At 47.7% G+C, this 280,386-nt stretch overlaps 1 protein-coding gene across 6 annotated transcripts; it reads left to right on the top strand.

The window, feature by feature from the left end:
- Positions 1-43,135: 43,135 nt before the first annotated feature.
- Positions 43,136-179,417, top strand: LOC119972710 (programmed cell death 6 interacting protein). 6 transcript variants are annotated; one of them, XM_038809865.1, is made up of 20 exons: positions 43,136-43,445; positions 73,703-73,757; positions 78,283-78,352; positions 83,190-83,317; positions 97,320-97,473; positions 103,770-103,870; positions 112,558-112,605; positions 114,543-114,674; positions 124,551-124,773; positions 129,206-129,329; positions 132,934-133,111; positions 136,953-137,064; positions 144,983-145,152; positions 151,923-152,171; positions 159,940-160,074; positions 161,166-161,260; positions 163,322-163,451; positions 169,372-169,431; positions 176,174-176,367; positions 177,653-179,417. In XM_038809865.1, exons 1-20 carry the CDS (start codon positions 43,234-43,236, stop codon positions 177,831-177,833), a joined length of 2,751 nt encoding a protein of 916 aa, XP_038665793.1. In that variant the 5' UTR covers positions 43,136-43,233; the 3' UTR covers positions 177,834-179,417. The 6 variants fall into 6 exon arrangements, with proteins under 6 accessions (XP_038665793.1, XP_038665796.1, XP_038665794.1 ...); XM_038809868.1 differs by lacking the exon at positions 112,558-112,605 and having other exon boundaries at positions 114,558-114,674; XM_038809866.1 differs by lacking the exon at positions 112,558-112,605 and having other exon boundaries at positions 43,137-43,445.
- The last annotated feature ends 100,969 nt before the right edge of the window (positions 179,418-280,386 follow it).

Genomic DNA, 280,386 nt, shown 5'->3' with positions numbered 1-280,386 from the left:
GGTGCCCTGGCCACTGAGAGCACTAGTTACCCTCTGCCTGGGCTGCATGCTTTGGACTGTTTAACACTGTCGTTTAGAGTCCCCCCCCCCTACCCCGCAGGAGAACTGCAGGGAGTGGAGAAGACAGGAGGGTGACCACTGGACCTGCGCCCCCTCACCGCGGCCGAGCAGAGGGCCCTGACATGGTCGGCAGCCCTGAAGAATGGGAGGTCGCCGAGATGGAGCTCGGCCGTGGGCGAGGACGTGAGACCCCGCTTAGTTGCGGTTAGAGTTACACGTGTGCCAACCACCCCCCCCCCCAGAACCCCCTTTCCACCACCCTCACCTCCACAACACCCTCAACCCCCACCCCCCCCCCCCCCCCCCGTCATGTCAATAACACCCCCCCCCCCACCCCCACTTTGCCCGGCCCGAGGTCTAACCATGCGTCTTGTTGTGTTTTGCAGGAACTGCAGGTGATGGGGCGGGTCCATCTGGCCCTCAGTCAGTGCCACAGCTGGGGCCCCCCCATGAGCCGAGAATGGATGAGGAGAGCAGCTTGGACACCAGCCCTCTGTCCGAGACTCTGGAGACCTGGAGCTCGGGTCGGAGGATGACACAGATTTCCCGTCACAGCTGTCCCCCAACACCCTCCACTGTCCCAGAGACACTCACCTCGGTTGCGTACTTTGATGAAGAGGCTCCTGGGACACTATCTGATGCGCACCGTACAGTTGACCTGGTACAACATGTGGAGGTAGGAGCACCTGAGGGCGGACAGTCGGAGGGCAGGCCGATCCCAGGGACTAGCCGCCGTCCATACGAGTCTCGAGTTTCTGGCACAAACACTCGCACCTACAGTTGGGAAGCAGTTGCAGAGCCAGGGACTACATGAGGGATTGTCGGCGAGCATCCAGCACCTGCAGGTGCAGTTGGAGGAGTCCAACCACTTGCAGGGTCAGGAAGTGGTGCCGAAAATGCATGCCACCCAGGCCAACATGGCATGGGTGGCGCCTGTGGTGGAGACATTGGGGGCAACGGTTTCGGGTATGGATCAGCATGTCGAAGGCAGGGGCATTCTGTGCAGGCCCTGGCCAAGGCCCAGGACAGGTTTGCCGCCTAACCGGCGACCATATCTCAGAGCCACCTGGAAAGCGCAGCGGCTCTCCTGGCCCAGTCACAGCAGGCCATGGCTGGGAACATTGGCGGCATTGCCCAGGCACTGGCTAACATGACAGGTAGATGGCCCAATCCCAGAGGGAGATGGCATAGTCACTGACTGATGTGACAGAAACCCAGAAGGTGGTGGCATAGTTGCAGTGTGATGTGGCGCAGTCCCAGATGGAGATGGCCCACTTCCTGTGCTCCATGGCTGTGCGGACCTTGGTCGAGATCAGAGCGGGCCACCAGGACTGGCAATACCAGGTGGTGAGGAAGCCTCAGAGGATAACTCACCTTACACCCCAGTCCTATCGGGCACCCAAGGGAGGAGGAGGTGATGGGGCCCTTGCCGGTGACTCCCACAGGGGAGGTGCTGGAACACTGCAGCGCCTTGGACTCCCCCGCCTCTCTGGCGCATCTGGCAGCAGCAGGCAGAACAGGGCGGCACCACGCCACCCGGGACACCCGAGCAACAGCCGGGCCCATCTTGGCCTGGTCGCCCCAGAAGAAGCCCACCATCGGGGACTCAGGTCACAGGGCAGGAATCACAACAGGCCGCCTCCGCTCCTGCTGTACCGTCTGGGGATCCAACTAGAAGGCCAAGAAGTTAGACACTAGTTAAGTTGGCACAGGTGCAGGGCACAGTGTAGTTGTAGGGGCAAGGGGCACAAATCTGTATATATCATTCACATTAAATACTGTTACCACCGTTACAACCTGCCTCGGTGCTCTGGTACCTGAACCGCATCTTCAGGAGGCCGAAGCACCGCTCGATCACGCTCCTGGTCGCTGCATGGGCTTCATTGTGGTCGAGCAGCTCCACCTCGTACAGCCACAGCGCATCCCCAGGGCTGGAATGCCTAGCAGGAAGGCCACCATTGCCAGTTGAATTCCAATATTGATTGTCTGCAGGGGGTGAAAGGCCAACATGTCAGCATGGTGCATACCTCCGTGCCCATCCAGATCCACCAGGCTACATGGTGGCCCAGGTTGGCACTGCAGGCTCCGCCTCCACATGTCCCACCCCTCCATCCCTGCATCCCTGACACCGTCGGTGGCTAGCACCATGGAGGTCTGAGTGGGTGGTTAGTGGGGTGCGCAGCAAGGTAACTGCCTTGCAGGCCATGGAAATGGCAGTCCCTGCCTGGACACTGCCCAGTCACGTGGGGGGTCACCCTGGCCACTCGGACTGTTCCCCCGGCCTCCTCCCGGCCCTGTCAGTGCCCCCCCCCACCCCAGGCAGCCCGACCAGTGAGCGGCCTGGCAGCCCACAGACGCTCCTCTCCGTGTCCTACCTCCTCTCCTTCAGCAGCCACTACGCCGGTTTCACGCCTTTTAAAAGCACAAGTGAACCACGCTGTCGGGAACTCGGCCCATTGGGGGCAGAGAAGAGCGGAGGCCCCTGAGAATACCGGGTTGGGCCCGCGAATGATGTGCAAAGGGTGTCTACTGTATGTGCATTGCGGAACACATTGGCACCGTTGTCAAGGTAACGGAGAATCACGATTTAGTGTCAAATCGGTGCCCGCTGCGATTTTGGCGCCGGAACCTATTCTCCGCCCAATCGCCTTTCCCAATATTGCCGTTGGCCAACAGAGAATCCCGCCCTCTGACCCCCACCTGCCACTTGCTGCGCAATCCTCGTCACACTTTGGAATTGCACAGAGCACTGTTTAGTGAGGTGAAAAAAGGCATCTATGAAGCTAACAAGTATGAGACAGCTTTCTCCACTGAGTCAGCACTCTCCAATTTTGGGAAAAGAGCAGAATTTTCCCATAATTTATCAGGATGTCAGACTCTGACTGAAAACGGGTATGTATGGCTCCAGATGCACAGCCGAGTTTTCTGACCAGATCTTCAGCCATTCTGACAAAATAAACTCTAAGGGTGTGGTTTATGCTGTCAGTCTGGCAGGGTGGGGCCTGATCGAGATCTGGGCGCCATCTTTAAAGTGGCACCTCGATCAACGCTGAAGTTGAACTCCCCCACCCTCCCAACGGCCACGGAGGAGCACCGGGGGGGGATGGGGGAGTTCAACTTCGGAAGCATCGGAGCAACCCCCACCACAAAGGTATCGGGGGCACCCCATCCACAGCTGCACAAGGTATCTCTTCACAGGCAAGTTCCCCTTCCTTTCACTGGCAAGTCCCCTATGATGAATGTAGGCAATTCAGATATATGAGGTGGGATTTACTGACCAACCCGCTGTTTATTTTTCGGCGGTGGAGGCGGCTCGCCAGCGGGATTATCTGGTCCCGCCATTGTCAATAGGATTTTCCATTGACTGCCCCCTTATCACCGGGAAATCCATGCACCGTTGGTGGGGCCTGAATATCCCTCCCGTCTGAACAGCCGGTAAATTCCGCCCATTGTTTATATATATTTGGTGCAATAAGAGTTAAAAGCCTGGGTTAGCATGTTATTCATATGTGACTGCAGCAATGGTGTTTTTAAAAATCCTGGTGGTTACAAAAGGATTAATTAAAACATCGTAAAAGTTGGGCTCATGGAATTTTGTTTATATAAGGAAGATTCCCTGGGGAATAGATAATTAAAGACATTGGGCTGGATTCTCCGCTGACCCGATGCTCCATTTTGCCAGCAGCCCGGGAGTTTCCCAACGGCATGGCGCTGCCCCACAATGGGAAGCCCCAGTGGCCAGCCGGCGTGCTGAACCATAAATCTGGCGCAGTGGGATGGAGAATCCAACCATTTGTGTTTAGCTTTAGTAATGTGATGTAGTTAATGGGAAGATGCAGGAGCTGAAGCAGTCAGGTGTTGAGTTTTACATTATGGATGTGAACAGACAGGCAGCTTTTTGCCAAATTCTGGGAAGTTAAACAGTACTTTGAAACAGGCACGAATTTTAACACTGGTTCCTGAAGGATCTCTCTCTTAAAGCGGTTTATCCAGGACATCTACTTACAGCAAGTACTCATGGGTTAGCTTACTGTATTTAAAAAGTAGATTTTGACCTGAGGTGGGTTTTGCTTGAGTGGAGATAAAAGATAGCAGTTAGGAGTTAGTGTTTCATTGTCATTGTTTAACGAATAATTGTTCAATTTATTTAATACTGTGTTAGTAATAAAGGGCGAGATTCTTCTGCCCCGCCCACTGCAAGATCGCCGCACGTGGGACGTAGACCATATAAAGGTCCATTGACCTTGGGTGGGAATTGCCAATTGCTGGGCAGGCGCGGCTGGAGAATCCAGCCCAAAGTTTGTTTTAAACGCAGCATAGTGGTTAGCACTATGGCTTCAAAGCGCCAGGGTCACAGGTTCGATACCCGCTTGGATCACTGTGGCTGCGTGGGTTTCCTCCGGGTGCTCTGGTTTCCTCCCACAGTCCAAAGATGTGCAGATTAGGTGGATTGGCCATGATAAATTTCGCTTAGGTTAGATGGGGTTGCTGGGTTACAGGGATAGGGTGGAGGTATGGGCTTGAGTGGGGTGCTCTTTCCAAGAGCTGGTGTAGACTCGATGGGCCGAATGGCCTCCATCTGCACTGTAAATTCTATGATCTGTGATATAATATACCATATCCCTACTTGTGCGTGGAATCATTCCTGGAGCGAAGTATCCTTTCCTCACAATCTTACAAATTAAATAAAATATTTGGGTTTCTGTCCATTATCCTAGCAACTGTCAGGGTCTTGTTCAGGATCATAATTCCCTCCTCTTCACTGGCAAGTCCCCCTCTTCAAAGGCACCGGTCCTTTCCACTCCCCACCAACACACATAATGGGAACACCCCCTCCCATAATGTGGTTCCCCAGTTGGCCCGCCTCTGGCATTTCCTCTGGCACAGGTTGGCACTGCCAGGTTGGGCATGTTCCTCTCACCCTGGGGGGCTATACTCACCTCGGCACTCCAGTGGGCACCCTTCGACTGAATGCCACTGTTCTGTAGCTGTTGCAAACCTCTCTGACTTGAATATTCAGTGAGAAGAGATCATTTCTAGGGGCCTCACGGTAGCATGGTGGTTAGCATCAATGCTTCACAGCTCCAGGGTCCCAGGTTCGATTCCCGGCTGGGTCACTGTCTGTGTGGAGTCTGCACGTCCTCCCCGTGTGCGCGTGGGTTTCCTCCGGGTGCTCCGGTTTCCTCCCACAGTCCAAAGATGTGCGGGTTAGGTGGATTGGCCATGCTAAATTGCCCGTAGTGTAAGGTTAATGGGGGGATTGTTGGGTTACGGGTATACAGGTTACGTGGGTTTAAGTGGGGTGATCATTGTTCGGCACAACATTGAGGGCCGAAGGGCCTGTTCTGTGCTGTACTGTTCTATGTTCTATTTGGTGGGGGGGCATGTTAATAATAATTGTTTACTACAATGCATTTAAATGAGATTCCTGCCCTATGTGGGCAGGAACATCGTTACGTCTCCGGCAAGGGGCGGGAAGAATTGGGAAACAAGATCTCCTTGGTGAGAATATCACTTCCTTACTCTTTTGAGATTTTGCACCCGCACTGCCGTTTACGCTTACGGCGAATATGGGTGCAAAATCGTCCCCGGTAACTTTAGTGTTAACGAGTTATTTTTCGATAGACTGGCACACTATCTCTACTTTGTTTTCTTATTGATAGTTTTATATTTGACAAAGTGAAATGTTTAACAATAAGTTTGTTTTTGATTCAGTACAATTTCAGAACCAGTCAATCCAGATGTTACCTTTTACAGAACTGGCTGTTTTTCTTGCACTTGTTGTGAACTAATTAAAATTGCCTGAAATATCTCAATCATTATGCACTGACATGTCTTTTAATTAGTTTTGCTGACATGACTAAACAGAATATTGATTTAAGGTCTGACTCAATCACCCACTGATACTGTAAATTGATTTAACCTTCCCTTCTTAAAAGACAAAGGCTTAAGGCTACAATTACAACAGTATTCAGAGGAATCAACTGCAGTATGGCATTAGGAGACTTCAAGACAATCTGATCAACCTGTTCATTACACCCACCCTTTTAAAAGATTTATTTGGAATTAAAAGAAATTGCAACCTCACTTTGTTTGAATACTCAGTTTATATTCTGTCTGGCAATAATAACACATCTTAAATTGTCATTTGATAGTACAAAACTTGATTCTTGTTGAAAAAAAGAGAACTGTTGAAGTTTTTTGTTTTGCACTCATCAGGACAGTTCACAAGAATATCAGTTATTAAAGAATGTATGCTACATGACAAGAGTATGTTGATGGGATGGCAAGTGGACTTTAAAAAAAAAAATTTTTTTGTGGGATGTGGGCTTTGTTGGCGAGGCCAGAATTTGTTGCTGTAGCCATCTGGATGGCTACTTCTAACTAGGTAGAGAGAAACTCACATAGCCTAGCGGGTAAAACAGACAAGCCAAGACTCAGGCAGGCTCAGAGCCTGAAATGCATATTTGTCAGCAAGAAGTCCAGACGGTATTGAAACTCCGTCCAATTAGCATTTTAATGTGGCCGATTAGCATTTGATGGCCCATCTTCACCAAAACAAAGGACTGGTACTCGAGCAACCGGGACAGTCCCAGACATTTCGGCTCCACTCCCTGTTCAAGGGAAATGCAAACAACGGGGTCACCTAACCTGCACGTCTTTGGACTGTGGGAGGAAACCGGAGCACCCGGAGGAAACCCACGCACACACGGGGGAAACGTGCAGACTCCGCACAGACAGTGACCCAGCCGGGAATCAAACCTGGGACCTTGGCGCTATGAAGCCACAGTGCTAGCCACTGTGCTACCATGCTGCCCACATTGTGGCAGTTGATTAATGATCTTAAGGTGAAGGAACCTTTGGGGAGCAGTGACCACAATATGATAGAATTTACCCTGTAGTTCGAGAGGGAGAAGCTTTAATCAGATGTAATGGTATTACAATTAAATAAGGATAACTATAAAGACATGAGGGAGGTGCTGGCCAGAGTTTATTGGAAAAGGAGCCTGTCAGGGAAGAAAGTGTAACAGCAAGGAGTTTTGAAGGGGGGGGGGGGGGGGTTATTTGGGAGGCACAGGAGAAATTCATCCCAAGAGGAGGAAACATGCTGGATGAGGACAAGGCATCCATGGTTGACAAGGGAAGTCAAGTACAGCATAAAAGCAAAAGAAAAAGCATACAAAGTGGCGAGGATTAGTGAGAAGCCAGAGGATTGGGAAGCCTTTAAAAGCGAGCAGAGGACAACTACAATAAGGGAAGAGGAGATGAAATATCCTCGCGCAAGTGCAAGCTAGCTGGTCATATAAAAGAAGATAGGAAGAGTTTTTTTCAATATATAAAAGGTAAGAGAGAGGCAAAAATAGACATTGGACCACTGGAAAACAGGGCCGGAGAAGTAATAATGGGAAACAAAGAAATGGCAGACGAACTGAATAGTTACTTTGCATCAGTCTTCATGGTGGAAGACACCAGTGGGATGCCAGAGCTCTAGGAGAATCAAGAGAAGAGATGAGTGCAGTGGCCATCACTAAGGAGGAGGTTCTGAGGAAACTGAAAGATCTGAAGGTGGATAAGTCACTTGGACTGGATGGACTTCATCCCAAGATTCCAAAAGAGATAGCTGAGGAGATTGTGGAGGCATTGGTGGTGATCTTTCAGGAATCACTGGAGTCAGAAAGGGTCCCAGAGGACTGGAAAGTGGCTAATGTAACACCATTGTTTAAGAAGGGAGGGAGGCAGAAGACGGAAATTTATAGGCCGGTTAGCCTGGCGTCGGTCATTGGTAAGATTTTAGAGTCCGTTATTAAAGATGAGATTGTGGAGTCCTTGGAAGTGCATGATAAAATAGGGCTGAGTCAGCACGGCTTTGTCAAAGGGAGGTCATGTCTGCCAAATCTGTTAGAGTTCTTTGAGGAGGTAACAAGGATGTTAGACAAAGGAGAACCAGTGGATGTGATTTATTTAGATTTCCAGAAGGCCTTTGACAAGGTGCCCGCATAGGAGATTGTTAAATCAGTTAAGAGCCCATGGTGTTTAGGGTAAGATCCTGGCATGGATCGAGGATTGGCTGACTGGCAGAAGGTGGAGAGTGGGGATAAAGGCATCTTTTTCAGGATGGCAGCCAGTGACTAGTGGTGTGCCTTAGGGGTCTGTGCTGGGACCACAACTTTTCACAATATACATCAATGAAGAAGGAACTGAAGACACTGTTGCTAAGTTTGCAGATGATACGAGGATCTGTAGAGGGACAGGTAGTATTGAGGAAGCAAGGGGGCTGCAGAAGGATTTGAACAGGAGAGTGGGCAGTGAAGTGGCAGATGAAATACAATATGGAAAAGTTTGCCGTTATGCACTTTTGAACAGGCGCCGACTATGGGTTTTTCACAGTCCACTCCGATTCACTTCGTCAGCAGCTCCTGAAAGTCAAGCAGCCCACCCTCACCATCGCCATCGAAATGTGCGTTCTCCACAAGCATGCTAACAACCGGTACTCTCACATCAGGGCGGCAGAAACGGCTAAGGTAAACCCCCATGAGGCAGAACGGGTGCAGGCTATCGCACAAATGCAGGGCCTGAGTCTTGATGAGAGTGGCCATTTTGCGCGCTTTTCCCGGGCTCCAGCGCATGCGTGCCACGACCGAAGGGACGCCGAAACCAACGACCAACCTGCGCAGGTGCGTATGTCATTCGACCGCACTGTGCATGCGCGATGGCGCACGGAACACGCTGACGTTGGCATCATGATGTGTCCGAATTGTGGCTCCGCCCATTTAAAGTGGCAATGTCCGGCAAAATCACGACGGTGTCTACAGTGTGGCAAGCTTGGCCACTACACAGCCCTTTGCAGATCTGCTCCTCTGCCCAGCATCCAGCAATCCCAGCCACGGCGCAGAAGCGTCCGTTCGATTCAGCAGGCCGTGCCAGACAGCCTATCAGATCCTGACACCGAGTGCCTATAATCCCCATCCGGGTGGGCATCATTACCAAGCATGCGCTGCCTTTCTCAAAGATGGTGAAGCACCTCCCAATCCTAAGCGTGGATCCTGACGACGAGTGGTGTGCTATCCTCACAGTTAACAAGGCTCGCATCCGTTTCAAGCTGGACACAGGCGCATCAGCGAACCTCATTTCAAAATCCGATCTCGACACTATCGGCGTCAGACCAAGCATTCTTCCACCGGCCTGCCAGCTCCTTGACTACAATGGCAATGCCATTGCTGCCAGTGGCTCATGCCAACTCGGAGTTTCCAATGGGTCACTTAAAGCGACGCTGCGATTTGAGATCGTAGGACCTGACAGAGCTTCCCTGCTCGGTGCTCGGTCCTGCAAACTCCTAAACCTGGTTCAGTGAGTCCACACCATGTCATCCTCACAGGCGACGGCCTCACCCGATGAAAACTTCCAAGCTCAAATTGATGACATCATAGCGCAATACCATAGCGTGTTCGAAGGTATGGGCACACTCCCATACCGATACAAAATCCTGCTGAAACCAAACGCCAACCATGTGGTTCACGCACCGCGTCGGGTACCGGCACCCCTCACGGACTGCCTCAAGCAGCAGTTGCAAGACCTCCAGGACCAGGGCATCATATCAAAGGTCACGGAACCCACGGACTGGGTTAGCTCCATGGTCTGCGTCAAGAAGCCGTCAGGGGAGCTTTAAATCTGTGTCGACCCCAAAGACTTAAACAGCAAAATCATGAGGGAACATTACCCGGTACCAAAACGAGAAGAGTTAACCAGCGAGATGGCTCATGCCAAATTCTTTACAAAGCTGGACGCCTCCAAGGGGTTCTGGCAAATACAGCTGGATGCATCCAGTCGCAATCTGTGCACATTCAATACCCCGTTTGGTCGCTACTGCTACAACCGAATGCCTTTTGGCATCATCTCTGCCTCAGAGATATTTCACCGCATAACGGAACAGATGATGGAGGGCATCGAGGGGATGCGAGTGTATGTCGACTATGTCATAATCTGGTCCACAACTCCTCACAAACACATCGATTGCCTCAAGCGGGTATTCCACAGGATCTACGAGCATAGCCTCCGAATCAACAGGGCCAAATGCTCATTCAGTCAATCAGAAATCAAATTCCTTGGCGACCATATCTCGCAGCAAGGCGTGCGGCCGGATGCTGACAAGGTTTCGGCGATCAACGCCATGAAGACCCCAGAGGACAAGAAGGCGGTCCTCCGCTTCGTAGGGATGGTCAACTTCCTTGGGAAGTTCATCCCCAACATGGCGTCCCATACCACAGCCGTCCGCCATTTCGTCAGAAAGTCGACGGAATTTCAGTGGCTGCCCGCTCATGAGAAAGAATGGCGTGAGCTGAGGGCAAAACTCACCAAAGCCCTGGTGTTTTCCGACCCTGCCAAGGACACAAAAATATCCACTGACGGGAGCCAGGACAGTATTGGGGCGGTGCTCGTCCAATGGGATGACTCCTCCTCCTGGGCCCCAGTTGCGTATGCCTCCAGAGCCATGACGCCCACTGAGCAACGGTACGCTCAGATTGAGAAGGAATGCCTGGGCCTTCTAACGGGAATCGAGAAGCTCCACGACTGTGTATATGGCCTCCCCAAATTCACGGTTGAGACGGACCACAGGCCCACAGGTCCACATCATCCAAAAATACCTCAATGACATGGTGCCACGATTACAACGCATCCTTCTCAAGCTACGCCGCTACGATTTTGAACTGGTCTATACCCCAGGCAAAGAACTCATCATTGCAGATGCCCTTTCCAGGTCTATCACCACATTGTGTGAGTAGACTGACATAGTTTGTCAAATCGACGCGCAGGTGCAATTCTGTGCCTCCAACTTTCTGGCCTCTGATGAGAGGGTGATTCAAATTTGTGAGGAAACGGCCAGGGATCCTCTGCTCTAGCAGGTGATGCAGCACCTCACGAATGGCTGGCAGAAGGGACAGTGTCCCCAGTTTTACAATGTCAAGGACGATCTGATGGTGGTAGATGGCATCCTCATGAAGCTTGACAGAATCGTGATTCTGCAGAGCATGCGAGCTATGGTCCTCAGCCAAATCCACAAGAGTCAACTGGGGGTCGAGAAATGTCGACGCGAGCTCGGGAGGCAGTTTACTGGCCGGGCATCAGCCAGGACGTTGCCAACACGGTCCTCAACTGCCCTACCTGTCAAACATTTCAGCCAGCTCAACCTAAAGAAACTCTGCAGCAACATGAGATAGTGACCTCCCCATGGTCCAAAGTCGGTGTCGACCTTTTCCACGCCAAGGGGCGTGACTATGTCCTCCTGGTCGACTACTTTTCCAATTACCCCGAAGTGGTTAAACTGTCCGACCTCACGTCGGCGGCGATGATTAAGGCATGCAAAGAAACATTTGCCAGACATGGGATACCACTCACGGTGATGAGTGACAACGGCCCATGTTTTTACAGCCAGGAGTGCTCTGATTTCGACCAGCTATACAACTTTCGTCATGTCACATCCAGCCCTCACTCCCCACAGTCAAACGGGAAGGCCGAGAAAGGGGTCCACATCGTAAAAAGATTACTGTGTAAGGCTGTAGACTCAGGCTCCGACTTCAACCTGGCGCTGTTGGCATACAGAGCGACCCCGCTGTCCACTGGGTTGTCTCCAGCGCTGATGCTCATGAATCGCACTCTGCGGACAATGGTTCCAGCCATCCACATTCCAGACCTTGACAACTTCCCGGTCATACAGAAGATGCAGCAGTCTCGGGCCCAACAGAAATCAGCATACGACGCTCACGCCACGGATCTCCCCGAGCTGGTCTCAACTGATCGAGTTTGTGTACAGCTGCCTGACGGCGGCTGGTCCCCCACAGCTGTGGTGGTCAAGCAAGTGGCCCCGAGATCGTTCCTCGTTCACATGGCTGATAGCACTTTCCTACGATTCAACAGGCGGGCGCTGCGCAGACTTCCACGTCCGCCACCCAACCGTGACGTCCCACCTCACACACTGCTTCCTCCGGACGCGTCCTGCCACGAGGCCACCGATCTACCAGCAATCCTACCGACCTCTGCGACCACAGCGTTGGAGGCAGTCCCGCCCATCCAAGTGCAGGCGGCCCCTGCTCCACCCTTGAGGCGGTCAACCAGAATTCGTCGCCCGCCACGGAGACTAAACTTATAGACTGAATGTTTGCACAATTTTGTTACCTCCATCATTTTGACATCTGTAAATATCGTTTTTTGACCATTTCATCTGCCCTATATCTGCACTAGCGACACCTTCCTATGTATATACGTCCATTTTAGCATATTCTGTATATAGTCACGTACATATACACATCTTCACGCACATACACCTTATATTTATTATCTTTTTTTTAAAATAATTTTTATTGAGAAATTTTGATTTTATACAACAATAACGCACCTTAGTAAAATACCGAAAATAACAATAATATTAACAATCATATACATTCGCCCCATCCCCATGAACAACCCAGCATTTTAACAACAACGCAAATTAACACACTATAAAGTTACAGAATAAACACTACAATAATGCACCCCCCCCCCCCCCCCCCCCCCCCCCCCGGGTTGCTGCTGCTATTGACCCAGTTACCTATCTCTGAGCCAGGAAGTCCAGAAAAGGCTGCCATCGTTTATAGAACCCTTGTGTTGATCCTCTCAGGGCAAATTTGACCTTTTCCAATTTTATAAATCCCTCCATGTCACTGATCCAGGTCTCCACGCTTGGGGGCCTCGCATCCTTCCACTGTAGCAGAATCCTTCGACGGGCTACTAGGGACGCAAAGGCCAGGACCCCGGCCTCTTTCGCCTCCTGCACTCCCGGCTCCACCCCAACCCCAAAAATCGCGAGTCCCCACCCTGGCTTGACCCTGGATCCAACCACCCTCGACACCGTCCCCGCCACCCCCTTCCAGAATTCTTCCAGTGCTGGGCATGCCCAGAACATATGGGCGTGGTTCGCAGGACTCCCCGAACATCTGGTGCACCTGTCCTCACCCCCAAAGAACCTACTCATCCTAGTCCCAGACATGTGGGCCCGGTGCAGCACCTTAAATTGGATGAGACTAAGCCTCGCACATGAGGAGGAAGAGTTGACTCTCTCCAAGGCCTCCGCCCAAGTCCCGTCCTCTATCTGCTCCCCGAGTTCCTCCTCCCATTTAGCCTTCAGCTCCTCCACTGACGACTCCTCCACCTCCTGCATTACCTTATAGATGTCAGACACCTTCCCCTCTCCTACCCACACCCCCGAAAGCACTCTGTCCATTGTCCCCTGCGAGGGCAGCAAAGGGAATCCCTCTACCTGTCGCCTAGCAAACGCCTTTACCTGCAGGTATCTGAACATGTTCCCCTGGGGAAGGCCAAATTTATCTTCCAGTTCCCCCAGGCCCGCAAACCTCCCGCCAATAAACAGGTCCCTCAATTTGCTGATGCCCGCCCTTTGCCATCCCCTGAATCCCCCATCCGTGTTCCCCGGGATGAACCGATGGTTGCCACCCAGTGGAGCCTCCATCGAGCCCCCTGTTTCCCCCCGATGCCGTCTCCACTGTCCCCAGATTCTTAGGGTCGCCGCCACCACCGGGCTCGTGGTATACCTCTTGGGGGAGAGCGGCAACGGTGCCGTTACCATGGCACCCAGGCTCGTACCTCTACATGACGCCATCTCCATTCTTTTCCACGCCGCCCCTCCCCCCTCCATCACCCATTTACGCACCATTGACACATTGGCTGCCCAATAGTACCCCACTTATATTTATTATCTGAGCGCACACTTTTCAAAAAAAAAGGGGAGGAGATGTCATAATATACATCCATGTATATAATGGAGTGCAGACAGGCAGTGATTGACACACAGAATGGCCAGTGAGCACACAGAACACAGCAGCCAATCACCAGACAGGACACGACCACTATAAAGCCAGGGGACACCAGTTTTCCCGCTCTCACGGGATCCAGCCTCTGAGACAGTCAGAGCTCGTGAGCATAGCCAGTGCAAAGACCATGTGGTAGTCAGTAAGTCTGGTCAGGCTAGCCTCAGGTCTCCAGTCAAGTCAGCATAGTGTCAACCCACAGTTGAACATGTAAAATAGTTAGATGTTAAATAAAATCGTGTTGCATCTCATCGAGTGTTGGAAGTCTGTCTCTCGCTATACTGCTTCAAACGCAGTCCACATAGACCCAGCCTGCCCAACATATCAGACGCGATGGGCCGAGTGGCCTAATTCTGCTTCAGTGTCTTATGGTCTTAAGAACCGCTAGTTCGTGAAGCTCATTACGCTGGGCAGAGACCATTTTGACCTGAAACTGACAATTATTCAACGTTCCGTTTCCACACAGCTTCCCAACGGCAAGACAAACCTGTGGCAGAACTCCTGGGCCAGTTGCGCGTACGTGACGAATTTTGCGAGTTGGGGCCGGCATTATCAGAGATGCTCCGAGACCATTTTTTTGCGGAATCAGAGACCGGACAACCCAAGAATGTTTATTGAGTGGGACTGTTCTGGACCAGAAAAAAATCAACCAAGATCGCATTGTCCTGGGAGGGAGCAGAGCACGGTGTCCAGGAGCTCCCAGGGATGGTCATCTGAACTTCGGACACCCGGAAAGGCAGTGAGTCCCACCCCCTGGGCGGAAATTTCAGACTCCTGCCATTGGGGCACACTCCAGGAGACCAGGGCCAATGGCACCAATGGACGCCGTGCACCATGTACACTAAAGTTTCCAGATGTGCGGAATGAGAGCAGCGGCGACAGAGGGAGATGGCAGACATCAACATAACACTTGGCCCACCTACCACCCCCGCACTGATGACCGCCCCCCCCACCATCCCCACCCCAGAACACGGGCACATTTTGTAGAGGACGAACCGGAGGAAGCCCACCTCCTTTACTGCATTTTGGCACCACAGGTGACGCCTATCTGGGTCACGGTCCAGATCAACGGTTTCCCAATTACGATGGATCAGTCTCTGTGATCAGCCGCCGCATGTACGACAAAATTCACCGGGACATGTCCCTTGGTATTGAAGGATACCAACGCCCGATTAGTGCCATATAGCGGGGATCCGCTGGAGATCACAGGCACAGGCACCTCAGAAGTCGCCATGGAATACGGATCCCACTCGGCGAACTTACCACTTCTGGTGGTGAATGGTTCCAGCCAGGTTTGCTGGGAGTGACTGGCTGAAATGCCTCAATCTTGTCCGGCAGCAAGTATGCCGAATGCACCCCGATGGACCAGACGTGATGTTGGCACATTTCCCGGGAATGTTCCTGGGGGGCCTCAGCACCATTCTGGGGCCTCCACCAGAATATCAGTGGACCTGGAGGCCCAACCATGCTATTTTTCTTCCCGTTCCTGAGGCTGAAGGTCAAGGCAAAACTGGACAGCTTGGAAAAGCTGGGAATCATCTATCCAGTGCAATTTGTGGATTGGGCGTGCTAGTCCAGCCGGTAATGAAACCCGACGCCGAGGTCCCAGATTCGATCCAAGCTCTGGGTCACTGTCCGTGTGGAGTTTGCACATTCTCCCCATGTTTGTGTGGATTTCGCCCCCACCACCGAAAGATGTGCAGGCTAGGTGGATTGACCATGCTAAATTGCCCCTTAATTGGAAAAAAATGAATTGCGTACACTAAATTTAAAAAAAAGACAATGGGCTATTTACCGGTTCCTCCGACCAAGTATATCTAAATGACCTGAAGAATGTGCTGCGCCAGTTTGAGTGGGCCGGCGTCCGCCTGTGGCTAGAAATGTGCTTGTTCCATGCAACCAAGTGGTCTATTTGGGCTACAGGCTTGACAGGCACAGGCTACACCCGGTAGACGATAAAGTTCGGGCCATCCAGCAACGTTCTTACCAAGAGGTCCCCAGGAACTTCGTTCATTTTTGGGCCTGGTCAACTGTTGTGGGAAGTTCATCCCAAATTTGGCAACAGTTTTGGCCCTGCTGCACCCGTTGTTGAGGAAGGGCCAGCGGTGGATTTGGGACCCGCTGCAGCAGGGGGCATTTTCTGAAGTAAAGCGGCAGCCATCATCTTCCCGCTTGCTGGCACACTTCGACCCGGCAACGCCTTTGTTGCTCACATGTGACGCCTCACCCTACGGGATCGGGGCTGTGTTTGCACACAGAATGGGTGATGGTACCGAGTGGTCCATTGTGTTCACTTCATGCACAATGGCAGTGGCAGAGCAAAATTAAGTCCAGATAAAAAAGGAAGGATTGGCTTTGGTGTTCCCCGATTCCATCAATATGTCTATGGCCATGCAATCACGGCTTATACTGACCATAAACCGCTTTGGAGTTATTCATAGAGGACAAGGCAATTCCCCCGGTGGCGCCCGCCTGCATTGAGCTCCCCTTCTGGTGGCGTACATGTATGTGTAGGAGCATCGCGCAGGAACAAAGATTCCTATGTGGATGCTCTCAGCCACCTCCCACTGCCCACCAGCGCACCAATGCAAGTGGCATTGGGCGAGGTAGTTGCAACCTTGCATTATATGGACTCGCTGCCAGTAATGGCGACCCAACTAAAGGCTTGGACACAGATGGACCTGCTGCTGGCCAGGGTCCACCACATTGTGCTGTACAGTGCCCAGCACCATGCCGTCCAGGAGGACCTGCGGGCTTTTACCACGATGGTGGCAGAACTTAGCGTAGTAGACGGCATCCTCCTTTGAGGTTCCCAGGTGGTCATCCCCAAAAGCGGCCAGGGGGCCATTTTGCAGGACCTCCACAGTGGACACCCGATGTCTCCAAAATGATGTTGGCCCAGAGCTCCATGTGGTGGCCCGGCATCAACACAGCGATCGAGAACTTAGCGAAACAGTGTACCCATTGCCAGGAGCACCAGAAGCGCCCACCGGCAGCTCCACTTTACCCATGGGAACGGCCGGGCTGGCCATGGTCCCGCCTCCATGTGGATTTTGCGGGTTTTATGAAGCAGAATGGAGTTCGTCATGTCTGCACCGTGCCCTATCACCCATCGTCAAAAGGGTTGACAGAACCTGCCCAACAAACTTTCACAGTGGAGATGAGGAAACGGACCGCGGACTCACCAGAAATCCGCCTTGTCCGCTTTCTATTCCACTATAGGACCATGTCACACGTTACCACCAGGGTGACACCAGCGGAACTCTTGATGGGTCAGCGTTTACGTACATGGTTGAGTCACTTTTCGCCGGACATCGGCGATAAGGTCCACGACCGGCAGGAACGGACCAGAACGCAGAGAGCCAGGCCCACGAGAGAATTCGCCGCTGACAACTCTCTTTAGTTTGGAATGACGAGGCATTATGGATTCCAGGAACTATTGTGCAATGCACTGGGCCGGCCTCGTATATGGTGCAGGTGCAAGGGACCGGCTCAAATTGACATGTGGACCACCTCTGGAGCCGGGTGGAACAGGTACCTGAGTACCGACCACAGATCCCACCAGTGGTGTCCCTCCCTCCGGGCCAGTTGCCAGTGGTACCCAGTGAGGTGACTGGGCTCGGTGACTCAGAAATGCGAGAGATCGACCAGACCGACCAGAAGTTGGACATGGTGTTTTTGCTGGTCGACATCAATGCAGGTCCAGGGGTGACCATCACACAACAGGCAACAGCACCTCCGAGGTGATCAACCAGGAAGCGTTGCTCCCCGGTCTATTATACCCCTCTGGGCCCGAAGCGGCAGGTGCCGGAAAATCAGCTGTTAGCGAAGAGGGAAAAGGATTTCCCTCCTTTCATCGACATGGATGACTTTTCAGACTTGGTGGGGGGACAGTGCGTGGCAGGGGGCTAGGGATATTATAACCTACAGGAGGCCCACTGATCTACAACATCAGAGTCCATGTGGCCCCACCTGAATATGATCTACCCAGATGAGGAGGAGGAGGCTAACTCCTCTACTCAAGGACTGCTGGGATATAAATACCCAGGCCCAGGTGAGGGCCGGGTGTGGGAGACCCTTCGGGGAGTAGGAGGAGTGTGTAGTAACCTGAATGTGGTGATATGCCTATAAGCAAAATCATAGATGGCTGGTGATGCGACCTCCAACCAGCAGGTGGCGGTACAGGCACCCCAGGCAGTATCAAGACAGTGGTCATGCGACAAGGCACTCCAATATAAGTGGTGGCACGTCCGGTCACAGGCAGATGGTTTTAAGATGTACAAGTGAACAGTCGTGCTGCGTGTAGTTCCAGAGGAGTACAAAGAAACTCCATGATAACTTCCGCTGTAACAGATCGCTATATTACCACGTATGATTAAATAAAGAACTGGTTTGGACTAACCAAGACATTTGGTTGATTCCTTGCTATACATCGAACACCAAACACAACACTGAATAAAACTGAATTTTTTGCTACAGATATTGCTTCCAAGTGGCCGCTTGCCTAAGACTTTACACTACGGTTAAATGTCCTTTATGGAGGCATTGGGTGCGATTCTTCCCCAAAATTTCTAAGTTAATTTGTGGCAGGTTTTTCAGGGAATTTCCCGCCGGCCCTGCCGGCGAGTTCTTCAGCGCTATACAATGACACTTCACCGCTATACAATGACACTTCACCGCTATACAACGACACTTCACTGCTATACAATGACACTTCACCGCTATACAATGACACTTCACCGCTATACAATGACACTTCACCGCTATACAATGACACTTCACCGCTATACAATGACACTTCACCGCTATACAATGACACTTCACCGCTATACAATGACACTTCACCGCTATTCAATGACACTTCACCGCTATACAATGACACTTCACCGCTATACAATGACACTTCACCGCTATACAATGACACTTCACCGCTATACAATGACACTTCACCGGTATACAATGACACTTCACTGCTATACAATGACACTTCACCGCTATTCAATGACACTTCACCGCTATACAATGACACTTCACCGCTATTCAATGACACTTCATCGCTATTCAATGACACTTCACCGCTATTCAATGACACTTCACCGCTATTCAATGACACTTCACCGCTATTCAATGACACTTCACCGCTATTCAATGACACTTCACCGCTATTCAATGACACTTCACTGCTATTCAATGACACTTCACCGCTATTCAATGACACTTCACCGCTATTCAATGACACTTCACCGCTATTCAATGACACTTCACCGCTATTCAATGACACTTCACCGCTATACAATGACACTTCACCGCTATACAATGACACTTCACCGCTATTCAATGACACCTCACCTCTATACAATGACACTTCACCGCTATTCAATGACACTTAAACACTTTTTTAAGCGCGGGGGAGTTTCTCACCAGTTTGCCCCACATTTAGAATTTTGTTCAACACTAGGGAGCTGAACGCAGAGATCGGGTATCCATTTTTAAAGGCTCCCCTGATCTCTAAGTGAGCTTGTGGGTCCCCTACACCTGCCACCCATGGGCAATGTTTTCCCCTCACATATGGGCATGACCCCACAACCCTCAAGTGCGGACACCCCGCTATTGGTTGCCTGGGAGTCCCCACTCCTCAGACCCCCCAACACCCACTTACAGGCCCCTCTCCTTCCAGGGCCCTCCCCGACTTCTCAGAGGCCCCTACTTATCTGCCCTGCACACCCCCACCCTTGAAACCCCTCCACCTCCTCCACCCTCCTTTCATGGGCATGGCCCCCTTGGCCCTTGGTAGTGCCACCCTGGCACTTGGGCAGCCTTACACGACCACCCTGACATCCAGGCACTGCTTGTGGTGAATGTAACGTAGTAATTCACACTGTATTTACCAATACCATTGTAAGCGCAGTAGCGTTATCCGACCACTAGCGGGAGTAGCTCTGGGAATGCTCAGGAGTTTGTACAGGGCTCCACCCTTGGCTCCGCCCACGACTCCTCCCCCTTGACTGCTGTATAAATAACCGTGTCCAGAGCCAGCCTGGAGTTCATCGAGAGTTCAACGGGTAACAGGCTGGTTCTGTAGTAAGTAGATTAAAACCACTGTTCATATCTTAAAGCACGTGTCTTGTGAATTGATGGTTCCATCAATTTAATCTACTTAAGAACAGTCAGGATCGATCATGGAATCAGCCCTCAAGCCTGGACGCCTGGAACACGACCCACAGGATGCAGAGGCAAAATAAATCTTCTCCCACTGGCTGCGGTGCTGTAAGGCCTACCTGGCAGAAGCGAGCACAGCCGAAACAACAGAGGAACAGAAGTTAAGTCTACCGCACGCGAGGGTGAGCCACAGAATCTCTACGCAACTAAACTCGGCCGGTTCATATACTGCAGCGCTAGCGATACTCGATAAGATGTATGTAAGGCCCATTAACGAGGTTTACGCACGCCATGTGTTCACGACTCGCCGCCAGCGGCCTACAGAATCACTCGCCGAATTTTTAAGAGAGCTCAATAATTTATCAAACGACTGTAACTATCAAGCGGTTACCGCGGCTGAACATAGAGAACTTGCTGTACGCGATGTTTTTGTAGTGGGCCTCAGGTCTAATTATGTGCGCCAACGACTGCTGGAAAAGGGGGCCCAAGACTTAGAAACAACTGCGGAAATTGCTACCACGATGGAGGTCTCCTTCCGCAGCCTCACCTCGTTCCCCGCGGACCCCGCGACCCAATCATGGGCCCCCGACCAGCGACTCCCCCAGGCCTGTGCCACGCGGCCGCCCAGCCACCAGGCTGCTCCAGCCTGCCATTTCTGCGGCCAGAATCAGCACCCGTGGCAGCACTGCCCACCCCGCAACGCGACCTGCAGCAGCTGTGGGCGGAAAGGCCACTACGTGAGAGTGTGCCTCGCAAAAAAGGCCCCAGTTTCCAACTCCCCAGCGGCACGAAGTAATCGCTCCCCACACCCGCAGGCCCGCGGGACCCAAAACGCTGCGGCCTATGCCCGACCCCGCCCCCTTCACCACGCGGCCGGCCACGTGCGACTCATGGGGGCCACCATCTTGAACGCCATCTTCCTCGCCGCCCGCCACGTGCGATCCACGGGCCCGACCTGCATCTCCACGCTCGGACAACTCATCGGAAGAGTACGACCTCCCCGGGCGCTCGTCACGCGGCCCGCAACTTGGCGCAGTCACCCTGGATCAATCACGCCCGAAGCATCTGCGAAATTCGATGGCAGAGGTCCAAATCAATGGGTACAACACGCCATGCCTTTTTGATTCCAGGAGCACTGAGAGCTTCATACACCTAGACCTGGTAAGACGCTGTTCGCTCCCCGTTTTCCCCGTGCGGCAAACTATCTCGCTCGCTTTAGGCTCCCATTCTGTACAGATCCAGGGGCGCACCGTCGCGACACTCACAATCCGAGGCGCTAGCTACTCAAAATTTCAACTCTACGTTTTGCCGACCTCTGCGCATCACTCTTATTAGGCTTAGATTTTCAGTGTAACCTTAAGAGCCTCACCCTCAGCTTCGGCGGGCCCCTGCCCCCACTCACTATCTGCAGCCTCGCTACGCTGCGAATTCCCCCCCTCCTCTCTTCGCCAATCTCACAAAGGACTGTAAACTCGTAGCCACTCGTAGCAGGCGATACAGCCTGCAGGATAGGGTATTTATCAGATCAGAGGTCCGAAGGCTTCTCAGTGAGGGGATTATAGAGGCCAGCAATAGTCCTTGGAGAGCTCAGGTGGTGGTCGTTAAGACCGGGGAAAAATTCCACATGGTTGTCGACTATAGTCAGACCATAAATAGACTTACGCTCCTCGACGCGTATCCCCTCCCCAGGATTGCAGACATGGTAAATCAGATCGCCCAGTATCGGCTCTTTTCCACGGTAGATCTGAAGTCTGCATACCACCAGCTCCCAATCCGCCCGGAGGACCGCCACCACACGGCATTCGAGGCCGATGGCCGTCTCTTCCATTTCCTCCGGGTCCCCTTCGGAGTCACTAATGGGGTCTCGGTGTTCCAATGAGCAATGGACCGAATGGTGGACCAGTACGGGCTGCGGGCCAGGTTTTCGTACTTGGACAATGTCACCATCTGCGGCTATGACCAGCAGGACCACGACGCCAACCTCCACCATTTTTTCCAGACGGCACAGAAATTAAACATCACCTACAACAAAGAGAAATGCGTTTTCCGCACAAAACAGACTGGCCATCCTCAGCTATGTCGTGGAAAACGGAGTCCTGGACCCAGACCCGGACCGTATGCGCCCCCTCTTAGAACTCCCCCTCCCCCATTGCCCCAAGGCCCTCAAACGGTGCTTGGGCTTCTTCTCCTACTACGCCCAGTGGGTCCCTCAATATGCGGACAAAGCCCGCCCACTCTTTAAGGCCACACGATTTCCCCTGTTAGCTGAGGCGCGCCAGGCCTTCAACTGCATCAAGGAGGACATCGCCAAAGCGGCCATGCAGGCGGTGGATGGATCCACTCCATTCCAGGTTGAGAGCGACGCCTCAGAGGTAGCTCTAGCTACCACACAAAATCAGGCAGGGAGACCAGTCGCATTTTTCTCCCGTACCCTCTCCGCTTCAGAACTCCGGCACTCCTCAGTCGAGAAAGAAGCACAAGCCATTGTGGAGGCTATTCGTTACTGGAGGCACTACCTCGCAGGTAGGAGGTTCACCCTCATCACCGACCAAAGATTGGTCGCCTTTATGTTTGATAACTCGCAAAGGGGCAAAATAAAAAATGATAAAATTCTTCGGTGGAGGATCGAACTCTCCACCTATAGCTATGATATTAAGTATCGACCAGGGAAGCTCAAAGAGTCTCCGGATGCCCTATCCCGCGGGACATGCGCCAGCACGCAGATTGAACGACTGAAAGACATCCACAACGACCTCTGCCATCCGGGGGTCACCCGGCTCGCCCACTACATCAGAGCCCGAAACCTGCCTTTCTCCAACGAGGAGGTAAAAGCGGTCACCAGGGACTGCCCGATCTGTGTGGAGTGCAAACCACACTTCTATAGACCAGACAGAGCCCACCTGGTCAAGGCTTCTAGGCCCTTTGAATGCCTCGCGATTACATTTACTTTCTAAATGTCGTAGATGTGTTCTCCCGTTTCCCATTTGCTATCCCGTGCCCCGACATGACCTCCCACACAGTCATTAGGGCCCTGCATAGCATCTTCACCCTGTTTGGTTTCCCCAGCTACGTGCACAGCGACCGCGCTTCGTCCTTCATGAGCGAAGAGCTGCGTCAGTACCTGCTCGACAAGGGCATTGCCTCGAGCAGGACTACCAGCTACAACCCCAGGGGGAACGGGCAGGTGGAGAGGGAGAACGCGACGGTCTGGAAGACCGTCCTATTGACCCTCCGGTCTAGAAAGCTCCAAGTCTCCCAGTGGCAGGAAGTCCTCCCAGACGCGCTCCACGCTATTAGGTCCCTCTTATGCACAGCGACCAATCAGACCCCTCACGAGAGGCTCTTCATTTTTTCCAGGGGCACTACCATGGGGGTCTCACTTCCGGCATGGCTGAGGACACCGGGCCCGGTACTCCTGAGGAAACATGTCAGGGCACACAAAACCGACCCGCTTGTTGATAAGATGCGCCTGCTCCACTCCAACCCCCAGTACGCTTTAATCGAGTTCCCTGACGGCCGTCAGGACACGGTGCCCCCAGTGCCCCCAGTCCCTGGTCGAACCAGAAGAGTATGAACCTCGGACACAACCCTCCCTGGAGTCCGCCATTGTACCCCAGCACACAACACCCTTCCAGCCACCGCAAGAGGCTGCAACCCCGGTGCTCCGCAGATCACAGCAGACAGTTCGATCACCGGACAGACTTACTTTGTAGACCACCACCCCCGCCGGACTTTATTTTTTTGCAGGGGGTTAATGTGGTGAATGTAACATAGTAATTTACCAATACCATTGTAAGCGCAGTAGCGTTATCCGACCACTAGGGGGAGTAGCTCTGGGAATGCTCAGGAGTTTGTACAGGGCTCCACCCTTGGCTCCGCCCACGACTCCTCCCCCTTGACTGCTGTATAAATAACTGTGTCCAGAGCCAGCCTGCAGTTCATCGAGTGTTCAACGGGTAACAGGCTGGCTCTGTAGTAAGTAGATTAAAACCACTGTTCGTATCTTAAAGCACGTCTCTCGTGAATTGATGGTTCCATCACTGCTCATGCCAGCCTGGCAGTGCCATACGGGCACCTTGGTAGTGATATGGTGGCAATATCAAAGTGCCAACTGAGCAGTACCAAGGTTCCCACATTCCAGGGGGTGGGCCAGGGAGCCACCCTGCACTATTCCTGACCACCCAGGGGTCTCTAATACACAGGGGACCCCCTGGGTATGGTTCCGCTGGGATGGCCAGTGAATCCCACAAGGCAGGTGGATCCCGGATAAGTTTGCCAAAGTCAGTGGCAATTTAGGTAAGCTGGTTTCTTAGATGCGGTCAGATGTAGAAAATATTGCAATTAATACGAGAAATGTTGCAATTATTATGAGATCTCAGTTCACTGGTATGTTTCTGGTAGAGTTAGTTCTTTCACTGGGCAAGGCATTGGTTCCAAAAGAGAGAGAAGGAAAGAGGACAGCCTTCAGCCTGTTTCCTCTGCTGAAGACTTCACTGACATGCCTGTGTCACTTGTAATTTATCTCTTGTGGCTTGAAATACTTCACCCATTGTATATTTCCAATAATTTTAAGGTGTGTTGGGCTTTGACAACCATTGTCCCACTGTCTAGTATTTTGTATTTTTTAATATATCTTCCTTGGACAGTTATAAATTTTGATGGGTGTCTGGATTATAGGAAATTTCCCTCTTCACATTCCCCTGAGGGTAATTTGTTTGTTTCTCCCCTTTGCCGTGGAATGTGGTCTTGCATTTTTACGCCAGTTGCTCTGTTTTGGTTCAAATTGCAAAACTTCCAGTCAGGGGACAGGTAAAAAATAATGGGCTGGATTCCCATTTCAGGGACTATGTCCTCATCCCATCATAAAATCTGTGGCCTTTCATGCCAGAAAAACAGCCGTGAAAAGGTCACATGCTCATAGCCCTGCAGTGAGCTAGCAAGGACTGTCGTGAATCTAGCAGCTTTAGTTGCCGATACGGGCCCCTGCACTCCAGCGGCCACGCCGTGCTTCATGACGGACTCAGACCGCGGAGCTGAACCTCCTAAATAGTGCCCCCGATCGGCCGCATGCCCGACCCGGATCACCCGCCCAAAAATAGCCCGGTCCTGCACGAGGCCCTCCGATTGGCCCACCCCCGACCATAGCGGCCGTGGACTGAGTCCGCAGTCGCCACGCGAGTATCCCACACGGTAGGACCACATTAGATCCACGCTGTCGGGAATTCAGCCGGTCGGGGACAGAGAATAGCGGGGCGGGCCTCTGGCAATGGCTGCAGGTAGGGGACACGTGGCGCGGCGTACTTCCCGAGTACGCCGCTTTTCAGGAGCCGGAGAATCGAGGAACCGGCGCCGGTCCCGATTCCATGTGCAAAAGTGGATTCTCCGCCAGTGCCGTTCGCAATTTCGCCGTCGGAGTGCTTGGATTCCAGCCCAATATTTTTGTAAATAAAGAAGCATAGCCTCATGACAAGGCACATTGACAACAATAACATTATTTCATGGTGGACAGGAAAGTGATGAGAAGATTCTTTAAAAATTAATCTGAAATCATGCAAAATAGATGTCTATAAGTGGAAATAACATGTCCAAGAAAACATGGTGAAAAACTATCCATGAAGGCACTTCTTCCGAAGACTATTGAGTTGTTAATGACAATGTAAATATCAGCTGAGGATATCTCACCTTAAAAATCAATATCGCCACATTCATAATTTATTATTCATTCTGCGGATGCTCACTCTAAGTATCCTGAGAATGATCCATGCATTACTCCTCTCTGCATTCTGTCTGCCAGCCAATTCCTTCAATCCATGCGTTCTCATTTTATTTCCTAACCTGTGTGGGAACTTATCAAAAGCCTTCTGAAAATCCAAGTACACCACATCAAGTCATTCTCCTTTATCAATGCTACAAAAACTCAAACAGGTTTGTCAAACATGATTTCCCTTTCATAAACTCTGCATATTGACTCTGCCTAGTTTTGCCAACCTTTTCAAAATGTCCAGTTATCACTTCCTTTGTAATAGATTTTAATATTTTCTCTACTACTGGCGTCAAATTAACAGGTCTGTAGTTCTCCATTGTCCTTCTTTCTTCCTTCTTAAATAGTTGGGTTACATTTGCTACTTTCCTGTCCACAAGAAACTTTGAAGAATCTGTAGAATTTTGAAAGATAACTATCAATGCACCTATTATCTTTCTTGCTATCTCCTTCAACAATCTGGGATGATGCTCATCTGGCCCTGGAATTGATCAAACTTTCATCCAGTTAACTTTTCAAGCTACTTATTTCAATGATACTGATTTATTTTAATTCCATAGTTTCAAGGATCCCTTGGTCACCGGGTATTTGGAAAAAAAAAAGAAAATCGCTTATTGTCACGAGTAGGCTTCAATGAAGTTACTGTGAAAAGCCCCTAGTCACCACATTCCGGCGTCTGTTCGGGAAGGCTGGTACAAGAATTGAACCGTGCTGCTGGCTTGCCTTGGTCTGCTTTAAAAGCCAGCGATTTAGCCCAATGTGCTAAACCAGCCCCTGGTGGTATTTCTGGGTGATTTTCTGTATCTTCTTCCATGAAGACAGGTGCAAAGTAACTGTTTAGTTTCTCCAATATTTTCCTGTTCCTCACTATAAATCCTCCCATCCTCACTTGTAATGGGTCCACATTTGTCCGAGCTAAGGGTCTCGGAGAACTGGAAAGTTGCTCATGTAACACCACTGTTTAAGACGGGAAATTATAGGCTGGTTAGCCTGACTTCGGTCATTGGTAAGATTTTAGAGTCCATTATTAAAGATAAGATCGCGGAGTACTTGAAAGTTCATGATAAAATAGGACTGAATCAGCCTGGCTTTGTCAAAGGGAGGTCGAGTCTGCCAAATCTGTTACAGTTCTTTGAGGAGGTAACAAGGAAGTTCGACAAAGGGGCACCAGTGGACGTGATTTATTTAGATTTCCAGAAGGTCTTTGACAAGGTGCCACATAAGAGACTGTTAAATAAGTTAAGAGCCCATGTGTTTAGGGTAAGATCCTGGCATGGATAGACGAAATGGCTGACTGGCAGAGGCAGAGAGTGGGGATAAAGGGGCCTTTTTCAGGATGGCAGCCAGTGACTAGTGGTGTGCCTTAGCAGGTTGTGCTGGGAGCACAACTTTTCACAATATACATTAATGATCTGGAAGAAGGAACTGAAGGCACTGTTAGAACATAGAACGATACAGCGCAGTACAGGCCCTTCGGCCCTCGATGTTGCACCGACGTGGAAAAAATCTAAAGGCCATCTAACCTACACTATGCCCTTATCATCCATATGCTTATCCAATAAATTTTTAAATGCCCTCAATGTTGGCGTGTTCACTACTGTTGCAGGTAGGGCATTCCACGGCCTCACCACTCTTTGCGTAAAAAACCCACCTCTGACCTCTGTCCTATATCTATTACCCCTCAATTTAAGGCTATGTCCCCTCGTGCTAGCCACCTCCATCCGCGGGAGAAGGCTCTCGCTGTCCACCCTATCTAACCCTCTGATCATTTTGTATGCCTCTATTAAGTCACCTCTTAACCTTCTTCTCTCTAACGAAAACAACCTCAAGTCCATCAGCCTTTCCTCATAAGATTTTCCCTCCATACCAGGCAACATCCTGGTAAATCTCCTCTGCACCCGTTCCAAAGCTTCCACGTCCTTCCTATAATGAGGCGACCAGAACTGCACGCAATACTCCAAATGCGGCCGTACTAGAGTTTTGTACAACTGCAACATGACCTCATGGCTCCGGAACTCAATCCCTCTACCAATAAAGGCCAACACACCATAGGCCTTCTTCACAACCCTATCAACCTGGGTGGCAACTTTCAGGGATCTATGTACATGGACACCGAGATCCCTCTGCTCATCCACACTACCAAGAATTTTACCATTAGCCAAATATTCCGCATTTCTGTTATTCTTTCCAAAGTGAATCACCTCATACTTCTCCACATTAAACTCCATTTGCCACCTCTCGGCCCAGCTCTGCAGCTTATCTATGTCCCTCTGTAACCTGCAACATCCTTCCGCACTGTCTACAACTCCACCGACTTTAGTGTCGTCTGCAAATTTACTCACCCATCCTTCTGCGCCCTCCTCTAGGTCATTTATAAAAATGACAAACAGCAACGGCCCCAGAACAGATCCTTGTGGTACGCCACTCGTAACTGAACTCCATTCTGAACATTTCCCATCAACTACCACTCTCTGTCTTCTTTCAACTAGCCAATTTCTGATCCACATCTCTAAATCACCCTCAATCCCCAGCCTCCGTATTTTCTGCAATAGACGACCGTGGGGAACCTTATCAAACGCTTTACTGAAATCCATATACACCACATCAACTGCTCTACCCTCATCTACCTGTTCAGTTACCTTCTCAAAGAACTCGATAAGGTTTGTGAGGCATGACCTACCCTTCACAAAACCATGCTGACTATCCCTAATCATATTATTCCTATCTAGATGATTATAAATCGTATCTTTTATAATCCTCTCCAAGACTTTACCCACCACAGACGTTAGGCTCACCGGCCTATAGTTACCGGGGTTATCTCTACTCCCCTTCTTGAACAAAGGGATCACATTTGCTATCCTCCAGTCCTCTGGCACTATTCCTGTAGCCAATGATGACCTAAAAATCAAAGCCAAAGGCGCAGCAATCTCTTCCCTGGCTTCCCAGAGAATCCTAGGATAAATCCCATCCGGCCCCGGGGACTTATCTATTTTCACCTTGTCCAGAATTGCCAACACTTCTTCCCTACACACCTCAATGCCATCTATTCTAATAGCCTGGGTCTCAGCATTCTCCTCCACAATATTATCTTTTTCCTGAGTGAATACTGACGAAAAGTATTCATTTAGTATCTCGCTTATCTCCTCAGCCTCCACACACAACTTCCCACCACTGTCCTTGACTGGCCCTACTCTTACCCTAGTCATTCTTTTATTCCTGACATACCTATAGAAAGCTTTTGGGTTTTCCTTGATCCTACCTGCCAAAGACTTCTCATGTCCCCTCCTTGCTCGTCTCAGCTCTCTCTTTAGATCCTTCCTCGCTTCCTTGTAACTATTAAGCGCCCCAACTGAAACTTCATGCCTCATCTTCACATAGGCCTCCTTCTTCCTCTTAACAAGAGATTCCACTTCTTTGGTAAACCACGGTTCCCTCGCTCGACCCCTTCCTCCCTGCCTGACTGGTACGTACTTATCAAGAACATGCAATAGCTGTTCCTTGAATAAGCTCCACATATCCAGTGTGCCCAACCCTTGCAGCCTACTTCTCCAACCAACACATCCTAAGTCATGTCTAATGGCATCATAATTGCCCTTCCCCCAGCTATAACTCTTGCCCTGCGGGGTATACTTATCCCTTTCCATCACTAACGTAAAGGTCACCGAATTGTGGTCACTGTTTCCAAAGTGCTCACCTACCTCCAGATCTAACACCTGGCCTGGTTCATTACCCAAAACCAAATCCAATGTGGCCTCGCCTCTTGTTGGCCTGTCAACATATTGTGTCAGGAAACCCTCCTGCACACATTGTACAAAGAATGACCCATCTAATGTACTCGAACTATATCTTTTCCAGTCAATATTTGGAAAGTTAAAGTCTCCCATAACAACTACCCTGTTACTTTCGCTCTTTTCCAGAATCATCTTCGCCATCCTTTCCTCTACATCCCTAGAACTATTAGGTGGCCTATAGAAAACTCCCAACAGGGTGACCTCTCCTTTCCTGTTTCTAACCTCAGCCCATACTACCTCAGAAGAAGAGTCCCCATCTAGCATCCTTTCCGCCACCGTAATACTGTCCTTGACTAGCAGCGCCACACCTCCCCCTCTTTTGCCCCCTTCTCTGAGCTTACTAAAACACCTAAACCCCGGAACCTGCAACAACCATTCCTGTCCCTGCTCTATCCATGTCTCTGAAATGGCCACAACATCGAAGTCCCAGGTACCAACCCATGCTGCCAGTTCCCCTACCTTATTTCGTATACTCCTGGCATTGAAGTAGACACACTTCAAACCACCTACCTGAACACTGGCACCCTCCTGCGAAGTCAAATCTGTGCTCCTGACCTCTATACTCTCAATCTCCCGTACCCCAAAACTACAATCCAGGTTCCCATGCCCCTGCTGAATTAGTTTAAACCCCCCCAAAGAGCACTAACAAATCTCCCCCCCAGGATATTGGTGCCCCTCAGGTTCAGATGTAGACCATCCTGTCTATAGAGGTCCCACCTTCCCCAGAAAGAGCCCCAGTTATCCAGAAATCTGAATCCCTCCTGCCTGCACCATCCCTGTAGCCACGTGTTTAATTGCTCTCTCCCCCTATTCCTCATCTCACTATCACGTGGCACGGGCAACAACCCAGAGATAACAACTCTGTTTGTTCTCGCTCTGAGCTTCCATCCTAGCTCCCTAAAGGCCTGCCTGACATCCTTGTCTCCTTTCCTACCTATGTCGTTAGTGCCAATGTGGACTACGACTTGGGGCTGCCCCCCCTCCCCCTTAAGGACCCGGAAAACACGATCCGAGACATCACGTACCCTTGCACCTGGGAGGCAACATACCAAACGTGAGTCTCTCTCGCTCCCACAAAATCTCCTATCTGTGCCCCTGACTATTGAGTCCCCAATTACTAATGTTCTACTCCTTTCCCCCCTTCCCTTCTGAGCAACAGGGACAGACTCCGTGCCAGAGGCCCGTACCCCATGGCTTACCCCTGGTAAGTCGTCCCCCCCACAAGTATCCAAAACGGTATACTTGTTACTCAGGGGAACGACCGCAGGGGGTCCCTGCACTGACTGCTTCTTCCCAGTCCCTCTTACAGTTACCCATCTATCTCCAGTCTTTGCTGTAACTACTTCCCTGAAGCTCCTATCTATGACCCCCTCTGCCTCCCGAATGCTAAGTTTGCAGATGATACAAGGATCTGTAGAGGGGCAGGTAGTATTGAGGAAGCAAGGGGGCTGCAGAAGGATTTGGACAGGCTAGGAGAGTGAGCAATGAAATGGCAGATGAAATACAATGTAGAAAAGTGTGAGGTTCTGCACTTTGGAAGGAGGAATTCAGGCATAGACTATTTTCTCAATGGGGAAATGCTTCAGAAATCAGAAGCACAAAGGGCTTGGAAATCGCTGTGCAAGATTCTCTTAAAGTTAATGTGCAATGTTAGCATTCTTGTCGAGAGGGCTGGAGTACAAGAGCAGGTATGTACTTCTGAGGTGGTATGAGGCTCTGGTCAGACCCAATTTGGAGTATTGTGAGCAGTTTTAGGCCCCGTAACTAAGGAAGGATGTGCTGGCCTTGGAAAGGGTCCAGAGGAGGTTCACAACAACGATCTCTGGAATGAAGAGCTAGTCGTATGAGGACTCTGGGTCTGTACTCATTGGAGTTTAGAAGGATGAGGGCAGATCTTATCGAAACGTACAAGATACTGCAAGGCCTGGATAGAATGAATGTGGAGAGGATGTTTCCACTTGTAAGAGGAACTAGAACCAGAGGACACCATCTCAGACTGAAGGGACCATCCTTTAAAACAGAGATGAGGTGGAATTTTTTCATCCAGACGCTGGTGAATCTGTGGAACACTTTGCTGCAGAAGGCTGTGGAGGCCAAATCATGGAGTGTCTTTAAGACAGAGATAGATAGGTTCTTAATTAATAAGGGGATCAGGGTTTATGGGGAGAAGGCAGGAGAATGGGGAGGAGAAAAATATCAGCCATGATTGAATGGCGAAGCAGACTTGATGGGCCGAGTGGCCTAATTCTGCTCCTATGTCTTCTAGTCTTATGGTCTAATCTTTCTTTCTCACATACCAAATGCAGCACTGTATTTTTCCTCAGATGCACTCTGTGGATGATGAATGGGTATCATTAGCCATGACTTTCATTGGTACCCCTTATTACCGAGAAGCCAACCCAAGTGCAGAGGGCCTCAAAGGACTGTGGCACCTGTGAGCCGCTCACGATCTAAGAGTCGTGAGAGCTCCCTGGGTACCCAGCACAAATATGCACGATCTGCTTCTGTGTTCACAAATTAGCTGAATGCTCAGAGAGTGAAATCCTTTTTGATTGATAAATCTCACTGACAGCTGCAGGGAGCTCTCAAGGCCACATGTGTCTGTTGATGGTGTCCTGCACCTGTGGAGAATTTTAAATTACAGCTAGTCCCACAGCTCTGGTCGCCTGGCTTGCTAGATGGGTTGTAAAAGTGGGCTTTATTGTAAAGCACATCTGTGACAGTCCTCCTACAGTCCAAAGATGTGCATGTTAGGTGGATCGGCCATGCTAAATTGTCCTTAGTGTCCAAAATGGTTAGGAGGGTTTATTGGGTTACGGGGATAGGGTGTAAGTGAGGGCTTAATGTGGGTTGGTGCAGACTCGATGGGCCGAATGGCCTCCTTCTGCACTGTATGTATGTTCTATGTGACCTCCTTTAAGGATCCGTGTGTTGCTAATTACAATATTCTACCAAGATCTTTATTGGAGCCCTGAAGGACCTGCTGGTAAAGAAGTTCTCTGTGGCAGTCACCTTCAAAGCCACCAGCATGGAATGCCCTCCAAGTCCTTGCAGCATTATTTTTTCACGGAGAAGGTGGCAAATGTGACCTGCCACATCGCCAGACAAGCGAGGGCACCTGTGGAATTGTCTTTAGCCCATCTCTATATATGTGTTGCATCTTCTGCACACAGCCTTGGTTGTGCCACACATCTTCATGGACTTTGCCCCTCTTTGGGAGCATCTGGGAAATCCTGGGTTGTTTTCCTTCTCACTGCTCAGGCTGATTCATCTGCCAGAGCTGCGATAATCAGTGACTGGTCCTCCTTCTTCTCATTTAAATTACTGCTAACAATCAGGCAGCATTACCTGCAGCCTGCATTCTCCACTCCTTGTCGTTGTGGATGAATAGTTTAGAGACATCATTGCACCTCCCCCTACAATACCCTCCATCCACCAGCAGGAAGCAAGTGTGAAGCCCTTAGCCTGCCCTCAGTCGAGAGATGACATCCCCCGGCTACCCCTTGTAGGTGAAACACATCCCAGAGGTCCACAGGCGGATGGGCATCCTCCTCAGGTATGGCAGCGGATTCAGAAAGAGCATCTTGATCAGGATGAATAAACCCATCTGCTATAACCATCAGCCAGGTTATTGTCAGCTTGCCACCATTAGCATAGACTCTATACTAACATCATGACTATGTTCTGGACAGCACTGGGAGGCAAAACTGAACTCATTTATTTTATCATCATCTGTAAGGAGAGGTGTTTAAAAAGAATTGGCCGTGACTTGCAACAAATTAAATCAGAAGTATAATTTGTTCACACATTCAAACCTGGGGATTGGTCACAACTTCAAACATACACAGAAGCACACAATGAGAGAGGAAAGAGGAGCATTTACAACTATGAATAACTGAAAATAAAGGACCACACATGTGAATATTTGTTCACATGATTGTCAGAGTACAGAAAGTCAGAGCCCAGTGAGGGCTACAGTTCGGCAAGCTGAGGAGTTTGCAGAATTCCTTTAAGGTTGATGGTGATGCAGCAAGAGGTATACAGAGCATTGATACTCACAAGGATGCGGGCTGAGCTTTTGTCCTGGAACTCCTGTTGGAAATTTTCAGAAACTGTCGCCAAGTTGTGCATTATGTTACCTCCAACAGACATATTTTCATTCAGCAAAGTTCACTTTTTAAATAAATAAAAAGGTAAAGTTTGATTCAACAGTTCATGATCTCTTTCATGTCTTAGCAAAATGACAACTGTAAGCATTGTGCCTTGTAAGCCATGATGATTAAAATTAGAATATTGAAACGTGTTCTGTCCAGCAGCCGTAGCCCTTGATTGTTTGATCCTCCTTCCCTTTTTACATGCCTCTGTCAGGGTCAGATGGCCAATGAAACTAATGAATTCTTAAAACTTAATGAATTAATTCATGAATGCGCACAATCAGTGAAGGAGTAAAAATCCTTCAATGGACAGTTGAGCCTTGAAACCAGTATTTAATTGAGCCTTGTTTTCATGGTTTCAGCAAAGAATATGGTGCCCCTATTAATGCAGCCCAAAATACTAGTCATTAACCCGTACCACATAGTTTGCGACCCCTCTGATATCCTTTCTTTCAAGCTTGTTTGTCCAACTGTGTCATTACTTAGTAAATGCAAAGATGGTGCACCGAACATGTGACCAACATATTCTATCCTCCCCCTGTGACACACCAAGTTCCTCTAATCCTCCTCCACAGTCACTGCCTCCTACTAACTCTTATCTCTCTTGTGACTCTCCTGTCTCCCCCCCCATTACCTTTGATTCCATCATTGTTCACATGGATATTTCTGTTCTCCCCTTTGTTGATCTGACCCTGCCCCTTCTCAAGGCCTTTAGTAGAAATGCATCTAAAGATGCTCAGGGAATTAAGCATGGCAATTGCTGTGATTTGCACCTCACTCTTCAAATTTTCTTTGGATATGGAGGTGGTGCCAGAGGATTGGAGAACGTTCCACCAAGAGAGCGGGATAAACCTGGCAACTACAAGCCAGTCAGCTTAATGTTGGTAATGACAAATTTTTTAGGACAATAATCACAACAGAATTAACTTGCATTTTTAAAATCTGGGTCGGCATGGATTTCTTTCAAAGGCAAATCATGTTTCACTATGTTTGAATGTTTTATGATGAATTTTTTTTTTTTTTTTTTTAAATAATTTTTATTGAAATTTTTCGATACAAACATTTACCCCTACTACATTTTAAATTATAACATAACAAATCCCCCCTGGAAAATCCTCCCCACGCCCTCCCCCGCGCGCACCCCCCCACCCTTCCCCCCCCCCCGCGCTACCAGTCTAGCAACCAAACCGTTTTTCCCTTTCTGCCGATGGCCTCGGGCAGTCATTGCCCGCGACCCCCCGCTGACGTGCTCCCTTCGTTGCTATCCCCCCCCCCTCCCTTCCCCCCCCCCCCCCCCCTTTCTCCCCGGGTTGCTGCTGTTTCGGCCTCCAGTTCCTATCTCTGATCCAGAAAGTCAAGGAAGGGCTGCCACCGCCGGAAGAACCCCTGTACCGACCCTCTCAGGGCGAATTTGATTCTTTCCAATTGGATGAAGCTTGCCATGTCGTTTAACCAGGTGTTAACACTTGGTGGCCTTGTGTCCCTCCACTGAATCAAGATCCTTCTCCGAGCTACCAATGACGCAAAGGCCAATATTCCGGCCTCCCCTGCCTCCTGTACTCCTGGCTCCACCCCAACCCCAAAAATCGCTAGCCCCCACCCTGGTTTGACCCTGGTTCCCACCACTCTCGATACCGTCCCCGCCACCCCCTCCCAGAACTCTTCCAGTGCCGGGCACATCCAGAACATATGTACATGGTTCGCAGGGCTTCCCGAACACCTAACACACCTGTCCTCACCCCCGAAGAACCGACTCATCCTAGTCCCCGTCATATGGGCTCTGTGCAGCACCTTAAATTGGATGAGGCCCAACCTTGCGCACGACGACGACGAATTGACCCTCTCTAAGGCATCCGCCCATGTCCCATCTTCTATCTGCTCTCCCAGCTCCGCTTCCCACTTGTCTTTCAGCTCCTCTATCGATACCTCCTCCACCTCCTGCATTATTTTGTAGATGTCCGAGACCTTCCCTTCTCCGACCCAGACCCCTGACAGCACCCTATCACTCACCCCTCTATCGGGAAGCAAGGGAAATCCTTCCACCTGTCGTCTGGCAAATGCCTTCACCTGCAGGTATCTAAACGTGTTCCCCGGGGGGAGCTCAAATTTCTCCTCCAGCTCTCCCAGGCTCGCAAACCTCCCCTCTATGAACATGTCCCTCAGTTGCCTGATGCCCGCCCTGTGCCAGCTCTGGAATCCCCCGCCAGTGTTCCCCGGGACAAATCTGTGGTTCCCTCTCAGTGGCGCCGCCATCAGACCCCCCACTTCCCCCCTGTGTCGCCTCCACTGCCCCCAGATTTTAAGGGTGGCCGCCACTACCGGACTCGTGGTATACCTTGTGGGGGGGAGCGGCCATGGTGCCGTTACTAGCGCCCCCAGGCTTGTATTGCCGCAGGACGCCCTCTCCATACGTTTCCAAGCTGCCCCCTCCCCCTCCATCACCCACTTGCGCACCATCGATGCGTTCGCCGCCCAGTAGTATCCGGAAAGATTGGGTAGCGCTAATCCTCCACTGTCCCTACTCCGTTCCAAGAAAATCCTTCTCACTCTAGGGGTGCCATGTGCCCACACATAGCCCATAATGCTGCTAGTTACCTTCTTGAAGAAGGCCCTGGGGAGAAAGATGGGCAAGCACTGGAACAGAAACAAGAACCTCGGGAGGACCGTCATTTTGACTGACTGCACCCTCCCTGCTAGCGACAGCGGTACCATGTCCCACCTCTTGAACTCCTCCTCCATCTGCTCCACCAGCCTTGAAAAGTTCAGCTTGTGGAGGGTCCCCCAGTTCCTTGCCACCTGCACCCCCAAGTACCTGAAGCTCTTTACTGCTCTCTTAAAGGGGAGCCGCCCAATTCCCTCCCCCTGATCTCCTGGGTGTATCACAAAGACCTCACTTTTACCCACATTTAATTTATATCCTGAAAAGTCCCCAAACTCCGCTAGTATTTCCATTACCTCCGGCATTCCCCCTTCCGGGTCCGCCACATATAACAACAAATCATCCGCATAGAGTGATACCCGATGTTCCTCCCCTCCCCTTGTCAGTCCTCTCCACCCCCCTGAACCCCTCAGTGCCATCGCCAATGGTTCGATCGCTAATGCAAATAGTAAGGGGGATAGGGGGCATCCCTGCCTGGTACCTCGATGGAGCCCAAAATACTCTGACCTCCTCCCGTTTGTAACCACACTCGCCATCGGGGCCGAATACAGCAGCTTCACCCACTTGATAAATCCCTCCCCAAACCCAAACCGTTCCAGCGTCTCCCACAGGTATTCCCACTCCACCCTATCGAATGCCTTCTCCGCATCCAGTGCTACCACTATCTCAGCCTCCCCCTCCACTGCTGGCATCATAATCACATTCAACAGTCTCCGGACATTTGTGTTAAGTTGTCGTCCCTTTACGAACCCCGTCTGGTCCTCATGGATTACCCCTGGCACACAATCCTCTATTCTGGTTGCCAGGACCTTTGCCAACAGTTTGGCATCTACATTCAAGAGGGAGATAGGCCTGTAGGACCCGCACTGTACAGGGTCTTTGTCCCGCTTCAGGATCAAGGAGATCAGGGCCTGTGACATTGTCGGGGGCAGAACCCCCCCCTCTCGCGCCTCATTGAAGGCTCGCACCAGCACTGGACCCACCAAGTCCACATACTTCTTATAAAATTCCACCGGGAACCCATCCGGCCCCGGCGCCTTCCCCGCCTGCATCTGGCCTATCCCTTTAACTAGCTCCTGCAGCTCTATCGGCGCCCCCAGCCCCTCCACCCGTTCCTCCTGGACCTTTGGGAACCTCAATCTATCGAGGAAGTTCTCCATTCCCCCCCTCCTCCTGGGCGGCTCAGACCGGTACAATTCCCTGTAGAAATCCCTGAAGACCCCGTTCACCTCTTGCCCCTTCTGCACTACGTTCCCTCCCTTCTCTCTCACTCCCCCAATCTCTCTGGCTGCATCTCGCTTGCGCAGCTGGTGTGCTAGCATCCTGCTCGCCTTTTCCCCGTACTCATAGACCGCGCCCTGTGCCCTTCTCCATTGCGTCTCCGCCTTCCTAGTGGTCAGTAGGTCAAACTGGGCCTGTAAACTGCGCCGCTCCCTCAACAGCCCCTCCTCTGGTGTCTCCGCATATCTCCTGTCCACTTCTATAAGTTCCCCCACCAGTCTCTCCCTCTCCTGCCTCTCCTTCCTTTCTCTGTGTGCCCTTATGGAGATCAGCTCTCCTCTGATCACTGCTTTCAGGGCCTCCCAGACTACCCCCACCTTCACCTCGCCCGTGTCGTTCGTGCCCAGATATCTCTCAATGCCCTTCCGGACCCTTCCGCACACCTCATCGTCCGCCAGCAGCCCCACATCCAGGCGCCACAACGGGCGCTGGTCCCGTGCTTCCCCCAGTTCTACCTCTACCCAGTGTGGTGCATGGTCCGAAATCGCAATGGCCGAGTACTCCGTGTCCTGCACTCTCGAAATCAGCCCCCTGCTCAGTACAAAAAAGTCTATTCTGGAGTACACCCTGTGGACGTGGGAGAAAAAAGAATACTCCCTCGCCCTTGGCCTGCCAAATCTCCAAGGGTCTACCCCCCCCATCTGCTCCATGAACCCCCTTAGCACCTCTGCCGCTGCCGGCCTCCTATTCGTCCTGGAACTCGATCTGTCCAGCCCAGGGTCGAGCACTGTATTGAAGTCCCCCCCCATGATCAGGCCCCCTGCCTCCAGACCCGGAATGAGGCCCAACAGGCGCCTCATAAAACCCGCGTCATCCCAATTCGGGGCATACACATTCACCAGCACCACATTCTCTCCCTGCAGCCTACCCTTCACCATCACGTACCTACCCTCCTTATCTGCTACCACCTGCGCCGCCACGAACGACACCCTCTTTCCCACCAAAATCGCCACCCCCCGGTTCTTTGCGTCCAAGCCTGAGTGGAACACCTGTCCCACCCACCCCCTTCTCAGGCGTACCTGGTCTACTACTCTCAAGTGAGTCTCCTGCAACATTGCCACATCCGCCTGCAGTCCCTTTAGGTGTGAAAAAAACCCTTGATCTCTTGACCGGCCCATTCAGCCCCCTCACGTTCCAAGTAATCAACCGGGTCGCGGAGCGACCCGTCCCTTTCCCCTGTCTATTAGCCATGTCCTGTCCCCTGTTCGCCCCGGGTCGACCCTCCCCTTCTGACCCGTTCCCCATGGCGATGCCCCCCCCCCCCCCTCTCTCCTCCCGTTCTTCCCTTCCCGTCCTCGGCCTTTCCAGCAGCAACCCGGTATCCCCCCCTAACCCCCCTTCCCCCCCCCCCCCCCCACCCCCCCCCCCCCCCCCCCCTGGCTAGGACCCCTCCTAGCCGCGGTGTATCCACCATCGTACTCCCGAGAGTCAGCTGGTTTTCGCTGACCCGGCTGCCCCTGCCACACTCCGACTCCTCCCGATGTGGGGGGGGAGGGGCCTCCCCCCCCCCTTGCCATCCCTCTCTGACCCCGCTTCAGCGCGGGAAAAGCCGCCATTGCTGGCCACACCCCACTCTTCTCTCCTCCCCCTTCCTCCGTCCCGCGCGCGGGAAACAGGGGAAAGCCCGCGCTTTCGCCCGGCCACACCCTACCCCGCCATCTTCAATTCCACCCCCGTCCCCATCCAAGCCCATAAAAAAGCCCCCTTAAAACGAGAGGAAGAAAAAAGAGAAAAAGAAAACACGCATAACCAACTTGCACCCCCCCCCGTCCCGCCTCCCCAACTTAACAATATAACAATATAAATAACAAATCTCAAATAAATACATAAATACATTATGCCTGCATAACTAAATAACTACCCAATAATAACGTATTTAACCATCACCCTCCATCGAACAGAACAGTAACCATAACCCTTAAAGAACAGATCAAAAAACAGTAAAAAAGCCCCCCCTACAACAACAATAATTAAGGGAAGTTGGCAACGGGAAGAGACACACAAAAGGAACAAAGAAACCCCCCATAACACAAGTTTCAAAGAAACCAAACGATCCATCAACTTTAACCAAGTTCCGACCTGGCCTAAGAAAGACATGGGCCACTTGATCAGTCAAGGGTACTCGGGCGGCCTCGACCGCCGGCGTTCCCAAGTTCTAGTTCAGGTCCAGCTTTTCCTCCCGAACAAAAGTCCATGCCTCCTCTGGGGTCTCAAAGTAATGGTGCTGGTCCTTGTAGGTGACCCACAAGCGCGCTGGCTGCAGCATTCCGAACTTGATCCTCTTTGCGTGCAGCACCGCCTTCGTCCGGTTAAACCGGGCCCGCCGCTTTGCCACCTCCGCACTCCAGTCCTGATATATCCGCACCGTCGAATTCTCCCATTTGCTGCTTTTCTCCCTCTTGGCCCACCTCAGCACTTTCTCCCGATCACAGAAACGCTGGAATCGCACCAGCACCGCCCTCGGGGGCTCGTTCGCCCTAGGCCGCCTAGCCATGACCCGATATGCTTCTTCCAGCTCCAGGGGCGATGGACCGGCCCCCTCTCCCATCAGGGAGCTCAGCATCTCCGCTACATATTTCGGGAGATCAGGCCCCTCCAGGCCTTCTGCTAGGCCCAGGATCCTCAAGTTCTTCCGCCTCATTCGAGTGTCCAGCTCCTCAAAGCGGCTCTGCCATTTCAGGTGGAGTGCCTCGTGCACCTCCACCTTTCCCACGAGGACCGTGGCCTCCTCCTCCCTTGCAGTCATCTCCTGCTGCAGCTCTCTTATCGACGCCTCTTGGGTCGCCTGGGCCCCCATCAGCCTTGTGGTCGTCGCGTTCATAGACTCTAAGAGTTCCACTTTCAGCTCCGTAAAACACCGGAGGAGAGCGGCCTGCTGCTCCTCCGCCCATTTTCTCCAATCTTCTAGTGCGCCACCGGCTGCCATTTTGGTCCTCTTCCCCCGCTTTTTTCGGGGAGCTGCTGCCGCTTTTTTTGTCGCCCCACTCCGAGTACCGACCATAAAGTTGGTCTCACTCTCCTCAGGGAGCCTTCCCCCACCGGGATTCGTCTTTACAGTACCGTCGGGGCCCTCCAATCGGCCCTTAAACACCTTTGTCGCAGGAGCTGCCAAATGTGCGACTTAGCTGGTCATAGCCGCAACCGGAAGTCTTTTATGATGAATTAGATGGTCAATCTATTGCAACATTGTTTTGTTTCGATTATGGAGAAATCATGAAGTGTATGAATGACAGGCAGTTTGGAAATAAACACCCAGGATGAGAAAAAGGCTCAAGGTTTGATTTTAAGCATGTATTTTGTATGCAACTATCCTCTGCTAGCTGCAATTTGCTGGGGAAATAATCAACTTGTCAAATGTAACTATCACCATGCTATTACCTATCAACTTGTAAATAATCAACTTGTAAAGTGTAACTATCACTATGCCCTTATCAGGAGCAACTTGTGCAGTTTTGGTCATGAGTTCTGTTCGCTGCACTGTATTTTGTCATGATGGTTTTTAAATAGCCTGTCAACTCTTTTCTGTAGGACTCTGCTCAAACAGACTTTGTTTGCTGAGTAAATAGACTTTGCTTGATACTTGCCATAACTATTGTCCTGACTCCAACATAATGGCGGAAACAGTGGTGTCAATAGACTGCTTGCTTAAACTGTATATTATAGTGAAGGAGGTAAATATTTAAGGTTTCAATTAGATCACCTCTTTCTTCCAGCAGTTTGGTCGTACACCAGAACTCCCTAATTTTCTTTAAATAGGACTGTCGGATCTATTGTGCTCATTTGAACATTGGTTACCTTTTAGTGTCTCCTCTAAAAGACAACACGTTAAAGAATTGAATACCAAGTCCATATGGGTCTTGAAGCTACAAGAGTGCTCTCTCTCGCCCCGGAGACTATGTTTTGCATTTACAACGTGGAGCAATCAATGGCTGTAACATATTGATATTTCCCCTTACTCCAAAAGATTGGATAACCATGTTTAATTATCAACTTTGTCAGCTTCCTGCTGCGCAGCAGGTCTCTTGTCTGTCTTCTTGGCCAGAGAATGATGAGGAGGAAGCAGCTTCAATGGGCAGGGCAAGCTATTGGAATATGTAGGTTTCCTGTATTTGCATTGCATTGTGTTAATATGAAAACACCCTATTCCATGGGTGTGTTGACTTCCATAGTAATACTGGAATGGGCAAAGTCAATTTTTGTAGCATTCAGTGGTACTAACTTAATTGGTCACTGTAAGAATATATATATAGGCAAAATGTCATTGTGAAACATTCAACATTTTATTCGCAAATTTTAAGATCCTCTGTGAATTTCAATCATGGAATACTCCCGTACAGAAACAGCCACAGAGCCCAAAAGTTGGGACAAGGAAGATAGAAGCAGCCTGATTCCAGGCGGTTGAGGGGTCAAGGAAGCTGTTGTGTTATAACATAAGCTGCTACTTGATATAGGCTCTGCTGAAAGATGCTCCAGACTCGGAGATAAGTTTAACGTATTTATTGAACGATTAACAATGCTCTTAAATGAGTTCAATGCTCTACTAATCTGCCTCTAATAACTCAGTCTACTCTGCTAACTATACAATCTTGCTCTTGACCATGTGCTAGGGTGTGATGTTGCTGATAATCAACCCTGTCGTGCTCTCTTGGTTTCTGCCGGTGGAAGAGGCAGAGCCTGTGTGCCTTCTCCTTTTTATATAGGTTGTGCAGTGCCCCCTTGTGGTAATGCCACCTCTGGGTGTCCTGATTACCCATTGGTTGTGTCCTGTTCTAATGACCCATTGGCTGCGTGTCCGCATGTCATGACATCTCTGGTGCTCCCTCTAGTGGTTACTTAGTTGTAGTGTATTTACATTAACCCCTTGTGTATATACAGTGATGCATATCACTACAGAGGTGAGGCCAATACATGAGGTTTAAAACACAATAAAACCGCTTCCCAGACTCGTAAAACTCACTTCCAGGTTTAGTGGGTGAGACAAAAACCACGCAAACATTCACTTTAGGTTGGAATTATGCTGAATGAGTGTAAAGGGTTTGAAAGGGGTTCAGGGTAGGTCAATGATTGGGTCTATTTCCTCACATGAAGAGCAAACATGGACTGACTCGGTCGTACGGCCTGTTTCCGTGTTTACAATTTAAGCGATGAGGTTTTTCTCCACCCAACCTACATTCTTTCCTGTTTGCGCAATCACTCCTAAGCATGAAACTTTTTCAGACAACTGTTTTGATGATTTGCTTTGGCTTGTGGTTGGAAGTTCAATATTCCAAATGTGTGTGTGCGCAGGCGAATGTTAACATTTCACGTTTTGAGTTTGTAGAAAGGAGTACAAAGGGATACATGCCCAACCCCCTAAGGAGCGTGTGAGTGACACGCTGCACCTTGTCCCCCCCCCCCGGGTGCTCCAGGTTGCAGAACGCGCTGACATCATTCCGGAAGTGGCGGACGGGCTGGGGGTCTCGAGCGCCTCTGACTCTCTTCAGCTTCCTGGGTCTTCGAGCTGCCGGAGATGATGGCGACCACTTTCGTGTCGGTGCCTGTGAAGAAATCGTCCGAGGTGGACATGGCGAAGCCGCTCTCCAAGTTCATCCAAGCCACCTACCCGAGCGGCGACACGCAGGCCGAGTACATCAGGGCGGCCGAAGAGCTGAACAGCCTGCGGAAAAACGCTCTCGGCAGGCCGCTCGACAAGCACGACAGCTCCCTGGAAATCCTGCTGAGGTGAGTTCGGCCCGGGCCTGCGAACGGGACCCGGGCCTTTCGGGAAGGCTCGGGAAAGTTTCGGGAGGGCGGTAGGGAGGACGGACGGGCCCCCCAGACAGAGACAGAGTGGACACGGACGGGCCCCCCAGACAGAGACAGAGTGGACACGGACGGGCCCCCCCAGGCAGAGTGGACACGGACGGGCCCCCCAGGCAGAGTGGACACGGACGGGCCCCCCAGGCAGAGTGGACACGGACGGGCCCCCCAGGCAGAGTGGACACGGACGGCCCCCCCAGGCAGAGTGGACACGGACGCCCCCCCCCCCCCCCGGGCAGAGTGGTCACGGACGCCCCCCCCCCGCCCCCCCCCCCCCCGGGCAGAGTGGACACGGACGGGCCCCCCAGGCAGAGTGGACACGGACGGGCCCCTGGCGGGACGCTGATCTGTGTGGTGGCATCGAGGAGGGGGCCCATCTGCATCGATCCCAATCCGTTGGTTTTATTACCGTTGCCGAAAAGTAAACTTTCCGATTTATTTGTCTATCCATGTAAAGGGATGTACCCGCTCACTGTGAGCCATTGGGATTTGGGCTGATGATGTTGAAGTTTGTGTGGTAACCGATCTGGCTGGGCGCACCGCTCACAGATTGTTACTCCCTGAGTCACCGACATGGACTGTGTTGCGCGAAATGGCTCCTTTCTATGCCGTGTACCTTGAGTTGTGTTTTAAAACTAAACTTCAGAATCATTAGACAAAATATACCCGAGCTGCCTTTGAAATGAAAATGTAGTTTCTTAATTCTGATCCAAAGTCCAGAAAAAGAATAAAACTTTGAGAACCTCGAGAGGTTTACACACATGATTGTACGAGTTAGTCGAAAGAAATACGTCGTGTCTGTCACGTTTCATAGAATCCCTGCAGTATTAAACAATAAATACACTTCCAAAGTTAGGTAGGTAAACATGAATGTATAAACAGAGTCTCTGCTTTTAGTTTGGCGTCACAGGACCTTTTATATCTCCATCTGAAAGACCATCCCTGTAATAATGTATTGCTCCCCCTTTAAAATGCCACTGTAGATTATGTACTTCACTCCAAGTAGGGTATGAACCTTCTGATCCAGATGAGTCCTACAACTGAACCAAGCTGATAGTAATTCAGCTAGTTTGATATTTTACATTCTTGTGTACATTTATTTAGTAGATGTACCGTGCTGTTGGGTCAATACAAAGAATTTTGAAGATGTGAAATAGCAATTTGAGTTCAATATGAAGTAACTTTCAACTTTCTCTTGGGCACGAAGCAGCCGATGGTCTGAAAAGTTTCTGTGGTACTTGAAGAATTAAACTGCACTTTTCTTTCTCTGAAGAACAGTGGATGCTTCTGATGTGGGAGACTCTCAGCAGCTGCGGAGGATGAAAGGATGTGAACTGACATTTAAGTTTTAATTCATTTATGGGATCTGAGTGTCGCTGGCAAGGCCAACATCTATTGTCCATCCCGAATTGACCTTTAAGAAGGTGATGAGCTGCTGCCTTGAACCTCTGTAGGTACACCTACAGTGCTGTTAGAGAATTCCAGGATTTTGACCCAGTGACTGAAGAAATATTAGAGTTCCAAGTCAAGATGGTGAGTGACCTTGAAGGGAACCTCCAGGTGGTGAAGTTGCCAGACATCTGCTGACCATGCTTTTTGAGAGGGTGGTGATGGGTTTGGAAGGTGCTGTGTAAGGAACCTTGTTGAGTCCCTACAGCACACCTTGTAGATGGTACACACTTGGTGGTGGAGATATTGAATGTTTGTGGAAGGGGTAGCAATCAAGTGAACTGTTTTTGTCCTGGATGGCGTTGAATTTCTTGAGTGTTGTTGGAGCTGCACACAGTATTCCATCACACTCCTGACTTGTGCCTTGTAGATGGACATGCTTGGAGGAATCAGGAGATGAGTTACACACCACAGGATTCTTAGCTTTTTTCCTGCTCTGGTAGCCGTCATATATGGCAAGTCCAGTTCAGTTTCTGGTCAAATGTAACCCTCAGGATGTTGATAGTGGTGGAATCCAGCGGTGGTAATGCCATTAATGCCATTGAATGTTAAGGGCGATGTTTAGATGATCCTCTTGTAGGAGATGGTCAATGTCTGGCACTTGTGTGGCACGAATGTTACTTGCCACTTGTCAGCCCAAGCCTTGATTTTGGACCTGGACTGCTTCAGTGTCTGATGAGTCATCCCAGTTTCTGACCTTGCGATGGAAGGAAGGTCATTTATAAAGCGGCTGAGAACACTGTCCTGACCTGAACTCGTGCAATGATGTCTTGCAGCTGAGGTGATTGATCTCCAACCACCACAACCATCGGCATGCCAGGTATGATTTCAACTGGAGGAGGGGTCGTCTTCCCCCTGATTCCCAATTGATTCCAGTTTTGCAAGGGCTCCTTGATGCCTCGCTTGGTCAAATGCTGCCTTGATACCACTCTTTCCTAACTTCTGGCACTAAAATATTTTTGTCCATGTTTGAACCAAGGCTACGTAATGAGGTCAGGAGTTGAGTGGACCTACCAGAACCCAAACTGAGTGTGAGTGAGCAGGTTATTGCTGGATAAGTGCTGCTTCGTGGCACTTCTGATTTCTGATTTTTTCATTGCTGATGGGTTGGTAATTGGCCAGGTTACATTTGTCCTGATTCCGGTGGCCATGACATACCCAGACAATTTTCCACATTGCTGGGTAGATACCAGTGTTGTAACTGTATTGGAACAGCTTGGCTAGGTGCGTGACAAGTTGTGGAGTGCAAGTCTTCAGTACGAATGCCAGGAATGTTGCCAGGGCCATTGCAGTATCCCATGCCTTCAGCTGTTTCTTGATATCTTTTGGGTTGAATCGAATTGGTTGAATCCTGACATCGGGAGGAGACGGAGGTGGTCATCAACTTGGTCTAGCTGGCTGGAGGTTGTTGCAAATGTTTCTGTCATATCCTTTGTTGTGATGTGCTGGGCTTCTTCTTCATTGAGAAAGGGGATATTTGTGGAGCCTTCTCCAGTGGGTTTAATTGCCTACCACTGTTCTCTGCTGTATGTGGCAGAGCTGCAGATGTTAGATCTGATCAGTTTGTGTGGAATTGCTTAGCTCTGTCTTTTATTTGTTGCTTGTGCTGCTTGGCATGCAAGTAGTCCTGTGCTGTTGGTTGTTGCACGTTTTACTTGAGTGTATTACGCGTTTATTGGAGTGTATTAACACGCCTCCGTTTAAAGGCCGTGTGCTTAACACTGCTACAGCTCTGTGTGTGTATTTTCAGCTCGGAGTCGCCAGGTGCCGTATTTAGACACCTCACAAGTATTTCAAGGTCAGGTTCAAAGTAATAAAACTATACACCGATTAGTAAGTTCAAACGATTAATATTTATTATACAAATATAATAAATACGCATGCATACGCTCAAGACTAATACCTATTTCTACTATTAAACGACTAAATACTTATCTAAGTAGGAACCAGCAAGGTCAGGGGACAAGGCCTTTGTTCCTTTCTGGGCTGCACCTTCTGTTCACTAATAGTCGAATACTGTATAGGTAATGCCGGGTTCACGTAGCGAGCGTCGTTTTGGCACTTACTGAACGATGGCTGGTGCTCAACGGCTGGTGATGGAAGACAGGATCTGGAGGCTGGAGTCGGAGTCAAACAGCAAGCCGGAACAACAACAGACAGCGAGGCCGGAGCAAAACAGACAGAACCATGTGCTGTCTACCTTTTATAGGTCCCCCAATGTCCGTGCCTTTTCGGGGCGGGCCTTTACCTGTCATGTATCGATTGGGTAATTTCCCAATCGATATCTTACAAATCCCCCAATCTGAGGGTCTCTTCTCGATGGGTGGGGCGGTCTCTAGGGTCTTTTGTGATGGATACTTCTGGTGCCGTTTCGTCTGGGCGTCCACTCAAAGTATCTATTCAAACCCAAATGTTGCTATTGTGTGTGCCCAGATCTGGATTGCCTCATTACTATGCAAAGCGTTTTGCTATTTACACCTTTGGTTGAGATCTTTCACCTGGCCATAAACTAGTTTCGATACGTGCAGAATGCTAATTAGCCTTTGCAGACTGCTTGTCCTGGCTAAGACTGTTTTCTCCCTACAGTCTTAGCAGTTCTCCATTTTGTTAGCCCAGTGTCCATCTTAGGTGGCTACATGGTTCACCAGGTTAGCATGTCATTTTGAAGTGTCTGGTGTTACTCATGGCATGCCTTTCTGAACTCCCATTGAACCAGGGTTGTTTCCCTGGCTTAGTGGTAATAGAAGAGTTGGGGATGTGTCGGGCTATGAGATTACAGTTGTGCTGATGTCCCAGAATGTCTCAGGGATGCCCAGTCATCAGTTGCTCGATCTGTTCTGAATCTATCTCATGATGGTCGTGCCACACATTATGATGGAGGATGTCCTTAATGCCTTTTGTCTCCACAAGGGCTGTATGATGGTCATTACTACAGATACTATTATGGACAGATGCATCTGCGACAGGATGGTTGGTGAGGATGAGGTCGAGTACATTTTTCCCTTTTGGTTTCTTCACAATCCGCCGCAGACCCAGTCTAGCAGGTGTGTCCTTTAGGACCTGGCCAGCTCAATCTGTGGTGGAACCACTCTGGGTGATGGGCATTGAAGTCCCCCTCCAGAATACATTCTGTGCCCTTGCCACCCTTTGTGATTCCTTCAGCACTGGGGAGTACTGATTCATCAGCTGAGGGGGCAAGGTATGTGGTAATTTGGCATCATGAAGTGTTGCCCTCCCACTGAGTTGTGGGACTTCCCCAAATGGTGCTGCAAGGTAATGTCCAAAGCTGTAATATATTAATTGGACAGACAACAGTAAGTTTACTGGCTGGTTGCTGTTGAGCTGTTTGAGTTTATCTGTCTGTACTTATTCAAATTGCATTAATGCTCATATATCTTGGAGCATCCAAAGCCTTGATGCATAACAATTGCTTACATTTTAAGGCTAAGGTCGTGGGATCTGCCTCGGATAAAGGGGAGGAGGGTACATACCATGTCAGATGAAAACTCATTTTTTAAAGCAAGTAAGGTATATTAACTATAAAGTTAATATTTGTCCAAAAGAATAGTATGTATATATCTATATAGATGTTGATGATCTCCTATTAATATTTGTAAACAGAAGCTTACGAAAGTGGCGATCATTAAGTTGAGAATTGGTCATGAGCATAGACTGGTTTAATGTTTTTTATGTGACAGAAACCATATCAATGCTAATCATTGGTTAAAAGTAGGTGACTGCTGTTTCTGTTAAGCTGTGAGAAATGCAGGGTAATCTGGGGTAATACAAAAAAGCGAGGAACTTGAAATTTTCAGAGAATACAATCCTTACCGTGCAGAAGGAGGTCATTCGGCCTATTGAGTCTGCACCAACCTTAGAAAGAGCACCCTACCTAGGCCCACTCCCCCACCTATCCCCATAACGAAATGAAAAATGAAAATCGCTTATTGTCACAAGTAGACTTCAAATGAAGTTACTGTGAAAAGCTCCGAGTTGCCACATTCCGGCGTCTGTTCGGGGAGGCTGGTATGGGAACTGGTACTGGTACCCCACCTAACCTGCACATCTTTGGACACTGAGGGGTAATATAGCATGACCAATCCGCCTGCCCGGCACGTTTTTGGATTGTGGGAGGAAACCGGAACGCCCAGAGGAAACCCATGGGGAAAACGTGCAATCTCCACACAGACAGTCATCCAAGACTGGAATTGAACCTGTGTCCCCGGTGCTATGAGGCTGCAGTGCCGCATTATGACATGATGGCAGTCTCGTTGGAGAACAGTGTACTTGAAGTGGGTAGTCATAATGTGAAACAATATCAGTTTTAAAATCATGGAATGTGATCACAAAGCACCAGTTGAAATCACAGTCTTCTCTGTAACTAAACAGTACCTGCATTATTCGACCACTATGTAGAATGTGATTGCCGGAGCTCTGGTTTAAGATGCCTGAATCTCATGTAACAAATGTGGTGTGACTAATTGGCTAATTAATGGCCTAATATGTTCCTAGATTTATATCCAAAGTTATGGGCAGAGCTAGAATCCACATGGTAAAGGAAAACTGGCCAACTTAACTCTTGATTAGGGGCAGCATGATGGCGCAGTGGTGTTTGCACATTCTCTCCGTGTTTGCATGGGTTTCGCACCCATAACTCAAAGATAAGCAGAGTAGGTGGATTGGCCACACAAAATTGCCCCTTAATTGGAACAAATGAATTGGGTATTCTAAATTTATTTTTTAAAAACTTAACTCTTTAATTTGTCATGCTTATCTCTTTTTGCTGTGCAATTTCGCTCAGGGTTTTAAAAATTTGACTGTTCTTGGTCACCTCTCTGTCATCAGACCACTTGCCCCACATGTTCCTTTAATCGCAAGTGGTAAACTTGGTTCATCTTCTTTGTTTATATCAGTTCAGATCAATTAATCTGCAGGATTAAGTGGTTAAGTATGCAGTGAAAAAGAAATGCAAGTTTTCTGTGTCCTGGGTCGTGTTGTTCCTTTGGCAGATAACACCAAACCTCAATTACCTGGTCATGCGTCTTGTTTGTAGGACCTTGTGGTAATTTATCATTTAATGGGATGTGAGCCTGCCCGGCAAGGGCAGCATTTGCTGCCCATCCATAATTGCCCTTTAACTGGGTGGCTTGCTGAGGCATTGTCAAATGATATTTAAGGACCATCAGACATTGGAGCAGAATTGGGCCATTTGGCCCATCGAATCTGCTCGGCCATTCAATCATGGCTGATATGTTTCTCATCCCCATTTTCCTGCCTTCTCCCCATAACCACCGATCCTCTTATTAATCAAGAATCTACTATATCTGTTTTAAAGACACTCAGTGATTTGGCCTCCACAGCCTTCTGCGGTAAAGAGTTCCACAGATTCACCACTCTAGCTGAAGAAATTCCTCCTCATCTCTGTTTTAAAGGATCGTCCCTTCAGTCTGAGGCTGTGCCCTCAGACTCTAGTTTTTCCTATCAGTGGAAACATCCTCTCCATGTCCACTCTATCCAGGCCTCGCAATATCCTGTAAGTTTCAAAAGATCCCCTGTCACCCTTCCAAACTCCCAAGGAGCACAGACCTAGAGTTCTCAACCATTCCTCAAATGTCAAGCTCTTCATTCCAGGGATCATTCTTGTGAACCTCCTGTGGCCCCTTTCTAAGGCCAGCACACCCTTGTGGGGCCCAAAACTGCACTCAATACCTTACTCCATACTCCAAAGCCGTCTACACCTCAGAAGTATATACCTGCTCTTGCATTCAAGTTGAGAGTGCTAGAATACTAACATTGCATTTGGCTTCCTCACTGCCGACTGAACCTGTATGATCAACCACATTGCTGTGGACCTGGAGTCGCGTAGGCCAGGCCAATGGCAAATCTCCTTCCCTAAAGGACATTGGTGAACCAGGTGGATTTTACGACAATCGATGAGCGCTTCATAGTCATTTTTACTGAAACTAGCTTTATATTCCATATTTTATTAACCAAATTTAAATTCCTCCAGAATCTGTGCCAGCCGAACTTTAGCCTTGTCCTTTGGGTCACTAGTTCGGTGACATTACCACTATGCCACAATACCACCACATAATGCCCAAATACTTTTAGGATAAAATTGTGCACAAATCCAGCATTCAACCTTCAGCTTAACATGATATGAACTTGTTACATCTGGATAATCAACAGTACAGGCCATCACATACAAATGATTCACTTCCCTGTAAACAAAGAGTTGACAACAATATCAACAGGGGGAGGGGGGCAAAGTCCAGAATAATAACAAGAGATGCAAGGCAGTCCTCAGAATAAAGACATCTGCACAGGCGCAGATGAAAGCCAAGATGCAGGATGAGGCAGGATCTGTGGCAATGAGCACTCGTCAGGATTTCTCAAGGATTCCAACGATTGAAGCCTAAGACACCATTATTTCCATCATGCCATCTCACCAGAACCTAGGCAGTCAACAACCTAAGCTCTGACTGGTTTGGTCACCTCAATCCCTCACAGCAAACAGCCAGTCAGGGCAACACAGGACCAGTGGTCGCAAGGCAACTCCAACCCAGGCCTCCAAGATTGAATTAGATGTGCTCCGACTTCATCAGGGTGGACGACCTGCCATTGAAATGGAATTCTGCTTTATGGAGGTGGGTTCACACTGTGTTCTCTCTATTTCAAGGACCCTCTTGTGCATCTCCATTGCCTGCATTTAAAAACACCCCGCAGCACCTGGAATTGGGTCTTAACGCCCTGTACTTCAGAGCCAAGATTTTCAGCCAGAACAGGATCTTTGTTGGCAGCCATCATCTGTTGATTCACTCCATGCTGACAGGGCAGGTATCCGCTCAAAATCAACTGTGGCACTAAAGACATGGCCCCTCCCCAACTCCTTCCGGCTACCACGAACAAGCGAGAATTTAAACGTTCTAACTTGGCTCTATCATGCAGAAACACTGGCCAACAATTCCCGGGACAAACAATATGTGCAACGGATGAAATGACTGATTTAAAAGGTGAACAGAGCCGGAGCTCACAAACACAACAGCTCCCACGCTCAGATCACCTTATCCCTAGGGATCCTTTCTGTCGTGTGTATTAGTTTTCCACTAAGTAACGGTTAGGCAAAGCTTATTTTGATTAGTTTGTTGCAGTAAACATAAAACGTAAAATCCTATCGTGTGATCTTTTGAGTAGGTCAATGGAAATCTCTTGTCAAAAGTTATTGGTCTCCACAGGGATCGCTACGATACCTGGAATGGAAGTGCACGCATAGGTATTATTCTCAATGGGCTCCTTTCGACAGTACCTGCACTGAAGGTTCGGAAATAGATTCACGGTTAGGAACACTAGATGAGTTGGGGGGGGGGGGCGGCACACAGTGGTTAGCACAGTTGCTTCACAGCTCCAGAGTCCCAGGTTCGATTCCCGACTTGGGTGACTGTGTGGAGTTTGCACTTTCTCCCCGTGTGTGTGTGTGGGTTTCCTCCGGGTGCTCCGGTTTCCTCCCACAGTCCAAAGATGTGCAGGTTCGGTGGATTGGCCATGCTAAATTGCCCTTAGTGTCCAAAAAGGTTGGGTTGGGTGGGGTTACCACGATGGGGTGTGGGCTTAGGTAGGGTGCTCTTTCCAAAGGCCGGAGCAGACCCGATGGCCGAATGACCTCCTTCTGCACTGTAAATTCTCTGATTCTATGATCAAAAGCTCAACAGCTCTGTGTGCTCTACAGGATTGTGTGCTAGAATCATAGAATTTACAGTGCAGAAGGCGGCCATTCGACCCATCGAGTTTGCACTGGCTCTTGGAAAGAGCATCCACCCAAGCCCACACCCCATCCCAGTAACCCCATCCAACCTTCTTGGACACTAAGGGCAATTTAGCATGGCAAATCCACTTAACCGACACATCTTTAGACTGTGGGAGGAAACCGGAGGAAGCGCATGCAGACATGCTGAAAAGTTGCAAGCTTCTCAACCCACTGACTGCCCCTGTTGCTGAGATGTTGCAAGCTTTTAAACCCACTGACCGCCCCTGTTGTTACTATGATAATGCATGATCAGGATTGGAAATTGTGGATGAGATTCTCTGGCCTCCCTGTGGTATGTTTCTTGGCGGAGGGATCTTCTGGTTTTGTCGCAGTCGATGGGTGTTTCCATTGAATCCACACCATGCTGCTGGGAAACCCTCAATGTGGTGCGCCAATGGAGGGACAGGAAGATCCTGGCAGCGTGAACAGCCAAAAGATCTCTCCCTGCGTATCTCACTGTATGTCAGACCATACCTTGTCCCTGAACTCCCAGTGCACTATTCTGATGCTTAAATTAATTGTGACTGTTTCCTGTTAAATACATTTCTAAATTGGTTTGTTTTTCAGATAATAATAATAATTACTTATTGTCACCAGTAGGCTTCAATGAAGTTACTGTGAAAAGCCCCTGGTCGCCACATTGCAGCGCCTGTTCGGAGAGGCTGGTAGGGGAATTGAACCCGCACTGCTGCCTTGTTCTGCAAGTGGGTGGAGGATGAGAAATTTTTTAGTTGATCTGATTTATTATTATTGTCACATGTATTAGTATACAGTCAAAAGTATTGTTTCTTTCATGCTGTACAAACAATGCATACCGTACATAGGGAAGGAAGGAGAGACTGCAGAATATAATGTTACAGTTATAGCAAGGTGTAGAGAAAAATCAACTTAATACGAGGTAGGTCCATTCAAAAGTCTGATGACAGTAGGGAAGAAGCTGTTCTTGAGTCGGTTGGTACGTGACCTCAAACTTTGGTATCTTTTTCCTGACGGAGAAGGTGGAAGAGTGTTTGTCCGGGGTGTGTGGGGTCCTTAATTATGTTGGTTGCCTTTCCGAGGCAGCGGGAATTATAGATAGAGTCAATGGATGGGAGGCTGATTTGCGTGATGGACTGGGCTACATTCACGACCTTTTGTAGTTTCCTGTGGTCTTGGGCAGAGCAGGAACCATACCGAGCTGTGATACAACCAGAAAGAATGCTTTCTATGGTGCATCTGTAGAAGTTGGTGAGGGTCATAACTGACATGCCAAATGTCCTCAGTCTTCTGAGAAAGTAGAATAGTTGGTGGGCTTTCTTAACTATAGTGTCGGCATGGGGGGACCAGGACAGCTGTTGGTGATCTGTACACCTAAAAACTTGAAGCTCTCGACCCTTTCTACTTTGTTTCCATTGATTGTAGACAGGGACATGTACTCCACTACGCTTCCTGAAGTCGATGACAATCTCCTTCGTTTTGTTGACATTGAGGGAGAGATTATTGTTGTCGCACCAGTTCACCAGATTGTCTATCGCATTCCTGCATTCTGTCTCGTCATTGTTTGAAATCCGACCCACTATGGTGGTGTCATCAGCAAATTTGAAAATTGAGTTGGAGGGGAATTTAGCCTCAGTCATAAGTGTATAAGGAGTATAGCAAGGGGCTGAGGACATAGCCTTGTGTGGCCATGTTGAGGATGATCGTGGAGGAGGTGTTGTTATCTATCTTTACTGATTGCAAAAAGTTCATTGTAGAATATCAGTGTAAATATTGTTGCATTAGGAAAATAAGCATTTCCAATTATCTGCCACATGGTAGCAATGATTGTGAAAGAAGGATTATTGTCAAATTGTCTGAATTGAGAAGTTTCTCATTGACTCTGGAATTAATTGTAAGGAATTGTCTTTCACAAAGGCACAATTTTATGTTTTGAATGGAAGCTAAACCCCCCCCCCCCCCCCCCCCCCAAACCGCCCAGTGGCGCTGATCCCGGCCGTGTGCGGCGGCACTGGACATAGTCTGCAGCCGGCACGCCAGGTTCCCGACCGCTGGGATCACACATGTCCCGCGCCATCAGGAACTCGGCACATCGGGGGCTGAGCATTGCGAGTGCGCCGACCGATGACGTGCCAACGCCGTTGAAACGGCACGTGGAGCATGGCGGACCGCCGTCAAACTGCTGCCGGCCCCGATTTCAGAGCAGAAATCCATCCCCCCCCCCCTCCCACCCATCGACGAACACTATTCTGGCGACGGGCTACGGAGAATCCAGCCCCTGATGCTTTGTGCAGGCACTGCCTGAACAATTGTGTTTTTAAACAAAACGGCACTTGTGTTATTATTTTCAAATAGTTTGACTTGATCTTTCCCCAAATATTGCAAGTCATGATTACTTTGCAAGCCCAATTCTAAGCATCTAATTATCTCTCCTATTTTAGTACTCGTGCTGTGCAATGCTGCAGTTCAGGCCTTCAGTGATTCCTTCAGGCTTGAAGACATTTGGCCGTTTTTAGAATTATATATTCATTGTAAATGTTGAGTGTTCTTTGCTAGCTTATTTTCTGCTGTCATCATGTTCACTACTGTCACTACTGCTGTATTCAGGAGCTTGTGCTTATTGGAACTTCCCTCTCCAGTTTCCTGAAATTTGTGCTGCAACCTCTGTCAGTGTGGATTGTCTGCTTGCAACTTAACACTTTTGATACCTGATAACCGATTGTGCTGCTGAGCCTGTTATGTTGCACATTTCGTGTTAGCGAGTGACCGATACCTGATCTGTGCAGTCTCCCTGATCTAACAGTTGACATTCCAAATTGTGGGGTGGTGGGAACCTCGGACTGAAATTTAAAATTATTGATCAAGTGGGGAAGAATTTGAGTATTGCACACTTGCATCTTTTTTGTTCCATGATACTTTGTGCCATTGAATCTGCTTGTGATTTTTATTTTCTTTATCAAATTTGCTCCCAGTTCTGCATGGATCAGTGTTTATCAAACCTTTTACCAACCGGCGGAACCTCTGGACCCATGCCGGCCAATGTTAAAGCGACCCAAGCTGGCTGACCTTTGCAACACCATTATTGCTTTTAATGTAACAGGTGAGCCTGCTTGGTCCTCACAATCTCACTTGCTTGGTCCTCAAAATCTCACTTGCTTGGTCCTCACAATCTCACTTGCTTTGTCATTCAATATTACATTTCTGCTAAGCATGTCAGCTGATGATTTAAATTCTCGCTGCATCTTTTGAAAAAAATCCAAGAGGTTTGTTCTCGAAGTTGCCATGTTTGATCTTTGAATGCCATTGAAGATTTGAGGATTTTAAACTTTCCATTTGTCAGTACTTCACTGCATATAACACACATGGGTTTTGCATCCTGATTTGCATTGGCACAATGAAACCATACCTCAAGGAATCATTTTTCTACTGCTTTGTTCCCGATTTCGATTTCTTTTTAATGAGTTGTTCACTGTCGGCCCTGGGCTCTGTATACAGCTCACACTAGCACTGCTTTGACTTGCCATGGGCTCTCCTGTTAAGCTCTCTACAGCAGATTTTGTTGAGATCCTGGCCTGTGTGTGTCTATGGCCCTCTCTTCCTCATTACAAAATAATCCATCTTCAGTTCTTCACACTCCTGTTGCTTGCTTGCTGGTAGCTACAAAATGGAAGACTCGCTCCTCCATGATTTCACGGCCAAGGCACAGATGTGCTTCAGTGTAAATGCTGGGCGAGTGACCTCTCTGCTCCTGCTTCTGGCGGAAAGACTCCATCGTTCAGCGAATGCGGCCAGCATTCTTATTTTTTTGGCGTTGGAACTTTATTTCCTATACCTGATTTTTCCAAGATTATTTCAGTTGAACATGCACATCCTTATATTAACACACAAAATTTGTTTTAAATAATCCCCCCCCCCCCCAACATGTGACACGTGTGGTGAACAGCATACAGCCCAGCCTCGCGCCACCTGCCCCCTCAAACGCCGCAACCAATTGGGACTGTCCGCGGCCGGCAATCTTACCAACCAGTTGGGGACTTTACGCGATTGGGAACGCCGCAGCGGATTGCGACCCTGAGTTTGAAAGACCCTGGCATAGATTGGTGTAATTTGTGCTCTCTCCCATAGTTACTTTGAACCTGGCCAATACCATTTAAAAAAAAAAATAAAAAAATAAATAAAAAATTGTTCATGGGCTGTGGATATTGCCATCAGGATCAACATTTATTGCCCCTCCTTAATTGTCATAAGGTGGTGGTGAGCCACCGCTCTGTAAAGCTGCATTCCACAGAGCAGTTAGGCTGGAGTTGCAGGATTATGATCCAACGCCAATGAAGAGATGATGACGTATTTCCAGTTCAGCATGGTGCATGTTATGGAGGGTAAATTGCAGCTGGTGATGTTCCCATGCGTTTGTTGGCATTGTTTTTTCAGATGGTAGAGGTTGCAAGTTACGGTGTTTTTGAAGAAACCAATAAGAGTTGTTGCAGTTAATCTTATAGCCAAACCACATTACAGTTATGGTGCGCTGTTGATGGGATGAATTTTACCATTTGAGATAGAGTGAAAGTCAAATGGTCTGTTTTGTGCTGAACGTTACCACGCTTCTGCTTTAGGGCATCAGAAAGTGAACCACATGCTGCAGAATACTCTCCCTCCAACCTCTTATAGCTGTAGTATGTGGCTAGTTCAGTTCAGCTTCTGGCCAAAGGTGAGCTGGTATGGGCTTCAGCATTGTAAACTGTTCACTGTAAAGGAGAGATGTTTCGATTATCTTGTTGGAGATCCAAATTCAATGGCACTTAAGTGGCAAGTAACATTTTTGCCACACCAAGCTTGAATGTGAATTTATTATCTGAGGAGTTATTTGTGCAATCATAATATGGAAGGGTATTTAATCAACTAGCTGAAGGTGGTTGGACCCAGGTCCCTGCGCTGAGGAACTGCTGCAGCGATGTCCTGTGGCTTAGATGGTTGACTTCCAGTCAGTGCAACCATTTTCCTATGTGCGGTGGAGTGCGTCATCCAGTTGAGCGACTTCCCTGCTTCACAATGACATCAGTTTTGCTTGGAATCCTTGATGCCATGCTAAGTCTATGACTGGCTTGCTGTCTCGGGCAGTCACACTCGCCTCACATCTGGACTTCAAAATTCAACTCCTTTATTCATGTTACGGATAAGGCTGTATTGAGACCTGGAAGTGGGTGATTCTACTGCAACCTGAACTGAGCGTCATGTTGGTGAGTAACGACCAGTGGATAGCACTGTTGACAAATCCTATCATTCTGTTGATGGAATAGTAATTAGCCAGATAGGATTTAGGACATACAAGTAGAAAATCTACAGCACAAGGTGGCTATTTGCTGCATTCCATTTGTAACAGCAAAAATAGCTATCTAACGTATCCCATTTTCAAGCTGAGTCTGACCTTGTAGGGCAGCCTGGCAGCACAAGTGGCTAGCACTGTGGCTTCACAGTGTCAGGGTCCCAGGTTCGATTCTCTGCTGGGTCACTAACTGTGCCGAGTCTGCAAGTTCTCCCCGTGTCTGCGCGGATTTCCTCCAGGTGCTCCGGTTTCCTCCCACGTGCAAAGATGTGCAGGTTAGGTGGATTGCCCATGCTAAATTGTTCTTAGTGTCCAAAAAGGTTGGAGGGGTTATTGGGTTACGGGGATAGGGTGGAAGTGAGGGCTTAAGTGGGTTGGTGCAGACTTGATGGGCTGAATGGTCTCTTTCTGCACTGTATGTTATATATATTTTGCTTCACTTGCTCCATCCACTCAAAAACAGAATGAAATCCATCGCATTTCTCCCCCTCTTCTGTACAGTCACCTGAGTTTTTCAAGCATTTTTTTTTTCTTTCTGCTTGGGTCTGTAGCCCTGTAATTTAGAGCACTTGCATACCCAAGTATTCTTTAAATGTGATGAGATCTCTGACTATACTGCCTTTTTAAGACAATTAGTTTCAGACTCCAACTGCCCTCTGTGAAAATGTTTCTCTTTTCCCTGTAATCCTCCTTTATACTTCAAGTCTATAATCCCCGGTTATTTTTTTTAAAAATCATTTTTATTGAGAAATTTTGATTTTATACAACATTGACGCACCTTAGTAAAATACCGGAAATAACAATAATATTAACAATCATATACATTCGCCCCATCCCCATGAACAACCCAGCATTTTAACAACAACGCATATTAACACACTATAAAGTTACAGAATCAACACTACAATAATGCCCCCCCCCCCGGGGTTGCTGCTGCTATTGACCCAGTTACCTATCTCTGAGCCAGGAAGTCCAAAACAGGCTGCCATCGTTTATAGAACCCTTGTATTGATCCTCTCAGGGCAAATTTGACCTTTTCCAATTTTATAAATCCCGCCATGTCACTGATCCAGGTCTCCACACTTGGGGGCCTTGCATCCTTCCATTGTAACAGAATCCTTCGACGGGCTACTAGGGACGCAAAGGCCAGGACACCGGCCTCTTTCGCCTCCTGCACTCCCGGCTCTACCGCAACTCCAAAAATCGCGAGTCCCCACCCTGGTTTGACCCTGGATCCAACCACCCTCGACACCGTCCCCGCCACCCCCTTCCAAAATTCTTCCAGTGCTGGGCATGCCCAGAACATATGGGCGTGGTTCGCAGGACTCCCCGAACATCTGGTGCACCTCTGTCCTCACCCCCGAAGAACCTACTCATCGTAGTCCCGGACATGTGGGCCCGGTGCAGCACCTTAAATTGGATGAGACTAAGCCTCGCACATGAGGAGGAAGAGTTGACTCTCTCCAAGGCATCCGCCCAAGTCCCGTCCTCTATCTGCTCCCCGAGTTCCTCCTCCCATTTAGCCTTCAGCTCCTCCACTGACGACTCCTCCACCTCCTGCATTACCTTATAGATGTCAGACACCTTCCCCTCTCCTACCCACACCCCCGAAAGCACTCTGTCCATCGCCCCCTGCGAGGGCAGCAAAGGGAATCCCTCTACCTGTCGCCTAGCAAACGCCTTTACCTGCAGGTATCTGAACATGTTCCCCTGGGGAAGGCCAAATTTATCTTCCAGTTGCCCCAGGCCCGCAAACCTCCCGCCAATAAACAGGTCCCTCAATTTGCTGATGCCCGCCCTTTGCCACCCCCTGAATCCCCCATCCGTGTTCCCCGGGATGAACCGATGGTTGCCACCCAGTGGAGCCTCCATCGAGCCCCCTGTTTCCCCCCGATGCCGTCTCCATTGTTCCCAGATTCTTAGGGTCGCCGCCACCACCGGGCTCGTGGTAAACCTCTTAGGGGAGAGCGGCAACGGTGCCGTTACCATGGCACCCAGGCTCGTACCTCTACATGACGCCATCTCCATTCTTTTCCACGCCGCCCCTCCCCCCTCCATCACCCATTTACGCACCATTGACACATTGGCTGCCCAATAGTACCCCAGAAGGTTGGGCAGTGCCAGCCCACCTCCATCCCTTCCTCGCTCCAGGAATACCCTCCTCACTCTCAGAGTCCCATGTGCCCACACAAAGCTCAGAATACTGCCGGTCACTCTCCTAAAGAAGGCCCTGGGGATAAATATGGGCAGGCACTGAAAAAGGAACAAGAACCTCGGAAGCACTGTCATTTTGACGGACTGCACCCTCCCCGCCAACGACAATGGCAGCATGTCCCACCTCCTGAACTCCTCCTCCATCTGATCTACCAGCCTGGTAAAGTTATGCTTGTGGAGAGTCCCCCAGTCCCTGGCCACTTGCACCCCCAGGTACCTAAAGCTCTCCCCTGCCCGCCTAAGCGGGAGCCTACCAATTCCTTCCTCCTGATCTCCAGGGTGCACCACAAACACCTCGCTCTTGCCTAAGTTTAATTTATAACCTGAGAAGGTCCCAAACTCGGCTAGTAACTCCATCACTCCCGGCATCCCTCCCACCGGGTCCGCCACATACAGTAACAGGTCGTCGGCATACAACGACACCCTATGTTCCTCTCCACCTCGCACCAAGCCTCTCCACCTCTCTGAATCTCTCAATGCCATCGCCAGCGGCTCGATTGCCAGTGCAAACAACAAGGGGGACAAGGGGCAACCCTGCCTGGTCCCTCGGTAAAGCCGGAAGTACTCCGACCTCCTCCTATTCGTAGCCACGCACGCCATCGGGGCCTCATATAACAGCCTTACCCATCTAATGAACCCTTCACCAAATCCAAACCTCCCCAACACCTCCCATAGGTACCCCCACTCCACTCTATCGAAGGCCTTCTCCGCATCCAGTGCCACCACTATCTCTGCCTCCCCCTCAATCGCCGGCATCATAATGACATTCAGCAATCTCCGCACATTCGTGTTCAGCTGCCTTCCCTTCACAAAACCTGTCTGGTCCTCGTGCACAACCCCTGGCACACAGTCCTCTATCCTGGTGGCCAGGATTTTTGCCAGCACCTTAGCGTCCACGTTGAGGAGAGATATGGGCCTGTATGAACCACACTGCTGGGGGTCCTTGTCCTTCTTTAAAATTAACGAGATCAGCGCCCGTGACATCGTCGGGGGCAAAGTCCCCCCCTCCCACGCTTCATTGAGTGTTCGCACCAGCAAGGGGCCCACTAGATCCACAAACTTTTTATAAAATTCCACCGGGAACCCATCCGGCCCCGGTGCCTTCCCTGACTGCATCTGCCCGATCCCCTTAACTAGCTCCTCCAGCTCAATCGGCGCACCCAACCCCTCCACCTTCTCCTCCTGCACCTTCGGGAAAGAAAGCCCGTCAAGGAACCTCTCCATTCCCCTCCTCTCCCCCGTTGGCTCCGACCGGTACAGTTCCCCGTAAAAATCCTTGAAGACCTCATTCACCTCTACCCCCTTCCGCACCACATTCTCACTCTTATCTCTCACTCCAGCAATCTCCTTAGCCGCATCCCGCTTACGCAGCTGATGAGCCAGCATCCTACTCGCCTTTTCACCATGTTCGTACACTGCCCCTTGTGCCTTCCTCCACTGTGCCTCCGCCTTTCTAGTGGTCAGCAAATCAAATTTAGCCTGCAGGCTGCGCCTCTCCCCCAACAGCCCCTCCTCTGGTGCCTCTGCATACCTCCTGTCCACCTCCAGCATCTTTCCCACCAGTCTATCCCTCTCACTCCTCTCGCTCCTCTCCCTGTGTGCCCGGATGGATATCAGCTCCCCACGAATTACTGCCTTCAGGGCTTCCCAGACCATCCCCACCTGAACCTCCCCCGTATCATTCACCTCAAGGTACCCCTCAATACTTGCCCGGACCCTCCTACACATCTCCTCCTCCGCCAACAACCCCACATCCAACCGTCACAACGGACGTTGGTCTCGCACCTCTCCCATCTCCAACTCTATCCAATGCGGAGCGTGGTCGGAGATTGCAATGGCCGAATACTCGGCCTCCTCCACTCTCGGAATCAGTCCCCTACTCACCACGAAGAAATCTATCCGAGAGTAGACCCTATGTACGTGGGAGAAGAAAGAGTACTCGCGTGCCCTCGGCCTTACAAACCTCCATGGATCCACCCCACCCATCTGGTCCATAAACCCTCTAAGTACCTTGGCCGCCGCCGGCCTCCTACCCGTCCTAGAGCTGGACCGATCCAGTGAAGGATCCAACACCGTATTAAAGTCAGACCTCCCGCCTCCAGATCCGGGATCCGTCCCAAAATACGCCTCATAAAGCCCGCATCGTCCCAATTTGGGGCATACACACTAGCCAGTACCACCTTCTCTCCTTGTAGCCTGCCCCTAACCATCACATACCTACCCCCCTTATCCGCCACCACCTCCGATGCCTCAAACAACACATTTTTCCCCACCAGAATCGCCACTCCCCGGTTCCTCACATCCAACCCCGAGTGGAAAACCTGCCCCACCCATCCCTTCCTCAGGCGGACCTGGTCCGCCACCCTCGGGTGGGTCTCCTGAAGCATTGCCACATCCGCCTTTAGCCCCTTCAGGTGAGCCAGTACCCTCGACCGCTTCACCGGCCCATTCAACCCTCTCACATTCCAGGTGACCAACCGGATCAGAGGGCGTCCCGCCCCCCTCCCCCGTCGGCTAGCCATAGCCCGTTGACTGCCCGCCCCAGGCCAGCACCCCCTGCTAGACCCCGTCCCCATAGCGACAACCCCTCACCTCTGTCCCCCCAGCCCCCACCAGCTCCTCCTTGACCCTACCAGCAGCAACCCGGTATTCCCCTTTCCCCCCCTCCCTTCCCCCCCAGGCTAGGAACCCTCCCAGCCGCGAACCGTCCTCCATTGTACTTCCGTGGGTCAGCTAACTTCTGCTGACCCCGGAAACTCCCGCCAATAGCCCGACCCCTCCCGAAGTGGGATCATCCCCCAATCTATCCCTCCTCCTGGCACCGCTCCAGCGCGGGGAAGAACCAGTTAAGGCCCCGCCTCCCCCATCACCATCTCCACCCCCCAGCCCCGCAGCACGGGAAACCAGAGGAAAGCCCGCGCTTTTGCACTGCCCCACCACACCCTTCTGACGCAGCTCCCAAATATCAGCCCCACTCCATACCCCCACTCCGGCATAGAATACAACATACCCCCCCGACCCTCCCCTCAAGATACACAGCCCAGACAATGTCCCACAGCACAAAAACAAAAACATAGCAGAACAACCCCTCAGTAAATAACCATATCAAAATTGCAAAAGTACTAAAACAAGAAGAAAACAACAGAAGAAAAAGAGAACACAGCAACAGCCGAATCCAGCACTAATATCTTACAGCCGACCTCGCAACCCCCAACCCCTAGTTCAAGTCCAGTTTCTCCGTCCGCACGAAGGCCCACGCCTCCTCCGGGGAATCGAAATAATAATGCCGGTCCGAATAAGTTACCCACAGGCGCGCGGGCGGCAACATTCCGAACTTTATCTTTTTTCTATAAAGCACGTCTTTCGTCCGATTAAATCCGGACCGTCACTTAGCCACCTCCGCACTCCAGTCCTGGTAGATCCGCACTACCCCATTCTCCCAATTGCTGCTCTTCACCTTCTTGGCGCAGCACGCACTCCCGATCACTGAACCGGTGGAACCTTACCAGCACCGCACGCGGGGGTTCATCTTCCTTGGGCCTCCTGGCCAGCACCCTGTGCACTCCCTCCAGCTCCAAGGGCAGATGGAGAGATCCGGCCCCCACTAGCGAATTCAGCATTACAGCCACATAGGCTGTCAGGTCCGATCCCTCCAGCCCCTCCGCAAGGCCCAAGATCCGCAGGTTTTTCCGCCTCATGCGGTGATCCAGCTCCTCAAAGCGTTCCTGCCACTTCTTGTGGAGTGCTTCGTGCCCCTCCACCTTACTCACGAGGACCACGGCCTCCTCCTCTCGTTCAATGGCCTGCGTCTGCAACTTCTTGATGGCAGCACCCTGGGTGGACTGAATCTCTGACAGCCTTCTGTTTGTTTCCTGCAGAGAGCTCAGTACTTCATCCTTGAATTCTTTAAAGCAGCGCAGGAGATCAGTTTGTTGTTCCTGGGCCCAGAGTCTCCATTCCTCTGGAGCTCTGTCGGCGGCCATCTTGGATCCCTTCCCCCGTTTTTAGTCCCCGGTTATTGACCACCGTGATGTACCCCAAAGAGGGAAATAACTTAAAAGTTTGAATCAAAGATGGCCATTAAGTCTCTATGCATGTATTGGTCCTGAAAAGGCCAATAAAAGTCATGTAGCTGGATTGTTTCCTGTTGTGATCCTTGATACCTGCACATACGCCGACAGGGCAAGTTCATGGCTTCAGGCTGGTAAATGGCCCTGTGCACACGCAGTTTGTTCCTCTTTCCTTCGAGCTAAAAGCTGTTTTGAGGCACCTGCGCTGATGAAAAGTGGAATAATGGAAAACTGTAGGAAAGGACAGATGACCTGGAAGAGAACACTCTTTGGAACGAAGTACCAGAGGAAACTAGGCTTGGGAGAGATCCCAAAACAAAGAAGCAAGTCTCAAACCAGGGAGTGGGACAGATAGTGGCCCCAAGATGATAGTCAAGGGATAAGCACAGGAATCTAAAACAGGTCCTGTTAAGTGAAATTGAAAATAAGGAGCCGAAGAAGAAAATGCTCTGAATTAAATAGAGGTTCAGGGAGCAGACCTAAAGCTTGAGAGAAGCCAGAAGAACTAAGGAGACAACTGAAGTTCGGTGACACCTTTCTGCAACCAATATGGTATCGTTATTCAAGAAAGGAAGTAGGGATAAATCAAGTAATTACAGGCCAGTGAGTCCAAAATGAGTAGTAGGGACAAGAAGTAATCCTCACTTTGGAGGCAAGGATTATTCCGCAATAGGCAACATGGCATTGTGAGGGGGAGGCCATGTCTAACAAATTTGATTAAATTTTTCTAGGAGGTGACTAGATGTGTAGATATGGGCAGTGTCGTTGATATCGTCTACATGGACGTCAGTAAGGCTTTTGACAAGGTCTCATGTCGGAGACTGGCCAAAAGACTCCGAGGGACCCAGAGACCCCCCGCCCCCGGGTTGCTGCTGCTGCTGACCTAGTTCCCTATCGCTGAGCCAGAAAATTGAGGAAAGGCTGCCATTGCCTAAAGAACCCTTGTACCGATCCTCTCAGGGCGAATTTGACCTTCTCCAGCTTAATAAAACCCTCCATGTCATTGATCCAGGTCTCCACGCTTGGGGGTCTCGCATCCTTCCACTGTAGCAAGATCCTCCGCCGGGCTACTAGGGACGCAAAGGCCAAAACACCGGCCTCTCTCGCCTCCTGCACTCCCGGCTCCACCGCAACCCCAAAAATCGCGAATCCCCAGCCTGGCTTGACCCTGGATCCTACCACCCTCGACACTGTCCTCGCCACCCCCTTCCAGAACTCCTCCAGTGCCGGACATGCCCAGGACATATGGGAATGGTTCGCTGGACTCCCCGAACACCTGACACACCTGTCTTCGCCCACTCATCCTAGTCCCGGACATATGAGCCCGGTGCAGCACCTTGAATTGGATGAGGCTAAGCCGCGCACATGAGGAGGAAGAGTTAACCCTCTCCAGGGCATCCGCCCATGTCCCATCCTCGATCTGCTCCCCCAGCGCCCCCTCCCACTTAGCCTTTAGCTCCTCTACTGACGCCTCCTCCACCTTCACCTCCTGCATTACCTTGTAGATATCAGATACCTTCCCATCCCCGACCCAGACCCCCGAAAGCACCCTGTCCTTCACCCCCCTCGCGAACAGCAAAGGAAATCCCTCCACCTGCCGCCTAGCAAACGCCTTTGCCTGCAGGTACCTGAACATGTTCCCCGAGGGGAGCTCAAATTTCTCCTCCAGCTCTCCCAGGCTCGCAAACCTCCCGTTAATGAACAGGTCCCTCAGCTTTCTGATGCCCGCTCTGTGCCAACCCAGGAACCCCCCATCAATGTTCCCTGGGACGAACCGATGGTTCCCCCTTAGCGGGGCCTCCATCGAGCCCCCCCCCCCCCATGTCGCCTCCACTGCCCCCAGATCTTGAGGGTAGCCGCCACCACCGGACTCGTGGTATACCTCGTAGGAGGGAGCGACAATGGCGCCGTTACCAGGGCCCCTAGGCTTGTGCCTCCACAGGACGACACCCCCAACCTTTTCCATGCTGCCCCCTCCCCCTCCATCACCCACTTGCGCACCATCGACACATTGGCCGCCCAATAATACCCCGAGAGATTGGGTAACGCCAGCCCCCCCACCATCTCTGCCCTGCTCCAAGAAGACCCTCTTCACCCTCGGGGTCCCATGCGCCCAAACAAAGCCCATGATGCTGCTAGTCACCCTCCTAAAAAAGGCCCCCGGGATAAAGATGGGCAGGCACTGAAAAAGGAACAAGAACCTCGGGAGCACCGTCATTTTGACGGACTGCACTCTACCCGCCAGCGATAGCGGCACCATGTCCCACCTTTTAAATTCCTCCTCCATCTGCTCCACAAGCCTGGTAAAATTAAGCTTGTGGAGAGTCCCCCCAACTCCTGGCCACCTGCACCCCCAGGTACCTAAAACTCTTCACTGCCGTCTTAAACGGGAGCCTACCAATTCCCTCCTCCTGATCACCCGGGTGCACTACAAACACCTCGCTCTTACCCAGATTCAGCTTATAGCCCGAGAAGCCCCCAAACTCAGACAATAGCTCCATCACCCCCGGCATTCCTCCCACTGGGTCCGCCACATACAGCAGCAGGTCGTCCGCATACAGCGATACCCGATGTTCCTCCCCACCCTGCACCAGACCCCTCCACCTCCCTGACTCCCTCAACGCCATAGCCAGAGGTTCAATTACCAGTACAAAAAGCAAGGAGGACAGGGGTCACCCCTGCCTGGTCCCACGGTAGAGCCTGAAGTACTCTGACCTTCCATTAGTAGCTACACTCGCCATAGAGGCTTCATAAAGCAACCTCACCCACTTGATGAACCCCTCCCCAAATCCAAACCTCTCCACCTCCCACAGGTACCCCCACTCAACTCTATCAAAAGCCTTCTCTGCATCTAGCGCCACCACTATCCCCGCCTCCCCCTCAACCGCCGGCATCATAATAACATTTAACAACCTCCGCACATTCGTGTTAAGCTGTCTTCCCTTGACAAATCCTGTCTGATCCTCATGTATCACCCCTGGCACACAGTCCTCTATCCTGGTGGCCAGGATCTTCGCCAGCAACTTAACATCCACATTGAGGAGCGAGATTGGCCTGTATGATCCACATTGCAGGGGGTCCTTATCCCGCTTCAGGATCAAAGAAATCAGCGCCCGTGACATTGTCGGGGGCAAAGCCCCCCCCTCCCATGCCTCATTGAAGGCCCGCACCAACATGGGGCCCACCAGGTCCGCATACTTTTTATAAAATTCCACCGGGAACCCATCCGGCCCCGGCGCCTTCCCTGACTGCATTTGACCAATCCCCCTGACTAGCTCCTCCAACTCAATCGGCGCCACCAGCCCCTCCACCAGCTCCTCCTGCACCTTTGGGAAACGTAGCCTGTTCATAAAGCTCTCCATCTCCCCCCCCCCCAAAACCACCGGTGGCTCCGACCGGTACAGTTCCTCGTAAAATTCCCTAAAGACCCCGTTCACCTCTGCCCCCTTCCGCACCACATTCCCACCCTTATCTATCACTCCACCAATTTCCCTAGCCGCATCCCGCCTGCGGAGCTGATGCGCCAGCATCCTGCTCGCCTTCTCCCCATACTCATAAACCGCGCCTTCCTCCACTGTGTCTCCGCGTTTCTGGTGGTCAGCAAGTCGAACTTGGCCTGTAAGCTACGCCGTTCCCCCAACAATCCCTCCTCCGGGACCTCCGCGTACCTCCTATCCACATCTAGGAGCTCCCCCACCAGTCTCTCCCTCTCCCTCCTCTCCCTATGGGCCCGGATGGAAATCAGCTTCCCCCGGATCACTGCCTTCAGAGCCTCCCAAACCATCCCCACCCGGACCTCCCCCGTATCGTTGGTCTCAAGGTACCCCATAATACTTCCCTGGACCCTCCTACACACCTCATCAGCCAGCAACCCCATGTCCAGACGCCACAGCGGGCGCTGGTCCCGCACCTCCCCCATCTCCAGATCGACCCAATGTGGAGCATGGTCTGAAATTGCTACAGCCAAATATTCGGCATCCTCCACCTTCGGGATCAATCCCCTGCTCAGAACGAAAAAAATCTATTCGGGAGTAAACCCTATGCACATGGGAGAAAAAGGAATACTCCCGTGCCATCGGCCTCCCAAACCTCCAGGGATCCACCCCTCCCATCTGGTCCATAAACCCCCTCAGTACCTTGGCTGCTGCCGGCCTCCTACCCGTCCTTGAACTGGACCGGTCTAGTGGGGGATCCAGCATTGTGTTAAAGCCCCCCCCCCCCCCCCCCCCGGGATCAGGCCCCCCGCCTCGGCCCAACATACGCCTCATAAAGCCAGCGTCATCCCAATTCGGGGCATACACGTTTACCAGCACCACCTTCTCTCCCTGCAGCCTACCCTTCACCATAACAAACCTGCCCTCCTTGTCCGCCACCACCTCAGATGCCTCGAACGCCACCCTCTTCCCCACCAGAATCGCCACCTCCCGGTTCTTCGCATCTAATCCTGAATGGAAAACCTGCCCCACCCACCCCTTCCTCAGACGAACGTGGTCCGCCACCTTCAAGTGGGTCTCCTAGAGCATATCCACGTCCGCCTTCAGCCCCTTCAAATGAGAAAATACCCTAGCCCGCTTAACCGGCCCATTCAGCCCCCTCTGTTCCAGGTGATCAGCCGGATCAGAGGGCACCCCGCCCCCCTCCCCTGCCGACTAGACATAGCTCATCGACTGCTCGCCCCAGGCCAGCACACCCCGCCCGACCCGTTCCCCATGATGATAGCGCCTCTCTACCCCCCGGCCCACACCAGCAACTTCCTGGCCATTCCAGCAGCAACCTGGTACCCCCCCCCCCCCCCCCCCCCCCCCCCCCCCCGCGACGCACCCTCCATGGTACTTCTGTGAGTCAGCTGACTTCTGCTGACCCTGGCAACTCCCGCCAAAACCTGACCCCTCCCGACATGAGGTCATCCCCCCTGCTGCCACTCCTCCTTGGCACCGCTCCAGCGCGGGAAAAAACCAGTAGAGGCCACGCCCGCACTGCCAGCTCCACCCCTCCTGCCCCGTAGCACGGGAAACCAGAGGAAAGCCCGCACTTTCACACTGCCCCACCCCACCCTTCTGACGCAGCTCCCAAATTCCAGCTCCACCCCATCCCCCAGTCCCGTACAGAAAAAAAACAAACCCCCAACATTCCCCACATAACACAAAACCATACCCAACAGAACCACCCGGAAACAGAGCAAGAACCAGCATTGAAAAAACGTATCAAAATTACAGCAACAACAGTAGTACACAAGACCCCGCAGCCCCCAAACCCTAGTTCGAGTCCAGCTTCTCCGCCTGCACAAAGGCCCACGCCTCCTCCGGGGACTCTAAGTAGTAATGCCGGTCCTTATATGTTACCCACAGACGCGCAGGCTGCAGCATTCCAAATTTAACCTGCTTGTTATGCAGCACCGCCTTCGTTCGGTTAAATCCGGCCCGCCGCTTAGCCACCTCCGCACTCCAGTCCTGGTAGATTCGCACTACCGAGTTCTCCCACTTGCTGCTCCTCTCCTTCTTGGCCCAGCGCAGCACACACTCCCGGTCACTGACACGATGGAACCGCACCAGCACCGCCCGTGGGGGTTCATTCGCCTTGGGCCTCCTGGCCAGCACTCTGTGGGCTCCCTCAAGCTCCAGGGGCAGATGGAAGGACCCCGACCCCACCAACGAATTCAGCATCGTGGCCACATAGGACGGTAGATCCGACCCCTCCAGCCCCTCCGCAAGGCCCAGAATCCTCAAATTCCTCCGCCTCGTGCGAAAGTCCAGCTCCTCCAAGCGGTCTTGCCACTTTTTGTGAAGTGCCTCACGCATCTCCACCTTCCCCACGGCCGCCTCCTCCTGATCAGCGGCCTGCTGCTGCAACTCCTGAATGGTTGTCCCCTGGGCTGTCTGGGTCTCAAACAGTTTGCTGGTAGTCGCCTGCAGGGAGTCCAGCAACTCAGCCTTCAGCTCCGCAAAACAGCTCAGAAGAGCAGCTTGCTGCTCCTGCGTCCACTGCCACCAATTCTCGGGTGCTCCGCCGGCTGCCATTTTGTCCTCCTTCCCCCGCTTTTTCTGGGGAGCTACTGCAGCCTTTTTCTTTGCCCCACTCCGGGTGCGCACCATAAATTCTGGGGAATGTTCCTCCAAGCACCTTCCCCCACCGGGAATCGTCAAAACAGTGCCGTTTGGGGCCCTAAAACAGGCCCGAAAGTCCTTTGATAGCGGGAGCTGCCAAACGTGTGGCTTAGCTCCGCATCAAAGGAATGTTGGATGGAGAGCTTAAATGTTGGAGGCGGATCCTTGTGGAAAATGTCAGAGAGTAAGTGCTGTTTGGGAGAAAATTCCAAGGCTCGTTCTTTGTGCAAGCCGATTGGAAACCCTTATGAGAAAGGTGGCACTTTAATGTGACCAGTTGGCTCACCACTGTTCGCCGATTGGATTACATGTACTACATACTTACCGTGACTGTTAGAACTTAGATAATTATTATCGTTGTGAATTTGCATGTATCTGTAAAGTTGTATTTGGGGGTGAAGGAGTCGTGTAATCTGGCTGATTTTATTGGTGCTTGTATTGAAAGTATTCTGACATTCTTGTCTTGTGTAATATCGTTTTTTTGGGTCTAAATGTTTTGTCCTTTGAAAAAGTCCACAGTTCTCCCCTGTAGTCGTCCTCCATGTTTCTAAACAAAATAAAAGTTAGGGTCTATCAATTTCTACACTAACTTGTCCAGAAGTAACTTCAGCTGGGATCATAAACCCCATTACTCAAATAGATCCTTTTTATCCACTCACTTTAGATGATTTATGATTTTGTACACCGTCCCATATCCTCCGATGTTTGAAAGAAAGCAACCATAACCTATCCAATCTTTCCTTCGAACTAGCCGTAGCTAATCCTGGTCATAGCTGGTAAATCATCTTTGTACCCACTCTTGTACGATCATATCCTTCCTATAGATCCCTGAAAGTTGCCACCCAGGTTGAGAGGGCTGTTAAGAAGGCGTACGGTGTGTTAGCTTTTATTGGGAGAGGAATTGAGTTTCGGAGCCATGAGGTCATGTTGCAGTTGTACAAAATTCTGGTGCGGCCGCATTTGGAGTATTATGTGCAGTTCTGGTTGCCACATTATCGGAAGGATGTGGAAGCATTGGAAAGGGTACAGAGGAGATTTACAAGAATGTTGCCTGGTATGGAGGGAAGATCATATGAGGAAAGGCTGAAGGACTTGAGGCTGTTTTCGTTAGAAAGAAGAAGGTTAAGAGGGGACTTAATTGAGGCATACAAGATGATCAGAGGATTAGATAGGGTGGACATCGAGAGCCTTTTTCCTCGGATGGTGATGTCCAGTACGAGGGGACATAGCTTTAAATTGAGAGGAGATAGATATAGGACAGGTGTCAGAGGTAGGTTCTTTACTCAGAGAGTAGTAAGGGCGTGGAATGCCCTGCCTGCAACAGTAGTGGACTCGCCAACACTAAACGCATTCGAATGGTCATTGGATAGGCATATGGACGATAAGGGAATAGTGTAGAGGGACTTTAGAAGGGTTTCGCAGGATGGTGCAACATCGTGGACCGAAGGGCCTGTACTGCGCTGTGATGTTCTATGTTCTATATTGTGTGTTGACCCGAACTGTGCATTGTATTGTCCATACTTGTGTTTTAGATAGGTGTAGCATAACTTGCCTGATGTTATATGCCTTGGTTAATGAAGGAAAGTATTCCATATGCCTTTTTAAGCCACCTTTATTTACCTGTTCTGCCAGGCTTCAGAAATGTGTGGATATAGAACATAGAACAGTACAGCACAGAACAGGCCCTTCGGCCCTCGATGTTGTGCCGAGCAATGATCACCCTACTCAAACCCACGTATCCACCCTATACCCGTAACCCAAACAACCCCCCCTTAACCTTACTGTTTAGGACACTACGGGCAATTTAGCATGGCCAATCCACTTAACCCGCACATCTTTGGACTGTGGGAGGAAACCGGAGCACCTGGAGGAAACCCACGCACACACGGGGAGGACGTGCAGACTCCGCACAGACAGTGACCCAGCCGGGAACCGAACCTGGGACCCTGGAGCTGTGAAGCATTTATGCTAACCACCATGCTACCGTGCTGCCCTTATATGAACTCCAAGGTCTCTCCCCTTCTACATTTCTCACTACCCTATCATTTTTGCTCTGTTTCCTTGCCTTGTTTTTCCTCACCAAATGCATTACCTCCCAATTCTCCAGATTGAAGCGTAGTTGCCACTTTGTGCTCACCTGACCAGGCCGCTGATGTCTTCCTGCAATCTACAGCTATTTTTCCCCTCAACCATGTGGCTAGTATTTATATTATCTGCCATCTTCTTAAATCTGTCCCCTACATGGAACTCTGAATAATTGATACATATCGTGTAAAGTAGGGGACCCAATCCTGAGACCTGTGGAAGCACATTGGAAACAGCCTATCGGCCACAAAAAAAACCCATTGGTGAAGTAAAGAAAATGAGGTGAAATAGAAAAGGACAGAGGAAAAGTGCAAAGGGGAATGAAAGCAGCAAAGAGACGGTATGAAAATAAATTTTGTGGCTAACATAAAAGGAAATCCAAAAGTTTCATATAGGCTATTATCAGTAAAAGGCTTATTAGAGGTAATGTGGAGCTAATTCCAGACCAAAGTAAGTGTGGTTGAGGCAGAAGGCACAGCTGAATTATGAAATGGTTTACCTAATATGAAATTAATTTCTATGAAATTGATTCCTTTAAATAACAGAAACAGCTGCAGCAACCTTGTATTTGCCCATTGCCAACTTCTGGATCCAGTCTTTAGCCTGCTTGTACTCTATCACTTGGTGATTTAACTTAAACATTTGCAGCAAAATATTGTGGACTGTAACCGTTTAGGATTAGTTTACTGTATTATACTCGGGGGGTGGGTGGGTGTGTGATTGCTAACAAACTCAAAGGTAGTGTGACAAGAAGCAAACTTGTATCTATATGAATGCTTGAACAATTATACGTGCCGAGTAAAATATTTAAATGTTTTTGAAATTTCACTTAATTGTTTTGAGATTTAAAGCAGTTTGCTACTTCTGAAATCCTTGTGCACAAAATTGTGGTTCAGCAACTTCAAATTGAAAGCCATTATCCAACTGTAGTTGTATAAATGAGGGAATAATTTGACTCCTATTTTGAAAATTCTCTTTGGATAAAGCATTAAATCGAGACCTCATCTGCCTCACGTGGGCATACAAGTTATCATTCCACTATTCAAAGAAGAGCTGGGGGCAAAGTTATCTCTCTGTTATATGAAGAAAGCTCAAAACCGATGTACTGAAAGCATTATAGTATTTAGTCCTAACTGATTTGCTTCTTCTTTCAGGTATTATGATCAGCTGTGTTCCATTGAGCCCAAGTTTCCATTCTCTGAAAATCAGGTATTCAAGTCTCTAATTTTTCTCTCGCACTTTTAATAGATGTTTCACATTGATGTGAAGTCCTTTGATCCCTATACACGGCATAAAGGTAGTCTGTATATCTGTTGTAATGGACTGCAGGTTTCGCTAAGTGGGCATAAAAGATTATATTGCACAACTCTTTCCGAGTGCCCTGGCCAACAGTTATCTGTTGCTCCTTGGAACGTGAAATAACTGGGAGCTAATGGTAAAATTAGCTTGCGTTACTGTGACAGAATTTCTGATTATTTATCTCATTCCTAATTGTGGGTCCTTGCCAGAGGCAGATTTTCAATGAAATGCCTGGCGTTGTAGCATGGGGGCTCCCATATGGAGAGGTGACTGTTATGGTGGGAACATCAACCAGAGCCCTGGTAGCTCTAAATGTTCTGATGTGCTCCTTGAGTGTATCAGCAGGCAATACAGAGCAACACTGGGCTCTAATTGATGGACTCCCTTTAGAGCAAGAAAACAGTCTGCCAGATGATGAGAGGTGGTGGAGACTTGAGAAGTTCAGACAGGGATCTCCTGAATTGATGCAAAGCTTCTGAACTTTCAGTGATTAAAGGTGCAAAGTATCAGCCAGGTTTCTGGCAGTCGGCTGGTGGGCAGCCTGAGGCAAAAGTGAGTTTGCTGACCTAGCATTGGGCTGCAAGCCTACGAAGTCTTCAGTGAGGCAAGGAGGAGGCACTGGGGTGTAATGGGTGACTCATGACCTCCAGGCTAGGGCTGAGGAGGATGGCATCCATCCAAAAAGAAGAGAGGCGACCAGACCAGATAGCCAGCAGCTAGCCAGGAGCGCATGTAATCGTTGAGGCCCAGCCACCTGAGCGAGAGCTGAGATATGGGCAAGGCAGCAGTCAGGTGGTGTAAAAAGTGGCAGGTACGCACCAGCGTCGTGTCTCGGAAATCAGGGGACAGTGGGGTGACTTGGCCAGAGCCAGAGGCCAGCTAAGGAGTAGGGCTGAGTGAGAGGGGTGGGCTGAGCAGCAACCGGACTGGACGGGGAGGGCATGAGAGAGCAGAGACCAGGCCAGATGACCAGCAGCAGCCACCAGGTGGCCAGGCAGGAGCACACGCAATCGTTGCGGTTGAGGCCACCACCGAACTGTCATTGGGGGGGTGGGTCCTAACATCATTTGGGCGGGCCATCATGTCAGCAGAGGGTGGGATGTGACATGGGGCCACTGCAAAGACTGAGAGCACCGCCCTCAATGTGTAAGTCTGTCCATGGTCCTTGTTATTTGCAAATTGGCAGCTATATTGTCCAGCAGCGTGACAGTGAATACATTTCAGATGTCGTTCGTTGGCTGTGAAGCTCTTCAGGTTCTCCTTTTGCAACTCTGTACCAACTTCCCTGTGCTTAAATTGTAAAGCACCTGTCTTGCATGACCTTCGTCACTCGGGCCGGGTGAGACTCAAGAAACAAAGCACCTCCCCGGTTCCAGCAGCGGAGTGCGAAAGGAGCAGAGCGAAGGAACACCCTTCCTTGGGTGTTGTGACACACCCAATGTTTCATGATTATGAAATACCTTATTTCTGGCTGCTGCAAACACTTGTGATGAATGTAGGAATTTCAGATATAATACTGTATTTTATGCAGTTGGTGCAATAATGGTAAAAAGCCTGGGTTGGTGTGTACATGACTGTTGCAGTCATGCTTTTAAAAATCCTGGTTTAAAACATTGGGGGCTACAGAAAGATAATGAAAGCATCATAAAACTAAAATCCTAATTCACTCCAACCATGTTTATTATTTATTATTATTTACTGAAATAGAGTTAATGGAATTTTATTCGGAGAAAGGAATCCCTGGGGAATAGATAATTAATGACATTGCGTTTCGCCTTAGTAAGATGGTCATAACCCAGTTAGCGGGGTAGTTATGGGAGGAGTCTGGGGCTGAAGCAGTCAGGTGTGGGGTTTTCAGTTTTAGCTCTCTTCCCCCTCTCTCCCTCTTCAAACAGTCCCAAAAGATCCATTGTTTGGCAAGTCATAGCCACATACCATATGACTCATCATATACTCCACAGTATAAATATATCCCACTTTCTCTGTCTGTGAGCTTTGACAAAGAGTCATCGGACTCGAAAGGTTAGCTTTTTTCTCTACCTACAGATGCTGCTAGACTTGCTGAGATTTTCCAGCATTTTCTCTTTTGTTTCAGATTTCAGCATCAGCAGTAATTTGCTCTTCTTCAAAGGAATGTGGAGCTCTCATTTCACTTATACAGAGGCAAAGATGGTATTTGCATTTTCTGTTGGAAGTTCTTTCAGAACTTTTTTTGAATGCCAGATCCCTCTCTCTCTCTCTCTCTCTCTCTCTCTCTCTCTGGTGAACAGGCTTGGGGTACGGGGAGGGAGGGAGTGTTCAGGAGGTGAGTTACTCACTGTAGGATTCTCTGCTGTTCACCTGCTCTGGCAGCCATGTGGCTAGTTCAGTTTCTGGGCCGTGGTAATGCCATTGAGTGTCAAAGGGCGGTGGTCAGATCCTCTCCTCCTTGGAGATGGTCATTGCCTGGCACTTGTGTGGTGTGAATGTAACTTGCCACTTTCAGCCAAAGCCTGGATATTGTCTAGGTCTTATGGCATTTGGTCTTGGACACCAGACAAAGGGAGTGATTATGGTAGTGTTTAAAGATTGCAGAAGGTGCTGATAGCAGTATAAAGGTAAGGTGGTGGAATGGGTTAATGGTATAACTAGGGTCAGTTCCCTGTGATGCATTTATCTGTTTATCTCAAGATTTGTCATAGCGGTTTGCCTTCCAGCCAGCCACTTCTCAATCCTTGGTGAACTGGCATTGACTGTTCAACTCTGAACAGTAGCTAAGATACTGGACCAGAACTGCAAATGTTTTAAAGTTTTAATGCGGAAAGATCAATTAGTGCCAGGAGTGATAACATAAGAAATGGGGCGTGGTTATTTTATAAACAAACTTTATTCATACAAAAGAAAAATAATATTTAGGCTTTTAAACTTCAACCCTAACAATAACAGGTTACATGTAGTTTCTTAACCCTAACACATGAATTCCCATTAAACAGCAATTCAAAGGAATGCCTCAGCAAGTCTGGCAGCATCTGTAGGGAGAGAAAAGAGCTAACGTTTCGAGTCTGAAACAGGCAGGGAAAGTAGGAAATATTTATACTGTGGAGTGAGAATGAAAGATGAGTCATAGCCACATGCCATATGACTCATCATATACCATAGCTCACCATGAGCTCACCAGAACAAGTGACAGATGGCCATGTGCGAGTAGGGGAACTGAAATCAAAATTGAGTTGAAAGTTTATGGTCTGAAGTTGTTGAACTTAATGATAAGTCCAGAATACCTTCTGGGACGATGAATTGCTATTCCACCAGTTTGCATTGGAATGCATGTGGGCAGAGAGCAAGATGGTGAGTTGAAATGGCCAGCGACAGTAAGGTTGGGGTTAAGCTTGCTCAAGTAAGGACAAGAGGGACTATCGTGGTTCGAGGAGGAAGGGGAAGCAGAGGTGCTGCAGATGTGTCGGATATGTCTACCACGGTGTCCTCCCTTTTCGCCCCAATTAGCCTCCACGTTCAAAGGATCATTCTTCACCAGCTGCAGCCGGATGCCACGACCAAACATATTCTCCACCATTCCCCCAGACACAACGAGCCAGGTGGCTCATTGATTGAAGTCATGACCACCTATACTCAGGTGAGGGAGTTGGGGATGTGCAAGGCGCCAGAATTGGAGGGCAATAGGGCTGCAGAAGATTATACAGATGGAAGTGTGGCTAAGAGTTTGAGCATGAAGATGTGTTTTTTGAATTTCTGCATTAATTTCTTTTAAAATTGAAAGTACTCAATTCGTATTTTCCAATTAAGGAGCAATTTAGATTGGCCAATACACCTACCTGCACATCTTTGGGTTGTGGGGGTGAAACCCCACAAACACGGGGAGAATTCGGACAATGACCCGAGGCTGGGATCAAACATGGATCCTCAGTGCCGTGAGACAGCAGTGCTAACCACTGTGCCACCGGGCCACCCTTTTTCAGCATTGATTAAAAAAAAAATAACCAGAAGCCATCAAGGCTTGGTGTGGGTTAGGGCAGCAGGGTTTCAGCACACCATGAGTAATTTTGGTCAAGAGATTTTGCATCCTTTTGAGAGCAACATTCTCAACAAATGAATACAAAGTTTTATTTTTGTTTCATGTATGGGAATTCATTATATTGGGCATGATTTTTCTATTTGGAAAATGTTTTGATATCCATGCCCAAAAGAGGCTTTATTAGGTGAAACAGCTTTAATATATTCTGAGGTAACTTTATATCCTTTGGAGTTAGGATAGTCGATCCTTTGCTGCCTCTTTTTTGCACTTGCTTCCTTCATCAAGTAGTGAGGCAACTTCACTGGGATTTCAGTCCAAAATGTAAATTAACTAGTCGTGCAAGCAATTAATTTTTTAATTCTTAGAGTTGATACAACAAGAAACCTGACAATTTGAGATTTGTTTTTTTTTCTTCCTTTAAAGCTTTGTTTGACTTTCACCTGGAAAGATGCATTTGATAAAGGATCCCTGTTTGGAGGATCTGTTAAGCTTGGTAAGTACTTATTTATATCATGGTATTTACCATGGACAAAATTTGGAAAAAATATTCTATTTGTCTCCTCTTCCACATCAATATTATTGTTCTATTCTGTCTAGCATCCCCTTTTCTCCTCTATCCACTTCTTTCCCCAAAACTCCCCCCGACTGGTATTTTTTCATTTGTCAAATCTCATTTCCTCTTGCTCTTTACAGGTGATAGACCTTTTTCTCCATAGCTCCAATAGCCCCAGAAACTATCTCGTCCATCCCCTTTTAGGTTTGTTCTGTGGAGAAGCACTTGACCTACACTTGATTGATACACGTTTCATTCACAACACGAAATGGGTGATTGCTTTGCTCAGTCTACAGTTGTAACCCTGAGTTCTGGTCACCTTTCACTTGAATTCTCCACTGACTTCCGCTCTGACCGTTGTTGTTGTTGGTTTTCAATGAAGTTCGACCATAAGCTTGATGAATAGCATTTCCACTTTCGATTGGCTGTTTGGCTCCCTTTTGGACTCAACATTGACTTCAGCATTTTTAGATCATAACCGTGGTCTTCCAAAGCAAAAATAGACAGCTGTTAATGATCATGCTGTTCTCATTTATACTTCCTCTGAGGCCTTTTTTGTGGGTTTCTTTTTCTCATTACCATCACCTTTTTACTTGTACTGTTATCCCTTTTGCCATCAAATCTTCTGTACCTTCCACCCCACTGTTACAGACCTTCCACAGACGCACAATGGGCCAAAGGGCCTCATTCTGTGCTGTAAAACTCTGTTCTTCCACCTTTCCTTGCTTCTGTACATACTTAAAACATCTTCGCTTTTCTTGTTTTGAAACATTGACTGTGTTTCTCTTTCCTTGGGTGGTGTCTAACATGCACGTTTTCAGCATTATCTGTTTTCATTTTAGATTTACAGTATTTTGTTTTTGTGTAAGTTCATCTTCAACTGTTGTAAGTACTGCCAGTTCACCTCTATGACACATGCAAGGACTGCATTTTTGCCCATCCCAAATTTCCCGTGAGAATGTGGTGGTGGTGATCTGCCTTCCTGAACCACTGCAGACCATGTGGTGTAGTACACCCACAGGGCTGTCACAAAGTAGGTGCCATGATTTTGATCCAGTGACCTTGAAGGACTGGGAATATAGATCCAAGTAAGACTGATGTGGGACCTGTACGGGAATTTAGATGCTGGTGTTGCCATGTGCTTTTTCCCTTTTTTCATAGCTGGTTGAAAAGTACTGTCGGTGGAGCCTTGGTGAGTTGCTGCAATGCATCTGGTAAATGGTCACTTTGTGTGCTGGTGGTGGAGGGAGTGAATATTTTGAGGTGCGAGATGGGTGCTGATACAGCAGGCTTATTTGACTGGATAGTGTCAAGTTTCTTGTTGTTAGAACTGCACTCATTGAGGCAGCTGGAGAGTATTTCAACACACTTATGAACGGCATAGGAATGAGGAGCAGGAGAAGGCCATTCAACCCTTCAAGCCAGCATCACCTTTCAATAATATCATGGCTAATCTGAATGTCGCCCGAGTACTTGCCTATTCCCTATAGCCTTTCACCCTCTTGTTAGCCAAGAATGCATACCGCTGCTTTAAAGATTGGCCCGGCCTTGACAACTTTCTGGGCAAGAGAGTCCACAGACTCGTGGCCTTCAAAGAAATTATTTCTCTTCTCTTAAAAGGGAAACTGTGTCCTCTGTGTCTTCCACAAGTGGAAACTTGCCATCAGCAGCCACCCTGTCCCCTCAGGATCTTGTGAAACGCTAATGGATGCAGGCCTAACCAACTCAATCTTTCCCTATTAGATAACCCCCTCATCGCAGGAATAAGTTGAACAAACTTTCTCTGGAATGACTCTAATGCAGTTGCCTCCTTTCTTAACAAAGGAGACCAAAACTGTATGGAGTACTTCCAATGCGATTTCACCAATCCCTTGTACAATTGTATCAAAACATCCGTACTTGTTAAATTCTACACCCATTGCAATATATGGCAATATTCCATTTGCCATGCATTTTTTTTGGATGGTGATTGAAGTTAAACTTTTTACCGATGTGTTTAGCATGCATATTTTATGGCCATTGGTTTCATTCATCAATGTTACTGACTTTTAATATAGCATTTGAAATGTATTTCTTCAATTAAATGTAAAAAGGATTTAACAATAGCAAAATGACCAGTTTCTTGTAAAATTTGTAATCCGAAACCATAATGTCGAAACACTGAGACCATAGTTTAATCCTCAGGGGCTAATGAAGGATCTACAGGGGGTCCACAAAGATGGTGATTGCCACGTAACCAGCCAACACCAGTTCAAATGCTCAAAATTTAAAAAGTAGAAAAAGAAAATGGACCAAGTAGCGCAAGACACCCTGGAACACTGGATGCTGAAGATTGACTAGTCAGCATCCAATGCTCCGAGAGACTGTGCTCAGATTGCCCTGTTTGATTTATTCCACCTCTTTGTTGGGCAGAAAAGCCTGTAGTGAAGCTGAGGTGAGGCAGGGGCCGGCAGGTGACTAGTCGGCTAGGAGCTGGCCGTTGGTGGTGGCAGCGAAAGACAGTGCATGGCCTACAGGCGTCCACAGTGTGTTTGGAAAGGAGCTGGTGGGGTTTGGGTGTCTGGAAAGGAGAGGAGGGTGGTTCTGGATTCGGGGGCGGAGTGACGGGGTTGTTCTGGCCCCGGGGGCGGAGTGACGGGGGTTGTTCTGGCCCCGGGGACGGAGTGGCGGGGGCGGTTCTGGCCCCGGGGACGGAGTGGCGGGGGCGGTTCTGGCCCCGGGGACGGAGTGGCGGGGGCGGTTCTGGCCCCGGGGACGGAGAGTGGCGGGGGCGGCTCTGGCCCCTGGGACGGAGAGTGGCGGGGGCGGCTCTGGCCCCGGGGAAGGAGAGTGGCGGGGGCGGCTCTGGCCCCGGGGACGGAGAGTGGCGGGGGCGGCTCTGGCCCCGGGGACGGAGAGTGGCGGGGGCGGCTCTGGCCCCGGGGACGGAGAGTGGCGGGGGCGGCTCTGGCCCCGGGGACGGAGAGTGGCGGGGGCGGCTCTGGCCCCGGGGACGGAGAGTGGCGGGGGCGGCTCTGGCCCCGGGGACGGAGAGTGGCGGGGGCGGCTCTGGCCCCGGGGACGGAGAGTGGCGGGGGCGGCTCTGGCCCCGGGGACGGAGAGTGGCGGGGGCGGCTCTGGCCCCGGGGACGGAGAGTGGCGGGGGCGTCTCTGGCCCCGGGGACGGAGAGTGGCGGGGGCGTCTCTGGCCCCGGGGACGGAGAGTGGCGGGGGCGTCTCTGGCCCCGGGGACGGAGAGTGGCGGGGGCGTCTCTGGCCCCGGGGACGGAGAGTGGCGGGGGCGTCTCTGGCCCCGGGGACGGAGAGTGGCGGGGGCGTCTCTGGCCCCGGGGACGGAGAGTGGCGGGGGCGTCTCTGGCCCCGGGGACGGAGAGTGGCGGGGGCGTCTCTGGCCCCGGGGACGGAGAGTGGCGGGGGCGTCTCTGGCCCCGGGGACGGAGAGTGGCGGGGGCGGCTCTGGCCCCGGGGACGGAGAGTGGCGGGGGCGGCTCTGGCCCCGGGGACGGAGAGTGGCGGGGGCGGCTCTGGCCCCGGGGACGGAGAGTGGCGGGGGCGGCTCTGGCCCCGGGGACGGAGAGTGGCGGGGGCGGCTCTGGCCCCGGGGACGGAGAGTGGCGGGGGCGGCTCTGGCCCCGGGGACGGAGAGTGGCGGGGGCGGCTCTGGCCCCGGGGACGGAGAGTGGCGGGGGCGGCTCTGGCCCCGGGGACGGAGAGTGGCGGGGGCGGCTCTGGTGGCGGGGGCGGCTCTGGCCCCGGGGACGGGGAGTGGCGGGGGCGGCTCTGGCCCCGGGGACGGGGAGTGGCGGGGGCGGCTCTGGCCCCGGGGACGGGGAGTGGCGGGGGCGGCTCTGGCCCCGGGGACGGGGAGTGGCGGGGGCGGCTCTGGCCCCGGGGACGGGGAGTGGCGGGGGCGGCTCTGGCCCCGGGGACGGGGAGTGGCGGGGGCGGCTCTGGCCCCGGGGACGGGGAGTGGCGGGGGCGGCTCTGGCCCCGGGGACGGGGAGTGGCGGGGGCGGCTCTGGCCCCGGGGACGGGGAGTGGCGGGGGCGGCTCTGGCCCCGGGGACGGGGAGTGGCGGGGGCGGCTCTGGCCCCGGGGACGGGGAGTGGCGGGGGCGGGGCGCGGAGGCGTGAACCTGTGTGTGAGGTAGAGGGAGATGCGCTTGTCCGATGTTAGAATTCCGTCCAATAGAAATGACCAAGGATAAGACTTAGAATCACGGAATCTCTACACTGCAGAAGGAAGCCATTCAGCCCATTGAGTGTCCACCGACCATTGGAAAGAGCGTCCTAGCTAGGCCCACGCCCTCACCCTATCCCTGTTCACCACCTAACGTTTTGCCCACTAAGGGGCAATTTATCATGGCCGACCCACCTAACCTCTTCTTTAGACTGTGGGAGGAAGCAGGAGCATACGGTGGAAACTCAAGATGACACGGGGGGGAACATGCAAAGTCCAGACAGACAGTCACCTGAGGCCGGAATTGAACTCGGGTTCCTAGCGCTGTGAGACACTAGTGCTAACTACTGTGCCTTGTATATTTTTAATGAGAATTATTTAAAATTATTATCAGATTAATATGTGCATTGATATAGCTCAAAGATTTGTTTACAATCGGTTTCTATTTTAGCACCTATCTCACAGCAAAATAATAGGGCGCTGGCCTTGATAATGTTTGGGGTTCCACGATGCACTTAGTAGGTCATTTGGGATTCCACAGCTCAAAGTTTGAGAAATCCTGCTTTTGAGAATTTATATTATTTCCATTTGATTTCAGCTCTTGCAAGTTTGGGATACGAAAAGAGCTGTGTATTGTTCAACGTCGGAGCTCTCGCCAGCCAGATAGCAGCAGAGCAGAATCTGGAGAATGACGAAGGATTAAAAGCGGCAGCTAAGTATTACCAGGTGTGCAGACTTCACTTTCGTAAAATCTGTCGTCATATTTTTCACGTGTAATATTTTAGATAGTAGCTTCACTCTTTTCCACCAAGACCGATGCCATGGTTTTCCCTGATATATTCTTGCTCCTTTTCCCCATCAGCCTTCATTGATGAAGCAAACATACAACAACTTTACTTGCAAGATGTTAACACTACAGGCTGTGATGTTCAGCATATTTTCCCACAAAAATAACATCTCACAATCATTAAGTGCCCCTGTTTAGCTACAAGACTGCTTGTGAGGGAACACTAAAACCACTAGAATACACAGCATTTCCTCCCTCTTTTTAAATCAAAGGTCCCTGAGACCACAAATGGTCTAACATGAACAATCCGTTCGCAAGATGAATTATCAATCTACAACCGTCAATACATCAGACGTTCCGGAGGTTGCCCTTCTCGGCGAACATCAGGCATCTGTTTTTTTAGTACTTGGTGCAGGCTCTGGTTTCTTTGGTTCAGTGTGAGCATCATAAGTGGTTATCTTACCTGCAGACTTTGTGGTAATCTGAGGTTGACTCTGTTTGATTGGCAATTGATGTGTTGGTTTCCCCAATTGGTTGGTTAGTGTCAGGTTCTCTGGAAGGTCCAGGTCATCTTTTCTCACTGTTGTATCTGGACTCTGTCGGTTTGCCTCTTGATTCCAAAAGTTGATGTGAGTGTTTTCTCCATATTACATTCGGGTTTGGATGGTGTGGGAGACCGATCCTGTCTGTGCTAAGATGGTAGCAGGAATCCACTTTTCACTTGTGTTATGATAGCTTGCCAGAAGTACTTTATCCTTGTGAAGAAAACAATGTTTCACCTTGTTCTGCCATATGACCTGATCCTGCTGCTTTTTCTTGACAATTTATTTTACCTTGGGTGGTTTTAGCAAATTGAATGCTGTGCGTAGGTGCCGTTTAACCATTAGCAACACCAGAGAAACATGGATTGTTGAGTATACAGTATTCCTGCACATAATCAGGAATTGACTAAAATGTTTAGACAATGACTTTTGTTCTCTGGTTACTATCAATGAATGTTTCATCGGCCTATACAAAATGTTCTGCCAGCCCATTTGTGGCAGGGTGATGAGAAGTGGACCGGATGTGTTGAATTCCCTTCTTCAAGTAGCTTTTGAATCCTTGTGATATGACCTGCAGTCCATTATTGCTGACCAGATGTCCAGGATAACCAGATCTGCTGAAGATTTCACACAATATCTCAATTGTTTTTTCCGGTGACGTTGGCTTCTAGATGGCAACTTCACGCCATCTCAAGTGTGCATTTTCTAGAATGAGAAACAAATGGTCCTTTCTAATCAACATGAAATGAAAATCGCTTATTGTCACGAGTAGGCTTCAATGAAGTTACGGTGAAAAGCCCCTAGTTGCCACATTCCGGCGCATTTTCGGGGAGGCTGGTACGGGAATTGAACCGTGCTGCTGGCCTGCCTTGGTCTGCTTTAAAAGCCAGCGATTTAGCCCAGTGTGCTAAACCAGCCCCTAAATGAAAATTGCTTATTGCCACGAGTAGGCTTCAATGAAGTTACAGTGAAAAGCCCCTAGTCGCCACATTCCGGCGCCTGTTTGGGGAGGCTGGTACGGGAATTGAACCGTGCTGCTGGCCTGCCTGGGTCTGCTTTCAAAGCCAGCAATTTAGCGCAGTGTGCTAAACCAGCCCGGTATATATATAAACATGTACCGGTTGCCAAGCCTCTTGCCAGTATTACGGATGCAACAGAGCTAATGGCAGCAGGTTTTGCATTTTCGTGCAAGATGAACACATTCTCTTCCGCATCTAAACCAGGTCACCAGAAATAGTTCCTTTCTATCTCCTTAATTCTCACAATGGCACTCGTGTAATTGGTTCAATACACACTTTCTTAATAGCGATGGAATGATGACTCATTCCCCAGAAGAGACATTCTGACTGGATGGAAAACTCAAGTCTTCGGGCGGAATACGGTTTTAACGCCGGGGTTATTCCTGTGGTCTTGTCTCTAACCTCAAAGTACTAGATCACTTCTGGTGTGCTTCTTCACTTGTCCCGAAGTTACAGGATTGAAGTAGAAAATGTTTTCACACAAACTAGTATCGACAAACTAAGGGTAGTTGGGAAAGCCCATCTACGTTATCATGAAGGCTTTGACTAATGATATCTGATGGTATACGTGTGTACTGACTACAGCAATGCCCATCTCTGTATTCTGATCGCTGCCAGTGATGGAATCCTGGTATGTGGTCCAAAGTCGTTAATGGATGAAGGTCTGTCGATAACGTAAATTTCCTCCCATGCAGGAATTGTTAGAAACATTTTAGCCCCAAGGTGATTTATTTGGCTTCTTTCTCTGTCTGCGCATAATAATTGCTTTCGGCTTTATTCTATGTTCTGGGCACTAAGGCTATTGTCTTCTCTTCACCTGCAAGCATGATGTGGGAAACCACCACCCCAACATCATAGGATGATGTATTGTGTGCCAACTGCACGGGTAGGTTAGGATCAAAATGTGTCAGGATATATAACTTGAGCAGCACCTCTGGCTTTCATGAACGCATTCTCACATTGATCATCTCACTTCCATTTATTTTGACACATTAGAAGGGTTTTAGAGTGGTCATTGGATTGGGGACAAACCTTGATAATTTAGTAAGCCTAAGAAATATCGAAGTTGGCAAACATTTTCAGGTGTTAATGCCTCGGTGATAGCTTTGGCATTCAAAGGTGAGTTATGCAGTCCATTGCTATTGATTACATGTCCCAGATATTCAGTTGAAGATTGGAAATATTCATATTTATCTTTTCGGACTCTGAATCCATCATCTTATAAACATCTAGGTTGTGAAGATGTTGTTCCTCGTTTTCCCCAGTCACCAGGATGTCATCTAGTAACATTGGATTCCATTTAACCAGCTTAAACTTTGGTGGTCCATGGTCCATTGGAACATTGCTGGTGCTGGAGTGATCCTAAATGGTAATCTTTTGTGTCACAGTCATTAGTAACTGTTGTGAAACCTGATCCATGTTCTTTGGTGATATGCTTAACTGAGATTGGTTTTACTGAAGTGTTGACCTCCAGCCAACCCAGCGAATAGGCCATCAATCTTGGGCAGAGGGTACTGCTCTGCAAAGAGTACAGAATTAATAGTGGTTTTAAAATCACCTCAAGTGCGTACAGATCTGTGTTTTTTCATCAGTGGCACGATTGGCGTAGCCCAATCACTCGCGTTAAGGGGTTCAAGGACTCACGTTCTAATTCTGCCTCTACCTAAGATCTGATTGTGTACGGCAGTGACCTAGCCTTTAAGCATCATGCCTGACCTTTTTCCTTGCCCAGCAAGATGACTGCCCCAGTGTCCACCTCCAGCTTTACTCGAGCTCAACTGTTGAGCTTCTTTGGCTGCTTATGCCATTGATACAGCAACTTAAGGCTTTAAAGTCAAGTTGCTTTATGTTATCTGCTTTTGAATTGCCTTGCTCTTCAACCCACACATTAGTCGATCTCAGGTGGTATCGTTTAATACACCTGAATTTGCAGTGTTCAGCCAATCTTCAGTGTAGCTACAAACTGTGTAATCAGTTCACCACCTTCTTAGTTGTGCTTACCTTTTCAGCAATGGCTGAATGTTTTGGTGAATAGTGGTTGTGCAAAATTTCCACAATTTCTTTGTATGTTTTTCTGCCTGGCTTTACCAGCTGTACCAGACTCTTAAGGGGGTTAAATATTCCCCCACCTCTCCGCATTATGCTCAGGAAGGTTGGAACTTTTATTTATATGACCTTGTTAGCCAGAACAAAATAGTCAAACTGTTATGTGTACAAGCTCCATCGCTATATATTCTCATCAAACAGTCCCATGGTGCCAAAAACGCCCACCATGCGTGGTATGGAAAGACCTACGTGTGTACAATGTGCCATGTATTTTTAGCACTACCTTCCTTTCTCCCCAAAAACAATGCGCAATCCAAGTTCAACCTGTTTTCCTTGGTGTTTTGCAACAACCCCAGCTCTAAATATGTTGCAGAGTAATTGCTGCTGATGCTACCGAGTTAATTTTGGCTGGAGCATGGGGCGAAATTCTCTCTTGTTATTTTCTTCGAATTTTGAATTTTTTGTTCCTCTGGGTGGCTGCAACCATTGTTCAACTCCCTTGCTGCCAGTTTTTATATGGTGACAGTTTAGAGGCTGCAAGCATTACCCAGCTTCCCCGTTGCCAGATATTTTTTTTGATGTTTGCAGGATTGACTTTGGAGGCCTTGAAGGTTCAACCAAAACGTCAACCTTTACTTAGAAGATGTTAACACCTGTGATGTTAAACCGTCTGTTTGCCTGTACTAATGGCCGATGATGTTAACAATCGTTCTCTTAAGCTCTTGCGGTGCCCTTCAGCAACAAGGCTGCTTGGAGGAAACACTGAATACATAGCACAATCAAATAGTTCCTCCCTTCGCTACGTCTACGCAAATAATTTCATTCTTTATTACCTCAAGCAAATCTCCTTTCCAGGGATGTGCCAATATTTGTACTGCCACCATCCCACCACCTGTCCTCCCTTCTCTACTCTTTTGTGAATATGTTGTAGCAAGGGATATTAAGTTTGCATTCCTCCTGGACTTCCGGTGACGGCGGGCGGGAAGCAACCGCACACTGGAGGGCTCCTGCTGGGGAATAGAAATTTTGGGGTTTTAACGCCCCGGCCCAGGGGCATCTGAGGCTGAAAAAGCTGTGAGAAGGCACGGGGAGGAGAAATGTCCAAGCTTGGGAAAAAAATGGCCGTGAAAAAGGGGGTTAATGAAAGTCCACCGGTGAGTGGAAAAGTCAGCGCAGGAACTAAGGAAAGTGGAGGCTGGAGCACCAGGGGAGGCTGCATTGCTCAGAGCAGGAGAAATGACCAAAGTGATGGTTGTGGAACTTGAAAAACAGTTAACAAAGCACATGCAAGCGATGAAGAAGGAGATGGGGGCAGTATTGAAAGTGCTGGTGGAGGAGGCAATTGCCCTGGTCAGAGCGGTGGTATCAAGCGCAGCGGCGGAGGTGCGGGAGCAAGGTAAGACACTGAAGGAAGTGGCAGAGGTATTATTGTAGCACAGTGATCAACTCACCTCGATGGGGAAGGAGTTGCGGAAGGTGACAGGAGACCAACAAGGGTCTGCGAGCCAAAATGGAAGACCTGGAAAACAGATCCAGGTAGAATCTGAGGATCGTGGGTCTGCCTGAAGGGGTGGAAGGCCCGAGGCCGATGGAGTATTTTGCCACGATGTTGGCGGAGCTATTGGGGGAGGGGGAAAACTATCCATCTCGATACGAACTGGATCGGGCTCATCAGTCGTGGAGGCCTATACCAAAGGCGAGTGAGCCGCCAAGAGTAGTAATTGTGTTTCTGTAGGTACAGTGTGAAGGAGAAAGTCCTGTGCTGGGCAAAGCAGAAGCGGGTGGTGCAGTGGGCTGGAGCTGGTATAAGCATATACCAGGGCTTTACGGTAGAGCTGGCGAGGAGGCAGGCTGCCTTCAGCTGGGTGAAGAAGGCACTGTGCATCAGCAAGGTGTAGTGCGGCACAGTATATCCAGCTAAGTTGAGGGTGACCTTAAAAATACAAGGACTTTTATTTTGGGACGGCGGAGGAGTTTGCGAAAGCAGAAGGACTGTGGCAGAATTAAGAATTGGGACTGAGAGCGGGTAGTGTACCGATGTAGCCTCATATAACTTTATTTTTCACTGCATGTTGGTGTATGTACTAAATGAGTCAACGCTGTATATTTGGACAAGGGAAGAGTTGGGACTTTGATTTGCAATTATAGTTCTTTGGGGCTTCGGTGTGTATGCTGGGATTGTGCGCTAAAGGGGATTTCTTGGTTTTCCTGGGACCGGGCAAGGGGGGGAAGGAGACCCGGGCGGGGGCCTCCACGCTGGCCGGTTTAAGCCGGCCAGTGAACAGGAGTGGGGTGGGGGGAGGATCTGCGGCCATTGGAGCCTTGTGGAACAGGTTTTGGTGAGTCTAGCCGGGGTGAAAAGTTGGGGGAAGGAACCGAGGTTAGGGGAGGAGTTTACAAGAGGAAGTGGAGAAGAGGAGTGTGGGTGGGTGGGGGGGGGGTGTGTGTCTACAATTCATGGATGTCATTCACGGTACCCTTTCGGGGATTGGATGGCATTGAATAATTTGGGGGAGACTATAAATGTCAACGGTGACCATAGGTGATTACTGATTTCTTTTTCTTTTTGTTTTTTCCTCCTTGGGAGGTTTAGTTTTATTTGATGCTTGCATTGTCAGGTGGGCCATTATTTTGGGGGTGGTGGGAGGATGAGAGTGTTGTTGTTGTTGGTAGGAGGATTGACATTGTATTCGTTACTGTTTACTGTTTGTTGGTGGGGTGCAAGTTCTGAAGAAAATGTGAAAATGGAGAATAAAAATATTTTTAAAAAAAAGTTTGCATTCCTCCCCAGTTTGAACCAGGTCTCTGTTATTGCCCAGATCTAGTAATCCCATGTGGAATCTAGTATGTGCAACTCTATATAGTGCTTTGTGCATTTATGCAAGGCAAAGTTACCCAAGCCCGCCTTTTATTTCTCCCTAAGGTAAAAGCAAAGTACTGGAGATGTTGGGAATCTGAAATACTTGAAATACTCAGCAAATATTTAAGGTTGTAACATTTGCAATTCTTCAGTCCTCTGTATCTTGAGAGGAAAATTATGGCCAGTGCCACTGCAATTTTCACCTTTACTTCCCTCCGTATGCTTGGGGCACTTCTCATCCAGCCCTGGTGATTTATCAACTTTGAAAAGCAGCCAGCCTTTCTACCTATCCCTTGTTTATCAATTTTTAGTCCATTGAATGTCTCAGTTACTTGCTATTTTACTGAGTTTGGCAACATCTTCCTTGGTAAAGACCGATGCCAGGTACTCATTTAGTACCTCTGTCATTCCCCTTTCCTCCATGCGTAAATCTCCTTTTCTGGTCCTGAATTGCCCAAGCCCTGTTTTTGCCACCCATTTACTTTTCTATGTCTGTAAAATAGTTTTGTATTATTTTTCTTTTTGGTAGCTACTATTCTCTTTCCATGCACTGAATCATTTTCCGTCCTTTCCCCCCGAATTACAACCATTTAGTCAGTTCTCGCTCGCCTGAGAAACCTTACATCTGTCATCTGCATGCTTTCTGCTTGATATTTCGCTCATTCTGCACCGTGCACCTGTCTGAGTTCAGATCAGAGTCTTCCAACAGGTTGTGAACAAAACCATTGATCCCAGCCCTCTTCAACCGTCTCTTTCCCTACAGCTCCTCCCCACCTCCGTTCTCACTCTAGGGTTGCACCATTTTTTTAGGCATTATTTAAAATGGGGTCACAATGGGAAAAGGTTTGGGAATCACTGCTTTCCCCATTTGCAAAGAAAGCATTTCCTTATATCGTCTGTGGTTCTTTTTCCAGTCTCTTTAAATTGGTGTTCTCTCATTCTTGCCCCTTCTACCAATGAAAACCAGAGCCATGGTCTTGACATGGGCCAGTTTTTTCCATAAATATTCCTGTTTTGGGTTTACCTCTGCATGATGGTGATGGGTTGCTTGCCAGATATGTGATTAATGAACTGGTGCATGACACCAGACAGCTTTAAGAAGCACTTGGAAAGCTTTTCAGTAGTCATCTCAGAAATGATGCAGAACTCGTACATCCAACCAAGAATAATCTTTATTGTCACAAATAGGCTTACATTAGCAACTGCAACGAAGTTACTGTGAAAAGTCCCTATTCGCCACATTCCGGCGCCTGTTCGGGTTCACAGAGCAAGAGCATGTCTTTCGGGACTTATGGGAGGAAACCGGACCGCCCGGAGGAAACCCACACAGACACTGGGAGATCGTGCAGTCTCCGCGCAGACACTGACCCAAGCTGGGAATCAAACCTGGGACGGTGGCGCTGTGAAGTGCTAACCCCTATGCTACCATGCTGCAGAGAATTGCCTCTCTGAATTTAAGGTTGGAGTGGGCAGCAAGGTGACAATTGGAGACAACTCTCTGCCCCAGGCTGCTCCTTTGTCATCAAACATGGACTTAGTCATGATCTCTTGAAAACAGGTAGGAACAGCAGAGAAGGAAAGCAGCTAAAGGAGGTTAGGGAAGTGGAACAAGGCTGAATATGGTCGTAAACCTTTTAGATTTCTTTTTATGTGCGCTCTTCTCCATATTCTAAGGTGACTAGAGAGCGTTTTGCTTGAATTGTTCTATCTATAGGAAGAGGAAAATTGAGAATTTTGTTTTGTAACCTTATTTCCAAAAAGAGCTGTAAGATTTAACTCTGAATTTTTGGGTTTTAACTTGATCATTCCAAAGAGAGACTGACAAATTTGAATGCAGCCATCTATTTCAAAGAACTGCATTGAAGATCCAGGTTTTAAAAGAATATTGTGCAAAAGATGTTTATGGATGGACTCTACTGTTGGCACTATTTCTTTGGACTTTTGAGAGTAGTTGAATTCAGTTGCATCTTTATCTGCTGCTGTATGATTGAGCTTCCTTCCATATTTCTTCTTGAGTACTGTTCTGAGAAGTTCTTATTCTCTAAAATGGCTGAGATGAGAGGTGTAATTTGGGAATTTCCACCAACAAGCAGTACAAGTGCAGTCCTTAAAGGTAGTGATCTGCTGCCTCAAAAATTCATATCTATTTCTAATCATAGAATGATAGAATTTACAGTGCAGAAGGAGGCCATTCAGGTCATTGAGTCTGCACCGGCCCTTGGAATGAGCACCCTACTTAAGCCCACACCTCTACCCTATCTCCCTTTATCCCCATAACCCAGTAACTCCACCTAACCTTTTTTGGACACTAAGGCCAATTTAGAATAGCCAATCCACCTAACCTGCACATCTTTGGACTGTGGGAGGAAGCCGGAGGAAACCCACGCACGCACTGGGAAAACGTGCAGACTCCACACAGACAGTGACCCAAGCCGGGAATCGAACGTGGGACCCTGGAGCTGTGAAGCGACTGTGCTAACCACTATGCTACCGTGCTGAATATTTTTGATTCAGATCCAATGTTCCTAGGCTATTTGTGGCCATATTTGTGCTACCCTTACAAAAATTTGAAGGTGAATTATTTCTGGCTGTGAATTTTGACCGATTTAATACGCAGTTGAACAGGGAACTTTTGGTGCCAAATACGAGTGAATATTTACATGAGCCTTGTGGATCGAGGCAGAAGTATCTGCCTCATAACTTGTACTCATGACTAACATTCTACTGTAAAGGATAGTGAGCTGTTTGGGTGGGGCAAGATTTAATCTTGAAAGGGTGATTTCTCTTGGCTTCTAACTTCAAATCCAATTTTGCCCATTAAGGGGAAGTCCTTGAAGTTTGTGGTGAGAATTGTCAATATGATGGTGATCAGCTACATATGGAGAACCTGAGACTTTTGTTTTTCAAAAAAGACACTGCACAAACCCAAGTTCTGCTTTTTCTGCTCAGCATCTCAGATGCATAGGGTAACTGGGGTGAAATGCAGCCTTAGAAATGAACTGTATACAATTGGTTCACACTCTCATCCAGAAATGCTATTTGTGACAACATATCAAATTAAGCAGTGACTTCAGAGAACTTAATTGTCCCTTACTTTCTTTTAGCTTGAACCTGCCATTGAACAAGTGAAGAGAAAATAATCTTGTTACCCCTATCAAAATGGTTGATCAACTTTCTGTAAAGCATTTCTAAGTGCTGCTGCTTCCTGAAGATTCCTTGTCTTTGATTTACAGTATGTGTGTGTAACAGTACGAACATTGTGTATTTCAGGTGACATGCTTTAATTTAGCAATAACTTCCTCTATACCATACAGAGGAAGCATAGTTCCTCCTACATTTTATTTAATCCATGCAAATAACGCATTTTTGTGGGAGCATGTTATGCGCTGACTTTGCATGCATTGCAGATCCAATATGTTAATTTTATCTTGGGGTTTTGACTTCACATTTTAGATATGTGGATTTAAGTTTATACAGTCCTCTTCAATCAGTCATGCCAAATTAATATCGATGCAAAATACCAGGAACGTTGGAATACGAACAAAAATCCTGAAAAACTCTCAAGTTCTGGCAGCATCTGAGAGAGAAACTGAGTTAATGTTTTGAGTCCCGTCTAACTCTTATTTGGAACATTGCAGGACAGTTCCGAAGAAGTGTCATGTGGGGCTCAGTGTTAACTCTGTTTCTCTCTCCACAGATGCTGCTAGACCTGCTGTGTTTCAACAGCATTTTTTGTTTCTGTGCCAAAATAAGGAATGGGCACAAATGGCTCAGAAACCATTCTGAAAACTCGGGCTGTTATACAATGACAAATGGTAGTCGACCTGAACTTTTCAAATATAATATAGTAACAAAAGGAAAAAGTGCAAGTTCTGGCAATCTGGAAGAATGCAACATGCTAGAAATGTGTGATAGGTTGGTCAGTGTTTGTACAGAAAAAAGATTTTGGGTCATGATCACAAGATAAAGAACAGCAGCAGGTTTAGGCCATTTGGCCCATCAAGCCTGTTTTAATAATAATAATCGCTTATTGTCACAAGTAGGCTTCAATGAAGTTACTGTGAAAAGCCCTAGTTGCCACATTCCAGTGCCTGTTCAGCGAGGCCAGTATGGTTCTGCCATTTAATAAGATCATGGCTGATCTGATTGTGACCTCAACTGGCCTTATCTGCCTGACTCCATGACCCTTTAATTCCCTATCTAATACAGCCATGCATACACTCAATGACTCAGCCTTGATTGCTTTGTATGGGAGAGAATTTCAAAGACTAATGGCCTTCTGAGCAAAGAAATTCCTTGTTTTCTTTGTCTTAAATGGGAGAGCCTGTATCGTTAAATTGTGCCTCCAAGTTTGAGATTTCCCCACAAGATGGAACATCCTCGCAGAATCGGCTCTGACAAGGCCCACTCGGAATCTTATCTATTTTAATAAGATCACATTTCATTCTTCTAAACTCCAGTGAGAACCGGCTCAGCCTTTCCTCATTAGACAAACCCTCCATCCCAGGAACCAGCCTAATGAACCTTCTCAACAGATATTAAATTTGTCCGTGCAAACTTCTTGTAAGCCCAACATAAGATGCTAAATGGCCAACAGTGGAGTCACTGAAGTACTACAAAACCTAAATTGGTTTCAGGTTCAGAACATAACACACTTTTTAAAGCTCTGGTGCAGTAAGTTACATATTTGCATCATGCAATTATTGCCCTTTTAGCTATAATATTGAGAAAATCTTGTAAAATTACACAAGCGATTAAGACCAAAAGACATAGGAGCAGAATTTCTGCCAGGATTGTTGGTTTCCACTCCGTTATGAATAGAAAACCTGTTTTGGCGAGAGCCTAAATATGTTTCTTGAAGCATTAATAAAATGAGAAAATGCTGGAAATAAACAGCTGATTGACATTTGTGAAGATCAACAGGCCTCCATAATGGAATTTGATCAAAACACAATTTAAAATCTTGGAATCCAAATAAGGAATATTCAGTCACTCCCAAAGGTCATGCTGATCATTGTCTGCCAGGAAATCAAAAGTAGGATATTGCTTTGTCCTCTGTCCTTGCTAGAAAGAACATTGGATTCGGATTTGTGTTCTCATTTTCTTTTCTATAAATCCAGTTGGGCATACAACTGTGAAGAACTGTGTCCTTCATGTGAATGGTGTTGTACACTTCTCACAAACAGTTCAAAGGATCATTACATCTTAAAGAGTTTCCAAAATGCCAGTTCTGCCAATCCCAGTTATGTGGGATTTGAGGAGAATGAATTTTTCTTTTCCAGAGGACGTTAATGACATCTTGAGGAATGCATCTCCTGGTGTTGTTCTGAGCCATGCAATCAGCATTGTGTCAATTTGACCCTTGGGGCTGTGATGAGTAATTTGTTGGTTGGTGGGCCCGTGTCGCCTGCCGCACTCAGTGTGACCCCGGAAGGTGACTGTCTGAAGGCTGTCAGCCATCCAATGTCGTGAGCGCAGGGTGCATGAGATGCTCTGTAGCCCCCCCCCCCCCCCCCCCCCCCCCAAAAACCCCAGGGAGGATATCCTGTTTCTCCAACAGAAAATGAGTGTTTGTACCGTTTGGCCTTGTATATATTTTTTACTGTTTTAATAAAAAGATATGGCCCCGTGACATTATTGGTCTCAGCTGTGAAGGAGGAAATAACTTTCTTGGTTTCCTGCTTCTGCTTTCTGTTCATTCTTCTCTGCTGGACTCATTATCACATGGGTTCATGCATGAGGGCTATCTACTTGAGATGCCAGGGACTCCATATCCCAGTATTAGCCAGTGTGTTCAGATGAGCATGTTTTGGTAAAAATATCTCCACCGTGTCAAAAACCATTGCAAACCATTTTCTGACCAAGATGGTAGCTGTGCCGAGTAATGAAGATTACTAACTGAGAGACCTTGTTTCAAATTTCCTTTAACAATTTCTCTCCACAGATGGGTAAAGTTTAACTTGAAATGTAACTTTGACGCCTACGGTTGAAATTAAGAGATAGTGACGTAGATTCTCTGCTTCACATCTGCTTTATGCCTATCTTGGTCTAATTCCTTTGTGATTTGCCATCCCACCATGTTCGGGTTTCTCTAGATTTGAATTGAGGTGTTTTAAAGATGTAATATCCATTACAAAATAATTTTAAGAACTGCTATAGCAGGGGTGGGCAAACTACGGCCCGCGGGCCGCATGCGGCCCGCCAAAGGTATTTCTGCGGCCCACCAAGTCATTAAAAAAAAAAAAAAAAAAATTTTTTTTTTTTTTTAAATTTTTTTTTTTTTTTTTAAATTTTTTTTTAAAGGTTAATGGGTGGGGGGGCTGTTGGGTTACTTACTGGCATAGGGTGGATACGTTGACTTGAGTAGGGTGATCATTGCTTGGCACAACGTCGAGGGCCGAAGGGCCTGTTCTGTGCTGTACTGTTCTATGTTCTATATGAGGCGCCCAGAATCATAACCGGGTGAAGTAATTATTTTACTTAATATACTATGCGGCCCTTTGTGAATTGTGAATTTCTGAATGCGGCCCTTGCACGGAAAAGTTTGCCCACCCCTGTGCTATAGTTTTCTGTGCTAAAATCAGAGGCTAAAATGTTAGTGCCCTCTAGTGTTTATAGTGAAAATTACTTTAGAAAAATCATTGTTAATGCTAGCAGCATTTAAATATCAATATTTTAAAATAGTTTATTTCTGCTAGTGTTGCTCACAAACATAGAACATTGTTTGTGAGGCTATCTTTTTATTATGTGACTAATTGTCCCCCTCTGTTTTTCTGTTAGTCTTCTACTATACACCTCTTTCCCTCTCTAACTTTATTTTCTCACCTGTGATTTCTGTAACTCCTTCCTTTTCTTTATCTATCCACCTCACACTTTTGTTTTTGATTCTTTCTTCCTTGTGTCATTCATGTGTGATTCTTCCTTGCTACTCAATTCCTATCTTAAATTATGGAAAGCAGCAAGGTGGTCATAAGCTGGAAAATTGCTGGTTTTCTGACTTTCCCGTATAATTTGCAAGCAGGTTAATAGTTGCAAACACTACTGATATGGAAAACATTCAAAACACTTGGAGCTGTTTGTTTTATTCTGCATTTATAGTGCATTAAATTGACCAGAGATTGAGCACTGAAGTGCTAACCTTGAGAACATTGAACCATTCTACTATTCAGTTAAATTATGAATGATCTCCATTGCTCCAGATAAATTGATATCCTTGATAATCCGAGCATCTGCTGATTTTTGAGGAAAAGAAGTTCCAGATTTCTATTGCCCTTTTGTGGGACAAAATTGGCTTCCTGATTTCTCTCCATTAGCTGCAATTTTAAGATTATTGTAACTGGAAGAAGTACTCTTAGCTGAGTTAGGAATTTGTGACATGACTTTATTGAAGTAGCCCTAACCGTTGCAAGTTTAATCCTGTTGACAGATGCTGGAAGAAGTAATCAATGCTGTTTTCTTGTTTCCACTGCAATAGCTTGCCAGTGGAGTTTTCCAACACATCAAGGATACTGTGCTGTCAGCACTGAATCGAGAGCCCACCATGGACATTTCTCCAGATACAGTTGGAACCCTCAGTCTGATCATGTTGGCTCAGGCACAGGAGGTATTTTTCCTTAAAGCAGCAGCTGGTAAATATAACTATTTAAATGTTTTTTCCAAGTTAGTTCATTCTGAAGCTTGTACTGATGCTGAACTATCAAGGAATTACACCCATTCTTGTTAAATATCCTTTCGAGTAAGTTAATATTTTGGAAGAATTTCAAAAGCAAAAATCCAGAAACTAAAATTAAATTTTGGCCTGTGAAATGAAATACTACCATGTGCAAATCAGTTTTACTTAACCAATTATCGGTTTGCTTTCAGTGTTTGACTTTCTGGTTGTCCAAGTAAAAATGGTGCACGCTCCAAGTACTGATACTTAAGTCATTTCTTATGTAATGCCCATAGCATAATTCAGTAGATTTTGATGTGATAATGCAAATAAGTAAGAATGATGATAGCATGCTAGATTTGTTTGGGTTATCTGTTGTTCCTCACCCCACCCAACTCCTAATTCCCCCCAAACACACAAGAAATACGGCCGTGGACTCTCGTCTTAATGGCTATTGCTTTAGAATGAGTACCAAGAATGTAATGTTAACATGCTTTCTGATCTAACTCGCATCTCTCTTTATTGTTCACCTTTATTACGCTCAGGATTATGCGCACTATTATTTGATTTTTAAAAATATTTTTATTCGAGGCATTTTCGCATATATACACAAAATATCAGAAGAACAACACATCAACATGATAAACAACCACCACCCACCTGACACCAACACCACACCACGCCCTGCCTCCCCCATTTTACCTCCCTAACCCCCCCTCCAATTCTCTTCAAAGAAATCGATTAACGGTTTCCATCTCCAGGTGAACCCCTCTGCCGACTCTCGCAGAGCGAACTTGACTGTCTCCAGCCTTAGGAACTCTGCCAGGTTACTCACCTACGCTCCTTCTTTTGACAGCTCTGACTCCCACCACCCTAACAAAATCTGTCTCAGGGCTATCAGGGAGGCAAAGGCCAAAACTTCGGCCTCTTTCACCCCCTGGACTCTCGGATCTTCCAACACCCCAAATATCATCACCTCTGGACTTGGAATCACTCCCACAAGCACAGGACATATGGACTTGATTTTCTGGCCCCTCTGCGCACTGCCCACACATATCCTCTACCCCAGCAAAGAAACTCTTCACCCTCGCCATCGTCATGTTAAATTCCTTAAACTGGATGAGGCTTAACCTTGCACGCAACGAGGACGTGTTCGCCCTTTCGCTTCTGCCCACACCCTGGCCCCCACCTCCCCTCCTAGCTCCCCCTCCCATTGACGCTTAATATCCCCACCAGGGCTCCCTCACATTCTCATCAATTCCTTATAGATATCTGACACCTTCCCCTCCCCTATTTCATCCATTGACTGCACCTTGTCCTGCAACCCCAGGGTCTGCAGCCCAGTAATGGATGGCACCTCTCTCCTCACCAAATTCCTAACCTACAGGTACCTGAAGCCATTCCGCTTGATCAGCTCACACATTTCCTCCAAGTCCTCCAGCCCCGCAAATTTGCCCCCCACATAATTATTTGTGAGTTTGCACTTTCTACATGGAGCTAATTTCCTGTGTGATGCTGCATTTTTTGCCTGGAACAGCTGGCCCGCTAAACAGGCGTTTTATTCCCCCCACAATTCACTGCTGAAACTTCCAAGCCTCTGCGTTTTGTAGATTGACAATCAAGATATTATAGTGTTAATGTATTTTACGGACAGTGCATGCAAAGCTGGCATAGCAATATATTTCATTCGCCTTGCTGGTTCAAAGAACAATCTGATATTAAAATCTAAACATCTTAAATAATTATGGTGGAAATGTTTGTGGTAAGGAATTTAATGAATAAAATCTGAACCATAATACAGTTTTAACTTCTAATTTTAACATGTCACTGTTCTGCATTGCAAAAACAAACTTTCAACCACAATTAAATTGGTTTCTTCCATATAACAATAGCATTTCTAACAAAATACTGTGACAATGAGAGCGATGGGGAATGATGACAGAAGGCAGAGTCAAAGTGATACATGTTGTGGCCTTTGAAGATGATGAAGAGGTGCAAGGTGCATTTAGGTAGAGAAATGCACAGTGTCAGGGCACTATGAATGAAATTCTATCACTGATCATGAAGTTGGGGAGGGGAATAAAGGAAATGCAGCTCGTCAGGTTTAGACGGTTGAAGTGACATACTCGTGATTTGAGCTGAGAGTTGCTGAGGTAGGATGCTGTAACCATTCCCAACAACTTGATGGCATGTGCGAATTTGGAAATGGACACGCTTGTGAATCGGTGGATCTCAGTAAGGAGAGGATGATGGAATGTAACCTGTGGGGTTTTAAATAAATTGGCATTTACAGGAGACAGGGAGCTGGTGAAGAATTTTCAGTGTTGGATAGCAGAGTTCTTTTGTTACAAAGACACTTTAACTTCAGGAATTAATTGCTGACTACTTATGACTTCAGGCAAGGAAGTAAATTCATTTCACCAAGCTTTCTAGTCTCAGTCGTTTAAAAGCAAGTACTTGAAAGATGTTGCCTGACTTGCTGAGTATTTCCAGCATTTTCTGATTTTAGTTCAGATTTCTAGCATGTGCTGTATTCTGCCTTTGTTTTACTTAAAAGTATTTTATTTTAAGAAGAGTGATCGGGCTGGATTTTATGGACTGTGACTGGGTATTGTTTCAATGGGCATAAATGTCAGCTGGCTAACCCATCACCTTGACATGCGCTCTCAAGCTGACCCCATGTTAACTAGATGGGCGGTTGCCTGCCATATTTAAATTAATAATTAAAGGTCAATTGGGCTTCTTACTATTAACTAGACCGACTTGATGCCCGCATCATAATATATGGGTGGGAGCGGAAAGGCCATTTTTTTTTTCCTAGATGAGGAATGGCAAGAAGGCTCCCTACCAAAATGTCACCACTACCCTCACCCCTGCCTTGCCACCTGTCCTCCAACACCTGCCCCCACCCCCCATGTCCCTCAATTCTTGGATCCCTCCCTGGCCGAACACCTGGAATTACCTTTGTGACATTCTCCTTCATGCTCTTTCCTTAATTCCTGAAAGCACTCGCAGATGACTCCTGTTCCTGCCAGGGCTGCTAATCGGATTGGCCTGCAGCTCTCTAGAGTGGCACTTTGTCCCATTGAGAGGCAGAAGTCCTATTCTGTGCTAGTTTAGCCTGCCCCTGGGATGTTATGGCTGCAAGCCTCTTGCTGCAATGTCGACTTTTGTCTGACATTTCTTCAAATGCAATCTTTTCTTCCTACTGCCCTATACATTAGTTGCTCATCCTTTGAGCATGGTTATGAAATATGCTGTTCTGTGCAAAAGTGATGAGTTAAATGAGACAGGTCATTGGAAATTGTTTTGATTTGGTCTGATTCTGACCGTGGAGGCATATTTTGTTTGTGAATAAAGTTGAAAGACTGGAGCCCGTGGTACTAGAACGACCAGTGCTAAATTGCTTTTAAAACAAAAATGGCAATAATGAAGTTGTCAAATTTGAAGATTGTGAGATAGAAATTTTGAGATCCTCAATTGAAATAGGAGGCTTAGTCAAAGTTTATACTTCAATACACTGAAGTTAAAAGGTGGGAAAATGTGCGGAAAATACATTTGGGGATTATAAGGAATAATATGATGCGCATATTGTTACTGTTTAGAAAATAGAAACCAGAAGGATTCTAACAGCAGTAAGTTGGAACCTGGGGGTGAAAGAGGAATCGCCTGTTCCATGTGTTTTCATGAATCCTGTTCTGGGCTCCAAGAAGTGGTTGAATAGCCCATTGTTTTTTTTTTAACAAACATTTTATTGAGGTATTTTTGGTATAGTAACAACAACAAAATAAGCAATATACATGAAACCATAAACATAGTACAAAAGCCTTTCGTACAGGTCCCACCCTTAATGACTCCCTACTCTAATCTAAACTATCCTCCCCGGTCCGCTGACGATTAATTGTCCACAAAGAAGTGGATGGTTGCCACCTCCGGGTGAGCCCTAACAGTGACCCTCTCAAGGCGAACTTGATTTTCACCAAATGGAGAAAGCTAGCCGTGTCCGATAGCCAGGTCTCTGACTTCGGGGGCTTTGAGTCCCTCCATGCTAATAGTATCCATCCCCGGGCTATCAGGGAAGCAAAGGCCAGAACATCTGCCTCTTTCTCCTCCTGGATTCCCGGGTCTTCTGACACCCTGAAAATCGCCATCACTGGACTCAGCGCCACCCTTATTTTTAACACCGTGGACATGATGTCTGCAAACCCCTGCCAAAATCCCCTAAACTTTGGACCTGTCCAAAACATGTGGATATGGTTCGCCGGTCCTCCCGCACATTTTGCGCACCTGTCCTCCACCCCAAAGAATCTGCTCATCCGGACCACTGTCATGTGAGCCGGGTGAACAACAATTCAGGCTGAGCTTGGCACATGTTGTGGATGTGTTGACTCTACTCAACGCGTCTGCCCGTAGACCATCTATCTCACCTCCCAGCTCCTCCTCCCACTTGTGCTTCAGCTCCTTGGTCTGCGTCTCCTCCGACCCCATAAACTCCTTATAAATGTCCGAGATGCTCTCTTCTCCTACCCACCCTCTGGAACCTACCCTGTCCTGAATCCCCCTTAGCGGTAGGAGCGGGAAGGTTGACACCTGTTTACGAAGGAAGTCCCGCACCTGCAGATACCTAAATTTGTTTCTCCTCGCCGACCCAAACGTTTCCTCCAATGCCCTCATACTCAGAAAGCTCCCCTCTGTGAACCTTTCCCCCATCCTCTCAATCCCCGCTCTCAGCCATAACTGAAACACCACGTCTATACTCCCTGGGGTAAAGATTCACAGATTGAATAGCCCGTTGTTGAGAACAATATTCTCCTTCTGTGTTGAGTTTGTGTTGATTGCTAATGCAATAATGCAAGTCTGTATTCAAGAGGCATTGGGTGGGGGGTACCTTTGTACTGTTGGATAGTGGGCTAGGACACCATGGGTAAAGGATGATCTGTTTTGTGCTGCTTGTCCCCATACCAAGTCTTTAGAAGCTTCAGGCTGTCTTCTAAATCAGGAATAACAGTGACTCGACAAGACTGCACATCCTTCCAACTGAATGTTATTTGAAGGCTGGAAGTAGGGTTATGAGAGTGAAAAAAAAACGAATTGTGGAATTATTTTATTACTTTAGTGGGAAAGGAGATCTGATTGGGTAGGTGGTGGTATGTCACCAGAAACCCAGGGTAATGCTCTGAGGTCCTGGGTTCGAATCCCATCATGGCAGTTGGTGAAATTTGAATTCAATAAAATGAAATTGGAATTCAAGACTAATGATGATCACAAAACCACTCAGTTGCCATAGAATCCATAGAAGCCCTACAGTGCAGAAGGAGGCTATTTGACCCATCGGCCCCACATCCCCGTAAAATGCTTACATACTCCACCCAAGGCCAGAATTGAACCCGGGCCCCTGGTGCTGTGAGGCAGCCGTGCTAAATACTATGCCACTGTGCCGGCCTAATAATAAGTAACACAAAGATGCATAATGCTAATTTTTTTTCAGGGCTTGAAGGGTGCAGTTTAACAAGATTTGGATGCTTCATGCAGCCCTAGGGCCACAAATTGGCCAACCCTGTGTTGCATCTTGAGAATGATCTTTTTCTTGCATTCTCTGCCTGAAGGCAGATCTGACCCACAGCGCCACGGCACTCACCACGGATAGGGCAAGAAGGCAGGTCCCAAATCTGTCCCAGCCAGAAAAAGGGTCAAACTCTGCTGTTGTCATCTGTCTGGTCCACAACAGCTGTCCAGCCAACTGTACACCAGGAGTCAGAGTTGCGATGGCAGCACAATTTTTTTACAAGCATATGGCATCCTGGTGTTATGGATTATGATGGTAGAAGCTCTGATTTCTTTCCATCCCATGGCTGATCAGGAATCTCTCCTCATACCTTTAGCCATGGGCATATTTTGGAAGGAGTGATACTCTGCCTGTCTGGCACATTATGAATGCACTTCCTTGGCCAAGTTCCGGGGTAAGCTTGAATCTGGAACCTCAGAGTAAGGCGGGGATGCTACCCACTGCTCCACAAGTTCACCTCATCCTGAAAACGGTTGGCTTTATTTAATTATTCCCTTGGATTACTTTTGTAATCGACTTAATCGAGTCGTAATGGAACAGATTTTAGTTTCAATTTTGTCTTCCTGGAACTAATGGACTTGCCGGTTTCGATTGCTTTTAGGAGTATCCATTTAGATTATATTGGGTGTATAAAGGGAGAAAGTTGTGATGGGAATTTGAAGCAGTTGATTCTAGCTTATATCGTTGTTAACAACTCTGTCTTGCAGATAAAATGAAGGATGCAATAATAGCTAAACTTGCTAATCAAGCTGCAGATTACTATGGAGATGCCTTCAAACAGTGCCAGTATAAGGAAAATTTACCCAAGGTAAGTTCCAAGTATTTGCAGTGGTGCTTCGCATTTGATTTGTAAACAAAAAAATTAGTGGGATCAGTTAATGAAGATTTGTACGCAGAATTAAACTGAGCTAAACCTGGTCCAAAGACTTGATATAAACTTTAATCTTTCCTAGTTCCATAGTTTTGTTATGTGTGAAGACAAATAATAATTTATTTGAAATTCACTATTAAATGGTATGAAAAGCAATGTTAAAAATTGCTTTTTAAGACCTTTGGCGAATTTTACTTTCATAGTAAAAATTTTCTGAGGTCTAAACCCTATCAAAAAAATAATTTCAGAATTGCGTTTTCATTTTTAGCTGTGGTTTTGAACTTTGGAGACGACATTTGAAAAAATTCTCATGGAAAATGTGTAAATCCAATACAATATACATAGCACCAATCTCTCAAATTGAATGTCATGAATAGAGACTATTTATCTCAACTTTTAATTGTGCCATTGCAAGTGGTAAGACAATTAATGTAACACCTTAACTAAGCGTCTTTCTCGATTTTGATCAGTGAATAAAATAAATGTTTACTTTCCTACTGGCTATTACTGTATGTAGAGCTGATATTATAACACCTATTCTTGCAGACAAGGTGCCATGCAAAAGCTTTGGTTTTCCTGGTATTTCTTTACATAATGTGCTGTAACTTTCCAGCCTCCTAGTGTGGGGGTGGGAGTGCAGGAGTACTGCAAAGATGCAGTGGGGAATCCCTCTCGGAAATCACAGTTAAGGGTTTGCGAGGCAGTTGCCCAGAAGCACAAAATTCCTCTCGCCAATTGCCCTGCACCGGGAACCACCTGAGATTGCGATTAAATCGCTAACTTTGGATCCCACCACCCCATTCCCTGAAGGTCCATTTCCACCCCACAGGCCTGACCTTTTGTACCTTGCGGTAGAGAACCCCATGGTGGATTTCTCCACTTGTACATCAAGGTAAGGGAGTTCATTTGACTGTTCCATTTCGAAGGTGAACTTGGACCCCATAAAGACGTGCAAAAAAAATTAGTATGTGCTGTAATGGATTTAAATCAGCCAAGGTTTACCAAGCTGATTCCTGCACTGACGGGACTCATGAGGAGAGACTAGACCAGTTAGGATTATATTCATTGGAGTTCAGAAGAGTGAGACGGAATCTCATTGAAACATATAAAATTCTAACAGGATTAGACTGGGTAGATTCAGAAAGAATGTTCCCGATGGTGGGGGAGTCCAGAATAGGGTCATAGTATGAGGATAAGGGGTAAACCTTTTAGGTCTGAGGTGAGGAGAAATTTCTTCACCCAGAGTGGTGAATCTATGGAATGCACTATCACAAAAAGTAGTTGAGGCCAAGGCATATTGTAATTTCAAGAAGAGAATAGTTATAGCTTTTGGGGCTAAAGGGATCAAGGGATATGAGGGCGAAGGCGGGATCAAGGTATTGAACTTAATGATCAGCCATGATAATGAATGACAGAGCGGGCTTGAAGGGCTGAATGGCCTCCTGTTTCTATTTTCTATGTATGCTTCTATGGATTGTACAAAATAGCATGTTCCTTCCGCTGTTCGCAGTGGGCAAGTTACAGACCGTACTCAACCTGTCTGTGCTTGCAAAGCATGTAATGGTCTCCAACATGAGATGTGATTCTGCGAAGCATTGAATAAATATCCTCAGTGTGCTAAAAAGCACTGACAGACAATTTGATTGTTGGGCTTGCAGTGTGGCACATTTGCATGTACTGGAAACTACATATTAATGCACAGAATAAAAGCAAATTATTGTGGATGCTGCAATCTGTAACAAAAACAGAATACTGATCAATCTCAGCAGGTTTGACAGCATCTGTGGAGAGAAAAGGGAGCTAGCGTTTGAGGCTGGATGACTCTTTGTCAGTCTTGTCAAAGAGTCTTCCAGACTTGAAACGTTAGCTTAATGTTCTTTGTAGACAGAAAAAACATGTATGCACACATTCCACTTGTTTGAGCTGAACAAAATAAGTGACAGCCATTTGTTGGTTCACTACTGAGAGCAATGCCCTGACCAGTCAAGTTACCTGGTTTTCATTGTTCGCTGCAGTCACCATTAACTGGTGCATTCTGCATGGCAGTCATTACCGATCAGCATACTCTTCTTGTACAGTATGAAGTTGTGTTTCCCCTGACATTGGTATTTTTATGATTGTCATGATAAGTGCAAGACAAAACACTTTGACAAAATGTCTTTTTTGAGCAATTAAAAAAAAACTTCAGCCCTTCTATCGTTTCAACCATAACTCCTTACATTATAGTATTGTCCACTCTTTTAACCTGTCTATTTCTGTTTGCAGCCTCTGTGTCCTCCTCATAGCTTAACTTTTCACCTGGCTTTACATAACCTGCAAACTTGTTCCGTCTCATCTCAATCATTAATATAGATTGTAAATAGCTGAGGCCCCGGTACTGATCCCTGTGGTACTCTGCTATTCACTACCCGGCCACTGCTTCCAATCCTCTATCTATACTGATATATTGCCTCCAACTGCATGCATACTTTGCTCACCTATTAACCTTTTGTGTGGCACTTTATCAAAAGCCTTTTGGAAGTCCAGGTATACAATATCAACTGGTTTCCTTTTATCTATCTTATTACATCCTCAAAAAACTAGAATAAATTTGGTGAACAGTATTTCCCTTTAGTAAAACCGTGTTGACTTGTTCAAAACTATGCTTTTATAAGTGCAGTGTTTGCACTTAATAACAATTGCCAGCATTTTCTCAACAACTGATGTTAGGTTAACTGGCCTGTCATTCCCTGTTTTCTTTCTACTTCCTTGAAAATTAGAGTAACACTTGCCAACTTGCGATCTGATGGGACTGTTCCCAAATCCAACCTTGCAGCCCCCTCAGACAGACTGCCTGAATTGGGTGCAAAATTGCACCTATTGGCTGGCTGTTTTGAAACAAAGCATTTGTGACCATCTTGATGCAGCCATGTGCTGTAGACTGGGAAATTGCACAGACATTTCCAGAGGATTCCTGGAATGTTTCTGCAGCATAGAAATTCACCTGCACTGACCTTCACCGCCACAGGCAAAAGGGCCACAAGGTCTCATTGAACACGAACAAAGAAAATTACAGCACAGGAACAGGCCCTTCGGCCCTCCCAGCCTGCGCCGACTCAGATTCTCCTCCGTCATGGCACATAGCTCAATGAGTGCTGCTCTGACGTTTGCAGGAAGCAGAGGTTCTTAAGTTTGGCACTTTCTGGATGGTAGCCTCTTTTGTGCATGAGAGACATGCTGCTCTGTGCTCATCTTATCTGTGTTGCTGCACCTATCTCAAAACTTTTGTGAATGCGCATTATGGAACAGACTCTCAAATTATCGTATAAAAATCTCCTTTCTTGTACTGTACCAAGTTACCACAAAGGTATCAACTCGCAGCTTGGACCTAAATACAACCCATTAAGAGGCAACGTGATCAATTTCCCTCTTGGTGGATTCCAATGTCCTCAGCCCTGGACACTGCTTATTGTTACTGCAGGTTATCACTCCAGAAGTTCCTTTGTCTGTTTATCTTCTACAGATTCTGCTGGCACTGACCATGCTTCCAACCACATAGTCACAAGCACCAAAAATATTATTGTCTTTTTGGTCATTAATGCTCAAGGAATTATGACCCTCTCTCATGGGTTTTAGTTCTCGCAGGAACACTGCACAGGGGTCTCTGTTCAATCACGGTCTGTTCAAGGCCCGGAACAGCCACTGTCCAATCAACTCCTGTGCCTGTTTTTCACTACAATCTCCTTGCAGCTTTGCTGTTCCCACAGTGTTTAGCCTGATACAAAGTTATCTCTTTTAACCATCATGCTTTGCTGGTGTCTTTAAGAATACCCATCAGGCCACAATGTCCCCTTTCAGCCTTGTGACCTGGTGCCCCTCTGGGTGCTGTAGCTCCGTTTCTAGTGGCTGCAGCTCCCTTCCTCTCTATTGCCTTTCATTGGAGGAGGTCTCAAAACAGAAGTGAATGAGACCCATTGTAAATTGTTGCACTCGCTTATCAAGCCTCTCATTCCTTTATTCATATACATAAGCTACAAGTTAGAGCAGGAACTCAGTTTGACTCTGATGTACTCACCCATTTTTGCCAGCCTTCAGATTTCAAATACTGCAGTTGGTATTCTCTTGCTCTATACTGCCACATCACCTCTTGCAACGGCTGCCAGCTGCAGCCATAACTTTAAAAAAAAAAAAATTTTTTTTAAATAATTTTTATTGAGAAATTTTGATTTTATACAACAATAACGCACCTTAGTAAAATACCGAAAATAACAATAATATTAACAATCATATACATTCGCCCCATCCCCATGAACAACCCAGCGTTTTAACAACAACGCAAATTAACACACTATAAAGTTACCGAATAAACACTACAATAATGCCCCCCCCCCCATTGCTGCTGCCATTGACCCAGTTACCTATCTCTGAGCCAGGAAGTCCAGAAAAGGCTGCCATCGTTTATAGAACCCTTGTATTGATCCTCTCAGGGCAAATTTGACCTTTTCCAATTTTATAAATCCCGCCATGTCACTGATCCAGGTCTCCACGCTTGGGGGCCTTGCATCCTTCCATTGTAACAGAATCCTTCGACGGGCTACTAGGGACGCAAAGGCCAGGACACCGGCCTCTTTCGCCTCCTGCACTCCCGGCTCCACCCCAACCCCAAAAATCACGAGTCCCCACCCTGGTTTGACCCTGGATCCAACCACCCTCGACACCGTCCCCGCCACCCCCTTCCAGAATTCTTCCAGCGCTGGGCATGCCCAGAACATATGGGCGTGGTTCGCAGGACTCCCCGAACATCTGGTGCACCTGTCCTCACCCCCGAAGAACCTACTCATCCTAGTCCCGGACATATGGGCCCGGTGCAGCACCTTAAATTGGATTAGACTAAGCCTCGCACATGAGGAGGAAGAGTTGACTCTCTCCAAGGCCTCCGCCCAAGTCCCGTCCTCTATCTGCTCCCCGAGTTCCTCCTCCCATTTAGCCTTCAGCTCCTCCACTGACGACTCCTCCACCTCCTGCATTACCTTATAGATGTCAGACACCTTCCCCTCTCCTACCCACGCCCCCGAAAGCACTCTGTCCATCGTCCCCTGCGAGGGCAGCAAAGGGAATCCCTCTACCTGTCGCCTAGCAAACGCCTTTACCTGCAGGTATCTGAACATGTTCCCCTGGGGAAGGCCAAATTTATCTTCCAGTTCCCCCAGGCCCGCAAACCTCCCGCCAATAAACAGGTCCCTCAATTTGCTGATGCCCGCCCTTTGCCATCCCCTGAATCCCCCATCCGTGTTCCCCGGGATGAACCGATGGTTGCCACCCAGTGGAGCCTCCATCGAGCCCCCTGTTTCCCCCCCGATGCCGTCTCCACTGTCCCCAGATTCTTAGGGTCGCCGCCACCACCGGGCTCGTGGTAACCCTCTTGGGGGAGAGCGGCAACGGTGCCGTTACCATGGCACCCAGGCTCGTACCTCTACATGACACCATCTCCATTCTTTTCCACGCCGCCCCTCCCCCCTCCATCACCCATTTACGCGCCATTGACACATTGGCTGCCCAATAGTACCCCAGAAGGTTGGGCAGCGCCAGCCCGCCCCTATCCCTTCCTCGCTCCAGGAACACCCTCCTCACTCTCGGAGTCCCATGTGCCCACAAAAAGCTCAGAATACTGCCGGTCACTCTCCTAAAGAAGGTCCTGGGGATAAATATGGGCAGGCACTGAAAAAGGAACAAGAACCTCGGAAGCACTGTCATTTTGACGGACTGCACCCTCCCCGCCAACGACAATGGCAGCATGTCCCACCTCCTGAACTCCTCCTCCATCTGATCTACCAGTCTGGTAAAGTTATGCTTGTGGAGAGTCCCCCAGTCCCTGGCCACTTGCACCCCCAGGTACCTAAAGCTCTCCCCTGCCCGCCTAAGCGGGAGCCTACCAATTCCTTCCTCCTGGTCTCCAGGGTGCACCACAAACACCTCGCTCTTGCCTAAGTTTAATTTATAACCTGAGAAGGTCCCAAACTCGGCTAGTAACTCCATCACTCCTGGCATCCCTCCCACCGGGTCCGCCACATACAGTAACAGGTCGTCGGCATACAACGACACCCTATGTTCCTCTCCACCTCGCACCAAGCCTCTCCACCTCTCTGAATCTCTCAATGCCATCGCCAGCGGCTCGATTGCCAGTGCAAACAACAAGGGGGACAAGGGGCAACCCTGCCTGGTCCCTCGGTAAAGCCGGAAGTACTCCGACCTCCTCCTATTCGTGGCCACGCACGCCATCGGGGCTGCAGCCATAACTGACCTTCAGCTGAGCTTCTGCCGCCTCCTGCGCTGCTCACAGAACTGAATTACTCATGAAATTGCTGTTAATTGCTTGTTTAACAGGCTCAGTTGCCTGCACACTGTTTTAAAAAAACTTGGTTTCCACACACTAGCTAGCCAATTCCAAGAATATCCCAAAGTGGCTGAGATGTTGTGCTTTCATCCTGATGCTATTTACTGGCGTTATGCATCATTGTGTGAGGAATATAAGACCACCTAAAAAGGGCCGCACGTTAGCACAGTGGTTAGCACCGATGCTTCACAACTCCAGCATCCCACGTTTGATTCCCAACATTGGGTCACTGACTGTGCAAAGTCTGCACATTCTCCCCGTGTTTGCGTGGGTTTCCTCCGGGTGCTCTGGTTTACTCCCACAGTCCAAAGATGTGCAGGTTAGGTGGATTGGCCATGCTAAATTTCCCTTAGTGTCCAAAAAAGGTTAGGTGGGGTTGCGGGGATAGGGTGGAAGTGTGGGCTTGGGTAGGGTGCTTTTTCCAAGGGCCGGTGCAGTCTCGATGGGCCCTATTGGCCTCCTGCACTGTAAACACTATGAAATTGTCATATTTCAGATTTTTTAGCAGTAATGTTATTAAAATCTGGGTTAAGATGCATACAGACAGTATTAACTAAAGGCTTTTTAGATCCTTGGTTCATGATGCTAGTTGAACATCTCGATATTTGCCTTTAAAAAGTAATTTTTGATCGACTTAAATTTAATCATCAGCTCATTAGACTTCCATAAAATGGATCTTGCATAATTGTTGTATGTTTTCACCAAATTAGTTGCAGTTCATTTGGAAAGTAATTTCTTTTCTTTGAGTTCAATTTAGTTTTTTTTTAACTAAACATTTAATTGATGTTTATGTAATGAAATAGCTTAGTCTACTCAGTTGCTCACATGTAGAAAATAGGAAAAGTTCTTCAATTTAGCAATTCCGGTGCAAAGCCTCTTATGAGGGAGTGGATTGCACATACTGAGTAGATGTCAGTATGCCTAATACTCGGCTTGTTCAATGTTTCAGTAATATTGATAGGTAGCAAATTGTGGGGTGGCAGAAAGCTAGAAGCTCTGTGCCAGGAGTGCTAAACAGTGAGATTTACCCCATAATGTTTAAGCTAAAATTGTACCAACTCAGAGGAACTAGTTACAAGGCCTGTACATCACTGAGTGATGTGCTTGAAGGTTCATGAATGAAGAATACAATGTTTTTGACAAAACAACTAAATTATAATTGAGTTTTGCTTCTCTCAGCCCCATTTCCCGGCAAAGCCTTGACCATAGATTTCCTCATTGACTATGTTAAAATGCAAAACTCAGCATTTCCCTAATGCAAATTTTGCATGGGGAATGTTACTTAATTTGTTTGTGAATTGTTTGATACTTAATCCTATTTCCTTTGGAAGGCATAGGAATTATTTTGCTGTTTCATGTCTCTGTACTTGTCACAGCTGTATTGCTTTAAAAAATTTGCAAAATATGTGTGGGTTGAATCTATACCCTTTATTCTTTGTTGGATGTTGATACATCATAGAAAGCGTTTCTGGGAAATACATTTTTCATTCTGTGAATTTCTTAAGTGTTCAATGCATTTTTGCTTCCTTTAAGCAATAATTATTTATCCCTTCCTTATTATTTTTTTACACCTTCAACTGATAAATTGGTAGTGGTGATGCATATAAAAACTGAATATAATGTTCAAGAAACCATGCTTGTTCAGCCAATAGCTGTTGCATTTTCTTTTTTTTTAAATTTAGAGTACCCAATTCATTTTTTTCCAATTAAGGGACAATTTAGCGTGGCCAATCCACCTACCCTCCACATCTTTCGGTTGTTGGGGGGGAAATTCGCGCAAACATGGGGAGAATGTGCAAACTCCTCCCGGACAGTGACCCAGAGCCAGGATCGAACCCGGTACCTTGGCGCTGTGAGGCAACAGTGCTAACCACTGTGCTACTGTGCTGCCCTAGCTGTTCCATTTTCAATTCTTCACAGTCGTTGTTAAGCATGGTGGCTTTGCTACTTGTGCGTGAACTGAATGTAACTAAAATGAAACTAAATCAAAACTACGTAGCTCCGGTAAATCTAGTAACTTGCAGATGTACATTCTTTTATCATTGAATGTGGTGAGAAATGAAATGAAATGATGAGAAATGAAACTTGAATCTTAAAATTTAATCCTCAGGAGTCAGCTGGGCTTTTTAGTTAACTCGTCCACAACCTGCAATGTTCTTAAGTGTTCTGTAAAGTAAAAAATGAAAACTGGATATTTCTGATTTCTGCCACCTTTGTTCTGTTAACTTTCACATTGCTATTTGTCTTGCAGACTAACCACCCCCCTCTCCAGTATGATCCACTTGATCCTTGGGTTCAGGTGTCCACCTTTCTGTCCTCTTTCTACCTTTCTCTCCAATTTAGTGTGGACACTGCAACTTATTGTAGTATCTACAACAGAACTCCACATGTTCACAGTTATTACAGAATGCTGTTCAATGCTGTCTGGGCTATATTTGATTATTCTATGAACTTTAGTACACCAACACCAGATTCTGACTGCACTTGAGCAATGGAGTTGCAATTTTCAGGCAAGATTAATGATATATTTGAAGAGTAACGGGAAATAGAAATGTATCTGTAAATAGGCAGTTAGATATTTAATGTGTTGAAGCCGTAATTTACAGCAGTTCAACAATCAGTCTGTGGACAGGTTGCTCAGAGTTAGCACAGTGCCCCTAAATTGTCGGAGCAAAATCCACTGAAAACTGATGAATTTGTATCTTTATTTTCTGGCTATAGATGCCTTTTGTAAAATTGGTTCAGACAATCGATTTATGATACAAAATACAAAGATTAACATTTTGTTAAAGTTAGCTGTGTTAAATTATAATGTTCACCGTTGTCAGGTTAGATAATTATCTTCTGAAGCAAGAGTTTATTGTGTCATGAGGGCAGAGTAGAATTCTCCTAATAATGGATCTGAAAGTGATTATTGGCACAAAATGATGGTGGAGCAGTGCTGGGGTCTGAAAAACAAGCATTATTTAAGTTGCTGTTGAATAATTGGCCAATGCTGTGAATTTGACAGCCTGCTGTTGGAAGAGATCAACATTTTCATCCTGCTTATACTGATTGGCTGCAAGGATCCAGTTCAAATGCTAGGTTACCTTAAACCTAGTTTTATAGTGGGCATAGAACTAGAGGCAATGTCAAGTTGTTTATGGACTCGCCATAATTAGATCAGATCAGACATTATCTTGTTGAATATCAGATCAGGCTTGAGGGGCCAAATGGCCAACTCCTTTTATTTATGATTGTAATGCCTCCCTTTCCTATTAGTTTACAGATAATGTTAAGTGTAATAAAAATACACCTGTGTGCAATATTGAAAAAGGTGAACCAACAGCTCAGGATATCTTGAATACATTTGTTAAAATTGTCTGTGTCAGCTCAAGTGGATGGTCCTGTGGTTAGAAGCTATGGTGAATTGGTAATCTGATATATCTATTGCCCCAAATGACTGGCAGCAGAATACTGTAACCTTAACTGAGGAACTTGTTTAAATAGAAAATAATTCCACTACTAGTGGCATGCACTGGCTTGGATTGGGTATTGGGAGTATCTAGATGGGAATTAATTGTGGTGCTTGTAAGTTGCATGCAAGCCAATTTAACTTCAGTTCTGAAAGCAAATGGGTCAATTGTAAAATTGAATGTAAAATGTTCTTGGACAGTTGAGTTTTCAATATCAAATTCCACAGATACTTTGACTTAGCTTTTGCATTAACTATTCCCAAATATACTTGCCCCCTTTAGACCTCACGATATGTCTACCTGAATTTCAGCTGAGAGGAATACTTTTTCCCAGCTTCCATCCTATTACATATTTCTTTGGATGGTCTTGGGCCAAATTCCTGTGCTGCTGCTAATCCAGTATAATGAAGGATTGGACAATTTAGTTGGAGAGTGAAGTAATTACAGATTTTCAATTACATTTAATATGCATTTAATATGCATTTAATACATGTCGAGGTTGGATTTTATTTTGATTTTTGCAAGTGACTCATTTGTTGCCAGAATATTAAGAAGTGTGCTTTTAGTATCGAGTTTATTTTTAAAGGCTATAACTGCTTTCCTCTTTCAAAATTCAAGCCATTCATAGTCACCTGATTGCCCAACTTACATTTCAAATTATTTAACCCACCTGACTTTCTAAAAACCATTAATGTGATTCTAATTTCCTCTCTTTTCTCCTTCTCTTTCCTGATTCCCTTGTTGTTTGTGGTTGTTTGTGGTTGGACTTTCCCCTGGTCAGTATTTTTATTTCCAGGAAGTGCTGCCTGTTCTAGCTGCAAAACATTGCATGATGCAGGCCAACGCAGAGTATCATCAGTCAATTCTGGCGAAACAACAGAAGAAGTTTGGTGAGGAGATTGGCAGACTGCAGGTAAGCCTTCTATAAACAACGCCGATGCATTTTGCGCTTTATAAAGTAAGATTTTTTTCAGGACATTTTCATTTTATATACAAAACATAACATTACATTCATCCACATACATTTCTCACTAAACACCCCCTCCACCCCCCACTGACATCTACCAATTCTTAAAGAAGGAAGTGAACAGCTTCTGCCTTGAGTAGAACCCCTCCTCCGGCCCCCTAATGAGAAACTTGTGTAAGAGTTCCACCAGGTCACTCACCCACCCTGCAGCCCTTGCCGGTTCCGGAGCTCGCTATCCTCACACGATCCTCCGGGCTATCAGGGAGGCGAAGGCCGATCTTGGCCCTCACTCCTTTTTTTTTAAAATAATTTTTATTGAGAAATTTTGATTTTATACAACAATAACGCACCTTAGTAAAATACCGAGTGTTGATCCTCTCAGGGCAAATTTGACCTTTTCCAATTTTATAAATCCCGCCATGTCACTGATCCAGGTCTCCACGCTTGGGGGCCTCGCATCCTTCCACTGTAGCAGAATCCTTCGACGGGCTACTAGGGACGCAAAGGCCAGGACCCCGACCTCTTTCGCCTCCTGCACTCCCGGCTCCACCCCAACCCCAAAAATCGCGAGTCCCCACCCTGGTTTGACCCTGGATCCAACCACCCTCGACACCGTCCCCGCCACCCCCTTCCAGAATTCTTCCAGTGCTGGGCATGCCCAGAACATATGGGCGTGGTTCGCAGGACTCCCCGAACATCTGGTGCACCTGTCCTCACCCCCGAAGAACCTACTCATCCTAGTCCCGGACATGTGGGCCCGGTGCAGCACCTTAAATTGGATGAGACTAAGCCTCGCACATGAGGAGGAAGAGTTGACTCTCTCCAAGGCCTCCGCCCAAGTCCCGTCCTCTATCTGCTCCCCGAGTTCCTCCTCCCATTTAGCCTTCAGCTCCTCCACTGACGACTCCTCCACCTCCTTCATTACCTTATAGATGTCAGACACCTTCCCCTCTCCTACCCACACCCCCGAAAGCACTCTGTCCATCGTCCCCTGCGAGGGCAGCAAAGGGAATCCCTCTACCTGTCGCCTAGCAAACGCCTTTACCTGCAGGTATCTGAACATGTTCCCCTGGGGAAGGCCAAATTTATCTTCCAGTTCTCCCAGGCCCGCAAATCTCCCGCCAATAAACAGGTCCCTCAATTTGCTGATGCCCGCCCTTTGCCATCCCCTGAATCCCCCATCCGTGTTCCCCGGGATGAACCGATGGTTGCCACCCAGTGGAGCCTCCATCGAGCCCCCTGTTTCCTCCCGATGCCATCTCCACTGTCCCCAGATTCTTAGGGTCGCCGCCACCACCGGGCTCGTGGTAAACCTCTTGGGGGAGAGCGGCAACGGTGCCGTTACCATGGCACCCAGGCTCGTACCTCTACATGACGCCATCTCCATTCTTTTCCACGCCGCCCCTCCCCCCTCCATCACCCATTTACGCACCATTGACACATTGGCTGCCCAATAGTACCCCAGAAGGTTGGGCAGCGCCAGCCCGCCTCTATCCCTTCCTCGCTCCAGGAACACCCTCCTCACTCTCAGAGTCCCATGTGCCCACACAAAGCTCAGAATACTGCCGGTCACTCTCCTAAAGAAGGCCCTGGGGATAAATATGGGCAGGCACTGAAAAAGGAACAAGAACCTCGGAAGCACTGTCATTTTGACGGACTGCACCCTCCCCGCCAACGACAATGGCAGCATGTCCCACCTCCTGAACTCCTCCTCCATCTGATCTACCAGTCTGGTAAAGTTATGCTTGTGGAGAGTCCCCCAGTCCCTGGCCACTTGCACCCCCAGGTACCTAAAGCTCTCCCCTGCCCTCCTAAGCGGGAGCCTACCAATTCCTTCCTCCTGGTCTCCAGGGTGCACCACAAACACCTCGCTCTTGCCTAAGTTTAATTTATAACCTGAGAAGGTCCCAAACTCGGCTAGTAACTCCATCACTCCCGGCATCCCTCCCACCGGGTCCGCCACATACAGTAACAGGTCGTCGGCATACAACGACACCCTATGTTCCTCTCCACCTCGCACCAAGTGTCTCCACCTCTCTGAATCTCTCAATGCCATCGCCAGCGGCTCGATTGCCAGTGCAAACAACAAGGGGGACAAGGGGCAACCCTGCCTGGTCCCTCGGTAAAGCCGGAAGCACTCCGACCTCCTCCTATTCGTGGCCACGCACGCCATCGGGGCCTCATATAGCAGCCGTACCCATCTAATGAACCCTTCACCAAATCCAAACCTCCCCAACACCTCCCATAGGTACCCCCACTCCACTCTATCGAAGGCCTTCTCCGCATCCAGCGCCACCACTATCTCTGCCTCCCCCTCAATCGCCGGCATCATAATGACATTCAGCAATCTCCGCACATTCGTGTTCAGCTGCCTTCCCTTCACAAAACCTGTCTGGTCCTCATGCACAACCCCTGGCACACAGTCCTCTATCCTGGTGGCCAGGATTTTTGCCAGCACCTTAGCATCCACGTTGAGGAAATTAACGAGATCAGTGCCCGTGACATTGTCGGGGGCAAAGTCCCCCCTTCCCACGCTTCGTTGAGTGTCCGCACCAGCAAGGGGCCCACTAGGTCCACGAACTTTTTATAAAATTCCTCCGGGAACCCATCCGGCCCCGGTGCCTTCCCTGACTGCATCTGCCCGATCCCCTTAACTAGCTCCTCCAGCTCAATCGGCACACCCAGCCCCTCCACCTTCTCCTCCTGCACCTTCGGGAAAGAAAGCCCGTCGAGGAACCTCTTCATTCCCCTCCTCTCCCCCGTTGGCTCCGACCGGTACAGTTCCCCGTAAAAGTCCTTGAAGACCTCATTCACCTCTACCCCCTTCCGCACCACATTCCCACTCTTGTCTCTCACTCCAGCAATCTCCTTAGCCGCATCCCGCTTACGGAGCTGATGAGCCAGCATCCTACTCGCCTTTTCCCCATGTTCGTACACTGCCCCTTGTGCCTTCCTCCACTGTGCCTCCGCCTTTCTAGTGGTCAGCAAATCAAATTTAGCCTGCAGGCTGCGCCTCTCCCCCAACAGTCCCTCCTCTGGTGCCTCTGCATACCTCCTGTCCACCTCCAGCATCTTTCCCACCAGTCTATCCCTCTCACTCCTCTCGCTCCTCTCCCTGTGTGTCCGAATGGATATCAGCTCCCCACGAATCACTGCCTTCAGGGCTTCCCAGACCACCCCCACCTGAACCTCCCCCGTATCATTCACCTCAAGGTACCCCTCAATACTTGCCCGGACCCTCCTACACACCTCCTCCTCCGCCAACAACCCCACATCCAACCGCCACAATGGACGTTGGTCTCGCACCTCCCCCATCTCCAACTCTATCCAATGCGGAGCGTGGTCGGAGATTGCAATGGCCGAATACTCGGCCTCCTCCACTCTCGGAATCAGTCCCCTACTCACCACGAAGAAATCTATCCGAGAGTAGACCCTATGTACGTGGGAGAAGAAAGAGTACTCACGTGCCCTCGGCCTCACAAACCTCCATGGATCCACTCCACCCATCTGATCCATAAACCCTCTCAGTACCTTGGCCGTCGCCGGCCTCCTACCCGTCCTAGAGCTGGATCGATCCAGTGAAGGATCCAACACCGTATTAAAGTCCCCCCCTATGATCAGACCTCCCGCCTCCAGATCCGGGATCCGTCCCAACATACGCCTCATAAAGCCCGCATCGTCCCAATTTGGGGCTTACACACTAGCCAGTACCACCTTCTCTCCTTGTAGCCTGCCCCTAACCATCACATACCTACCCCCCTTATCCGCCACCACCTCCGATGCCTCAAACAACACATTTTTCCCCACCAGAATCGCCACTCCCCGGTTCCTCACATCCAACCCCGAGTGGAAAACCTGCCCCACCCATCCCTTCCTCAGGCGGACCTGGTCCGCCACCCTCAGGTGGGTCTCCTGAAGCATTGCCACATCCGCCTTTAGCCCCTTCAGGTGAGCCAGTACCCTCGACCGCTTCACCGGCCCATTCAACCCTCTCACATTCCAGGTGACCAACCGGATCAGAGGGCGTCCCGCCCCCCTCCCCCGTCGGCTAGCCATAGCCCGTCGACTGCCCGCCCCAGGCCAGCATCCCCTGCTCTACCCCGTCCCCATAGCGACAACCCCTCACCTCTGTCCCCCCAACCCCCACCAGCTCCTTCTTGCCCCTACCAGCAGCAACCCGGTATTCCCCTTTCCCCCCCTCCCTTCCCCCCCCAGGCTAGGAACCCTCCCAGCCGCGAACCGTCCTCCATTGTACTTCCGTGGGTCAGCTAACTTCTGCTGACCCCGGAAACTCCCGCCAATAGCCCGACCCCATCCGAAGTGGGATCATCCCCCATCCTATCCCTCCTCCTGGCACCGCTCCAGCGCGGGGAAGAACCAGTTAAGGCCCCACCTCCCCCGTCACCGTCTCCGCCCCCCAGCCCCGCAGCACGGGAAACCAGAGGAAAGCCCGCGCTTTCGCCCTGCCCCACCACACCCTTCTGACGCAGCTCCCAAATATCAGCCCCCCTCCATACCCCCACTCCGACATAGAATACAACATACCCCCCCGACCCTCCCCGCAAGATACACAGCCCAAACAATGCCCCAAGCACAAAAACAAAAACATAGCAGAACAACCCCTCCGTAAATAACCATATCAAAATTGCAAAAGTACTAAAACAAGACGGAAAAAACCGAAGAAAAAGAGAACACAGCAACAGCCGAATCCAGCACTAATATCTTACAGCCGACCTCGCAACCCCCAACCCCTAGTTCAAGTCCAGTTTCTCCGTCCGCACAAAGGCCCACGCCTCCTCCGGGGAATCGAAATAATGGTGCCGGTCCGAATAAGTTACCCACAGGCGCGCGGGCTGCAACATTCCGAACTTTATCTTTTTTCTATAAAGCACCTCTTTCGTCCGATTAAATCCGGACCGCCGCTTAGCCACCTCCGCACTCCAGTCCTGGTAGATCCGTATTACCCCATTCTCCCAATTGCTGCTCTTCACCTTCTTGGCCCAGCGCAGCACGCAGTCCCGATCACTGAACCGGTGGAACCTCACCAGCACCGCACGCGGGGGTTCATTCTCCTTAGGCCTCCTGGCCAGTACTCTGTGTGGTCCCTCCAGCTCCAGGGGCAGATGGAGAGACCCGGCCCCCACTAGCGAATTCAGCATTACAGCCACATAGGCTGTCAGGTCCGATCCCTCTAGCCCCTCCGCAAGGCCCAAGATCCGCAGGTTTTTCCGCCTCATGCGGTGATCCAGCTCCTCGAAGCGTTCCTGCCACTTCTTGTGGAGTGCCTCGTGCCCCTCCACCTTACTCACGAGGACCATGGCCTCCTCCTCTCGTTCAGTGGCCTGCGTCTGCAACTTCTTGATGGCAGCACCCTGGGTGGACTGAATCTCTGACAGCCTTCTGTTTGTTTCCTGCAGAGAGCTCAGTACTTCATCCTTGAATTCTTTAAAGCAGCGCAGGAGATCAGTTTGTTGTTTCTGGGCCCAGAGTCTCCACTCCTCTGGAGCTTTGTCGGTGGCCATCTTGAATCCCTTCCCCCGTTTTTTTGGCCCTCACTCCTTGATCTTCCGAAACCCAAATATCGCCACCCACGGGTTCAGAACAAAGTTCACCCCCAAGATCTCTGGCATTGCCCCCAAAAAGGACTTCCAAAACCCCACCAATTCCGGGCAGGACCAAAACATGCGCGTGTGGTTCGCCTGCCCCCTGAAACAGTGCTCGCACCTGCCCTTCACCTCAGGAAAATAACCAACTCGTATGCATCTTTGTCATGTGCTCTGTGCACTACTTTAAATTGAGTTAAACTCAATTTCACACATGAGGCCGGATTTATCCTATGCAAGGATTCACTCCAGACTACCGCCTCAAATGCACCACCCTGCCCCTCCTACCAGTTCCTCTTTATCGCCTCCATCAGTTGCCCATAGATATACAAGACCGTGCCCTCTCCTGTCTTATCCTCAAACACAATCTTTTCGAGCAACGAAGGATGCGGTAGCCATGGAAAAATGGTCAACTCCTTCCTCACAAAATTCCTAATCTGCAAGTACCGGAACCCGTTCCCCTATAGCAACCAAAACTGTCTGCCTGTTCCCGCAACTCTGCAAATCTACCTTTCACGAACCAGTACCTAAACCTCTCTATCCCCCCTCATTCCCAAACCCTGTATGTTGAATGCAACTTGCCCCCATACATGAAGCCGCCTCTATCTGCCCCCAAACCGACCCTTCCTCCACGACCCATTTCCGAACCTTCTCCACAGTTGCCGGCCAATAAATCCAGCAATGCCAAATCAATCTGACCGCCTATCTCTTGCAAAAATACTCTCCAAATCTGAAACGCCTCACCTGCCCTATAAAGGCTGCAAAAGGCAGGAAAATGAGATGCCAGGGGATCTGATCGAGTTGTAGAAGATACTAAACGGAATTGATAAAGTAAACGTAGACCAAATGTTTCCCCTTGTAGGGAAATCTAGAACGAGAGGTCACGGATATAGGTTGAGAGCCAGTAGATTTAGAACTGAGATGAGGAGGGACCACTTCTCGCAGGGGATAGTGAATTTGTGGAACTCGCTGTCCCATAGTGCGGTGGAATCTGAATCATTAAATGGCTTCGAGAAAGTGACAGATATATTTTTGATTTAAAAATGGGTCGAAGAGTTGTGGGCAACATGTAGGGAGGTGGAGTTGAGACCAGGAAGAGAGCAGCCATGATCTGATTGAATGGTGGAGCAGGTTCGAAGGGCTGAATTGCCTACTTCTCCTAATTCCTATGTTCTTAATATCGGAAGATACTGAAAAATAAATCAAAACATCGGGTGGTTCGTCAGATTCGTGGTTTGGACCCGCCCTGCCAGCGATGGTGGACGAATGTCACACCTCTTTAAATTCTCCTTCACCCCCTCTACCAAATTGGCCATATTCAACTTATGCAACAGAGCCCAACTCTGCGCCACCTGTATTCCCAGATACTGTAAGCTCGCCCATATCAGCTGAAATGGCAAATTCTCCAGCCCCCTTCCTTATACCTGGGAACTTACCGTGACATTTCTCTTTTCCCCACATTTAACTTTTACCCCGATTAGCCAAATTTCTTCGGTATCCCCATCATCCCCACCTACTCGATCTAGAAATTTGGATTTTGTTTATTGTCACGTGTACCAAGGTACAGTGAAAAGTATTTTTCTGCGAGCAGCTCAACAGATGATTAAATACATGAAAAGAAAAGATAATAAAAATACATAATAGGGCAACACCAGTACCCAATGTAACTACATAACTCCAGCATTGGGTGAAGCATACACGGGTGTAGTGTTAATGAGGTCAGTCCATAAGTGGGCGTTTAGGAGTCTGGTAACAGTGGGGAAGAAGCTGTTTTTGAGTCTGTTCTGGCGTGTTCTCAGACTTTTGTACCTCCTGCCCGATGGAAGAAGTTGGAAGAGTGAGTCAGCCGGGTGGGAGTGGTCTTTGATTATGCTGTCTGCTTTCCCCAGGCAGCGGGAGGTGTAGATGGAGTCAATGGATGGGAGGCAGGTTTGTGTGATGGACTGGGCTGTGTTCACGACTCTCTGAAGTTTCTTGTGGTCTTGGGCCGAGCTGTTGCCATACCAGGCTGTGATGCAGCCAGATAGGATGCTTTCTATGGTGCATCTGTAATGGTCAGAGTTAATGTGGACTTGCATGAATTTCTTTAGTTTCCTGAGGAAGTATTGGCGCTGTTGTGCTTTCTTGGTGGTAGCGCATCGTGGGTGGACCAGGACAGATTTTTGGAGATGTGTACCCCAAGGAATTTGAAATTGCTAACCATGTCCACCTCGGCCGCGTTGATGCTGACAGGGGTGTGTACAGCACTTTGCTTTCTGAAGTCAATGACCAGCCCTTTAGTTTTGCTGGCATTGAGGGATAGATTGTTGTCGCTGCACCACTCCACTAGGTTCTCTATCTCCCTCCTGTATTCTGACTCGTCGTTATTCGAGATCCAGCCCACTCTGGCCGTATCGTCAGCAAACTTGTAGATCGGGTCAGTAACATATAACAGCAAGTCGTCCACATGTAGGACACTCGATGCTCCACCCCTCACTCCGTCGATATCCTAAGCGCCATTGCCAGTACAAAAAGCAATGAGTAAAGTGGACATCCTGCCTTGTTCCCCAGTGCAAACAAAAACGCCCCAAACTTGTTGCACTAGTGTGAACGCTCGCCATGGGGACCCTGTGCAACAACCTGAACCAACCAATAAATCCTGGTCCAAAATCAAACCGGCCAAGCACCTCAATGGTACTCACTCAACCTGAGCAAACGCCTTCTCCACGTCCGTGGGTTTTATCACTTCTGTTTCCTGACCCATCTGGGGTGTCATCACTTGTACAACCCACCCTTTCCTCAATCTCGTTTGGTCCTTAACCCTCAGCTGAGTCTCCTGCAGAAAGACCATGCCTGCCTTCAAACTTTTTAAATGGCCGAACACCCGAGAACTTTTGGCCCATTTAGTCCCCATATATTCTATGAGATCAGCCTGGCCAGGGGGCTCCAGGTCCCCCATCCCCCCTCCACCCCCAACTCCCACACCCCTTCCCCCATCCCACACCAAGCAAACCCAACCACCCAAGGCTCGCTATCCCAACCCAAACAGGAACACCCCCCCCCCCCCCAAAGAAAAATAGCCAGCCACAGCTTTCCACCCTGCTTCACTTCAGTTAGCCAGCATTTCTGCTAGCAGGGTGACCCCCACCTGAGGCTGAAAACTTTATTTCGAAGACCCACATATTCCCCACCCGAACTTACTTCAAACTCTCATCACCAAGCTCCTTTATCCCCACATCACCACCCCCGATGCCTATACCCCACACGCAAAGTGACATATTACAAAACTATATGATCGAAGTACAAAAAAAACATTGTTCTTGAGCATATTGATGTCGTCCAAATCCAACTTTCCTACAACTTCACCCTTCTAATTTCTCCAAGTTTCTGCTCCACCACAGTATTGAAATTAGCCTGATGAAAGTCACAAATGACCCATGACTGTTGTACATTGTCCCCTCTCATCTTTCTCTAACACTCCAGCATACAACATGGCTGACTATTCCAGGCGAATCTTGCATCACTGTTGTAAACTGAGATGCTGCGTACACTTGGTTGTGTGTAAAGTAAATAACGTATCTATCTGTGTACATCCTGGGTAAACAGCATGTTGATTGGGTCTCGACAATGTATCTTGGGTTCAATGTGAATAAAATCATCGAATTTACAGTGCAGAAGAAGGCCCATCGGCCCATCGAATCTGCATCAGCCCTTGGAAAGCGCACCCGACCAGGCCAACGTCTCCACCCTATCCCCGTAATCCAGTAACCTCACTTAACCTTCTTGGACACTTGAGGGCAATTTAGCATGGCCAATCCACCTAACCCGCACATCTTTGGACTGTGGGAGGAAACCGGAGCACCCGGAGGAAACCCACGCACACGAGGGGAGAACGTGCAGACTCTGCACAGACAGTGACCCAAGCCAGAAATCGAACCTGGTACACTAGAGCTATGAAGCAACTGTGCTGACTGCGCTGCTACTGTGCTGCCCACTAAATTGCATAATAATAGAATAATTAGATCTGTGGTTTTCAGTTCCATACAATAAAACTCCTGTACTAGAGCTTTAAAATTGCCGTTAGTGAACCTGAACAATAACGTTTCAGATTGCCATGGTGCAAATCCTTAGCTTGGTCTGTAAGTTAAAGATAAAAGGCCCAGAATGATCAGAATCAAAACTGCTAGTTTTAGCTACTCATTAACAGATGAACTCATGGTTTTCTATTTTTATATCTCAGCATGCATCCGACTCAGTGAAGACGGTTGCCTCTCGGTATGATGAGTATATCAATGTGAAGGACCTGTCGGACAAAATCACTCGTGCGCTAACTGCTGCAAAAAAGGATAATGACTTCATTTACCATGACCGTGTTCCTGATGTGAAAGATTTGGAGCCTGTAGGAAAAGCCACCTTGGTGAAGTCTACTCCTGTCAGTCACCCCATGAGCCAGAAATACACTGGTAAGCTCAATGAGAGAGACCACACTTGGCTTTTGTGGCAGGAAGTTATAATTCGCTTTCTACCCTTCAAAAGTGTGCATTCCGAAACCATCTTTTTCTTTTTCATATTCCATGACGATAGATGTTTTAAGCTAAAGGAGTGTGATTTTATTTGTAAAAAGGGGTCCCCACAACCAGCAGGTCAGATCAAAGCATTATGGTCCTGCTTTTAAATTTGAAATCAATGGGAAGTGTTTTTTCCCCTGTCTTTCTATGTTTTCATTTTAAAAGCTGTTAGAGTAAAAAAAAAACGCATTGGTTGTAGCTAACTGCCATGGTAACTTGTAAAGATATAGTTTGCTTTCCAGAAGCACTTTGGATCTGCTGGGTGAGACTGGATCAGAATCCCAGGGAAAGGATCAGTCCCATTCAAGAGAAAATGCAGTGTGCTGGGTCATACCCTTGAAAAGGGGTTTGGTTTATTGGATTCTGTTATTGAATTGGAACAGTTAAGGGGGAATTCATCAAGTGTTATGTACATAGGTTACTGTAGTGTGAGGTACCTTTATGTTTGTAATTGATAAAAATTCTTGCTGTGTTTATAGATATAGATGTGTTAAGAATAAACCTTGTATTGATTAAATTGTCTCGCAAGTCTGATGAGTCACACTTGCAGCGAAGGCTTTTGTGCTCATCCTCGCCAAATTCAACATAAATATTGTAGGTCAGGTGAACTTCATAATACAATTTGGAGTTTCTAAACGCTGGCCCATAACAATATTATTCAAATGGCGAAAGGCTGCAGAAAAATGCAGCTCAGATTTGTGGGTCCTCTTGTATAAATAACAAAAAGCTAGCATGCAAGTTCAGGCAATTGGGAAGGCTAATGGAATGTTGGCCTTTATTTCAATGGGAATGGAATATAAAAATAAGGAAGTCCTGCTAGAATTAGACAAGACACTAGTTAGACCACACCTGGAACACTGTGAACAGTTTGGTCTCCTTATCTGAGGAAAGATGTATTGGGATTGCAGGCAGTCCAGAAATGGTTCACTTGGTTGACCACTGAAATGAAGGGATTTCTTATAAGGAGAGGTTGAGTAATTTTGGCCTGTACTTAATAGAGTTTAGAAGAACGAGGGGTGACCTTATTGAGACCTTATTGGATTCTCAGGCAGCTTGACTGGGTGGATGCTGAGAGGATCATTCCTCTTGTTGGGAGTCTCGGTCCAGAAGGCATAATCAAAGAGCAAAGGGTCACCCGTTTAAGACTGATGATGAGGAATTTCTTCCGAGGGTAGTGAATCTAGAATTATTTTCCACAGAGAGCTGTGGAGGCTGTGTCGTTATGTTCAAGGCTGAAATGGACAGTTTTTTAATTAGTAAGGGAATTGAGTGCTATGGGGATGTAGCAGGAAAGTGGAACTGACGATTGTATCAGATCAGTCATGATCTCATTGAATGGCGGAACAGACTCTATGGGCTGTGTGGCCTACCTCTGCTCTAATGTCTTATGGTTATGCTCTCCACTCGCTTGGATGAGAGAAACTCCAACAACACTCCAAGAAGCTTAACTCCATCCAGGACAAAACAGTCTGCTTGATCAAAACCCCATCTTAAACATTTCCTAACCATTCACTGCTTCCACTGTCGGCATACCATAGCTGCCAGTGCAACTTCGCTTTTAAACAAACGCATGATCTTTGCTGCCTAGAAAACCCCGGCACACTGAAGCACCACCACATTCAAGTTCCCTTCCAAGTCTCCGTCTCCTGAAAATATATTGATATTTCTTTATACCCACTGTTTCAAAATCCTGGAACTCCTTCCTTAAGCATTGTAGGTGTACCGATATTACACTCTGCAGCAGCTCACCATCGCCATGGACAATTAGGGATGGATAGTAAATGCTGGTAGTGTTGATAACGCCTGCAGGCGTGGTACACAGTGGTTAGCACTGTTGCTTCACAGTGCCAGGGATCTGGGTGTGATTCCCAGCTTGGGTCACTGTCTGTGCAGAGTTTGCACGTTCTCCCTGTGTCTGTGTGGGTTTCCTCTGGGTGCTCCGGTTTCCATCTGCAAGTCCCGAAAGATGTGCTTGTTAGGTGAATTGGACATTCTGGAATTCTCCCTCTGTGTACCCGAACAGGCGGCATAGTGTGGCGACTAGGAGATTTTCACAGTATCTTCATTGCAGTGTTCATGTAAGCCTACTTGTGACACTATTGAAGTTTATTATTATATCCCATAAATGATTTAAAAGGAACTTCATTGTGTTAATTCTGGTATAGCCTTGATTCGTGTTTTCACTGAAAAGGGACAAAGCATTAAATGACAGTACCAGCAAGTCCCATTTCCAGGCGAGTTATAATGGACCAAAATGAAGAGATAAAATCTGTGCCACAGCATCATTAAGGATTCCTTAGGAGTATTTTGGCAATCTAATGAGGCAGTGGCACAAAGTAGTTCCATGATGATAACTAAAAGTAGGCAGGATTAAGCAGACCGTCAACCATTGGATGTGAGCGGGGCAGCATGGTAGCACAGTGGTTAACACTGCTGCCTCACTGCGCCAAGGTCCCAGGTTCGATCCCGGCTCTGGGTCACTGTCCGTGTGGAGTTTGCACATAATATCCCCGTGTTTGCTTTGTGTGGGTTTTGTCCCCACAGTCGAAAGATGTGCAGGGTTGGTGGATTGCCACGCTAAATTGCCCCTTAATTGGAAAAAATGAATTGGGTACTTTAAATTATTTTTATATAAAAAAAACCATTAGATGTGAGCAGCATTTTGCAGCGTTAATGTATCCAGGTGGGAATGGTAGAAGTCAGCTAGAAGAAGAAATAGTTTGCCATTAGTTAGCACCTTTCACAACCTTGAGTAATGCTTGGCATGTGAACTGCTTTTGAAGTGTAGTTTCAATTATGAAACACAGCAGCTAAATTATGAACAGCATTGTCTCACAAACAACAATGAGACCATGAGCAGGTAATCTGTTTTGGGGATGTTGGTTGAGGAATAAACATTGACAAGGACATATATTGCCAACCCCTATATTTCTTAAAATGTCTTTTATGTTTACATGAAAGTCCCTTGCTTTAATGTGATTTCTGACAGTGCAGCATCTCTGTGCTGCATTAAGATGTGAACTTGGATTATGCGCTCAAGTGTCCAGAGTGCTACCACTGACACCATTCAGTCAGCCAATGTGGGTGGAATGAAGTGTTATCTTTACACATAACAGAACATAGCATGGAGGTGCATGAATGAAGGTTGAAGTCCTTGAAAGCACTTGAACACCTTGGGATGATGGACTTGAGTAATGTGGAATGACTGGAGGAGCTAGGGTTTTTCTCCTTGGCAAAGCAACGCAAGAGGAGATTTAACAGGTTTTAAAATTATCAGAGTAAATAATGCGAAACCGTTTCCTGGAGGATGGTGTGTGAAGATTGAAGATAATTGGCAAACCAGAGGGGAGATTAGAATGTTATAGGGAATGATCTAGATTGCAATGTCTGAAAGGGTTGTGGATGTCGTGCAATAACTTATAAAAATGAGTTTTATTTTTATATGAAATGGAGAAGTTTGTAAGCCGAGGTGGAAAAGCAGTGATCTATTTGGGTAGCTTTTGCTTACAAAAGTCATGTATTTGATTCTCATCTGTCACCTTCCAAGGCCCTGCCTTGCTGTCACTCTCCAGCCAATTTGGTTCACTCCATGTGTTATTGAAAAGCAACTGACTACATTGGACACAGTAACGGTAATGGATGTGACTGTTGCATTAGAACTGGCCACCCCAGAAACCAAGGTTTTCCCACGCAAGTATGACCTTGTATCTAATTGACAAAGTAAAAAAATTGCTCGTGTATGTCCTATCTACAGTCTAACTTGGCCGTATTGGTCTTCTCCCAATCACCAGCCAATTGATGGAAGGAGTCATCAACAGTGCTAAAGAGCTCACCAACAGCTTCAATTTGGCAATAATTATGTACTTGGTAGCATTGTGCACATTTGAAGAACAAATAAAAGCAAAGCAATTACTGAAGTCATGCTCACTATATCTCTTTCTGACCATTTGATTTTTAACATGCTTCCATTCAATAATTAAAGTATAAAATGTGTCGTAAATTAGCAGGCATGCTTGGTTATAACTTCAATGTTTAACTTTTTTTTGAAGACTTGCACTGGTCATTTTTAAACTACATTGGTGACTTATCCTTACAGCAGTGAAATTAATTCCAAATATCTAAATGATGTTCACTTGCAATGATATCTCCAATTTTGGCAATGATTTTGGGTGCATAGTACCCGAGTGACAAATTTAATTCCCTCAAAAATATTAATGCGATGTTTTCACGTGGGGATGAAATAGAAGTATTATTGAACATGTTTGCACTTTTAGTTGATATGGATTAATTACTAAGAACATGTTTTGAAACTAACTTTCATATTTAGATCTATTTGCAAAGATGGTTCCTTTGGCAGTGCAGCAATCTCTGAGTATATACAATCAGAGAAGGGCTGACCTGGTTAACAGACTGATAGGACAAATGAGAGAATCCACAAATCTAGCCAATGGGTAAGTAAGAAACCTCTAGTTAAGCTATTAATACCAAAATCACACGCTTTACCACAGTCCACTTTGTACTATATACTGTATGTTTCTGGTTTCCTTTAAGTTAGGCTGATAAGAGTAGAAACTGTTCACAAACCAGATAGTTCTGTGTGATGGCATTGTTGATTTCAAAAAAATCTCAATGTTTCTGCTTAATATTCCAAGCTAATAATACTATTCATGTAAATACCTTATGGATGAATGAACAGCCCCAATTTAAATATCAAATTAGTGCACTATAATTTTCTACACCGGGGTTTAAAACGGGTTTAAAACTGTTTACTCTTCCCTCTGATTAGTTTTTTTAAAAATTTAGATTACCCAATTATTTTTTCCAATTAAGGGGCAATTTAGTGTGGCCAATCCACCTACTCTGCACATTTTTGGGTTGTGGGGGCGAAACCCACGCAGACACGGGGAGAATGTGCAAACTCCACACAGACAGTGACCCAGGGCCGGGATTCGAACCTGGGACCTCAGCGCCGTGAGGCGGTGGTGCTAACCACTAGGCCACCGTGCTGCCCTTCCCTCTGATTAATTAATTCATTTCAAAACAGCGAAGATTTACTGGGCTGATTTGTGGGATGGCGGGGCTGTCATATGAGGCGGCACTGAGTCGATTAGGATTATATTCATTGGAGTTCAGAAGAATGAGAGGGGATCTCATAGAAACGTGGAAAATTCTAGAAGATTAGACAGGGTAGATTCAGAAAGAATGTTCCCGATGGTGGGGGAGTCCATAACAAGGGGTCATAGTTTTAAGATAAGGGGTAAACATTTTAGGACTGAGGTGAGGAGAAATTTCTTTACCCAGAGAGTGGTGAATCTGTGGCATTCAGTACCACTAAGTAGTTGAGGCCAAAATGTTGCACATTTCAAAAAACATTAGATATAGCTCCTGGGGCTAAAGGGATCGGGGATATGGAGGACGGCAGGATCAGGGATATGAAGGACGGCGGGATCAGGGTATTGAACCTGTTCAGCTGTGATCATAATAAATGGTGGAGCAGACTCGAACGGTATATGACCTCCTGCGTCTATTTTCTATGTATGTTTCTAAAACCTTTAATTTGCAACACCTTTTTTCTGGAGCATCTGAACTTCGCTTTAACCCTTAATGCCTTTTCTGCCTTTGCTGAATCAGTTGGAAAGCAGTAATGCTAGTGGGTCAGTTTTCTCTACTCTGTACAAACCTTTCGTTCATGGCCCCCAATATATATATCTTGCCAAGACGTGTTTGTTTGTAAAGCTAGATGGAGAAACTCAACTATACCCGGCTGAGATTCTGGGGAGGTTAGTTATCCAACAGATATCAAGAATATTTATTTTCTGTGGCTGAGTCGGTAAAGGCACTTTTGATTGCAAAACTCAGGCGTGCAGCTCAGAAAGGCCCTTGGCTTCATTTTCATGATGCTTTAAACTAGTCTTATTCAAGGAAATAATTGTGATATTACAATTGACCCTGAGTTAGGATGGGGAAACTCAGTCACAGCTAATGTTCTTGAAAGCTATTTGGTAATCTCTGCTGGGAAGTATGGGCAGCATGGTAGCATTGTGGATAGCTCAATTGCTTCACAGCTCCAGGGTCCCAGGTTCGATTCCGGCTTGGGTCACTGTCTGTGCGGAGTCTGCACATCCTCCCTGTGTGTGTGTGGGTTTCCTCCGGGTGCTCCGGTTTCCTCCCACAGTCCAAAGATGTGCAGGTTAGGTGGATTGGCCATGATAAATTGCCCTTAGTGTCCAAATTGCCCTTCGTGTTGGGTGGGGTTACTGGGTTATGGGGATAGGGTGGAGGTGTTGACCTTGGGTAGGGTGCTCTTTCCAAGAGCCGGTGCAGACTCGATAGGCAGAATGGCCTCCTTCTGCACTGTAAATTCTATGGATGTACATGTAGAGCGGAATACCTGAGGTAGCGGCTATGGCTCAGGGCAGGGTGTCCTGCAAGCTGTCCAAGCAGTTGCTGATGAAAGTCACATAAGACCATAAGACATATTAAGCCACTCGGCCCATCGCATCTGCTCCACCATTCAGTCATGGCTGATATTTTCTCACCCCATTCTCCTGCCTTCTCCCCATTAACCCCTGATCCCCTTATTAAGAACCTATCTATCTCTTGTCATAAAGACACTCAGTGATTTGGCCTCCACAGCCTTCTGTGGCAAAAGAGTTCGACAGATTCACCACCCTTTGGCTGAAGAAATGCCTTCTCATCTCTGTTTAAATGGATCGTCCCTTTAGTCTGTGATGGTGTCCTTTGGTTCTAGTTTCTCCAACAAGTGGAAACATCCTCTCCACGACCATTCTATCCAGGCCTCGCAGTATCCTGTAAGTTTTAATAAGATTCCCCCCTCATCCTTCTAAACTCCAATGAGTAGAGACCCAGAGTCCTCAGCTGTTCTTCTTACGACAAGTTCTTCATTCCATGGATCATTCTTGTGCACCTTCTCTGGACCTTTTCCAAGGCCAGTACATCCTTCCTTAGATATGAGGCCCAAAACTGCTCATAATACTCCAAATGGAGTCTGACCAGAGCCTTATACAGCCTCAGAAGTACATTCCTGGTCTTGTATTCTAGCCTTCTTGATGTGAATGCTAACATTACATTTGCTGCCTTAATTGCCGACTGAACCTGCACGTTAACCTTAAGAGAATCGTGAGCAAGAACTCCCAAGTCCCTTTGTGCTTCTGATTTCCTAAGCATTTCCCCATTTAGAAAGTAGTCTATGCCTAAGTTCCTCCTTCCAAAGTGCATAACCTCTCACTTTTCCACATTGTATTTCATTTGTCACTTCATTGCCCACTCTCCTAGCTTGTCCAAATCCTTCTGCAGCCCCCTTGCTTCCTCAATACTACCTGTCCCTCTGGAGATCTTTGTATCATCTGCAAATTTAGCAACAGTGCCTTCAGTTCCTTCTTCCAGATCATTAATGTCTAAAAGCCACCCAGGAAGTGAAGGAAATCCCACAAGCGGAGCAACTCCATTTGGTGACTGGGTGCTGGCCCTTCTGCCAGGATTTTGATCAAGGCCATGAGTGTAATGAACTGCTTTGTTGTCAACATTTGAGTGCATTGCTTCCGAGACTTCACATCTCATTCACTACAACAAGTGGCACACCATCTCTGCTAGGGAGATAGAGAGTGCCTTCTGCCTCATGCGGCCAGGGAACACACCGTCTCCAAAGGCACGAAAGTGTTCCTCAAATACACCAACTCTGGTTAGGTCGACCATATGAAGGATAAAGGTACACATTGGGTTCTGTGGTGATGTCCTCTATCAGAGCTAGCTGTTTCAGTTTATAGATTAAGATTAGTTCTGAGGGACTGGTGCTACCGCTGTTCATGAAACTGCACTGAGGGAGGGAGGAGGCTAATATTATTGGTTAAAAAGTAGAGAAACAAACAACTGTTTCCGACCTACGTTTGGAACCATAAATGGGGAAACTTCACCAGTCATCAAGAATGAGAGTGTTGGATTAACTCAAAGCATCTTTTCATACCAGAGGAGAGATGACAAGAGTAGCAATAGGTAATTGTATTCTAGTCATTATACTTTAATTTAATCTTTCAGCGTGCTGGCCTCCTTGAATCTTCCAGCTGCCATAGAGGATGTTTCTGGTGACAGCATTCCTCAGTCTATTTTGGAGAAGTCCAAAGTTGTCGCTCAGCAGGGTGGTCTACAGACAGTAGATCAATTTATGAGGGATCTTCCAGAACTTCTGCAAAGAAACAGAGAAATTCTGGATGAGGTAACATTTGTATCGTTTTTCCCCCTCTCTGCTTCATGTTTTGTGCTTTCTTTTAAAATGTTAAACTTCAGTTACGAGGTGGGCACTTTGCGAATATGGACATGATTTTTAACTTTTTAAAAAAGTATGTTTGGTAAACTTTTACATTGTAACAAAATCAACAAAAACACAAGAACACAAATATTGTAAACAAAGAAAAAATAACTAACTAATTTAGCACTACCTAAAACCCCTGAGCGCTGAGATTTTTGTTAAAGGAGATGAATGGTTGCCATCTCGGGTAGCGTCTCTCCACTGAACTCCTGATGGTGAGTTTAATTTTCTCTTGAGTGCAAGAAGGACATTAAGTCCCCTAACTACCTAGCCAGAGGCATTGGGCGGAACGGGAGACCTCCAACCAAGCAGTATCCGCCTCCAAGCTATCAATGAGGCCAAGGCAAAGACATCACCTCTATGCCAGAATGAACTGCTGGTGAATCCTAAGCCCCAAATATGGCTATCAGCAGGCACGGTTATAATTCCAAACACTGACGTGGTGCTGAAAAAGGAAGCCCAAAAGCTGGCAGGTCTGGGGCAGGACCAAAACATATGTTTCTGATCAGCTGGGGCAAGCAAACAGTGATCACATCTGGTCTCAACATTTGAAAAAAAACTTACTCGTCCTTTACTTGGTCAGTTGTGTCCTATGTAGCACCTTGAACTGAATTAAACTCAGCCTGGCACATGAGGATATGGAGTTGAACCTGTAAGGACCTTTGTCCAAGGCTTGCCAGTGAGTATAAGGCCCAGTTGCCCCTTTACAAGGATAAGTAGTCTGAATATAAAGTATTTGTGTGAGCGCTGGCTGTAAGGGCATTATACAGCAAGCAGATCCAAATCTCCTTAGAATCCCGAATAAATAATTTCATTCCACCCTGTTAAATGCTTTCTCAGTCGAGAGATACTATCACCTCTGGCTCAAGTTCAGGGGAGGGGGCAAGAAACACATTTAAAAGGCAACATATATTGGCTCATAATTGACGCCCTGTTACACAGCCTGTTTGATCCTCCAAACTTATACTTGGAAGGCAAGACTCCATCTGGAGTGCCAGAACCTTCGTGAGCAGCTTAACATCTGCATTTAAAATTGAGATGGGTTGGAAACCAACCGGAACAGAGACCTTATCAGCCCAATGCATTTTTAAATCTCGTTTGGGTGTATCGAGGAGCTTAACTCTCAATTTGTGTCTGAATTGACAGTTAGGATGGCCTGGCAGTCCAGAAAATGTGCAGGAAAGACATGCTCGACTTGTCTGCGGGGGCTCCGATTTATGCAGGTCACAGTAAAAGGATTTAAAAGCCACATTGACCTGGATCGGGTTGGAAAGGAGGTTGCTGCCCATTGTATGTCCTGGAGATACCTGTAATACTGGGTGGTTTCAAAACATGAAGAATAATAATAATATAATCGCTTATTGTCACAAGTAGGCTTCAATGAAGTTACTGTGAAAAGCCCCTAGTCGCCACATTCCGGCGCCCGTTCGGGGAAACCGGTCCGGGAATTGAACCCGCCCTGCTGGCATTGTGCTGCCTTCCAAGCCAGCTGTTTAACCCACTGTGCTAAACCAGCCTGGTTTGGATGGAACTTGAGTTGGAATCCACTTGGGGTAAGTCGGAGACGCAGTGTATCTCTGAGGAAGGAAATATGGCTGTGAAAGCAAGTTTTATTAAACATCTTGTCAAACACCAAGATAGAAATGGAAAGCAAAGAAGGTGGACAGGGCGAAACAGGCCAACGAATATCCTGTCTGAGAGAAGAGCAGTACTTCAGGTTAGGCATTCCTTGAAGAGAAGTGCCAGTGAATTAAAGACAAAGATAAAAGCAAATTATTGTGGATGCTGGAATCGGAAACAAAAACAGAATGTACTGGCCAATCTCAGCGGACCTCACAGCATCTTTGGAAAGGGAGGGCAGCACGGTGGTGCAGTGGATAGCACTGCTGCCTCATGACGCTGAGGTCCCAGGTTCGACCCCGCATCTGGGTTACTGTCTGTGTGGAGTTGGCACATTCTCCCTGTGTTTGCGTGGGTTTCATCCCCACAACCCAAAGATGTGCAGGGTAGGTGGATTGGCCAAGCTAAAATTGCCCCTTAATTGGAAAAAATGAATTGGGGTATGAAAATTTATTTTAACAAACTTTTGAAGAGAGAAGGGAGCTAACATTCCAAGCCTGGAAATGGGGTCTTTGTCAAAGCTAGAGAGAACTACAAATGTGGTCATCCTTTTTATAGCCTGGTCTGATCTTCAATACCTAAAACATTACCAAAGTTTAGGCTCTTAAAATGAGCGAATGCTCTCAAGTTTAACAGGGCCATTCGAACCCCTAACTTTCCAGGTAATCCGTTGGATTGGAGGTCTCCCACCACCTTTCAAACTGGAGTGAGTCATTCCCAAGAGGATGTATTAAATCAGGGACGCGACTATTACAAAGCAAGAAGATACACCCAAGTTGGACATTGAACCAAATAAGATGACTTCACAAAGAGACCAGCAGACACCGTCAGCAACCTAAAATTAAAGCTAAAACCCACTGCACCCCACCTCCCCAAAAACGGCATCACAGTTGAGTATAATCACACCCAAAATTAAATGGAATGGTGGCAAGCAAGCACTTAACATGAAGCCTATAATGAACTAAATATAAATATATAACTAAACACAAACTCTAAGTTTATTTTAAAACTACTGTCATGAGCTGCAGAAAATCCTCTAATACAACACCCGTTAACTAACATACCTTGTTAGTAGGGTGACTCACAACTGGAGTGTGAAAACTTTGTTAACTTGCAGTGCAATGCTGGCGACTAAAAGTTGTGCCGAATGAAAAGAGAAGGGGAGAAATAAGATAATATAAGGAACAAACATCAGAAATATCTCATAATTCAGGGCGTCAAGAATATACCCAAATATGAAAAGAAGCGAAATACAAAGTGTCTGTACACAGAAACATATAACAGATTAAACAGAGAACAACTTGTGCTTTTGGACAAACAAGTTAGCATCTCCCGGTGAGTTCAATAAAGTAGTCTTTTTCTCGGAATGTTACTCAAAGGCGAGCTGGATGAACCATGCTGAATTTGACTCTACTCTTGTACAGGGTGGATTTCACTCTTGCTAGGTCTGCATTCTTGTCCTGGATCAGCCTAATGGAGTGACCCTCCCACTTAAAATCCCGGTGCACCCTTGCCCATCGAAGAACCAGCTCCTTCTCTTTGGAACTGTGAAATCCTATGAACACAGCACGAGGCAATCCACCTAGCTTGCATATCTTTTTGGGTTGTAGGGGCAAAACCTACGCAATCACGGGGAGAATGTGCAAACTCCACACGGACAGCAACCCAGAGCCGGGATCGAACCTGGGACCTCAGTGCCGTGAGGCCGGAATGCTAACCCACTGCAGCACCGTTCTGCCTTGGGCATTTCATAGATGAGAGAAATCTGCACAGCAAAATTTCAGGATTTTCCCCCAGATTTTTCCAAGAAGTTAACTTGTAGCATTGGTAAAAAGGGTACAAAAGTCAGGTTTCCAGCAGGAGCCACCTTCTGCGCGTCTTTCCTGCGTCGGGCCACTCGCAGCCCGAATGCGGACATATTATTAACTGGTGTGCAATATCGCTTCACATCCTCATCAGATACTCCACGTGCACTTTTTGTAGAAGTTTAACGTAATTCAAATGGGTTAATTCCCCCATTGTAATAGCTGACACAGAAAACTTTGTGATCTTCCCAAAAACAATTTGTATAGCCTTTTATGCTTGCTCCAGGCCACAATTTTTATGTGGAAAAGTATTTTATTTTTAGGCACTGAACATACTTGATCAAGAGGAAGTCTCTGATAATGAACTGAAAGCAAAATTTAAAGAACGCTGGAAAAGGACGCTTTCAAGTGAACTGTACAAACCCCTACGAGCAGGTAAATAAAAACCTTGTTTCATTTTCTAATGAGAAATCTGCTCCACTGTACCAGTAACCATGTGTAACATTTACTGTTGGAGTTCCTGTCCATTAGCGTTTAGCTGCTGAAACTGGACAACATTATCCTCACTCCTTAAACCTGCTACTCTTGGGCTCTGACGGTATTTTCTTTTTAAATTTAAAGTACCCAATTCTTTTTTTCCAATTAAGGGGAAATTTAGCATGGCCAATCCACCTATCCCTAACAGGAGCGGCCATGTTTTTGCTTTGTTTCTCAGTTTGTTTTGTTTTCCTTCTGTTTTGTTGGTGGACCTCAAAAGAGTGGCCAGTCCACCTTTTGTGAGACATCTTTGGGCTGTGGGGGTTTCAATTGTTGATCGTTGGGAGACGATCATGTTTGACATTGCAATAATCTATAGTTAAATGGCATTTTTGTACCAAAATCTTCAGACATCCTGCAGTGCGTGTATGATGAGCCTGTGTACATTAGTCCATTCTGTTTCCTGTTCTGAGATGGCCAAGATTTTGTTTTAAAAGTAACAGTGAGACTGCAGATGTTTACAAGTTACTGTCAGATACCCTCTTATCCCACAGGGTGTGCAGCAATAGTCCTCGCCAATGAACTCTGCATTGGAATAAAGTTTGGGGTACTTGTCCACCAATTCCACATTAATGGACCAAAAGTAGTTGGGACAGGTGCTTGAATTTTTAATAGTGCAATACTTATTTGCATCTGGCTGAGTCCTAAAGGACATAGCTGCTAGACTGAGTCTGTAACAGATGATGAAAGAACCAATAAGGGGGAAAAACCTACTTGACTCTGTTCTCACCAATCTTACCTGTCGTTGAAGCCTCTGTACACAACCAAATTCGTTGGAGCGATCGCCACATTGTCCTTGTGGAGATTTAAGTCCCATCTTCACATTGAGGATAGTGAGGATAGTCTCCATTGTTTGTATGGCACTGTGCCAAATGGGCTAGATTGTGAACAAATAGCACTCAAGTTATCAAGTTTAAGTTTTCAGCTTCAAGTTTTTTGGTGTCCAGATTACCAACAACCTGTCTTGGTCTCCCCATGCCGACAATATATTTAAGAAAACCCACTAACGACTCTACTTTCTCAGAAGACTAAGGAAATTTGAGCTATGACTCTCACCAACTTTTACAGATGCACCATTGAAAGCATTCTTTCTGGTTGTATCACAGCTTGGTATGGTTCCTGCTCTGCCCAAGACCGCAGGAAACTACAAAAGGTCGTGAATGTAGCCCAGTTCATCACGCAAACCAGCCTCCCATCATTGATTCTATCTATAATTCCCGCTGCCTCGGAAAGGCAGCCAGCATAATTAAGGACCCCACGCACCCCGGGCATACTCTTCCACCTTCTTTCGTCAGGAAAAAGATACCAAAGTTTGAGGACACGTACCAACCGACTCGGGAACAGCTTCTTCCCTGCTGCTATCAGACTTTTAAATTGGACCTACGTCATATTAAGTTGATCTTTTCCCTACATGACTGTAACATTACATTCTGTCGTCTCTCCTTCCTTCCCTATGTACAGTATGCGTTGTCTGTATAGCATGCAAGAAACAACACTTTTCACTCTATACTAATACATATGACAATAATAAATCAAATCAAAGGATTCAAAAAAACTCTGCATCCAGCTGCCACTGTGTGCAATTAGAAGGAGCAAAATTATATGCAGCCACAATCTTTAACCTCACGGCTAATACATCGCTCGCTGTACAATGGCCAACACGGGGACCAACCCTGGTACAATGAAGAGTGCAGGAGGGCATGCCAGGAGCAGCACCAGGCAACCTCGTAAAGCTACGATTACGAGACTAGCAGGCCAAACAGCGGAAACAGAATGTAATAGGCAGATATAAGCGATCCCACAATCCAACAGAAATGTTCTGCCCCATCCAGTCGTGACTAGTGGTGGATAATTAAACAGCTAGCTGAAGGAGACTCAACAAATATTCTTATCCTCAATGATGGGGGAGCCCAGCACATAGTGGGTAGCACTGTTGCTTTACAGCTCCAGGGTCCCAGGTTCGATTCCTGGCTTGGGTCAATGTCTGTGTGGAGTCTGCACGTTCTCTCCGTGTCTGTGTGGGTTTCCTCTGGGTGATCCGATTTCCTCCCTAAAGTCTTGAAAGACATGCTGTTAGATGAATTGGACATTCTGAATTCTCCCTCCGTGTACCCAAACAGGCACCGGAATGTGGCAACTGGGGGCTTTTCACAGTAACTTCATTGCAGTGTTAATATAAGCCTACTTGTGACAATAAAGATTATTATTATACCAAGCTGTTCCAGTACAGCTACCACATAGGACTCTACCTAGCAATGTGGAAAATTGCCCAGTTGCATCCTTCCACAAAAAGCAGGACATATCCAAACCAATTAGCGTCCCATTGGTCTACTCTCTTGATCATAGTAATGTAAGATTGTCAACTGTGCAATCAAGTGGCATTTACTCAGCAATAACCTATTTGCATGCTCAATTTGGGTTCAGCCAAGACCACTCCGCTCCTGACTTCATTACAGCCGTGGTTCAAACATGGACAAAACAGCTGAATGTCAGTGGTGAGGTGAGAGTGACTCCCTGACGAGACAGCATTACACTGAGTTAGATATTAAAGAGCCCTAGCAAAAGTGGAGTCAATGCGAAAGAGGGGGAAAGCTCCACACTGGTTTGAGTCTCACCTAGCACAGAGGAAGGTGATAGTGGTTATTGGACGTAAATAATTTCAGTCCCAGGATATTGCTTTTGGTTAGTGTTGGAGGTTTAAAAAAATTTGTTTACCCCCTTTTTCTGCCTGGCTCACCTCTCAATTCCATTAATCTTTTTCAGTCTTTTTAAAAATGTTTTTAATTGGATTTTTGGTATGCAAAACAAATATAAACATGAACAAACAGTATAATTAACACAAGAAAGTATAAGGAGTAATACTGGAATTATTTATATCGAGATTGGTTTTAACTATTTACATTGATGCATCACAGTTTCTCCTTCCTTTTCTTTGATCCCTTCCTTGCAGTGTTTGTCGTAATAATTGTGGTCCCCTGTGTTTCACTTCCCACCGGTTTTCCCTGAGCTTTTATTCCCTCTGGTTTCAGTTATTGTTTTCCCTGCTCCACCCCCCCCACTTCCAGTTATTGTTATCCCTGCTTCTCTTCTCCCCCCCCCCGCACGTTTTGTGGAAGCCCTCTATCGACCCTCGGATGGCAAATTTGATTTTCTCCAATTGGACAAATTCCAACAGGTCGGACAGCCAGTCTGTAGCTTTGGGTGGTGCTGCTGAGCAGGATTCTCCAACGGGCAATCAGGGAGACAAAGACAAGGGCACCTGCCGCGCCCCCCCCCCCCCCCCCCCAATATGTAGAGATTGGCTGTTCTGATACCCTGAAGACTTGCTACTCTTGGGCCTGACTTCACCCTCTTCCCCACCACTTTGGATATTGCCTCAGAAAAGGCTGTTGGGACCCAAGACCAGAACATATGGGTGTGGTTGGCCCTTGGCACCATTTGCATCTGTCCTCCACCTCCAGGAAGAACCTGCTCATTCAGGTGCTGGTTAAGTGGGCTCTGTATCACTTTTAGCAAGCATTAGGCTTATTACTGGCCCCCTTAACAGTTGTCCATACATGTCCCCGCAGTTCCATTTCCCTAAGATGTCCACACCTAGCAGATCCTCGGGCAGTGACTGTCTTTGTGATCTTTTTCAGCCTTTATTCTGCTTTCTGTACATTATTTAAATCTCTGTTTTTTACTTTTTGCTTATACTTTCTAATTTAGACTCTGCATATCTGTAGGAATCTTCTGTCTGGTTGAAGAGCACCACTATTTTATTGTCCTTTGCAGGCAGGTATGATACCCAATAGAATGTACCCCATTAGATCAGATGCCTAATTTAAGCAAGTCCTCCATCAAAAGCCCACAAAAGCCTTGTGGGCAACTATCATAGTTACTGATGAGGGTTGGCCCTTCACTGCTAACTGCTAATTTTAAATCTATAGATTTTTCTTTCCATCAAGGCCGTTCAGACCACCTAATTCATATCTGGTCTCAAACACTCTGTGGTATATGCTTCTGAATTCTCCTGTCCGATGCCATATTTGTACCTCTTTCTCCACTTGGGTAATCATCCCAGCGATGTCATCGAGTGTACCCTTCTAACTTGATATTAAATTAATGATTTCTGGGCGACACGGTGGCACAGTGGTTAGCATTGTAGTCGGTTTGATCCCGGCCCTGGGTCACTGTCCGTGTGGATTTTGCACATTCTCCCTGTGTCTGCGTGAGTTTCACCTGCACAACCCAAAGATCTGCATGGTAGGTGAATTGACCACGCTAAATTGCCCCTTAATTAGAAAAAAATTAATTGGGTACTCTTATTTTAAAAAAATTAATGATTTCTAAAATTATAGGTGTTGAAATTGAAATTATCCTGATCCTAATGAGTGTGTTTTGCGCAATAGCCTTCTACTATTAATCCTAAAATAGAGTTAAAGATACTGTTGATGCTGAAAATCTGAAATAAAAACAGAAAATGCTGAAAATACTCAGCAGGCCAGGTGGCTTTTGGAGAAAAAATGGTAATGTTTCAGGTCTATGTCCTTTTCATCAAACTTTACACAAGTTAGAAGCATTACATGTTTTAAGATGGTAAAATTAGGAATGGTGGAAGAAGAATCAAAGGAAAAGCCTGTATTAAAGCAGAAGATGAGGGACATTGAATGACAAAAGTGCGGAGAGCCCAAGTGAATGGTAGTGGAAGAAGCAAAGAAACAAATGTTGTATCAAAGTGAGATGTAATTGACGGAATAAATAATAGCTGCCACCTGAGAGCCAAGCAGGAGAAAAGCAAGATTGAGAACATGTGCCAGGAAAAGGAAGCAATATGACAGCAGAAATTAATTGCCTGACATTGTTGAGCTCCCATGTTGAGTTCAGAAGGCTACAGAGTGCCCAATCCAAAGATGGGGTGCTGTTCCTTGTCTTTAGCTTCATTGTTGCTCTATTTGCGGCCAAGAACACAGGACAGCACGAGAGTAAGGTGGAGAATTAAAATTGTTGGCCACTGGAAGCTTGGTATCATGCTTGTGGACTGGGGAGGTGTTCTGCAAAGCACTCATTCAACCTTCCAAACATAGAGCAGACTGCAGGTTCTCGTAGTAATCAGTGTTCCAACTGAAGTGTTTTATTGGACCTTGCTTATCAGAAAAAATGTTAAAACATTATACCATGTAAGCTGAAATACTTTACTTCGCTAAATTCAGAAATTGGGAAATGAAATTACTTTTTTTTTAATAAGTAGGGGCAGCAGGGTAGCATGGTGGTTAGCATAAATGCTTCACAGCTCCAGGGTCCCAGGTTCGATTCCCGGCTGGGTCACTGTCTGTGTGGAGTCTGCACGTCCTCCCCCTGTGTGCGTGGGTTTCCTCCGGGTGCTCCGGTTTCCTCCCACAGTCCAAAGATGTGCGGGTTAGGTGGATTGGCCATGCTAAATTGCCCGTAGTGTCCTAATAAAAGTAAGGTTAAGGGGGGGTTGTTGGGTTACGGGTATAGGATGGATACGTGGGTTTGAGTAGGGTGATCATGGCTCGGCACAACATTGAGGGCCGAAGGACCTGTTCTGTGCTGTACTGTTCTATGTTCTATATTTTAAACAAATGAAACTTTGCCTACAGGGCCTCGTTACTGCCAAGCTTGCTTCACGAACCTCCCGTTCCCTGATCCTTCTGCAGATCCTTCCCCTCCCTGACCATTCACCTTCAGACCTCTCCCTGTGCCCAAACCACTAACTTGCAGCCTTTCCCCCCTCCTTGATCCTCTGGCTTGCAGCACCTCCCTGTGCACAGCCTGCGACTTGTGGCCTCTCCCCATGCCTGACCCAGCCGTTGCTTCCTGACTCGACCTCTTGCTACTTTCCACTCCTGAATCTGCATTTTCCTGTTCCAAGATCAGATCTGATCTGATCTGAAGCTGGGGTTATGAAAGTGAGAATCCCAATTATGATCCATGTATGTAAAATGCTCCCATTTGCTGTATTAATCTTTGAGGCGTTTACTGTGAGAGAGGGCTCTGGAGATGAGTGGCAAGGCAGGAGCAGTCATTTACAAAAAAACATGGATTTTATTGGCCCAAGCTCGGCATTTTTGCACCATCCAGACTCGCACTTTCACAACCCTGGATCTTCTACATTAGATTGGATATGGATCTTGAATGGGAATACAGGTCCAGGAAAGAGAAGTGACAAGGGAGACGGAGGTTCAGCGAGCGGTAGATTGGGGAAGGGAAGAGGCCACAAGTTAGAGGATCAGACATGTGGAGAGCTGCATGTTGGAGAACGAGTGTGGTCGAGGCTGCTCCAACATGGCGTCATTCGGATATGTGAGAAATGCAAAGCGACGATAAACAGGGGCTTCCTGTATGCAAAATTAAAGTAGTACATGCAAATCACTGGTCCAAACGTAAGGGGTATTTGGGCTTTGGATGATGAGGAGAGAGGTGTTGCACCACCTGTGCATGGGAAGGTTCTTGCAGGAAAGGCCAGGAAATATACTCCGGACGCAGCTTCCTCTCCTCCACTTTCAGACTTCCGAAGACACTTTCTTCTGCGACTCCTTGGTCCACTCCTCAATCACCCCCATAGCTTGTGTTCACAGATTTTGCCGTACCTGCTTAGTGTTCCAGCATTTTCTGTTCAGATTTCTTTTAAAAGTAGTACCTATAAACAACTGCAAAACGGTAATTAACCACTAAATTGAGTTACTTTAAAGACGTGGCTATTATTAATTTGAGAATGGAAACTTTAAATTTACTTTCGTGTGTCATCGAGCTAGTTAAACCAACAGATTCCCTCCTCAGGCACGCAATTTCTGTTGCTGTCCGCAGTCAGCTTTTCAATGCTAATCCATTGTAATTTCCTTATCTACTGTCCATTAGAATAGTGCAGTGTTTTGTACAGTGAATAGCTGAATACATATACCGTAAATCTCCTCCCATGACCTTAAATCGAACAGAAAGTTTATTAATTTCTTTCTTTTAAATAAATTACTTCATTTTTTTCCCTATTAAGGGGCAATTTAGTGTGGCCACCTAATTTTGGGTTGTGGGGGTGAGCCCCATGCAGACACGGGGAGAATTTGCAAAATCCACACAGTGATTTATCAACTTCCGATGGCTGCTTTATTTTCTTTATTGATCAAACAGATAGCTACCTTCAGTAGTAATTTTGTTCTGTCTTTCACAATCCATTAATGTCCTTTCCTTCGTTACTTCTTTTGTCTTCAGCTGGAACGTTATGTTCGAGATGTCATCCACGAACTTGATTTATTTCTTGATGGAAATAATACATACTGCTTTGCCTTAACTATTTGTGCTGTAAAATTCATGTCCATCATAAGCTTGAGTGCTTCTGAAATGTCTGGAAAGCCTCTTCAGGCACTTGTCATTGCCAGATTAAGGAGAAACATTTTTGACGAGCAATCTTTCTCCATTGCAATCTTTGTTTCCACTTTATCAGTGCTCCATGGTCATTGAATTTCAAGACACTACTCACTTTCTTTTTGCCTTATCAAATCGTATAAGATTATTCTTTCCTCTGTGTTGAAATTGGGTCTTGTCGTATTAGTGCCGACTTTGACTCATTGATTCCATGTTCTCAAAACCTAGTTTGACTCGCCTAATGACTATTCCTTGATCTTGGTGTTTGAAAATGTTTTTTGGCTACCTTCACTGTAGGCTTTGGTTCTTCATCTTAGTTTCTTAGCTGGAGAAAGAGGTCTACCAAGCAGTTTTGGGGCAACCCAAACAACATGTTTTTACTATATTAAAGAAATAATGCTGAAAATTTGAAGTAACGATCTTGTGTTGTTTTTTTTTACTTCCTTTTGGAAAGAGGGAGCTAATTTCAGAACTACTCTGGACCGAGCCGTCCAAGCAGATAAAGTGGTCAGAGAACGTTACGCTACTCACAGAGAAGTAATTGCACTCCTCTGTAAACCTGAAGCAGAGTTGAATGCTGCAATACCATCTGGAAATCCAACCAAATCCCTTCAAGGCAGTGAGGTAAAATTAGGCCTGCTGTGAGCCTTCAATCATCTTGTTTTGAGAACAAAAAATATACCATGAACTGGAAGTGAGACTGTAGAATTGTGTAACCTGTTGCTGACCGATTTTTTTCCTTTTCCAATTCCTTGCATAGGTAAAGCTTCGCAGGTACTTAGTGCTTTCCTATGAGCATTCCTGTGAGGGGCTGGTTTAGCACTGGGCTAAAGAGCTGACTTGCAATGCAGAACAATGCCAGCAGCGTGGGTTCAATTCCCATACCGGCCCCCCCAAACAGGTGCCGGAATGTGGCGACTAAGGGCTTTTCACAGTAACTTAATTGAAGCCTACTCGTGATAATAAGCTATTGTTATTAATTGCCAGCCTCCGGAGGCTATTTAATTCTTGGATAATCACATCACTTAATGCTTAATGCATGAAATTCACACTGAAGTTCTGACACTAATTTTAGAACCTCATTCTCTCTTTGGTTGATATGGGCTACTTTACCACAGAAGTCTATTGAATGGGATTAAAATGTATTTTTAACTAAATTGAGTTGTTGACAGCGTGACAAAGGAAGCATTTAATTATCGACCTGTGGATGCTCTGAGAACAGTCAGAGGCAACATCAAAATGTGACATTGGAGCCGCATCTCAACTAAAATTGATGGGGATGGCGGTTCCATTTCCTGAAGGATAAAAGTGAACCATTTGGCTTTTTGCTGCAATATGGCTTTTGTGGTGATTTCTTTCCCCTAGATGTGAACCTTCATTTTGCCAGATTACTGACTTGACTTTCATTACTTCCATGATGATATTTGTACTCTGAACCCTCTTGGCTGCGGATCAACTAATTAAATTATACGGTTACCATGCCCATTATTGCAGAATTTACCTTGCAGAGCAAAACCTTTACTCATACAAAACCCACCCTCTTGCACAGACCTATATTTGGGCCATAAGTAGCCTATTGGATTGTTATTCCATCGGTGATTGCACTGTAACTGAAACAAACATTGTTCCTGGCTTAATTTTAAAGACTCAAATTTGGTTGCTGTGCTGATATGGTTTCCAGTTTCCAATTGATTAGTGTCGTTCACGGCACACCCACCCATTCATGAATTTGTTTACCCACGTGAATCTGTTTGTGTATACAATCACTGTTTGTGACCCTGAAGGTTCATGCATTCACGATTTAGCATTTCCAGTGCAAGAGACATTGCTTAACTTCAACTACACACAGATGTGTACATGCACCAATGGCTGTCACTTTACTAGACATGTTGCTGAATTAGCATGAGGAAGGTTAAGCTCTCATATTTCCCACGTAGAAAGTGTGCACTGCGCATGCAGCATCTATTTTTTTTAATAAATGTTTTTATTAAAGCTTTTTCCAACCAACGTTTTTACATAAAAATAAATGAAAATTATTGAACAAAACACCCCCGGGATGCTGCTGCTGACACTTCTCCCGAAGAAAGTCGAGGAAAGGTTGCCACCGCCGGGTGAACCCCATCAAGGACCCTCTCAAGGCGAACTTTATTTGCTCCAGGCTGAGGAACCCCGCCATATTGCTTACCCAGGTCTCCACGCTCGGGGGTTTCGAGTCCCTTCACATTAACAAGATCCGTCTCCGGGCTACCAGGGAGGCAAAGGCCAATATCTCGGCCTCTTTCGCTTCCAGCACTCACGGATCATCTGACACCTCAAATATCGCTATTGTTGGACTCCCCTTCACCTGAGTGTCCAAAATCCTGGACATAGCCCTCGCAAAGCCCTGACAGAATTCTTCAAGCGGCGGGCAAGCCCAAAACATACGGGCATGGTTCGCCGGACTCCCTGCACACCTCGCGTACCTGTCCTCCACCCCAAAGAAGTTACTCATTCTCGCCGTCGTCATGTGAGCCCGATGCATCACCTTAAACTGAATTAAGCTGAGCCTGGCACATGATGAGGAATTTACCCTGCCCAGGGCATCAGTCCACAGGCCCTCATCTAGCTCCTCGCCCAGCTCCTCCCACTTGCTCTTCAGTTCCTCCACTCCAACACTTTCCCCTCTCCTACTCAGATGCCAAACACAACGCTGCCCTGTATGCAGCAGCCGAAATGTCCCCACCTGCTTTTTAAGAAAATCCCGAACCTGGAGGTACCTGAACGCACTCCCTGGGGGCAGGCCGAACTTCTCCTCCAGCGCCTGCATGCTGGGGAAAGTCCCATCTATAAACAGGTTCCCCATTCTCCTAATGCCTGCCTTATACCAGCCTTGGACCCCCCCATCTATCCTACCCGGAGCAAATCTGTGGTTATTCCATATCGGGGTCCACATGGAGGCCCCCTCCTCTTGCCTATGCCTTCTCCACTGCCCCCAAATCCTCAGTGCCGCCATCACCACCGGACTTGTGGTGTATTGTGCCGGCGAGATCGGCAGCGGCGCCGAGACTAGTGTCGCTAGGCTGGTGCCTCTGCATGACGCCCCCTCCTCCATCATCCACCTCCTACTCATGGCCACATTGGCCGCCCAATAATAGCTGCAGAAGTTCGGCAGAGCCAGTCCTCCCCCTCCCCAACTGCACTCCAAGAATGCCCTTTTAACTCGCAGGGTTTTATTCTCCCACACAAATGCCGTAACAATCCTATTCACCCGCTTAAAAAAGGACTTGGGGATGAAAATGGGAAGGCACTGAAAAACAAAGAGGAACCTGGGGAGAACCGCCATCTTCATAGTCTGCACCCGCCAGGGAAAGCGGGAGCATGTCCCATCTTTTTAAAATCTCCCTCCACCTGCTCCACAAGCCGGGTTAAGTTGAGCCTGTGCAGGGCATCCCAGTTCCTAGCCACTTGTATCCCCAAGTACTGAAAACTCCTCTCCACTATCTTGAGAGGAAGCTCCCCCAGTCTCTCCTCCTGGCACCCAGTGTGGACCACGAACAGCTCACTCTTCCCCACGTTCAATTTGTACCCTGAAAAGCTCTCAAAGTCCCTTAGGATCCGCATGACCTCCCCACCCCCTCCAAAATACACAACAACAGGTCATCCGTGTAGAGGGAGACCCCCCCCCCCCCAAAATACACAACAACAGGTCATCCGTGTAGAGGGAGACCCCCCCCCCCCCCCCCACAGTCCCTTGAAGTCCTGAGCGCTATGGCCAAAGGCTCAATTGCCAGGGCAAACAGCAACGGGGACAGGAGGCAGCCCTGCCTCGTCCCTCGGTGCAGCCAGAAATAATCCGACTGTAGCCGACTACAGGGGCCTGATACAGCAGCTTGACCCACCCTATAAATCCCTCACCAAATCCAAACCTGCTTAACGCTTTCCACAGGTACTCCCCCGAGGGCATCATGATAATGTTCAGGAGCCTCCTCATCAGTGTTCAGCTGCCTGCCCTTGACGAAACCTGTCTGGTCCTCCTCAATCACTCCCGGGACACAGTCCTCTATTCTGGTGGCCAGAATTTTTGCCAACGATTTAGCGTCTACATTCAGGAGCGATATCGGCCTGTAGGACCCACACTGAAGCGGATCCTTCTCCTTCTTCTTCAAAATAAGCAAAATCAATGCCTGCAACATCGTCGGGGGGGAGGGTCCCTCTCTCCTTTGCCTCATTAAAGGTTCTTAGCAGGAGTGGGTTCAGCAGCTCCGAGAACTTCTTATAAAATTCTACAGGGAAGCCATCCGGCCCCGGGGCCTTGCCCGACTGCATGCTTGCCAGCCCCTTAACTACCTCCTCCAACTCAGTCGGGGCCCCCAACCCCTCCACCCGCTCTGCTTCCACCCTCGGGAACCTCAATCGATACATAAATTGCTTCATCCCTTCCCCTCCTCTCGGGGGTTCCGACTCATACAGCCTCCCGTAGAACTCCCTGAAGACTTTGTTGACCCCCTCTGGGCTCAACACCGTGTTGCCTTCCTTATCCTGCACTGCCCCAGTCTCCCTAGTCGCCTCCCTCCTGCGCAATTGGTACGCCAGCATCCTACTCGCCTACTCCCCATACTCGTAGACTGCCCCTTTCACTTTCCTCAACTGCGCCTCCGCCTTCCCCGTGGTCAGCAAGTCAAACCCCACCTGCAGTTTCCAGCGCTCGTTTAGCAGCCCCATCCCTCCGGGGTCTCCGCGTACTTCCTGTCCACCTTAAGTATCTCTCCCACCAGCCTCTCCCTCTCCGCTGTCTCCTTCTTCTATCTGTGAGACCTAATAAAAATGAACTCCCCCCTAATGACCACCTTCAAAGCCTCCCAAACCACTGCCACTGTTACCTCCCCTGTGTCATTCGCTCCCACGTAGTTCTCGATGCTCCTCCTTATCCGCCTACACACCACTTCATCCGCCAGCAGCCCCACATCCAGTCTCCAGAGAGGGCGCTGCCCCTGTTCCGCCCCCCAGTTGCAGGTCCACCCAGTGCGGGGCATGGTCCGAGACCGCAATGGCCGAGTATTCAACCCCCTCCACCCTCGGGATTAGCACCCAGCTCAACACAAAAGTTTATCCGCGAATAGACTTTATGGACGTGGGAGAAAAAGGAGAACTCCTTCACCCTTGGCCGTGCAAATCTCCACGGGTCCACGCCCCCCCATCTGGTCCATGAACTCCCACAGGGCCCTGGCCACCGCTGGCCTCTTTTCTGACCTGGACTTGGAACGGTCCAAGACCGTATTGAAGTCTCCTCCCATAACCAAGTTACTTGACTCCCAAGTCCGGGATCCAACCCAACACGCACCTCATGAAGTCCGCATCGGCCCAGATCGGGGCATACACATTCACTAATACCCCTGCAGCTTGCAAATCACCATTATGTACCTTCCCCCCCCCTTGTCTGCCACGATGCTGCCCGCCTCAAACGCCACTCGTTTACTAACCAAAATTGCCACCCCTCTGGTCTTTTGAGTCTAAGCCCTAGTGAAACACCTGGCCCACCCATTATCTCCTTAACCTCGTCTGGTTAGTGAGCTTTAACTGCGTCTCCTGCAACATGGCCACGTCTGCTTTTAACCCTTTTAGGTGCGAGAACACGCAGGACATCCGGCCCATTCAGACCCCTCGCGTTCCACGTGATCAGCCTGGTCGGGGGGTTAACAACCCCCCCCCCCCCCCCCCCGGACTAGCCATCTCCCTTTTTTGGTCAGCCACGTGCCCTCTCCAGCCCTCCCCTCGACGGCCCCCCAGCCCTCCCCTCCATCCATTCCCCTCAACTGGCTCCCCTTCAGTCAGCAAAACAGCACCCCCCCCCCCCCTCTCTGCCAAGCATCCGCTTAGCTCTGATTTTCCCCCCCATTGCACTTCTGTAAGTCAGCTCACCCATGCCGACCCCGGCCGCTCCCGCCTCTATCCCCCGACCTTAGTCTTGTCACATCCTTCGGGCCACCCAGCCTGGCAAATGCGGATCTCTCCATTCTCCCACTTGCTGATCCGCTCTTTCTTCGCCCACTGCAGGACACGCTCCCGGTCTGCAAAACGGTGGAACCTTATCACTATCGCCCTCAGTGGCTTGTTCACCCTCTGCTTTCTGGCGAGGACCCTATGCGCCTCATCCAGCTTCAAGGACCGCGGAAAGGCCCCCGCGCCCATCAGCGTCCCCACCATTGCGGTCATATGTGTGCTCGCGTCCGCCCCCTTCGCACCTTCGAGAAGGCCCAGGATCTGCAGATTATGGCTCCGAGACATTCTAGGTCATCCAGCCTCTCCTGCCATCGCTTATGTAGGGCCTCGTGCGCCTCCACCTTTACCACCAGGCCCAGGATCTTGTCCTCATTCTCCGCCACCTTTCTTCCCACCTCCTTGATCACCTTCTCCTGTGCCTTTTGGACCTCCACAATCTTTTCCATAGAGGCCTTCATGGGGGCCAGCATCTCTGTTTTAAATTCTGTTAAGCAGCTTCTCAGAAATTCCTGCTGCTCTCGGGCCCACTGTGCCCACATCTCTCGATCCACTCTGGCCGCCATTTTGTTTTCTCGGACCTTTTCAGCCTTCTTTCCCGCGATTGCACGTCTGACGGCCCCACTCCTGGTTCCCTCCTTACAGCACCTGGGGAACCTCTCCAGCATCTGTTCCCACACCGGTCTCCGCCTCCAAGTGCCGCCGTCGCCCCATTTAGCGGCCCAAAATCCCGATCTCGGCGGGAGCTGCCGTGAAATCGACCTAGCAGGTCATGGGTGCCATCGGAAGTCACCCGCATGCAGCATCTCTGTGTGTGTGCAAGTTCACCGTTTACGATTTTACTCTTCCCATTTCACAGGAATAGGACCCCCGCAAACAACGGGAGTTGACTATTTACAAATATTTGAAACAATATTATGCTGCATTTTTGGTTTGGTTAACTTTGAATCTGTACCCTGTCATTATCCATTTTCTCTGCAAGTTGAATATCTTAAAAGATGACCGTGGTCATCGAACAGGTGACCATGAAACCATGTCGATTGTTGTAAAAACCCAACTGGTTCACTAATGTCCTTTAGGGAAGGAAATCTGCCATTCTTCCCTGATCTGGCCTACATGTGACTCCAGATCCACAACAATGTGGTTGACTCTTAAATGCCCTCAGGGATGGGCAATAAATGTGGCGACGCCCACATCCCATGAATGAATTTTAAAAAAATTAAGTAATTGAGGAAACATGTGGGAGAATGTGCAAACTCCACACAGTGACCCAGAGCCAGGATCGAACCTGGGACCTTGGTACTGTGGGGCAGCAATACTACCCACTGCACCACCTTATATGAAACTCTTGTGATGAAGCAATGTTGCTTTGTTTATTTGAACTACTTTTGACAATTGGTTTCTTTAATGTTTTTTAGGTTGTTATGCTCCTGAAGACACTTCTTGCTTCTTTGAATGAAGTTAAGAAGGAGAGAGAAACTTTTGAGAATGATATCAAGTCAGTGCAGTTTGACATGTCGAGCAGGTTTCTGGCCGCATTGGCTCAGGATGGTGCCATAAGTGAGGAAGCTATCTCGGTGACTGAACTCGATCGCTTATATGGAGATCACACTGAGAGTGTGCAGCAAAATCTGAAAAAGCAGGAGGAGTTGCTTGCTAAAATTCAGGTAATTAACTTGTATGTGCTATGGAATAGAATTCTGAGAATGGCTACAGCACACATAGGAGTGATTTGGCCTTTATCGCCTCTGCTGTTTTCTGCAAGAGCAGTTTAGTTAATCCCATTTCCTCATACTTTTCCTGCAGCTGTAAAAAAATAAATAAAAAATTTCTCTTCAGGTGTTTTACCTATTGAAAGCCACGATTGAAAGTGTTTCCACCCTTTTAGACGGTGCGTTCCACAAATCATTAATGCTGGCACAAAAATAATTAAAAGGGCTAATTGAGTGTTGGCCTTTATTTCCAGCTGATTAGATTGGAATGACTAAGTGGTGGAAGCTAGCTATGTTATTACAGACACCACCTGTTCTACTGCATTCAATTCAGTGTTCCATATCTTGGAAAGTCTTCTGAGGATGCAGCGCAGATTCCCCAGAATTGAATCTGGTTCCTTGTGGGTTACGAAATCAAGGTAGATGGATGAAATTAAGATGCAGTAAAGCCATTATTTAATTCATTGGCGGAACAGGTTGGAGAGGATGACTGGCCAACCACTGTTCCTATTTAGAATAAATCTTGGCAAGCTATTTAAGAACTTCAATATAATCCTCCAAAATAAAATTCTATGTGAGACAAATTTAGCGTATGTGAACTAAGTGAAGGTAATTGTAGTCATTCAGTACTGCTGAACTGTTAAAGGAGGAATCGGATGGAATTCTCCCATTCTGCCCAAAGTGGGTTTTGTGGTGGCTGGGAGTGAAGAATCTAATGGGAGCTAAAAAAATGGAAACCTGCCAATGTAACAACGGGGTGCAATTCTCCCAATGGTGGGTCGGTTGTCACGCAGCCTGGTAGAATGTATGTCACTGCATTAATTTGCATCTCATTTAAACTGCTCTTTGTAGGAATCTCTCCATGCTTTCCAATCGTACGTCAAGCCAGTGAGAAAGCACGTCAGCCTCAAACCTTTTTGACAAGGATTGACACGCACAAGGTGCACTTTAGTTTGCTTCAGACCACAACAGGAGTGCAGCAGACAGCCTTCCTGTCATAGCGGTGCATCGCTCCTGTTACGCTAAAAGCTGCACTGCTGGGGCAGAGAAGTTTGTGCCCCTTTGCTCAATGCCAGTGTTGTCTGTTTATTCAGCACTATGCTCCGGGATTCATGGACCTGCCACTTGGACCGACTCTTGAGAAATGCTGCGCCAGTGGTTGTAGACGTGAAGGGGTCTTCTGCTCCTGACATGGTTATCTGTATGGAAAGTACTATGCTGCAGGACTCATACACCCTTCATTTGGACTGACTTGAACCTCTGTACGTAACAGTGCATACAGCCTCCAGAATTGGTGGATGGAAGTCCATGTGGGGCATGGGCACTTTACAGGTGGTAGGTTCGGCGGGAAGGGTTTGAATGTCCACCATAACCACAATGGGATCCAGAATTATTAGGGAGGCTGGAGAAAAAACAGAAGTAAGATGGTTTCTGTGTGGTTGGGACATGGGGCAATGTGCGAGGACTGCAAAGCTGGGCTATGGGGACGCACAGTCACTTTGTGTCACTATAGTGGGCACAATCCAGGTCAGTTAAAAAGGCAAGAGACCTCGGAGTCCAGGAAGTAGCTGAACGCCAATCATTTCCTTCACTGTTAAAGGCACAGGCAGAAATTGCATGCTTCACATCAAAGTCTCAACATCGACAGAGTATAAGTTAGGAATGCAGCCTTGGAGAATGAAGGCGAGAGTGAAGCGGGCACACCTGCCTTATACCTCGCATTGTATCAATGAAGGCCACTGAATGCCATTCTTCAATCGCCAAACTGCTTCCATTCATTGACCATGACTAACTGAAAGGTCATTGGCATGTCACTTCAAAGAATGGAGCACTGAGACACTTTGTTTCTAACCTCTCGTTCGCATCTTATCACCCCACGAGGCTCCAGATTTCACCCTTCTGGAATGCACTGTTTCCAATGAAAGCCTCCCAGGCCAGAGACGTAGCATGCTTCTTGGAGCTATCCTGGGGTAGAGAACATGCCTTTCTCCTCCGATTCGCTGGATCAAGGATTTGGTGGCTTAAGCGGGGTGCTGCCTCTGCCTTCAGATTGGTAACTTTTTGTTTCTGGTTGGACGACTTATTTTGCAGAAACCTGATGACAGGTAGAAAGTGATATGAGTACATTGGGGTGGAGTATGGCGCGTGGACCTTGAACATGGCAGCTGACAGCAGGAGGATAAATTAGCTCCCAACCCACCAGGCGATTCAGCCTGATAACGAATGTGTATAATTAATGAGCCTCCAAGCTCATTTGGTGCAGGTACAGCCGTGCCAGAACTGCCCACCACCATACCTAGAAAATGGAGAATTTCGCCCATCATATCTGTGTGTTTTGTCTTGCACTCATCAGAATATCTTGTAAGAAATTACCAAACAGTAGCGGGTAGACAGTAATATATACTGCATTCGTGGAGTGTGCTGATAGGTTGGTAAGTAGATTTGTGTCATGGAGAATGCAGCATAGAGGAGTTACCTGCAAGCTTTGTTCAAATTCAAACTGAGCAGACTGATTCTAGGAATTCCTTGGGGAATGAAGCAGGGAATTACTGTTTCCTCTGCCTTTGTTTAGACGAAAGAGATGCAATGTGCACATGTTTCTTTTTGAAAAGGACCCTAATGTGTGGCTTCTGACATGCCGTTTGGGGAAAGGGGGGGGGGGGGGGGGGATGGGGGTGGTCATACGAGCTGACCATCAAATATTTGGTGAATAATCTGATTGTGTAGTTAGCACAATCAGATTATTCATGGTTCTGAAGCAGTGTTTGTTTCTCTCTCCACAGATGCTGCCAGACCTGCTGAGTTTTTCCAGCACTTTCTGTTTTTATTTCTGTAACTTGTCGCCTGCTTAAGAATAAGCCTTGCACAGTGGAGCACATTGATAGTTATTACACCCTTGCCACCCTGTTACCCTGTTCATGGAAAAACTGGGGTCTGACTTGTGCAATGTACTGCAGAATGAAAGCCAAAACCGGAGCAAAAAAGTATAATTTTAAAAAATTTGTATTTAAATTATTCACAAAATGTGTTTTTGAACTTGGACATATCACCATATTGATATTTTGTCACTTAGGACATTTTAAAAATGATTGTAATGTAGTTAGATAGTCCATGAAGTTGGTAAGTGACAGATTTAATTTTTCTTTAAATTCATTTGGGGGATGTTGCCGTCACTGGCTTGGCTAACATTTATCACCCATCCCTAAATGCCCTTGAGAAGGTGGTGATGTGGTGCAGGCCATGTTGAGTTGCCGTTTCGACATTGACAGGGAGATGTCAAACCGAAGTTAGGTAGTTGTCCATACTGAGGTGAGGAAAATTGGGAATATTATCTGGGAAGCTCTTAATCTTGTGGTCGCTGGTGTAAAACATTGTCAACAGAGGGTGGAGGATCTGGCTGCTGTTGTACACCACCTAGGATTGTGCAGGAAGAAAGAAGTAGTTAACTCAGAAATGAAAAATGAATTAATTAGCTTTTTTAATAAATTTATGTACAAGTCTCTTACTATTTGCATCTTAGTTGTCATTCAAGTGGAATATTCAATCAAATCATTTGAACTGCTAAATTATGTCTACATCAGACATGTTAACAAAAGTAATCTTAATGTTTGGAATTCTCAGAGAACAGTGGAGGCTGACTCATCGGATATATGAAATGCTGGGTTGGACAGATTTTTGATCTGGAAGGGAATCAACGGGTTTGGGGAACGGGGTGATTGGTCGGCGTGAGTAGCCGGGAAAGTGCAGCTGCTATTAAAATCAGATCAGCCACAATCTTATTGAGTGAGAAAGCAGACTCGAGAGAGGCTGAATGGCCCACTCCTCCTATGTTGGTATGTGTGTAATTATTTTGAGAGGATGGTTCCTTCAGTGTCCCTAATTTTTTTAAGACAATAATGGCATTATGGGCTCAGTTAAACATCCTTTTGTGTCTTGTCTATTTAAGAATAAGTGTCATTTGGTGCTGCGCTTGCCTTAGTCTGAAGATCATGTTGTATCCCACTCTAGGTCTCTGCATGAAATCCAGGGTGATACATGAGTGCAATACTAATGAAGTGCTATATTGTGAATTTAAAAAAAAATTTGGGAAATGAGCTGCTAAATTTGAACATCCTCAATTTGTTCAGATGATGTAAAGGATATTGTGGCATGATTCAAATAAAAGTTGGGAAAGCTCCCAGAACCCTGACAAACATTCATTCCTCAAATGCTACTCTCAAAAAATCTAACTCGTTCTTGACCCCATTGTTAACGGCCTGTATCTCAGAAGTAGTTGCTTGTTTGTAAAGTATAGAACATAGAACATAGAACAGTACAGCACAGAACAGGCCCTTCGGCCCTCGATGTTGTGCCGAGCAATGATCACCCTACTTAACCCACGTAACCCGTAACCCAACAATCCCCCCATTAACCTTACACTACGGGCAATTTAGCATGGCCAATCCACCTAACCCGCACATCTTTGGACTGTGGGAGGAAACCGGAGCACCCGGAGGAAACCCACGCACACACGGGGAGGACGTGCAGACTCCACACAGACAGTGACCCAGCGGGGAATTGAACCTGGGACCCTGGAGCTGTGAAGCATTGATGCTAACCACCATGCTACCGTGAGGCCCCAACTAATGAAGTGCTATATTGTGAATTTAAAACTATAGCTTTGAATTATATAAATAAAAGCTCTTAAACAATGATTAAATCAAGAAAACTGGTTTGTAGAAGTAATTACATCATAAAGGAACAACCTCTGCCTGCAAATGCAACTTTCATTTTCTACCATGTTTCTGTTAGTTTTAACATTTCTGACTCAGCTTCTGAAAACGAATTTTACCATGCCATTATGGTCTGAAGCAAAAAATTTTTAACAGTAAACCGGACTTCCAAAGATGTGTTGCAGTGAAATAGTCCTTTGTTCTTGCTTTGTTTTTGAAAAAAAAAATCGACAATACATTTTAATTACAAGAATTAAAAGCTAACATAAAAAGGAATCCAAAAGCCTTCCAGATGCATATAAATAATCAATAATCAAGAGTGGGTCAAAGGAGTGGATCGACCAGAAAAGGGATTTGCACATGGAGTCAGAGGACATGACTGAGGTACTAAATGGTACTTCACATCTGTCTTTATCAAGAAAGAAGATACTGCCCAAGTCATGGTGAAAGTTGAGGTAGGTGAGGTACTTGATGGGTCTAAAGCGGAGGTATTAGCTAGACTCTCTGTACTTAAAGTTGATAAGTCACTAGAACCAGGTGAGACACATCCAAGAATGCTAGGGGAGTTAAGAGAGGAGATTGAGGAGGCATTGGTTGCTTTTCGATCCTCGTTGGGTGCGGAGGTGGTGCCAGAGGGTGGGAGAATTGTACTCTTGTTGAAGAAGAGGTGTAAGGATGAACCTGACACCTGCAAAGCAGTCAGTTTGGAAGATAATTTGGGAGCATGTTAATAGTTATGAGCACAGATGTGATTGAATTAAGGAAAATTAGCATAGATTATTTAAGGGAAAATCGTATTTAACCAGCTTGTTTGAATTATTTGAGGTAGGAGAGAAGACGGATAAGAGTAGTATGGTTGATCTGATGTACATGAATCTCCAAATGGCATTTGATAAAATGCTGCGCAACAGACTAGTGAGCGACTTGGAGCTTATGAATGGGACAGTGGTGCTATGAATGTGGGGTGAGATGAGAAACAGGAAATGGAGAGTGTGGTGAGCAGTTGTTTGTTTTGGACTGGAGCAAGATTTATGGTGGGGTTCTCCAGGAATGACTGCTGGACCCCCTACTTTTTTGTGATATGAGATTATAGCCTAGACTTTGGTGTACGCAGTGCCGTTTCAGAGCTTGCAGATGATGCAAGACCTGGAGGTAGTGAACTGCGAGGGGAGGTAGTGTTGAGTTTCAGAAGAATATGGACAGCTTGGTGGAAAGGGCAGACAAGTGGTGCTGGAGTGGGAGTAGCAGAGACAATATAAATAGGGATGGTGTGTGGGACCAGAAGGACCTTTAGGTATATGTTCACAGGTAAGTGAGAGTGCCAGGACAGGCTGATAGCATGGTTAAAAGAGTACCTGGGAACTTGAGCTATATGGGTGGGACATGGAATGCCAAAACAATGAAGTTACGATAATCCTTTATAAAACAGTGGCTTTGCTAGAGTTTTGCATGCATTTATGGGCACTGCACTTTGGGAGAGATGTGGATGTGTTGGAGATGGCACAGAAAAGACTGATGAGAATGGTTCAAGGAAAAGGAATTTCAGTTACAATTGGAGAAGTTGGGATTCTTTCTTGAAGAGGAGGAAGTTGGGAATAGATTTAATGGAGGTGTTCAAAGCCTTGAGTGCTGTGGATGAGGAGAACCTCTTTGTCTTGCTGGAGGGATTGGCAACTGGAAGACCGAGTTTAAGGTGATTGGCAAAAAATGCAATATGACACAAGGACATTTTTGTAATGCTGAGAGTGGTTAGGGTCAGGAATGTACTGCTTTTGAGAGTGGTGGAGGCAGATTGAATTCTGGCTTTCAAAAGAGAATTGGATCATTATCTAAAGAGAAATAATTTGCAGCCTGCAGGGAACAGGCAACAGAGTGGCATTAGGTCAATTCTTGCAGATGGCCAGCACAGATATGACTGGCTGAAAGGCACCATTCTGTGCTGTAACCATTCTATGATTCTATAAAGGTCTGAAATAAAGATGAGCACACGGCTTGTCAGATAGCATACAAAAGACCGTAACAAGTTAAAAGTTTGGAGCTTTATTCCGATTGAAATGGAAATGCTTGAGAGAATGAAGACAGTAGTGTTAGTATGGGTACAGTATCTCATCTGGCTGTCTGAAATTGACATTTTTTTTAAAGCTCCTGTCATCTGACTTTGCTTCCTCACCATCTTTGGTTTAACCGTATGGCTGGGTAGTTCCTTTGAGCTACTCCCACTCCAGCACCAACGCTTCATTGAAATCCAATGGGAACCTCATTTACACGCATAAACAAAACTTCTGCCACATTCCAGCTTATATCTATTAATAATCTAATCTTTATTAGTGCCACAAGTAGGCTCACATTAACTGCAATTAAGTTACTTTGAAAATCCCTTAGTTGCCACACTCCGGCGCCTGTTCGGGTAAACTGAAGGAGAATTCCAATTCACAACACGCATGTCTTTCGGGACTTATGGGAGGAAATCATGGGCAGCTCTCCCCTTTGAGTGCTGACTGGTGATGATTTAGCCTGTGATTTACCGCACCTCAGGTGAGGAGCACGGTTAAGAAGGCGGGGCCTCCATGAATAACCTCAGCCAGTATTGCACCTGTGATGTTAGTGTCTCTCCGCATCATGAACCAGCTGTCCAACCAATTGAGCTAACCGACCCCCATGATTGTTAATAACAAATATGTTAAATCATAAGTACCATGGGATCAGCTTCCTTTTATTTCCCAGAGCTTCACACTGAACAGTTTATTTTGTGCACTTGTTTCAGAAATAAGCCAGGTAGAAGCAAATAATGGTTACATTACTCCTAGTTGTGAATTACCTTTTACTGAAGAAAAATGAGTTCCATGAGTGACGTTAGCAGCTGAATTACTGTTTCAAAATATGTATTCTGACATTGCTTAGCTCATGAATTGCTAGATCTGTCTCTTTCGCCATGTTTTAAGTGGGTTGGCATACTCTTATTGACATGAGTTTGGAACAATTAATTAATATCTTGCATCTGTTCTCTCTAGGCTGCTCATGAGGAATTTTCAAAGTCAACACAGTCAAACACAGATGCTAATCAGAGGGAAGAAATGCTTAAGAAGTTAGCAGCAGGACATGATCAGTTTGTTGAACTTGTTGCTAACTTGAAAGAAGGAACAAAAGTGAGTTTTATTCAGTTATTCCAAAATTTTTTTTAGTGTATTCATCATTGTATCATATGACAGTCATCAAATACCAACAGGGTGAACTGTTTGTAGTTTAATTTAGGTCCGTTTTGAATTTGCACAACATTTTAAAGCTTGGGCGGCACGGTGGCACAGTGACGAACACTGCTACCTCATTCACCAGAGACCTGGTTTCAATTCCGGGCTTGGGTCACTGTCTGTGTGGAGTTTGCACTTTCTCCCTGTGCCTACATAGGTTTCCTCCGCGTGCTCCTTTTTCCTCCCACAGTCCAAAGATGTGCAGGTTAGGTGGATTGGCTATGCTAAATTGCCCCTTGGTGTCCAAAAAAGATGTGTAGGTTAGATTAAGGAGTTTAATGATTTAGGGCGGGGGAAGCTAGGTTGGGTGAAGTACTCTTTCAGACGTACAGACTCGATGGGTCGAAACTGTAGGGATTCTATGATCCTATAAAATGTTTTCAAGTGGTGAACTAACACAATCATAACTGGAAAATGTCACTATTATACGACATTTCTTGTATTTTTAACTTGCTGCTGTGCAAAGCAAGATTGGTCTTCACAACACATTATCAAACTGCAAAAAAAAAGCGGTTCGAAAACTATTTCAGGTTTGATAGTTCCAGCCTTCAAAAAACAGTCTTCAAAAAGGCATGGAGGTACAAACATGATGAGAGTATGGCTGCAAATATGCCCTTTCCAAGTGTTCAGAGGGCACCATTCCATCATAGGAAATTAGAGGAACCTCAAAACAACTGTCGATTTTCAAACTATCACCTACTTAGTTGAGCCCTTGAGCACTGAAGTACCATTTAAAAAAAAAAAAGTTGAACAGAAAACCTGGAATAGTCAACAGATAGGGAGTATCTGATCAGACACTTCAAACATTGAAACGAATGTTTGATCAGCACAGACTTAACTGTCAATTCTTTTGATATTTTTCCACATTTATATATTTGCAGCACTGGGTAATTGTCAGTGAATTTATAATGGCAACATTGATATGACAAGATTAGGGAAGCCGTCAATGTATTGTCATAATAGTTTATATAAATATGTCTTCTTTGTAGTTCTACAATGGATTTACTGAAATTCTCCTGAAATTCCAAACAAAATGTTCTGACATTGTGTTTGCGCGCAAGACTGAAAGGGATGAACTTTTAAAGTAAGTGATTTTTTTTTTGTACTTTCCTCCAGCAGTCTTGGCCATTTGGGTGACATTTGTTTCTATAGATGTTCATCTGTTGTTGCTGTTAAGTAATTATTTACTCTTCTGTGATAATCTGGTTGCATGTTGCCTTACAAACAGATTGTCTGTCAATCCAGAGAGAAATTGTTTAGGTGATGCTGCTTCCCGTGGCGTTATGCGTACTTGCATTAATTCCCTAGAAGCAGGCAGCGCCCCAACCCACTACCCGCATGATTCACCGTGTAGTCTACAATGTTATCAATGAAGAATGCTGCATGGATTGAATAGATAACCCATGGTGCTGCCTATTCCCGAAAGTCTGCATTGCAGCAGTATTGAATTTCTCCCCTCCCAGTTCCAACTTTAACTTTCAAGTGCTACAACTTTTTTTATGACTAAAGTTTACAAACAGCATTTCTGTATTGCACTTGCGGTTAAGAAGAAGAGATGACTTTACAGCTATAAAATTAATTGAGGAGATGTGCATAAATATATTGGTTATAAATATGTTAGAAGAAAATGGATAATTGAGGATAATTGGTAATATGGGGATGGTAATATTGGAAATAAAAATATTGGAAAATGCAAATGTTGAATACTTCTGAGTCAGTTTTCTTGAGAAAGAAAATACCACATCTGAAATTTCAGGGCAATCTCTAATGAATCAAGGGCTGGACTCACTAAAGTTAACATAAGAAGGAAAATTACATTAGAAAAAATAATGGCACTGAAGACTGACGAGATCTTCCCAGGGATGGCACAGTGGTTAGCATTGCTGCCTCAGTGCCAGGAGCCCGGGTTTAATTCCAGCCTCAGGTGACTGTGTGGAGTTTGCACATTCTCCCTTATCTGCGTGGATTTCCTCCACAGGCCAATGGACTGGCCATGCTAAATTACCCCATAGTGTCCGACGGTTAGGTGGGCTAAGGGGGTTGCAAGCATAGGGTGGGCAGTGGGCCTCGGTTGAGTGTTCTTTCAGAGTCGGTGCAGACTTGATGGGCCTAATGGCCTCCTGCAGTGTAGGGATTCTGAGATCCCAGGATTTGATGGTTTGCACTCCAAAGTTTTAAAGGAAGTAGGTGAGGAACTGGCAGTTTCTTTAGACATAATATCCCAAAGTGGTCTTGCAAAGTAACTCCTAGTGATTTAAGAAAGACGAGAGTGAGAAATCAGAAAATGTTTGAAAGGGCAGCACGGTGGCCTAGTGGTTAGCACAACCGCCTCACGGCGCTGAGGTCCCAGGTTCGATCCCGGCTCTGGGTCACTGTCCGTGTGGAGTTTGCACATTCTCCCCGTGTCTGCGTGGGTTTCGCCCCCACAACCCAAACATGTGCAGAGTAGGTGGATTGGCCACGCTAAATTGCCCCTTAATTGGAAAAAATAATTGGGTAATCTAAATTTATAAAAAAAAAGAAAATGTTTGATCTGGGAAGTTACTGCAATCTATAATCAAGAACAGAGTGACTGAGCATTTAAAGAAATTTGAGTTAATTCGAGAGAGCCAACAGGTGAGTTGTTCATCTACAACAAACCTAATTGATTTTTTTGTGGAACTAACTGAAATAGTATTTAGCAGAGCTAACTGAAGTATAGACAGAGGTAGGACTATTGATATCGGATAAAAACAGTAGATGCTAGCTTAATTAATAATTCTCAATCTGAGATTGATTTTTTTTTTTGCTGCACAAGGATATGGAGCCCAACTAGGTAGATGGAGTTAAGGTACAGTGCAGCGAAGATCCAATTAAATGGTGGTACAGGCTCACTGGGTTGAATGGCCTACTTCTGTCCCTGTGATCCACTGGTGCAGTTGGGTTGTCAGCACCTCTCATTTTATTGCCAGACAGTGACAAGGGATGAAACCTCTTGAAAACATTTGGTGGTATGATGTAGAGTCTGCGCATACAGCTATCTCCACTACCATTTTTCCACTATGTCTGTATCTATGGTTTTATACGGCTGTAAACTTTACAGAACTCTGAACAAAAAGGAAAGCTTAAATATTAACGTTTGTAATTTTATTGTCCTTTTTGGTAGGGATTTGCAACAAAGCATAGCTAGAGAACCCAGTGCACCTAATATTCCAGCAGCACCTGCATACCAGACTGCTGCTTTTGTTGGGGGAACCACACCTGCTGTTCCAACTCCTGCACCCAGAAGTGTATTTGTAAGTAGACTGATCAAAATTTTTATGAGTATTCTCGATTGAGACCTTAAAACAGCTGCAAGTATGTACTTCATTATGTGGAGTTAAGGTAAATATCTTGGAAGAATGTTTTGGCTCGGTTGTGTTTGTTTTTAGTGCACTCTGTCCAAAATCAGTGGTATCCCAACAAGATTGTGGCACTTGAAGGCCATTCTGTTCAAATTGAATTTATGGAATCTCTTGTGATAGACCACAGAGCTAGTCATCACTCAACAAATTAATCATTATTAGGAGTTTCTGTTGATTGCAGTTATTTGCAGGTTTTTGAGAGGGCTAATAAATTGCTGCACCCAAACTAACTAGAAAATGGTTCTGCCTAATTTTAAGTCATCTTCAGTCATTTAAGATGTGGTTACTCAAGGTTCTGCTTTGACACTGATTAAAAATGCTTAATGTTTTTATGATAAACTAACTTTTAGCTGTATTAATCAAAGTATCAAATTACTAGTTTTGAATATATGACGGATTTTCTTTCAAGCAAATTTTATTTTAAAGGTTGCATTTTAAAATGCTGCATGATTGTAGTGGCTTCGAGATATTTTTGACTGCAAATGATGAGTGGGAATTTGAGGGGCAAAATGTCTTCTCAATACAGTTGTATATCCATCCATCCGTAGATGTTTGTTGATTGATTGAGCCGAATGCAGAAACTTTTCACCCTGTAATGTGGATCAATTGACCAAATTACTGGACAGTGCTCAACGACATTTCAGCGTTCATAGTGTGCGTAATGTATGATTTATGTTGCTGGTCTAGAAATGCTGAGAATGTGAATTCAAATCATACCGCAACAGTTTAGAATTTTAATTCATTTTGAGAAAAGTGAAAATATGAAGCAGAAATTGGTAAAAGTGGCCACAAAGCTATTTGGTTGTCCAAAAATCTAACTGGCTTGCAAATGACCTTCAGTGAACGAAACCTGCTGCCATTGTCCAGTTTGACCTTTGTGATTCCAGTCCCAAAGCAAATTAGTTGAGTCTTTGCTCTGTGAAGAAACTCAGCAAGTACTCCATTGGCAACTATGAGTGGGCAATAAATGCTGGCTCGGCCAATGATAGCCACAACACAAGTGTTTATACAGAAAAAAGGGATGAGTTTACTGTAATTGAACAACTACTTTTGCAATTTGGACTGATTTGACCACATTATACTTCAAAGACTAGTCTAGTTACATTGCATTTCATGCTATCATTTACTTTACAAAACATTGCAGTTTCCTCAAGCAGTTTTTCTGGGTGGCATGGTAGCACAGTTGTTAGCAATGTTGCTTCACAGCGCCAGGGTCCCATGCTCGATTCCCACTTGGTTAACTGTCTGTGCGGAGTCTGCATGTTCTCCCTGTGTCTGCGTGGGTTTCCTCCGGGGGCTCTGGTTTCCTCCCCCCAAGTCCCGAAAAACATCCTGGTTAGGTGAATTGGACATTCTGAACTCCCCTCTGTGTACCCGAACAGGCACTGGAGTGTGGCGACTAAGGGACTTTCACAGTAATTTCATTTGTTAATGTAAGCCTACTTGTGACAATAATAAAGATGATTATAAATTATTATTATCATAAAGATGTTTAGAGAGTGACGCTATTATTTTGCTGCATTTTACTTCGCTCACTGAGTTAAATCGCTGGCTTTAAAGCAGGCCAGCAGCACGGTTCGATTCCCGTACCAGCCTCCCTGGACAGGTGCCGGAATGTGGCGACTAGGGGCTTTTCACAGTAACTTCATTGAAGCCTACTCGTGACGATAAGCGATTTTCATTTTTTCATTTTCATTATTTTTTTGTGCTGTATAGTGTGTGCAAAAACTAGTTCAGTTATTCATCAGATTATAACACTTCAAACCTGCTTTGCCATTCAGTGAGATCATTGTTGACCTGATCGTGGCCTCAATTCCACTTCCCTACTTGTTCCCATAACCTTAAAAACCACTAAAGTTCAGAAATCTAACTCGGCCTTGAATGTGTTCAATGACTGAACATCCACAGATCGCTGGTGTAGAGAATTCCAACGGTTCACAACCCTCCGAGAAGAAATTCCTCCACATCTCTGTCTTAAATTGGCGACCACTTATTCGGAAACTGTTCCCCCGCAAGGGGAAACACCTCTCGGCCACGCCCCTCTCTCGGCCACGCCCCTCTCTCGGCCACGCCCCAAAACGTTCTGATTCATTAAGATCACCTCTCATTTGTCTAAACATGAATGAATAGGGCTCAACCTCCTGTTGAGCCTTTCCTCAAGATAGCCCCTTCATCTGAGGAATCAGCCTTATGAGTCTTCTCAGAACTGCCTCCTGTGCAAATATATTCCTCCTTAAATATGGAGAACCCTTTAAAATGATGGAGATCGACACCTGTGACAACGTTGGGGGAGCACACCCAACTCCTTTGCTTCAGTGAAGGCCCTCCACCAGCTCCTCATCAATCTTCGGGAACTCCGACCCTCCCAAAAACCCCCTCACCCCCTCTTGCCCGGCTGAGGGTGTCGACTCGAACAATTTGCTGTAAAACCTCCGAAACACCCCATTCACCCCCGCCGGGTTCTAGACCGTATTCCCACCTGTGTCCTTTACTTTCCCAGTCCCTCTCCTGCTTCCTCAGCTGGTGCGCTAACAACCTGCTCGCTTTCTCGCCATACTCTTATACCACGCCTCTCACCCTTCGCAACTGCCCTACAGCCGTACCCATGGATAACAACCTGAATTCCATTTGCAGCCTCTGGCGTCCCTTTAGCACCCCTTCCTCCGGGGTCTCTGTATATTGCCTGTTCACCTGCAGAATTTCCTCCACTAGCCTTTCTATCTCCACCTGCTCCCCCTTCTCCCTGTGTGCCCAAATTGAAAGAACCCTCCCCCACTGCTTTCAGTGGTTCCAAACCGTACCTGCCAAAACCTCCCCTGTCTCATTAATCTCAATGTACCCCTGGAAGGCGTCCCTCACCTGTTCACACACCTCTTCCTCTGCTAACAGTCCCGTCGATCACTGAGCTAGCAGGGCCGCTCCCTGCCCCTCCATCATCTCCAAGTGTGTCATAGATGCCGTACCAGCTCTGTACCAACTGATTCCCTCTTTTATGACCCATATCTCCGTAATGGTTATCAGATCAAACAGATTTGTTTCTGTTTGTGTCATCAGTTTATCTATCTTGTTACAAATGTTGAGTTAATTCAAATAGAACCGTAAATATTTTCTTTATACCCCATTGTGACTCTCTGCTGATGCTCTGGCCCTTTCTGCCACACTCTGGCTATCATTACTTGCTTTCCTGAACTACCTCTAACCACCACTGATTAGTTTAAAGCTAATTGAGGTGAAGGTTGATTCAACAGAATTGTTTTCTCTTTTCCCTGTGACAGTGCCCCATATATTAAAACCCATTTTTTACACACCAATATTTGAGCTGTGAATTCAGCTTGGGCCTTCTGTCAATTTGTTTGTGGCTCCGGTAGTAATCTAGTTTAGTATCCTTATGATTCTTTATTTAGGTCCTAGCTGCTCATGCTTACCTTTTTTTGGTTATAAATTTAGAGTACTCAATTAATTTTTTCAAATTAATGGGCAATTTAGTGTGGCCAGCCAATCCACCTAGCCTGCACATCTTTGGGTTGTGGGGGTGAAATCCACGCAAACACGGGGAGAATGTGCAAACTCCACACGGACAGTGACCCAGAGCCAGTATTGAACCTGGGACCTTGCCGCTGTGAGGCAGCACTGCTAACCACTGTGCTGCCCTCTGCACATGCTTACCTCTGTCATTGTTCCTCGTGGATTATGACAGTTGGATCTTTCCCTCCCCTCTCCTGCCCCAAGGAGATGTCCTAAAACCCTGCGCTGGATGGGTAGCACAGCCTTGTGAAATCCTACTCTTGACTGAGTGAACAGTGTTGATATTGCACCTACACTGTCCTCCATCACTACCATATTTCTGTATGCTGCTCCAAACTTTAATGTCCCCTTTACCATGATGTTTTCATCAGTTTGCCTGTTTTCCAAAGTTCTTCACGTTGCAGACACTTGCTGCAGATGCAGTTGTCATGGATCACTCTGATGTCTAACAGCTCCTGTGTGTTGACAGTTGAAATGCATCCCCTGTCCTATCATTACATTTTACTTAATTCATTAGGATTTCAAGTTTTGAAATATCATTTGATTTTAATTAGTTAAATGTAGTTATATGCTGCAGGAAAAGTCTCTGTAATTTAACTGGCAATCTGAATTTACCAGTATTTGTTTATATCTTGTGTATATATCAAGCATTACCTTTTAAGCCTAGCTTATCGAAGTCCCACGCACATCAAATCTCTTTGCATTCTGGTGAAAGCTACACCGATGAAGCTGCTGATGCTAATACTCTATTACTAATTCACTTATTGGTTTATTTGCCGAGATTGAAAATTTTATTTCCTGGCTCTGTTTAAATGTTTACCCTAACTTCGTAAGAGGGGGAGAAAAAGAAAAACTTACATCAACTGATCACTTAACTGCTCTCCTGTGATATTGCACTGATTTCTCTCTTCCCTTCCGCCCTGCTCTCCTGATGTTCTTGCACTTTAGATAAGTGTATTAAATGCTTGTATCTATTAACTATTCCTATGTGTACAGAAAATATTGCCATCTAAGTAATCATTCTTCATGTTTGAGCCAGGAATCCTTGCCTGATGGTGAATCAGCTGTACTTTCCAGAAGGGGTCAATGATAATTAAGTAGAAAATGTGCACAAAATTATGTTGTAGACTGGACAGCTTGAATTATAACAAGGATTGAAATGTGGACGGATTGTTAATAAAAGCACAAATAAATGCCACATGGTAAACCTTATTTAGAAGAATCTGGGAAATAAAAGTGATGAAGCTAAAATAGATTTTGGGAAGAATACTCCCAAGACGAGCAAAGCTAGATCGTTTTACTACAGTCATGTTTAATTGCTTTAAAAAAGAACTTTGAACTATTGGATTGTGGTCAGAAAGCAAAATACAGTTTTACTCATGGGATTATCACATCCTGTGCTTATTTTACCCATCCCAGCCTACGCTCTGTAATCTAGAGGCACTAAACCAAATAGTATCCAAACTGATGCTCCATCTGAGATTATTTTACTTAACATAGTGAGTTACATATATCTGCTCACTAATGGGACAAGTCTGGCCTTAATTTTCTTGCATGCACCTTTATTTGTATAATTATTAAAATGTGGTTTCCACAAATGTACCTGGAGCTGAACTAACACATTTAAAGAAAGATTCAACTTGCATGGAATTTGCTGAACCAACTAATTGTTATAACCAACTGAAATTTCCATTTCCTCCCTTGGAGACTTTTCCTGGATTCATTTGCAGCTACTACTTTGGGATATATTGACATGTCTTTTTGGGAAATCCACGTTTCTCCCATGATTAAAACTATAATCTTGCTTTCTGACTGCAATCCTACTGTTTCAAAGATTTTTGTAATAATTGGACATGGCTAGTATCATTAACATTTAGTTGTGTTGAGAGTCATCCTCGCAAATTGTATTTTTAGTCCGTCACTTCATCTCTCCCCTTCCAGATTATTATTCCACATAAAGTTGAACATGTGGCATTAATTTGTCTTTATATTCAGTGTCTGTCCATTTTGATCAACACAATCAACTTCTTGATTCTATATTTCTATAATACAACAACATTTATTTGATTGACTGCATGTATTTTTTGTGTATGAATAGATACCAGAATAATTTCCCATAGCCCATTAATGGCACATGAAGTTGGAACACGGAGGCAAAACAGCTCAATCTCTGGCTGTGTCGAGCAACATTTGTACTGGCAGTATAACCTCATAAAAGTTTTTGCTTTGTTATAATGTTGTTTGGTAATATCACTTTAGTCCCATTCAAAGTTGTTATTTTTTCCAGCCATCCAAACCTGAACCTCCTGAACATGCTGAAACTTCATCCAGTGGTGGTTGTGAAAATGTAGTTCTTTATTACTCTGTACTTTATTTTTAATACATATATTTTATTGTGTATGTGTGGTTGTTCAAGGATTTGTGCTGAATCATGATCCACAAAGTCTAAAATTGGGCTTGAAAGATGAGATAAATTCTTTTAATATTTCTGCATTTAAAATTTTTTAATGATTTGTACAACAAAAAATGCAACACTTCATTTCTGGAGAATGCATCAGATAGCTTTTATTTGTACTTCAGTAATATATACTCTTTAGATGAGCAGTTTTTATTAACAGAAATTAAATGTTGTTAATACACATCAGGTGAATCAGCATCTGAAAAAGAAAGCTTAGTTGCCTTAACACTTCAGAAACATCATGGTGAGATTAGAAAAGTATTTTTCTTGATTGACAAAACAAAGGAAAGAAAAATGGCTAAAAAGCTGCACCAAGCTAATTACTTCAAAGGAGCAACTCATTGGATTATAATTTTGCTGATGGATATTAAAATGCTGAAACTTTGAACAGATGCATGAAAGAAAAAAGTGCAAGCATTTTGTTAATGTTCTCTCTCTTGACATTTGATCTAGAGTAGTTGCTGTTATTACTTGAGGTAAGCTGCCAGGTTTGTTACTGACAGCAGTTGTACAATATCAGTGGTTTCAAAGTGACAACGAGAAAGAATCAGGATGTGAATTGCCATTTACTGAGAATATAGCAGGGAGATTGGGGAGGCAGCTAAGGTGAGAAGTTTTTGATGTTGGTGTTTGGACCAGAGAATTGAGACCCCAAGAGGAAGAAATCCAATTTTTGAAAGAAAAGAGTATGAGAGAATATATGAGAAGTATGGGGCAATGGCAGCAGTGTCGGTAGCTTCAGTTGAAGAACTTGCCCCATCACTAAAGGTCCCTACCGTTCTTGCTGCTCTGCTGTTCTACTTTACTGTCTATTTTCAGTCTTGAATCCCGCTTGGATAAACGTCTCTGTCTGCTTCTTTGTATTCTCCCAAGGCCACATCCAAGTTAGCTGTTTCTATTTTCTGACCAACAGACCACAATCAGTAAGAATGAACAAATGAACAACAACACCCCCTCCACAATAGTCCTCAATACCGGGGCCCCGCAAGGCTGCGAACTTAGCCCCCTATGATGCTCCTTGTACACACACGACTGCATGGCAAAATTTGGTTCCAACTCCATCTACAAGTTTGCTGACGATACGACCGTAGTGGGCCGGATCTCGAATAACACGAGTCAGAATACAGGAGGGCGATAGAGAACCTAATGGAGTGGTGCAGTGACAACAATCTCTCCCTCAATGCCAGCAAAACTAAAGAGCTAGTCATTGACTTCAGGAAGCAAAGTACTATACACACCCCTGTCAGCATCAATGGGGCCGAGGTGGAGATGGTTAGCCGTTTCAAATTCCTCGGGGTGCACATCTCCAAAAATCTGTCCCGGTCCACCCACGTTGACGCTATCACCAAGAAAGCACAACAGCGCCTATACTTCCTCAGGAAACTAAGGAAATTCGGCATGTCCACATTAACTCTTGGCAACTTTTACAGGTGCACCATAGAAAGCATCCTATCTGGCTGCATCACAGCCTGGTATGGCAACTGCTCAGCCCAGGACCGCAAGAAACTTCAGAGAGTCGTGAACACCGCTCAGTCCATCACACAAACCTGCCTCCCATTCATTGAGTCCATCAACACCTCCCGCTGCCTGGGGAAAGCAGGCAACATAATCAATGATCCCTCCCACCCGGCTTACTCACTCTTCAAACTTCTTGCATCGGGCAGGAGATACAAAAGTCTGAGAACACTCACGAACAGACTCAAAAACCGCTTATGGATTGACCGCATTAGCACTACACCCTGTATGCTTCATACAATGCCGGTGCTTATGTGCATTGTATTCCTTGTGTTGCCCTATTATGTATTTTCTTTTATTTCCTTTTCTTCCCATGTACTGCTTGCAGAAAAAAATACTTTTCACTGTACCTCGGTGCAAGTGGCAATAAATAAATCCAATCCAATCCAATATGGGCAACAATCCCATTTCTCACCCATTTACCATCCATCATGCTAACTGACAGTTAATCTCACTGATTTCCTTCCCTGTATTGTTCACGTTATCAGTCACTGCTAATCCTCTCTGCAATCTCTCCAGAATGTATTGTGAACATGGCCTTTGCCGCACACGACCTTTGTGTGACTCATTGTATTTGGCATGCTGGCTTTGACTGCAACTTGGCTCATGGGTAGTGAACAGAAGAGGAGAAGTAGGCCATTTGGCCCATCAGTTTGGTCTGTCAATCAATGAGATTATTACTGATCTGATATGATGACCCTTAACTCCACTTTCCTGCCTTTTCTTAATAACCCTAAATTCCCTTGCAGCACCGTAGCACAGTCGTTAGCATTGTTGCTTCACAGCTCCAGGATCCCAGGTTCCATTCCCGGCTTGGGTCACTGTCTGTGCGTTCTCCCCTTGTATGCGTGGGCTACCTCCGGGTGCTCCGGTTTCCTCCCATAGTCCAAAGATGTGTGGGTTAGGTCGATTGGCCATGATCAATTGTCCTTAGTGTCCAAAAAGCTTGGGTAGGGTGCTCTTTACAAGGGCTGGTGCAGACTCGATGGGCTGATTGGCCTCCTTCTGCACTGTAAATTCTATGATTTAAAAACCTGTCCATCTCGGCCTTGAACATACTTAACGACACAGCCTCTACAGCTCTCTGCAGTAAACAATTCTACGGATTCACTACCCTCAGAAGAGATTGCTCATCATCAGTCTTAAATATCCTGCCCATTACCACTACAAATAATTCTAATATATCTTTGATTATGCCCTCTGGTCCTAGACTCTCCCACTGGGGACTCACCCTCTCAGTATTTACCCTGTCAAGCCTCTGGGAATCCTTTTTCTCAATAAGTTCACTTCTAATTTTTCTAAACTTGAATGACTACAGGTCAAACATCCTCAAAAGAAAATCCCTCCATTCCAGTGATCAACTTTGTGAATCTTTTCTGGTCTGCATCCAATGGCAATATATCTTTCATAAAAGCAAATAATGTGGATGCTGGAATCTGAAACCAAAGAGAAAATGCTGGAAAATCTCAGCAGGTCTGGCAGCATCTGTAGGGAGAGCAAAGAGCTAATGTTTTGAGTCTGGATGACCCTTTGGCAAAGCCAATGTATCTTTCCTTGGATAAGGGGGTCAAAACGGTTCACAGTATTCTCGGTGTGGTCTAACTCGTGCCGTGTACAGTTTTAGTGATATTTCCCTAATTCTATACTGAATTCCCTTTGAAATAAAGGCCAACTCTCCATTTGCCTTCCCAATTACCTGCATGCTAGCTTTTTGTGATTTATGCACGATGACCCCCAAATCCCTCTGTGCTGCAGTTTTCTACAGTCTTTCTCCATTCCAATAATATCAGTTCCTTTATTCTTCCCACCAAAGAGCCAAACTTCACATTTTCCTACATTATATTCCATCTACCAAGTTTTGCCCACTCACCTAACCTGCCTATATCCATCTCTAGAATCATCTTAGAACATACAGTACAGAAGGAGGCCATTCGGCCCTTGGAGTCTGCACCGACCCACTTAAGTCCTCATCTCCACCCCATCCCAGCAACCCAATAACCCCTCCTAACCTTTTTAGTCACTAAGGGAAATTTAGCATGGCCGATCCACCAGCATGGTAGCATTGTGGATAGCACAATCGCTTCACAGCTCCAGGGTCCCAGGTTCGATTCCGGCTTACGTCACTGTCTGTGCGGAGTCTGCACATCCTCCCTGTGTGTGCGTGGGTTTCCTCCGGGTGCTCCGGTTTCCTCCCACAGTCCAAAGATTTGCAGGTTAGGTGGATTGCCCATGATAAATTGCCCTACGTGTCCAAAATTGCCCTTAGTGTTGGGTGGGGTTACTGGGTTATGGGGATAGGGTGGAGGTGTTGACCTTGGGTAGGGTGCTCTTTCCAAGAGCCGGTGCAGACTCGATGGGCTGAATGGCCTCCTTCTGCACTATAAATTCTATGATTCTATGAACCTGCACGTCTTTGGGCTGTGGGAGGAAACTAAAGCACCCGGAGGAAACCCACGCAGACACGGGAGAACGTGCAGACTCCGCACAGACGGTGACCCAGTGGGAATCGAACCTGGGACCCTGTCGCTGTGAAGCCACAGTGCTATCCACTTATGCTAACTTGCTTCAACCTCACCACTTGCCTTCCTACCTATTTTTGTGTCATGCATAAACTTGGCAATAGTGCATTCACTTCCTTGGTCCAAGTCATTAATATATATTGTGAATAATTGTGGCACTCCACTGGTTACAGCATGCCAATCTGAAAATGCACATCTTATTTCAACTCTGTCTTCTATCAATTAGCCAATCCTCTCTGTGCTAATATACTGCCGCCAATATCATTGGCGTTATTAAGTAGCCGTTTGTGTGGTACCTTATTGAACGTTCTTTGGAAATCCAAGTCTATTACATCTATTGGGACCCCTTCATCTACCCTGCTCATTTCCACTACAAAGAATTCTAATAAATTTGTCAGACCTGATTCCGCTTCATGAAGCCATGCTGACTCTGTTTGATTATGTTATACATTTCTAAATGCTCTGCTATTCATCCTTATAATGGACACCTAACATTTTCCCAAGACAGATGCCTTGGCCCACTCTGCTTGACCACCTTCTTTGCAGAAACATCCACAATGCTCATACAGATCACCAAATAATAATACTTCCCCACCCTTCACCAATCCCCTCCCCCAGACCAGCCAGTTTCTCAAGAAAACCACCCATAATCGTTTTGTGAAAACTGCGGGAAAAGATTAACGTCATGTTCAGTTCCATGCATCGTAGACATGGTGTTGGTGTTGAAATTATACCGTAAATGCTCCCATAATTGTTCAGCTACTGAACTCCGTCCTCCAGCGGCTATACCAATTAACCTGGGGATGAGAGTTCAAATCTCACCATCAACATCTTGGGGGCTTCTATTGAGCAGAATCTGAATTGAATCAGCATGTAAATGCTGTGACTACAAGTACAGAGAAGAGGCTGTACTATGGCAAATAACACCTGACTCCCCAAAGGCACAAGTCAGGAGAATGATTGTGTTCTCAACTTACCTTAATGAGTGCAGCAGAATAACATTCCAGAACTCAATACCTTCCAGGACAATGCAGCCCATTCACTATTGTCATACAATGGCTGCAGTGTGTACCATATACAAGATGCACTGCAACAACTCACAAGGCTGCTTCCCAAATTGTGATTAGTACCACTTAGAAGGAAAAGGGTAGCAGATGCAAGGGAACACCATCACTTGAAAGTCCCTTTCCAAGCTGTATACCATCCTGACTTGGAGCTATATCACAATTCCTTCACTGTTGATGGGTCGAAATCCTGGAACACACTTTAATAACGGCATCGTGAGTCTACCCACTCCAGATGGACTGCATTGGTTGAAGAAGGCGGCTTACCCTCACCTCCTGGCAGGCAATTTGGGGATAAACAATTATGTTGATTTTGGCAGTGATGCCCACATACCATGAAGGAATTAAAACTATTTACCACAATAAAGGCCCTTGGTTTCAGTGCACTTTAAGGACTACTCGTCACTTGACCGGATTCTCTCTCATTCCTGCTGACCTTGACTTGGTGTGAAATGCTGGGCTCCAAACCTGCACAAATCCTACCTAATTCCTTGTCTCATTTCCTACCCTGATTCCAGACCTCCTTTCCCATAAGCTCCCATTCTTAACCTTTATTTCCAACCTTTGTCTCTCCCTCATTACCCCAGCGCCAATCCTGCAGCATCCCACCCTATCCCAATATTCTGCCCCCTAGTCTGTTCACTCTTTCAATCCAGCCTAAGTCCATACTTTTCCTCATTGTGTTTCTCTTCCCTTTGTCATCTGGTTCAGTTTGCTGTTCATTTTTGGATGTTGTCATGAAGTGGGGAGGGGCATTGCTGTAGTGTGGCATTAAAAAAAAAATCTCCAGTTCTCCCAGGCTCTTAACATGCGAGATTCAAACCCATTTTTGAAAACTGTACATAGCAAGTTGATTGAGATTGTTCCTTGGGCTCTCTATATAACACACTTGCTGTATTACTAATCCCCACACACACAATAAAAGTATCCAATAAACAACATGTAAAATACTGCTATTTTGTTGTGCAGGAATGCAAACCATTTTCCTTTCTGCTTGGTGTAAACAGGTTTGATTTTTGCGACGGGTAGCCCATAAAAGAAAGCTTTGAAATAGTTCTGTAATAGAATGCATAGTAGTGTCCAACTTTGCTACTTTTATTTTTATACCAAAAATATTCTTAATATTGTAGCAATTTAAATTGTATCCATAAACAATACAACTCAAGTTTCTTAAATTATTTCCAACTGGAATGATGACAAATACTCGATGGCTAACAGTGAATTATAACTGCCTGATCTGTCCAAATTGCTCCAAACACCTGTGAATTTTTTTCATAAAGGCATAAGATTCTGAAATAATGTATTGTAATGAAGTTGGACAACGCTGCTTGAACTAGCTTTAATATGGTTGGCGGTGTAAATGTATTTAGTGAACATCTTTGGTGGGCAATTATGTTAGAATTGTGCTTTACTGGTAATATTCCAGCTAAAATACTTTGTCATTTAACAGCAAATGCATTCAGCATATATACCGATCAATGATAAAATGCCTTTATTTTTAATCTGATTCAAACCTTTTTTTTTATTATATAGCAACCTAAACCTCAACCTCCTGCACGGCCCCCACCTCCATCTGTTGGAGCCACTTTGCCAGCTGCTGCGTTACCTGCAGCTCCTGCAACAGGTGTGCCTGCTCCAAGTGCTTCAATGCCTGCTTCTGTTGGAGGTGTTGGTATGCTGTCACAAGCACAGGGACCTCCATATCCCTCGTATCAAGGATATCCTGGGTAAGTCATGACTGAGTTTGCATTATCAACCTGACTAAATGTTAGCCGTTTAATTTTAAAAGTAAAATATTTCCCCATGGGGAAATAGAGAAGGAGAGGTCACGGATATAGGTTAAGAGGTGGTAGATTTGGAACTGAGATGAGGAGGAACAACTACTTGCAGAGGGTTGTGAATTTGTGGAACTCGCTGCCCCATAGTGCTGTGGTATCCGAACCATTAAATGGTTTCAAGAAAGAGATAGATATATTTTTTTATAAAAAAACAGGTTCAAAGATTATGGTCAACAGGTGGTGAGGTGGATTTGAGGCCAGAAAGAGATCAGCCATGATCTGATTGAATGGCAGAGCAGGCTCAAAGGGCTGAATTGCCTACTTCTCCTAATTCCTGTGTTCCCATGTTCTTATAAATTACAGTGAAATAACAAAAGCTTTTGTATCAGTTAATTCTCTTTTTCTCTTGATGTGCCATACCTAATTCTCCGTTGAAAGAATAGGGAAGGGAGCCTACACACAGAGTTTTGACATTTCCCCATGAGCGCATTGTGCTCTGCATTCTTTTTTGTTTGAAATTGCAGCGTTTGGATTTAGTAGAAACTTTCTTGTGTAAAATCATTCCTTGCCGAATCTGTTTAATGGCCAAGGACAGGTTGTAAAACTTAATGAAAAAGTGCTACCTAATTTAAGAGCTTTTGGTTTCCCTGAATCACTTGATGTCTGTTCTGGACATGCTGCCACAAAAAATAAATAAAATGAAGAATTTTAATTTGCAAACTTAAACTGGTCCACCAGTGAGGTTTAATATTTAATTGAGCAAAGTGTGGCTTGTTCTTTTAAAACTGAAGGTAAACCATGCTCTGTGGAGAGTTTGGGCTCGCCAACATCTCACCAACTGCCAACATGGCATTTGCAACAGTTTGTAAATAAAGGGAGCCTCCTCAGATTCACAAGTGTGTTCTAACTCTGCCAAACGGAAGACCAAAGAGTTACCAATTAAATCTCCCATAAACCACAAGGTATCCTCCGGTATGACTTAGAGCAGTAACTTCATTGCAATGTGAGCCTACTTGTGACACTAATAAAGGTTATTATTATTAGATTATTATTTTTAAAAATGTATTTGGTCTGTTTAGGAATATAGGCCATTTAAGCAAAAGGACTACGATGTAAGAGAATGCTCATTGATTTTAGCATGAGTAAATTGCAACAGGAACTAGCAAAGATATACATGAACGAAGAAGCAAATGTTTAAATAAAAGTAAACTTGTTCTTGTGTTTCTTTTTTCAGGTTCTACGCAATGCCTATGCCAATGGCATATAACCAATATGCCTATGGCCAGTACAACATGCCATACATGTACCATCCTCCCGGGCAGCCACCTTTCCAAACTGCTCAGCCACCTCAGCAACCTCAGCAGCCACAGCAACCAGGATACCCGTACCCTCAGCAGCAATTCTACCAGCAATAAGATTCCATGTTGTGGTTAATTTTGCAGTTACCTCAATACTTTATCTACTGCATTCTCTTAAATATTTCTCTGAGGTAACTGCTAATTAAGTTGTACTGTTAAAATCTAAGATTGCACTAAATGTAACTATTTTCAGAATGGCAAACACTAGGAATAATTTAGCAAATTTGAAATATCAACATTTTTTCCGCAAAAATGTATCTGGTACAAACTGCTCATTAGATACATGTTTTGTTAAGAGTTTCTTTTCCTAATCTAGTTTTGGGGAATTGGCCTGAAATACTGCACAAATATAAAGCAGATTGTGTATGTAGGGTTGTTTTGAGTGCTCTTGCATATTTGCTTATACTGTACCTGGTTTATGTTATTTCCTATATTCTATTTTGTCTGATCAAGGCCTTGTAAATCTTATGGTAAGTTAAGCTATAATTGCATTAAAAATCAAGACTGAAATGTAGTGTTAACATTTATGGGTAAATAAAATTACAGTATATCGTTATTAAACAATTCACAATAGTTAGAAGGCAATAAGTTTTAATTTCCAATGGTCTGACCATCTCAGACTTGATATTTCTTCAAGGAGAATAACTGTAGGAGGAACATTTCCTGGCCAGAATTTGTGTCTCAGCTCTCAACTTGGATTGAATGTGGCTGTAATTTCCGCCTGCACTTCAATAGCTTGCTGGCATTCATGAATTGAGAGTATTATTGCTCAAACCATCCACCTCTGTGAAATTTAAGAAAATCTTACATTCATTCGTAATTTCTGCTCCAAGGATGTGACCTGTTTGAAAACACAACTAAAGAAGTTGTTTCATAGCCACACCATTCCCTTTGAGTGTTTAATCAAAGATACATGGTCTTTTAAAGAAAGCATATTAATCCAGTGTTTTAACTTTTATCTTTTTTATTACAACCATTCATTAACAAACAGGATTTATCTTTTTTGAGATAACTTGTATTGTCCTTTACCGTAAGAACGTGGAGTGCATTTACAATGAGTTGGCCACTTGGCCCCTCGTGTCTGCTTTGCCATTCAATAGAATCTGACTGCAACCTTTCACTTCCTTACTTATCAGGAGTCTAACTACCTCTGCCTTGAAAACATTCAAAGACTTTGCTCCCACTACCTTTTGAGGAAGGGAGTTCCAAAGACTCGTCATCCTCGGAAAGAAAGAAAACCTGCCCTAAATGGGCAACCCCGTATTTTTAAACAGTGATTCTTGTTCTAAATTCTCCAACAAGAGAAAACATCCTCTCCGTATCCACCCTGTCAACCTCCTCAGAATCTTGTGTGTCAATCAGGTCTCCTTTTACTCTTTTTTAAGCTCCCCAACGGATACAAGCCGAGTGCCTCCCAATTTTTGATCATAAGAAAACCTTCCCATTCTTGGTACTTAATAAACGCTCTGAGCTACTTTTGATGCATTTACATCCTTCCTTAATTAAGGAGACCAATGCTGTATGCAGTACTCCAGGTGTAATCTTACAATCTTAGAAGTGTCTTGTATAATTGAAACATAACTTCCCTACTTTTATGTTCAATTACGCTCACAATAAACAACTTTCTATTGGCTTTCTTAATTACTTGATGTACATGCATAATAGCCTTTTGTGATTCACCTAGGTCCCAGTTGAACCTGCGCTCTGTGATTTCTTTTCATTTAGATAATGCCTTTTTTCTTCCTGCCAAAATGGACAATTTCACAGTTTTCCACATTATACTCCATTTGCCAGATTTTTGCCGACTCACTTAACCTATCTATTTCCCTCTAAAAGCCTCCTTGCGTCCTTTTGCCCATTTACTTTCCGACCTATCTTTGTATCATCAGCCAATTTAGCAACCATACCCATGGTCCCTTCGTCCAAGTCATTTATATAACTTGTTAGGTTGAGAGGCCAGTACTGTTCCCTGTGGCACACCACTCATTCCATCCTGCCAATTAGAAAAGACCCGTCCATGGCTACCCTCTGTTTTCTGTCAGGTAGCCAATCTTCTATCCATACCAATATGTTACTCCTCACACCATAAGTATTTTCCACAATAACTTTTGATCTGGTACCTTATGAAATGTCTTCAGGAAGTCAGTACATCCATTGGTTCTCCTTTAGCCACATCACATGTGAGTCCTTCAAAGAATTCCAATAAATTGCTTAAACGTGATTTCCCTTCACAATCTCATGTTGAATCCACCTGATTGCTTTGAATTGTTCTAAGTGTCCTGCAGTATCATCTTTAATAATAGCTTCCAACATTTCCCCCATGACACATGTTAAGGCAGCTGGCCGATAATTCCAGCTTTCTGTTGTTGCCTTTTTTTACCTACTGTAAATATGGCAATCAGTGAGGTTGCCTTCCTTTCTTTGGATATCTATATTGCTCAGAGTCGCCAGATATCAAATGATGCCACCACAAGGTTCAACCGGCTATCGATCAAAGAACCAAACACCAGTTAGTTCAAGATCAAGGGTACTTTATTTACCCACACAATCATGCAACATAAACACTACCAGTCAAACTACACCTATCAACTATGACAACCTGTACTTAACTTCAGGCACCTGGCTTAGGTCAGCGGAGCAGTGGCTGTTGTTCGATTATGGGTCTATCGGTTCTGTAGAAGTAACTGTTGCTCAGCTAGGCTCATCCGTCTGGTAGCGGGCGTTGAACTTGAACTTGCTTCTGGTGGTGCTGCAATTGGAGGTAGACGTTGCCGGAATGCCAGGTCTAAGAGAGGCCGAACACATGCTGGTCTCTCTTTTTATCCTTGGGGGGGGGGGGGGGGGGGGGGCTTTCAGTTTTGATCCCACTAATTGGGTAATTCCTGATCAGTGTGTTCAATTTGAACCAATAAAGGGCTTGATAGCTGGCCGTTTCCTAAGCGGTCATTGGCCCTGTTGTTTAGGCTTCCCGAGTACGGAGTGGCGCCGAAATGTCTGGGATTGTATCGGTCCTTTGTCTGGCGGAGATGGGCCATCAAAATGCTAAGTGGTTGGGGGTTTCGATACCCGCCTGGATTCCTCACTCAAAAATATACATTCAGGCTCTCAGCCTGCCTGAATCTCGCATTGTCCATTTTTCCCGTTATGCTTTGCGACCTTTCCTGTTCCTTATCGTAAGAACATAAGAACTAGGAGCAGGAGTAGGCCATCTGGCCCCTCGAGCCTGCTCCACCATTCAACGAGATCATGGCTGATCTTTTGTGGACTCAGCTCCACTTTCCGGCCTGAACACCATAACCCTTAATCCCTTTATTCTTCAAAAAACTATCTATCTTTACCTTAAAAACATTTAATGAAGGAGCCTCAACTGCTTCACTGGGCAAGGAGTTCCATAGATTCACAACCCTTTGGGTGAAGATGTTCCTCCTAAACTCAGTCCTAAATCTACTTCCCCTTATTTTGAGGCTATGCCCCCTAGTTCTGCTTTCACCCGCCAGTGGAAACAACCTGCCCGCATCTATCCTATCTATTCCCTTCATAATTTTATATGTTTCTATAAGATCCCCCCGCATCCTTCTAAATTCCAACGAGTACAGTCCCATTCTACTCAACCTCTCCTCGTAACCCAACCCCTTCAGCTCTGGGATTAACCTAGTGAATCTCCTCTGCACACCCTCCAGTGCCAGTATGTCCTTTCTCAAGTAAGGAGACCAAAACTGAACACAATACTCCAGGTGTGGCCTCACTAACACCTTATACAATTGCAGCATAACCTCCCTAGTCTTAAACTCCATCCCTCTAGCAATGAAGGACAAAATTCCATTTGCCGCCTTAATCACCTGTAAACCAACTTTCTGTGACTCATGCACTAGCACACCCAGGTCTCTCGGCACAGCAGCATGCTTTAATATTTATCATTTAAATAATAATCCCTTTTGCTGTTATTCCTACCAAAATGGTTAACCTCACATTTGTCAACATTGTATTCCATCTGCCAGACCCTAGCCCATTCACTTAACACTAAAAATTCCAAAAAGTAAAAATCTTATTAAACCAATTTACAAAGTATTTATTATACTTGTATGGTTATTGTTATACAGGAACTTCATGGAGAGGGCAATATACAAAATCATGTGGAGCTACGAAATTTATAGCATCATAATGAAACAAAAACATTGATTCATAACATATATGTATTCGATATGAAATGTTTGCGCATCATTGTTGTGATATACTTGGTTTCCTTATGTGAAGTCATATGAGGCTGACACTCAGGTGGGAAATGAATCCTTTTTTTCGGAATCTTGTTGCTTCACTACTTCCAATGTTAATTTTAGTCCTGCAACATGCAGAATGCACCTGGACTCTGCCCTGTCGTGTGAAGCAACCGTCAACCACAGATGTATCCAAATCCCTCTGCAGACTTCCAGTATCCTCTGCACTTCTCGCTTTACCACTCAACTTAGTGTCATCTGCAAACTTGGACACATTGCCCTTGGTCCCCAACTCCAAATCATTTATGTAAAATGTGGACAATTGTGGGCTACACTGTCTTGCTCCCTTCTTTAATAAAGGAGTTACGTTTGCTATGTTCCAATCTAATGTCAACTTTCCCCAATGGGTGGCATGGCAGCAAAGCGGTTAGCACTGTTGCTTCACAGCGCCAGGGTTCCAGGTTTGATTCCCGGCTTGGGTCACTGTCTGTGCGGAGTCTGCACATTCTCCCTGTGTCTGCATGGGTTTCTTCCCACAGGTGCTGTTAGGTAATTTGGACATTCTGAATTCTCCCTCTGTACCTGAACAGATGCCGGAGTGTGGCGACTAGGGGCTTTTCACAGTAACTTCATTGCAGTGTTAATGTAAGCCTACTTGTGATAATAATAAAGATTATTGTTATCCAGGGAAATTTGGAAATTAAAATCAATGCATCAACTATCTCACTAGAGAGGGCAACATGGTAGCACAGTGGTTAGCATTGCTGCCTCACGGTTCCAAGGTCCCAGGTTCGATTCCGGCTCTGGGTCACTGTCCGTGTGAAGTTTGCACATTCTCCCCGTGTTTGCGTGGGTTTCGTTCCCACAACCCAAAAGATGTCCAGGTTAGGTGGATTGGCCACACCAAATTGCCCCTTAATTGGAAAAAATGAATTGGGTACTCTAAATTATGTTTTAAAGAACTATCTCACGAGCCTCTTTGAAGGCCCTCTGATGAAGTCCATCAGGGCCACGGGATTTGTCAGCCTGCATCTCCAGACAGTTTGCTAAGGACCACTTCTCTGGTGATTGTAATTTTCCAGAGTTCCTCCCTCTCTTCGAATTCCTGATTTACAGCTATGTTATTTCTATCTTCTTTAGTGAAGATTGATGCAAAATCCCAGTTAATTCATCTGCCATCTCCTTTTCCGTTAGTAATTCCCAGACTGACTTTTAAAAGGACCAACGCTCACTTTGTTAACTAATTATCTATAGAAACTCTTGCTATCTGTCTATATATTTCTAACTATCTTTCTCTCATACTCATAATTGTTCTCTCCTTATTCTTATTTTTGTCATTCTTTTCTGTTCGTTGTATTCTGTCCAATCTTCTGACCTGCCTGCCAGCTGTCTTTGAGCAATTATATGCTTTTTCTTTAAGTTTGATACTGTCTTTAACTTTTTAAATAAGCAATGGATGGTGGGTCCTCCCCTTGAAATTTTTATTTCTAGTTGGAATATATCCATTCAAAAATATCCCTTTGTCTGCAACTGCACCTCGATTTACCTATCGCTTAAAGTAATTTGTTAGTTCACTTTGGCTAGCTCTGCTTTCATTTCCATGTAAATTTAATTTAAGGTACTAGATTTGGACCCACTCTTCTCTCCCTCAAACAATGTAAAATTCAATCATATTATGATCTCTGCTACCCAGGTTATCAATAAATCCTATCTCATTACCATTTCTAGTATTGCCTGCCCTCTGGTTGACTCCAGAATGTGTTCTAAGAAACTATACTGAAAACATTCCACAAACTCATCTCGCCTACCTTTGCCCATCTGATTTTTTTAGTCTACATGTAGATTAAAATCCCTTATGATTATCATTTTGAAATAGAAACATAGGAGCAGGAGGAGGCCATTCAATCCTGCTATGCCATTCATTATGATCATGGCTGACCATCCAACTCAATAGCCTAACCCTGCTCTCTTCCCCCCCCCCTCCCCCATATCCTTTGATTTCCTTTGCCCCAAGTGCTTCTTGTAAACAGACAATGTTTTGGCCTCAACTTCTTCCTGTGGTAACAAATTCTACAGGCCGACCATTCTCTGGGTGAATAAACTTCTCATCTCTTTCCTAATTGGTCTAGCATGTATCCTCAGACTGTGACTCCCACCATCGGGAACATCTTTCCTGCATCTATCCTGTCAGTGATGTTAGAATTTTATAAGTTTTTATGAGATCCTAATCCGTCCCCCCCCCCCCCCCTATTCTTCTGAACTCCAGTGAATACAATCCTAAGCAATTCAATTTCTCCTCGTAAGTCAGCCCTGCCACCCCAGGAATCAGTCTAGTAAATTTGCCACACTCCCCCAGCAAAAACACCCTTCCTTGGATGCGACCAAAACTGCTCACAATATTCCATGTGTGACCTCACCAAGCCCCTGTATAATTGCAGCAAGACATCCCCACTCCTGTACTCAAATCCTTTATGAAGGCCAGCATACCATTTACCACCTTTATCTGCATGCTGACTCTGTCTGATCCCGCCACTGTTTTCTAAGTTCTCTGCTATAAAATCTTTGATAATGAACTCTAGAATTTTTCCCACTATTGACATCAGGCATACTGGTCTAGAATTCCCTCTTTTCTCTCCACCTCCCTCATTAAGTAGTGGAGTTACATTAGCTGCTCTCCAATCTGTAGGAATTGTTCTAGAGTCTATAGAATCCTGGAAGATGACCACCAATGCATCCACTATTTCTAGAGCCACTTCCTCAAGTATTCTGGGATGTAGATTATCAGGCCTTGGGGATTTATCAGCCTTCAATCCCATCAATTTAACCAACAGCATTTCTCTACTAATATTGATCTCCTTTAGGTCCTCCCTCTCACTAAACCCTGGGTTCCCCCAAATTTCTGGTATCTGATTTGTGTCCTCATTTGTGAAGACAGAACCGAAGTATGTGTTTAGTTGCTCAGCCATTTCTTTGTCCCCTATTATCCTTCCCCCTGTTTCTATAATAATAATCTTTATTAGTGTCACAAGCAGGTTTACATTAACACTGCAATGAAGTTGCTGTATAAATCCCCTAGTCACCACACTCCAGTGCCTGTTCGCGTACATAGAACATAGAACAGTACAGCACAGAACAGGCCCTTCGGCCCTCGATGTTGTGCCGAGCAATGATCACCCTACTCAAACCCACGTATCCACCCTATACCCGTAACCCAACAACTCCCCTCCCTTAACCTTACTATTAGGACACTACGGGTAATTTAGCATGGCCAATCCACCTAACCCGCACATCTTTGGACTGTGGGAGGAAACCGGAGCACCCGGAGGAAACCCACGCATACACGGGGAGGACGTGCAGACTCCACACAGACAGTGACCCAGCCGGAAATCGAACCTGGGACCCTGGAGCTGTGAAGCATTTATGCTAACCACCATGCTACCGTGCTGCCCTTAGGGAGAATTCAGAATGTCCAATTCACCGAACAAGCACGTCTTTCAGGACTTGTGGGTGGAAACCGGAGCACCTGGAGGAAACCCACACAGACACGGGGAGAACGTGTTGACTTCGGAGACAGTGACCCAAGCCGGGAATCGAACCAGGGTCCCTGGTGTTATGAAGCAACAGTGCTACCCACTCTGCTACCGTGCTGCCCATTATCTTGAATGTAAGGGACCTACATTTGTCTTCACCAATCTTTTTCTCTTCATGCACCTATAGAAACTTTTACAGTCAGTTTTTATGTTCCCTGCAAGTTTACTCTCGTACTCTATTTTCCCCTAAATGAATCTCTTGGCCCTTCTTTGCTGAATTCTAAACTACTCCCAATCCTCAGACCTGTTGTTTTTCTTGGCCAATTTGTTTCTTCCTTGGAACAAATGCTAACTCTAATTTCCCTTGTAAGCCATAGCTTGGCCACCTTTCCCATTTTACTTTGTGCCAGACAGGAATAAACAATTGTTGCAGTTCACCCAGGCGCTACTTGAATGTTTGCCATTGCTTAACCACTGTCATCGCTTTAAGTAGCGTTTCCTAATCTATCGTAGCCAACTTGTGCCTCATACAATTGTAGTTTTCTTTATTAAGATTCAGAATCCTAGTCTCAGAATCGACTAATTCACTCTCCATCATAATCAAAAATTATTTTTCTTTTAAATTTTTCCAATTAAAGGAGAATTTAGCCTGATCAATCCACATGAAATTAAAATCGCTTATTGTCACAAGTAGGCTTCAAATGAAGTTACTGTGAAAAGCCCCGAGTGGCCACATTCCGGCGCCTGTTTGGGGAAGCTGGTACGGGAATTGAACCGTGCTGCTGGCCTGCCTTGGTCTGCTTTAAAAACCAGCGATAGCACATCTTTGGGTTGTGGGGGTGAAACCCACACAGACACTAGGGAGATTGTGCAAACTCCACGCGGACAGTGACCTGGGGTAGGGATTGAACCTGGGTCCTCGGTGCCGTGAAGCAGCAGTGCTAACCACTGTGTCACTGTGCTGCCCTTGGATGAAGAGATGGTGTGAGGGAGAAGGTTTCAAATAATGGTCGCTCAACCCCAATGGGTCTTGCACAAATAGGTTGCCAATGATTCTGTTCTCATTCCACAGTATCCAGTCTAGGATGTCCTGCTCGCTAGATGGTTCTTCAACGTATTGATCCAGAAAACCATCCCGTATACACTCTGGAAATTCCTCCTCTACGATATGGCTTGTAATTTGATTTGCCCAATCTATGTACAGATTAAAATAGCCCAAAACTACAGATATTCCTTGATCACATGTGTTTCTAATTTCCTGTTTAATGCCATTCCCAACATCACCACTGCCGTTTAGGGGTCTATATACGACACCCACTAATGTTTTTTGCCCCTTTGTGTTTCTCAGCTTTACTCATAGATTCCACATAGAGCTAATATACTTCCTCACTATTGCGTTAATTTCCTCTTGCACTGCCATTCCACCGCCTTTTCATTTGTGTCTGTCCTTCCTAAATACTGAATACCCCTGGACATTCAGTCCCCATCCCTGGTCATCTTGCAACCATGTCTCCATAATCCCGATTTTATCAAGCTCGTTTACGTCCATTAGTGCGATTAGTTTATCTTCTTTATTGCGAATGCTCCATGTGTTAAGGCACAAAGCCTTTAAGCTTGTCTTTTTAATAGTACTTGTCTTGCTCCCTATATTTTTCACTGTGGCCCTATTTAAATATGACCCTTGTTTTCTCCGCCTATCACTTCTTATTCCTCTTTCTGTCTTTTGTTTTTGACCTTGTTTCCTCCTCCTCTGACACCTTGCAGAGGTTCCCATCTCCCTGCCATTTTAGTTTAAACCCTCCCCAACCATCTAGCAAATAGTCCCCATAAGACATCAATCCCGGTCCTGCCCAGGTGTAACACGTCCTGTTTGTACTGGTCCCACCTCCCCCGAACTGGTCCCAATGCCCCAGGAATCTAAACCCTCTCCCTCTCCCTCATTCCATCTCTTTAGCCACGTACTCATCTGCTATATCTTGCTATTTCTCCTCTGATTAGCATGTGGCAGTAGTAATCCTGAGATCACTACCTTTGTCTGACTTCTCAACTTTCTGCCCAACCGCAATATTCTGCTTTTAGAACCTCACCCCTTATTTTTCTTTTACCTATGTGGTTAGTACCAACATGTACCACGACCACTGGCTGTTCACCCCCCCCCCCCCCCCCCGCCTCCCTCCAGAATGTCCTGTACCCGCTCCGAGATATCCTTGACCCTGGCACCAGGAAGGCAACATACCATCCTGAAGTCTAGTTTGCGGCCACAGAAATGCGTATCTATTCTCCTTATAATTGAACCCTGTTGTCGGCTTCAAAGAGACATAGATAGAATGCAGAGCTGGGCTGAGAAGTGGCAGATGGAGTTTAACCCTGACAAGTGTGAGGTTGTCCATTTTGGAAGGACAAATATGAATGCGGAATACAGGGTTAATGGTAGGGTTCTTGGCAATGTGGAGGAGCAGAGAGATCTTGGGGTCTATGTTCATAGTTCTTTGAAAGTTGCCACTCAAGTGGATAGAGCTGTGAAGAAGGCTAATGGTGTGCTAGCGTTCATTAGCAGAGGGATTGAATTTAAGAGCCGTGAGGTGATGATGCAGCTGTACAAAACCTTGGTCAGGCCACATTTGGAGTACTGTGTGCAGTTCTGGTCACCTCATTTTAGGAAGGATGTGGAAGCTTTGGAAAAGGTGCAAAGGAGATTTACCAGGATGTTGCCTGGAATGGAGAGTAGGTCATACGAGGAAAGGTTGAGGGTGCTAGGCCTTTTCTCATTAGAACGGAGAAGGATGAGGGGCGACTTGATAGAGGTTTATAAGATGATCAGGGGAATAGATAGAGTAGACAGTCAGAGACTTTTTCCCCGGGTGGAACACACCATTACAAGGGGACATAAATTTAAGATAAATGGTGGAAGATATAGAGGGGATGTCAGAGGTAGGTTCTTTACCCAGAGACTAGTGGGGGCATGGAATGCACTGCCTGTGGTAGTAGTTGAGTCGGAAAAGTTAGGGACCTTCAAGCGGCTATTGGATAGGTACTTGGATTAGGGTAGAATAATGGAGTGTAGGTTAACTTCTTTTTTTTTTTTTTTTTTTTTTAATTTTTTTTTTTATTGGAATTTTTTGCAGAAAATATAACAAAAAGTATAGCAAAAAGCAGTAATATGCAACTAACAGCCCCATAACACCCACAATTCCCCCCCATACCGTAACATCACATGTATCACATTCCCCCACCCCCCCCCCCAAACAAGAGAACTTAACCATAAATTAAAATTAGATAAATCAAATTTAAATAAAATAAGCTAACATAATCAACGCCCCCCCCCCCCCCCCCACCCCCCCCCCCCCCGGGTTGCTGCTGCTACTGTCCCAGTACCCTATCGTTGAGCCAGGAAGTCGAGGAAAGGTTGCCACCGTTTAAAGAACCCTTGCACCGATCCTCTCAGGGCGAATTTAACCTTCTCAAGCTTAATAAAGCCCGCCATGTCATTGATCCAGGTCTCCACGCTTGGGGGCCTCGCGTCCTTCCACTGTAGCAAAATCCTTCGCCGGGCTACTAGGGACGCAAAGGCCAGCACACCGGCCTCTTTCGCCTCCTGCACTCCCGGCTCTACCCCAACCCCAAAGATTGCGAGTCCCCATCCTGGCTTGACCCTGGATCCCACCACCCTTGACACCGTCCTCGCCACCCCCTTCCAGAACTCCTCCAATGCCGGGCATGCCCAGAACATATGGGCATGGTTCGCTGGACTCCCCGAGCACCTGGCACACCTATCTTCACCCCCAAAGAACCTATTCATCCTCGTCCCAGTCATGTGGGCCCTATGCAGCACCTTGAATTGGATGAGGCTAAGCCGTGCACACGAGGAGGAAGAATTTACCCTCTCCAGGGCATCAGCCCATGTCCCGTCTTCGATCTGTTCCCCCAGTTCCCCCTCCCACTTCGTTTTCAGCTCCTCTACTGACGCCTCTTCCTTCTCCTGCATAAGCTTGTAGATATCGGATATCTTCCCCTCCCCGACCCAGACCCCCGAGAGCACCCTGTCACTCACCCCCTTCGCGGGGAGCGCAGGGAATCCCTCCACCTGCCGTCTAGCAAATGCCTTTACCTGCAGATATCTAAACATGTTTCCCGGCGGGAGCCCAAATTTCTCTTCCAACTCCCCCAGGCTCGCAAACCTTCCGTCGATAAACAGGTCCTTCAGCTGTCTAATGCCCGCTCTATACCATCCCCGAAATCCCCCATCCATGTTCCCCGGGACAAACCTATGGTTCCCCCTTAACGGAGCCTCCATCGAGCCCCCCACTTCTCCCCTATGTCGCCTCCACTGCCCCCAAATCTTGAGGGTAGCTGCCACCACCGGACTCGTGGTATACCTCGTGGGAGGGAGCGGCCACGGCGCCGTTACCAGGGCCCCCAGGCTTGTATCCCCACAGGACGCTCTCTCCATCCGTTTCCATGCTGCCCCCTCCCCCTCCATCACCCACTTACGCACCATCGACACGTTGGCCGCCCAGTAATACCCCGAGAGGTTGGGCAACGCCAGCCCCCCCCCATCCCTACTCCGCTCCAAGAAGACCCTCTTCACCCTCGGGGTGCCATGCGCCCAAACAAATCCCATGATGCTGCTGGTCACCCTTTTAAAAAAGGCCCTAGGGATAAAGATGGGCAAGCACTGGAAGAGGAACAAGAACCTCGGGAGAACCGTCATTTTGACGGATTGCACTCTGCCCGCCAGCGATAGCGGCACCATGTCCCACCTTTTAAATTCCTCCTCCATCTGTTCCACTAGTCTGGTGAAGTTAAGCTTATGAAGAGCCCCCCAACTCCTGGCCACCTGCACCCCCAGGTACCTGAAACTCTTCACTGCCCTCCTGAAGGGGAGCCTCCCAATTCCCTCCTCCTGATCTCCCGGGTGCACTACAAATACCTCGCTCTTTCCTAAGTTCAGCTTATAGCCCGAGAAGCCCCCAAATTCCGCTAACAGTTCCATCACCCCCGGCATTCCCCCCTCTGGGTCCGCCACATATAACAGCAGGTCGTCTGCATACAGCGATACCCGGTGCTCCTCCCCCCCCCGCACCAGACCCCTCCACTTCCCTGACTCCCTCAACGCCATGGCCAGCGGTTCAATCGCCAGTGCAAAGAGCAGGGGGGACAGGGGACACCCCTGCCTGGTCCCACGATAAAGCCTAAAATACTCCGATCTCCTTCCATTTGTGACTACACTCGCCATCGGCGCCGCGTAAAGCAGCCTCACCCATTTGATGAATCCCTCCCCAAATCCAAACCTCTCCAGCACCTCCCATAGGTACCCCCACTCAACTCTATCAAACGCCTTCTCTGCATCCAGCGCCACCACTATCTCCGCCTCCCCCTCCACTGCCGGCATCATGATAACATTGAGCAGTCTCCGCACATTCGTGTTGAGCTGCCGCCCCTTGACAAACCCTGTCTGATCTTCATGAATTACCTCTGGCACACAATCCTCTATCCTGGTAGCCAGGATCTTCGCCAGCAACTTAGCGTCTACGTTAAGGAGTGAAATGGGCCTATATGATCCGCACTGCAAGGGGTCCTTATCCCGTTTTAGGATCAAAGAGATCAGTGCCCGCGACATCGTCGGGGGCAAAGCCCCCCCCTCCCACGCCTCATTGAAAGTTCGCACCAGCAGGGGACCCACCAGGTCCGCATATTTTTTGTAAAATTCTGCCGGGAACCCGTCCGGCCCCGGGGCCTTACCTGACTGCATTTGCCCGATCCCCCTGACTAGCTCCTCCAACTCTATCGGCACCCCCAGCCCCTCTACCAGCTCCTCTTGAACCCTTGGGAAACATAGCCTGTTCATGAAGCTCTCCATCCCCTCTCTCCCCCTCGGAGGTTCCGACCGGTACAATCCCTCGTAAAAGTCCCTAAAGACCCCGTTTACTTCTGTCCCCTTCTGCACTACATTTCCACCCCCATCCTTCACTCCCCCAATTTCCCTAGCCGCATCTCGCCTACGGAGCTGATGCGCCAACATCCTGCTCGCCTTCTCTCCATACTCATATACCGCACCCTGCGCCCTCCTCCACTGTGTCTCCGCCTTTCTGGTGGTCAACAAGTCAAAATTGGCCTGCAACCTGCGCCGTTCTCCCAGCAACCCTTCCTCCGGTGCCTCCGCATATCTCCTGTCCACCCCCAGAAGCTCTCCCACCAGTCTCTCCCTCTCCTTCCTCTCCCTCCTTTCCCTGTGGGCCCGGATGGAGATCAGCTCCCCCCGGATCACTGCTTTCAGAGCCTCCCAGACCATCCCCACCTGGACCTCCCCCGTATCATTGGTAACCAGATACCCCTCAATGCTTCTCCGAACCCTCTTACACACCTCCTCCTCCGCCAGCATCCCCACATCCAGGCGCCAGAGCGGGCGCTGGTCCCGTGCCTCCCCCATCTCCAGATCAATCCAGTGCGGGGCATGGTCCGAAATCGCTATGGCCGAATACTCGGCATCCTGCACCCTCGGGATCAACCCCCTGCTCAGGACAAAAAAGTCTATCCGGGAATAAACCCTATGGACGTGAGAGAAAAAGGAATACTCCCGCGCTCTCGGTCTCCCAAACCTCCAGGGATCCACCCCTCCCATCTGGTCCATGTATCCCCTCAGCACTTTGGCCGCCGCCGGTCTCCTACCCGTCCTTGAACTGGACCGGTCCAGTGTGGGATCCAGCACTGTGTTAAAATCTCCCCCCATGATCAGGCCCCCTGCCTCCAGGTCCGGGACGCGGCCCAACAAGCGCCTCATGAAGCCAGCATCATCCCAATTCGGGGCATATACGTTCACCAGCACCACCTTCTCTCCCTGCAGCCTACCCTTCACCATGATATATCTGCCCTCCTTGTCCGACACCACCTCAGCCACCTCAAACGCCACCCTCTTCCCCACTAGAATCGCCACCCCCCCGGTTCTTTGCGTCCAATCCTGAATGATAAACCTGCCCCACCCACCCCTTCCTCAGACGGACCTGGTCCGCCACCTTCAGGTGGGTCTCCTGGAGCATAGCCACGTCCGCCTTCAACCCCCTTAGATGGGAGACCACCCTGGTTCTCTTAACCGGCCCGTTCAGCCCCCTCACGTTCCAGGTAATCAGCCGGATCAGAGGGCAACCCGCCCCCCTCCCCTGCCGACTAGCCATAGCTTGGCAGATGTTCGCCCCAGGCCAGCATACCCCGCTCGACCCGTTCCCCATGGCGATAGCGCCTCTCCTCTTCCCCCCCGGCCCTCATCGGCTCCTTCCTAGTCGTTCCAGCAGCAACCCGGTATCCCCCCCCACCCCCCTCCCCCCCCCAGGCTAGGACCCCTCCTAGCCGCGACGCACCCTCCATGGTACTTCCGTGAGTCAGCTGACTTCTGCTGACCCCGGCAGCTCCCGCCAAAACCTATCCCCTCCCGGCTTGGGGTCATCCCCCTCTTGCCACACCTCCTTGGCATTATTGCAGCGCGGGAAAATAGACCCGTAGAGGCCCTTCCCCCATCGCAAGCTCCACCCCCCTGCCCCGCAGCGCGGGAAACCAGAGGAAAGCCCGCGCTTTCACAATGCCATACCCCATCCTTCTGACGCAGTTCCCCAAAATCCAGTTTCCCCTCAATCCCCAGCCCCGTACAGAAGAGAACATATAGAACACAAACCCCCAACACTCCCCACCTACCCCACAACCATACCCAACAGACAAACCCACCCGTAAACAGAGCAAAAAGAAAACCAGCATACATAACACACATTTCGAAGTTGAAAAAGTTGAAACAGTTGGAACAAAACAGCCACAGCGGAAACAACGCCGGCCAAAGTATGTTCCCAGGCCCTAGTTCAAGTCCAGCTTCTCCGCCTGTACAAAGGACCACACCTCCTCCGGGAACTCGAAGTAATGGTGCCGGTCCTTGTATGTCACCCACAGGCGCGCAGGCTGCAGCATTCCAAACCTGACCTGCTTAGCATGAAGCACCGCCTTCGTCCGGTTGAACCTGGCCCGCCGCTTAGCCACTTCCGCACTCCAGTCCTGGTAGATCCTCACTACCGAATTCTCCCATTTACTGCTCCTCTCTTTCTTGGCCCAGCGCAGCACACACTCCCGGTCACTGAATCGGTGGAACCGCACCAGCACCGCCCTCGGGGGCTCATCTGCCTTGGGCCTCCTGGCCATCACTCTGTGCGCTCCCTCAAGCTCCAGGGGCAAATGGAAGGACCCTGCTCCCATCAACGAGCTCAACAACGTGGTCACATACGCCGGGAGGTCCGACCCCTCCAGCCCCTCCGCCAGGCCCAGGATCCTCAGATTCTTTCGCCTTGTGCGAACGTCCAGCTCCTCCAAGCGGTCCTGCCACTTTTTATGAAGTGCCTCGTGCAACTCCACTTTCCCAACGAGGACCACGGCCTCCTCCTCTCTTTCAACGGCCTGCCGCTGCAACTCCCGAATAGACTCCTCCTGTGCCGCCTGGGTCCCAAGCAGCTTGGTCGCAGTTGCATTCATGGAGTCCAGCAGCTCAGCCTTCAGCTCAGCAAAACAACGTAGGAGCGAGGCCTGTTGCTCCTGCGCCCACTTCCACCAGTCCTCGGGTGTTGCGCCGGCCGCCATTTTGTTTTTCTTCCCACGTTTTTTTGGGGCGTTTCTGCAGCCTTTTTCACCATATAGTGTGGGGCAAGTTCTTCCAGGCACCTTCCCCCACCGGGATATGTAGCAACAGCACTGTTTGGGGCCCTCAAAACGTCCCAAAAGCCCTTAAATAGCGGGAGCGCCGGCCGCCATTTTGTTTTTTTTCACCCGTTTTTTGGGGGGCGTTACTGCAGCCTTTTTCACCAGATAATGTGGGGCAAGTTCTTCCAGGCACCTTCCCCCACTAGGATGTGTAGAAACAGCGCCGTTTGGGGCCCTCAAAACGGCCCAAAAGTCCCTAAATAGCAGGAGTGCCGGCCGCCATTTTGTTTTTCTTCCCCCGTTTTTTTGGGGGAGTTACTGCAGCCTTTTTCTTCTTCCCACTCCAGGTGAGCACCATATAGTGTGGGGCAAGTTCTTCCAGGCACCTTCCCCCACCGGGATGCGTAGAAACAGCTCCGTTTGGGGCCCTCGAAACGGCCCAAAAGTCCCTAAATAGCAGGAGCTGCCGAATGTGTGGCTTAGCTCCGCATAGCCGCAACTGGAAGTCCGTAGGTTAACTTCTTAAGGGCAGCACGGTAGCATTGTGGATAGCACAATTGCTTCACAGCTCCAGGGTCCCAAGTTCGATTTCGACTTGGGTCACTGTCTGTGTGGAGTCTGCACATCCTCCCCGTGACTGCGTGGGTTTCCTCTGGGTACTCCGGTTTCCTCCCACAGTCCAAAGATGTGCAGGTTGGGTGGATTGGCCATGAAAAATTGTCCAAAATTCTATGATTAACCTAGGACAAAAATTCGGCGCAACATCGTGGGCTGAAGGGCCTGTTCTGTGCTGTATTTCTCTATCTAACCCCCTATAACTTTTGCATTCCAACAATGTTTACTCCTCCCCTCTGCAGCAGAACCGACCATGGTACAACAAACTAGAGGGATAGGTTTAAGGTGAGAGGGGAGAGATACAAAGGAGACCAGAGGGGAAATTTGTTTCACATGAGGGTGGTGAACATCTGGAAAGAGTTGTCAGAGACAGTGGTAGAGGTGGGTACAATTTTTTCCTTTAAAAAACAGATAGTTACATGGGAAAGGTGGGTATAGAGGGGTATGGGCCAAATGGGGGCAAGTGGGACTAGCTTAGTGATAGAAACTGGGTGGCATGAACAAACTGGGCCGAAGGGCCTGTTTCCATGTTGTAAACATCTATGACCATGGGGCAGCACGGTAGCATAGTGGTTACCACAGTTGCTTCACAGTGTCAGAGTCCCAGGTTCAATTCCTGGCTTGGGTCACTGTGGAGTCTGCACATTCTCCCCGTGTCTGCGTGGGTTTCCTTCGGATTCCTCCCACAGTCCAAAGATGTGTAAGTTAGGTGGATTGGCCATGCTAAATTGCCCTTGGTGTCCAAGGGAAGGTTGGGTGGGGTTACAGGGATTGGGTGGAGGTGTGGGCTTGGGTGGGGTGCTCTTTCCAGGAGGCTGGTGCAGGCTCGATGGGCCGAATGGCCTCCCTCTGCACTGTAAATTCTATGACTCTAAATTTGGCTGCTGCTTTCCTCTGACACGTCATTGCCCTCAAGAGTATCCAAAGTGGTATATCTGTTTTGCAGGGAATGGCCACAGGCAATTCCTGCATTGCCTGCTTGGCTCTCTTGTTCAGCCTGGTGGTCACCTATTCCCTTCCTGTTTGAGGACTCTGTGCCTGCAGTCTGCCCACCTCTCTATACATGCTATCAACAACACTCTCTGCCTCGTGGATGCTCCACTGTGTTCCCAGCTGCCGCTCCAGCTCCGAAACCTGGACTTCCAGGAGCTGTGGCTGGAGGCACTTACTGACATAGACATAGAACAGTACAGCACAGAACAAGCCCTTCCGCCCTCGATGTTAGAACATAGAACATAGAACAGTACAGCACAGAACAGGCCCTTCGGCCCTCAATGTTGTGCCGAGCCATGATCACCCTACTCAAACCCACGTATCCACCCTATACCTGTAACCCAACAAATCCCCCCTTAGCCTTACTTTTATTAGGACACTACGGGCAATTTAGCATGGCCAATCCACCTAACCCGCACATCTTTGGACTGTGGGAGGAAACCGGAGCACCCGGAGGAAACCCACGCACACAGGGGGAGGACGTGCAGACTCCACACAGACAGTGACCCAGCCGAGAATCGAACCTGGGACCCTGAAGCTGTGAAGCATTTATGCTAACCACCATGCTACCCTGCTGCCCCGATGTTGTGCCGAACATTGTCCGACTGTACACATGCTGGTCCCGGGCATTGGACCAGTCTCCCACATGGAGCAAGAGGAGCAAACCAAGGCTTTGAGCACTCCTGCCATGACAGGGCGGTACACTGTTTCAATTATATAGTCAGCATAAACCCCCTCCCATCTTCATTAAACACACTCCTATACAACTACTACTGATCAAAGATGGGATAGTCAACCAGAATAGAATAGCCATATAAACTCTCATGCTCCAGGGCCGAGGTATTGCAGTGAAACATATCCATGTCCCCACCTTCCCAGACAATCTGATCTATGGTCGGGACCGACATGAATGTCGGGTTTGTGCAGTAAATGACCCCCAGGGACCATTCCTGCCAAAATAAAAGGGAGGAACATCCCAGGACAGCTGCACCGTAGCTGGGTCTTCCATTCTGGAAGAAGGAAACAAGAAAACGGGATGTGGCATTTATGTGGAAGATCAGGAAGGCACTTCCTGAAGGAAGTAGCCTTAAAACTTCCCACACACATGAGTGCCCAGGCTGTAGAGCTAGCAGCCGTAGCTTATGTAGTCAGCCAGCCTGACTTGTTCCCCACCCCAGCGGGCAGACACCCAGACAGCATATATGTTTGCAATAGCCTGACAGACCTCCTACCATTATGGGAAGCCAGGGGACTTGTCTCGGTAGGTGGGAACCTCTGCCCTCAGTGCTACATAGATTTTACATAGAATTTACAGTGCAGAAGGAGGCCATTCAGCCCATCGAGTCTGCACCGGCTCTTGGAAAGAGCACCCTACCCAAGGTTAACACCTCCACCCTATCCCCATAACCCAGTAACCCCACCCAACACTAATGGAAATTTTGGACACTCAGGGCAATTTAGCATGGCCAATCCACCTAACCTGCACATCTTTGGACTGTGGGAGGAAACCGGAGCACCCGGAGGAAACCCACGCACACACGGGGAGGATGTGCAGACTCCACACAGACAGTGACCCAAGCCGGAATCGAACCTGGGATCCTGGAGCTGTGAAGCAATTGCGCTATCCACAATGCTACCCACCCAGTGTTCCTATTAAGGTTCATTTTTCAGAACACCCGAGGCCATGATTATAGCATCATCAAAGGAAAGGCCCACCAGCGCACCTCCCCACTTGGGAATATAAGGGTGGATGAATTGGCCTAACAGGGGCCACGGGAAGGAGATTTCTGGCAACCAACAGTTACCGAACGCATCAAAGCAGGAACGGTCAGCCAGACAAAAGTTGAAGATGTCTGGCGACTCCGGATGTAAGACACAAGATGACATGTATGGTTAGACAGTGGGACGGGGTGGGGGGGGGGTGAGGGTGAGGTTCAGGGTTGTGTGAGGGTGACGGTGGTGTGGGGTGAGGGTGAGGTTCAGGGTGGTGTGGAGGTGAGGGTGGTGTGGAGGTGGTGTTGGGGGGGGGGGGGGCGGCACACGTGGCGTGGAGATCTGCAACTCAGCAGGGAGTCACTTCCTGTCCTGCGGCCGAAATCCACCCTGGTAACCTCCCTTTCCTCCAGGCTGCTAACCACATCCAGGGCCCTCTGCTCTGTAACGACGAGAGGGCGCAGGCCCGGCAGTCCCACTCAAGTGTTCGCAGCGGTTATGAGCGGCCTTCTCCTTGGGGGGGAGGGGGGGGGGGGGGGGGGGGGGGCAGAAAATGACAGTGTTTGAAAGTCTGACGCATGCAGTCCAGAGGTTGGGTATCTGGTCTGAGTGGCCCAGGCAGCCGGCCATGGTGGCGGTTATGGATGCCGACATGTTGTGCAGGGTGGGGGTAAGGCTACGGTTGTGTGAGACGTGGGTTAGTGCCAGTGGCACAGTGTTGCCTGCCCTGAGGAGGTTGTGTAGTTTTATTCCGGCACTGCTGGCTGGTCCGGACGGTGCTGCTTGTGGCACTGACTGGCTCTGCCACCTGCGCCCAGGCACAGTGGATGCCGACGGTTGGCAGCCTCCATCCAGGGCCGGGATCAACCGCTGTGTCCAGGGGGGTCTCCAGCTTGACATCCGTGAAACGTGGTGCCGCTCTCCTTGCTGCCATCTTGTTGGCTGTGATGGTGTATGGGGAGTGTAATGTGTATATGCGGCTGCAGTTTTTCAGCCTCCTGAGTGTCAATCTCGGACCTGGTGAATCCCGCACCATTTCTCACTGTGTTCCACGTGGCACCAGTGCTAGCCCCTTAACAGTAGCTGAATCGGTCCAGGTGCAGTGCCTGCTTTGCTGTTGTGGGATTCCATGAATCCTGTTCCGGCATCAACACTTAGTCTCAGGAACGGAGAACCCTGCCGCAGATTCTCCTTCGGCGAGATCTTCTGTTTCACCGGCAGCACGCTCACGCCTATGGATTTACGCTGCCGACGGGGGCACGCCACGCCAGAAAACAGGTTTGGTGGGGTGGCGAATGCTGCCCATAGGGCGGGTTCTCCGTCAGCTGAAATGCGACTGGACGGAGAATCAGTTTTGATGCCGAAATCGTGCCCTGCTCTGGATTCTACGCCAAATCACAATTCTCCGGTGCCTCAAGAAGCAGCGTCAATGAATTTCATCTGCACGTACAGTAAATCCCACTTGCGTATCATTAGCAGGCCCGACCTGGTATTCTCCGGGTCCTCCGCGATTCTCCGCCTCCCTGGGGGAGTTCCTGATGGTGAGGTTCACTTCTGCTTTTAAAAATCGAGAAACAGGCTGATGAGAGAGGCGCATCCGTGGGCTGCAGGGCTGGACACTGGCTGGGCTGGCTGAGGGGGTGGGAGGATGGGTGTGGGGCCAGTGTGGCCCCCAAGGGACTGGGGTGGTGTCCAGGCACAGAACGCAATCACCGCGGTCTGCAAGGCAGCCATCTTGCTGCGAACCCAACTGACCATCTTGGCCTTGGTTCTGCAGAGTGACACCGGCTATTTGGGTGCCCCCACCCCACCACCACCGTACCACCCCCTCCGCCATACCATCCTGCCCCCAACTAGCTGCCAGCAGGGCAGCACGCGACCCACCCAAGGGCAAATCCACTGCAACCCCTACAGGGGGCTGCCAGGTGAGGGTTGTGGAGCACTGCTGGCATGGGCAGCACCAGCCGAAGGTTCCCCTGGCAGCAGGGACCAGGGCCAGAGGCCCCCATGGTGCCAGGCACTGAAAGGACCCCGGGGTGCAGGGATGGCGGAGTGGGGGGGACATGCGGGAGCAGAGTCCGCAGTGCCAACCGGGGCCACTGTGTAGCCCGGTGGACCTGGTTAATTATGGGGGTACACACCATGCTAGCATGTCAGCCTTTCACCCCTGCAGACAATGGATATTGGAATTCAACCAGCAATGATGGCCTTCCTCCTAGTTGCTACGGCCCAGGGGGATGCACTGTGGCTGTACGAGCTGGAGTTGCTCGAGGAGGAAGCTGCAGCAAAATAAAACATTGAGGCTTCTGTCCGGTATCCTAGTGACTGCTGGGGTCTGGTCCGGGAGCGTAATGCGCCAAGGTCAGAGGTTGCATTTAAGGGAGAGAACTGTATTCTTTTATTAATCAAAATTGCTGCCCCCTCCCCGCCCCCCCGGCTCTGCTGGTCAAATTGGAGTGAAACTCCTGGCCAAACCATACTTTATGTAATCTGATGTGATCTTTAACATGAAGATGCATTTCTTGAAGGAATGAAACATCAGTGATAAGTTCTTGAGATGTGAAAACACTCTGGAACATTCAAACCCCTGAGATCTCCCCACCCTACCACCTGAGCTAGTCATACATATAGGAAGACTTTATAAAAAGGTCAGCAAATTGAATAGAAAAGAAAGCAAAGCCAAGGGGATCCATCTCATAATTAAAATTTCCAATTACAAAATCCCTCCCACTTCACCCCATCCCCAGAACAATCATCACACTCCCAAACCACTGGAGCAAAAACCAAACAGTGTGATAACTAACCTTTAACTGAATCAAACCATTAATCAAATTCTAAGCTTGCCATTATAACAAGATGAGCAGCAGGTATTACATCTTCTGACATCCTTTGACTAACCGATCTTGCTAATGGGACATACCCCTGACATATGAACTACGTTAGATTATATGCCATTGGAAAGTTGCTTGTTCTCACTGTGCAGCAAGAGCTCTATTAGAAACAAATAATCAAACATGCCCTTAATTTTGAGTATATTAAATGACCAATAGAGGCATTCAAACAAATCCCAAAGCAATACCACAAACTTAGTAAGCCCAAAGCTAATTCCTTTCTTTTACAGTGTGGACTTGATGTTGTTAAATGTGGCACGACTCCTTGACATGTGTGGTGAATGTAACGTAGTAATTCACATTGTATTTACCAATACCATTGTAAGCGCAGTAGCGTTATCCGACCACTAGGGGGAGTATCTCTGGGAATGCTCAGGAGTTTGTACAGGGCTCCACCCTTGGCTCCGCCCATGACTCCTCCCCCTTGACTGCTGTATAAATAACCGTGTCCAGAGCCAGCCTGCAGTTCATCGAGAGTTCAATGGGTAACAGGCTGGCTCTGTAGTAAGTAGATTAAAACCACTGTTCATATCTTAAAGCATGTGTCTCGTGAATTGATGGTTCCATCAATTTAATCTACTTAAGAACAGTCAGGATCGATCATGGAATCAGCCCTCAAGCCTGGACGCCTGGAACTCGACCCACAGGATGCAGAGGCAAAATAAATCTTCTCCCACTGGCTGCGGTGCTTTAAGGCCTACCTGGCAGAAGCGAGCACAGCCGAAACAACAGAGGAACAGAAGTTAAGTCTACTGCACGTGAGGGTGAGTCACAGGATCTCTACGCAACTAAACTCGGCCGGTTAATATACTGCAGCGCTAGCGATACTCGATAAGATGTATGTAAGGCCCATTAACCAAGTTTACGCACGCCATGTGTTCGGGACTCGCCGCCAGTGGCCTACAGAATCACTTGCCGAATTTTTAAGAGAGCTCAATAATCTATCTGTAACTATCAAGTGGTTACCGCAGCTGAACATAGAGAACTTGCTGTACGCGATGTTTTTGTAGTGGGCCTCAGGTCTAATTATGTGCGCCAACGACTGCTGGAAAAGGGGGCCCAAGACTTAGAAACAACTGCAGAAATTGCTACCACGATGGAGGTCTCCTTCCGCAGCCTCACCTCGTTCCCCGCGGACCCCGCGACCCAATCATGGGCCCCCGACCAGCGACTCCCCCAGGCCTGTGCCACGCGGCCGCCCAGCCACCAGGCTGCTCCAGCCAGCCACTATGCTGCTCCAGCCTGCTATTTCTGCGGCCAGAATCAGCACTGCCCAGCCCGCAACGTGACCTGCTGCAGCTGCAGGCGGAAAGGCCACTACGCGAGAGTGTGCCTCACAAAAAGGGCCCCAGCTTCCAACTTCCCAGCGGCACAAAGTAATCGCTCCCCACACCCGCAGGCCGGCGGGGCCCGAAACGCTGCAGCCTATGCCCCGACCCCGCCCCCTCCCGCCACATGCGATCCATGGGGGCCGCCATCTTGGCAAATCTCCACTACGCGGCCGGCCACGTGCGACTCATGGGGGCTGCCATCTTGGACGCCACCTTCCTCGCCGCCCGCCACGTGCGATCCACGGGCCCGACCTGTATCTCCACGCTCGGACAACTCATCGGAAGAGTACGACCTCCCCGGGTGCTCGTCACACGGCCCGCAACTCGGCGCAGTCACCCTGGATCAATCACGCCTGAAGCATCTGCGAAATTCGATGGCAGAGGTCCAAATCAACGGGTACAACACACCATGCCTTTTTGACTCCGGGAGCACTGAGAGCTTCATACACCCAGACCTGGTAAGACGCTGTTCGCTCCCCAGTTTCCCCGTGCGGCAAATTATCTCGCTCGCTTCAGGCTCCCATTCTGTACAGATCCAGGGACGCACCGCCGTGACACTCACAATCTGAGGCGCTAGCTGCTCAAAATTTCAACTCTACGTTTTGCCCGACCTCTGCGCGCCACTCTTATTAGGCTTAGATTTTCAGTGTAACCTTAAGAGCCTCACCCTCAGCTTCGGTGGGCCCCTGCCCCCACTCACTATCTGCAGCCTCGCTATGCTGCGAATCTCCCCCCCCCTCCTCTCTTCGCCAATCTCACAAAGGACTGTAAACCCGTAGCCACTCGTAGCAGGTGATACAGCCTGCAGGATAGGTTAATTATCAGATCAGAGGTCCGAATGCTTCTCAGTGAGGGGGTTATAGAGGCCAGCAATAGTCCCTGGAGAGCTCAGGTGGTGGTCGTTAAGACCGGGGAAAAATTCCGCATGGTTGTCGACTATAGTCAGACCATAAATAGATTTACGCTCCTCGACGCGTATCCCCTCCCCTGGATTGCAGACATGGTAAATCAGATCGCCCAGTATCGGCTCTTTTCCACGGTGGATCTGAAGTCTGCATACCACCAGCTCCCAATCCGCCCGGAGGACCGCCACTACACGGCATTCGAGGCCGATGGCCGCCTCTTCCATTTCCTCCGGGTTCCCTTCGGCTTCACTAATGGGGTCTCGGTGTTCCAACAAGCAATGGACCGAATGGTGGACCAGTACGGGCTGCGGGCCACGTTTCCGTACTTGGACAATGTCACCATCTGCGGCTATGACCAGCAGGACCACGACGCCAACCTCCACCGTTTTTTCCAGACGACACAGAAATTAAACATCACCTACAACAAGGAGAAATGCGTTTTCCGCACAAATAGACTGGCCATCCTCGGCTACGTCGTGGAAAACGGAGTCCTGGGCCCAGACCCGGACCGTATGCATGAGCTCTTAGAACTCCCCCTCCTCCATTGCCCCAAGGCCCTCAAATAGTGCTTGGGCTTCTTCTCTTACTACGCCCAGTGGGTCCCTCAATATGCGGACATAGCCCGCCCACTCTTTAAGGCCACACGATTTCCCCTGTCAGCTGAGGCACGCCAGGCCTTCAACTGCATTAAGGAGGACATCTCCAAAGCGGCCATGCAGGCGGGGGATGAATCCACTCCATTCCAGGTTGAGAGCGACGCCTCAGAGGTAGCTCTAGCAGCCACACTAAATCAGGCCTCTCCGCTTCAGAACTCCGACACTCCTCAGTCGAGAAAGAAGCACAGGCCATTGTGGAGGCTATTCGTTACTGGAGGCACTACCTCGCAGGTAGGAGGTTCACCTTCATCACCGACCAAAGATCGGTCGCCTTTATGTTTGATAACTCGCAAAGGGGCAAAATAAAAAATGATAAAATTCTTCGGTGGAGGATCGAACTCTCCACCTACAGCTATGATATTAAGTATCGACCCGGGAAGCTCAATGAGCCTCCGGATGCCCTATCCCGCGGGATTTGCGCCAGCGCGCAGATTGACAGACTGAAAGTCATCCACAATGACCTCTGCCACCCGGGGGTCACCCGGCTCGCCCACTACATCATAGCCCGAAACCTGCCTTTCTCCAACGAGGAGGTAAAAGCCGTCACCAGGGACTGCCCGATCTATGCGGAGTGCAAACCGCACTTCTATAGACCAGACAGGGCCCACCTGGTCAAGGCTTCTAGGCCCTTTGAACGCCTCGCGATTGATTTCAAAGGGCCACTCCCCTCAACTAACAAGAACGTTTACTTTCTAAACGTCGTAGATGAGTTCTCCCGTTTCCCATTTGCTATCCCGTGCCCCGACATGACCTCCCACACAGTCATTAGGGCCCTGCACAGCATCTTCACCCTGTTTGGTTTCCCCACCTACGTGCACAGCGACCGGGGTTCTTCCTTCATGAGCGACGAGCTGCGTCAGTACCTGCTCGACAAGGGCATCGCCTCGAGCAGGACTACCAGCTACAACCCCAGGGGGAACGGGCAGGTGCAGAGGGAGAACGCGACGGTCTGGAAGACCGTCCTACTGACCCTCCGATCTAGAAAGCTCCACGTCTCCCAGTGGCAGGAAGTCCTCCCAGACGCGCTCCACGCTATTAGGTCCCTCTTATGCACAGCAACCAATCAGACCCCTCACGAGAGGCTCTTCATTTTTTCCAGGGGCACTACCACGGGGGTCTCAATTCCGGCATGGCTGAGGACACCGGGCCCGGTACTCCTGAGGAAACACGTCAGGGCACACAAAACCGACCCCCTTGTTGAGAAGGTGCGCCTGCTCCACTCTAACTCCCAGTACGCCTTTGTCGAGTTCCCTGACGGCCGCCAGGACACAGTATCCCTCCGGGATCTGGCACCCGCTGGATCCAGCGCCCCCTCTACCCCCACAGAAAGACCCCTCACCCTACACCCCATGCTGCCGCCCCCTCGCGCTCCCGAGCCCACGAGCTCGCTCCACCAGTTCCGTGCACCCGCGCCGGCCAGCCCCCAGCGCCCCCAGTCCCCGGTCGAACCAGAAGAGTATGAAGCTCAGACACAACCCTCCCTGGAGTCCGCCATTGTACCCCAGCACACAACACCCATCCAGCCACCGCAAGAGGCTGCAACCCCGGTGCTCCGCAGATCACAGCAGACAGTTCGATCACCGGACAGACTTACTTTGTAGACCACCACCCCCGCCGGACTTGATTTTTTTGCAGGGGGTGAATGTGCTGAATGTAACGTAGTAATTCACACTGTATTTACCAATACCATTGTAAGCGCAGTAGCGTTATCCGACCACTAGGGGGGAGTAGCTCTGGGAATGCTCAGGAGTTTGTACAGGGCTCCACCCTTGGTTCCGCCCACGACTCCTCCCCCTTGACTGCTGTATAAATAGCCGTGTCCAGAGCCAGCCTGCAGTTCATCGAGAGTTCAACGGGTAACAGGCTGGCTCTGTAGTAAGTAGATTAAAACCACTGTTCATATCTTAAAGCACGTGTCTCGTGAATTGATGGTTCCATCAACATGTCGGCATCATGTCTCGGTAGATCCTGGTTGAGTGGCCCAGGTAAGTAACATTGCGGTGCTTTTTTGCCCATCGAAAAACAAGCTCCTTATCTTTATAGCGATGGAACTGGACTAGAATGGATCGAGGGGGGGTCTCCAGGCAGAGGTATTGGCCAGAGGGTATGGTGGTCTCGGTCTAGCTCCGGGGGGTTTAGGGATTGTATCTTTGCCTGCCACCTTTTTGAATAATTCCGATCTAAACTGTGTTTGGGTTCAGCTCTCAGTCCCTTCCGGTGGACCAACAACGCAAGATGTGCCATCTTGATTGGTTTTCCAAGGCCCCCCGCCATGACACGCTGCAGTCAGCTTGGACTCCAGAGTACAGATCCTGTCTCTGGGTCTGAAAGAGCCGCATTGGTGTCGGCAACAGCGCTGCCGTGAGAAGCGACAGCTGAACGAATGGGAGGACCGAATAGGACCCAATGATTCTTCCAATGAACTTTTCAGCTCCAGAGCCGAACTTTGTTGGGATTTGTCGAGATCAGTAAGCAGAGTTTTGCTCAGAGTTGCGGTTGTTAGAAGCATGGAGGAGCTGGCCGCCATCTTAACTGTAGCTGTCTCGTCAGGGGTACCTTTATCATTGAATATTGTCCACCCTGTATGTTTTAAGTTCCTGAGCATATTAAAAAAAACCTTGTTACCTGGGTATTTAACTTAGTTTTTGCAGTGGCAGACAACAATATCCCGATGTATTAAGAAGGATCTTATAAAAAAGAATAATCAGAAGAAACACCACGTGCTCTTCCCCTACATCGGACAAACGCCACACCTTCAGCTGTTTTTTGATATCATGTATCCAGTCATACAAACTTTCTGTATTCTTAAAAAGGATAAGATGGTGGGGCTATGTGAAAAGATTGGGACTAAATGGATGGTATGTTTAAAAGTCCAGTTCAAACATTATGGACTGATTGACATCCTTCTCTGATCAATGTTTCTGTGAAGTTGTTCCAGCATAATGAGGCACGGTAGCACAGTGGTTAGCACTGTTGCTTCACGGCTCCAGGGCCCCAGGTTCGATTCCCGGCTTGGGTCACTGTCTGTGCGGAGTCTGCACGTTCTCCCCGTGTCTGCGTGGATTTCCTCCGGGTGCTCCGGTTTCTTCTCATAGTCCAAACACGAGCAGGTTAGGTGGATGACCATGCTAAATTGCCCCTTAGTGTCCAAAGAGGGTATGATTACTGGGTTGCAGGGATAGAGTGGAAGTGTGGGGTTAAGTAGGGTGCTATTTCCAAGGGCCGGTGCAGACTCGATGGGTCGAATGGCCTCCTTCTGCACTGTAAATTCTACTATGATCCAATGATAATTGTGCTTCAATAACTGGGAATGTCAGTCATAAAAAAATTTAAATGCCTACTTCCTCATTCTGCAGGTTTTCAAATGTGATCAATCATTCTGTGATTGATTTTTGCTGTGAGATTTTCCAATTTAATTTTAACCCTCTTCCCTGCCACCAACCCTGGTGAAGCAACACTAAACACCAAGGTGGACTCAGGTGCACGTGGTTGGGGATGCATTATTATATTTCCTAGATTAACAACACCAACACCAGATCCATGCTCGTATTGCCCTCTTTGTATTGGACATAACTAATGTAATTGTTTCTCCGGCACCCAAATGTATATGCACCTCCCCAGTTCCCCCACCCCCCCCCACACACAAACAGGTGCCTACATGTGTGATAAAAATATTGCTAACTGTACAGAGTTGCTGTTGTTGAACTAGTGCACAATATCCTACCAGTTTTTTTTATTAGTTTAGTTTTCTTCTCTTCTATATATATATTTATATATATTTTATTCTGTGTACAAAACTGTAAATATACTTTGTTCAAAAACCCAATAAAAAATTTATAAAAGATATTTCTTAGATTTGCAACACATATGCACAGATGCTTTAAGTGGCCAAACCCACTTCCAGTATAATCAGATCTCTTTCCAAATGCTGCCATGATTTGCCACATGACATCGTCTTTACATTTCCAGGCTCTTGAACTTTCAGGGGAAGGATGTTGGAGTTCTCAATTCAAAAGAGAATTAAGTATAGGGCTTTGAGATTTTTGCTCAGTAACAGCACCAGGGGTCAGCACTGCTCCATTATTTGTACAAGTAGCTGTTGCCCAACAAGGCAGCAGATCCTATCCTGTACAGATAACACACGGGGGTTTTAACACATTTTTTTTAAAGGAACAAACTCTTTTGTTTATGTACAAACACAGGTGATACCATGATCTGGATAAGTCACAATTTCTTTCAGCTTAATGTGGATAAGCAAAATCTTACTCTTTTGTGTCTTGCTAGCCTTTATTTACATCTGATCTTCATGCTATCAACTCTGACTATCTGCTCAAATGAAATTGAAAGATTGTGCAGCCTTTGTGCCTTCCAGATGTGTGTGGAGTTTTAAATGTCTCATTCAGTCTTCTTCTAAGACTATATCTTTTTTCAGTGACCTGTCGAACCATAGTGATGAGGACTACCTTGCCATTGAAGCCACCCTCCACCTGGGTGGCACGGTAGCACAGTGGTCAGCACTGTTGCTTCATAGCTCTAGGGTCCCAGGTTGGATTCCCGGTTTGTGTCACTGTCTGTGCGGGGTCTGCGCATTCTCCCCATGTCTGCGTGGGTTTCCTCCGGGTGCTCCGTTTTCCTCCCACAGTCCAAAGATGTGCAGGTTAGGTGGACTGGCCATGCTAAATTCCCCCTTAGTGTCCAAAAAGGTTAGGTGGGCATACTAGGTGAGAGGGTGGAGGTGTGGACTTAAGTGGGGTGCTCTTTCCAAGGACCAGTGTGGACTCGATGGGCTGAATGGCCTCCTTATGCACTGTAAATTCTATGATATGTTTCTATGATATGTTGCAAGCTGGTGAGACGCTGAGTCTTCTGCCTGTTCTCCCACTGAGGAATTTTTGCATTGCGCTTTGTTTTTTAAAAAATAATTTTTATTCAAGTTTTCAAAAAAATTTTAACCAACAAGAACAGAAAAAAAAATAAGAACAGTACACCCCCCTCCCCAGTGTTGCTACTGTAACTGACCATCATCTAACGCTCCGCCAGGAAGTCTAGAAACGGTTGCCACCGCCGGAAGAACCCTTGCACCGACCCCCTTAGGGTAAACTTGACCCTCTCCAGTTTGATGAACCCAGCCATATCGTTGACCCAGGATTCTGCGCCCGGGGGCCTCGCATCCTTCCACTGTAGAAGAATCCTGCGCTGGGCTACCAGGGACGCAAAGGCCAGAATACCGGCCTCTTTCGCCTCCTGCACTCCCGGCTCCACAGCTACCCCAAATATTGCGAGTCCCCAGCCCGGCTCCACCCTGGTACCAACCACCCTTGACGGCGTCTCCGTGACGCCCGTCCAAAAGCCCTCCAGCGCAGGGCACGCCCAGAACATGTGGGTGTGGTTTACTGGGCTCCCCGAACACCTGGCACACCTGTCCTCTCCCCCAAAGAACCGGCTCAGCCTTGCCCGTCATGTGCGCCCTATGCAGCACCTTAAATTGTATTAAGCTGAGCCTTGCGCAGGAGGAAGAGGAATTTAGCATTGCGCTTTGTTGACACCTTCCGATGCCTTGGGTGCCTTTACCAGGGAGTAAGGAACTGCCAACTGCATTGCTCAGTGAATTCGACGGCATAGGCCTCTCCACATCAAGGTGGCAATCCACGGAGGGTTACCAGCCTTGTCCCCATCTGCAATTCTCCATTACCACAGGACTTGGTAAATGGACGATGGTAGAAGCCTATGTGAGGCTTTGTTTAACGTTAGGATCTTAGGGCACTGTTAGTGTCTGCCTGATTTTGATGGGTTAGTGGTCATAAACCTGTCACTGGAGTGTGCGATCTCAAACAGACTCCTTCAAAATCTGGACCATTAAGAAGCAAAGCTGTGTAATAACTTAACTGACAGTGGCTATTCACCTCAATCAAGATTATCTGCCCTTTGATGTATTACATACTACCTGGATCGAACAACTCTGTTGTCTCTGTACTGAATATAAACAAACCACCAGAGACATACATGATTTACAAATTGCGGAAGACTGCAGTATCATTGCCCACTCTGCACCAGATGTGCGAGCGACACCCGCGAGCGAACATTTCCATACCTTGGTCACCATTGAGGAGATCCAACACAAAGTCAGCTGCCCCAGCTCAGCCTTCAACAAACTATGGCACTGTCCACTCCTCATTTGCGGGTCTGTCTGAGGGGGTGTCCATTTCTTCATCAGCGCCTCATCTTTAATCTAGTAGCATTCAGGGACTGCTTCTGCCTCAGCTTCAGTGAGCAGCCTGACCTAATGTTTTGAACTGTGGGTCAGCTTGCTGGTCAGCCATAAGGGGAGGTTTAGTTATTACTTCCTTAGGGGCTTCTAGACCCCAGGAAAAGGTTTAAAGTGACAAGACCGGAGGCTCTTCTTTCTGCGGTACCACTTCAGCTTCCTTTGACACAGCTTGTCTGGCCAAAGACCAGGTTATCACACAGTCAGAGAAAATGCCAAGCACTTTCCCCAGCTGCTGTTCAGTCTCCTTGACCTCAATGGCCTTCCCTGAGACCACTGGGGAGGCTATTACCTTTGATCCTGTCAGATCATTGCTGAGGAACAGGATGACCCTGCCCACAGGCAAGCTTGGACAACTCCCACGGTCGCTGGTTCTGATAGGAGGTCACAGTCAGATGCACCTGATATAGGGGAAATCGGCACCTCCTTCAATCCCATTTACCAGCACCGTGGCACGTACTGCACTCTCTGGTGGGAAGATCATGCCATCACTCCAATTGTACCTTATATATTGGAACTGAGAAGAAACCTCCACCCATCCCCTTCACTAATACCTCAGCTTTCAATGAGCTCTCTGGAGGAGAAACCAAATCCTTCTCCAGTGCAAGAGATTGAGTAGCCCTTGTGTCCCTTGTCCCGGAAAATTGTTATGGGGTTGACTACCTCAGCTGATGAAAATGGGGTGACCTTCTCCTTAGACAAAACCTGGCATATCTCTCATCTACCCCATTCCTCACACCTGCTCCCAAAGCAGTGTTTCCCTCAGGTCTCCTAAGTCCAATTAAAGCTACAATATGCCCTGTAGTGTTCTCCACTTCTGTTCCCTTTTCAGAATCCTTATGAACCTGCACAAGTCCCATAGGCTTTCCTTGCAACTACCAACATGCTAAACGCATGTGTCCCACCTTGTTACAATGGTAACACCTCGGCTTCCAACTCTCACCTCCACCCTCAGTACCTTCCTTCTTGGTCTGAGGAGGACATCTCAGAACATTCCCAGCTATCCATTCTATGCAGCCGTTTATACTGCCGACCAGTGATTTGTGCACATACGCCAATCCTGAAAATGCTGTGCAAACACAGATTTCAGCTTCTGCGCTGACTAGAGAATGTGATAACCCCACTGATATTAAATATGGCAGTTTCCCAAAACCCAGAAGGGTAACTTGGAACAACAGTTCTTAGCTGTGTATATTATCAATTTGATACGCTAATGGAAAAATATATGAACCAGTTGTTCATAGAATCATAGAATTTACAGTGCAGAAGGAGGCCATTTGGCCCATCGAGTCTGCATCGGCCCTTACAAAGAGCACCCTCCTGAAGCCCACATATCTACCCTATCCCCATAACCTAGTAACCCCCACTTAACATTTTTTGGCCACTACGGGCAATTTAGCTTGGCCAATCCACCTAACCCGTGCATCTTTGGACTGTGGGAGGAAACCGGAGCACCCGGAGGAAACCCACACACACACAGGAGAACGTGCAGACTCCACACAGACAGTGACCCAGCCGGGAACTGAACCTGGGACCCTGGAGCTGTGAAGCAACAGTGCTAACCACTATGCTACCGTGCCACCCCTGTTGTGTGGACAATTAATAAAGAATATTTATTAACCTAAAAACAAACATGATAAGAAGGACTATAATGCACTACAGCTCTTAATTACAGTGACTTTTTAAAATATAAATTTAGAGTACCCAATTATTTTTTCCAATTAAGGGGCAATTTAGCATGGCCAATCCGCCTACCCTGCACATCTTTGGGTTGTGGGGTGAAACCCACGCAAACACGGGGAGAATGTCCAAACTCCACACGGACAGTGACCCAGGGCCGGGATCAAACCTGGGACCTCGGCGGCGTGAGGCAGCAATGCTAACCACTGTGCCACCGTGCTGCTCTTGAATTACAGTGATGACTATACACTAACTGTACAGTATTACTTAAAATTACCCTTTGATTCCCAAATACCTACATTCCCTGAACATTGAGAAGCCCCTTTGTCCCAAACAACATCCAATATTGTATAACTTCATTAGATAAATCCATCAAATGATTACCACGCACAGGTTATTGGCCATGTTTGGGAATACCACCAGTTTCAGCGAAGGAGAAATTTGCTCGGTTCGAGTTTTGATCTTAAGCGGCTGCCTGTTTAGCAAGAACTTATTTTTGGGAGCCTGTTTCTGCAGTTGGGTGTGGCTGATGATAGTTGTGTCTGTGTTTGAATCCCCTTTTCCCCTAGTCAACATGCTCTGGATATACCATTCTTTCCCTTTGATGTTATCCTCCCTGTGGAATTGGCTTTTGGCATATATGTGTCAATTTCTTTATTTCTCCATTTCGTAGTTACCTTTCCTATACCGCCATTGTTTTCCTCTAGTCACCGAGGTAAACATTTGTTTTTCTCACTGACATGCTAATTCGCATCTCAACATCTGTTCAGACATCGCCCTGTTTTATTTTCATCTATCCCAAGTTCATTTTATAATCTTAATTTTCCTCAATTCTTAACAAACGGGCACACATGTGCAGTTGGGGCACGTGGTACATGGCACTGCCCACATGCACAACTGTTTCTTCCTTTTTTAGATAATGTTATGGCACCTGGACAAGACCCCAATTTATATTAGGAAACGGACGGGACCCCAACAATCTTTCAATTTGTAAACGGTGAGGAAAGGGCACTTCACTCCAGGGAGGATTCCACTGACACCCAGGGGTCTTTTATATTAAAATATTAACACAGGATTAACCCCATTTACATCCAAGGAAAAAGAGTGTTTCAACTAACAGTTAAATAGTTCTAAAAATATATATATATAAATGTCTTTGAACTTACTTTTCCATCTTCTTTAAAATTTCAATGAAGCAAAACTCAGGCTAAATGCCACTTATTAATACAGTTAACACTCAGCGGCTTACAGATTTATGCACAACGTCCTTGAGAGTGAAGCTTTTAGTCATCCTTTCCTCAGAAAGCAGAGCAGAACTCTGAAAATGAAACCAAAAACAACACATACAGGGTAGTGCAGAAAATTAAACTCAAAACCAGCCCCAGCCCCACACGAGTGCCATCACTGTCTGCCTAGCTGTTAACCCCATATTCACATCTTTAGCAGACATCGAATCTGGATAACTTAACCCAAGTTATTTTAATAACATTACTGCAACAGACACACACATTTCCTACATTTATCACACTGAGAACTGCATTGGGGTGCCCGCACATAGAAGTGGAAGAAAGCAAAACAGCATGGAAAGGTCAGGTGATTTAGAAGCGAATGCCAATCGGAAGGATGTGCCAGGAGAAGCTGAACACAGGAGAGAGTTCGCGTGCAGGTCCCGAAACAAAAAAAGGCCAAACTAGAGAGTGGAACAGAAAGGCGTCCCAAGAAGACAGTCAAGTCAAGGAACAAGAACGGTTATGTGAAACAGGTCCTGTTAAGTGAAATTTAAAGTAAGGACCAGAAGAAAAGATGCTGAGTGAAAAAAGATAGAGGTGCAGGGAGCAGATTTTTTTTTAAAATTTAGAATACCCAATTATTTTTTTCCAATTAAGGGGCAATTTAGTGTGGCCAATCCACCTAACCTGCACATCTTTTTTGGGTTGTGGGGGTGAAACCCACGCAGACACGGGGAGAATGTGCAAACTCCACACGAACAGTGACCCAGGGCCGGGATTCGAACCCGGGTCCTCAGCACCGTAGTCCCAGTGCTAACCACTATGCCACCGTGCTGCCCTTTAGGGAGCAGATGTAAAGTAAAGTGGGCTTGAGAGAAGCCAGAAGATCTAAGGAGGCAGCCGAAGTTTGGAACTCCTTAATATGGGATTTTGGAGCAGTGGTCTTTGGCTTGGCATGACTAAGCATCTGAGAGAGTGCATGTGGAAGATGAAGCTTGAATTCACAAAGAGATCCAGGGGAAGCAACATCGGAAGGAGAACTTGAAACCTTGGAGGTGGATCCTTGTGGTAGCTGGCTCAGAGCACCATTTGGGAGGGAATTTGAAAAAAAGTTCTTCAAGCATGGAGATTGGAAATCCTTGGGCGATTCTCCCAAATAGAGCCCAAGTGTTCACGCTGTCGTGAACACGAAATGGGCACGGGTACGACAAATTCTTGCGGTTCATGCCGCTCCAGCCTCCCTTCCCTCAGGGAGAGAGAGGGAGAGTGAAAGTGTGGAGAGAAGCTCGGGGAGAGAGAGTGAGAGTGTGGAGGGGAGCTCAGGGAGAGAGAGGGAGAGTGTGGAGGGCAGCTCAGCGAGAGAGAGGGATAGTGAGAGTGTGGAGGGGAGCTTGGGGAGAGAGAGTGAGAGTGAGAGTGTGGAGGGGAGCTCGGGGAGAGAGAGGGAGAGTGAGAGTGTGGAGGGCAGCTCGGGGAGAGAGAGTGAGAGTGAGAGTGTGGAGGAGAGCTCGGGGAGAGAGAGAGAGAGTGAGACTGTGGAGGGGAGCTCGGGGAGAGAGAGGGAGAGTGAGAGTGTGGAGGGCAGTTCAGGGAGAGAGAGGGAGAGGGAGAGTGTGGAGGGGAGCTCAGGGAGAGAGAGGGAGAGTGAGATTGTGGAGGGCAGCTCAGGGAGAGAGAGTGAGAGTGAGATTGTGGAGGGGAGCTCGGGGAGAGAGAGAGAGAGTGAGACTGTGGCGGGCAGCTCGGGGAGAGAGAGTGAGAGTGAGAGTGTGGAGGGGAGCTCGGGGAGAGAGAGAGTGAGACTGTGGAGGGGAGCTCGGGGAGAGAGAGGGAGAGGGAGAGTGTGGAGGGGAGCTCGGGGAGAGAGAGGGAGAGTGTGGAGGGCAGCTCGGGTAGAGAGAGGGAGAGAGACAGTGTGGAGGGGAGCTCGGGGAGAGAGAGTGAGAGTGTGGAGGGCAGCTCAGGGAGAGAGAGGGAGAGTGAGAGTGTGGAGGGGAGCTCGGGGAGAGAGAGGGAGAGAGAGTGTGGAGGGCAGCTCAGGGAGAGAGAGTGAGACTGTGGAGGGGAGCTCGGGGAGAGAGAGGGAGAGTGAGAGTGTGGAGGAGAGCTCAGGGAGAGAGAGAGAGGGAGAGTGAGAGTGTGGAGGGCAGCTCAGGGAGAGTGAGTGAGAGTGAGACTGGAGGGGAGCTCGGGGAGAGAGAGGGAGAGGGAGAGTGTGGAGGGCAGCTCGGGGAGAGAGAGTGAGAGTGGAGGGCAGCTCGGAGAGAGAGGGAGAGTGTGGAGGGCAGCTCCGGGGGAGAGAGTGAGAGTGAGAGTGTGGAGGGCAGCTCGGGGAGAGAGAGTGAGAGTGAGATTGTGGAGGGGAGCTCGGGGAGAGGGAGAGTGTGGAGGGCAGCTCGGGGAGAGAGAGTGAGAGTGAGAGTGTGGAGGGGAGCTCGGGGAGAGGGAGAGTGTGGAGGGCAGCTCGGAGAGAGAGAGGGAGAGTGTGGAGGGGAGCTCGGGGAGAGAGAGAGAGAGTGAGAGTGTGGAGGGGAGCTCAGGGAGAGAGAGAGAGAGGGAGAGTGAGAGTGTGGAGGGGAGCTCAGGGAGAGAGAGAGAGGGAGAGTGAGAGTGTGGAGGGCAGCTCAGGGAGAGAGAGTGAGACTATGGAGGGGAGCTCGGGGAGAGAGAGGGAGAGGGAGAGTGTGGAGGGCAGCTCAGGGAGAGAGAGTGAAAGTGTGGAGGGCAGCTCGGAGAGAGAGGGAGAGTGTGGAGGGCAGCTCCGGGGGAGAGAGGGAGTGAGAGTGTGGAGGGGAGCTCGGGGAGAGAGAGTGAGAGTGAGAGTGTGGAGGGGAGCTCGGGGAGAGAGAGGGAGAGTGAGAGTGTGGAGGGGAGCTCGGGGAGAGAGAGGGAGAGTGAGAGTGTGGAGGGCAGCTCGGAGAGAGAGAGGGAGAGTGAGAGTGTGGAGGGCAGCTCGGGGAGAGAGAGTGAGACTATGGAGGGGAGCTCGGGGAGAGAGAGGGAGAGGGAGAGTGTGAAGGGCAGCTCAGGGAGAGAGAGTGAAAGTGTGGAGGGCAGCTCGGAGAGAGAGGGAGAGTGTGGAGGGCAGCTCCGGGGGAGAGAGGGAGAGAGAGTGAGAGTGAGTGTGGAGGGGAGCTCGAGGAGAGAGAGAGAGAGAGTGAGACTGTGGAGGGGAGCTCGGGGAGAGAGAGTGAGAGTGAGTGTGGAGGGGAGCTCGGGGAGAGAGAGAGAGAGTGAGACTGTGGAGGGGAGCTCGGGGAGAGAGAGGGAGAGGGAGAGTGTGGAGGGGAGCTCGGGGAGAGAGAGGGAGAGGGAGAGTGTGGAGGGGAGCTCGGGGAGAGAGAGGGAGAGTGTGTAGGGCAGCTCGGGGAGAGAGAGGGAGAGAGAGAGTGTGGAGGGGAGCTCAGGGAGAGAGAGGGAGTGTGAGAGTGTGGAGGGGAGCTCGGGGAGAGAGAGTGAGAGTGTGGAGGGCAGCTCAGGGAGAGAGAGGGAGAGTGAGAGTGTGGAGGGGAGCTCGGGGAGAGAGAGGGAGAGGGAGAGTGTGGAGGGCAGCTCGGGGAGAGAGTGTGAGAGTGTGGAGGGCAGCTCGGAGAGAGAGGGAGAGTGTGGAGGGCAGCTCAGGGAGAGAGAGTGAGAGTGAGAGTGTGGAGGGCAGCTCGGGGAGAGAGAGTGAGAGTGAGATTGTGGAGGGGAGCTCGGGGAGAGGGAGAGTGTGGAGGGCAGCTCGGGGAGAGAGAGTGAGAGTGAGAGTGTGGAGGGGAGCTCGGGGAGAGGGAGAGTGTGGAGGGCAGCTCGGAGAGAGAGAGTGAGAGTGAGAGTGTGGAGGGCAGCTCGGGGAGAGAGAGTGAGAGTGAGATTGTGGAGGGGAGCTCGGGGAGAGGGAGAGTGTGGAGAGGAGCTCGGGGAGAGAGAGAGAGTGAGAGTGTGGAGGGGAGCTCAGGGAGAGAGAGAGAGGGAGAGTGAGAGTGTGGAGGGGAGCTCAGGGAGAGAGAGAGAGGGAGAGTGAGAGTGTGGAGGGCAGCTCAGGGAGAGAGAGTGAGACTATGGAGGGGAGCTCGGGGAGAGAGAGGGAGAGGGAGAGTGTGGAGGGCAGCTCAGGGAGAGAGAGTGAAAGTGTGGAGGGCAGCTCGGAGAGAGAGGGAGAGTGTGGAGGGCAGCTCCGGGGGAGAGAGGGAGTGAGAGTGTGGAGGGGAGCTCGGGGAGAGAGAGTGAGAGTGAGAGTGTGGAGGGGAGCTCGGGGAGAGAGAGGGAGAGTGAGAGTGTGGAGGGGAGCTCGGGGAGAGAGAGGGAGAGTGAGAGTGTGGAGGGCAGCTCGGGGAGAGAGAGGGAGAGTGAGAGTGTGGAGGGCAGCTCGGGGAGAGAGAGTGAGAGTGTGGAGGGGAGCTCGGGGAGAGAGAGGGAGAGTGAGAGTGTGGAGGGGAGCTCAGGGAGAGAGAGAGAGAGAGTGAGACTGTGGAGGGCAGCTCGGGGAGAGAGAGTGAGAGTGAGTGTGGAGGGGAGCTCGGGGAGAGAGAGAGAGAGTGAGACTGTGGAGGGGAGCTCGGGGAGAGAGAGTGAGAGTGAGTGTGGAGGGGAGCTCGGGGAGAGAGAGAGAGAGTGAGACTGTGGAGGGGAGCTCGGGGAGAGAGAGGGAGAGGGAGAGTGTGGAGGGGAGCTCGGGGAGAGAGAGTGAGAGTGTGGAGGGCAGCTCAGGGGGAGAGAGGGAGAGTGAGAGTGTGGAGGGGAGCTCGGGGAGAGAGAGGGAGAGGGAGAGTGTGGAGGGGAGCTCGGGGAGAGAGAGGGAGAGTGTGGAGGGCAGCTCGGGGAGAGAGAGGGAGAGAGAGAGTGTGGAGGGGAGCTCAGGGAGAGAGAGGGAGTGTGAGAGTGTGGAGGGGAGCTCGGGGAGAGAGAGGGAGAGTGTGGAGGGCAGCTCAGGGAGAGAGTGTGAGAGTGTGGAGGGCAGCTCGGAGAGAGAGGGAGAGTGTGGAGGGCAGCTCAGGGAGAGAGAGTGAGAGAGCCAAAACTAAAACTGAAAACCCCACACCTGGAGGAGGCCAGCTCAGGGAAGGAATGTATTGAAAGTAGAAGGACAGCAGTCTTCATTATTGTGTGTTTCTGTGAGAGGGTTTATTCAATTGAAGTTAACATGTCTGCCTCCAGAAGCAAAGTCTCATGGCATTGTCACATGATTATGGCAAGTCAGTTAGCCAGGTGGTACAGAATTGTATTTCCAAAATGCAAGCTCTCCCTGTTTCCCAACAAACAGAAGACACATTAGCATGCATGACCCTGTGAGACTGCAAGTTACCCAATATATACCCGCTGTTCTGAAGGATTGACAACTGCTTGTTCTACTAGTTAGTCTCTGTACATGCATTGCACATGGGTTTTAAACCGTACAGGTCTCTTAATGGAATGCATGGTGTTGACTGTTCTTCTGGGTGATGTTCTTTGTCCAGATAGTGATATATCACTTCAATTATGGCATTTTCATCACTAGTTCCTGGATTTTAGTGAATGCTGCTGGTTGTTCTGTTCCCAAAGACCACTGCACATTCTTAGCATAATGGTTCATGCTCAACTGATAAATTAGGCAAAAATTGACGAATAGCTCACAAATCCAACAAATTGTTGCACTGCTTTCACATCTGTTGGTTGCTGTACCGTTGCTCCAATCTCACCTCATCGAGATTCAGGTGAAGACCTTTGCTGTCAGTACATGACGTATGCTGACCTTTGCTGTCAGTACATGACCTATGCTGACCTTTGCTGTCAGTACATGACCTATGCTGACCTTTGCTGTCAGTACATGACCTATGCTGACCTTTGCTGTCAGTACATGACCTATGCTGACCTTTGCTGTCAGTACATGACCTATGCTGACCTTTGCTGTCAGTACATGATCTATGCTGAACTTTGCTGTCAGTACATGGCCTATGCTACCCCACTCCTGGTACCATGTGTTGTTCCTCGTGTCTTAATAAAACTCGTAGTCTCAAATGTGGAGAAGATGCTTTATTGTGAATTTGTTCTCTCTTCAGAGCTTAACTTACGGCTACCTCAAATGCTGCCTGCTTGTGTCTGTGTCATGCTTCCGTGAAGTACTGCCTTCCGTGAAGTGTGTCCTCACTTCCTGTCCCGGTGTATTTATAGCTCTCCCGTGCTCCCTCTAGTGTTTGCTCAGTTGTATTGCATCTAGTCAAATCTACAATCACCACAATGCTGACCTTTGCTGTCAGTGCATGAACTATGCTGACCTTTGCTGTCAGTACATGACCTATGCTGACCTTTGCTGTCAGTACATGACCTATGCTGACCTTTGCTGTCAGTACATGACCTATGCTGACCTTTGCTGTCAGTACATGACCTATGCTGACCTTTGCTGTCAGTACATGACCTATGCTGACCTTTGCTGTCAGTACATGACCTATGCTGACCTTTGCTGTCAGTACATGACCTATGCTGACCTTTGCTGTCAGTACATGACCTATGCTGACCTTTGCTGTCAGTCCATGACCGATGTACATGGCTTCAGGCATCTTCAGTTGCAATTTTTTCTTGCTCAGCTTCAGATTTAAAATTAAATTCTGATCAAAGAACAAAGACCACTACAGCACAGGAACAGGCCCTTCGGCCCTCCAAGCCTGCGCCAATCACGTGTCCTATCTAGACCAACCGCCTGTATCCTTCTATACCCCGTCTGTTCATGTGGCCATCTAAATAAGTCTTAAAGATCACTAAAGTATCTGACTCAACCACCTCACTTGGCAGTACATTCCAGACCACCACCAGCCTCTGTGTAAAAATACTTCCCCCGCACATCTCCATTGAACCTATTCCCCCTCACCATGAACTTGTGCCCCCTTGTAATTGGCATTTCCGCCCTGGGAAAAAGCCTCCAACTGTTCACCCTCTCTATACCCCTCATAATTTTATAAACTTCTATCATGTCACCCCTCAGCCTCCGTATTTCCAGGGAGAACAATTCCAGTGTATTTAATCTCTCCTCATAGCTAATACCCTCCATACCAGGCAACATGCTGGTAAACCTGTGGCGAAGGTATTATGGCAGCCATTCACCACTGTATTGCATTGCACTATGTTGTGGCCCTTGTGGGCTCCACCTATGGACCATTGTATTGTATTACACCACTTTGTATCATGTTGGTGCCCTTGTGGGCTCCGCCCCTGGCTCCGCCCCTGGCTCCGCCCCCTTGAGGGGAGATATAAAGAGCAGCTGCCTTGTAGGCGGCTCTCAGTGCAGAGCAGTCGCAGGCAGGCACAGTTCTAGCTGATTAAAGCCACTGTTCACTTCAACTCTCCGTCACGTGTGAATTGATGGTCGCATCAATTTAATCAACAAGAACATCGCGATGGAAGCAACCCTCAAACCTGACCGACTGGAACTCGACCCACAGGCCTCTGAAGCCAAAGGGATTTTTTCGCACTGGCTCTGATGTTTCGAGGCCTACCTCGCTGCCTCCTCCTCACCCTCCGTCACCGACGAACAGAAGCTGAGCCTCCTCCACGCCCGGGTGAGCCATCGAATCTCCATACAACTCGAGGAAGCGACCACATATGCAGACACCCTCGCGATGCTGAAGCGCCTATACGTGAGGCCGGTGAAAGAAGTGTTCGCGCAGTATATCCTCACCACTCGCCGCTACCCTTAATCAGGCAGGCAGGCCCATAGCCTTTTTCTCCCGTACCCTCAACGCCTCCGAGATTCGAGGCTCCTCAGTCAAAAAGGAAGCTCAAGCCATTGTGGAAGCTGTACAGCACTGGAGGCACTACCTCTCTGGTAGGAGGTTCACCCTCGTCACCGACCAACGGTCGGTAGCCTTCATGTTCGACAACACACAGCGGGGCAAGATCAAGAACCATAAAATCTTGAGGTGGAGGATCGAACTCTCCACCTATAATTACGATATCGTTTATTATCCTGGGAAGCTCAATGAGCCCCCAGATGCCCTGTCCCGCGGCACATGTGCGAGCGCACAAGTTGACTGACTCCGGGCCATCCACAACGACATCTGCCACCCTGGGGTCACCTGGCTTCTCCACTACATCAAGGCCCACAACCTGCCCTACTCCACTGAGGAGGTCAGGGCCATGACCAGGGACTGCCAAATCTGCGCGGAGTGTAAGCCACACTTCTATCGACCAGCTAAGGCCCAACTGGTGAAGGCATCCCGGCCCTTCAATCGCCTCAGTATCGACTTCAAAGGGCCCCTCCCCTCTACCAACCGCAACGCGTATTTTTTCAACGTCGTATGACGAGTACTCCCGCTTCCCCTTTGCAATCCCTTGTCATGACATGATCGCGGCCACCGTCATTAAGGCCCTACATAGTATCTTCACCTTGTTCGGTTTCCCCACCTACGTCCCCAGTGACCGGGGCTCCTCGTTTATGAGCAACGAACTGCATCAGTACCTGCTCGGTAAGGGCATCGCCTTGAGCAGGACTACCAGTTACAACCCCTGGGGAAACGGACAGGTGGAGAGGGAGAATGCAGTGGTATGGAATGCCGTCCCCCTGGCCCTACGGTCTAGGAGTCTCCCAGTTTCCCACTGGCAGGAGGTCCTCCCCGATGCACTCCACTCCATTAGATCCCTTCTTTGCACAGCCACGAACGAGACCCCTCATGACCGCCTATTTGTTTCCCCTAGGAAATCCACTTCCGGGGTCTCGCTTCCAGCCTGGCTGACGACACCAGGGCCCGTACTCCTCCAAAAACACACCAACCCCCAGTATGCCTACATAGTGCACCACGACGGCCGACAAGATACAGTATCCCTCCGGACCTTGGACACACAGGATCCCCTATGACCATCACCTACCCCCCCCCAACCCACACCGAACAGCGCCCCGGCTCCTACATGGCCTCCACCCCCGCTCATACACCCCCTCCCCCCATCGCCGACCTACAGGGGTGAATCTCCAGAAGACACGCTCCCGGAGTCTACACCCGTTCCCGCATCGACGAGTTCAACACCCGTGCCCGTATCGATGAGTTCAACACCCGTGCCCGCAGCGAAACCAGAGCTCAGGCGATCACAGTGCACGATCAGGGCGCCGGACAGACTCAACCTGTGAGCCACTTCCCCCCCCCCACCGGATTTCAATTTTTTAACAGGGGGTGAATGTGGTGAATGTTATATGGCAGCCATTCACCACTGTATTGCATTGTACTGTGTTGTGGCCTTTTGGGATCCACCTATGGACCATTGTATTGTATTACACCGCATTGTATCATGTTGGTGCCCTTGTGGGCTCCGCCCCTGGCTCCTCCCCTTTGGGTATAATGTTTGCAAAATTATGTTACAGTTATATAGAACACTGGTTAGGCCATTTTGGAATACTGTATCCAATTGTGGTCACCACACTACCAGAAGGACGTAGAGGTTTTGGAGAGAGTACAGAAAAGGTTTCGATGCGACCATCAATTCACACGAGACGGAGAGTTGAAGTGAACAGTGGCTTTAATCAGCTAGAACTGTGCCTGCCTGCGAATGCTCTGCACTGAGAGCCGCCTACAGAGCAGCAGCTCTATATACCTCCCCCAAAGGGGCGGAGCCAGGGGCATGCCATATGCGTTCTTTCCCATCATTTCCACCTGTGCTGACACTTTTAAGGATCTGTGAACCTGCACACCCAGATCTCTCTGTGTCTCTATACTCCTGATGGTTCTGCCATTTACTTTATAGCTCACTCCTGAATTGGATCGACCAAAATGCAAAACCTCGCATTTGTCCATCTGCCATTTCTCTGCCCAATTTTGCAGTCTATCTATATCTATATCCTGTTGTATTCTCTGACAACCTTCATCACTATCCGCAACTCCAGCAATCTTAGTATCATCCGCAAACTTGCTAATCAAACCCACTAGGTTTTCTACAAGTCATTTATATATATTAAAAACACCAGAGGTCCCAGTACTGATCCCTGCAGAATACCATTAGTTGCAGACATCCATTTGGAAAAAACAACCTTCCACTGCTGCCCTCTGTCTTCTACGGTTTTGTCAGTTCTGAATCCATCTAGCTAGTTCACCCCTGACCCCATGTGATCTAATCTTTTGCGCCAGCTGCCACGAGGGACCTTGTCACATACTTTACTAAAGTCCATGTAGACAACATCCAGAGCCCTTCCCTCGTCAATCATTTTTGTCACCTCCTCAAAAAACTCAATTAAATTAGTGAGGCATGACCTCCCTGTAATGCCGTCCTCCTGGCCCTACGGTCTAGGAGTCTTCCAGTTTCCCACTGGCAGGAGGTCCTCCCCGATGCACTCCACGCCATTAAGTCCCTTCATTGCACAGCCACGAACGAGACCCCTCATGACCGCCTATTTGTTTTCCCTAGGAAATCCACCTCCGGGGTCTCGCTTCCAGCCTGGCTGACGACACCGGGGCCCGTACTCCTCCGAAAACACACCAACCCCCAGTATGCCTACGTAGCGCACCACGACGGCCGACAAGATACAGTCTCCCTCCGGACCTGGCACCCGCAGGATCCCCTATGACCATCACCTACCCCCCCAACCCACACCGAACAGCGCCCAGGCCCCAACATGGCCTCCTATCTATATCCTGTTGTATTCTCTGACAACCTTCATCACTATCCGCAACTCCAGCAATCTTAGTATCATCCGCAAACTTGCTAATCAAACCCACTAGGTTTTCTTCAAGTCATTTAAAAACACCAGAGGTCCCAGTACTGATCCCTGTGGAATACCATTAGTTACAGACCTCCATTTGGAAAAAACAACCTTCCACTGCTGCCCTCTGTCTTCTACGGCCTTGTCAGTTCTGAATCCATCTAGCTAGTTCACCCCTGACCCTATATGATCTCATCTTTTGCGCCAGCTGGCATGAGGGACCTTGTCACATGCTTTACTAAAGTCCATGTAGACAACATCCAGAGCCCTTCCCTTGTCAATCATGTTTGTCACCTCCTCAAAAAACTCAATTAAATTAGTGAGACATGACCTCCCTCGTACAAAACCATGCTGTCTGTAACTAATAAGACCATTCACTTCCAAATGTGCATAGATCCTATCTGGGAATCTTTCCCAACAATCATGGCCCACTTTGGCTTCTTTCATTGTGTTTCCATGTCCATTGACTAGTAGATAATCCACAGTGGCTTCCACTCTGGGAAGACGGCAACTATCTCATGTTGTTGCCGTTGATTCTCTTCTGGAGCACGGAAATGCCAAACGGCATGCGTAACCATCTGTATCTCCCTAATGATGTCCAGAACGTTGTTAGAAAGCGCTGCATTCATCCATCTTCATTTGCCAGTAACCACCTCCTGCTCCTGCGTGCAGTTGCACCCCTTCACCTGTGCCTGAAGATGCTGGATGCTCGCCAACAACTCCTCATGTAGCCCCTGGCTCTGTGACTGCATCTCCACGAACGATGGGTCTGTCCATTCCAGAGCCCGGAAACCCCTCTGGATGGCAGCCAGTCCCGAGGGTTGGCCACCCTTCGACCTTCCAGCCCTTTTGGAGTTCCTACCTCCACCTGATGTACCGGAGCATTTATGTGATGAGCAACAGATAGTGTCCCAGGCGTGGAGGATGTTGGAGACAGCTGTGATGGGAAATCGGTGTCATCGTCGGACTTGAGCTCCGGGGTGTCCTGGGTCTCGGGCATATCGGTCCCCTCCGTGTCAGTATCCTCCTCGCTGCTCGGCACCCGGTCACTGGCTCTGGCTCTGGCTGGTGGCAGGAGACACCAGAAGGACCCACCCCAACACTAGAAGGTCCTGCAAGACACAAGACAAGACGCATGATTAGACCATGGGCCAGGGGGTACTGGGGTCGTGGGGGTGGTGTGGGGGTGGTGTGTGGGTAGTGTGAGGATGAGGGTGGTGTGGGGTTGGTGTGAGGGTGGTGTGGGAGTGAGGGTGGTGTTGGGGGGGGGGGTGGTGACACATATATCACATGGAACCGCAACTCAGCGGGGTCTCACTTCCTTGCCCGAGGCCGATCTCCTGCCCGGTGACTGCCCTTTCTTTGTGCCCGCTGACCACGTCCAGGAGCCGCTACTCTGCTGTGGTGAGGGTCTGCAGGTCCGGCGGCCCCCCTCCTGTCTCCACCCTATCCCTGCAGTTATTAGCGATCCCTTGATGTGTGTGTGTGTGTGTGAGGGTGTGCAAACAGAAAATGCACGGAGTTAGATACTCCGACCAAGGAATGCAGCCAAGGAGGTGGGTAGCTGGTGGCTTCAGTGGCCAGGGCACTGGGTCATGTTGGCCCGCAAGGGTGCCGGCATGTGGTGCAGGGTGGAGGTTCAGACGTCCTGCGGATTGTGGGGGTGGTGGGGGGAGGGGGGGGGGGGGGAACAGGGACGGGGGTTTGTGACAGGGGCAGTGTTGCCTACTCACCCTGGCCACTCTGAGGAGGTTGTGCAGTTTGTTATGGCACTGCAGGCCGGTCCAGATGTTGTTACCCGTGGCGCTGATGGACTCTGCCACCTGTGCCCAAGTACAGCGAATGGTGGCGGCTGGCAGCCTCCTTCCCCTGTCGGGGTACAGGGTGGCCTGTCGCTCCTCCATGGCATCGAAGAGGGTCTCAAGCTCAGCGTTGGTGAATCTTGGGGCCGCTCTCCTTGCTGCCATCTTATTGGCTGGGCTGGTGAGGCACCAGTTTTGCTGCCGTGGAACTCCACGAATCCTGCCCCAGCTGTCAACTGTCTTGTGTTAGAAGATATACCATCAGCTGGATTCTCCATCGGGTGGGATCCTCTGCTTCGCCCACGGATTTCCCGATGGCGTGGGGGTGCCCACAATGGCAGCACGGTAGCCTTGTGGATAGCACAATTGCTTCACAGCTCCAGGGTCCCAGGTTCGATTCCGGCTTGGGTCACTGTCTGTGCGGAGTCTGCACATCCTCCCCGTGTGTGTATGGGTTTCCTCCGGGTGCTCCGGTTTCCTCCCACAGTCCAAAGATGTGCAGGTTAGGTGGATTGGCCATGATAAATTGCCCTTAGTATCCAAAAATTGCCCTTAGTGTTGGGTGGGGTTACTGGGTTATGGGGATAGGGTGGAGGTGTTGACCTTGGGTAGGGTGCTCTTTCCAAGAGCCGGTGCAGACTCGATGGGCCGAATGGCCTCCTTCTGCACTGTAAATTCTATGATAATCTATGAATGGGAATCCCCATTGGCCAGCTGCCGAGACGGAGGATCCCACTGCTGGCAGGAGCATGCCGCACCGGGAAATGGGTGCGGAGGGACGGAGAATCCTACCCCATATCCTGCGCCACAAGATGTTGTTGTCTTTGAGCACACAATTATGAGGCATGTTTCTAAACATCTAACCATTTGTCCAGCAGATGAACCCTTTCAATCGCTACTTCACAGGAAAATCACTCTTTTAATCTTATATCACTGTTTTTTTTACTTGCATTCCTTCACAGGGGAGGTAGAGACAGGGATGGGCAGCTGAGAGTCGGAGAGAGAGAAGGGCAGTTCAGGGAGGAAGAGAGAGAGGGCATGTGGAGGGGAAGAGAGAGATAGGGGGAAAAGAGCAGCTCGCAAGGAGAGGGAGAGAGATTCCTGAGAAAATGGAAGAGAGTGATGGGAGTGGGTTAATTCCATTTAATGTAACTAAGGGAAATAAATGTATGCTTTTACCCATGTGAATTGCACATATAAACAACCCTTTGTGCACATTGTTTCGCCTGTCAAAAAATTACCTTGCATAAAGTTGCAAAGTTTATGTTTTGACTTGTTTTGACATTTTTTCTCAAAAAGAATCTAATTACTTTCACTGCTTGCAAAATGTTTTGCCCTAGCTGGCTGTTAATTCTGTCAGTCTATCTCTCTCAATTGGATGCTGGGTTTTACCAGTATTTGTTCATGGCAGTAAAAATAATCCACCTATGTGTGTTCCTCCTATGCCTGAATCTCACTCCAACCCAGTTCAGTTCTATGCAGACTGAAGGGTTGCTGAGGATACACAGGATTACAAATTTCCGACGGAAACATTCTTAATACTGACTTATATTTTTGGAAATAATACACAACTCAGCTTTGGAAGATTAAAGTCATTTTCTGTATTACTTGGTTAAACCTCATGGAACAGGAGCATAAACTCCCAATCCAAGCAATCAGATATTATGATGTGGAGATGCTGGCGTTGGACTGGGGTGAGCACTATAACACCAGGTTAAAGTCCAACTGGTTTGTTTTGAATCACTAGCTTTCGGAGTGCAGCTCCTTCCTCAGATGAATGAAGAGATGGGTTACAGATACATATATAGACAAAGTCAAAGATGCAAGACAATACTTTGAATGTGAGTCTTTGCAGGTAATTAAGTCTTTACAGGTCCAGGCAGAGCAACTGGGGAGAGGGATAACCCCAGGTTAAAGAGGTGTGAATTGTCTCAAGCCAGGACAGTTGCTAGGATTTCGCAAGTCCAGGCCAGATGGTGGGGGGTGAATGTAATGCAACATGAATCCAAGGTCCTGGTTGAGGCCACACTCATGTGTGCGGAACTTGGCTATAAGTTTCTGCTCGGCAATTCTGCGTTGTTGTACGTTCTGAAGACGGCCTTGGAGAACGCTTACTTGGAGATCAGAGGCCGAATGCCCTTGTGAGACTTCTTACTATTCAGAAATTAGCCTCTGATCAGCAGGGATGGCCCTTTCAGGGATAACCACCCAGGATATTAATGGCCGGAATTCCCACACCGTTCATGCCCCCGGGATTCTCTGGTGCCGCCGGCAATGCACCCCCTCCTATGGGTTTCCCGGTGGCGTGAGTTGGCTTCAATGGAAATACACAATGACAGCGGCAGGAGCAGAGAAACCGGCCACCAGTGAATGGCGTGCCGCCTCCCGTTGCCGAGAAACACACGTATGGAAGGCTGGAGAATCCCGCCCAATATTCTCTTCAAGAATTATCATAGTTTTCGGGCGGCGCGGTGGCGCAGTGGTTAGCACTGCTGCATACAGATTCCTGCTCTGGGTCACTGTCCTTGTGGAGTTTGCACATTTTTCCCATGTCTGCGAGGGTTTCACTCCCACCCCAAAGATATGCAGGGTTGGCAGATTGGCCACGCTAAATTGCCCCTTAATTAGAATAAATAATTTGCTACGTTAAATTTATTAAAAAAAAGAATTATGATAATGTTGTATTGCAAAGCAAATGACGAGATAGTGTTAAACCACAACAGTGATCTATTTAACAAAGAAGCAGTTTATATGCAGTGCAGTACAACTACCACACAGGTCTAGTCACCTCGATACCCAAGGTAACTCTGACCAACGGCAACAGCCTGGCGCCTCAACACCTGATAAGCTAATGTTTACATGATTTATTTCCATAGGCTTTGGGCCAGTCACGTGGTCCGCGAAGGATTGCCCCTTAAAGGGGCCATGCTACCACAGATAGATCTGTATTTCACTGTGCTCTAAAAGTAATGACAGAACCCTTGACATTATGTTGATGCACTTTTGCTATGAAATGTATGGATCATAGAATTTACAGTGCAGAAGGTGGCCATTCAGTCCATTGTCTCTGCACAATCCCTTGGGAAGAGCATCCTACCTAGGCCCACACCTCTACCCTATCCCCGTAACCCAGTAACCCCACTTAACCTTTTTGGACAGTAAGGGCAATTTAGCATAGCCAATCCACCTAACCTGCACATCTTTGGACTGTGAGAGGAAACCGGAGCACCCGGAGGAAACTCACGCAGGCACGGGGAGAACGTGCAGACTCCGAACAGACAGTGATCCAAGCCGGGAATCGAAGCTGGGACCCTGGAGCTGTGAAGTAACTGTGCTAACCACTGTGCTGCCGTGCTGCCTGTGTAGCTGTTCCAGTTCCATCCTGTGACCTACTTGTGCATTGCAGTCATGAGTGAAACAATCTCACCATTACTTAAATATTTGCATTTTCACCTTTCTAGCTACTCACAGTGAGCCATGTGTACTCTCAGCAGCTTGCAAATAATTTCAGGTCCAAAAGGTTATGTAATATAATTCATTTTGCACCTTTTCTATGAAGAAAGAATGCATTGCAGTACTCGAACAAACACATTCAAAATCTCTAACAAACTACAGGCCGAACTGCTGGTTTCATGAGAACTGAATTTAGTCATGTTATCAGGCTCATTAATGTTATGTGAAAATACAGATATTAGAAGTCAGTTTGAAATGTACCTCCAAGTGGAAAAATGTTTGTACCTGTGAGATTGTTAACATGTTTCAGTATTTGAAGTCCAACTCAGGACGCCCAAAGAGCGCAATGCTAATTCTGCAGGTTAACTTCAAAAGCTGTGTCTGAAGGTCTCCCTGCAAAGAATCCTCGGAGTGTTATGTGTAGTATGCGATAAATCTATTGTGAGGGTTTTGTTTCTAGCTTTTTTCCCAGAAATACAGAGTGGTGATAACCCTCAAAACATTTGTAATAGCTCGGCATAAATGGGTTGATAGTGTAATGTTAATCACTCATAATGTTAATAACTCTAGTCAGAGCCTGGTCTACTGGCTATTGCGCTGGAGAAAACTTGCAGGACTGAACGCCCATGCATGCACACTACGTTAATTAGAATCCCAAATATATGGAGCGTGATACTTTGTTGGCTGACGCCAAAATTGCGAAACGTGATTGGGCAGACAATAGGTTCTGACACTAAAATCGCTAATCTCCGTCACGTCGACAACGGCGTTAATGGATTCCGGAAAGCACATACAATAGACACCGTTTGCCTATCATCAGGAGGTCCGACCCGGTACTCTCCGGGGTCCCTGCGATGCTCTGCCTCTGGTTGGCCAAGTCTCCGACGGAGTGGTTCACTTCTGCCTTTAGAAATCGGGAAACCGGCGTTGTGGCTGTTGAGGGAGAACGAGGGGGTACAGAAAGTGTCCAATATCACCATAGTTTGCTGACAGTTGTGCCGCTGGCTGGTGGGGGGGGAGGGTGGGGGGGGGGCTTCTGCCAGGGCCGGTGAGAGTAGTGGGGGATGGTCAGGAGCTGGGCTGTGGGGTCAGGAAGGACGGACACGGAACACCGTTGCCACAGCCGGCGGAAAGGCTGCCATGCAGCACATGCCGCTGACAGCCCACTGTGTACATGGGTCGTACAGGTGTCCCCCCAAGCCACCCCCTCCAGGTGCCCACTGGCCGCAGCCGACCAATCAGCTGTATGGACACGCTCCAGCACAACCAGTGCCATCTTGTTGGCTGGGATGGTATGTGTGGGGAGTGAAATGTGTATATGCGGCTGCAGCTTGTCAGCCTCCCGAGTGTCAACTATGGCAAATCCGGCGCCATTTGTCATTGGAATCAATTGTGTTCTACGTGGCGCCAGTGCTAGCCCCTCCACAATCGGTGAATCGGTCCATGTTCAGTGCCAATTTTGCTGTCGTGAAAGTTCACAAATTCTGCATTGGACACCTGTACGACCCATGTACCTGGGAAGCTCAACGAGCCCCCAGATGCCCTGTCCCACGGCATATGCGCCAGCTCGCAAGGTGACCGAATTCGGGCTATCCACAATGACCTCTGTCACCCGGGGGTCACCCGGCTTACCCACTTAGTTAAGACCCGCAATCTGCCCTTCTCCTCTGAGGAGGTCAAGGCCATGACCAGGGACTGCCAGGTCTGCGCGGAGTGCAAACCACACTTCTACCGGCCAGACAAGGTCCGCCTGGTAAAGGCCTCCCGGCCCTTTGACCGCCTGAGTATGGACTTCAAAGGGCCCCTCTCCTCCACCAACTGGAATATATACTTTCTCAATGTCATCGATGAGTACTCCCGCTTCCCCTTCGGCGTTCCCTGCCCCGACATGACGCAAGCCACCGTAATAAAGGTACTGCACAGCATCTTCACCTCATGCTGTTCGGTTTCCCTGCCTACGTCCACAGTGCTCAGGGCACATCGTTCATGAGCGATGAGCTGCATCAGTACCTGCTCAGCAAAGGCATCGCCTCGAGCAGGACTACGAGCTATAGCCCGCAGGGAAACGGACAGGTGAAGAGGGAGAACACGACGGTATGGAAGGCCGTTCTTCTGGCCCTCAGGTCTAGAAGTCTTCCGACCCCCCACTGGCAAGAGGTCCTCCCCGACGCCCTCCATTCTATTAGATCGCTCCTCTGCACAGCCACGAACGAGACCCCTCACGACCGCTTGTTTGTCTTCCCTTGGACGTCCATCTCCGAGGTCTCGCTTCCATCTTGGCTGACGACTCTGGGACATGTCTTTCTCCAGAGGCACCTGAGGAGCCATAAGACCAACCCCCTGGTCAAGAGGGTCCAGCTGCTGCACGCCAACCCCAGTACGCCTACATCGCGCACCAGGACGGATGGCAAGATACGGTCTCCCTACAAGACCTGGTGCCAGCTGGTTCCCCTGCCAACGTGCCCCACTCCCTGCTGCCTACAGCCACCCCCAGGGCCCTATACGCCCCCTGGGTTTCCTGTATTGCCCCGCGCCAACACTGCCACCACCCACCACCCCCATGCCTACCCCCACCCACCGTCTCCAACATGCTGGACTGAGGCTCAAGCTCTAGATGCAACGCCCTTGGAGCCACCACCTGCAACAACCGTGCCTGCCGCGCCGCCGGAGCTGAGGAGGTCTAAGAGAATGATCCGGCCTCCAGATAGACTGAATATGTAATGACCCCATGTCACCCCCGCTGGACTTAATTTTTTTAACAGGGGGTGAATGTGGTGAATGTATTCACCTAATGCATCAGCTGTCTGTATAATACTGTAACCTATGACCTGGAAGTGGTGATACGAGCTACTTCCAGGTCCTGTACTGTAACCCCGGTTGTCTCCGCCTCTGGCTCCGCCCTCACCGGGGCCATATATAGACCGGCCACCTGTGGGTGGCACTCATCTGTACAACCGACTCTGACTAGGCAAGTTCATGATTAATAAAGCCTAATGTTCACTCGCTCTCTCAGTCTCTCGGTGAATTGGTGGTACATCACATATAAACACTCTAACCCATATTCATACGGACTTGGTAGTCCCATTGTATCAATCACAGATGAGACCGTATTTGATCACTTCCTTTTATCACTTTCCACTCACATTCTTCATTTCAAATCTCTCAATGGCCTGGCCAGTCCCTCTCTCTGTTATTGCCCCCCCCCCCCCCTCAGGTGACGGTGTGGAGTTTGCACACTCTCGCTGTGTCTGCGTGGGTTTCCTCCGGGTGCTCTGGTTTCCTCCTACAGTCCAAATATGTGCAGGTTAGGTGGATTGGCCATGCTAAATTGCTCCTTAGTGTCCAAAAGGTTCGGTTGAGTTACAGGAATAGGTGGGGACATGGGATGAAGTAGGGTGCCCTTTCCAAGAGCCCGTGCAGACTCGATGGGCCTTCTTCTGCACTATTGAGATTACTATGATTTTACTATGTCGAAGCACTGTGTAAAAACAAGTTGTGCAAATGTAGTTATAGACCTGAATGTCATCAGAGAATCTAACAATTTAATGTTGCCTCTAAACTTAGATACAATCTGCCCTGATAATCCACGCCATTTGCATGTAGAGCTGAAAAATCGGGCTCCAGAAAAGGTTCCTCGATGACACTATTTATCATTGTTCATCATTCTATTAATATTTCTTAGCCTCCTATTTGCTTTCTTATAAGTAATTTCCAATCCACGCCATGAAGTTCCGGATCTTTGAATTTAATTAGTTGTGTGGAACCTGATGAAGTGCCTTCTGAAAATTCATGACTAAATAATTAATCCCCATCTCAAACAACCTAAAAAGCTTGATCACATTAGTCAAATGTGACCTACCTTTAACAATGCCGCGCTACCTCTCTCTAATCAGCTTAGTCCCAGAATTCATAGCAAACAGATGCAGCCCAGGACTCCTTCCTGAACTCAGCAATTTTCCTATCAATCCCCTGAAGAAAGAGTAATTCTGGTTGAATTAAAAAAAGTATTATTCAGCCAATGGGATCCACATATGCCCTTGTGAAGGCAGATACTGACTCGATCTACCAAAACATGGGATCGTGACTGAGGAGCAGGAGAGGAGTTTCTATCCCCTGGCCCCACTGTTGTCTGTCATTTTACTTGTAAGGTAAGGTAGAAGGTTTTTCCTTTACTGGGCACAGTGGCAATTCTCAGAAACAGCAGGAGATTGGTGAAACACCTATATGATTTCAGCCCTTTACACATTTCTAACTGTTCTCTTACCCTGACTTGGACTCACCATGTGGCCCATTGATTATTTGATTTGGTCTTTCTTCCTACTTTGAATTATGGTGTGAGATGTTCTATCTGCCATTCCTTTTCCTTCAACACACTGACCTTATGAAGACTTTAACTTAAGCATCTCCAATTTACTCAGCTATTGCTTTCAATGGCTATTTGCTCAAAGGAGGTGGATGAATCAAGCTACAGGAGGTGCTTCTTTAGTATCAAACAGAGAGGTTAATAGAATCATGGAAATAAGCGATCAGTAAATTAGTGAAAGATGGATGCTAATTGGAGGCAAGGACACAGATTAGAACAAAGATAACTGTGCTAGATATCAAGGTTAGCTGCCCTGAATGGAATTTGATAAGCACATGAAGGGTTGTTATCTTCTGAGAACTAGCAGCCCACCGAGATGAGGCGCCCTTATTATCAGGCCTGATCATGGGACTCGTCACCGAGGAGGGGGAGGGCTGTTGCTGAAGGCCACCCTTCTGCCTTTCCTGGAGAGGGAGCATGGGTACCTTTGAACTCTGGGAGTTATGTCATGGCCCCCTGGGCTAGTGTGCGGTCAATTCCAGCCCTACTTGAGACAGAGATGCAGCACAAGTAAAATGAGATGTTATTTCAAAATACCTGAGGACCTTTGGTGAACCCAATAAACTGCAGTCGCCAGGTTTGTAACTTTAGCACAATTAGGTAAAAGGTAAAGTTGCCATAGTCCCAGGTGACCATAGGCTGATTTCCCCTTTGAGGGGGAGAGCTAACTAGGGCAAGGTTGAGAAGGCCCTCTCATGAATAACCTCAGCTGGTACAGGAATTGAACCCGCGACTGCTGACCTTGCTCTACATCATAAACTGACAAAAATATAACTGACCACCTAATACCCTCTACCCAACACCCTCTTTCCAACTCACCCCATTCTACACACACACACACACTCTTTAGCACAGGGCTAAATCGCTGGCTTTTAAAGCAGACCAAGGCAGGTCAGCAGCACGGTTCAATTCCCGTACCAGCCTCCCCGAACAGGCGCCGGAACGTGGCGACTAGGGGCTTTTCACAGTAACTTCATTTGAAGCCTACTTGTGACAATAAGCGATTTTCATTTCATTTCATTTTCACTCACACAGACACACAAAAACACATAGAGGGAAATTATATAGGGCATTGATGAGGCCACGCCTGGACTGTTGTGTGCAGTTTTGTGTCCTTATCTGAGGAAGGATGTTCTTGCTATCATGGGAGTACAGAGAAGTTTTACCAGGCTGATTCCTGGGATGGCGGCACTGTCATATGAGGAGATACTAAGTCGGTTAGGATTATATTTATTGGAGTTCAGAAGATTGAGAGGGGATTTCATAGAAACTTATAAAATTCTAACAGGATTAGACAGAGTAGATTCAGAAAGAATGTTCCTGATTGTGGCCAAGTCCAGAACTAGAGGTCATAGTTTGAGGATAAGGGGTAAGTTTAGCGGGTCGGTGCAGACTCGATGGGCCGAATGGCCTCCCTCTGCACTGTAAGGATTCTATGACTCTATGAATTTGATGATCAGACATGATCATAATGAATGGTGGAGCAGGCTCGAAGGGCTGAATGGCCTCCACCAGCTTCTATTTTCTATGTATGTTCCTATGTATAAAGATCTCAGATGCACTATGATTGTTTTCAGTTAAAGTTTTTCAGTGGCAGGCTGGCAGTGGCAGGATGCCAGAGTGGTACCAGCAGACCCAGGGTGCTACCCTGCCCAAATAGCATGCACTTGGGGGCCTCTGATCCCCTAGGAGACCCTCACAAGTACTGTTCCATCTGGTCATGGTATATGGAGACCAGTACTGAATGGTGCTTGACCAAGGTCTCCAAGGCAAAATAGATAGATCCCACACATCGGGTAACTCGGGAATCTGCACATTAAAGTGAAACTAGCTGTCTCGCTTTAATATGCAGATGTTTGGGGGCCTCATGGTAGCATGGTGGTTAGCATCAATGCTTCACAGCTCCAGGGTCCCAGGTTCGATTCCCGGCTGGGTCACTGTCTGTGTGGAGTCTGCACGTCCTCCCCGTGTGTGCGTGGGTTTCCTCCGGGTGCTCCGGTTTCCTCCCACAGTCCAAAGATGTGCGGGTTAGGTGGATTGGCCATGCTAAATTGCCCGTAGTGTAAGGTTAATGGGGGGATTGCTAAATTGCCCATAGTGTCCTAAAAAGTAAGGTTAAGGGGGAGTTGTTGGGTTACGGGTATAGGATGGATACGTGGGTTTGAGTAGGGTGGTCATTGCTCGGCACAACATCGAGGGCCGAAGGGCCTGTTCTGTGCTGTACTGTTCTAAATTCTAAATCTGTTAAAAGGTGACCCCGCCCACAATGCGCGGGATTCACATCGTCATGCCTCGTGAGACCCCGTTAGATCTCGTGAGGCGTTGCAAGCCGGGACGATCCCTGGAGCGGGGTCTCCCAGCTTTTATCGGCCACGCTGCACCGCGGAGTGCTGCTTTCTGGGCGCGGTATGGCCGTTAAATCATGCACACAGATCAGCATGATCTAATTGAATGGCAAATCAGGTTTACGAGGGACTGAATCACCTATTTCTGTTTCCAAGAAAGCGCAGTGAATGACAGATGTTTGTATTTTCATAGAGCTTTGCACATATTGGATTTGAGGTCCGACTCATGGACAAAACAATTTACCATTACTATTACTGGAAAGAAAATTCCAGGGGAAACTTCATACAGGAAGTTGCACAGGATTCTGGGTGCTGACCTCTGCGTGTGTACTTCATCATGCAAAACACTGTGCTGGGATAATTAAGGAATACAACTTAAACCACAGAGAGATACCTTAGTTAACCTCTTTGGGTTTAACTCTGAGCTGTTGCACTCCTGCCCTCAGTCCACGATATATCAGCCATGCGGCAGTATCTTCAGTAAAGGAGAAGTTTTATTTCCCCAAGAAAGAAGCCCTGTGATAGGGACCTGCATGTATCTTTGACAACCTCCTGCACTGACAGTGTGTTATATATAAAGAGCTTGTCATATATTTATTAATAATTTTCAGCATGAAAGTTCACAATCCAAAAGTTCACACTTTAATTCATCGGGTGCTGCGACAAACCTGAAAATTTTCGATACAAGAGATAATTAGGATGCTTGCTAATCATAATGCATTTCCCTCAATGAAATGAAAGTTCTCAGATTAATTATTACCTTCTATAAATAAACCCAGAACAAGGCAATTTACATATCAAAGTCACAGAACAACTGCTGTTTAGTGCATTATGACTTCCTATGCACCTGCTCTATTTCCGTTGCCATAGCAACCACAAACCTCAAGTAAAAACTTGACATTTGCGGTTTTGTGTTCAGCCAAAGGAAAATCACAATGAATCACATTGTAAAATGGCGAGAATACAATTGCAGAAATATTCACAGCAGGACAGTGTGAAATATTGGTGAGCAGCCTCAATATAAATTGAGATTGCTCAGTGTTGGAGACAGCACTCAGATCTTCACACCTTTTCATGATCACGCAGGACCCGTGTAGATTTTCAGGCATGAGGTAGGATCCATGTTGATAGTATTGTGCCCAATGGGCTGCCCAGAAGAACCAGGGGTCAACTGGGCCTGATTGATGTTGGGAACGAGGGTGTTTTGAAAGCCAGATAGCAGGTGCTACTGCAAGCATTTGGAGCTATTTGAGGAAGGATAGAGAAAGATGTTTTCAGCAATTGTTAATCATTACACAGTGTGAGGGTACATCTGCATCGCAATGTCTCGGGGTATTTTACTATGTTAAAGACACTATATAAAAGCAAGTTGTTGATGATGACGTAAGATCACACAGGTTACCTGGCGCATCAGTGGATGTACATAGAAAGTAGGAGCAGGAGGAAGCCCTTTGAGCCTGCTCCGCCATTCATTATGATCGTGGCTGATCACCAAGTTCAATACCCCGATCGCCTTCCTCCCATATCCATTTAACCCCAAGAACCCCAAGAGCCGTATTATTGGAAGATTTATTTTGGTCGATAATTGAGATGCAGAAACTAGTCATATTATTTAAAGCATGGTGTTTGAAAGTGCAGGTCGTGACCTGCGGGTGGGTGTTGGGAGCATCGTGGCGCGATTGGCCGCACCATTTCCACAGTGGTCCCGAAGGTTGGAGAAGCTCCCAGTGGCTGAGAATGGTGGCTGCTGCTTTTAAATAAAAATAAATGAGGTTATGTGGAGTCTTCCGACCAGAAGCAGCAGTAGTGAGCAGGTCAGCACCTTGAACATCACTTGACGTCAAGCGACCTGTACATGCTTTTGGCGCCAAATCGCAGAGGAGGGCTGCTTCCATTTTCTAGTTGCTGGCAAGAGGACTGTGAAGATGGATCATTTTCTTTAAAGTAAGAGATGGCCAGAGACACAATATCCAGTCTACCTACTGGACAGGATCTCAGAAGAGAATCAACTGGAGCGAGCAGCTCAGGAGAATCCATGGCAGGACAGAGCAGTGCTAGTGTTAGCTCTGTACAGAGCAGCTGGTTAACAGTCTACAAAGAATAAACTTAACTTGGGAACAAAGCAGTATAAAAATGATTCCTTGAAATATGTTTTTGTCATCTGTGCCAATGCAAAATAAGGATGCAAAGCTCCTGTGTGTTATATGCAGGGAAGTACTGACAAATAAATATATAGGGAAGAGGAGTAAAAACTTCCCCAGGCACTGCTGCACCTCTTGCTCTCAAATACCTCGCCCATCGGGTCGGGAAAAGACTGAATAAATCCGCTTTGAGCGGGAGCAACCAAATGTGCGACCGCTCACTCCGTGGTCACCACCGGTAGTCCTGTTGGCCCCTTCCCCATGAATGGTTCTGGTTGGTGTGATACCCCGAAGATAGCCACTCTCGGGCATTGCTCCACCCTCAACCCCACAACCATGGACATTGCCTCGAAGATCATGTGGGAGTGGCTGGCTGGGCCTCCCTGGCACTGTTCGCATTTGTTCTCCACCTCTGGGAATAACCTGCTCATTTGGGTTCTTGTCAGGTGTGCTCTCTGCACCACTTTCAGTTGCATGAGGCTTAGCCTTGCGCACGAGGAGGTGGAGTTGGCCCTTCCAGATTCCCTCACCCTATTTTCATCACGAGTTCTTCCTCCCATTTTTCCCGAGGGGTGCATGTGCTTTCTAATAGTCATCCGTACAGGTCCCGACAGTTTCTCCCTCCCAGATTACCCGCGTCCAGTAATTCCTCTAGCATTATGTGTATCGGGGTCCGTGGATATACTGTCGTCTCCTTACATGGAAAGTGCTTAACCTGTAGGTGTTGGAGTTTGTTCCCATTAGGAAGCTGCAGTCTCTCTGCAATTCCTCTAAAGTCACTAGCCTGTCCTCTGTGTAAAAGTCCCTAACAGCCAGTGTCCCCGCCGTCCTGTCTCCACCTCTTAAAGGTGGCGTCTAGCGTGGCTGGTGCAAAATTGTGGTTACCATAGATGGGGGCCATGGTGGACATCTAGGTCAAGCTGAGTGCTGCCTCATCTGGTTTCAGGTACGTTAGATGGCTACCATCACTGGGCTTGTTGAATGTTTTCCTGGCGGGGATGGGAGCGTTGCCGTGGCGAGTGCCCGAAGGGACGCTCCTGTGCAGGAGCTCTCCTCCATCCTCCATCTGCACCCATTCCATGTCTGGTTCTTTCACCGATCCCCTCGCTCTTTCTGCCATGGCTACCCAGTGATAGGACTGTACGTTTGGGAGGGCCAGGCCACATGTTTCTTCTTCCCTGTAGGACTTTTTTGGGAATCCTAGAGTTCTTTCCAGCGAATCACACCCAGAATTGTTTTTAGCACTGAGGAGCTGAACTCAGAGATCAGGGTGCCATTTTGAAAGGGTGCTCAAATCTCTCAGCATGTGGACCCCCCCCCCCCCCCCCCCCACCCCCCCCCCCCCCCCCCTCACCCCCCCACCATCAGGCAATGTCACCCCACCACATACATGGGCATTACCCACCCAAGTGAAGCCATTCTGCTATGGGGTCGCTGGGGGTCCCCCCTCCCCAAGCCCCCTAAAGCACCCCTTCTCTTCCAGGACCCCACCCATCAATCCCCAATCTCTCAGAGGCCCCTACATTTATGCCCTGCACACACCCACCATCAACCCCTCTGCACCCTCCTTTCATGGGCATGGCCTCCTAGCCCCCTGGTCCTTGGCAGTGCCACCCTGGCACCAAGACACCCTTGCACTGCCACCCTGGCACCTGGGCAATGCTCCTGCCAGCTTGGCAGTGCCATCCGGGCACCTTGGCAGTTCCAGGGTGGCAGTACCAAGATGCCCGTGTTCCAGGGGACAGTCTGGACTGACCTTCGCGATGGCCCGGTGACCCCCAGGTGCCATTCCGCGTCGTCCACGTTTCTGTGGACTTGTACTGAATGGCGCCCGGTTGTGGCTTCGCTGGGGAGGCCAGTGGATCCCGCGTTGTCGGTGGATACCGGGTTAGTTCGGCGAAGTCAGTTTAAAGCCCGCGAGAGGGGTCTCCCGGCATTCACCGACTGCACCGCGCTAAAGCGAGAGCCCAATACGGCTTGTGGATCGCGCCCAATATGAACAGCCAGTGCATCTGAAATGGAAAAATCTTCACCTCTTTTCCATGATTCTCGTGTAGTGAAGTATACAAAGCAAGACTTGTTTTTCAAGGTGACTTTACTTCCATGTCTTATTCACCAATTAGCTTGGCATTGCATTATTAGCAGATTTAATTATCAGCTAGGTTTGACTAAAAAGCCGACACCTAATGTGTTATACCACATGCTGTATACTAACTGCTTCAATCTCAACCTTAGCAAATAAGAGCTACTTGTTAGTCAATCGGAACTCATCCTTTCCCTTCTGAAAATTAAAGAAAATTAGAAAAGTTTAAACAAGTATGAAAGTCTTACAACATACACATTTGATAATAAACTTTACATTTCAGTGTCTATTTATAGAACTGGAAGTGTGCTTATTTTTCAAATCAATACTATTTTGAGACATATTTAAGAATCTGATTGAAGAATTTACAGAGAAAGGGGTGAATTTTTGGCGGGGGGAAGGGTGTTGGGAGAAATGGATCATCCCGCAGTTGAAAGATTGGTTAGCAACCCACTGAATTTAAACCTGGTTGTCCCGCAGCAGTAATAGCTTGAGGATAGCCTTAATCACTTGAGAGTGGAGCATCCACCCCTCAGGGACAAATGGTGCCACCCTTGAGAGCTACCTGCCAATCTGATTGGGTGGCAGCTCCGTAGCCCAGGCAGCACTGGAGGACAGGAGTAGCTGCTGTCAGGACATCAAGCAATCCCCAGGGAGGGCGAAGGTGTCTTCCAGATTTGAAGCTATGTCCGGATGGGATTTGTAGACCCCAGGGAGTGGGGTGGAGGGTTGGGCTTGGGTGGCAGAAAGGGCAGTACCATCTTAGCCGAGAGGGAGGTGTGTACCCCCAATGGGCACATGGGACCCTCCCTAAGGATGTGACCCCTCCTTCCTTCCTTCCTGACAGCAACCCGCACTGTCAAAACTGCTGGGTTGCTCGCCCTTCCTTTAAGTTGCAGTTAATCGTCCACCTAAGGGCCTCAATAGACATGAAGATGGATGAGGGCTGCCTGATGCCTTACCCATCCCTGTAATATGCGGACAGGGTGTGTGTGGGTGGGAAGGCGGCAGGCTGGTCACCCACTTTATTTTACGTGCTCCCACCTTCAAATATGTCAGCAGGGGACGGTAAAAACCACCCCAAAGTTAACGCATAAAGTTGTTCTTGACTCTATCACTAACAAAGGGGATACATCTTTCACCAAGAAGTTGACAATATAACTGTAACATTGAATATCATTGGCAGAAATGTTGCAAAACAGATACACTAAACGGTTAAGGAAAATCTCAAACAGGGAAATTGTTCAATTTTAACCCTCCCTGTTCCCTGCCATTTTCCTACTTTCTGGGCACGATTTTCCGGCCTCGCTACACTCTCCTTAAGTGAAACAAGGCCGGTGAATAGTGGGAGAGGCCAAAAATGAGAACCGCGCCAGGGGGCAAACAGTCTGTGATGCAACCGGCCAGCTCCCGTAAGCGAAATCGGGATCTCGCTGTAGTGTGGCGAGAGACCAATTATCACCACTTAAGCCCCATTTCCATTCAATTAACGGGAACCACCCCATATCCAACGGCCTCCCGTCATTCAGCAGCCTCCCCAGCAAGTGGTCATGAAGCTGGCAGAAGGGCGAGGAGCCATCTTTACTCACCAGCAAGGAGCCTGGGCGCGCTGTGATTGCCACCCCAGTGCTCAGTTGGAGTGAGAGTGGCCCACGGTTGGGGTGGTGGACCCTCTGCAGGTTGGCCCGCCATAGGAAGGTGGGGGAGGGGAGGCGCTGCGGGGGTCAACCGGGGGGGAAACCACTCACGGAACCACTATGCCATCTCTTGGATCATAAGTGCCCATTCCGAGGTCAACCTTTGTCACTACCCATCTTCCCCCACGACCACCCTTAACCCCCACCAACTGCTGAGGCCTCTGGCTGCGTGGCTGAAGGTTATTGCCAATAGGGAATTGGCAATCATGGTTAAGTGAGCACTTCAAAGATGCCAAGTTGATTCTTGTGGGTGGGTCATATAGCATCCCAATCACACCTTGATGCCTGGACATTGTGCTTGAGCACTGTGGTTGGCAACACCACACAGGCAGCAGCCAACATCTGAATGCCCAGGGGATGGGGCACAGCTCCGGGGACATACCCACGGCCAGAGGGTGGGTGAACACCATGGGAGGGGGGATGCCTGGAGAGATGGGCAAAGGGTTCAGAGGTCAGCCCGCATTGCGGAAGAAAGTGACAAAGACATCATAATGGTTCTGCAAAAATGTGTTTCATGTGTTCTACAATACCCACTCCCAATGGCGCCCCCCCAACCCTCACCCACCCCCTTAGTAGCCCTACCCAACCCCACCCCTACCCCTTTCCCTGGTGCCCTCAATGACCTTCAACGTGCTGGCCCTCCTAGCTCCACCATTACCTGCAGGTGTTGCCCCACGATGCACATCTGAGGTGGAGGCCTACCTTGTCCCATGGCCTTCGATGACCCTGGCAGACTTCCTCTGGGGCCGGAGGGCCCGGGCTCACTTGTCGGCGGCACATCCGTCCTTTCTTGTGTGCTGACCTCGAGACATGGCCACATCAGAGGGTGGAACTCGGGAGTGCTGGTGGCCACCGTCGCCACTCCATGGGACAGATCCGGTTTGCCACTCAGCGACTCCTCCTCCCTGTTGGTGCCCATAGGGCCCTAAGTTTCACCCTGGGATGGAGGGGCAGCTGGTTTGAGCCGCAGCTGCCCCCGGAACATCTGGCTCTGCCTGGCCTGGTGGCTCCCTATGCTCTGCACCATCGTGTGAATGCCCTCGGCGATTCACCTGGGTGACTGGGTGACATGCTTTGCAGGGCGTGGGCAATGTCCACCTGCGACTGGGTCAAGTACCACAGCAACTCGGCTATTTCCATCTGAGAGAGGGACGTGTCCCGCAGAACCTCATCAAGGTTGGCTGGTACTGTGATATCCCCCAGCGAGTCGGACATTCTGCCGAGACCCTCAGCCATGACCATCACCGACTGCGCGACACCTTGAACACCTTCACTCAAGGTGTCGACGTCCTGCACCAGGCTTTCCACTGCGGTCATCACCCTAGCAGTGTTGACCTTGGTTCCACACATTGCAGGTGTAATCTCCTGCGCCCGTGGCCTCTGGGACACCTCTAATCAGCTATGGATCTGCAGAAGTGAATCTACACCTCCCTCAGTGCCGGCTGCTCACTATTGTCTCCATCAGCTCTGGGTAACTCTGTTCCACAGGCTCAGCATCAGGCTGGGACCCAGCTGGGTCCTGGGATCCAGCAGCCCTCTGACTGCTCTCTTGCCTGGGGGCTCCTGCCTCCACCTGACATACATCATCAGCAGTGCGGTGATCACCAGATTGTGCCCCAGAAGCCTGTCCACTACCATGTCCTACTGAGGTGTGTGTATCTGCGCTGGTGGAGGGTGGGATGACAGCTGTGTTGCAACTATAACAGTTGCACTCTCAGAGCTCTCTTCTGAGGTGTTCTTCTCGGAATCAGGAGACTCCGCTGTTGACTGGAGGACCTGCAGCAGAATGGACATGTGGTCAGTGGGAGGGATGGGTCAGTCAGTAAGGCAATAACAACTCATGTTTGACAGGTCCTCCGGGTGGGGCCCAGTGGTTCCTCACCTCTGCGGCATCCGCTAGCCTCTGCGTGTGTGACCGATCTATCCTTGGCTACCCTGGTCAACTCCAGGGCCCGCTCCTCGAAAGACGTGAGGATTCTTAAAGTCTCTTTGGAGCAGAGGAGGATGAGAGGCAACTTAATAGAGGTTTATAAGATGATGAGGGGGATAGATAGAGTGGATGTTCAGAGACTATTTCCTCAGGTGGATGTAGCTGTTACAAGGGGACATAACTATAAGATCCAGGGTGGGAGATATTGGAGGGATGTCCGAGGTAGTTTCTTTACTCAGAGAGTGGTTAGGGTGTGGAATGGACTGCCTGTGATAGTGGAGTCGGACACTTTAGGAACTTTCAAGCGGTTATTGGATAGGCACATGGAGCACACCAGAATCACAGGGAGTGGGATAGTTTGATCTTGGTTTCGGACAATGCTCAGCACAACATTGAGGGCCGAAGGGCCTGTTCTGTGCTGTACTGTTCTATGTTCTGAGGGTCAGTCCTCCTGGCCACACTCCCCGAGCTGACAGCTGCCGCCACCTCATCCCAGGCAACGCTGGCTACCTTGTGGCTGACTCCCCGGGACCCTCGGGGGAAACAGGCCATTCCTCCTGGCCTCCACCGTGTCTAGGAGCCTTCCCAGGTTAGCATCCCCGAATCTTGGGGCCGGTCTCCATGGTGTCATTATTGCGAGCTGGCTGGGGTTGGCTGAGCAAGTGCTGCTCGGCCTTAGCGGGGAGCTGATGAGCGCCGTCTCGGCGAATCAGCTGGTAAGTCTTCATTTGCAGTGAGAAGTTAGCGGCCTCATTAATTGGACAAATTAACGTTGAATTACGTTGCCGGCCTCGCTGGGCTGAGCGCCGGGAAGCTCGCGGCAATTCCCGCTCACTACTACACTTAGAACGTTTTCCGGAGAATTGTGCCTTTGGTCTCTCTGGGTATACATCACCTGTAACAGTTTGCTCAGGCAAATGACCTACTCCTAGGGAGGTGCCAGCTTGCATTTAACAGCAACAAGCTCATATGTGACTAAACTCAACAGAGCATTCAATAAAGATGCAGCAATGATGTAAGGCGATTGGGCAATCAGGAAACAATGCTGTTTTATATTGGACAGTTCCATTTTCATTCTTGAGAACTTGGTTCAAAACATCTGAAAGCAATGGCATGTAGTTTCCTTTCAAATGTACAATCTTAAGTAGTGAGTTTGACAATCACCACCCTTTTCATAATGCGGATGGGGACGGGCCAGATAAGTACCTGTCAATTGATATATTAAATTAACGTTATCATATCAGCCTGGCTTGTGTTGCAAATGGAAATATTCACACGGGTGCTCTTCTGACATTTGATTAAAACATTCTGGTGAAACAGAGCAAAAGAAGCTTTACTTTGTATCTAACCAGATTGTACCTAATCTCTTTGATGCTATTGTTCAATGCCAAACATGGGAATGTTCAGTGTCTGTCAATACTTGTCAGGTATATCTGCAACGTTGGTTATACTAAGCCTATGTATGATTTCACTTTCAGTCGAGCCCCTTGCTTTCATAGATCTCCTTATTCAGAGCTCTAAATAATTAGTTAATAATAAGTAAAGCCTCTTTACTGAACCTTAATGCCTTTACGCTTGATACAATATGCTTCCCACTGCGCTCCATACCAACAGCTCCCAAACTAAGCTGTGCCGGTAGAATTGCTCAATTATTTTACGGAGGGGTTTTGGAAAAAGTGCTCAACGTGCTCCCAATGTGCGTTGTACTTGCACACCGCCAACTTTACTGTCACTGAGTGGGTACTGCAAAATTGTTCTCAATATCGAAATGTTGGAGGGGTTTGAGCCCTTTCAATCCTCCCGGATACAGATAGATGCATGGATCATAGCATCCTTCTATGCTGTATGATTCTATAAAGTTCATCATTCCTTTCTTACCATTTTAAAAGTTACCCAATTATCCCTACTCTCCCTGCTTTTTCAAAATAATCCTACATGATCTTCCTTTTAAATTATATATACAATTCACTTTTAAAAGGTACTATGCAATCTGCTTCACACTCCTTTCAGACTGGTTCTTTTGTTAATGACCTTAAATCTGTATCCTGCGCTTACTGACCAACATGCCACTGGGAACAGTCTCTCCCAAAACAGGCAACTGACAGAATTAATTAATGTGCGCAAGTTTCCAAAAATAAGACTGCATGATACGTCAGGGTCCAAGACTTCGCTCTGTTCACTGGTCTTTCCTTTGGCCATGTCTGCAGATCTGTCTTCACAATGTAAATTTTATATAATTTTTAACATAAAAAAGCTAAATTTCAGTGTTATAAGTTTAAAGAAACAGATCCATAATTCTAAATACCCACGATATCCTTCATTATTCACAATCGCTCATAATTCATTTTTCCCCCCTCATGAAATGAGATGTTTTGCACAATTGTAGATTCAGCCCCTAGAGGGAGCTAAATAACCAGAGTAGACGTTTCCTAGAACTCGGTGTAATTCACAACAGACGGCTGCCCACCAAAAACCTTGAATGAGCAGTTCAGGAGCTCAACACTACAGTAGCCTGAATCTTTGTACTCCACAGATCTACACCTTTATATATGTTCTCTCTATCTCAGCTGAGGCTGTTTAAAATTATTTTATCCTTTAGTGAAACGCGCAAACACAGACAAATTTGGGGGATATTAAATACTTACCATAGGTGTCCAGCTAAGAGCGACCTCTGCAATTTGATGCTCCTGATGGATAGCTGCATTTTCAGGGTGTGCCATTTTAGAAATTGCAGGTACGTTCTGACCATTAAGTGGAACGTTGTTCAACAAGGTTGAGGATGTACTTCTGGAATGTAACAAGCGGCTAAAGATCACTTGGTCAGCTCACATAATATATAAGAATAATCTTTATTGTTACAAGTAATATTGCAATGAAATCACTGTGAAAAGCCCCTATTGCTACATTCCGGCACCTGTTCGGGTACACTGAGGGAGAATTCAGACTGTCCAAATTACCTAACAGCACGTCTTTCGGGAGGAAACCGGAGCACTTGGAGGAAACCCATGCAGACGCAAAAAGAACGTGCAGACTGTGACCCAAGCTGGGAATCGAACCTGGGATCCTAGTGCGGTGAAGCAACAGTGCTAACCACTGTGCTACCGTGCCGCCCATGAAATCCATTTACAGGAGTGGGGTTCGAAACCACATGGGCATATGCCCATTGGATGTTAAGTCCAACGTCTTAACCACTCAGCCAACCTGGTCGGAGACATTTATGTCATTTATGTGTAGTTCTTCGTCTCCTTTCACAAAAATGTTCAAAAAGACAAACGGTGCTGATCACAGGATCAAAGCAAAACTGTGATTTAATGAGGCAAGATATAATCCTAGAAATGCAGGTCGGCTAACGTCTGTGGATAAACAGGAACCAATGCCCTTGTTTAAAATTATGTCAACTCATGATTACAAAGATGAACTCACAGAACTGAACAATTTTATTTGAGCCAAAAAGATGGCGTGATGGAGTGTTGAGAGGTCCAGAAGACAAACATTTCTGGAATTGAGGGGCTTAGACGACAGCAGTGGCTCCCTTTAAATATTGTTTGTACCAGTCGTGGGTGGTTGGTGAGCAGGAGCCGGAGCCGGAATTGGCATTAGTTCAGCCATGAAAGTGGAAAATGGTGTCAACTGATCTCTATTCACGAGTTTCCCCCCTGCTTAAGATGAGACCTCTTGTTGCTAGGATGCCCCACTACCTGGAAATTAGACCAAATGTAAATGCAGTGTTCAACAGGCGGTACTCCCAACCATTTCATTATTGGGCTGTCCTCATCCCACCTTTTAGCACAAATGGGACAATAATGGGCAACACAGTGGTTAGTACTATGGCTTCACAGCGCCAGGGTCCCAGATTTGATTCCTGGCTTGGGTCTGTGCGGAGTTTGCATGTCCTCCCTGTGTCTGCGTGGGTTTCCTCCGGGTGCTCCGGTTTCCTCCCGCAATCCCGAAAGACGTGCTGTTAGGTGAATTGGACATTCTGAATTCTCCCTCTGTCTACCCGAACAGGCGCTGGAATGTGGCGACTAGGGTTTTTTCACAGTAACTTCATTGGACTGTTAATGTAAGCCTACTTGTGACAATAAAGATTATTATTATTACAATAAGATGTCCAAACACTGCAGGGATCTTCTAACTTCAATGTTAATGGTTCCAGATGGGATTCTGTTTCACGTTCAAATGACTCTTTGGCAAGCAAACTGTTAGTCTCCTCAATGACCAATGATAATGGGACAGGCAAAGGGTGACCAAATCTTCTGAAATGAAGCAAGGGGCACCTTGACCATGGAACAGGGTGATGGAGGGTGCTGGTGACCTGAGGTTACCATGAGAAGGGGGTGTTACTGTGAGGAGTTTGGGGAGGGGGGTGTTGGACGGTGCACCTTAACAAGCTTCCAATGCAATGTTTCCCAAACTATTTTCCAATGTGACCCCATTTTAACATTTGAAATTTAATGTTCCTCACCCACCAACAGAAAGAGAATGACAAAGCAGCATTCAACCCGGACTTACATGTGGCAGGTGCTTCACACATTCCCCAAAGCCCTGAGTCAAATTTAATGCTCACCCCATGGTGAGTTTGGTGGCAGGGAATATTTAATCTGAGGGGAGGTTGCCAGATGGGTACCCACTACCTTGCTGCCTCTGTCCCTATTACGTCCATGGAAGAAAGGCCCACTGTCAATTGAGGCCCTTAAGTGTGAAATTAATACTCATGCTGGGGTCTCATCCTGCCACTTCCGGTATTCATCCATCAGGGTTGCTTGCAGGCTTCCAGGGGAGTTCCTCGTCCAAAGGCACTCAGTGCCTGACTGAGGAACGCAGCATTGGGGAGTTGGGGATGGAGGGGGGCTCCGAGAGCGAACGCCCTGCTTTTGGTGCCAAACCCCTTCTTTCTCCATCACCCACCCTGTGATTTCCCTCCTGCCATCACGCACATGTCCTGGGCTCCTCATAGATATTGGTTCTCAGGTGGTGGCTGATTGGCCGGCAGCTCTTGGCAGGTAGGACTTCCATCCCAGGGCCCTTGAACTATTTTGGGGCCAATCAAATCAATATACTGAAGGAAACAAACTCGGGGACAAATTAAACAGGGATGCTCCTGATAGGAACACTGCCCAAACAAAACAAAGAGCAACGGAAACTTATTAAATATCAAATCAAAATGTGACTAAAGAGGCCAATAAAGCACCACAACCCCTGCGGTGCCCAATGGGCACGGAAGCCTAAGGTCCTTGATCCTGAAGAAGGCTGCCGCTGACAGATTGCCCTTAATGTGGCAAGACTTCCCAAAAAGAGGTGACCCAGTGCTCTCACTGGGTCTCCATTCAGCACTGATTAAATTACATCCCTGGAGTTAAATAAGTGGAAGGCAGGAGCGAAACACAAACAGGAATTTCCATTTGAACCACCTACCCAGTATGCCCAACTGCTCTGTTTGGTTTTACAGGATTGTCCCCTAACTTTACTCATTGTCTCTCGTCCCTCATTGTTTCCTCACAGGACTGTATTTGTCCAACATTTCCAAAGTTATTGGCGCAACCACAATCCTGCTGTTGACCACAAGATGACATTGGATTGGAGCCCTCAGAGAATCAGTCAAACTTGAATATTTAAGTTTCAAACTTAAGTTTTGAATTCTTCAGACAATGTGCGAAAGGGAGGACATGCAGGCATCCTGGGCCAGGAAGCAAGTTGAGAGGGGTTAGATGGGTATGGGGAGCTTGACTGAAATCTATAAAGATACAAAACATTTTTTCAAAGTCCTTTAAAACACAGATTTTCATATTTATACGATGGATCAAAATATGTGAACTTTAATAATTATGTTAGGATGCTGCTTTGTCATTCTCTTTCTGTTGGTGGGTGAGGAACAGTGGGCGCGATTCTCCCAGAGGGGGAGAAATCGTAAGGCTGGCGTCAAATCCGGGCGGGTTTGACGCAAGCCCCCCCCTCCCCGATCGGGAACCGATTCTGGTCCCCGGTCGGGGCTAGCATGCCGACGCCGTAAACTCCGGCATCGCGGGCTTAACGAATTTCGTTAAGCCCGCTTACCAGAGTTAGCGCCGGCTGACGCGTCATATGACGTCAGGCGCACATGCGCGGATTGGAAGACTCCAACCCGCGCATGCGCGGATGACGTCATCGCGCATTTGCGCGAAACCCGTGCATGTGCGGGCCGGGATGCCCCTCAGCCGCCCCGCGAATGGATACAGCGGGGCGGCGGAGGGACAAAGAGTGCGCGGGCATCGGACCCCCTGCCCGCGATTGGTGCCCACCGATCGCGGGCCCATGGCACCCTTGGCACGGCCGTGGTACTGCCGTGCCAATCGGTGCCATGGTTTTAAAAATCGGGACTTTACGGCCGTTTTTACGAACGGCCAGACCAGGTGTGTTTGCCGTTCGTAAAAACAGCCGTAAAGGGCTGGGAACTCGGCCCATCGAACAGCTGAGAATCGCTGCTGGCCGTAAAAAAACGGCGGCAGCGATTCGTATCGGGAGTCGGGCGTGGGGGGGGGAGAATAGCGGGAGGGCGTCGGGCCAGCATGGCCGTAAAATTTTACGAGCCACGCTATTCTCCGCACCGTCGTGAGTGCGGAGAATTGCGCCCATTAAATTTCAAATGTTAAAATGGGGTCACATTGGAAAATAGTTTGGGAAACATTGCATTGGAAGCTTGTTAAGGTGCACCATCCAACACTCCCCCCCCCCCCCCCCCCAACTCCTCACAGTAACACCCCCTTCTCATGGTAACCTCAGGTCACCAGCACCCTCCATCACCCTGTTCCATGGTCAAGGTGCCCCTTGCTTTATTTCAGAAGATTTGGTCACCCTTTGCCTGTCCCATTATCATTGGCCATTGAGGAGACTAACAGTTTGTTGCCAAAGAGTCATTTGGATGTGAAACAGAATCCCATCTGGAATATCGGCGCGCCGCCTTGACGCCAGCATCAAGGCCCAGCGTCCGAGATTCACGCAACGCCGCTCCTAGCCCCGCGGGGGGGTCTGGTAGAATAGGGGGCGAGGAGCGGCCTCCGACGCCGTCGTGAAACACTCTGAGTTTCACGACGGCATCAGCCGATGCCGAGAATTCCGCCCCTTGTGTTGTTCCTGGTGTGGTGTACATTTCAGCGATGTCAGACGCAAATAATATCCTGACCCAATTTTAATGCTCAGTTGCACAATGCTTGCTGAGTGCCAGACCTGTCAGAGAAAGCTGTTGACAAATAGGACCAGGATCAGAAAAGGCCGAGGATTATAAGTTTTAAAATTATTATTTATCGTTTCCTAGTGGGCCAGTATGACCCACTTAGCTAACTACCGCCAAGTTCCCAGCCCTCTTGAATGCCTGCCCTCCAGTCAGTTTGCCATTCTGGACTAATTTAGTTCTCCCCTCGGTTCAAACATGAGACTGAGGCCTGGGAGCAAAGGCTGGTGTGGTCAGGTGAGCTTGATCCTCTCCTCAATTTTCACCCGCGCACCACATTCACACCCCAGGATAAAAGCTGAAAGTTAAATTGCTCTCACCCAATCTCATCCAAATTACAGTTGGAGATTTGTCAAGTTTTACACACGCAGCCTCTCAACAGTATAAGCTAAGGCACCTGCTCGCACCCTGATGTCAGTCGTTGACTCTTAGTTTGACTTGAGGTGATGCTTCAAAACAGATGATGTTGATTCAACTGCCAACCCCCGGTTTCACTTCGATTTGACTTCAAGTTGAGAAAAGAAGGTCATGTAGCGAGTTGTTGTGATCTGGAATGCATTACCAGGTGGGGGGGGGGGGGGGGGGGGGTGGTGGAAGGAGAGTAGCAACTATCAGAAATAAATTGGATTTCCAGTTGTAAATGATTTATTTGCAGGGCTATGGGCATAATGCAACAGGGTGGGACGTATTGAAAAGTTGGAATGATGGGTTACATTGCCTCTTGTGTTGCATAATTCTCTCATTCTATTTATAATGCCAGCTGAATCCATTCAAGGTGAATATTACCTCCATTATCTTGGGCTGCCGTACAGAGATTAAGAGCTCATGGGGCAAACATGGCTAAGAATTTGTGTTCTGCAACTCCAATAACATGAATCCATTGACTATCAGACCACACTGTGCTTTGCTTATTTTGGTTTTAATCTGAGGAAACATTGGCGCGATTCTCCGCTCCCCAGGCTGGGTGGGAGAATCGCGGGAGGGCCGCTCTGGCACCCCCCGCGATTCCCCCCCCCCCCCCCCCCACCGCTTTTCACGGTGACACGCGATTCTCCGGCCCGGATGGGCCGAACGGCCTGCCGTTCCCGACCTGTTCACGGTGGCGGCAACCACACCTGGTCGCTGCCGGCGTGAACATCGCGCAAAAGGTGAGTTTGAGGCCTGTGGGGGGCGGAGAGGGGAGTGAGCACCACGGCCGTGCTCGGGAGGGGACTGGCCCGCGATCGGTGCCCACCGATCGTCGGGCCGACGTCTCCAAGAGACGCACTCTTTCCCCTCCGCCGCCCTGCAAGATCAAGCCACCATGTCTTGCGGGACAGCGGACGAGAAGACGGCAACCGCGCATGCGCGGGTTGGAGCCGGCCAACCTGCGCATGCGCGGGTGACGTCACTAAGGCGCCGCCGGCTGCGTCATTATCGGCGTGCCGCCTTGATGCCAGCGTCAAGGCCCAGCGCCCGAGATTTGCGCCACGCCACTCCTAGCCCCCGGGAGGGGGGGGGGGGGGGGGGTGGGGGGGGGGGGGGTAGAATAGGGGGCGAGGAGCGGCCTCCGACGCCGGCGTGAAACACTCCGGGTTTCACGACGGTGTCAGCCGTTGCAGAGAATTTCGCCCATTGTGTTGTTCCTGATGTGTGCAAACTTTACTTCATAAGGAATTTATTGTCAAGTCTAAATCACAGTAATATTGAAAAATACAAGAGGCTATTTGTGCCTAGATAACACAAAATATTTATCCCAGTAATTGGTGACTTTCCACCTACCTTTGTTAAGCTAAAACCAGCAATTTAACCACGTAGTGCACAATATTGAGGTAGAAAGGATTTTAAAATGTTGCCCAAGTCTAGTCAGCCCTCAGTGAGAATTATTACAAGATTAAACATTGAGACATGTTTTTCTGGCATTTTTTAGGTAGTGAAAGCAATAAATAATTTATGCATATTTATAAAAAATAGTTTACTGTATTTTAGAACTCTGTGAAAATGAGTGACACAAAGAAGAGAGCCTACAATTCATATCTGTTCTGAGTTTGGCTCCTTCTGTCTTCGACTCTAGGCTTGGGACTTGGTTCTTTGACAGACTGTAGACATTAGTATCTGCTTAACACTTATTTATTAGTACTGCTTGCAAAACAGCTTACAGAATAGGCACGCAACTCTTAGGAATGATTCCAGACTCTCTCTCTCACTCGAGAGTCCAACACATGGCTGACTATAATGTCAGTGGTACATCATCATCTGCATCATACATTAGCATCTCCCATTTAACCCACAATACTCCAGCTTCCTTGAGAAGGGGGTGGATAATTGCCTCCTTGTACGTCCACAGCGTTGTTAGAAAGGGAGCTCCAGGATTTTGACCTAGTGACAGTGAAGGAACGGCAATATATTTCCAAATTGGGATGGTGAATGGCTTGGAGGGGAACTTGTTTCCATGTATTTGCTCCCCTTGTCCTTCGAGGTGGTAGAGGCTGTGGGTTTGGAAGGTGCTGTCTGAGGAGTCTTGGTGAGTTCCTATAGAACATATAGTAGATAGTATACACAGCTGCTAGTGGGCTGAATGTTTTTGGACGGGTACTGATAGAAATCAACTTCTGAGTTAGCTATAAAAGGTTTCATGAAGAAATCCGAGTTGGAAAAATCCTTAAATCCTTAAGAGTAATTAACTAAATCAATATATTAACCATGAGAGTGAGAAAAGCTGAATGGCTGGGAATTGATCAGATAACACTTAATTTTCAGATTTTGAAAATCGAGCAAACTGCAAGAGTCTACAAGGTCAAATAGTAGAAAGACCCTTTGTGTTAACGAGCTGGCCTGAGATCCCAGTTCCGTTTCCATGGTAACGACAAATCAGCTCATAGTGATATGTCTTGGTGGGAAATGTGTTTTGCTCAAACAATGTTATGGAAAATTACACCAAATCCTTTATCTCTTAAATGGATAGACAGACAGTTTGGCTGAATTGAATAAATTATGAATTAGTTAAAACCAATCACAGCTGTAAAGAGGGCAAAACGTTAAGATAAAAGATAAACATTAATACTGAGATACAGGCTACTAGGCTAGAAGGGCTTGAGGTTCATAAGGAGGAGGTGTTAGCAATTCTGGAAAGTGTTAAAATAGATAAGTCCCCTGGGCTGGATGGGATTTATCCTAGGATTCTCTGGGAAGCTAGGGAGGAGATTTATGAGCCTTTGGCTTTGATCTTTATGTCATCAGTGTCTACAGGAATAGTGCCAGAAGACTGGAGGATAGCAAATGTTATCCCCTTGTTCAAAGAAGGGGAGTAAAGACAACCCCGGTAACTATAGACCAGTGAGCCTTACTTCTGTTGTGGGCAAAGTCCTGGAAAGGTTTATAAGAGATAGAATGTATAATCATCTGGAAAGGAATAATTTGATTAAAGATAGTCAACAAGGTTTTGTGAAGGGTAGGTCGTGCCTCACAAACCTTATTGAGTTCTTTGAGAAGGTGACCAAACAGGTGGATGAGGGTAAAGCAGTTGATGTGGTGTATATGGATTTCAGTAAAGCTTTTGATGAGATTCCCCATGGTAGGTTATTGCAGAAAATACGAAGGCATGGGATTCAGGGTGATTTAGCAGTTTGGATCAGAAATTGGCTAGCTGGAAGAAGACAAAGGGTGGTGGTTGATGGGAAATGTTCAGCCTGGAATCCAGTTACTTGTGGGGTACCACAAGGATCTGTTTTGGGGCCACTGCTGTCTGTCATTTTTATAAATGACCTAGAGGGGGGCATAGAAGGATGGGTGAATAAATTTGCAGATGACACTAAAGTTGGTGGAGTTGTGGACAGTGCGGAAGGATGTTACAAGTTACAGAGGGACATAGATAAGCTGCAGAGCTGGGCTGAGAGGTGGCAAATGGAGTTTAATGCAGAAAAGTGTGAGGTGATTCATTTTGGAAGGAAAACAGGAAGAAAGAGTACTGGGCTAATGGTAAGGTTCTTGGTAGTGTGGATGTGCAGAGAGATCTCGGTGTCCATGTACATAGATCCCTGAAAGTTGCCACCCAGGTTGAGAGGGTTGTTAAGAAGGCGTACGGTGTGTTAGCTTTTATTGGTAGAGGGATTGAGTTTCGGAGCCATGAGGTCATGTTGCAGCTGTACAAAACTCTGGTGCAGCCGCATTTGGAGTATTGCGTGCAATTCTGGTCTCCGCATTATAGGAAGGATGTGGAAGCATTGGAAAGGGTGCAGAGGAGATTTACCAGGATGTTGCCTGGTTTGGAGGGAAGATCTTTTGAGTGAAGGCTGAGGGACTTGAGGCTGTTTCGTTAGAGAGAAGACAGTTAAGAGGTGACTTAATTGAGGCATACAAGATGATCAGGGAATTAGATAGGGTGGACAGTGAGAGCCTTTTTCCTCGGATGGTGATGGCTAGCACGAGGGGACATAGCTTTAAATTGAGGGGAGATAGATATAGGACAGATGTCAGAGGTAGGTTCTTTACTCAGAGAGTAGTAAGGGCGTGGAATGCCCTGCCTGCAACAGTAGTGGACTCGCCAACATTAAGGGCATTTAAATGGTCATTGGATAAACATATGGATGGTAAGGGAATAATGTAGATGGGCTTTAGAGTGGTTTCACAGGTCGGCGCAACATCAAGGGCCGAAGGGCCTGTACTGCACTGTAATGTTCTATGTTCTATAGTAATCTCCTTAAAAGATCCGTTGTTGGGATGGGAAATCCATTCCGGAATCACTCCTAACCTATTTTCTGAAACCTATTCTGCTTGCTTTACAACATCGCCATTTTCTTTTGTTTTAAATCACTCAGTCGTTTTTGGTACTGTGCATCTTGATTCGAAGAAATTACCAAGAAATATAATTGTATTTTGAATTCAACTACTGTACTTGCAGAAGACAATCGATCTGACTAGCTTGCTGCAGGGCTAGTTGGAAATTTCTCTTAATTTTGTACTGTAATTGAATCAGCAGTAGACACTAAAAAGCTGCCGAATAAAGTTTCAAATAACTTTAGCAATATCGCAGTCTGGAATCTCTGTTATTTGGGAACTGATAAGGGCTAACGCATATCCAGGGTTCCGAATAGACACAGAGATCCAACAGTTACCAATCAGGCGGGCTGCTTTGTCTTGGGTGGTGTTGAGCTTCTTGAGTGTTGCTGGGCCTGCACTCATCCAGGCAAGTAGTGTGTTCCATCACAATCCTGACTTTGGCTTGTAGATGGTGAACAGGCTTTGGGGAATCAGGTGGTGAGTTACATGCCACAGGACTCCTAGTCTTACCTGTTTTTGTAGCCACGGTATTTATATAACTGATGGTTTCTGGTGAATGTTAACCCCCAGGATGTTGATTGTGGGGGTTCAGTGATTGTAATGCCATTGAATGTCAAAGAGAGATGGTTAGATTCTCTCTTGATGGAGATGGACATTGCCTGCCACTTGTGTAGTGTGAATGTAACTTACCACCTCTCTGCCCAAGCCTGGATATTGTCCAGGTCTTGCTGCATTTGGACATTCACTGCTTCAGTATCTCAGGAATCGCGAATGGTGCTGAATATTGTGCAGTCCTCAGTGAACATTCCTACTGCTGACCTTCTGATGGAAGGACGTGTGGTGTTATCATAAATGTAAGAACTGCAAGGGTTAATGAAATGTCTAGATCAGCCATTAGAGGGAGCTAGAGTTAAACGTACATAAGACATTGATGCTAAACTTTGTGGGAAGAGAAGTGAAGGAGTTAGCTAGGGTACAGACTGAAGGATAGATAGTGTGAGTGAGAGCAGATCATAGTTTATAATAATGTAGAGATTAGTTATAGGTGAGTGTAGATTATATGTTAATTATCAACTATTATTTAGGAGTACGTGACAAATCCAAATTAGTAGTGTTAATACATTTATAGCTTTGTTCAAGTTAACGCTATTTTGTGGTCTTCGAACACAATGCCCACCATCCTGAATTTATCAACACAAAGACCACCAAAGGAAGGTCATTGATGAAGCAGCTGGAGATGGTTGGGGTAACATTGCTGTTGCCTTGCAGAGGAAGTTCCTTATTTGCATAAACTGACGCCTGTTCCCTTTCAGAGATGTAGCTTGTCCATGGGTTCCTCCAGGGTTGCTACTCTGATGTTCACGTATAGGTCCCCTACTGTCCCTTCATCTTGCCTCTACCTTTTCAAGGAGGCGCCTATTGTGGCATGGGTGAATTTATGGTCCTTGCAGATGGGGGCCATGGTGGACAAAGCAACCAGACCGAAGTGGTGCCTGAGTTGATTCCACTTCCTCAGCATGGCCACTACCACTGGGCTTCTTGAAGGCTTGGCTGGGGGAGAATGGGATTAGGGCCATGGCCAGTGCTTGGAGGAATGCCCCTGTACAGAAGCTCTCCTCCATTGTTACCCATTCTGCCTCCAGAGGAGCGTTTGAATAAACTCGGTTTGTTCTCACTGGAACGACGGAGGTTGAGGGGCGACCTGATAGAGGTCTACAATATTATGAGGGGCATAGACAGAGTGGTTAGTCAGAGGCTTTTTCCCAGGGCAGAGGGGTCAATTACTGGGGGGCATAGGTTTAAGGTGCGAGGGGCAAGATTTAAAGGAGATGTACGAGGCAAGTTTTTTACACAGAGGGTAGTGGGTGCCTGGAACTTGCTGCCGGAGTAGGTGGTGGAAGCAGGGACGATAGTGACATTTAAGGTGCATCTTGACAAATACATGAATGGGATGGGAATAGAGGGATACGGACCCACGAAGTGTAGAAGATTTTAGTTTCGATGGGCAGCATGGTCGGCATGGGCATGGAAGGCCGAAGGGCCTGTTCCTGTGCTGTACTTTTCTTTGTTCTGTGTTCGGTGATCTATCCCCATACTCTTTCAGTAGTGGCTATCCAATGGTAGAACAGAATGTTCGGCAGGGCCAGGCCCCCCATATTCCTCCTTCTCTGCAGTACACTTTAGCGAATCCTTGGGTTCTTTCACCCCCACACAAGTACCATGATTGGTTTGTCTATGTTGGTGAAGAAGGAAGGCCTTGAGGATGAAGATTGGGAGGGATATGAGCAGGAAAAGGAACCTGGGGCAGTATGTTCATCTTGATTGTCTGCACTCTCCCGAACAAGGAGAGCGGGAGCGAGTCCCACCTTGACAGGTCCCGCTTTACCTCCACCAAACTCGATAGTTTACATTTGTGGATCTGCGTCCAGTCGTGGGCTATTTGGTTCCACAGGTATTGGAATTTGATTTGGGCCAGTTTGAATGGTAGTTTCCCCAGCTCTGATGATCTTATCTGATGCTGTGACCAGCTTACCAATGCGACCCATAGTTTGTAACCGGTGTTTTATGCAATGGGCTTCTTTCAGCTTCACAGGCTAGCATTGTAACAACAGGGACGCCAAGGCTCTCTGCACCATGAGGTATAATTAAATCTCCTTTCTCATGGATAAAATAAAACAGAATGAGACCTTTGCCCACATATCCACAAAGTGTAAGATGCCATAGATTACACCTGAATTTCCTTGTGAGCTCCCTATTACTAGCTTCACATTTCTATTTATCAAAGAGGATTCCACTTCCTCATATACAGTTGCCTTTTGTCCATAAGCAGCATATGATGCAAACTATGTCTGGTATCTTGGCTTAGGCTCATGACTTTTATCCAACAACATTTTCTTGCTGTCTTATTCACAAACAGTTCAACAAGTTACAGTCTGAATCAGAGAATCATAGCATTTACCGTTCAGAAGGAGGTCATTAGGTCCATCGAGTCTGCACCGACCCTTGAAAAGAGCACCCTACTTAAGCCCACACCTCCACTCTATCCCAGTAACCCCACCTAACTTTGTTTGGACACTAAGGGCAATTTATCATGGCCAATCCACCTAACCTGCACATCTTTGGAATGTGGGAGGAAACTGGAGCACCCGGAGGAAACCCACGTGCAGGCTCCTCACGGACAATGAACCTGGGATGCTGGAGCTGTGGGGCAACAGTGGTAACCACTGTGCTGCCGTGCCGCCCGCTCGATATGGCTCACCACTCTGAATGAATGTCACACTGTCTCAGATGACCAAAGGTTGCTTTCCCCTTTGAGAGAGGGGGGCAAGATGAGGATCAGCAAGTGGGAGAGCATGACAAAGAGCAGGAGAGGTATCAACTATCAGTATCTCTGGCTGTCTGAGCACTCAGTGACCACATCTTTGAATAGCCTTTGACCTGAGTCACCCTTTCATGCCCCCAGTACACCAATAGTCCCATAGGGCGGCACGGTGGCACAGTGGTTAGCACTGCTGCCTCACAGCTCTAGGGTGCCAGGTTCAATTCCAGCCTCGGGTGACTTCCTGTGTGGTGTTTGCACTTTCTCCCCATGTCCGCGTGGGTTTCCTCTGGGTGCTCCAGTTTCCTCCCACAGTCTGAAGGTGTGCAGGTTCGGTGGATTGGCCATGATCAATTTCCCTTTAGAGTCCAAAAGGTTAGGTGGGGTTGCTGGGTTACGGGATAGGGTGGAGGCATGGGCTTAAGTAGGATGCTCTTTCCAAGTGCCGGTGCAGACTCGATGGGCCGAATGGCCTCCTTTTGAACTGTAGGGATTCTGTGATTCTATGATCATCACTACCTCTGCTTTATACTGCGAGTATGCTTTCTGCGAGTGGGGAAACAGTGTATACCTGCAGGCTGTTCCTCCTCTGGTGTCAAACTCTATCTGGAATTATGTGTAATTTTCTGCAAGAGAGAAGAGAATGTGTTGGCGAGAGTTTTGTGGGGTGCTTGGAGAAGGTCTGTCATGGGTAGAATAGTTGGTTGTCACTGTGTTAGATATGAGGAATGTAGATGTGAAGCTAGGAATAGGGGGGGGGGAGTTTGAGGAGCAGTAGGTGTAATGAAAGTGAAGTGCAGTGAATGGTAGAGAGTACAGGGAAATGGGAGAGGGGTGTATTCTGAATACTGAGCAGTGAATCTGCAGCTGGTCGAGGTGTGAGCAGATAGTAATGGCAACTCTGGTGAACATGAAAGTTTAAATTAATTTATTTATTAGTTTACAGTTATCAGGAGTTGCTAATAATGTCCAACCTTGTTTAAATTTAAGATTTATCCAGCAACAAGCAACAGCCTGATCAGACTGCCCATCATTCAGCGTCCAGTTATTAGTCACTAATTGGCTGACTCAGGACTAATCTAAAATGTTCATTCCTGTGATAAAATCCCTTTTCAGCCTTACCTCTCCCTGTTTCCATGACCGTCACCAGCCCTGCAACACCACTCAGTTCCTCGGACTGGCCTTTTGTATATTCCTTTCGCCCCCATCATCTTTGGCAATGCTTTCCAGCAATCTCGATGGGCGAGATCCAGATTAACATAGTTAAATGAGCCATTAGTGCCAGGGTGCTTGGCTGGCACTGCCAAGCTGGCAGTGCCAAGGTGCTCTGGCGCCAGGTTGTCTGTGCCAGGGATTGGGCCAGGGTTTGCCCTGCCCTGAAGGGATGAGAAGAGAGGGCCCCCGAAGTCCCCAAGGAGGTAATTTGGGGCGACCCAGAGGCCATAGTGGGGCAGCTGAGGGGGTCAAGAGATCAGGGCAGCTATTAAAAATGGCGGCCTGATCTCTTCCTGCACTGACGAGCTTAGCTGAAGTGAGGTAAGTGAGGCCTCGGCAGGACGCTACTCACCTGAAGTGAGGCCTCGGCAGGACGCTACTCACCTGAAGTGAGGCCTCAGCAGGACGCTCCCCACCTGAAGCGAGGCCTCGGCAGGACGCTACTCACCTGAAGTGAGGCCTCGGCAGGACGCTACTCACCTGAAGCGAGGCCTCGGCAGGACGCTACTCACCTGAAGCGAGGCCTCGGCAGGACGCTCCTCACCTGAAGTGAGGCCTCAGCAGGACGCTCCTCGCTCCTCACTGAGGCAAAAAAACCCCCAAAGTCCCGCTTGATAGCGGAGTCAGTCAGCACCGAGAAACACCCAGCTATTCACGCCCAAAACTGGACTCTTTTTCTTTCATTAAATAGATATTTTTCCAGAACGACCTCTTTCACCAACCTTTTGCCCACCCTTCCTAAGGTCTTCTTCTTTGATTTAGGGCTCATTTAAAAATTGAATATGCCTCAGTTAAATGCTTTTGAATGGTGAAGTGTTTTATAACTGCATGTTGTTGGCTATTACCTGAAGTCCATTCAAAACGGTTGTATACAAATGATAACTTTACTGAATAGCTTTTCTCCTCGCAGCTCCTCCATGCTAAATGCCAGCACCAATGACTTTTCTCAATCCTGCTGATTGAGGGTGGGAGTTTGCCATCTGTCTACTCACTTTTGGCAGCAATTAGTTTGTAGTCTGACAAGTACCAGAACCAGAGCAATGTCAGATCCACCACTGCCTTGGTGTCTAATTTACATTTCCTTAGCTCATTTGGAGCTGCATCTCATTATCACATGCAGGTGTGAGGTTGGGTGCAGTGCAGAGAGAGAGAGAAAGGAGGGAAAATTACATATGTTAATCTTGGGAATCTTAAATTAAATTTCTTCAGGTATTCTTTCACTATTACTCTTAGAGTGTGAATTAAACTTTCTCGGGGTCCTATTTTGCTCTGGAAAGTTTAGTGAAAAACTAGATAATTTAGAAATAATTTTTTGTAGCAATGTTATGTTTAACCTACAGAAGGTGATTTACTTGTTACCAGTTGCATGCACCCTTAAAATCACACAGTGGGGAGCCAATGATATCATATCCACAATTATCGTATGCAGTAAGTGCTAAAAGTGTTAATAACCACTCTCGTATCAAAATAGCTCAAGTTAGCATCATGCAGCAGCTTGCTGAGTAATGGAATATGGTAGCAGTTTAGGAACAGTTTTAAAGGGTAAGAGAGAAAACATAATTGAATAGAACTCACTCCTTTCAAGTGCGAGGCAGGATGTGAAAAAAGAGAGGAGAAAGAAAGAGACAGAGAGAAAGAATGAGGGAGAGAAAGAGAGACAGAAAGAGAGAGAGAAAGAAAGTGAGAGAGAAAGAGTGAGACAGAGAGAAAGAAAGAAAGAGAAAGAATGAGATAGAGAGAGAGAAAGAGAGAGAGAAAGAAAGAAAGGATTATATGATATTCAATTACTACTGTTTCTGTAGTTTTCTTTGTTCCTTCCAATTAAGTGCATACAAAACATGATTGAAGGAAGAGACCTCCTACTGTGTTCCCCATAACTGCCGCCTGTATCTCTCTTTCATACAGATAAAATATTCCCCATTCTACTCAAAAGCCATGTGGCTGTATTCTGTACAATCAGAAACCATATTTGCAGTATGTCAAATTCAAGAGAAGTCTCGCAAGTAGAATAAGGACCTCTGACCAGTGTTGCCAACCCTTCAAGATTGGCCCGAAGTTCAAGATCAATCTCCAGAACACTGCTGTGTGCAATCTTGGAGATAAATCATCTGGACATTAAAAAATATATTTTTTAAAATTTCATTTGTTTTACCAGATATCAAAATATTGAAAATTAGAAGGTTGCTTGGCTGTCAGCTGGGTAATGAGTGTTTTTGCTTCCTTAGGAAGGCAGTGCATCATTAGGATGGATGTGTTGGCCGACTAATGGCTGGTGAATGGGGCACATCCTGTGATAAAATCTCCAGAAATACATTTAAGCCCAGTTGGCAAACCTGCAAGGCAAGAGGACTGTGAACATGGATCATTTTGTTACAAGGCAGAGATGGCCAGAGGCACAAATATGCAGTTTATCTACTGGCCAGCATCTGACATGTGAATCTGCTGGAGAGAGCTGCTCGGGAGAATCCAGGCCAGGACAGAGCTGTGCTAGTGTTAGCTCTGTACAGAGCCTCTGGTTAACAGTCCACAAAGAAGAAACTTAACTCGAGAACAAAGCAACCTGACCAATGCTGTTCATACAGTGAACTGGGAAGGCCTGTGGAGTGTTCTGCCCTATAAAGATGATCAGCGTCATTCACTTGTTTCCCAATGGCATGATGGCCAGTGTGATGTAAAGTGGTACACCAGAGGATGCTTTTCCTGTCACCAACGGCACCAAACAAAATATTGACTCCAGTGTTGTTTGCCATATATGTCTTGGCTGTGCTCCAATACTCACATTCAAAGATCTTGGCACAGGAGTGCACATTCAATTCAGGACAGTCACAATCAACAAATCATCCTTCCATTCAGTACAGAAGTTTTGATATCCTGGCAGTATCCTCTCCAATAACACTGCACTAGATAATAAAATCAATCATCACCAGGCAGAAGCAAGCTCAGTCTTTGGCAGGCTCACTCACAGACTTTGGAAAGAACATGGGGCGGGATTGTCTCACCCAGGACCGGCCTGGAGAATCGCCGCGACCAGCGTGAATCGCGTCACGCCGCCCCGACGCCAGGACACTATTCTCCACAGAGTCGGTGCCATTGGCGCGTCGCGGTTGGCGCGGTGCCGGCTGGGAGCCGCTCTACGGGACCCCGCCGGCGATTCTCCGCCTGGGATGGGCCGAGCGGCCGAAACAAAAAACCCGAGTCCCGCCGGCGCCGTTCTAATCTGGTCTTTCCCGGCGGGAGCTCGGCGTGAAAGGGTGCGGGGGTGGCCTGTGGTTGGAGGGAGTGTCCGATCCCAGGTGGGGCCCCGCTGTGGTCTGGCCCGCAATCGCGGCCCACTGATCGGCGGGCCGGCTTCTCGGGCTGGGGGCCTCCTTTGTTCCGCGCCGGCCCCTGTAGCCTTACGCCATGTTGCGTCGGGGCCGGCGCAGAGAAGGGAGACACCACGCATGCGCAGAAATTGCGCCGGTCCCACTGTGCATGTGTATTTTGGCGCCAGTGCCACTGCGCATGCACGGACCCAGCGGTGCCCATCTGACACTGGGATCGGCAGCTGGAGCGGCGAGGGTCGCTCCACTGCGATGCTGGCCCCCTGTAGGGGCCAGAATTGCTGATCCTGAGGCCATTACGACGGCATCAACACTTAGCCTCAGGATCAGAGAATCCCGCCCATGAAGTCTGTTTCAGAGCAAAGATCAAATGACCAGGCAGTGGTTCATACATCACTTCTTTATGGGTCCGACACTCGGACAACCTACCGCATCACATACGGCAGGGTTTTCCAACATGTGGGTTGTGACCCACTAGTGGATGTCGGGAGGATCGTGGAGCAATCAGTTGCAGAGTTCCCGATCATGGGAGACGCGTCCAGAGGCCGTTGCCGGCACTTAAATTGAGAATGGTGGCTGATACTGGTTTTAAATGAGAATAAAATGAGGCGGTGTGCAGTCTTCCGACCATAAGCGGCAGCAGTGAGCAGGTCATGCGCTCTGCACTTACACTTGACGTCAAGCACCCTGTACTTGAGTGCTTTTTACACCGAATAACGGAGGAGAGCTTCTTTCATTTTCTAGCTGCTAGTAAGCAAGGCAAGAGGACTGTGAATATGAATAATTTTGTTGCAAGGCAGAGATGGACAGAGACACAAATATGCAGTGTACCTACTGGCCAGGATGTTACATCTGAATCTGATGGAGAAAGCTGCTTGGGAGAATCCAGGGCCGGGCAGAGCTGTGCTAGTGTTAGCTCTGTACAGAGCCCCAGGGCCTCTGGTTAACAGCCCACAAAGAAGAATCTTAACTCGGGAATAAAGCAGTATAAAGATGATTTCTCGGGGTATGGTTTTGTCAATTGTGCCAATGCAGATAAGGATGCAAAGCCCATGTTTGTTATATACAGGGAAGTACTGACAAATGAGAGAAGTTTCAGATTTTGAAAGAGAAGTGGTGGATGAAAAATTCCTTTTGAGGTTGAGTCAGTTATTAACTTACAGCTGACTCCAAATGAAAAGACTATGCCTCTGTACCTGACCTCTGATAGCACATTAAAGACATGCCAAATATCCATGAGGCTGTCAGCATTCTGGAGTAGCATCTCCCAGTTGTATCCAGTGCTGAGTAAAACAAGCATTTTGCTATTATTGCCCTTCACGACAGCCTACATGTACGAGATTGGATTTTCTGTTCTCACAAAGATAAAGACTACACAAAAGAACTGCCTGAAGTCTTCACCTGATATGTGCATTGCCCTCTCCACCTGTGAACCTGATTTGAATGAGATTGTGAGAAACAAGCAAGGCTCCCCTTTCGCATTAAAGGTAAGTGAAAGTGCCGTGGGCCGCGAAGGCCGGCTGGCGTGGGTCGTGAAGGTCGGCCAGCATGGGTCCTGAAAGTCGACCTTTTGGCAAACGTGGGTCCCGGGGGAAAACAAGTTTGAAAAACACTGACACAAAGTAGCTAGAAGCATTCCACCTTCACTGTCTGGGAGCTATTTGCAGCATCAAGTGTCAGGACAAAATCTCCGACACTGACGTTCTTGCAAAGTGCTGCATTCCTGGCAGTGAGAGTTTGCACATCCGGGCTCAGCTATGCTGAATCCATCATATGGCTTACAAAGGCAGTATTCGACAGCCAGCCTGCAACACGGACACCCCAAATTTAGATATAAAGGCAATTTTAAAGCTAACCTCTGAGCTTGCAGGCTAGATTCTGTTATGGTACCCTGGGCAAGGACAGTCAATTCCAGCCCCATTCATCCCAGAGTCACAACACAAGTGAATTAATCAATAATTCTTATAAAAATATCCAAAGTCTTTGGTCCTTGGCTACCCAATAATTACAGTGACCAGGTTTGTAAGTTGAAACACAATTAGTGTTTATTTATAACTGGAACAAATATGAAAAATTGAGTCAACATAGCTGCTTAATGTTGAGCAAATACCTGACTCCCCTTTAACTCTCCTTTAACTTTAACTCCCCTTTAAGTGACTCCCCTTTAACTTCTTCCCCACAGCTACTAGACTCCTCAACAACTCTCCTTCGGACTGATCTATTCCCTGGAAGAACACTATTCACGATGTCCTATGCTGCTCTTGCTCATGTATCTGCTTTGTTTGGCCCCTTGTTCCGCACTATAACCAATCAATATTTGTCGATGTACCATTTGTCAATGTACTCTTTCGATTATTTTTTTTTTGCCTACTATGTACGTACTGTGTATAGAACATAGATAGAACATAGAACAGTACAGCACAGAACAAGCCCTTCGGCCCTCAATGTTGTGCCGAGCCATGATCACCCTACTCAAACCCACGTATCCACCCTGTACCCGTAACCCAACAACCCCCCCCATTAACCTTACTTTTTTTAGGACACTACGGGCAATTTAGAATAGTCAATCCACCTAACCTGCACATCTTTGGACTGTGGGAGGAAACCGGAGCACCCGGAGGAAACCCACGCACACAGGGGGAGGACGTGCAGACTCCACACAGACAGTGACCCAGCCGGGAATCGAACCTGGGACCCTGGAGCTGTGAAGCATTTATGCTAACCACCATGCTACCCTGCTGCCCCAATGTTCCCTTGTGTATGTTCCCTTGGCCGCAGAAAAATGCTTTTTACTGTACTCCGGTACATGTGATAATAAATCAAATCAAACTGCCCCACCCTGGCTTCACATCAGCCTGTTTTTAGAGAGTGTTATCAGATTATGGTTCTCTGCTTGCACATCCACCTATTTTAGAGAGAGAGAGAGAGTTATCAGATTTTGAAATCTGCTTGCACTGACAGTTCTGCAGAGCGAGATGGTTCTCACAGTGGCCTTTTGCTGAGAATAATGGTGAGTATTAGCTGGAAATTCCTGAAGTAAGTTGGTGAGATTCCTCCATCCAGCTTGCAGAATCGGAAGTGAAATGAACTCCAGCCTTGTGACACTGAGAAACATGTCAGTGAGACCCGAACAGTCAGGGACGAGGGGTGAGAGAAGGAGAGAGAGACAGGGAGAGATTTGCAGCGATGGCATATTGGACAGGCAGAGATGTAGTTTTGTTTAAATATAGAGCTGGGGAGGAGGAGGATGAAAGAGAGAGAGAGCGAGCGAGGGAGGGAAGAGCAGAGATGGGGTATTGGATAGGCAGTGATGGAATATTGGATAGGGATTGGATCGGCATAAGAAAAGAGAAAAAAGGATGGCAGGGTGGCACAGTGGTTAGCATGGCAGCCTCACAACGCTAGGGATCCGGATTCATTTCCGATTCTGGGTGACTGTCTGTGTGGAGTTTGTATGTTCTCCACATGTCTTCATGGATTTCCTCAGGGTAATCCAGTTTCCTCCCACAGTCCAAAGATGTGCAGGTTAAGTTGTTTGGCGGTGCTAAATTGTCCCTGGTGTCAAATTGGTTAAGTGGGATTACTGGGTTATGGGGATAGGGTGGGGGCATGGGGCTCTTTCAGAGGGTCAGTGCAGACTCGAAGGGCCAAATGGCCTCCTTCTGCACTGTAGATATTCTATGATTATATTCTATGATTCTACCACTGGTCACCGGGCAGAGCACACGTATTTGCGCCAATTCATTGGCTACCAGACAATTCAATCAGATTCGAGTCATCACTGATATTAGTCCAAAACAATCCATAGATCAAAATGGTAACAGCAAATAAAAGAAAGGGAAAATAAGGGAATAAACAGGAAACAAACAGGAGGAACCATTAATTCCAATATATGGGAAAAAACAACCGTGGACATACAAAAGGAGAGGTTTCTGTCATCAGGTGATTTTGACATTTGAGGACAACAGAATCAAATGCCTTCAGGAGCGAACACAATATTTGCAATCGGTTACGCAAATCGGGACTTTGCCTGACGCACACAGGGTGTAAGATTCCTCCTGTTAATCCCTGTTTGTCCCTTTTTTTGCCCTTTTTAATTTCTGTTATTTTTCGCAATTACAATTTTAGTTCATTGATGATTAATGACTTTAAGGACAAGCAGCTTACCTTTAATTTAAACACGAAGCTCTAGCAAGATATGCTTTTGTGGTCTGACATCAGCGATGACCCGGACAGACTGGCTTGGATAGTGGCCAATGAGCTGGTTCCTTTCAGAGACAGGCAGTGATTGGTTCTACTGTTTCTGGAATGTTCCTCAGTGAGACCAAGTTTTGTTTGTACTCTTGTTTTGGTATAGAAGCCTAGAAGGAGGTAGTCTCTCTCTCATTTAATAGATTATTTCTAAAGGCCAGAAGTAAAAACCTCTCTCTCTCTGCACAGCCAGACTGAACTGCAAGGAAAGTAAGTCAAGCCACAAGCTGCAGGCAGGGTTCAGATGTTTAAAACCCTCTAAAATATCACGTGGGGAACTCTGTTCTTAGCTCATTAAGGCTAGAGGTCAACCTGGTGAAGCTGGAAACTAAGTATGAATTAAACAGGCCTGAGGCTGTTACTTTGAATGAAGACCCAGGTTAATAAAAGTTAAAGTGACTCTCCAGGGGAAGTCCTTTTGTCTGGGAGTGCTGACTGATTGCTCCTGCTAGAAGATCACCTGCAGCACTACACTGGTGGCTTTAATCCCTAAGCATCCTGGGAGGACAGTTTATGGCAATGATATCAGCATTGGAAGCAAGGACACTCATCTTTTGTTTCATCTTAATCCCGTATTATTTCCACCCCCCACCCACCATGTGTGCCTGTCTTGTTTGTGTTTGTGATGAGGATGGGATGGTAAAAGAGGGGAGTAGTATATTAGCTAGCTGTTATTCCATTACAATTACTGCATATTTCAATTTTGTTTCTGTTATAAATAAAGTTATTGTGTTAATCTTACAAACCTGGTGGCTATAACTTATTGAGCAGTCAAGAGAAAAAGATTCTGCACATTTTACATGAATTATTGGTTAATTCACTTGTGTTTGGACTCCGGGGTCTGTGAGGCTGGAATTGACCACGTACTAGCCCAGGGCTTCATAACAATGGGATGACATCAACCTTTTTTTTTTGTTGAACACTCATCTATTGAAGTGACACGATAATCCATCACTTAAAAGCCATGTGATCACGTGGGGGAGGTGATAAACATGATCAAAAACACAGGCCTTTCCCAGATTATTTTGAGGAACTACAGCTCTCTACTTTCATATGACTGACCCTAATTAGGATATATATATTATATCGTGTGAAACTATATTTGTGCTATGTTTGTTGTTGATTTTCTTAATTTTTGCAGGGCTAGGAAGTGTTGTTCTTTCCTTTTTCCACTTTCTTCTATTTTTCTTTCTTCCTTTCTTTTCTTCTCCTCCAAATGTACGTTTGTTAAATGATTGCTATTTTCTCTGCTGTTATTCATTATTGTTATTAAGACTTAATAAACAGAAATTTTAAAAGGGTAATTAGGAAAAATATCTGGAACATTGCTCTCCTTCTCCCATTGGGGAATAAAACTAGCTGCAGAGATCCTGGTTAATGTTGCACCATAGCTACCATTTGTTTGCGATCTATAAACTGTAAGCTCTCATTTGGCTATGCTAACCCCTCTTTTTTGAATTCTGATGAATTGAGCAGCTAGCTGTGTGTTACAACCACATAAGGAGATGTGTGATGACTCCCCTATTCTCCCACTCCAGGTCTGACACAGTAACTGTTTTCTTGTGTGAATTTAGAGAGGATGTGCTTTGCCAAGACTACAGGAGTGCCGTTAAATAGACTTCCAGATTCTCAAGAATTAGCCAGAGAGGTTTTCCAAATTTAAACAAAGAACAAGATAAGTTTAATGACAAGACCATTGGAATTTTAAGAAATCTAGTTAAATTACAACCACCATTCATATGTCATATATACATTCCTGGGCACACACACACTTGTACAGATGGTAGAATAAGTGGATAGATTTCTTAAAGATTTCTTACAGTACAAAAGATAAACAAACAGAGGAATGTACAGTTAGCTGTCCTTTGGCTAGTCTTGATGCGACGATTCCACATTGCGAATGTTTTGTTCAGTTGTCTCCCTGGGTGTAGTTATATGGAGCATATTTCCACGCTTTATTCCCAAAATATCTCAGTTTTCCATAGGTTTCTCTTAAGATGGATACTTTAAAAACTCTGGTACAATATACAGAGCGATCGAGAGAAACAGTTTATTTTCAGTACAGCTTTCTAATTTCTCATCTCTCTCTGCCTTGGTAAACAGTTCTTAAAGTTTTGCTGGCTATATATTCCAGAGGAATTTGATTACTCCATGCCAGTTTTAGTCATTTTTTTTTAGAACAGGTAATTGCATTTTGATGTCTCATCTCCGAAACCTTTGAAGAGTTTCAGGATAGTGCGAAAGCCAACAGAGATTGGGGGCGAAATCGGGAACGGCGATTGGGCGAAGAACAGCTCCCGACAGCGAAATAGCGGCAGGCACCAGTTTGATGCCGAATCACGATGCTCCACCCCCACGAACACGGCGTCATTGCAACATCCGCTGCGTGTAGTTGCAATCGCGCTCTCATCTCATCAACAGGCCCACCCGCTATGCTCCACCTTCAATGGGCCGAGTTCCCGATGGCACGGTCCACGTGTGCTCTCAAGTTCCGTGAACCTGACGTGGTGGCTGTGGAGAGAGAGAGAGGGCGTATGGACTGTGTCCAGCACCAGCATACTTCGCCAACAGTCGTGCCGTTGACTGGGGGACTCCTGCCAGGGCTGGCGGGAGTAGTGGGGGGTGGCCAGGTTGTGGGCTGTGGGATTGGGTGGACGGGGACGCGGACCAGCAGAACCAGTGCCATTTTTTGGCCGCGATCAGTGTGTGTGTGTTTGTGTGTGTGGGGAGGGGGGGGGGGGGGGGGGGGTGTATAGTGTATGCGCGGCTGCAGCTTGTCAGCCCTGAGCGTGTCCATCACGGACCCGGCGATTCCCACCACCGTTTTTCATGTGTTCTGTGGGTGTTGCACGTGCACCCGTGCTAGCCCTTCACCAATAGCAGAATTGGTGCGGGAGTGGCACTGATTTTTCTGACGTGGAACTCCATGGATCCTCCGTTGACGTCAGCATTTAGACTCAGGAACGGAGAATCCAGCCCAAGGTCTTTCACATTCCTGGGAGTTGGGTGGGGTGGCAGATGGGTTTGGGTGTCTGTTCCCTTTAAATTCCACTTGGGTAGATTGCAAGTTGTATATTATGACTAGCTGGCAGTCCTCCATTGTCTTAATAGGATTACAGTTAATTAAAAAAAAATTCTTGATTAGCTCACAGAAGAAATAATCAAATCCCTTTTGATTTTTAACAGTCTTGATCAGATCATCCTTGAATCTTCGATACTCAAGAGAGTGTAAATGAAATTTATGCAACCTGACTGCCTAATTGATCATTTAATCTCCAGAAACATACTGAAAAGTCTAACTATAAGACTTTTGGTGGCTCGCGACATAGATTGGAGGCTTCCAGTCGCAAACAAAAGGGTTTATTGATGAAAGGCAAAGGCAGTTGGATAACAGACACAGAACACGATGCAACAGGTCTTTATTCGTCAGCACCCTGACCCACACGGCCTGGGGTCCTTCTCCTAGGGCCCCATGCAAATTCCCCACTGGCCAAGGTTTGCTTGCTGCTGTGCGATTGGTCCTGAGATGGTCACATGGCCATTGGAGCTCGCCCCCGTTAAAGGGGCCACACTGCCACATCCCTCCCCCCCATTAAGTCCTTTCATCCACTACCCCATAACAATTGTGAATTTTGTACATAGTTAACTGTGGGTCACATTCGAAGGCTGGAGTATTATTTCAAAAAGCCAGAAGAGGCGAATGATTTTATAAGAGACTATTGAGGGACGTCCACAATGGACACCCAGGCGTGTCCAAGATGAAAATGTTAACTCGAAGCTACCGCTGGTGGCCTGGCATTGATGCAGACATCGAGTGGGTGGCCCAGCGCTGCGTCCAGTGTCAGGAATATCAAAAGTTGCCTCCCGCAGCCTGGCTCCACCCGTGGAAGCATCCAGGTCGTCCTTGGTCTCGCCTCCATATTTACTTTGCGGGCCCCTTTCAGGGTGCAATGTTCCTCGTACTCCCTGATGCCCACTCCAAATGGATGGAGATCATCAAGATGCAGGCGATGACGGCCCATACCACCATAGAGAAACTCTGGCACATTTTCAGCATGCACGGCATACCCGAGGTGCTGGTATCAGACAATGGTACGACGTTTATGAGTGCGGAATTTGTGAATTTCATGTCCGCCAACAGGATCTGTCCCGTGAAGAACGCCTCAAACCACCCAGCTTCGAATGGGTTGGCTGAGCGGGCGGTACAAAGTTTAAAGCTCAGAATGAAAAAGCAAACATCGGAATCCTGGGACACCCGCTTGGCAATGTTCACGTTCTGCTGCCGGAGAACCCCACATGCCATGACGGGCATCGTGCCAGCCGAGATGGTGATGGATTCCTGCCTCCATACCTGTTTGAGTCTCACCTTTCCGGATATTGGTGGGAAAGTCCACTGCGCTCAGGACCGAACCGAGGGAGCCGCAGGCCACTGTGCAAGTCCGCCCCAGGAGACACATCTGGATTCCCTGTCACACCCAAGGTATCAAAGGTCCAGAAATAATTTCCGAAGACACCAAGATGCTGGACGAAGAACCATCTAGCTCCAACTGGGAAACCGAGATGGACATTCTACCACTGCCAGAGGTCCCCGTGCCGGCTCTCCTGACCGCACCCTCAATGCCGCTGCCCAGACTTTCGTCGCACTAACGTCACTCCCCGGTCCGATATACATCCCCTGATGCTGTGAGGTCTGAGCTTGAATGACGTCCACAGGCACTTACCTATGGATGAGGACATTGCTCTGGACTTAAGGAGGGATGAATGTTAAAACCCCAATGGAGATCCTGGGATCAGGACCATATAGTTTTCCATGACCTCCCTTGAATATGAACCTCCCATTTTAAGGGGACGGGACTTCCCCTTCAAAAGGGGGGCAGGGGTTCCCCTTAACAAGGAGATCATCAGCTGCATAAAACCCTGGCCTGGAAGGGAGACCTTTAGCGGAGTAGAGGAGTATCGGAATTGTATTGAAATAAACCTTGTATGTAAATTTCTACTATCATCTATGTGTTCTACTTATCGTGAACTCAACAGCACAGTAAGACAGCAGGGGCTGGTTTAGTACACAGGGGCTGGTTTAGCATAGGGCTAAAGAGCTGGATTTTACAGCAGACCAAGGCAGGCCAGCAGCATGGTTCAATTCCTGTACCAGCCTCCTCGAACAGGCGCCGGAATGTGGCGACTAGGGGCTTTTCACAGTAACTTCATTTGAAGCTGACTTGTGTGACAATAAGCGATTTTCATTGGAATGAACAAAGGTTTATTATGGTACACACAAAGCTACAAATCCCCTTCACAAAGTGCCACCCTCCCTGACCTGCTCCTAGGTCAGGACTTTTATGCTGATTGGTTCTCCTTTGTTAAGGATCTAATTTCCCAATGATAGGCATTTCCACTTGTGGTTAAAATAATTTTGACTCTTGCTGAAGCTTCTCAGATTTCTTAACTTTTCCTTCCTTCCCCCCTCGATTCACAGCAACTATCGGCTACGATCAAAAATGTTTTATCTCGTCGCCAATGTGTGGTGTGAGAGGCTTCCAGTAATAAACAAAGGGGTTTAGTGATGAAAGGCAAAGGCAATTAGATAACAGGCACAGAACGCATTACAGCAGGCCTTTACTCTTCAATTCCCCGGTCCACACTGCCCAGGGTCCTGCTCCCAGGGTTCCCGGCGAGCTTCCCATTGGTCGGGGTTCATGCCTACCCTGTGATTAGCCTCGAGCTAGCCCATGGTCAGTGGGGCTTGCCCGCTTAAAGGGGCCACGCTACCACAAGATTGAAAAAAGTCTTCAGTTGGTTCCTGGACATGCTAATCTCGCAAACTAACATGAATTTGTTCCATGATTTGTTCTCCACACTATCACTGCAAATTCTGTTTGTCCGGTCAGGAATGTCTCCAGTGATTACTATATTATCCTTGTTATATGCACCTTTAATTTTCTGATTTGTACTGTCCCCAACACTGCGCAGGTGAAGGAGACATTCTGAGTGAGACACAGCCAGAGTGGTAATTCGAACTTGGTCATTTGGTGTAGTAATTTGGTGCAGTGAGGTAATCAGGAAAGGTAAGTGGTAAATCTAATTTTCTTGTTTTTCAGTTAAAAGTGCAGTGTGTAGCTTAGTGTCTGATTGGCTGAAGCTGCCCCACCCTAATTGCTGAGAGGCAGTTATCTGTCAGTCACCTGAAGCCTGTTTAGTGGCACAAGGGTGTACATTGTATACTTCTGTTTGAAGCTTAAGTAGTGTGAGTCATCCTGGTTTAGCTGAGTTCTATATAAGAAATGAAATGAAAATCGCTTATTGTCACAAGTAGGCTTCAAATGAAGTTACTGTGAAAAGCTCACATTCCGGCGCCTGTTCGGGGAGGCTGGTATGGGAATCGAACCGTGTTGCTGGCCTGCCTGGTCGGCTTTGGTCGGCTTTCAAAGCCAGCGATTTAGCCCTGTGCTAAACAGCCCCTAGACAGGCATTAAGCGCTTACTCAGTAAGCAGCACATGTGAAGCGCATGACACATCCTGAGTGAGTGAGACACAGCCAGAGTAGGAATTGGAACTTGGTAATTTGGTACAGTGAGGTAATTTGGTGCAGAGTGGGAGAAGGTGCTTTCCCCCTACCGTTTAGTTTTCTTTCTTCTGGCCTGTAACTGTTAATCTGCTGGGAGAGAACCAGAGAGCATCCTGGGAAGGTAAGTGATTTTTATTACCTTTTCAAATTGTGTGGGGGGTAGAACTGAAGTGACATCACAGTAAAGCTGTGATCTGATTCGTCGGTTGGGAATCTGTTAAATTTGAAAAACAAATATTGCAAAACAAGTCTAATTGATTAACTAGATAGTAGAGTAACTAAACCTCAGGGCAGAGATCGGTATTTAGCATTTAATTTTACAGTAAAAATCTAGCACCAGGGCCATATAGTTAATTGTAATTCAATCTAACAATAATTCAAGTGTTTATTTTAAACTAATTAACTAGTGCTTAAATGTCACTCAGCGGGGTGCAGTGCTCCAACTGTGAGATGTGGCAGATCTGTGACGCTTCCAACGTTCCGGGCGACTACATCTGCAGCAAGTGTAACCAATGGCAGCTCCTCACAGACTGCGTGGGTGGAGCAACAATTGGATGTACATAGGAGCATTCAGGTGGCGGAAAGCATCATAGATAGGAGTTATAGCGACGTGGTCACACCCAAGGTGCAGGCAGAGAGATGGGTGACCACCAGAAGAGGCAGGCAGTCAGTGCAGGAATCTCCTGTGGTTGTCCCCCTCTCAAACCGGTATACCGCTTTGGATACTGTTGGGGGGAATAGCCTATCAGGGGAAAGAAGTAGCAGTCAGAGTAGTGGCACCATGGCTGGCTCTGATGTTCAGCAGGGAGGGTCAAAGCGCAGAAGAGCAATAGTCATAGGGGACTCTATAGTCAGGGGCACAGATAGGCGCTTCTGTGGATGTGAAAGAGACTCCAGGATGGTATGTTGCCTCCGTAGTGCCAGGATCCAGGATGTCTCAGAATGGGTAGCGGGCATCCTGCAGGGGGAGGAAAAACAGGCAGAGGTCATGGTACATATTGGTACTAACAACATAGGCAGGAAGCGGCATGAGGTCCTGCAGCAGGAGTTCAGGGAGCTAGGCAGAAAGTTAAAAGACAGGACCTCTAGGGATGTAATCTTGGGAATACACCCTGTGCCACGTGCCAGTGAGGCTAGAAGTAGGAAGATAGAACAGCTAAACACGTGGCTAAACAGCTGGTGTAGGAGGGCGGGGTTCAGTTATCTGGACCACCGGGAGCTCTTCCGGGGCAGGTGTGACCTGTATAAGGACGGGTTGCATCTAAACTGGAGAGGCATAAATATCCTGGCCGCGAGGTTTGCTAGTGTCACACGGGAGGGTTTAAACTAGTATGGCAGGGGGGTGGGCACAGGAGCAATAGGTCAGAAGGTGAAAGCATTGAGGGAGAACTAGGGAATAGGGCCAGTATGGCTCTGAGGAAGAACAGACAGGGAGATGTTGCAAAAAACAGCGGGACTGGTGGCCTGAAGTGCATATGTTCTAATGCAAGAAGTATAACAGGTAAGGCAGATGAACTTAGAGCTTGGATTAGTACTTGGAACTATGATGTTGTTGCCATTACAGAGACATGGTTGAGGGAAGGACAGGATTGGCAGCTAAATGTTTCAGGCGGGATAGAGGGGGATGTAAAAGGGGTGGAGGAACTGTGCTACTGATTAGGGAGAATATCACAGCTGTACTGTGGGAGGACACCTCAGAGGGCAGCGAGGCTATATGGGTAGAGATCAGGAATAAGAAGGGTGCAGTCACAATGTTGGGGGTTTATTACAGGCCTCCCAACAGCCAGCGGGAGATAGAGGAGCAGATAGGTAGACAGATTTTGGAAAAGAGTAAAAGCAACAGGGTTGTAGTGATGGGAGACTTTAACTTTCCCAATATTGACCGGGACTCACTTAGTGCTAGGGGCTTGGATGGGACAGAGTTTGTAAGGAGCATCCAGGAGGGCTTCTTAAAACAATATGTAGATAGTCCAAGTAGGGAAGGGGCTGTACTGGACCTGGTACTGGGGAATGAGCCCGGCCAGGTGGTAAAAGTTTCAGTAGGGGAGCATTTCAGGAACAGTGACCACAATTCAGTAAGTTTTAAAGTGCTGGTGGACAGGATAAGAGTGGTCCTAGGGTGACTGTGCTAAATTGGGGGAAGGCTAATTATAACAATATTAGGCGGGAACTGAAGAACATAGACTGGGGGCGGATGTTTGAGGGTAAATCAACATCTGACATGTGGGAGGCTTTCAAATGTCAGTTGAAAGGAATTCAGGACCGGCACGTTCCTGTGAGGAAGAAGGATAAATACGGCAAATTTCAGGAACCTTGTATAACAAAATATATTGTAGGCCTCGTCAAAAAGAAAAAGGAGGCATTTGTCAGGGCTAGAAGACTGGGAACTGACAAAGCCTGTGTGGAACATAACGAAAATAGGAAGGAACTTAAGCAAGAAGTCAGGAGTGCTAAAAGGGGTCACGAAAAGTCATTGGCAAATAGGGTTACGGAAAATCCCAAGGCTTTTTACATGTACATAAAAAGCAAGAGGGTAGCCAGGGAAAGGGTTGGCCCACTGAAGGACGGGGGAGGGAATCTGTGTGGAGCCAGAGGAAATGGGCGAGGTACGAAATGAATACTTTGCATCAGAATTCACCAAAGAGAAGGAATTGGTGGATGTTGAGACTGGAGAAGGGTGTGTAGATAGCCTGGGTCACATTGAGATCCAAAAAGACGAGGTGTTGGGTATCTTGAAAAATATTAAGGTAGATTAGTCCCTAGGGCCTGATGGGATCTACCCCAGAATACTGAAGGAGGCAAGAGAGGAAATTGCTGAGGCCTTGACAGAAATCTTTGTATCCTCACTGTCTTCAGGTGATGCCCCGGAGGACTGGAGAATAGCCAATGTTGTTCCTTTGTTTAAGAAGGGTAGCAAGGATAATCCAGGGAACTACAGGTAGGTGAGCCTTACGTCAGTGGTAGGAAAATTACTGGAGAGAATTTTCGAGACAGGATCTACTCCCATTTGGAAGCAAATGGACGTAATAGTGAGAGGCAGCACGGTTTTGTGAACGGGAGGTCGTGTCTCACTAACTTGATTGAGTTTTTCGAGGAGGTCACTAAGATGATTGATGCAGGTAGGGCAGTGGATGTTGTCTATATGGACTTCAGTAAGGCCGTTGACAAGGTCCCTCATGGCAGACTGGTACAAAAGGTGAAGTCACATGGGATCCGAGGTGAGCTGGCAAGATTGATACAGAACTAGCTAGGTCATAGTAGGCAGAGAGTAGCAAAGGAAAGGTGCTTTTCTGATTGGAGGGCTGTGACTAGTGGTGTTCCGCAGGGATCAGTGCTGGGACCTTTGCTATTGGTAGTATATATAAATGATTTGGAGGAAAATGTAACTGGTCTGATTAGTAAGTTTGCGGACGACACAAAGGTTGGTAGAATTGCGGATAGCAATGAGGACTGTCAGAGGATACAGCAGGATTTAGATCATTTGGAGACTTGGGCGGAAGGATGGCAGATGGAGTTTAATCTGGACAAATATGAGGCAATGCAGGTAGGGAATGTACAGTGAATGGTAGAACCCTCAAGTGTATTGACAGTCAGAGAGATCTAGGTGTACAGGTCCACAGGTCACTGAAAGGGGTAACATAGGTGGAGAAGGTAGCCAAGAAGGCATACGGCATGCTTGCCTTCATTGGCCGGGGCATTGAGTATAAACATTGGCAAGTCATGTTGCAGCTGTATAGAACCTTAGTTTGGCCACATTTGGAGTATAGTGTTGAATTCTGGTCGCCACACTACCAGAAGGATGTGGAGGCTTTAGAGAGGGTGCAGAAGAGATTTACCAGGATGCTGCCTGGTATGGAGGGCATTAGCTATGAGAAGCGGTTGAATAAACTTGATTTGTTCTCACTGGAACGAAGGAGGTTGAGGGGTGACCTGATAGAGGTCTACAAAATTATGAGGGGCATAGACAGAGTGGATAGTCAGAGGCTTTTCCCCAGGGGTCAATTACTAGGGGGCATAGGTTTAAGGTGCGAGGGGCAAGGTTTAGAGGAGATGTACGAGGCAATTTTTTTACAGAGGGTAGTGGGTGCCTGGAACTCACTGCCGGAGGAGGTGGTGGAAGCAGGGACGATAGTGACGTTTAAGGGGCATCTTGACATGAATAGGATGGGAATAGAGGGATTCGGACCCCGGAAGTGTAGAAGACTTTAGTTTAGACGGGCAGCATGGTTGGCGCAGGCTTGGAGGGCCGAAGGGCCTGTTCCTGTGCTGTACTTTTCTTTGTTCTCTTTGTTCTGTTCGGGACCCCATCCCACCACCACTCCCTCCATCAATCGAAGTGTCCGTTAGTTTGTTTCCTTGGAGATGGTCACCCTGCTCTGCAAGATGAAACATATTTGTTTAATTGGGATGATTTTTTTTTCAGTTGTGTCACAATCCTGATTTCCACCTCCATTCGGAGTCGGGAATCCGGAAGTGGCAGTAGAGGGACTTTTGGTGCAAATTGCCAAGATGCCTCTGGGAGCTCCTTTCAATTATGGACAGCGCCTGCATTCCAGTGTCAGGAGGTTCATCCTCAAAAGGAAAAAACACTTGGGAACATTATTCTCACATCCCAGTTTCTACCGGTGCTCTATTTGAAGGCATACAAGATCAGAACGGGCAAGTATTCTTATTTCCCAGGTTTTACCATTTCCCCCTTCTCATTAGGTCCACCAAAACTTCTTCTCAGTATGGGAGCAACTGAAGGGCCGACATTATGGAGGCTTCTTTGGAAGGAAACACAGTTGGGAAAATTTCAATTCATTCTCAGAATAGGGACTGATTACCCTCCTCAGTGATAACCCATCACTGCAAATGAGTAACACTCACCACTGTAAGCCTGCCTCTGGGAAAGGTGCATGGAAACTGGAACATGTCCCACATGGTTTCATTAAAATGTCCATGTCCTGTTGCCCTCAAAGGCACCTCTGCAAGGCTGGGATATTCAGCCCATCTTTCATGTTATGTCCGGGACAGGGCGGCATGGAGGCACAGTGGTTAGCGCTGCTGCCTCTACGTGCCAGGGACCCTGGTTCACTTCTGGTCTTGGGTGGAGTTTACATATTCTCCCCGTGTCTGCGTGGGTTTCCTCCAGTTTCCTCCCACAGTCCAACAATGTGCAGGTTGGGTGAATTGGCTGCGCTAAATTGCCTCTCGTATGGGGAATGGGGCCGCGTTAGAATGCTCTTTCTGTAGGTCGGTGCACACCTGGGGCCGATTGACCTCCTTCTGCACTGTCGGAATTCTCGTATGTCAATACTGTTGAATATTGCAGAATTACTAAATGGCTGTGGGGTCAACATCCCCCTGTGCATTATTTATCTCATGCTCAGGGGCTGCTTTAGCTCACTGGGCTAAATCACTGGCATTTCAAGCACACCAAGCAGCCCAGCAACACTCCCGTACAAGCCTCCCCGGATAGGTGCCGGAATGTGGCTTTTCATAGTAACTTCATTGAAGCCTACTCGTGACAATAAGCAATTTTCATTTCATTTTTCAATTTCAAAAACAAATCCACATTTTAGTAGTCACAGAGTATCCAGCGATCATCCCCAATGATAGGCTTGCCTTAAAAGAAAGCGGATACATTCTGTGTACTGAGTCCAGTTATCCACACACGCACCAAAAAAATCGAGTCTGCAAAACATTTCTTACTTCATGAAGAAAAACAGCCATAATCCCATGGTTATCTCCGGGTTCCATAATCCCATGGTTATCTCCGGGTCCCATACTCCAATGGTTAGCTCTGGGTCCCATACTCCAATGGTTATCTCCGGGTCCCATAATCCCATGGTTATCTCCGGGTCCCATACTCCAATGGTTAGCTCCGGGTCCCATACTCCAATGGTTAGCTCTGGGTCCCATACTCCAATGGTTAGCTCTGGGTCCCATACTGCAATGGTTAGCTCTGGGTCCCATAATCCCATGGTTATCTCCGGGTCCCATAATCCCATGGTTAGCTCCGGGTCCCATACTCCCATGGTTATCTCCGGGTCCCATAATCCCATGGTTATCTCCGGGTCCCATACTCCAATGGTTATCTCCGGGTCCCATACTCCAATGGTTAGCTCCGGGTCCCATACTCCAATGGTTATCTCCGGGTCCCATACCCCAATGGTTAGCTCTGGGTCCCATACTCCAATAGTTAGCTCTGGGTCCCATATTCCAGTGGTTAGCTCCGGGTCCCATACCCCAATGGTTAGCTCTGGGTCCCATACTCCAATGGTTAGCTCTGGGTCCCATACTCCAATAGTTAGCTCCGGGTCCCATATTCCAATGGTTAGCTCCGGGTCCCATACCCCAATGGTTAGCTCTGGGTCCCATACTCCAATGGTTAGCTCCGGGTCCCATACCCCAATGGTTAGCTCCGGGTCCCATATTCCAGTGGTTAGCTCCGGGTCCCATACCCCAATGGTTAGCTCTGGGTCCTGTATTCCAATGGTTAGCTCCGGGTCCCATACTCCAATGGTTAGCTCTGGGTCCCATACTCCAATGGTTAGCTCTGGGTCCCATACTCCAATGGTTAGCTCTGGGTCCCATACTCCAATGGTTAGCTCTGGGTCCTGTATTCCAATGGTTAGCTCCGGGTCCCATACTCCAATGGTTAGCACCGGGTCCCATACTCCAATGGTTAGCTCTGGGTCCCATACCCCAATGGTTAGCTCTGGGTCCCATACTCCAATGGTTAGCTCCGGGTACCATGCTGCAATGGTTAGCTCTGGGTCCCATACTGCAATGGTTAGCTCTGGGTCCCATACTCCAATGGTAAGCACCAGGTCCCGTACTCC

The sequence above is a fragment of the Scyliorhinus canicula genome, chromosome 10, assembly GCF_902713615.1.
Source record: "Scyliorhinus canicula chromosome 10, sScyCan1.1, whole genome shotgun sequence".
Taxonomy (NCBI): domain Eukaryota; kingdom Metazoa; phylum Chordata; class Chondrichthyes; order Carcharhiniformes; family Scyliorhinidae; genus Scyliorhinus; species Scyliorhinus canicula.
Note: the sequence above shows the minus strand (reverse complement) of the source record. Positions and strands in the feature narration are given on the sequence as shown.

What these genes read in the sequence shown, in the direction of transcription:
- LOC119972710 (XM_038809865.1), top strand. Translation starts at nt 43,234, where the DNA reads ATGATGGCGACCACTTTCGTGTCGGTGCCTGTGAAGAAATCGTCCGAG. An exon ending in TTTCCTTAAAGCAGCAGCTG is followed by an intron (nt 97,474 to 103,769) that starts GTAAATATAACT and finishes TCTGTCTTGCAG; the next exon opens with ATAAAATGAAGGATGCAATA. An exon ending in TCCACAAATCTAGCCAATGG is followed by an intron (nt 129,330 to 132,933) that starts GTAAGTAAGAAA and finishes TTAATCTTTCAG; the next exon opens with CGTGCTGGCCTCCTTGAATC.